The sequence below is a fragment of the Solea solea genome, chromosome 1 (assembly GCF_958295425.1).
Source record: "Solea solea chromosome 1, fSolSol10.1, whole genome shotgun sequence".
NCBI lineage: Eukaryota > Metazoa > Chordata > Actinopteri > Pleuronectiformes > Soleidae > Solea > Solea solea.
In genome coordinates this window covers 19,140,118-19,405,788 of record NC_081134.1, presented here as the reverse complement: position 1 = coordinate 19,405,788, position 265,671 = coordinate 19,140,118, and the positions used below count along the sequence as shown (strand labels likewise).

Genomic DNA, 265,671 nt, shown 5'->3' with positions numbered 1-265,671 from the left:
AGAGTGGAAATCCACAGGGACTGTTACCATTAGCTCTCCTTCAGGAAAAACAACCTCACAACAACCGCTATCATCATTCCAATCTGACAATTGATGGGGAATTTAAAGATTAATAACCATCTTTGTCTTTAAACGCTGTTTTTTAAAAAAAAACGATAGTCTGTCTTTAAAAACAACTCAGCTTCCCTCTTCCACCATCACAGTCTCCCTTTGCTTCCTCACCATCTGTGACTCAGTAGTTTGAATTGAAGACAAGGATCGAGTTGGATTGCTGGATCAGAAAGGCCAGATGGGAAGGACAGTGCGAGGAAAGCTCTGGGGGAATATAGATGACTGCTGGGCATTTTCTCCATTGTAAAGATTCTTCAAGTTTTGTTCCCTAAAATTTTGAAGGCAGACTCTTTAACAGATGGACAAGGCTCTGTGAACACAAACTTAATCTGGGAAACGCGCTCATGCTCACAGGTTTGCACAGCTATTCTTCTCAGGACACTGCACTGATCCCCAACCTTAACCATAACCAGTTACATGTCTGGCGAGTTTCCACTGGCTTGGATTGAATTTGTGAAATTTGGAATTTTTGTCTCGTTTTTATGAACAAAAACAGAAGAAAAATCGTCTAGTTTGTGACTTCTGCACAGTTGTCACAATTTTTTTTAAATGAAATCATAATTTTGACTCAGCAACACATAAGACAGGATAAATGCACTTTGTAAGGCCTGAAAATGTGACCTATGAACACACACACACAAACACACACACACCTAGGATGTCGGAGTTGTTTATTATCCCCACTACAATTTACCCAGGGTGCACCTGTGACTCCGCAATTTAAATTTTATCCTCGAGTTTAACCATGTTGCTCAGAAATGAGGCTCTTTTCCTCTTTAGGATTAGGTTTTGGTCTCCAAAGGACCAAAGGACTCCATATTAAGGGCCACTGGTTCTGAGAGTTTATGCCTTGAAACATGAACAAAGACATGGGTGTGTGCTGAATCAAGTTCAGGCTTGTCTGCATTGCTGTTCTCACACCAGCATAAGTGTCACGCCTGCAGTTCTTCTGAGGGCCGAGTTTGATTTTGATAGGAGAGGGAGGAGTGAGAGAGTGCTGGAATGAGACGGGCAGAGCTCGACTGAGGAGGGGAGCTTGGTTTTGGCAAATTAGTCGGGAGGTTTTTTAAATGCTTTTAGGGGGAAACAACAAAACAAAGTCCCTCGACTGTGGAAAAAGAGATTAACTTGTTTATGAGTGTAAATTTGAGCCTTGTGGGGATCCATACAGTCCTGATGGGATTTCAGGTCTCGATGCATAAACTGGTAAACACCCAGTGTTCCCAGTGTTTACTCTACCAAACGGCTTATTCTTTTAATTGTCCCAGGAACAGCACGCCGCATATCGCAATTCCTATAAGGTCTTGTGCACAAGGTTTTTACGAGTTTAGTAGTTGCTCCCCTCGATTGTAAGTCCTCGCGCCTCCAAAAGTTGTGTATTTTCCATTTCTATACGCTCACTTCAGTCTACGATAAAACAACAAAAACAAGCGACTAATTAGTGACCAACTTTGCAAACGCATGAGGGAAAAACAGGGCTAAGAGTCCAAAGTCAAACCAGGAGCTGCAGTGAAGCATCGCCTCGGCACAGTGGTACTCCGGCCTGAATGCCAAAGTCAGCATGCTGCCAATTAACCGCTAATTAGCACATAATGCAAATTACAGCCGAGGTTGATTGATGACTTTGGTCAAAAAAGAGACATAGATTAAGACATAGATTATGGCGCGTTTCCATTATTCAGTTCTAGCACGACTCGACTCATCATAACACGGCTCGTCCAAAGTGCTTTGACGTCATTTTAAACCGGCTACGTCCAGCTCTCACCAGCCACTAAACACAGGAATGTCTGCATCAAGAGTCAACAGACAACGGTGTATTTTTGCGGACAGCAGCCGTGTATGCTCACTGTAACGCTCTTGCCAGTTTAAGAAAATGGTTTGATTCTTGTGTCGGACATCGCGCTCATGACCAGTCAGTGGCCAGTCAGTCTGTTGACGTCACATATTAGTATCGGCTCAGCTCACTTGGAACCTTGTCAGAGCAGGTACCAAAAAAAGCACCAGGTACTAACCCATGTGGCGCTTTTCCACTGTACAGTTTCAGCACGACTCGCTTTGGCACGGCTCGACTCTACTCGGTCCGGTATCGTTTTAAATGACTACCTCCTCAATGTGGGTGGGTTTGCCATAGCACGGCTGCATCAAACTGCCATGGCTTCGTTTTATACGCGACACAAACACACAGACTGCTGACGGGCAAAGCAGTCGTTTTCTGTGTAACTGAATCATTAGAATCAGTCGATTAAAAAGAGTTGTTCACAGAATTGTTCAGTACTTCCTGCATGACCGGAGTGCAGCCTCTGTCTGACACAGTCACTGAACTGAACGGGTTGTGATTCGGCTCACGATCACAGTGCTGTCACTAAATACACCAGACTCCTCTTGTGTATGTTGACATTTTAGACATTTCCTTTGCTAAATGCTGGAGATTAAACACGTTTTCAGGATTTTTAAGTCTTTTTAATTGATCTACAGTTTGGCATTGTTCGCTTTGATTCTTGTGCTGTGATGTCGCACTCATGACTCTTCAGTGACGACGCTCTCTGACCAATCAGTGGAATTTGGGAATTACAGTATAAGTCGATTTTTGAACATTAGGTAGATTTTTGAACTATAAGCAGATTTTGGAACTTTAAGTAGATTTTGGAACATCAAGTAGATTTTGCAACATTAAGTAGATTTTGGATCTATAAGTAGATTTTAGAACATTAACATTTTGGAACTTTAAGAAGCATTTGGAATTATAAGTAGATTTTGGAACATTAAAGAAATTTTGGAACTATGAATACATTTTGGAATATAAGTAGATTCTGGAACTATAAGTAGCTTTTAGAACATTAAGGAGATTTTGGAATTATAAGTAGATTTTAGGACATTAAGGAAAGTTTGGAATATAAGTAGATTTTGAAACTATCAGTAGAAGGATTTAAAAGCAGCATTTTTTTATGTTGTCCTTGGTCTGAAAAAGTTTGAGAAACACTGGTCTAATGGAAAAGTGCCATATGTTCTTGATCATTGTAGTGACAATGGCTGTGCTTGTACCAGCAGAGGGCGCACATTGATTAAAGCTCAAACATAATTGGCAGAAGAAGAAATCAAAATTCCAGGACTCAGTCAGAGGAGACAGGATACTACAGCGTGTGGATCACTACATTCCAAATGCATGCATCAGCAGTGAAACAGAAAAAAACAGAAAAAAAACTTCCTCCATGACAAACTCTCTCCTCTACTTGTGAACCACGTCGCCTGTTGAAAAGCAAACGAGCCACATTTCCACAGATTAGTCAGGGAGATTTCTGTGTATCCCACGGACATCTGTGTCTTCAGAGACTTTCTCTGTCTGCAGCACGACTCATCAACAGGCTGGTAGTCTGACACGTGTGGCTTTCCAGCAACAACCTTGTTTGTTTTATTAGGCTCGCATAAGGTGAAATGTTTAAAATTAAAAACCAAGAGAAACACAGGACATCCTCTCCAGCCATGATGTGATTAAAACCAAATGTATTATCCCTGGACACAAGGACGTAATTTTTTCAAAAGGCCCTTTAGGTCCCCTGCACTTTTTACCATCCAAAAATAATGTTACACTATAGTAAAACGGAGACACGTCAAGCACTAGGACCAAGCGGAAAACGGCCGCTCAAGGTGAAGCCTGGCTGTTTCCGTTAGTTTAGACCCGCCCACAAGCTCCTTGATTGGCTCTGCCGTTTCTTGTGTGATTGGCCATCCCCGCTGTCACTCCATCTTGCTTGCACACTGCCGGGCTGCTAGTGTGCGGTCAGGAGTCCTTGGCTGTTTCTCAATACTCAAGTAAGCAAGTATGTACTTGCTTCCTTGGGAAGTATATACTTGAGAAGTACGTTGGGAGTATATACTCGCCAAGTACGGGAGTACACAAGTATGTGGTTGTTTCTCAATACTCAAGTATGCAAGTATGTATGTATTGTTCTGCTGTTTGAATGGTGGCTGGCGCCAAGTTACCGCCACCTAAGGTGTTGATAAATGAACATATGAAATACTTTTAATAAATGCATATATATATGTTGTTATTATTTTTACATTTTAAATATTTAACTTCATTTATTAATTTATTTCTATTAAAATATACAATACAAATAATACAATGTGGAAAATAGATATATTACAGCATTGTAGAGTAGTATATATATGACTTGTACAAATATATACTACTCTACATATCTAATATTTACATATTATATTTGAATACAGAAACAATTACCGTGCGACGTTAATATAAATCTAACATTCAAAGTTAAAATAAAAAAAAACATTAATAATATACAAACTTTCAAACTGTCAGGTCAAAACGTTTCCATTAAAAACAAAATAACACGTCAACAACAAATCTATGGATCACACCAAGCATCTAATGACGTCTGAGCCAGCGGATCATTTCATCAGGACAGGCCGAGGTAACGCTGCTCTGTGCCGGGCACAGTGAGCGCCGAGCGTCCGCAGAGGCGGAGCTTATCACCTCCGACAAACGTCACTGCCAAACTATAAATACGTCATATCTTCATACACAAACCACAGGTTTGAATTCTAAATGACTCATTTCTCGCCTCAAATGATGTTAAAACTTTGTTCCGGGATAAAGAAAAATATTTATTTCAGATTTATATTTCTATTATCTGCTGCTATGCACCGCCGAAATGTATTCTGGGATACATGGCCATCCCAAGTACGCTTAAGTCACCTCCGATGCATACTTGGTAAAAATGGGCGGAGCGAGAACACTTCCGGGTTTGAGAACCGTCCTCGCAAAATTGGAACAGCGCTTGGACTGAGGCTGATGACGTTTTCACAAGGACGGGAGAACGCAAGTACGCACAAGTATGGATATTGACAAACGGCCCTTGTTAATCTGCTACTGTAAATTGGCCGTTTGTTCTGCCTGGTTCACGTAAGCTAGACGGATTGTAATATCAGAGGTTTCATTTACATTAACGTTTGAATCGGTGTTCATGTGCATATGTGCGTGCCGCGTGCGTGTTTGTTAATTAGGCACAGCCAGGATGTCTAAAAAGTTACTCAAAGAAATGTGTTCCACCCATCCTGCAACACCTTCACTGGCTCCCAACAAAGCAGCATATCCACTTCAAGATCCTCATCATCATTTAAGATTATAATCTTGTTTTATTGAAAGTGCTGATAAATGAAATGTATTATTATTATTATTATTATTATTATTATCATTATTAATAAAGGGAAATATACAATATATACAAATGGAATTTTATACATCCAAGTTTTTTCCTCTATAACCGTATCATCAAAATTGATGATTGTTGCACCCCAAATTGCCCCACTGTTCATGTCATGCAGCAATATATTTTTGTCAGGTGACGGATAGTAGAGATGCAGAAGGAGATACAGGAGGAAACGCTGGAGGAGGGAGAGTAGGAGAGGCAGGAGGAGATGGAGGAGAAGGTTCTATGTAAATGAGGTCTGTTTACCATATATTCCATAAATAAGTGTAACATTTGTGGTAATGAGTTGGAGTGAAGTTGACTAACAAGGTGAAACACAGAATTGGGTTATAATGTTTTGCTACATGCTTTACAACCAGTCAAACCAAAAAAGGGAACATTAAACTTAAAAGTAGCAATAGAAAACTAGAAGAGCTACTAGAAAACACAGTGAATGGAAAGATTAGAGTCAATTTAAAATAATACTTTTGCACAAAAGTCAGAATTGGTGCCAATGTATAGAAAACACTCGGCTGCTATAACATTAATGGGGTATTTTTGTGGACCATAAAACATTTAGTTCATTCAGAATTCATCAGTGTTCTCGTGTCTGTTTGTGTTTTTCACTCTTTACCAACTTTAACTCGCTCTTCAACTTGACTGTTTTGAAACTTTTGTGGGTCAAATTTATCCGGAGCAACTGTGAAACCGTCAACACACACACACACACACACACATCCAAACACTGACAGACACACAAACATGTTTTCCTCAGTCCACTTCCCTCCCATCCCTCCAACATAACTCACTCTGTTCTGAGTTCTCTGCAAACTGGGCCATTTCTGACCACATTGGTGCCCTTGGCCTTGTGTTGTGTTATTGGTTTATTAATAAATGAAATGAATACTTCCAGCAGTGTTTGTCCAAATTCAAAAGGATTAACATTATTTATTATTAAATTAATTAACCGCCCCACAAAAAATACTGTACACAAGGTTGGATTTGGGGCGATAGCGGCTAGGGGAAGGTGGAGGGTTCGACTCCGCTGATAAAAGTTTGTCATAGGAAAATATTTATGATGCCAAATGTATCATAAAATAACAAAAAGCAGACAAAAACAACATATTCTAAGTTGATATGAAGTGGTGGGCCACATGAGATCGTTTGGAGGGCCACATCGAAAAAACCTCTGATCTCTGAAGATTTTTTATTTATAATACAAACCCTGTTACTGATACAGAAAATAACATGGAACTAACAAAGCGTCACTGGGGTTAACAAATGTAATTATTTAACGACACGGCGATGAGAATATAAAAGAACGCAAATTGATATCCAGCCGTAAACTTCGGTCCCTCTCAGACCTCCGTGCGAACCATGTAGTTATCTCCGCTGGTGTGTTTTATTTTGCCATCCATGTGCGCGCGCACCATTATCCCCTCCATCGCTGCGGCAGCTTGCTGAGTGCAAATTGTAATTATCACCTGGTAGGCCCGAAATACTCTGCACAGAACCTGCGGTGTAAAGCACCTGATGCTACAGGCAAGCGAGTGTGAACACATGTCTCGGCTCGCTCACAGGATCACAAATACACCTGTGCTTCACTGTGTGCGTTCCCCGAGTTTGGTCTGGTTGACGTAGACGAGACGCTCTCACCTGTTTCTGTGTCGACGATTGTTGCGTTTGACCGCGTCTTTCAAGACAGTATTATTGTTCGTCTCCTCTCTGTGTTAAGTACAGGCGACTCCTCATGGAATTAGACCTGATATGTGTCTGATGGGGGAGTATTAAATCATGAATGAAGTTGTGTTTAGCTCCGGCTACACACGGGTCATTTCATCATCATTAGCAACACTTACTTTGCAGCGTCTTCAGCACCAAACAGCAGGTGAGACAGGAGTCGGTGGCTGCACGTGTTATCATTACTCGTACTTAAATCCCCACTTACAGACAGCTGAATAGAGGAGATATTTTGGGTGATATTTGGTGACTAGGGGTGGAAATCACAGGGTACGATACATGGTCTACGATACCAATAATATCACGATACAACGATTCTGTGATTATCGATATATCGCGAGACAATAATATAGCAATACGACATGATATCCGGGCCACACGGTGGTGTAGTGGTTAGCACTCTCGCCTTGCAGCGAGAAGATCCGGGTTCGAGACCCGGGTTCGAGCCCCGGTTGGAACAAGGGCCTTTCTGCATGGAGTTTGCATGTTCTCCCCGTGTGTGCGTGGGTTCTCTCCGGGTTCTCCGGCTTCCTCCCACAGTCCAAAAACATGCAATGTGGGGATAGGTAAATTGAACACTCTAAATTGACCATAGGAGTGAGTGTGAATGGTTGTTTGTCTCTATCTGTGTGTGGCCCTGCGATGGACTGGCGAACTGTCCAGGGTGTACCCCGCCTATCGCCCGATGTAGCTGAGATTGGCACAGCACCCCCCGCGACCCTCTGGTGGAGGATAAAGCGGTAGATGATGATGACTGAAGACAGAACGTCGTGAGGAGACATGAAGTACAGCGACGCCTCTGGGACTGTTTACTTTCAAGCGCCTTCATTTGTTAATTAAAATATCGATGTTTGACGTATTTTGCATGAGGAAGGACAACAATATATCACAAAAATCGATATTTTTGTATGCGAGTTTGAGAGAAATGTCACATTTTGCAATTATATTTTATAACATTTTGTGATATTCTTGATATTACTACTTTACTACTATTACGTTTAGTACTTACTTTTATTTTCATTACTGCTTTTAAATGTGTGCATGGATGAATTTATGGGTGAATGTATGCACCTTAAGTGAAAGCTCTGCACAATAAGGAATCAAATCTAACCTAATCTGATTCATTTATTCATAAACCAGTTAAATTTTGCTGTTAAGACATAGTGTCAGTCTTCATTATCACCTCATGGCCACAGCATGTCTGTAATATCAAGAACTTGCCAGATAATTAGGTTCATCCCTCGTCATGACTGCACAACATTTCCTGATAAGAAACACTTAAAAACTTAAACGTAAATAAATTAAATGTGCAAGTTAAATCAGCGGTAATTATTCAAACCAGCGTAAGGCACGAGTTCATTTTGGGAGGAGAGTGGCGGGGTATCCGGTCTAGAAGCCGGGCTCTTTATGAATCTTCCTTCACACAGATGAAGGAAATTACATTATGCATTCAATATTCATACCCTCGCTGTTCACCTTCCACCTTCCTCTCCCTCTCATTGTCTCTTTTATCCCCTCACTCCATCTCCACTGCAGCCCTTCCTAGAGCGGTTGCCCCCAACACGCCATCATGATGAACTGTGAAATCATTGCCGGTCAGGCTTAGGCACAACAGCGGGTGAATACAGATTGAGTCACAAGTGCCGGGGCGGCTCAAGGTCACTGGGGAGGATCATTTCAGGATGTTGTTTTATTGTTGATCCAGTAATGAGAGAAGGGACCGGGATAACAGAGTTGAATGAACGCTCCCCAACCGTCCACTGCTCACAGCTCAATCATTGCTCTGTGACCAGCGCCGCACCTCTGCTACTGTTACCTCAGTCTGTTTAAATATGGCAGATTACGCACAGGCAAAACTTAATTGCTCAAAACTCAACAGAGAACTTTTCCAGTTTCACCCCCCCGTGAATAACGGCGTGTGTTTATCGAATATGTGTTTGTTCACAATCTGGTTCTAACACATGTTGAACTTAGGGCCAGGCCCTGATTGCAAAGGTTAATTAACAGCTAATCAATAGTCGGAAAAAGCCATGCTTTGGGTGATTAGGGTGGATGTTCTCAGTGCTGTGATTGACTCTGGAGGGAAGCCACACAGCTGGGGAAGGAAGGGAAATAAATGAATACAGTGCAGCCCTGTGGATATTTAATAGAAAATGTACTTTGAGGGAGTTATATGGAAGAAATGTACAGGATTAACCCTGAAACACCTAAGCCTCAAAATGCCTTTTAACCATAAAAGGCCCAGAAAATGTCCTGTGACTAAGTGCTCTATTTCCTAAAGGGATAGTTCAGGTATATTTGACGTGTGGTTGTTGACTGTGCTGTGCACACAGATTTTAGCCACTTAATCCAAGGATTACATATTTTAATCTACACCCTATTGAGTCTACAGGCCGTGGTTCTCACACTGTGGTACACGCACCACCAGTTGTACGCGAGCGTCCTCTAGTGGCACTTCAGAAATACTGTTCTACTGTATTGAACCAGGATATGTGATCAGAGTGGAGCTGAGGACTTGCTAAATGTTGAAGATTAAAACACGTTTTCAAGTCTTTTAACCCTTTAACACCTAAGCCTCAAAATGTCTGGACTTGCTTATTTTAACCAAAAAAGGACCAGAAAGTGTCCCGAGAGCATTTGTCCAGAATAACTTTCAATATCTGGCAGTTATTTACAACTGACTGCATTGTAAAAAAGGGTTGAACATCACTGTACATTTACGTACATCACCGTACATTTACATTTAAATTGTAAATGGTGCATTAACACTTTAAAATGACGAAAAACTAAAAGTTGTATTAGTTTTAAACAGTATAAAACATATTTACAATAACATTTGTTTGAGGTTTTTGTCTCAGTGTCCAAAAACGGGCCAAAAAAATGGAAACTATGTACAGACGTTTCTCCAACTTTCTGCTCTCTGGTGACAAAGATGCTGATTCGCTGGCTTCTTGCAACAGTGCGAGTGAAATTACCGTAATAACCACGCGTTGGCTTTGACTTGCAACTTCTCAGCTTTCAGAAACCATCACTTACGGTAATGCAAAAACGTGTCGTCTGCGATATATACACTCGGTGTTAAAGACAAAAAACGATGTACACATTTTTATAAATTGGTTTGTTTTATTCTTCCATGACCTCATTTCCCCCCTCTTACGACTGCACCAGCTGTGCTGCCCCACTAACTCGATGACATTCTGACTCATACAGTTATACATAAGTAATGTATTTATTACTAAGTACTCAGTAGTCATCACTTCTCATGCCTGCTATCATTGCTGGTAAAAAAAAATAAAAAAAAATAATGGAGAGAGAAAATAACAGAACGAGTACAAGTTTCTGGTGAGGTTAGAGATCATGAAGGGGGCGAGCTACACAGAAAAACACAGATCTGTTTCCCTCAAGCACCGTTGCGTTGGTGCATCTGTTGCTATACGTAGCTCACAGCTATAGTCTGTCAACTGGAAGCGTCGAGTGTTTAGGGAGAATCCACACGGACAGCACGAGTGGTGAAATGCACACAAGGCTGTAAATTCCAACAACGCCTTACTGCACGAGTTTAGCATCACTCATCAGGAGGAGGAGGAGGAGGTCAGAGAGGACAGGGTAAACCAAGTTCAAGTTTCAAGCTTTGAGAGTAGTGAGGAGAATATAATGGTTGAATCTGAAGTTTGGTAAGAAAAAAAAATGAAAATGCTGCAGTAAAGGATATTTTGTGGAATCAGCACCCGAGACCAATGGAAGTCTGCAGATAGAGAACACTTTGACCCTCGAATGCCAGAAAGTCACTGGAATCCATAAAATGTCTTGTAACTTCCCATCCTTCTTCACTAAGTGGGTGTGTTTGGTGAGATAGGAGGGCAGTCTTACTGAAAAAACGGAAATGTTCCAGAATCAGAAGTAGACTGATGGATGGGTGACCATTTTGAAGTATTTATGCAACTATTTATGCAACTTTACACACTTTCATTCTCAAAGTCACTAAGACTTCACTTTTTTTATTTCTTTTTTTATTACCTTGTTATGTATTTAATGTCAAGTTTATACATTATGTTTATTTGAAAATACATAGAAAAAGACATACAGACCACCAAATGGTGTAATTGTACTAATGTAAGCGATTGTGTTTATCATCTCTACTGACTATAGGGTTATATTTTTCATAATCGATTAATCTGTCGATTATTTTCTCGAGTATTCGTTTGGTCCAGAAAATGTTGATCAGTGTTTCTCAAATATGGAAAGGATGACGTTCTCAAATGTCTTGTTTTGTCCAAAAACTAAAAATGATTTCTTTTTTATATGGAGCAAAGAAACCAGAAAATATTCACATTTAAGAAGCTAAAAAAAATCAATCCCTTACAAACACTCGACAAACAATAAATCCAATCCAACCAATAAAATTATCAAAATAGTTGACGATTAATTTAGTAAACGGTTAATAGTCGATTAAGCGAGTAATTGTTTCAGCCCTAGAAAAATTACCAAACAAAATCTGCAACATAATACTAATTTCTAAAGATTGATATCAGTCATTAAAAGCCCACATCAGTGAACCTCGAGTCAAAATGTAGAGCAATTAAATACAGTTTTGAAATAATGTCAGTAGCTTTTAAACTGTCCTGCAACTCCAAACAAAAGATCAGAGCCAAACTATTCCACAGTCTGGACCATTAAACAATTATGTTATTCTCGTGCTGTGGAGTCGACGGGGGTTCAGTATGATTGCATAGAGTTTGGTACGTGTAATTGCTGATATTCATCAATAGAAAGACTACTGTCCTCATTTAACTGGCTTCATTCTGTCATTAACATACGACCGGAATAACCCTTAAAAGAAACATAAGCAGAGGGAACTGAAATGTGGCTGTACCTCATTCCAACCATGTGGCTCAAGGAATTACCGAATGACAGGTACACAGCAGTGAGCGAAACAAGCCCTTTAAAATCTTCCCCAAAAGACAAATTATTTGGCCTGAAGCTGTGCGCTTACTGACTTATCGATCTTTCCCAGGCTTCTAGGAAGAAACAAGACGAGGAGGAGGAAGTGTTGGACTCAAGCTGTGCTGCCACAACAGCAGGATGAGCAGCCATGAAAAGAAAGAGAGCGAGACCAAAAGCAAAAAGACAGAGAGAGAGAGACAGGAAACATGAGATGAAGCAAACTTGCACATGAAAGCTGGCCTTCCCTTCACTTCACTTCACTTCTTTCTTGTGTGGTGCTCTAAGGTGAAGTTAAAAATCAGCACGACCATGTACTGCATGAATTTAGGCCGATTTTCAAGCAATTTGGTAATTTCCAGTGTCGGATCCGATGAACGGACGTGTAATGTAGGATCTTGGATTCACTGCAAAACCCCAATGAGAAGCCTTTTTTTTTCGATTTTCCTGCCGAGTCTGACGACATCTAATACGATATGCTCCTGGACTTTGACGAAAACAGAGTGCCGACGTGGCGTAAGAGGAAGAGGAATGCTGCTGCTGCTGCCGTTAGGTGGTGTAGTGACCCCGAAAGACGTTTTTGTTGAGCTTTGGCAACAGTAGCTCTGCCTCTTTGATGTCTCTTCAAGGGACTATTCATCCATACATCCATTTTCTGCTGCTTTATCCTCCACAGGAGGGTCACGGGGGGTGCTGTGCCAATCTCAGCTGACATAGGGCAACACTCAATCTCACTCTCACACCTATGGTCAATTTTACCAACATTACCTAATCCCCAAATTGCATGCTTTTGGACTGTGGGAGGAAGCCGGAGAACCCGGAGAAAACCCACACAAAGGGGGAGAAAATGCAAATTCCATGCAGTCTTGAACCCATGTCTTCTTGCTCTTGCTGCAAAGGCAAGAGTGCTAACCACTAGACCAACCGTGTGGCCTCTTCAAGGAACTACCAAAACAAAAATGTTGGAAATAGCAGAGGCCCTAAACATCCCAGCGAGTTGCCACGCCTTCCCAAAGATCTATGTCGTGAACGATGATTGGTCGGGGGTCAAACTTGACGTGTTGCCAATCCCCCAAACAAGACACGTCAGGAATCCGTGCCACTATGATTGCTAATGGTGACTATCGTGAAAGACAAAAACATTGCATACACTGATCCTGGCATAAGTCTACATTTGTACTACAACATTTCTTAGCTTAGTTTTACGAAATACTTTGACCGAGAAACAACGAGACCAACAACAAGGTGAAATTGAAACTGAAAGTGAATGTTAAAGGAGCATTTTGTTAACACCTGATAGTTGTGGCTAAACCCTCTAGAGCAAAGATGTCAAACTCAAATGAATTGGGGGCCAGTATGGAGAAAAAAAAGTGGAAAAAACATGCGTTTGGTAGCGAGTGAGCAATATGAGCTTAAAAGTTTAACACAACATTCCATCATAATAACCTTTATACGTGATGATATTTCTCAAATTTCACAGTAAAAGTCTTTGTTTTGATATGGAATGATGCATACTTCACGATAAACGATAAGGCAGAGCCATGGCAGCATTTTCTTCGGGTAAAGTGTATTAGAGGTGAATCTGGTGCAGAACTAATGGACTTTTAAAGGACAACAAAGTGTTGTGGATTGAGCCTTCGTAAAACTAACCACCACTGTGTCTGAATTACCAACGTAAGAGCCAAGAGAATTCTTTCACAAACACACAATGGGAAAAACTTGCTCCACAAAAACATCTGACCTTTCCTGAATTTCCACTCAACCAGTAGCATCCACTGGGCTCCAGTCCTGCGGGCACAAGTACTGCAAGGACGACGAGCCGAGAGGCCAGAAGAAACACTCAAGACCTGCTCGAGCCAACAGGCAAGAAACCACCAAAAAAAAAACAAAAAAAGGATCCTCAACTCAAAACAGTGACATTCGGTCAGCTTGCGGATCTGGATCCCAGTAGAGCTGTTTTTGATACGAGTCGGTACTGGCATTTTCAAAGTAAAGCTTCTCACTGAACAAAAAAAACCAACCCTGCAAGAACAGCATGAGTGAACACGTTTCAAGGGCCTTTTGAAAAGTTTTTCAACCTCTAGCTGAATTTTGGAAATTCCTAACAATGATGGGGGGAGGGGGGTTGGTGGGGTGGCTGTCAGGAAAAAAGTATCTTCAAGTGATACAAAAAAACCCTGAAAACTTTTCTCTTGACCTGGTTTTATCGACTTTTTCTTCCCACTCCAGACGTTTGAATAGATTACGCCAAAAACTGATATTGATGAATTCAAAGTAGACACTGATTTGAAGCAGTAGATGGTGTTCATTACATAAATCAGTGTTTCCGTAACTGTGTGCTTGTTACTGTTATGACCAAGCTATTACTTGGTTATTACCGTATAATTTGATGAACTTACCATATTTACCTATTAATAATTGTTACAAAACCTTTCAATGTGTTTTTTTTAATAGTGTTCATGGTGTTTAGGTTTGTTAAAAATAAAATGTCTCTTTTAACCCTTAGTCCTCACGCAGCACAGACCTGTGCCGCAGGTGCACCCTTGGTAAAATTGCCGTGAGAATAATACACAACTCCTTATATGGACATCCTGGGGGTGTGTGTTAATAGGTCACATATTCAGGCTTTGACTAGTAGCAATTATTGTGCAGAAGTCACAAAATAGATTGTTTTTCTTTTCTTTATGTTCATAAAAACGAGCCAAGTGAACTTTGAACTGTGACGTATTTCCAAATTTCACAAATTCAATCTGATTTTAAACATTTTGAGTACTTTTTGCTTAGGTGTGTTTATATAGTTGGTGAATTTTTTTTTTTTTTATCAGATTGCCTAGGTTGTGCTGGAAAAAAAAAAGGATATTATAGCCTCTGCATATACTGTAAGTTTAAACATATAGTAATGGGGGAAAAAAGCAGCCAAAATGCTCAGTGGGTTAAAAGAGTTCTAAGGGTTAAACAAAAGCCTCTGAGAGTTATACGATGGTGGACAGGGACAGGCCGAATAAAAATAAGACATACAAGATAACAAGACATTTTACAATCCCAATGTAAAGTCACCAAGTGAAAAGAAATCAAAGTGCATATCATGCTGTGGAAAAAGTTCTGTGGGAGTTAACTTGATAGTGAAGTAGGGTTTTTGTATGTAGCGGGCACAATGGCGATGATGGGGTGTTAGGCTCCGGCTTCGGCTTCCCCGCCTTTCACTGCGACTTCATCAAAAGAGGCTAAAAGGAAAGTTCACAGCAATGACTGCGTTTGTCCTCGCTGCAGATGCTTGCTCTCATCTCTTCCCCCCTCAGTTAGAGATGGAGCTAAAGCGAAGCCCCGACTGCTGCTCACTTCAGAAAAGTCTGATTTAGATGTCGAGCCAGAGAGGAGACACACGGCGCGGGGATGGGAAACCGCGAAGCCAAAATGGATGAAACTAAGCCAGAGAGGGGGAGGCTAGGATGCCTCGAGAGTTTTTCCCCTCTCCTCTCCAACTGGTGTGAAAAAGATAATGCAAATGAAAAAGTGTCCTGCTGAATGATGATAGAAGCTTAAAAAGTGGTTTGCAGCATATCTGCTCTGCAGTGACGGCGTGGTTTCTGCTCTGCCTGTTAAATTAGGGAGGAGCTCCCATAATCTGGCAATTCAATACCTTAGTGTTTTTATGAGCTTAGAGTTGTCTTTATCCTCTTTCCTTCCAACCCCCCCCCCCCACTGACAGCTCAACGCTCACTCGCTGACAGACGAGTCTGTGTCTCTGTGCTGCCGTGATAGATGTTGGTGCCGTTATTCGAATTTCATTTGACTTCAATTTTCTGCTCTGATCAGTGCGTGGTGTGGAGAGGCCCTGCTGGAACCCAGGGGGTCGGATTATGTGTTATAGTCTGCTGTGAAGAAAGGCCACATCAATAACAATCATATAAGGGTCTGTTACAGAGAATTATGTTTTTCTTTTACCAAGACTGCTTCAATAAAACAGAGACCAAAATAAAACAGAATAAAAGCTCCAGTGTGTAACGCCTGTCCAGGGATAATTCTTTAACCTAAAATCATCTGGCCGCCGCCTCGCTTTACTAGCGTAGCTGTCCAGCTGCTGCCTCCCCCCCTCCGTCAGTCGCATGTCTGTCTCCACAGACACGGAATCAAAACACTGCTACAGCCAGAAACACACAGTTGTGTCGAGCTGTCATCGGCTTAATCAGCATCGTGTGAACTCATCTGACATGACCTTGAATGCGCCATACATTTGTTTTTATTTAAAAGTTACACGTCACAGCTTTAAGGTGCGACATTTCAGGAAAAATTTGCAAGCAGTAGACCGCGATGTAAAACCACAATTCAGTAAAGAAAACCAAAAGTCACCTATTAGAGGATTACTTGAGCACAATTCTCTCCATATCTTAGTGAAAGCAATATTGTTATTACAAGTATCTTTTAAGAATTCTGGAGGTTTATTCTCCACTTTAAACACATAGGTCTTCAAAGCCAAAAAAAAACCCCACAATCTTAAATTAGGCCTGTTAGACATTGAATCAAGATTAATCACATGATTTCCATAGTTAATTCATGGTTTATCGCAATTTCTGTATACGCTCAAGGAATATTTTTCCAGATATTAATACTGAAATATGCACATTTCAGGCAAAAGTGTTCATGATTATTATTATTGCTTCATTTCCCCCCCAAAAAAATTCCAAAAATGACAAATCCTGTTAAAATAATATCAAAAGTATATGCTGAAAGCACATTACATGTTAAAATTCATATATATATTCATATATTATCCCACTGTTATGACCAAGCAATTATGTGGTTATTACTGTAAAAATAACACAATCAAATTATTGCTACTTTACATTAATAGCATTGTAGTATTGTTACTCTAACAAGTCATCAGCTATTATATTCTTTTACCCTAAAAAAGTGTTTTTTAAATAGTGTTCATGGTGTAACTGAGGCTATAGCCGACATGATTATGTAGAGATGAAGCAGAGAGACACATTTATCCTGATATTTTGGTTTATAAATGAAAAGAAAAATCAATGTTTCTTTGAACAAAAGTCTCAAAAGACGAGTTACATGACGGTGCACATACAGCAGGGCTTTTACAAAATACTGTCGATAATGCTCTCCAGAATAACTCCAGAGTAGCCCTGCAGGCTCACAATAATCTCTTGAATAATCTGCATGTTAGATAAAGACAACGTGGTGTCTGTTTGACTTTTATACACTTTTATAGCTTAACCTAACAAAACAGCCGTTTTTACCCTCACTGCTATTGTGTCTGCGGGTTTGTGTTGGTTTTCTTAGAGTAGACAGTTAATTGATTAAAGCAGTGTGACGGGAGGAGTGAGGAATGAGTGATGTGTATGGGTGTGTGTGTGTGTAGATGCTGACAGATTGAGATGTGTGCTGCCTTCACTCAGTGACAGCACTGAGAGAGCGGCTGCACCTGCTTTCACCTCAGGTTTGGCTGCAGCTTTTTTTTCTCCTCCCTCTTAAAGAGAGCGGATGAAGTCAGTTTGAAACAAAGCAGATCGAGGGTGGATCTGGGTTAAGTGCGCGAAATATCCAACTTGAAACTTACTTCACTGGCACTGCACCATTTGAGTTCTTGTGCAACTAACGATCATTTTCATAATAGAATAATCTGTTGTTTATTTTCTCGATTAATCGAGTAATCGTTTGGTCCATAAAGTGTTGAAAAATGTTGATCAGTGTTTGTCAAACCAGGAAATGACGATGTTCTCAAATGTCTTGTTTTTGTCCATAAACCAAGATGATTCAGTTTTACTGAATTCTTAGTGATATGGAGCAAAGATACCAGACAATATTCACATTTAAGAAGCTGAACAATCATAGAAACGGGTTTTAATTCATTTAGAAAACACACAAAAATAGTTCACAATTAATTTAGTAATTGATTAATTGTTACAGCCCTACCTTACTTTTGTCATTCAATTCTTCTTTATTTCAACCTGATTTTAATATTTATTTGTACTGTTTTTTTCTTCATTTTAGGGTCCGACTCAAATCATTTTATTTGCCCTTTAGTGTCATTTAACATAATTCTTCATTTTCTGTTATTTCTATTATTCTAGTTTGTCTCATCTTCCATTGACTTATTTAATTAATACATTTATTCACTTACTTGTTTATTTTAAGTACAGATTTACTACCTACTAACTATTTAGATCAGCCATTAGTATTTTAGTCTCTAGTGTTTTCCCCTTGCGGCTGTTTTGCGTTTCCTCTTTTCCTTTACTCTCTTTCTTCTCCTCGCTACTTCTGCTTTTCCTCATTTCATTCTCTTCCTCTTTTCTTCACTTCTCCATTGCTGTTTTTAACACCAGCCAGTTTTATGTGTTTTTACTTTCTTTATTATTATCATGTGCAGCAGTTGCATTGCCTTGTATGAACAACGCGATAAAGTTTGATTAAATGATCGATTGCAATATCAGTCCACCATAGATGTTCACATAACATCTCAGTATATGCAGGTGAAACATGTTTACCTGCTTGGTCAGGGCATGAAATTCTTTGGCTGAAAAACACGTTTTTTCCACTGAAAGAAATCAAATGACTGAAATATTAAAGTCTGATGTTCGCATTTCATTTATCACTATAATGTGAGATTTTGTACCAATTAACAATCAGAAAAACAGACACCGGGGGAGAAAAACAGAAAGACCGGGCCTTTTTCTAAAATGAAATATCTTCAAAAACTAGAAAATTCCAATAAAGATGCGGCACTTCTCTGCAGCTCAGGTAAATAAAGGCTCCGAGAAACAAATCAAGGGGTTGATACATTTCCCTCTGAATCTGAAGGGCTTCTATTGACCCTTGAAGCTCGTTTTAAATTGAATCCGTGTTTCTGCCGAGAACATGTTGCCTTTCCCCCCCTCAGGTTATATGAAGGATACAGATCAGATCAGATCAGATCACCGGCATTTTTAATTTTGTGAAACTGGAAAGCTCAGCGAGTGCACGGAGTGTTGTACTGATAACTCGAGAGCATGAGAGCGGATCAAAATGTGCTCTCATCTGGGGTTTAAATACTCTACATTACATTATTAAGATTGCAAAAGGATTAATCCAAACATAGAAGAAAGTATTTGATCACATCTGTATCTTCCACTTATATTGACTGACCCTCCACATAATATTCCATGGTAAATAATCTCATATTCTGTGGATAGTACGATTATCTTTATGCTGCATTATAATGTATCTACAAAAGTTAATTAATGTATGTACATATGCCAATATAAACTGTGCTGCGACATAACATTGTGAGATATTATGGGGGAAAAAGAGATAAATAGTTGTGTTTTTCCTCTCTCTTAGAATGAGCGGTCATGACAGCAATCAACATAGATCAATACAACTTATACCAACTATGGTATTCAAGTGTGGCATGTGTAAAAATGAGAATGCAGGTGTCGTCTGTGACATCAGGGGTAAGTAATAATGAAATTATTGATCCATAACCCGAGTATAAAGCTTTGGAAGTCAAAGACAAAGTTGTAGTACAACTAAGCATGCTAAAAAACAAGTGAACAAAGGTCTATGAGAAGAGAGTAAATACACCTTATACTAAGTAGTTGCTAGCTACTGACTATAATACACTCACTCACAACAGCACCATAACAGCTCATAAGCTCATCCCCATCTATTGAACCAATCACACTTACAGCAACACATACACATATAGATTATAATAGATGTTAGTTTTCCGTATCAAGTGCTCTTCTGAGATGCACCGCCGCGAGGTTGCTTCAATAATAAACCTTTTAATTACACTCAATTTTCCTCTCATATCTCAAAATACACAAACTCGACAGTAGCGCTCTTCTGTAACTTTTCGCGGACACGTTGCCATGGACACTGACACAAACACACAGTTACACTGAGAAATACAGAGATAATCATGTGGAGCAGACAGACTTATACGGCACTGCGTGAACTCACTTGGAAATGGCACGAACGTAACAGGCATCACTTCACATTTAAAATTTACAAACTATAGCTAAAGTGCACCTAAAATATCCCTGTTGTGATGCGTGACACGAGTGGATCAGTGTGGATTCTGGGTATTTATCAATAGTCTGAGGAAGAGCCTGATGTGCTTGAAATGTCACAGGCAATAAATAAACCTGTGAGTGGAAGCTCTAAGCTGTGCACATCCTTTCCTTCCCTTTACTGGGATGAAGATGTTTGATTGATCCATGTTTTTTTATTGGATGCACGTGTCTTTGTTCTATTTCTCACTTGATCCTCAAGGTTTCCACGAAAAATGACAGAAAAGGTCGAGTAGGACTGACAGGTAGTCCACATCACTTATGAAATAAATCAATAAAGAAATAAAATTGCAAAATTAACGTAAACAGATGTCATGAGATTATCTATGGGATGCCGTTTCCGGATCAATATCCTCTAATTGATGTCTATTTTTAGCTTGAATAGATGGAGCATTGCTCGGTAACAACAACACTGGAATAAGCAGAAATTGCTTCATTCTATCAAGCGGCAACGGAACACAGGGTAGAAGAATCCGCAGCACCTGCAACTTTATTACACACATCTACAGTGAATAAGGAGACAATGTGAGAAATAATAATAGAAGAGAGGAGAGGTGAATATACCGGCAGCAAATACCACCTGAAATGAGTCCCTCTCACCTCGAGGCTGCTGTGTTAGTTAGATATCAGTTCAAAATGAAATTCTTTTCTCTTTCAGTCTCATTGTCATATTTTTCAGCCAATATATTCTCTCCGGCTCTGTTCTGCCTCTTTGCTCAGACACCCCCATAAACCGCAGTCAGTTATTTCGGAGTAAATTTCCTCAGAGACATGAAAAGAATAGGGGAGGTAAATTGATATTTGCCGAGAATTGGTATTTTCGCATTTGCGGGGGTCGTTGAGAAACAACCGAGTGAGAGAGAGCCACACACGAGCGGATGAGACAAAGGTTGGCTTGAAGAGGGGGGAAAAAAAACGAGGCGAGGCGCCGGGATGCTGCAGGTTAACTAGCTCCCCATCTAAAAAGGCTGCCACTTCTCCTCCTATCAAAGCCCCTCCAATTTCATACAGAGGGAAAATAGCCGTTTCTGTTTTGAGAGCTCCTGCAGCAAAGCAAACCGCGACAGGGTTATTCACCGAGTGCAAAGGGAGGGATGGTGATGGAAAGCGATGAAACAATGACAATGATAAATGAGAAAGATAACCTCAACTCTCCTGCCTCTGCCTGACGTGAAGCTTTAATTTTTAAGTTATTGTCTTCTTCAGATTAGACATTTATTTAAAGATCCCATAGCCCGGAAGTGGCAATTAACTCTGTATTTTTGTGTGTATCTGTGTCATTACCTCGTCTACGAAGCCCTAAAAGTCCATAACAATCAGTTCAGCCACTGCTGAGAGCGCAGGGTTTGATTGTTTTCCTGAGCTCTACGAAGTGGAACGGCACTTCCGTTGACACGTTACGTCACTGGCGAATTTCACCACTCCTCTAAGTAGCCGCGCCTCCTAGTCCGGGCACTAGAGTCCGGGCACATCCGGTGACGTACTTTCAGTCGTAGAAGAAGAACTACTCTACTACTCTTCTTCTTCTTCTATGGTTGAAAGTAGCAATATAAAGCAGGACACAGCACCAAACTTCACCTAAAGGAAGGAGCAGTGCCAACAATACGTATTTAACTGTCTTTGTGTGCTTGTTTTGTTGTTTAGCATTAGTGATAGCCGGCTACAGGCTAAGCTACACGCTACGCTTGTGTTTCATTTGCATGTGTGTTTATCATCTCGGTAACCACAACATTATCCAAGCTACAGGCGTCCTGCAGCAGTATTTCACTTGTCACAGTGTCTTCTGACTCCGGATCAAATGCGTAAGGGATTACAGCATTACTCAATGTTTTGATCATTGCTAGCGGTGCATCTGTTTTTCCAGAGGGGGAGCTGCAGATCTGAGAGCTCACGTGCCACTTACGTCACTTCCAGGTAACTGGCCAATCACAAGACAGTGGGAAAGCTCTCATTGGCTGGCCAATCACAAGACAGTCCGTGTTCTGCGGGTGTGGTTTTGGTCTGAAACAGCACGGCTGACGAGAGCTCGTCAAACGGCTTGTTTGTAGCGACTAGGACGTTTTTGACAATAAAAACGACTTCATGTTTGTAAGTACACCTCCATATCTCACATATAAGTGAGACAGGAGCGTTCAAGTTTCATTATATGTTATTATATTGTTATTTCTGCCATTTTATCGTATGTTCTATTACTTTTGAAAAGGGCTATAAAACCATCGTTGATGACACTTCAGACGAAGTTAGCGAAATTAGATTAGGATGAAGCAAGAGATAAGGTGACTAATTATGTTCTATGTACTCCTCGTATATACACTAGAACAGTATTTCTGATTTAGTACCACCAGAGGAAGCTCATGTACATGTACCACAGTCTGAGAACCCAGACAGTTAGCTTTCATTCTGCCAAAAAAAAACACCTCTCCATGCTGCTGCTATCACTGTTAGCAGTGGTGGCTCCACAAGAAGGCAGAACACACAAATTGGTCACTGTATTCATCCACGACTCAGTGTGAAGGACACAGTATTTTAACACAGGAGTCTGGAGAGTAGGGGGGGGGGGGGGAGAGTATATATATATATATATATATATAAAAATACAGAAAGAGAAGAGTCTCCAGTCTGTCTTCAAAACATTTGGCTCTGGCCTCGGGTAGTGAGGGTGAAGTGTTGTGAGTGAAGGCCAGTGGCAGTGAGGGAAACTACTCCAAATGAACAGTGAAAGCAGACCTGGTGTGTGAAGGTCACTCTCAGTCATACATGAAGTGGTGTGTGTGTGTGTGTGTGTGGACTGCACTGGAGAGGAAATAAAAGCTGATTTTTGTGTGTGTGTGTACGAGACAAATCTCAGGAAGAGAGTAAATTTCACAGAATTGTCAGTGCATGGTGTTTTTTGACTAAACTTAAAATGTGTGTCACCATCGGCAGAGACTTTCAGGCACGGCGTTTTCTTCCAGTGTTCCTCATTACTTTAAAAGAAAATGTAATTGTTTTTGAAGATATTTGTACAAAAAAGCAGCATCTAAGCTTGGAGCACCTCTTGGTTGGCCCTACAAGGAAACCTGCCTTCCACAACTAACAGAAGGTTATCAGGAAGTAACAACATACTGCAAGGAATGCCTTGGTTGAGGATGCCCCATCTTTCATTCTGTGAGGAAATCTTTCACAGGGATCCCACACCTTGGTTGAAATCAAAATTGAGGACTTTCCCGGACTAATTTCCTCAAATTCAAGGACAGAATGTGCTGACACAGCGTAAGATGAGAGGGGCAACTTGTGGCGTCGTAACAAACAAGGGAGACATTTACCTAAATCTCAATTTAACTTGCACAAAATTCAAGCACTTTCAAAGACTAATTTCTATTCACAAACTTTCAATGATTTCAAGAACCCGCATTACTGTCACTGTGGTTTTAGTCAGACTAGGATGTCAATACTGAAGGAAGGAAGTGAGATGCACACATACATGGAAACATGGTCACATTTCAATTAACAGATTTGTTTTTAGTTGGAAAATCAATTGAAGCAAAGTGTTGCTAGAAGCCACAATGGTCTCCACAGTCGTTTACTGGCTCATTCTGCTGAATGAAGGTGCACTAAAGAGAAGCACCAGGCACTTGGACGATACATTTCTGGATTTAATGCTATGTGTCTTAAATTAAACTCCTGTTCTTATTGGTTCTCTTCCTGAGATTTGTTACAGAAGGAAGACATTAAACAGCTGGTATTAAAATGTAGCGCTGAAACAATTAATCGATTACTAAATTAGTCGACAACTGTTTTGATAATTGATAATCGGTTCAAAGTTTTTTTCATGATTAAAACAAGATTTCTGTTTAAGCTTCTTAAATGTGAATATTTCCTTAATTTCTTTGCTCTGTCTAACAAAAAAAATCATTAAAAGTTATTTTTTATGGTTTTCTGATATTTTATGGACCAAACGATTAATCGACAGATTAATCAATTATGAAAATAATCCTTAGTTGCAGCTCTATTAAAATACAACTTGCATTAACATGCATCACATGACTCGACTGAAACTTGACAGTTACATTTAGGGGGCCGCTCTTGGGAGACCAAGTAATGGAGACAGCTTGTGAAACTGTCCCTTATCGCAAAATGAAACCCCCTTCAAGACACTTGTGAATATACTGCTACACAGACTGACCTTATGCAGTACATCACCAATTCTAAAAGTTGTCAAAAATCAAAAGAGCATGAAGATCTGACTGCAGTGAAGTGAAAAGGAAAAAATATATCTGGGTTAAAAATACCAAAACCAGAAACATGAGCAAGAGACCCTGACATCTCCCAACAAGAACGGAGGAACAGTCATCCTGCCCTGAAACACCGTCACCCCCATCCATGTTTATTCGTGAGGAACAGTCTGGTACACTCAGCGAACACTTGGCAGCGTGTGAGAGAGCACTGGGTCCCCATGTTGACACATTTAAAAATATTCATAGCAATTCAAGTTTATTCAGGAGATATGCAGTGTTTGGGGTGTTCCAAAAAAAACAACAAATCTTCTCTTATGAAAATGGCAAAAATAAAAGTGGTACTGCAGGAGTTTTCAGAGATACGTGCCACAAAATACTGGGTAAAGTCTCGAGGCTCTGGAGCAATAGGTCAGTAATATGCATAATGGCCACGAGTTCTCGCCTACAAAGGCTTGGTCTGTCAGACTTCACACCTTTCTCTCGTCCATCTGTGGTCCCAGCGGGGATTTGCAGTCCAGTGAAGGTGGTTGTGAAATTTCAATTGTGTTTATTTTTCAATGTCGTGTGAAATCCGTTTGGATTCAACTTCCATCTTGACATACTGGAACATACAATACACGCTTTGTATGAAGGATAATAAGTTCTAGCAGGGATGCTTATAGTTTATTTTTATTTAGCTTTATTTCTATAGCACCAAATCACAACATGCAGAAGAAGAAAAAACCAACAATTCATTGGCTGCCAGCCAGGACACAAAGAAACACTGATTTTAGTCATTAAACAAAGTCTTCACCTAATAAAATCTGCACCTGATTGGGTCTACAATATTATAGAAATGTTTTCATTGCTTGATTTCACCCCCATTTTCAAACTGCTCACTCCCTCCAAAGTCCACTGAGCAATTTACATCACTGGACACCTGCTGCCTCCACTATTAAATGTAGATGGTATAATTGTGACTTGTGTTTGAGATCCTTTGTTTGGAGTCACATTAGTGACACAAATTCACCAGTGAAGGCAGCAGTAGATCAGCAGATCCTGTGTCCTGGTGAGCTAAGAAACTCCCCCACAAATTTCTCCAAATGTTCAATTTCAAGGCATTATTGCATGTATTTGAAGAAGCCCTTGAATATTTTCCTCTCCTACTGTTTTTGTTAGTTTAAGCACACATGTGCTCTCTGCCTGTAGCTCACATGAAGTGTGTGAACAGAGAAAAACAAGTCCCTCTCCAGCTGGGAGAATCAATTGTTCACCAAAGTCAAAAGGCTTCTTTCGCTTGGCAGTATACTGTAATTTGCTACCAATTGGCCTTAATGCTGCAATGTTAAGCAAAGTTGCAGCATTAAAGTTTCAGCATTTGCCCCCCGATTGTCTTGCCCAGATCTCCTCAAAATCCCTCAGAGCTGGATGTTTAAACTTCTCTCTGTGCACCTCACACACACACACACCAGATTCTGAGTACTCGCATTTCATTGTTTCAATGGGATTTTGGTTGCTTGAGGACATGCAACACGAGTTGAAGGACACACGATCATACGAGGACGTCCTTCCCTGGGCCTGTTATAATGTCCATTTTAAGATGTGAATTCTTGACATAATTTGAACTTACTTGCCATGCCCACTGACGAGTGACAAGTCAGTCAGTTCTACATATTACAATCATCACGATCAGGATGAATTCAGGTTTTGGTGCTTTGGTGAGGGTAGGAGTTAAAGAAGTTTAAATGCATTGCAACGTAAATACTGTAAGAAAACGTCAAAGCATTCAAGCTGTAGCTGACATATTTCAAATAAGTTCACCGAATTGTTCATGTTGCCATTGTATAGATTAATAAGTAGGATGGAAAATGTGAAAAATCATTCTATAGAATAAAAATAGAGAAATAAAATGAATCATTTAAGAGCGTCAAGTCTGTGCAATATTGTGTGGATGCCTTGAAAATGGCAAGTCTCAATTCAGTTCCAACAATGCTTCACTGCTGATGCTGACAAGTGCCACCAAAAGTGGATTATATGTCAAGACCATAGCTCGTTATCCGAGCAAAAACTGCCAATCGTGCTGGCTGGCCGGCCAGTTGAACTACAGGTACGGGTATTTTTTCATCATCTATCTGAAGATCAATATGTGGGGCATTAAGCTCATCAGATCAGCTCAACTGAAAATAGTATAAAATACAATTTAAAGGTCCAAAGACAATCCTGAAAATATATATTTCTCTTGGATGGGTTAGGAGGTTGGATAAGTTGCAGTGCTCCCAGCAAGCAGCAAAGATTTTTATTATGTATCTCAGGAGAACTAAAGGAAGAAGAAAGTCCTGTACAGGAGAAAACAATTGAACAGAAAAAATCCTCCATATTTCTGGGGACTTGCAGAAGTAAACTTGACACTAGATAAGTTCAGTCCGCAGTATATGTGATATGTTCACGTACAGTTGCCTCTATACGTTCAACAATATTAACATTTGAAATCAGGCTTTGTGATGAAAGGGCAATAGCTATGGAGAAAATATACATCAAGGACCCGAATAGTTGAAGGCTCCAACATTTACACAAGTAGGTCACATTTTGCCATTTGTCTGGTCTCTGGTTTTTGTATTGTATTTTTTATGAAAGTAATTTTGCTGTTTAAAGGATCATGAAGACCCAAACTGAACTTCCAACCCAACAATACCACAAGACACCATGCCAAACAAGTTGCAAACTCTAAATGAAATATAAATCTGAACAGCAGATTAAGTATTTCACCCAAATACAGACACAGTGTAGAAAAGCACGTGAAAATCTTGTTGACTTTGGTGATTCAGCCAGTAGACATATGCAGAACATGACAAAAGAACATACACTTCAAAGTTCTGTGGAAAAACAAGGCAATAACCAGGAGCTGAACAGATGGAAAACACAACACAACAATTTTCAACAGGCTATGGCACTGATTCTAAATGCACAAGGAAGGCAGGGAAATTTGAGCTTGGGTGAATTGCATCAGAGGAACAGGAAACAGGACAAAGGCTAGAAGTAAATTCAATCTGCAAAATAAAACCGGAAGTAATGAAAAAGTGTAAAAAAGTGTAATATACCAAACAGATCGACCAAGTCTCCTCAACTCCTCAACAAAAACGGGAATTAAATTACTGCAAAATAAAATCAGTAATAGAAAATTACAAACACGTAATGACGCAACCCAACAATACCAAAAAAACATGACATTTAAACATAAGCTTAATTATGAGCCCAAAACAAATTAAAAGTTGCTGCAAATTATTGTAGTTGGTAATTGGCAGGTGCAGGGAGGTTATTTGATAAACAAACACACAAAGATGATCCAACATGATAGAAAAATATTATTATTTAAAACTCATTTAAAAAATAAGCTCATGAGCAGGTGATGAACAGGCAACGAAAAACAAACAATTATCCACAAATACTAAATGCACAAGGAAAGCAGTGAACATTGAAACAAAGTCAGAGCATAAACAGGAAGTGATACAAAAGCTTGAGCAATGCAAACAAGGCCACAGTAATCACTCATAAAGACAGATCATGATAGGCCCAGGACAAAATGAAGCAGATGCAAAACTGTAACACTGGCTACAACATCCCCAGCTAACAATATGCCAACTAGGCATGTTATAATCACTGGCAGCAGAACGCTGGTGAACCCTCCAAACAACAGCCAAATAACAGCCTCAGGTCCCACATTTAGTAAAGCAATAAAGCACACAGACTTATGCCCTTTTGGACCACAAAGCTAACCATGTGTTAGACTGGGCCAACAACAGACTAAACAAAGTGTGTAACAATGCTAAGTTTGCACCTATGCTAATTATATTTTGTTGCTTAAGCAATACAGTTTGATGTCAGTCTCATTAACATTCAGCCACCTCGCCATAAGCTGCTCAAAACAAACCAGCCAAGCATCATTAACTACATCTCCAGAGCAAACAACACATACAGGGGCAGGAAACAGAACAAAGTTAGGGAGGTTAGAGCTTGAAAAATATAAAGAGGAGGTAATACAGAAATACAACCAAGGAAAAACAAAGCTAACCCAAAGACTTTCACAAAGTCCAACTGAAATGTAAATTCAAATGGGTTACAGGAGCACACCAGCCCAAGAAAGCACTATCAATACAGTAGCTAATAGTATGCTAGCCAATTAGAGCCACCTAGCAGCATGTTGAGCTAGGTATTTTAAAAATCACTAGCAGAATGCTGTTCAAACCTCCAAACAGCGGCTGAATATCAGTCTTAGTAAAACAACAAAGCATTGACTCATAGCAAACACCTGAGACCACAAAGCTAACAATGCGTTAAGCTAGCCTGGGCCAACAGCAGACCAAACAAATAATGTGTAGCCAACTCTGATGCTAAATTAGCATCAAAGCTAACTAGCTTGCTGCTCAAGCAGTGTCACCAAATAATTCAACCCACAGATACCAAGAAAGCACACAACACAATCAACAAACAACAGAATTAGCAAACAGCACATTTGTGCTCCTCAATACACCAAACAAAACAACCAAGCCTTATAAACTCTGTGTCCATAGCAGGAAACATATACCACACACACACATATGTGACAAATATCGCAGGATGACATGTTCTGTAAATACCTGATGTCGGCAGCATCACTAAATCGCCCTCCAGTCCTCAGAGAGTCTGTGAATGTGACTTGCAATGGCAGCCATTTTGTGCCTTCGCTGCTTCAGGCTCCGCCCTTTTATAACTCAGTTCAAAATGGCACAAACATTATCTGGCTAGATAAATATCACAACTCAGGGGGGAAGCCTTTTGGCGGGTTACTCACAATCAGCATTTTTGTTTTAAATTGTTTTACATTATATGCCAGACATTTTTAACACTGGTGAAACAACAATGTCTGAAGTTATCCCAGTTGGATGGTAAACTGGTGGAACTACCACCATAAAGCGCTGTTGCCAGCACATTTGCATTTCAGATGGTTTGTGCTTATATCAGTTTTGTTGGTTTGCAGGTTGTTAAACCTCTGCCCAAAAGTTGTATTTCCAATTTGGTTGTGTGTGTGTGTGTGTGTGTGTGGCTATTTCTCACATAGAGGGCATAGTTGTGAATGGATGACTTACTATTAGGCTAAACTTTTCATACCAAGTACCACCTCAGAAGATATTGAGCTCTCAAAGTAACACAGGAGGTAGATTATTCCCAATAGGATAATTTGCTCTCTTGTCATCCTCACACATACTTCAGACACTGGTATAATGAAATCAGATTAGGGTGGAGTGAGACATATAAGGTGACTCTAATTAATATTATTTAATTTATTGTTTTTTGCTTCATTTTCTACGCACCCATCTACACAGTGCTGTGAAAAAGTATTTGCCCCCTTCCTGATTTCAAATTTTTTTGCATGTCTGTCACACTTAAATGTTTCACATTATCATACAAATTTAAATATTAGACAAAGATAACCCAAGTAAATACAAAATGCATTGTTTAAATGATGGTTTTATTTATTAAGGAGAAAAAAATACTCAGAAAAACAGGGAAAAAAACATTAGACTGAAAAACTGAAAAAAAAAAAATTCAAAAAAACAAACCATAAAATTAATTACTCAGAAAAACCAGAGTTATTTTTTTATTTTATTTTTTTTTTTCAAATGAATGCAATGCACTTCCATACTATCGGTACACAGTGATGGCCATTATTCACACATGGAGAAAACATGGAACAGTGGGGAACCTTCACATGAGTCATGCAAAAATGGCATGCATGGCAGAGTTCCACCAGAGGAACCACAGTTTGAGAACCATGGCATTGGGCAAAATATTCCAGAAAGCCTTGCATGTCCTTGGATGTTTGTATAAAGTCTATCTTTGACAAAGAACTTGACCATATTGATTTCATGAAAAGTTATTGCTTACACCCAGACTGGACAAAATCTATATATTTTTTAATTAAAACGCTGTTTGTGTCTGATCTGTGGACTTTTGCCATTTGCTTGTTTATTCTAGTATTTATTTGGATTGTCAGCCAGTGTGTGTGTGGAAGTGCTTAATTTTTTTGTGTGCACGTGTGTGAGTGAGAGTGTCTGTGTCTGACATGTGTCATGGTGCAAGATGTTTACCCTGCAGACGCAGCTGTATTGGAAAACAATGGCCGATCGATGGGCAGGATGACCCTGGACATGCGCCATCCACGAGAGCAGCAGGCAAGGTTAAAGTGCTCTGGGAAACTGTTACTCATTCTGTGAAACCTCGGACAGTGTCAGGTTTCTGGTGTTTTTGTTTTTCTCAAACGAAACTACTTTATTTATTTCTTTAAAAATCTCTCTCTCAGTACGAAAGCATTTTGCAGGGTGATCCGATATACAATGGCCTGAAGAGTACACTTCTATATGAACTAGAAATGTATTTGATTTATATCTAAATTTATTTTATTATATTCTCAAGATCATGTGTTAAGATTAACTTTCAAGTCTCAGATACAGAATTTGAACATTAAAACTTTGTATCTTGAATGTTTTTTTTGACATGAATTCCTCCTCTTTAATACCACTATTTTCATTATTATTATCACTCTTTATTTCTTATATCAACTATGCCACATCCTGTATGTGTGACGTGGTCTTGCCTCTTGTCTCTTATTAAAATCTTAATATAATTTCATTTTTATCTGCGATCTCTGTTCAGTCTTTGGGTGCTTATTCTACTTCATATTAGATTCCGAACACTATAACATGGCAACACAGAGAAAGTGGTGGAATTAATGCAGATTTTACCCTGGTCTTTAAGTTGAGTGTGCTGGCGCCAGCAGCAGCAGCAGCAGCTCTGTTCATTCAGCCATGTTATCTGGCTATCTGTTGTCACCTGGTTAAACTCCAATCTCTGAGACTGTCTACATTTTTCGGCTGCATACCTGCCGCCAGCTCTTCACTCTTCGATCAATCAGAATTTCAGTATCCAGTAGAGCAGAGCAGTGTGGTCTTTTCTCCTCAGACTAAGGGTTACGCTCTGCAGCTGTGGAAATGAGTTGGAAATAAAATAGTGGGAGGGAATACAGAGCAGAGAGGGGAAGAGCGAGAAATTAGCGAGAGTAAAAAAGAGAGAAGCAGCCTTTTCATTGTAGTATAAAGATGTAAACAAATGTAATTTGCATAATAACACACACCAATTTTCGGCAGTAATGTTTTGTTTCTTTACAGCCAGTGAGCTTTCATTAAAAAATAAAATAAAAATCACAATACTCATCGCTCAATGATCCCAAAACATGCACATAATATATTCTGGTACATTAAGCAGCAGCCATTTCAGCTCATCCCAGTAATCAGAATGTAATCGTTTCAGGAAACCTCTAAGACCTCTAAGTGGCGCTGTAACGCTGCACCAAAAACGGCAGAAACAGAGACGGAATGAACCGAGTCAGAGGGAAGAAATTATCTTAAAGAAAGAAAATAAAAGTTATCATAAAGCAAGCAGTGTTGACCACTTGTTGACGTTGTCACTATATTTAGTGACTCTTTGCGACTTTTTGTGGAAAAACGCGACTAGCGACAAATCTAGCGATTTTACAATTCAGTTTCACTGTAAATGTTATAATTTCACCCCCATGTCTGAATTCACTGAGGACAGGAACATGACCTTGACGAAGCAAGAGAGGTGGGACTATGACATCATTCCCAAAGTAGCGTATTCATCGGGGCAGAGACTCCGAGTTTTCAAAAAATACATGTCTCAAAACACAGTTTCCCTGTGGATGAAACGCCAACCTATGCGGCTTCGCCTACACTCGCTTCCATGTGGACATGTTTCCCTTCAGTGACACAGTCAGCAGGGTGAGGAGGAACTTATTGTAGCCAAAGCAGCGTGACTTTCAACGCCGCAGATATAGTTTCACACCAGAATCCAAAAATAGAAATCAGACAGGGGCAGGCAGGCAGGCAGGTGCAGACATTATTATTTAATAATGAATAGGGTTTCAGTGTTTGGTGACACATTGGCAGGTCTACAAAGACTCTCAACGTATCATCTCAAACTAGACAAACTTACACACACACATACAGAAAAAGTGACCCAAGTGAAAGTGAATAGACCTGGGTGTGGATCAGCTGTGACAAACCACATGCACATATTAATTATCCACCCACCAGCACCAATTACCTTCTTCACCTTCTCAAGCTAGAGCTCATCTACATCTATAAAATATCTTCATCATCCTTTAATTACTGTATACATATATATATATATATATATATATATATATATATATATATATATACATATGAAGAGGTTTTAGAAATAATGTTATCCTTGCATTTATTGTGTCTTTTCACCTTTTTACCATAGTAGTACTGCCGTCCTTTATCTATAGAGCTCCAAATGGTCTGGGCTGAAAGTACTGCTCGTGTTTGCTCAACCCAGTCACTATAAGATCCTATTCGATGTTGCCATGATACATTTCTGCAAACCACAAACACATGTGGGCTCATATTTAAGGCTAAAAGACTAGAGGAAGGTGCAGAAGTCTAGAGTCTTTTCCTTTCAGACAAACACAAAGACAGTTTTTTAAAAATAAAAATAAAAAACCTGACCAAAACAGAATGAAAAAACCCCAGCTCCTACTAAGTCCAATAGTAGCATGACTTAACTTCTGAGGATTTCAGAGACTTTAGCTTCATCAGTGGAAAGACACTTTTATAGCTTGAATCGATGGCTGACATTTCAAAATTAGAGGATTATCTTCAAGAGGCAAGAAAATACTCAATTGTCTACCCTTTAGAGGAGACACTGCCTTTGCTTCACCTTTCCTTGGAAAGTTAGCTTCAAATAAGCCATATTAAATTCACTTTGTTATTATTATGATCAATTATTGATGACAAAACTGAGACCTGCACTGTAACACATTTCCTGTAGAATTTACAGTAAAGAACAGGCAAAAAAGTTGCCAATAAAGTGCTGTAAAAGTGTTGTTAATTACTGTAAACATTAATTACAACATATTACTGGATACGTTTTACAGGTTTTTGCCGTATATAAAACACAACAATGTATTGTTTTATATGATAAACAACCATTTATTGTATTTTAATTTACAATATTATCTTGTATCCCATTCAAATTACATGAGTTACCTGCCAACTATTTTTGCCACTAAATAGCTGTTACTTGTTCATAATTCATTATTTTATTGTAGAATGTTTTTACAGCTAATATAGGTTTGCTTGTCATGTTTTGCAAATTAAGCACTGTCATTTTTTTGTAATTGTAATTATTTTCAGCTATTAACAATAATAATAAAACAAGAGTCAGTGCTGCAACAATACAAAACATTTATTAACACTCAATACCCGATGTGTATATTTTCAAACTCACACAGACATGAACAAACTCACATAAACATACACCAGACTGCACCAAGACTTGCAGCCACACAGTGTAACTTTAAATTAACTACTGTAATTTGCAGCAACAAAGTCAAATGTGTAAAAAATAACCACATCTTGGAACCATTGTTTTTTTGTTTTTTTTATACAAAACAGTGTGCCATTATTGTTTCTTTTGCAAACGGGCTCAAAGCCATTCAAAGTCCATTAACCTTTTTAGAAGTGCAGAGACATGAAGGTTGACATTGCTGTTCCACTTCTCTTGCACCTTCCCACTTCTTGGACTGATCCACTTTGTGGCCTTTGTGCCAGACGTTGGGTTGATCCCCAGGAAGCATCTGAAGTCACAAAATCAGGAAAAAGACACTTAATGAAATACATTGTTTACAAAAGACAAAACCCATAGATCTCCCCTGCGTTCCCCGACCACCGCTTTAGCTTAAGTCATCAAAAGCTGTGCAGGCTAGGCTAGTGACAAGTTTAAGACGAGACCCAGACTCTATCAGCGGTAGTGATTGGGTCTCGTCTTTCACTTGTCACCCAACGGTGCGTAGCATTACAGCCTCTGAACCAGCCCATAGACAACGCAGCGGCTACCGGAAAAAAAAAAATCGAAATAGCAGAACAGATTGACTGCATTTTCGCGGTGACATGACACACAAATATTTAAGACCCATGCCATCTGAATTTAAGACAATTTAATACTTTTTAAGGCCTTATTTTTAGGAAAATTGATTTACGACTTTTTAAGGACCTGCGGCCACCCTGAGTTCATGGACGATTCGTGAACGATAGGAAGTTTCTGACTAACTACCTTCACCAGATAAATGATGATAGTGGTCGATATTACTGTGAAAAAAAATGTTTTGTGCACATAACACACTGCTCCAAAGCCTACTGCACTGAAACATCTGATGTATTCTTGGTCTGAAAGTAGTTACAGAAGTGAACCAGACGAAGCAGTCAGAGAATGGCTCATTCGTGATTCGCAAGTCCTTTTAATGAACTGAACGAGGAGAACTAGTTCGCGACAAAGAATCGTAATAATAATTCCCATAATACTAAATTGTACCACACAAATCTTCATAATACAATCCAGCAGTTACAACACTCTAGTGTATCTTGCTGTTCTGTGGTTTTTGCTGGTTAACATCTTCAAAAAACAGTGCACTTTTGAGTCCCACACCCCGTATATTCCAACTAAGGCGAATAAATGATGCCAAATGCTGTTAGTCACACAAATAAATAAGGAAACATTATTCTTACCAAAATGTTGTTTTTGCAGCTTTCTCTCCTCACCTCACTTCAAGGTTGATTCGATCCTGTCGGCGACACACGTAACTTTCTCACACCGAGTTTAGACAACATACAGTAGCACCTAACTACCTTAGCTAGCGGCATGTTAGCCTAACATTTTTGCCTTCCATTAAACTGCAGAGCCTGGGATTACACTCGTTTGAAAAATATTCTTGAGCTAACTTTATTTTTAGTTGTGCAAACCAGGCTGACACACGATTAAATCATATTTCATGTTATTACTTGAATCACATTTTGAAGAGAAACTAGCAAGGTTGGTTTCCAGCCATGATATGCCAGGTGAAAGGCATAGCCTCAAAAAAGGTTACTAAAGTCATATTGTTAAAAACTAAAATAATTACTGTTTAATTTGGGTAAAATGTAACATAACCATGCATACAATCTTGCCTAGTTTCTCTTTAATAGTTTAGACTAATAACATAATACTTACTCTTTATTGAGTGGATGAATGCTGGGTTCGCTCTCCTCCTCCCGCCATCAAATGCCTATCCTCTTGCAAACTGCCAATATTAGCCTAACAGTGTTTAACTGTAAATGTATCATTTACAGTCAGAACCAAGTGAAAACATAACCATGCTGTAATTTTAAAATGTGTTACAGCTTTAAATTACTGTAATTATTTTTTACCCATAATACATTGCAATTTACAGTTACACCTTGTAAAAGGATAGGACAACAAGCTTCTGTAATTTTTTACTGTAGAAATTACAGAAATTTGTTACAGTGTGCTTACAAGTACATACTGTACATACTATACAAGTAATAATAATTCCTAGAGAATAATCCATAAGGGATGGACAATATAAATGTGTTGATATGAGACTCTAGATAAGTCGTAGCTGTCAGAAGACAGAGCTTAATTGTCATTTTTTTCTTTAAACACAAACAATTTAGCAGAAGAGTTGAGGCACAGGTGTTTTCAGTGATCAGTCACGGGCTTGGACAGTCTGCAGCACATCATCCAAGACCCGGGTCACAGCAGAAACAAAGGGGCTGCAAAGGGATGCTCGGGTTCCCACAGCTGCATGCATCAGGGATTTACGCTGCCCGGGCAGTCGCATCAGTATGCAGCGAGCGCTGTGCTGTAGTGTTTACATGTTTACAAGCAGTTCATAAAGGCAAGCACAAGACAGCAAAATAAAGATGGGGGGGAAAAAAAACAAGATGAAATCAAACGACTAATAAAAACAGGGATTTAGACATTCAGACATGTCACATTTTAGTGTGTCATGCATGTATGGAAAGCGACGAGTCGATGAAGCCAAAGAAGAAGAAGAAGAAAGTAATGCTACAGACAAATTAAAGATGCTGTTGGTGATAACAGAACATGCCAGATTTAACTCATTTAACAGCTTCAGAGTCACCGTGCTGTTGCGGGGAGATTGGGGGTCTGTCTCTTACGCCCCCTACCATCTTTTAGCGGAAAACTAAAGATCAAGACCGAGGCACTGATAGTACTATTGTTAATGTTCATCATGGCTGAGCCGGCGAAAAAGAAGCAGAGAAAACCGGTGTCCGAGGAAGCGTGGAAGAGTATTTCCACGCTTGGTGTTCTTGTTGTTGCACTTGTAAGTATCTTTGGGATAAACTCACTGTTCTCTATGTATTCATGTGTATTTGCACTCCCTCGATGTTGGTGTAAAGGCATTTGCTCGACCATTTTTATGGATGATCTGTTGACGGTTTGTTTTCGGTGGGTGGTTTGGCTGTTCTTCCATCGGCAGGCATGGACCCGGCTCCACGGCTTGTTGTTGTTGTTGTGTGTCAGCAGTGAGGATTCACACTGAAGGCATCCTGTAAACCTAAAGAATAGCCAGCGTCAGCTATCTCAATATATCTTCCTGCAACAGCAAATAAGTCTGAAAACAATGAGAACCTTCCACTTTCACTGTTTTATACAGTCCATCATGTGACCAACATCTGGTCAGAGCAATCCCAATCCAGTACATATTGAATGTTTGACTCAGATTTGAAACAAGGAGTGGATTATGTGGTTTATTCATATTTCAGAACCTTTTCGCTCAACCCATTTTCAGGATTTGATCCAGTCCAGTATCCAAAATCTAATCAGATTACTTGTTTTATAACAATTACTGGTATTAAAACTTTTCACTTTAAACAATTTAATAAAATATCTATACATTTACATATATTATTTTTTTTAAAAAGTGTCACAATTTCATGTTTTTTCCTGGATCTTACAATTCCTCACACCAGCTCTGCTGCTACACTTGCGGATGTTTAACTGATTAAGCGTAACTGTATTTTTTTGGCTGCCACGGGCTCAGTGTTGGCAGCAGCTGGCCAGTCACGCCTCTCCCTATTGAAATCAAATATCTTCAACTTGAGGACCTTGCCTCATCCTCACACATATGCTCAGCCTGCAGATAAAGTAAACATTTCACCTGCGAGATAAAGTGCTTCTCATGTTTTTATTCATCATGTATTGAGGACTTAACTGGTCTGTTGCCCAGATTCAGCTTTTTTTGAGGATTGATTTGAGGGACCAAGCTTCAACCATTTAATACAGCCCTGCTGGCTCCTGACACCAATATCTACAGAATAGTTTGATGCCATGTCAGGTCCTGACCCCACCTACTGGAAGACAGCGGTACACATGCATAATAGTGTGCCTGGGGCTCACTTGTGACCCACATACCCCCCACCAAGTTGAGTTGGCAGTGGGTAATTACAGTATGCTGCTCAGGCGCGTGTCTGCCCACCAGGGGACGGATGTCACTGTGATTGAGATATTATAAATTGCCTCATTTAAAATTCATCCCTGGGTTAAAATACCCAATTTAGGGAGTTTTAATGAAAACCCTCTCAATGAAAAGGGGCGACATGGGACCAGGCAGATGTGCTCATGTGTCTGTGTCTTTACACCAGCGTTGGAGCGCACGGCGTTACTTATTTACATGTTTACAGATGTGCACACAAATGTGAGAGTGTTTATAATCTCGTGTGGCACTTTTAACTGAAATGAGGTTGATAGAGACTATTTGCTGCTTATGAAAGGTTAAGAAAATATCTATCTTTTCTTCATGAAAACACACTGTGGATGCTACACACATGCACCAACTCCTTCAGTTTAGTGGAAGACTTGTGCCGCTAATAGCTGTGAACTAAGTAGCCTGTTAAGTATTGAATTCAGGTGTTTCAATCAGGCTTTAGGCCCCTTATCTGCAGTGAAGGACAATCTTCACACTTCAACATACCAAGACGTGTTGGACAATGCTATGCTTCCAACTTTATGGCAACAGTTTGAGGAGATGACTGTGCCCCAGTGCACAAAGCAAGGACTGTGAAGACATGGTTTGACTTTGAGATTGCTGGGGAAGAACTTGACTGGCCCGCACAGAGCCCTGACCTCCAACCCCACCCAGCACCTTTGAGATGAACTGGAACAGAGATTGTGAGCCAGGCCTTCTCGTCCGACATCAGTACCTGACCTCATAAATGCTCTATGGACACAAATTCACCATAGAAACACTTTGAAATCTTGAGAAAAGTCTTCCAAGAAGTGAGGAAGCTGTTATAGCTATTGTATAGGGGGCCAACTCCATGCATTTGAGTGTTTAACTCAACTGCAGGGTGCATTTTGGAGGTTTTACTGGCAGATATTGAATATACAACACAATACGTATGTTTGTGCAAGTGTACAATCACTTGAAAACAAAAATGGTTTACTTTAGGCAAGGCCATCTTGCAGCACCACGTTTCTACAGCTGCCGAACGGACCATCCCGCCACAGTGTGTACAAACTAGGATGTGAAGGCCTCCATTCTTGCCTGACTCACTTGGGAAAGGGAAGTCGGCTGGTGGAATCCACCATCTTATAAAGAAATGAAAATCATAACTAATCAAACGTATTAAACAGAAATTCAGAAAGTCCTAATGGGGCAGATCATGACAAAAATATGGTGGTAACAGTGGACAGATTTATTAGTGCACTTGAAAATCCTCCAGAATGGGATAAATATGGCGCATTAAGGTCTATTGCACATGAGCAACTCTGCTTCGTGGCACATGCATCTTACGCTTTGTAAAACGTTGGCCATACATATTCCTAAAAGCTATTTTTTATTAACATCCGTCTTCCCTGTTGGGAGCAGGCAACAGAAGGAGAACGCAATTACCCAAATGTATATACTCACGCGGCCTAACAGCAGAGGAATATATTACACAAACACACAGCGGAGAAGGATCACCCCTGTGCTGCGTGTGTGAGCTGCATGCATCATGTTTGCCTCCTGAGATATGTAAGTTTACCATTGTTATTCTGCACTCGCCGTTGTGTTCCCAACATGGTACACCGCTCCCAAGTGTGCAAGCGCAGATCGGCCGGTTGAGTGCCTCTCCAGTGCTCCAGTCATCCGTCTCCAATTGTGACTTTATAATATGACCTCCAAACGACACGCGCGCTGCACATTCCCGCTACTTCTTTGTGGCAATTCCCAAAGAGCACATCAAGCATATTTCACTCAAAGCAATGGACATATTATAATATTAAATAAGCACACCTACACATCCAGTTACAGATGCTATATGAGGATTATTATGACGCTGCTGGAGGACAGGAAGTCAAGGTCACAAGCTGCTCCTGATCTAACGGAGTTTGACTGGGGTTGTACAGCCTTAAAACATATATAATAATTGTAAAAAATAAAGCTGACTACTTCGCGGATTTTGCCTGTTGCGGGTTATTTTTAGAACGTAACCCCCGCGATAGACGAGGGACCACTGTATACGTAAATCACATAGCTATTTCTGTAGAGTACATCACGTCATCATAAATTCGACAAAGAAGAAAACACAGTAAACAAAGAGCAACAATGGAGCACATCTACCATTCCATGTTCTCTTTCTCCTTCTTCTTCTTTTTTGACCTGGCATGTGTCTGTTTGTCACATAGGAGCTGGACCACTGTGCTTTGTAAACAACAGCGTGACTTAGCAAACAGAATTGAACTGCACTGCTTGGTGGAAAGAGGGCGAGATTATGGAAATATCAAATAAAGATTTCCACTCTTGAGGGAGGTGGAAAAATTGACATACAGATAAAAGGTAAATGCAAATAAGTGCAAGGGAAATAGATTCGAAATCACGCCAATGTCCACCCCCGGCTTTTTACTGCACTATAAAAAAAAGGTTTTGAGTGCAACAAGCCAATATTACTACAGTAATAGCCAGAAGCAGCAAGGAAATGCTTTATCTCACACTCCGTTATCTTACTTGGCGCTCGTTATTCATGTCACCAAGTTGCACCTCCTTATTCCTCTGTGGTGGCTCTCAATTTTGCATCGCCCGCTTCTTATCTCAGTGAACTAAACCCCCAATGTTCACTTATCAGGAGTGGGTGGAAACACACATGAATGCACACATTCTTTTTACCAAATTACATTTTAATGAATATCTAGCTGTTGATACAAACTAATGGCCCTTTCCCACCTATGGCCCCAGCTCACCTCGCATTGCATCGGCACGGCACGATTTAGGTTGGTTTTCCATGACAAAATAGTACCTACTCAACGTGGGCGGAGTCAACACTGCACGGCTGCATGAAACTGCCGTGACTTGATTTTACACGCAACACACACACACACAAACGAGTGACTAGTGACTTTTAAAGCAATTGTTTTCAGTGTAACTGAATCATTAGAATCAGTTTCTAAGAAACTGGCTTCTACACTGATACTTATACAAAATTAATACATATATATATATATATATACATAGTTACAAGCTATACAAGTTAATTGTAGAAGAATAAAAAATAAGAGACCGCAGGGTGCAGAGTCCTCAGCTCACACCTCCATTCCCCAGGTGTGTTTGGGAACTACGGTGGCCTGCACATACCAGAAAGGATCTAAACACTTTGACAACTTTCCTCTCTTTTTGTCATTTGTCATTTCGTCCACCTTCATAGGTCTATGCATCACGTTTGGCATTGACCTTTACATATGTATTGCACACCAGGTATGAGGTTCAAACCATCCTTCATGAGAGATCTGATCCCAAACTGACACCTCTAAGTTCGTCTGTTCACACCTGGCATTCAAATGCATCCTGGGGAAATCTGCACTTGAAAGAAAATTATGTGAGGAATAATGTGTTTGGACTGCAGAGTGTGATTTTATTCCCCATCAAATGTCATATTAGATAAAGGGGAAATGTGACATTTCAACATTTCAACTGGTGACTTCCCAACTCCAGCCGCTGGGTGTGCATGCATTGATGAAGTCACCCCGCAGTGTTGCTGCAGTTCAATCATCCTGACAGAAACAAAGACATATAGCGAGGCAGCGTGGTGTGAGCCGCAGATAAAATGCTTTTATTCTCTGTGTGAACACTTGGTGAAAAGCTTTCTATCTAGTTTCCATGTTACATCATGTGAGCAGACAGCATGAAACGCCGAGTGGGGGGGCTCGGGTTCTCCGGGGTGGGAGGGCAAGTTAATGATATTTCTTCACCGGCTTGCTCCATCATGCTCACACACTTACACACCAACGCTCACCTTTCCTATCCTTTTAGCCGCCATGGTTTCTCCCCATGGGGATCTTATTGTCAATTCCTCCCAAGACTCATAATTGCTTTTCTGGCTTCTTCATGTAATGGCCCCATACTGAGTAATCCTGAGCACTGGGCCTGTGCGCTGCCTATGACTAAAGATTACTTTATTGATCCCCCCCCCCCCCCTCCCTCCTCTCACTCTCCCTGTCTCACTTCTCCCCTTCTTTTTTTTCAAGCCCACAAGTAATTTCCTCACTGTTATCCTTTGCTGTTTCCTGCCACTGGGTTCACATGACCCCATGCTGTGCAAAGCAGCTGCCCCTATGGGCAATTATCCCCCTGCCTGGTGGTCGATGCTTCCTTTTTTTTTCTTTCTTCTTGTCTTTCAGAGTTCTGTGAAAATGTTGTGCTGCAGCATTCGAGCACGATCTAGGCATGTCTTGACGACTCACCGCAGGCTGTAAAGATGATATAAAGGTCGAGATAGTTAGATAACACCTTTTTTTCCTTTTTTTTTTAGATACAGAAGGCCATTAAGCACTTAAGGGAGAATAAGAATGAAGACTCTGTAGGAGCCACAGGTGGATCGAGCACTAGATTGCTGCAGAGTTGAGGACCCTCGACTCCGGGGGTTGGTAGCTTTTAGATGAGCTGCCCACTCCTGGCTTCCACACAGAATGTGCTGGACACACAGACAATTTTTTTTTCCATTTCACAGTCAGTTTAGCAGCCCGCTCCTTCAGGAAATTTTCATACACTTGTTCTTTCACACCGCAATCGTCGGGAGGAAATTGAGGCTCGGCTTCTGTGGGAATGATACTCATTTTTCTCTTGTTTATTGTGGAGGGAGACGGAGAGAGGAGTTGTAAAAATGACAACATCATGTTCTTTGAGTGAGCGAGCACGGAGCAGTGTCTGTTTTCTGCTCCGGGGCCGGCAGTAATCCAAGTGATGATTCTTTCATTTTCTATTCTGGTACGCGGCCATAAACAGTACAGTATATTACACGCATTGCTGAACAGGGGGCCACACATGACGCAGGTTATGAATCTGAAAATGCAAAAAAAAAAAAAAGAAAGAAAGAGAAGGATTCTCACAGGGACGATATTGTTCTCAGAGACAGCTCAGTTCTGTCAACGGGGACAGTCAACTATAATAAAAGGGAAATTTATCGAAATGAAAAGGGTTTATGGTGCTGATAAATGCATTTGTACTGTGGACCTTTCATAACTCTGACTTATACAGTTGTATCTCATGAAATAGGAATTGCACCTGTTTGTTTTTTCCTACCCTTTAGGACAATGTATAAAGTAAATATACACCTCGAATAAAAACCCTGTCAACATCATTTAAGGCAGACCTGGGCATTTTACGGCCCGCGGGCCACATACGGCCCTTTAAGCGTCCCTGTCCGGCCCGCGGTATGTCAGTCATAAACACAGATGGAGTATTTATGCTGAGCATGCACTACAACTGTGTTGCTTTTATTTTGAAAAGCCTGACGTATGGACGCACGTATCTGCGTCTGTCTGCACAGCGACAGGTGACGCTACCCAGTTACCCCTGGCCCCCTAAAAATGTCGACTCACGTTAAAAAAAGAAAAGTTAATTCCGAATGGTGCATTTTCAACAAGACATGGACTGCTAAATATGTCTTTACAGGCGTCAAAGGTAATGCCGTGTACACAAGTCGTTTGTGGTACACAAGTCGCCGTGTTTAAGGATTACAATCTGAATCGCTACTACGTGACCAAACACGAAGAGAAATATAAGAACTTATCTGATGACGAGCGCGCAAAGGAGTCGGAGGCAGCCTATATAGAAGACAACGTTAAGAACGAGGTCCGTAGTACTTTTCTTCTACAAGTGTCTCGGTTTAAGTTCAGGAGTTATCATTATCTCCCTCCCTGTTCATTATCTAACCAGCGAAGCACCGTCACTCGTATGTAAACTCGTACGGTGTGATTGCAGCATTAGTGTGTAAGCGTGCATGTGCGCTCTGCGTGTGTGTGTGTGTGTGTATATTCACTGCACTACACCACACCACACCACAGTAGTATAGTATAATAGTATTCATTATATAGTGTAGTCATTTGATATTTTCAATAGAGTTGGTTAGTAATTGTGTTTATTGTGTGTTTGTATGCTGCCCAATTTACACCAAAACAATACAATTTACTGCTTTTTTTTAGATGAAAGTGATACAATTAAATTAAAATGAATTCAAATTTGGCTCGGCCCTCAACGATATTTTTTGTTTCTCATGTGGCCCCTTGTGGAAAATAATTGCCCACCCCTGATTTAAGGGGTATTCTGTGGACTGGATCGTGTGTTGACATTGTTTTCTCTGTAAGATCCAGACTCTAATTGATGGATCCTTTATATTTCTACCAACAGTGAGAGGTTAGATTGCCTCCATACTATTTAGGCCACTAAAAAAAAATCCAGTCTTTTGCATATACGAATATATATGATATTCATATATGAATGTATCCAAGTGAATGGATGGATAGTTGCATTTTTGGCACTTTTCTATCATACAGTTCTTTGTACTGGACTTGATTCTAATCGGTTTTCTTTGCTTTTCCATTAGCGATAGTGCCCTGGTGCTTTTTTTGGTACCTGCTCTTGTGAGGTTCTGAGCAAACTGAGCCGAAACTTAAATGTGTCTGACTGGTCAGAGTGTCGTCACTGGAAGAGTCATGAGCGCGACATCCAACACAAGAATCAAAGAGAACAAGGCCGATCTGTGGATCAGTTAAAAGACTTAAAAATCCTGAAAATGTAATGTAAAATAATCTCCAAGATTTAGCAAAGGATATGTCTAAAATCTCACTATTTAACAGAGGAATCTGGTGTATTTCGCAACAGTACTGCTGAAAGCCGGCGACGTATTTCAGTATGAGACGGAGTCTGTGCTCCTGTCATGCAGGAAGTACTGAACGATTCTGTTCTGTTAACAGATCTTTTTCAATAACTGATTCTACTGATTCAGTCGCACCGAAAACAGCTGCAACTACAACTTTGTGTGCTTGTATCACATCAACAATTCCACAGATAAAGGAACTGCACACTGATGTCTGGGGAGGCGGGGTTGAATAGGCTGGGAGGCCTGGCCAGGTGCTACCAGTTACTCAATCAGCTCAGCCTGAGACCTGCAGGTGAAGAAGCAGAGCACCAGAATACAAGTTACAGGCTCTGGGCCGTAACAGTCCCCAACATATCATAAAACCAGGTTTACATCAACCATGATCTGTGTCAACTAAAGGACACAAACATAGGGAAAGTGTGACAACAAATCAATTTAATTAAAGCCTAATTCAGGCGTATGCAATTGTACAACTACTGCTTTATCAGGGTGGTTAAAAAAAAGAAAGAAGAAAGAAAGAACCCAAAATCAACACCCAAGAGGAGCTGGAGTAAAAAAATTGCAACACTGGAGGCAAAAACAACAGGGAACAAACAGACTGACAACCAGGAGCAGGAAGACTATACACACCACAGGCAAGAGGGTGAAATCTAAGATGCAGACACCAGTGAAACTCCTCAAGAGACGAGGAGGTGAAGAAGCACAGCCACGGGAGGACTTACAAGGAAGAACACTACAAGGTAAGACAGGAAGGTACTTTACACATGCTACACTGGGGAAAAGCAATAAAGTATGACAACACAGTTAATACAAATACAAACATACAAATATATGTACATACAGAAAGCTCCAAAAGTCCAAAAAGTACCTTAAAGGTCCAAAAGATACCTAAATGTTCAAAGTCTCCAAAACACAAAACAAATCGTAACAACAAACTGTTATATTTGTGCCGTTCAACCAGACAGTCCAAAGACACGCAGGGTGAACGAAACCCCTTGATGATACAGCATAATAAATGAACGCACTGAATATTTTATACTCGGTTTAAACTGACGGTGATATGCTGTGTCAAAATGAATTCCCGCCTCTGCGTGCACACATTCATTTGAAGTGCATTTTGATTCCATAAATGATCATTACAAGACGATCTTTGTGGTAGTTAAACACAAGTGGGTACACGTGAGCTTTGGGATAAGCATTCCAGATAAGATAGAATTCTTTAGGTTAATTTGGTTTAGTTAAGTTTAGAAAAGGCCCCACACACCAGAACTGACATTACAGCCTTACTTTAGTTCAGTGGCAGTTGGGGGGGGGGGGCGGGGCTAATTTTAGGCCAAGTTACTGGTTCCATCTTTCAGACAGTCCCTCCAATCATCATGCATCAGCCCAGTGTCGGCGCACGCCCACTGCCCTATTGACTCGCAGAGATGCTGAGCTTCCCTGGTAGTGATTTAGCCCAATTTATCCAATCACGTCTCGACATAAAACTATTCTGTGCTGTCTCAAGAAGAAAATTGCATCAGACGATCTGTGATAAACAGGTGATTTTGAACAAACCACTCGAGTCCTATAGCACACTTTTTTATTTCATGACATTTTAGAGGAAGCCGTTGTAAAGCAATCGCCTGTGCTTCAGTTGAACCTCACAAAGGTAACAGAGCTCTTCAAAGAGGCAACAGACAGCTTTCATAGCAATAGCAGCTCCTGTTTAGTGAGTCATACAGTCCATCTCCGTTGTCCATTTGCAAAGAGAATAACACACTGAAAGTAAGGCTTACAGGGGCCAAGTAAATGGTTTTTCTATCACATTCCCACTGTGCAATCAGTTAAGTGTCATAATGTCTGCATGTTCTGGAATGTTTTCCATCAGTTTGTTGAAAATAATAGTCATACTCCCTCAAAATTCACTGACACTGTGAGGAGAAATTGTATTTCTCAAGAGGATATCATGAGGTCTTGAGACAGTAAGATGAAAAACACAATAATAATGTGTCCGATTAGACCAAACACTGAAGGAAAGTCCAGTTGTGTTATTGAAAGTGTAATATTACAGTTTTCAGTCTCTGATGGGTTCAGTAATGCCTTTAGGTTTACTAAAAGATATCATGAAAGGGAGATAATATTATGTTTTATATTGGTCACATGATGGATCAGGTACAGTGGGCAATATGACCTAACATAATGTAAATCTCGGTCCCTTTTGTAGAAGTGATTGCTACCAAGCAACTACTTCCTATACTGCAATGAAAACTCAAAACATGTAAAAGTCCAAAAGGGAGTCGAACAATAAAGACAATACAGCTTGTGTCAGTATTAGTGGGGGATTTCAGAGAAGGACATTTTCCCTTGGGTCATCTGTCACATGTGAAATGAGCATGTGCTGCGTATTTTTTTGATGATCATTATATCATTCCTGTTCTGAGTGACGTTTTTCTGTCCTTCTACTTCCAGACACTGCTTCTGGAACAGCAGTTGCCAGGGTCTTGCGGGCAAAAACTAGTACAAGAGCATCGTGGCACTCACAGCAGATAAAAGAGTCTGTCATTCTCCCAGCGGTAATGAATAATACATAACCCTCTCATATGCTATGTGCCTCCTTCTTTATGTAGGTACTGTATAGTCAACATGTGGCGGCTGCTCCACGTGTTTCACGTCTGTGGTGGAAAACTTTTTCTCTTCACTTTCTGCTGGAATGTATGGAAAATACTCAAATGTAATATTTTCACAGAAGTATTTTGGTGTTCAGGTATGACCATATTTGGATATAGCCAGTTATATAAGCGTCTTTTGAGACTGTGGAGATCATTTCTGGATTTGGTTCAGTAATCCTGGAATTAAAGACAGATTAATGGATACTTAGGAAATGTTCAATCATAATTTTCGCCCCTTTCATCTCTGTCAGATGCAAATAAGGGATGAGCCAATATGATACTTAATATTGGTCCAATACTGGTCAAAATCACTGGATGAGATATCGGCCAGAATTCTTTTTTAAACCCATTACAAACCAAAAGTCCTACACAACGCATCGAGTCATGTCGTGGTTATTTTTTGCTTGAAATGGCACAAATGTGTTGCTAACAGAGTTAGATCTGAGCTTCATTAGTTTAAAAGGTCTAAAATGACTGTATCTGGCTTATATCGATATCGGTAAATACTCAAGTTTGTGATATAAATGGTCTGTATTTACTGCTTTACACCACAGTTTTATTGGTATCGGTTAGTATCGGTACATATAGGTATCGGACACAAAAAAAGTGGTATCGTGCCATTCCTGGTAAAAAAAATCAGCGCATCAGATATCAAAAAAAGATTCGAAAAATGTGGTTTGTTAGTTCCTTCTTTGTACCAGCAGAACATTTGTTTTACAGTTGGAAAATTATGATCTAAATAGCTAGTGATGGCTCAGAGGTAAATGCATCAACACAAATGTGTGGTAACAGCTTGGTTAGCATACTTTCATACTTATCTATGCTGGTCAACTCTCATGCAGGATTCACATCCATGGACACGTTAACTATCAGAGGTCAGCTGAGCAGAGTCTGTCACAGCTAACTACACAGCACGAGTTGCTAACGGCACTGTCATGGAAAGTTGAACGTTTCTCAACTGCAATGCGAGCAAAGGACTCACAATACAGTGAGTTTCAGAGAGATGGTATAATTTACCACATACTTACTACAACCTTTGACACGGTTGAAACGTGAAACAACTTAAAATTCCCCATTTTGTTTACACAATCACTCACTGCAAACAAACACCAGTTCATCCTTGTTCATGGTATGTTTTTTTTTAAAGCATTTTTTTCCCTGTATGATCACTCTTACATTCAACTGTAAAGACGCCAGTCGTGGGTGGAGGACAGTTAATACAGCCAGGGAGAGTTATTGCAAGACACAGTTGGAGGCTGATTTCCTGGAAGCCGCGTGTCTCACAGCAGACTGCAGCCTGAGTATATATTGAACCAGAGAGTGAATTTTAATGGGGGCTCAGTGAAAGACACTTGTCACTTCTCTGAATATGACAGCTGGCCAGAAAACCAAAGCAGCACATTAAACTAGCCATTACCCTTACTTATCCAGCTCCATCAGTCTTGCTAATAGATCAAAGCGCTAGTGCACGTCTATTCTTTTATGGATTTTACATTTTATGATGCACATGACAATATTGATATTCCTAATATCCTCATCTTTATCCTCCTTTCCTTTCTAATTTTGGAAGCTACATTTCCTGCATTAAATGGACCGTGTATAAAATACATAAAACTGTAGCCATTAGAATTTCCCCAATTCTAAATATAGTGGAAATGGAGAGCATTGGTTGTCAGGAGGTTTTCAAAACGTGGAAACAATGAGCTGCATTTAAACCCAGTGGGAACTGAGTCAAACTGTCCTAGTCCCAGTATGCCCAGCATTACTTCACAGACTTCACAGAATGTCGAGCGCCATTACGTGTCTTTCTATCGTCTAATAACTTCAAAATCTTTCATTCTTTTTCTTCTGTGTACCGGCTTCTTAAATTAGATTCTTAGATTCTTAGGGCTTTGAGAGAGAAGTGATGAGGGACAAGGCAGACAAGGCAACTATAACAGACTGTAAAAACATATGCCATTATGGAGCCTCAGAACCTTTGCGCTTTCTGGCAAAACAGCCCACGTTCACACCAGTTTAAGAGGAACCAAAGTGGTTGTATGTTACTCCACTTCAGGTTCTGAACCAATTTTTTCCCCGTTGCAAAATGAGGTTCCGGAACGAGAAAATGAGCCACATCTACATCCGTCTTCAATTTCCATTCAGCTTTCACGTTATGAAGCTACCTCCACTTTCTCCTCTGGTTGAGACATTTTTGTCAGGGGCCTTTTAGGGCGAGTAATGTTATTCCACGTTTCCATCATGGGACGGTTTGGTTTGGTACAGTGCAGTACGGTTTGGAACAGTCAAGCCCTGGGTCAGGTTTGCGTTTCGACTGAGAACAGTACCTTTACTTAGGTAGGCAGGTGTAAAAGAAACACAGATCGCAAGGGAGTTATGTTTTTCTGTCACCAAATCAGCTGACAGTCCACCTGGACTGTACCATACCATTTTAGTCTGGTAACCCAAGGGAAGGGTGCCAAAAATGTTATGTGTAGGGGCCAGTTATTCCTAATGGAAATGCGGAAAAATGTGTTCTGTAATCGTACCGTTCCACTCAAAACAAGGGAAACAAGGCTTTAGACATTTCCCCCTTAGCCTTTTGTGAGGCATTTCTGAAGTGGCCACTCTGTTGCTACGTCTGTGTGAATATATAAATAATAAAGACTTGCTTTGCAAAGTCTGAATGCAGCCAGTGAACAGATTGACTGTTGCCAATCAAAATACACATTTGTCAAAAATTCAGAAACTTATTCAAACCCATGATTAGTGTTTTGTTTGGTTTAAACCTGACAGGAAACCCACAAGTGGCAAACTGACATGAGTTAAGTTTTATAAAGGCAATTAAGTAAATGATAATAACAAATTTAAATTTGCTCTTGCAAAGCAAAGCAGATGAATGTGCAACTGTGGGGACTTTTATTGATTTGAAATTAAACAAAAAACTGTGGGAAAATAAAAAATGGGTCTGATAATTACCTAAAGCAACTGTGGATATACTTGTGTTGCACTGAACACTCGGGGAGCTGCAATATACTGAGGCCTTGTTTGTAAATTTGATTCATCTTCCTCTTTTCTCATCGGACTTAGATCTGTGGGATTATACATTCCAACTTTTCTCTCCCCATATGGATCCTAGACAGTTTAATCAATATATGTGAGCACAAACACAAGTTTCTCCAAAAGCCAAAGCCAAAAACCACTGGGTATAAGCATCAGTAAACAAACACTGGAGCTGCAATTAATGGGGGGACAGACAGTTTTCTTTTTCTCCTTTCGCACTGATCTGTAGGAGAAAAGTTGGGGATATGATACAGATATAGGTAAAGCTGTAAAAATGAAACCTTATTGACTATGCTTGCAGTATGTTGGCATTATTTATAATCCCAGCTGTGGGTAGACGCATTTTTACTTGTTTCGTCAAACACATTCTTCGGCTAATGACTGTAGAAACGGAACAATTAGCGAGTGCAATCTGACTTTTCTCTTCTTGATTTTGTCAGAGTCAAACCACATTAAAGGGAGTGAAACTGCGTCTCACACTGAGCTCTCACCTTGAAATTAATTGCAGAAAAGAATTTCTGAATGCAAAATCAAAACCAGCCCCAGGAGAATACATTAGAAGTCGTACCTACTGTGACTTTGCTGGCTGGCCTTTTTTAGAATTGGACATAAAAAAGTCACAACACGATGAGTGCGGTTACTGGAGTATTACTCAGGGGTTCTCTTCTACCTTTATCCATCTGTGATGCAACATAAAAGCAGCCTCAATTTAATAGCGATTGGTTTCGGCTGTCGAAATGAAGACGTGCAGTCATCATGCAGGGGGTGAGTATTTTTAAACAGAAAAACAAAGCATTTATCTGGCCTTTTACCTAGTTTTATCATAAGTATCAACACAAGTCATACTTAAATAATGTGTGATACCTGATCTGAGCCCATCAGGACCCATTACTTTGAAACTGTTTCTGATGATGATTCAGTTTTGGTAATGATACATATTTTAGAATCTCATATTGATTGAACTAAATGTGTCTGCAAACACGGGGAAACAACCAGGAACCACGACAACAGTTGCATATAAAGAACAGAATAACACAGCTTACTTTATGAGGACGTTGCTGCATACAGAAGTTGGAAAACAGAGACACCGATTTGAGATTATGCAAGGAGGTCTGTTGGTAATAGGCACATGATACCAAATGTATCATTCATAGGGTAACCTCATTTGTATGTAAGGACATACAAATTAACTCCTGGCAAGGAATATGTGTGAGTGGAATGGAATGTGGGACCGAGCATGCACGTGCAGAATTTTTACTTGTATAAATGGACATTATGGAACCGCAGCCATGTGTACTGAGAAAAAAAAACAAAGCAGAACAAGGAATATATGATCCAGGATTGGAAAATGGAAGAAGACCTAAGCCAGAGGCTTGCCTTCCCAAATGAAATTGCAACAACCAACTTGCGCCCAGACCTGGCTCTCTGGTCCAAATCCTGCTGACGCATCTTCATCGCTGAGCTGCCAGTCCCTTGGGAGGAAGCCATCGATGAAGCATTCGAAAGGAAAAAGCTGCGGTATACCAACCTGGCAGCTGAAGCCGAGGACCGAGGCTGGAATGTAGCTCCACCACAAGGCTACTGAAGGAAGTGGGAATCAGCGGAAATGCCCAACGGAGGACCATCAAGGAACTCGCCAGTGTCGTTAAAGGAAAGAGACAATGTGGGCTGCCAAATGACCGCATGGGGCCTCCAGTGTGACACACACTCAGGTCGGATCGGCGTGCGGTGGGCCAGCCTTGGATGAGGGTGTATTGTGATAAAAGGCCGAAACACCTCGGAAGTGGTATCTAGTAGCTTTGCTGAGGTCGCCACTGGCAGTCCGCTCAGTGGCGAGAGCACTGGGCCAGAGTGTGGTTGACAAGGGTTCGACTCCCTATACCACCTTTTTAATATTTTTTGACCCGGTCTTTTTTGCCCTAACCCTAACCTTAGTAACACCTGTGTGTATTCGAGTTGAAAAATACTGCACCAGTGTAGTAAAAACATACCTTTAGGTCATATTCAGGGGTTGGAAAAACCGACCCATAGTTACGTTTCAGTTGGAGGACTTGTTGGGTCATCACCACCCAACCATGCCAACTGATGTGCTGATACTCCAGGGATTTTAACAACCAGTCCTACTACGGATTCCAATCCAGATCAAATGTTTGTGATACAAGCAGCAGAAATACCTGTGCAGATGGCAGAAAAGTGCAGCATTCAATGTTCAGACATGCAAGATGTGCAGAAACAAATATCTAGTAGAGAGTACAAATGTCTTGAGGAAAGAGTGTTTTTACACTTTTCTCAGTGTTGAGTTTTGTGTCAGAAATTTCAAGGTCACGGTGCGCAGCAGTTCTTTTGCAAGTAGCTCTTTAATGATAACAAGTTGCTCTTTAATAATACACTGTTCCAAGATCTCCTCAGTGGGAGACTTTGCAGAAATCGTCTCTTCTGAAGAGGCCATGTTTCAGAGAGCGCTGTGAAGAAAAAGAAGAAGAGAAGAAAAAAAAACCAATAATAAGTGGAATCTACTTTACGAAAACCCAGTTACACAACTCACAACTGTCCAGTTAAATGCAGCTTAGAAAAGAACAAACTTCCACACTACAATCTTTTTTTAAGGGCTGCTAAGAGCCAGAGGATCTTTAATCACAATACCCAATGAAATCATCTGCTTTGCAGCCACAGCAAGGAAGCCGCATAAATGAGCTCAAACATATACAACCTGTCGTATAAACGTATAACGCCGGTTGACATAGACATATACCAAGCGAAGAGAGGCTACAACCAAAGTAATTGGCCTTAAAACTTCACTAAAACTGAGTCCAAGAGAGCACCACATGAGCAAAAGCGCTCCATTAGCCGTCCACAGATCACCATGAAACTGCATGTGCATGTTAATTATCCATCTGCCACCCACCTGCACCAATTATTTTCTTAAATTTAGAAAACCTCACCCGTGCTGATATCTCACTACACTTCTGCCATTGGGTTCTGTAGGTGCTGATTAATCTTTTTCTCATCAAATATGAATTATCACATGCGCCTGCAACCCACGTGCTTTTAATTAGGAATATTAATTGTAATGACCCCGTTCCACCCAATCCATGGGTCAACCACTATACCCACAGGAATAACTGCAGCCCAGGCATCTCTTCTCTCTGTACTCCCATCACTCAGTCCTCTCTAATTGAAGGGTCAAAGCCCCTTTTTATCATGACCAAGCTCACAGTTGCGACAGGAAATACAGGAAGTAAATGAAATAGATGTATTACACAGAAGAAGAAAAAAGAAGGTTGACTCAGTGAAGATGGGATGATTCTGAAGTGTGGTGGGTGACTTTTAAAGCTTCTTCCGACCCCCCGCAGCTCAGGTGAACCTCGTCCCTGATGACCTCCGGTTTGCTTGGCTGCTCCGTGAAAAAGGGCGGAGAAAAACAACAAGGCAGGGCAGGCCAACCAGAGCAGAGCAAGAGACGGGGTCACCACATCTGTCACAGCAAAGATCTCATACATATGTACGTACACTGAAAAAAACAACTCATAAGATTTACTTAAAAAATATATTGTAAGTATTTGCACGCAAATGATTCAAGTAAAATTTAATGCTGCAATATCAAGTAAAACTAACTTGCCAGTATCAAGTAAATTTTACTCACCATAAAACATAACAGTTGTAAAGATATTAAGTAACATTTACTTAATTACATCCAAGTTTTAAGATATATTTATTTAAACAAATTAAGTAAAGTCTACTTGTTTTTCATAGGCAGGAACATCATTTTCCTCAAAATTCTAAGTAAATTTTATATATCTGTAGTATTTGCTTTTATGAAGTAATTAAGTAGATTTTACTTGGTTCCATTACGTTACATTACTCACTAAAATTAGGTAATCATTGCCAGGTTTTCTTTCTTTCTTTCTTAAATGTAACTAATAATCTATGCATTTAATATATATTTATCACATATCACACAACTAAATTACAATGCAATTAAACCATTTAATTTTCATTTTAAACAGTTCAACAAACAAGAACCATCAAAGTAAATCCACAACTAATGTGGATTGAATTGCCCAATCTTTTATGGGGTAGCCATAAATTTTACATTGGCATGACTGACATAAAAATAACAAACAGATATCCAATGTACACAAAATATTAGGAACACTGTCAATATAATGCTCTATAATGGTAGACCAGCACCATCAACCACAACTTCAGTAATAAACGTCGAATTATCACCTTTCTGCACTTTTAAGAATGCAATTAAAACATTCAAGAAATAACAACAGGTTCAATTAACAATGAACAGCTCAAAGTGTCTAAACATTCTAGATGAGGATAAAATCTTTACTGTAATTAACAGATACCTTATTTGACAAACAAAGTAAAACATATATGACAGGCAACTTCCCACTGGTAAACGAAGATGAACTGGAACTCTAATTTTTGGCATTTCTTCACAAGGGTCCATATGCATGATGCTACGTCCTCAACAAGGGTCCATGCATGATGCCACATTTCTCCTCTAGGATGACAAAGTCATGACATGCATTTAGGAAAGCAACTTCAACTTCAGGGTGTTTACTTTTGGGGACAGTTTAAAGCCATCCAGCTCCAGCAAGAGTTTTTGGAAACTTCAAAAGTGTAGCGCAAAGTGGGAGGGTATGCCAAGTTAAGGGCATAAATCAGTCCCATGAGCAGTGAGCAAGCTTTCGCAGTACTGTTGCACCCTGGCAAAATCTCATGGCCTTCAACAAGGATGGAGACATCGACTGGATCCTCATCAGCACCATGGACGACGAGTATTTTGAGGATGTGGTTACTGACATCACTCCGGCTGTCCTCCTGCATATGATGTACAACAAAAAAGAAGAATGTTATTGAGAAACAAATAATAGACCTGCATGAATCATTCAAAGTGACCTTTGTCTGCTGTCCTCCATTTAATCTAACAGTAAATTAACCCGTGTCATTCAACATTATTATTTAATTATTAAATAATGCTATACCAAGCAGTCTTCAAAAAGTTCCTCTTCCTTCTCACCAAGGTACAGTATAAGGCTGCGGATAATGGTTTCACGCCTCATCTCAATGCTCTGTTTCTGTGAACAGATTAAGAACATGAACATAACAATTATACATACACAATTAACAAAATGTATCTTGTTAAAAATCTTAAAATGGCATCCGCTTCTGCATAGTAAAGCTCTAACAGTCAACTAGTAGTAGTAGAAAAACATGTAGGAAGGACTTGGGTTACTTTACCTAGTTTGACAAGCAGATGTGATGTTTCATAGAGCTTCAACCTATAATGTTTAATGAGCTCTAAACGTTTTGATGACCTACAATTGCATCTTTTGCATGACCATCTCATATCACAAGAGGCCTATGCTTTCTCCCTGATGAATTTCTCCACCTCCCTAGACCTAAACTCTAATTGTCGACAAAGTCCACTGGCAATTTGTGGTATTACAACAATGATCTAAAATATGCAGCCACAATTTTAATATTACGTTACGATGGATGAATAATGGAAAATAACAAAACAATATTACATCATGCATACATTATTTTCTACTTGCCTGAATGATGAGAACAATCTTCGGTTCTGATTTGCTTCCTGTTGATGGATAGAAAAATATTTTAATAAGACTTAATAAGAAATAAACTGTATCACGATCAAATGTAAATGAACATTTTCTTTTGTCCATGCTAAATAAAGCAATTAATACATGACATTTCAACAGATTTATTTGCTAGTAGAACTTGAGCTACATTGAACTACAAAAACATGAATGCTGAGATGCTGTGGGCTTCAGACCGCACAGCCATGCTGTTTGTTAGCCGTGCTAACTAGCTTCTTGTCAAAAAAAGTAAAGAAAGAAAACTGCCAGCGAAGTCAAACATTCATCATTAGGCTATCTGCCCCTCATTCTCAATGCACAACGTTAATTCACTAACATAACGTTACTTCAGTGTCGCCACCAAACGTTTTACAGAAAAAAAACATGTTCTATTACGCTGACGTCAGTTGATTAACGTTATATTGGTGCTTTTTTAATACCATAGCTTTAGTTATTTATTATTTATTTAGTTATTTTAGCCGAAAAAACTGCAGCCTTCCCACTTACAGGCCAGCACGGACCAATGTGGCGTAATGCCAACTTTAAATTAACTTGTGAACAGTAACATATCTTGCGTCAAACTATCAAAATACATGCGACTTATATATATTGTCAAACATTTAACAGAACGGTAATAACTTACCTGCGAAATGACTGTCGTACGTGCTACACCTTGCTCTGTGATCTTGTAACGTCTGGAGCAGCAGAGCCAGTCCTGTTGTACTGTGCGCATGCGTCGTGCATGCGTTTCAAAATGCTACATTTTCAGAGTAAAGTTTATGTAGTATTTCTAGGTTTATGTATTTACAACTATTAAACATTTAAATAGTATGAGAAAACCAAAGTAAAACTTACTCTTCTCCCATAATTCATGTATTACGTTAATAAAATGTTTAATTTTTACTTAAAAAACTCTAGTTTTCACTGAATCTTAAAAATACAAGGTAGAAATTATGACAGTTACTCTAATAGAGTTTACTGCACCAAAAAGTCACTTTTTTCAGTGTATGTAAGTTGTTTTCTTGGTCACTGGAGATGTGGTGCTTCACTGTGTATACTGTATATGCATGTGGACCCAGTCAGCAGGGACAAAGCCTGAATAAAATGAACCATTTTTTTTTGTTCTTCTGTTTCCTGTTGATGTGTCATGTGTGAGAGTAATATCCATTGATACAGCTCTGGAAAAAGACACTACCGACATTTTATTGCAGCCTTTACATACAGTACTGTACCAGTGACTGGCTGCTGATTTCCTACACAAATACACCAGTAAATTCCTGATTGGGTGATCTCCTAAACCAAATGCTACTAAAAGTGTAATAAGCAATTGCCTCAGGACCAACTGGCTGAAACTGCTACCTGAAAAATAATTGGAATCCAAAAACAGCTATTTCAGAACTTTCCTTAGACCATATTTTTTACATTTTTTCTTAAATAATTTTCTGTTTATACACAGCATCTTTTTAAGAAACCTCCCATAATGACTGTTAACGCTGTAGTTTATATGCCAGGCCTGTATGTGGTGCTGTTACGTTGCCACAGAAGATGTGGAGCATGCATGTAAAGCTTGTGTTCTGTGTATAGAGGTGGGGCTATGACATCATCTTCCGCCCCAAACACACCCACATACAGGTCAAAGGAAGGTGATGGAGGTGTCAGTCTGGGCGGAGGCCTGATGTGTGGCTAGTGGGAACACAAAATGTGTGAGTGTTTGTAACGATAGAACCCTAACGATCCGTTCACACCTTGTCTCAGGTGAAGCCAACAACCTGATCGATAGACATTGTTCAACTTAACGACTCTGTAGACTGGTATCAGCCTCAGAGGTTATTAAAGGCCACATAGACCAGAAGCTCCAATTAACGCTGCGTGTGTGTGTGTATCTGCATCATTACCTCGTTTATGAAACCCTAAAGTTTCAGAACAAACAGTTCAGCCACTGCTGAGAAAATAGGGTTTTATTGTTTTCCTGGGCTCAGCAAATCGGAAAGGCACTTCCGTATGTTGACGTTGTCATCAGTATACCTCACCACTCCTCTCACCACCGTAGTGCCTCCTGGTGTGGGCACTAGTCCGGGCACATCCGGTTGCGTACATTCAACCGCAGAAGAAGAAGAAGAACTACTCTCGTTGTAGCTGCTGAGATGCAGAGCATCCACCGTGCCAGAGGGGGAGCTGTGTATCTGAGAGCTGGCCTACCAATTACGTCACTTCCAGGTACCTGGCCAATCACAGGACAGTGGGAAAGCTCTCGTTGGCTGGCCAATCACAACACAGTCCCCGTTCTGAGGGTGTGATTTTGGTCTGAAAAGCGCGGCTGACGAGAGCGTCAGTGAGGAGGTATTTTGATCGGCTCGTTTGCAGCGACTAGGAGGTTTTTAACCATGAAAACAAGTTAATATATGTAAGTAGACCTCCATAACTAACATATATGTGCTATACCAGCATTCAATGTCACCTTTAAATACCTGGTTCTTACTAGTAGTTTGTTAGAACTGAAGAAGCCTTGTGAATGAGCGGTGAAACGTCTTCATCTCAACTCAAGCAAGTCCAGTCGCCCACAGCCCAACTACTTAAGAAGGTTTAAACTATAATTCCTGTAAAATGAATCGTATTCCCCCTCCAACTCGGTCAATTCACACTCTTCACAGGTGCATGGAAAGGCCCTCAAAAGTGCAGTCAAAGAGTAAGTGGAAACAAAAGAAACAGAGGATGATAATGACAAAGAATAAATCAGAGTGGATGCAATAGGCAATAGCCTTTGTACCAGTCGGTGCTCGGGCCCTAATGACAGTGAAGTGGTAAGGCTGTACTTCAGGTAGCTTGTGAGCTGGCACCGTCGTGAAAGGGTTTGACGAGCACCAGTGTGACAAGCAGCAGTGTGATGGGAGACCTTGAAGTCTGTCAAAGGCAGTGAAGTGTGTCAGACACACAGAGGGAGATCAGAGGGTGAAAGAGGCAAAAAATAAGAAGAAAAAAAACGTCTTATCAAAGATCATTTTTTTCTCCACAGCAGCTCTCACAGTTGTCAGACTATCAAAAAGACATTTTGTCCTTTTTATCTCTCTACTTTTCTTTTACTTGCCCCCCCCGAACCTTTTACTGTCTGACTCCTTTTAACGTTGAACTTCTAAGGAAAATCTGTTCAAAAAACACATCATTGCTCTTAAATAAACAAGATGTGCACCTTTAGAAATTGGAGAGAAAAAATCATTTATGGTGATTATTCTAACTCATTTCCATGGGTTTTTGTAATGGTTTACTGTATGGTGTTTTATATTCTCTCTAGTTGGAGGTTTTGGAGGAATTTCAGGAGACAATACACAGGGGTGTCAGCTGGAGTGCCCAATGGAGAGGCGTCCTTAAAATCTACAGCGGAGGGAGTCATTGGGGAAAAGTGGCCAGCTTTTGTGGGCCTGGTTACCATTAAGGGCAATTTATAGTTTAAACATCCACTGAAGTCTGTGATGGTCCACCAAGTGACATGGGAATCAAACCACCTTGGTACAGAGTTTCATCAAACCTTACTGGGTTAATTTATTGTTTAATCATTTGATTCTGAAGATGACAAGTGTCTATAGTTATTATATGGCACTACAGGTAACAATGGCTTTCAAATCTTAAACTCAACTCAACCAGCTCCTCAGAAATGAGGTTCTGGTGACATGTTTTGGTCTCCATGAGGACTACTGGTTCTGAAGGTCAGCGTTTATACCTGAAAAGATCTTAGAAGAGGTAGCAAACACAGGTACACACAGATGCACACTGGCAGTACAAAGAGCCTGTGAATGGTGTCTTCCACACTAACTCAGGAATAACATATCTGACCTTGGAGGAGCTCTCAGATTCTTTCTTGCTTTCAGAAAATCACTAACTGCTTTCCACTGCTGTCTCCTCACTCTCCGAATCACAAAGCACAGCCCTGATTGTGGAATATGCTTTCACACATGGCTGATTTATCCACTCTGAGGCTCTGTCACTTCATAATGTCTCTCTCACTCTCTCACACACACCATTCCGTCTTTGCTCAGTATCTCTTGACTGCCACAAAGAACTAAAGTTGGGTTTAAAAGACAGTTACTTCAGGAATACATCGTCACTCTGAACAGATAACTAGTGGTACAAAAAAGTTTAAAATGTGTTCCAGCATAAGGCATTTTATCAAGTTTTTCCACATGACTGGATAAGGTATTTGGGTCTGAGTGGACGTGAAAGACAGACTGCTCAGCTGTTGACGTTCAAGAGATTCCAAGTGAAGGGTGATGCCAATTTGAAGAGTCGTTAAGATTAAGATAGAAAAAAGCGTGTTGGCCTTTACCCCTTGACTACCAAACTGAGTCCTCCTTCTGGGCAAAGGCTAGATTACATGGGTACATGTCATTTTCATGATGCTGCATATGCATGAGGAAGGGCAGCAGAACTTTGGCTACTCTGCTGATTGCTGGACATGAGTGTCCGTGCTGGACCAGCCGTCCAAACGCCAACTCAGTCCTTGCTGCTGCTAACCTCCAGCTGGAAGCTGCATACTACAGACCATGTGTCTTTCCAGTAGGTCTGTGTGGTAAGTTTTGTTACAAACGATTCCTTTAGCACCGAAAACTTTTGATGAATATATATTCTACTTATTTGGTCAATAGGGAGACAATTTTCTGCAGTTGCAAAAGATTTATTTGATGATATAGGAAAAGGTGTATGTGGCTCTGCGCTTGCTGATGTAAGAATGGGACAGGAAAGAAAAATGACAGCAATGGACAGGAGTGTCCCAACTATTAAAAGCTAATACAGCCCCGTATTGCCTCTTTAATCTTTAATATAGGAACAAGCTGTGGCAGTCTTATTTGTTCAGCAACTGTCCTGTGAAAAATGAAGGGATAATGACCCTTATATGGCTGTTGCTTTGTCCCCAGAACCAAGCCAGGTGTCTGTGACACATTGTTTTTAGCGAAACACAATACACAAGCTCAACGCCAGTGCAGATTTATTGCGGGTATATGTCTGTGGCCTTGAATTACATTTCAGTCTAAACGCACAAACCTAGGATAAATCATTTCTTGGCGAGAGTCGGACCATTTTTCCGAGGGACAGTAGATAAAGGAGTTGCTCATTTGGAGTGAGACACACTCATGAGGCCCAAAGTATTGAAATATATTCACAAATGGGATGCAATATGTTTTCCTTCATACTGTGTCATCACAACAGTGGTCCACTTTGTGCTGCATCTCCTTCTTAACATTGTTTTCAGTAAAGATTTTAAGTTTCCATTTCAGTAGAAGGCAATTTCTTGCCACGGCACAAACTAGGCTACACATCAAATTAGCATAGATTTGAATAAACTCTTCTCATGGATTTATTACAGGCCTGTGGCTTTGGACTGTATTATATATTATAATACACTGCCACATCTGGTGGAACAAGCAGAGACTGGGGGAACCCTTACAGGCACACACACACACACAGGCTGGTGCAATGAAGGATCTCAATAGATTAATGGGCCCTTTTCACAGCAGCCATTTTGACAGGTTACAGTAGGAAAACCACAGGTGTACAGTATGCAAGAAAATTAATGGTGGTTGTGTTCCATTTAGCTCCCTCTGTGTCAGGGTGCATGCTGGTTCACCGTCACGCTGTCCTGATTTACATAAAGTGAACAGAGACATCGTTATGTGATCAGTAATGAGCCTTTCACACGCACCATGTCGCACCAAGATTCCAGAGGTGTTTTTCACCAGGAAAACAATCTAAGCAACTTAAAACACGTGAGGAAGAAGATAAGTTCAAGATGTCCTTTTTAATTATTGCAACTGGTCTGAAATATCTAATTCTTCTATTGATAGGTTAATGTTGTAAATTACCTAAGCTAACTGGGTACTGGTCGTGGCTTTGTGACTCGGAAGTTTAGCTGGGAATAAAACCTGACACCTTATCTGACCTCTCTATTTGCAACAGCAAAATATGGCATATTTCCACCGGCTCTATTCGCCTCGCCTCGGCACGGCACAACACAACACGGCCCAATTAGGTTACTTCTCCACTACAAAAAAAGTACCTACTTAACGTGGGCGGAGTCTTCACTGCACGGCTGAGTGACACTGCGGTGACTTCGTTTAATACGCGACACACACACACACACACACACAAACGAGTGACTAGTGACTTTACACCAGACTCCTGTAGTTGTTGGAGATTAACCCACGTTTTTAGGATTGTTAAGTAGTTTTAACTTATCTAAAATTCGGCACTGATTTCTGTCCATACGTCTCTGGAGTACAGCCTCAGGCTCTACAGACTACAGCTGCAGCGGCCTGTGATGCCGCTCGCGATTGCCGCCGCTGTCCCTAAATACACCACTCCACTTTAACAGACTCCTCTGTTTAATATAGAGATTTCCCTGGTTGTTGTTGGAGATTAACCCACGTTTTTAGGATTGTTAAGTAGTTTTAAGTGATCTACAGTTCGGGGATGTTCGACTTGATTTGTGTGTGGGACGTCTCTTCCTGTGACGGCACTCTGGCCAGTCAGCGGTCGGCAGTCTGGCGCTTTTGGAACCTCGCCTGAGCAGGTAATAAAAATAGTACCTGGTACCAGGTACCATGCTAGTGGAAACGCTACTTAAACCGTGGCGTGGCGAGGCGAGTACAGCCGGTGGAAATGTGCCAATAGAGAGGTCAAGTGGCTAACGGCTGAAAGGTCCATCGGGCAGGGGTGTCAGGGCATTAGCCGGTTCGAGGGTCGCCAGGTCGAGGCTCGGATGACTGTCTTTGGTGACTACTTCTTCTGTTGTCAAAATGTTTCTTCTGCTTTGTTAGTGGGGCTTAATACTCCACCTACTAGTGGGGCGGAAATTCAGTTTGCGCATGTGCTGTCCACGTGCACCTAACTGCACCTAACTGCAAGCACGATAAGTATACCAGGGCCTTAACACTGTTGCCGCTTTTTAAAAAATAGCGGGTTTCATTCTTGTGTTGGACGTGGTGCTCATGACTCCAGTGATGACCAATCAGTAGCCAGCAGTCTGTTGATGTCACATTTTATTTAGCAGGTATCTAAAAAAAGAACCAGGTACCAGGTACGAGTAGAGTCGAGCTGAGTAGTGCTAAAACTGTATAATGGAAAAACATCATATGTAGATACATGGAGGTTGGTGGCAGTTACACGTTTGTGCCTAACTGCATAATGTGTAGCATTACAAATTCTTCCCAGGCTTTGATTAAGACCTTCCATCCCCAACGGTGCACCATCAAAAGCTCAGCAAACATTTGTGTCAGAGCACATTTTACATCTCTACATCCATAAAAATTCCAGAGGGGCACCTCAAAGATTTACTGATCTGTACATCTGAGCTTCCAAATGAGCCATAGCCATTCACACAAGTCTCTTTCCTGGTCCTATACTCCATGTGCAATAGCCTGAAGCAGACTGCAAAGATCAAGTCAGGTCAGCCCTCACTCCTCTGCTTTATTTTTTTTAAATTGTTTTATTATTTCATTATTTTTCAAGACAGCCACTACATGCTTTCTCTCCACTCACTGTCCTCTGGACATGGCGGTGGTGAGTCGGTTTTCTTTGCTCCGCCATTTTTATGCTTGTTCCCTTGTTTCTGACACAGGCGCTCAGTTTAGAGAGCAGAGATTTGCTGTTCACGCTCACTGGTGTCTTCATTCTCTTTTACTATCTACTGGCTATCTAAATCTAGCTCCTCGTGTTCCTTCCTTTTTCCGATGAACCCACCGCTTGTCTCATTTCTCTCCTAAGGTGAGCGTCTCTTCCTTACAGGATGGTTTGATACATATCAGGAATCAGGGAATATGCTTTTCAGCACGGAATGATACGTAGTGATTCAGTTAAATTTGATTTGATGCAATAATACAGTCATTTGTTTAATATCTACTTATAAAGCCACGTCACTGCTTACTTTCAACTAGATATTTCACAAGAGACCTGACCTTTTTTCATTTTAATTTCACAACCACTTAACAGTTAGTGTGTTAGCGTTACATTAGAGGTAAAATAATACATCCATTTTCTCACTTTCTAATTTCTTAAGTACCTGAGAAGTCAGGTAACGTGACAATAACTTACAGATTAAACATTAAGTCGGGCTAAAAAGCTCTCTGCTACAAGATTTTTGTTGCACCCCCTATTCCATAGTTTTTCATTATCTTTCAATTTTCTCTATTACTTCTGTCCCTTGTCTCTTCTCCAGTGAAGTTTTATTAACTGCATCTTGTTCTCTGGAAGGAAGATTGGTATAAAGGAATGTGCTGAGTACGACCTTTACAGAAGCTGACGGCCTATTTTGCAAGACCGAGATATATTTTATCAATATATCGCAGCCGACAAAGAAATCCACATGAGACTTGAGTCTTCTCAAAGCAGACGGTGTGATTTTTATTTTCTTCTTATTGTTTTTTTTGTCCATGTTACATTTCTTTGGACATCTCAGATGTTTGTACCTGCTGTGGCGAAAGAAAGTGGAAGCTGAAAAAAAAATAGGACGATAAAAAAGTGTACTGAGAGAAACACAATAAAAGTTTTGACAGCTTTTTGATTCGGGTCAGGGACTCCCAATTACGGATGATGAATGATGTTTTAGTGAGAGCCAATCAACATGTTTTTCATGCAGGCAATCATATGAGAAATATGATTTTTTTTTCCCCAGCTGACAAATTCCTCATTACACCGAATCTGAAAATATCCTGTCTGTGCATTTAGATCTGAGTTATGTCTCAGGGAAGATGGTAATTTGGACTCGTAATGTCGATAAAGTGCTATAAAGTTTTCAAACTACCTTACCTTACTGAACTGTGAGTCACAGCCACTCTATTTATACAATGTACTTAAAAGGAAGACTGACTCACAGACGAGCATTAAAACACTGTCTCCTGCACGTAATATCATTATTAATACACCACTGTTTTGCATTAGACGAGACAGTAAATGGCTTATTTTGGTAATACCTTTTATTATATAAACAAGACTCACATACATAAGAACCTTTTAAAACTAGGTGAAGCAGAAAAAAATCAAAGTGTTCGGTAATTAGAGCTGGAGCGGAACCAAAGCAAGTACAAAGTGTAACAATAAAGTGAGGCAGCTAAAGTAAGGCTGTGTTAAAGGTCAGGTTCGTGGATGTGCATACAAAATATCCAGCATTCACCTTTAACGTCTGCATCCATGCATTACATCCAAGTAAAAAACCAAATCTATGAAGATAATTAAAATGGAACAGTGGATAGAAGAGAGGTGGACAACCCTTAGTTGGTTAATGATCACCAGTGGATGTCATCAGTTGCCACCTAAATGTCATTAGGTGTTTGATAAGACTGTTGGTGAGGACAGGCCCACTCCTGTCTGATCAAACAGTCAGTGCGTTTACATGCGCGTTAAAAGTCCAATTTTAGACTAGATTCAGTAATATTCAATAAACAAGTACAGGGTGATGGGCCACCCACACGGTTGGTGTAGTGGTTAGCACTCTTGCCTTTGCAGCAAGAAGATTGTTTGTCACAATATGTCGCCCTGAGATGGATTGGCAAACTGTCCAGGGTGTGACACCGCCTATCGCCCTATGTCAACTGCGATTGACACACCACCCCCCGCGACCCTCCTGTGGAGGATAGAGCGGTAGGAAATGGATGGATGGAAATGCAGTTTAGCATCCAATCAGATGTGCAAAGAACAGTGCAGTATGTACAGTTAAAGCAACTATGCAATTATGTGCAGCAGAATAGTTAAGTAGTAAAGATAAGGTGGGAATATACACAGGTAAACAACATACCTTGATAGTTCGATTGCATGTATACGCTTAAACAGGCCGGAGATGGACTTGCACATGCACCAAAACTTCCTCCCAGTTCTTTCACCTACAAGTAAAAGGAGATGACGTTTAAACTGCAGTAAACAACAAACAACACCCATGACATCAGCTAGAGCAAAAGCTGCAGAGAAGACCCACTTTTGGACGGACTAAGAGACGGCCTTCATGCTTGGGCAGCTGAAGGAACTAAAATATTCCATCTCACCGTTGGCTGTTTGTTTGTCTGTAATGGTAAAGGTCAACAGGAAACTGACTCGATAGCACAAGCTTCTAGAGAGATACAGCACCACCTATGGGAGATGGGGTCAGACCTACAGTATATGGTCAATAAAATCGAATTTCTCCTCCCTGACTCTGCAAATTGTGTCCGATGGCCTGAATTAGTCGAGCTACACCTGCAGCTCAGCTAAGCTATGCATGTAAACATAGTGAGCGAGTATCTGTAACATCTCGGGGCCCAGTTGGGGGCCTCTTACCTCTGATCCGTAGCCACTGGCTGCAGCATTCTGCAGTCCTTGATGTTTCTTTAATAGATTCCCAGGTCTTTGAGAAACCTGAGGGTGGATGTTGCAACAAAGCCCCTGCAGCCAACCTAAAACTAGGCAAACTATTGCTCTCCAGTCTGGTTGTTCTGCCTCAGACGTCAGATAGTCTCACTATAAATGCAGCCTTTTCCTTTTTTCCCTGGTTTTCGCAAAGCTGTTGTGAATAATGATGAAATTATGAAACAATATACTGTAGATTTGTGTTTGTTTCTAGCCCAGAATACACTGGCCCACACACCACATAGACTACAGTCACTATTTAAATAAAAGATAACATGACAGTAGTGTAGTAGATACCTCCTGACACAAGTGACATTTGTTTATTGATCAAAGGTCCAGTGTGTAAGAACTTGTGAGAATTAGTGACATCCAATGGTGAGACTGCAAAATGCAATAAATGGAGGACTCCTCTGCTCAATCCTCCCTTTCCAAGAGTGTCAGGGAACTACAGCGGCCCTAGAATGCCAGAAAGGATATAAAAAAAACCTTTTCCCAATTCTCTCTACTGCCCTATTTTCCGTGCTCTTTCACCTCTGTTGACCAATGTTCACGCAGTAATGCTCACGGCTCAAAATGATGAAATCCACATGAGGTGTTTGGTCTCGAGATGGCTGCCTGGATAAAACAAGCGCCAGAACATAGGTACAGCAAATTATACAACCTATTTTTTAAGCAGAATAGGAGTGCTAAATGTTACACACTGGGCCTTAAATGCACTGGTGAGATAATATAATTCTTATTTAGAACACAAGTCCATAAAAATCATTTGTTTTACTCCCAGCTACTAACTTCTCAGCACTGGATATTTCACATATTTTATTTATTTAAAAAAATATATAAAATATTCATCCCTAGATGCTACTGTGAGTGCGAGTATTTGCAGTGTATGCAGCGTGTAGGAGAGTACAAATGAGTGTGGGTGTGTGCGCCTGTGTTTGTGTGTGTACTGACAGGCTTCATTCCGATGTGGTGGAAGGCTCAAGGAGTGACTGGGGTGAGTGTTCGCCTCCACATACTGAGCATGTCCACTTGATAACCAATTATCATGCATTACTGCGAGCTGTCAGCCTCTCCGACCTGCTACTTCTCTCTCACATTTGCTAATACTCTGTGTCTCAACCTCCTCCTCTCTCCCTCTGCAACTCTGCTGCTTTCCACACATCGCTCAGTGATCGGCATAGAGCTGTCATTCTGTCAGCCCTCCGTCAGCCGATCGATCCACTGATCTTTTGCCTGACCAAATGCTTGCACAACAATTCCTCCGTTTTTTTCCCCTGCACTTTCCCTCTCTGCAGTCCCTTCTCATTCTCTGGCTTGTTCTGTAGCTCTAAGTAGATTTGGCAGGGAGGGTAAATAATCCATTCTAAACTTTATTCCACCGTGACAAGAAATATCGCTCTTTTAGTCTGTCGTAAAAAAAAGAAGAAGGGTGGTGGTGGTGTGCCAGTAGTGTTTAGAAAGTGATCTTCTCATGGTTCGGTATTTAGAATGAAAGGCCATTTTGTTTCCACTTGTTATTCGCTCCTCTTTTTTTTTTCTCCCCCCTTTATCTCAGCCATTTCCTGTGGGGAATGGCTTTGCCCAAACCAATCACCGATATGACATCGCGCTGACATTTTGACACAAAAGATAAGTGATAAGGCAGGATGAGCATGTCCTGAAGTAAGAATAATAATAGATACATCTCTCCTAATCAAAAGTAACATTGAAGTCCTGCAGGTACTTCATTTAAGCAGCGTAAAAGTAAAAGAAAGCCGTGAGACTATACTTGCCGTGCTTCCTGCATGCTAATACGCTCACAACGCTGCTCGCCATCTAATTCCAGCACGCCAGCATGCTGACATTTGGTATTTGCAGCTAAACACAGACAAAACACATTTGAGACTGGAGGGCAATTCCATTAGTTTTGCAAATCACTTGTTGTAAATCAAAGCACTGGAAACTGACCCGACTGTGCTTTACCTTTCCTATTTGTCAAGAGCACTTTTGTGTCTTAATTACAATAAAGACACGGCTTTAGTACCTTCCAAAATTCAGTTTAACATTAATCAAGAGGCAGTGGGGTCACCACGCTGCCCGACAAAATCTGCCAGACTTTACTTATCATCACACCCGGGGCTTCATTTTGTACGGCGGGAGAGTCCATGGTCACTGAAGATAAAACGGATGCCACAGTACAATAACTTTGACCTTCTCTGTCTCTGACTCTTGCAAAATTCCCCATTTAGACCTTTAGGACACTTTGTTTCTGTGATGTAAAACAGAAGTGAGTATGTGGTTAGAAGGTCTGATGGTTTCCCAGTGTTTTATATAATATATATACTTGTTTTGTACCTTCAAATAAGAGCGACTATAGAGGCTCAGAGCCTCTTTTTATATTTACTCTGCACCTGGACCCTTGTCCTTGTGTTTTGTGTGTTTGGTAAGTGGGTACGAGGAACACTGTGAAATTTAGTGGCTCAAACTGCCATCACTAGTAATGCTGAAACATGTTAAAACACTCACTCTCCCACAACAATGTCCACACAGCTACATCCAAACCAAAATCCAACCACCCTAACGCAGCAGCGTTACCTTACCTTAGCTCATTAGCGGTAACAGGTACCTCTTCAGGCCTCTCTGCGGTGCAGAACGGCACTTTTACTTTGGAAGCTGGAGCACAAATACATTCCATTTTTGGCTCTGTGGTGAAACATGGATGTGTGACCTGAGTGTAAGCTGCAGCTAATCACAACAATGTTAGCATACTTCATTTCCCAGTTTTCCTCAGCCACTGCCCCTCCTTAAAGGGACAGGCTCAGTCCGTAAAACAGTCCACAAACTCCATCGAGCAGTTCACCGTCTGTGATGATACATGTGATATGATACAACTTGTGATAATTAGGGGCCCGAGCCACGAATGGCAGGGGTCAAAACGGCTCCTGGCATGGATTTGTGCAAGGAACCTATTGTTTATCCTTCATATTATTATTCTATCTATGGCTTTGTGGTCGTTTTTAAGGAGTTTAACGTGCATAAAAACTCTTTAAAGTTGGCTCGGAGGTAAGAACTAGCGAAAATGCGATATTGGCATAGTTCCCGGACCCATGTGTTGCTCAATGCCTCTATGGCAACCGTAACCATGACCTCAACTAAACAGGAAGTCGGCCATTTTGAATTTTGGCAATTTACGTAATTTGGCACCCTACGTAAATTAGCGAGCTCTTCATTCTACTTTTTGTGTCGTTCTTTCTATTACAGTGGTAGCTACCACTAAGCAAAGGAGTGTGAATGGGGTTGTAGTGACTGCTCACACAACTAATCACAAAATTCTAAATGGCCCATGTCTGCCGGGCTCTGCCATAGTCCTTGTTACATTAAAGTCATCATCCACCCATGACCACTCGCACACAAACTCAGAGCGGCCTGTCCAGGGTGTACTCCCTGTGACCCTCATGTGGAGGATAAAGCAGTAGACAATGAATGAGTACACAATTTAGCAGCCCAAGAATGTTCGGTCTACATTATGTCTATAAGGTGTTTTATTTTCTTATCAAAAACAAAGTCTGCCAGTCATTCCCCCGTCTTTAACATTTACAACCTGTCTCCGACTTGCACAGTTTGTTTGTCAGCTGCGCAGGAGCGGTGTTATGTTGGAGCTAAACACACACAGCAGCCACCAGAGAGTACACGGTTAAACTGTAACTGTAACTTGACCATGAGCGGAGCAACAAGGAGGCACAGCAGTATTTTTCTGCAGTGAACTGATTTAACTTTCCGGTTTGTTTACATTGTTATCGCCCCCCCTTGACAGATTTACCTCTGAGTTCAATACCACTGAGTCAAGCATTTGTCAGATTTAGCACTCCACTCCTACAGTTTATAGGTCACAGGGTCTTTTTTCATTTCAGCCACAGGCAGGATTTATCACATTGCCCTTATCGAGACTCAAACAGTCACAGCCGTCATATGGGGATTCAGCAGGATATGTGGACTTTTCTCCGATGTCTGTTTTGACGACGTCTGTATTTTTTTTTTTTTGAACAAGCTGTTTAAGCCTGAAGTTTTCTGGAACATAAAAGCGCAGCAGAAAGAGATTAAAAACCTGCTTTATGTGCCACCTACAATCATTTGCACACTTTTTTTGGTTTACGTGCGTTGAAAGAAGAGAAAGTTAAATGTCAGAGTCTTGAGGTCAGATTGTATCATTTGGTTTTCATATCAGTTTACGTTTCAATTCTCACACATAGGTCCATTGTTGTGAGGCTAAAAGGAGCGATTATATCACAGCAGAAGTTTACACTATAATGGCGTTTTGTCAGAGTGGTTGAAGTGATTCTTTCAGATGATTATTCCCAAATGTCAAGTGTTGCTTCAGACATTGTATTAAATGACCTCGTGAAAGGAGAGGTGAAAATACACCCAAGACGGATTACGTTTGGATTTGTGATCCCATTGGGGAGGCATACAACTATGTCTGCAGGAATAAATAATCACATGTGACTGCTCATCCACCTGGATGTATGCAATTGCTATTTGGAGCTGGAAGAGAGAATATTTGGATTTGAGGAAGTCGGTGTGTCACCATGTGTGACAACCATCGCACAGCCATGCCCTAAAATATTCCTTGCCTTACCATCTACTGTATTTGACTGTAAATGGGAGAATTGTTTTCCTTGAGACCATTAACTACTCAGGAAGACGTTTACCATCGTTCTAAATCAAGTGAGAAGCAGAAGATCAATTTCTCATACACTTACATACAACCTGACTTCTTCTTCTGCCTTTGCTTCACTCTCCAGATCTGGATATTCTGTCCATTTTTCTAAAAAAAAATATACAGTCTATTTTCCAAACCAGTGAGGAGCAGCTAGCAGCCTTTAGCCACTAAACCATGGAGCAGTTCTCTCCCCAGTCGTCACATTATTCAAGTCACCTGTGGAAGGAGCAGAGACCGAAATGAAAAAGCAAGAAAGGTGAGTAATGCAGATTCACCCGTGGCCTCTCTCTGTTTCTTGATCGGCACAAACAATATGATTTTAATCATTAGTGCACGACATTGGCTGAGTCGGAGCCTGGATACAAATGAGCAGCTTGAGTGGAGGCACATTTTTTTATAAAAGCAGAAAGGGAGAAAGAGAGAGAAACACAACACTGTGTATAATAATTGCCAACAGGATGGAGAGAAGGTCCTCAGCTGAAAAGGATCCACTTTTGTCAGCCGATGTGCTGGGACTGTGGGCTACACTTGACTTTGTGGCCTACTTAAACAAACACTACTCTCAGTTTTTAATACCAGGAACATGCCAGTGGCAGTGGCAATGAAATTTTCATGGTATCGTTGTTTTTTTTTTTCATGTACTGTCCTCCACAAAGACTCTCAATGAGAATCACTCATTAACAACCAATTAGCCTTGAAAGAAAGTGACACATTAGGCTACAATATTCTATTCAGTGGAGCGTTTAAATACCCAAGGGATTTGCTGTTCACCGTTTTAATACAATTAATATGGAAGTATACGAATGGAAAAAGCTACTTTAAAACAACCTTCAGTGCTTCACTGTTTGAGATGGTACTATAAAGGTCCAGTGGCATAGCTGATACATGCAATCCAGAACAAACACTATTCCTGGGTTAAACCCGTTGAATCCTAAAAGATGAATTATCTGATGAACCACAATTTTTAAAAGATTTAAAAAAAAAAAACATTTTGTCCATCTCATTTTTCCTCTCAAACCTCAAAAAACGAAGGTAGTTTTTAGAACTGTCCGTTGCTATGACTCAAAATGCAAGAAGATTGATTTAAAATTGGTTTCCAGCTATGTAGAGAAAAGACCTTTAGAAAATACATGTGAGCAATATTATCAATATTTCAGTTCAAGAACTACTCGGCTGTACTCATTTCAACTCTACTCACGTTGGGTCTCAGGCACGTCATCGTTTTCCATTACTTGGTGGAACCTCCTCAATGTGGGTGGTGTCCTCATAGCACGGCTGCACGAAACTGCCGTGACCATCAAAAATGATGGGTTTGATTCTTGTGTCGGACGTCACGCTCATGACTCTTCCAGTAGCGACACTCTCTGACCAATCAGTGGCCGGCAGTCTGTTGACGTCACATTTTAGTATCGGCTTGGAACCTCATCAGAGAAGGTACCAAAAAAAAAGGTACCAAGGTACCAGGTACTAATGGAAACACACAAATCCCATTTGATAACAGTGCCTTTACATTATTTCAGGGATGCATGAAATAATGTAAGTCAGGGTCGTTTGACTCCTAATAATTACGGCAGAAGTTTCTCTCCACCCTGCCCCAAAAGGATGAACTGTCCTCCTCTGTTGTATGGCATTCCCTTCTGCTCAGACTCCTGCTCGAATGACAGGATCACTAACACAAGGGACAGCTACTTCCGCTGGGGAGTATTTTCCCACCAGACGGCTCTCTCTTTCTCCGTCTCAATTTGTCATCCTCTCATTGTCTTATTTTCTTGTTATCCCGTTGCCTCTTAAAAGTCTTCCCCCACAAACTCCTTCTGCCGCTCTCTCCCTCTCTCACTGTGTGGCGGATAAAGAAATAAATATAGCGTAGATTTAGTCTTGTTGAGTGAAGTGTTTCTCTAACCTCTACACTGGCGAATTACCACCTCCAACTGTGTAGTTTTCTAATGAAACACGTCACGTGTCACTGGGGCAAAGTCCAGGTTCTTTATTTTGAATGGGTTGCAGCTCCAGACTCCTTACTATTCGGATACTATGATATTAATGTGCAGCTAAAACTGCTTAAACTGCAGCGCGTGACATTTCTTGTTGTTCACATTATTATTATTATTCTGCCTCTGTTTGGTCTCTGTGAACAGAAATAATATGACATCATGCTGTGTCCTTAATCTGAGAATGGGCTCTGTCTGAGTTACATTATTCCATCGCTCCAATCAGCTGACTGTCATGGGTCCAACACCACCCTGACCACAGCATACCATTTTATCCTGGGACCCTAAGGGAAGGGTGCCAAAAATGGAACGGTTGGAATGGAACAGTTTGGTACTATTATCCAGACTGGATAAGATGACGTTACCTCTTTTTAATATGTTTCCTACATCATCTGCTGTAAAGAGGTATACAATCCTCAGGTACTTGCAAAGTCAACTTGTGTATACGTGCCTTTGGCTGCCATAGCAACAGGATTGGAAGACTTGAAACATCATCAATATCAACTTCAGCTGCAGGAGGAGCAGCAGCAGAGGTTTGCATGTGCTCCAGAGTGACCCTGTGCCGGATGGCTAATGTAATCAGGAATTAAACAGGCCCCGTGGCTACACTTTTACAAACCGTAGCGTCTGTAAGCTCTGACATTATTAATTCTTCAAAAACAAAAGTTACTCTTCGAAATAGTAATAATTCTTCAACCGTGGCCTTTCGGCTGTGGACTTTACATGTTTTCTCAATGTGTGCGTGGGTTAAGTGGATATTCTATGTTTACCCTATTCTATTACCCTATTATTAAATGTTATACAATAGGACGTGTGTGCAAGTGTGTATCTGGTGTTGGGCCTTGCCAGAAACACCAAGTCCACACCTGTAGTGTAAACACATATTCAGGAAATTATTTATTTATGAACATTCAAACGCCTAATCCTAGCACGTAGCTCCTGCGTCATAGAATAGACCGCCTTGCATTGAGGTATACACAAGATAACAATGTAAAGTAACTGTCGCCCCAGCTTATTGTAATGAGTGTTTTAAATAAATCAAATCTAAAACTATCCTAGAATCACTTGAGCCGCTGTTCAGAAATTCATGGTTTCAGTTTCAGATTTCTCAGAGCTAAGGCGGATTTAGGGATTTGGGCGGTGCAGAGTGAAAATAAAAAATCCTGCATTTAATTTTTTGACTCGAAGCTAGAGGCAGGCTGGATTTAGAGCGATGTGAATGTTGTTCACACGGCATATGAAAAAGGCTCAGCGCACTTCCTCGTGCTCCAGTCGAGCCGGCTGAGCATTACGTGTCTGAATGTGGAGGAGCTGGCAGACTTTCAGCTGACTTAATCAAATGTTTAGTCTCCAAATGCAAGCTAAAAAATGATCGTGGGGAATACGACCAGGGTTACGTCCTCAGTCTAGGCAAATTTTATCTAGATTTAACTTATTTCCCATTATTGCTGCTGTAAAATACGTACTTAAAATCTGTGTATAACAGGTCAGTGGTATTTTACAGCGACCACTGACCATGGCTTTTTCTAAAGAAACCAACCAGTTCTCCACAAAGAGTCCACTATGTGTTCCCGCCTCGGCCTGGTTTCAGCAGTGCTATCACTAAATACACCAGACTCCTCTCTTCAGATTTTAGACATTTCCTTGGTGTTTTAGAGATTAGGAGGCCACGTTGGTGGCCGGCAGTCTGATGACGTCACGCATAGTATCGCCTCAATGGAAATGCAAATTACCCCGTACCATGTCAAGACGAGGCGTGCCACACTAGTGGAAATGGGGCTATAGGCAGGAAGAAGGGCAGCAGCAGACAGGGAACACTTGACAAATTAATTGAATGGGAGACGGGAGAAACTATTTTTCAGTGGGCGGCAAATATTCAGTATTTAGGGGCTGTCCAAATTAAACAACATTGCTTGCTTCACCATCTCTGGGTCTCACCTAATCTTCTGTTTGGAGCTGCTGGAGCTAAAAAGCCATTCCAGGGTTTAGTGGTTCCTGCTAACAAACACATCGCCTTCACCATGGCTATGGACGGTCGCTAACTGCTCGGCGAACAACTGTGTACCGGGCTTGATACACATGTCCACCCGTTTCCCGTGTCTTCAGAGGGGCCATTAGTATCCGGGCACTTTAACGTCCTCCAAAGTCTGAACATCCTCTCTGGATCTGGAGCGTTTACTAGCGTTAGTTTAAGGAGTCAAAATCTCTCTTTCTCCCGCAGCACTCCGCAGTGAAAACATTTGTTTGCAAGAATCATTGCATCGGGGCTTAATAGTAAATAGGGAAAATGACTTTACAGATTTCACTCTTGGGGGAGCAATATAAACCTTGCCTGCAGCATGGTAATGGTGTTTGAGACCAACACAAAAATGGAAATGCTGATGCTTTTTTCTTTATTGTCCAACTTGGCCCTGAAGCCTCCCAGAGTCCCTGACCCTTAATGCAGTGATTTAACTGAGCTAAATCAACAGACCGACTGTTATATCTGCTGTGCACTTCAATGAAACTTTGCTTCTGCTTGATTTGCATCAAAAACTCCTTCTCGAAACTGTGTTCCTGATACTGAACACTGTACAGAGACAAAACAACCACAAGAGGCCTTTATTTCTGGGTTTTTTTTTATGTTGATTTCTATGACTAAGAGGAAACTGCTTGTTTCTTGAATCTTGAATAACTACATTTGTTTTGTCTTTGTCCCATTGCTACTGTTACATTTAGGTAAGACACTACATGGTTAAATATATAATATCACACCTTCATCACTCTTTCTGGTACTGGACTGTTGTTTTAGATCCAGGTGGTCAAACAAATCCGGCTCCTCCTCAAAAAATAAAGCAAAGGCAAGAGCTCAACCTCAGCTTGAGTCGTTTTACCCTGTTAGTGACAGACATGTTGTGTAGAGGCAGGCTCCGTGTTCGACAAGGCGCAGCATGCTTTGTTTTTCTCTTTGTCTCTCCGATTTTTCATTTGAAATGTTATTGTGGAACAGCAGCATGTCTACTTAACGTGTTACAGTAAAGTTATTAGTTAAATTATTGTGCTCGTCCAGCTGAAATTGTACTAAATCAGCTTTTGGACCGTCACCTGAAGAAAAGAATTGGGTATTTAAGAGTTCCTGGATGGTGGGAAGACTTGGAATGGTGCTTGACGTGGTAACAACTAGCCACAGGCTCAACCTGGAAACCACCTAAATACTAACAACCTGAAAAGTGGCCTTTTTACCCCCCCCCCAGAGGCAGACACACTTCATTTATTAAATCGATTCCCTATTAGTGCTCCTATAGTGGGACAAGGGCAGTGGAACAACTGAATGGCAAAGTCAAGCTCCGGAAACGGCTCGGCTTAAATGTGATCATGGAAATGTGCTGAGTGAGTGAGTGAGATGTTGACTCACTGCTGTTGCTCCTCGTGACTTGTTTGATTCTCTCGTCAGGATTCCTCTTAATACTGAAAAACAACGTAGAACAAACAAAGTTTCTTCAGATTACGTCACAGATCAGGCAAAACACTAGTTCAGTAAAGTCGAGGTAAAAAGATCTGTTTAGCGTAACACACCTCTCTCATGGCCTCTCGAGGCGTGTGATGCCCGGTGGTACTGCTGGTGTTTCTCACAGCTGGATAAACCAATCCTCACCTTTGGTAGAGACATTAATGGTTTACCAGGACAGTAATTACTCAATGTTTGTGTCAAACGACTCCTCCACTCCCTGCTTCCTTTTCCATGGACCCCAGAGAACTACAATGGCCGTCGTGTCCCTTTGCCAGGCTGATTATTCTACAAAAACAGTAGGCAACTAGATCGCTATTTCAGCATTGGAAGCGACTGCTAAAAAAATGGGAAAACAGTGTAAAAAATAGCCCAAAAAATATTCAGCTATTTCTCTAATGATCTTGACGCCATTACATCCGAAAGAACAAGACTACCAGCATGATTTATTTGACCATTTTTCAATAAATCGAGGCAGGATAATGTCGGGGGAGATACTGTAAGCAGTTCTCCCCCTATGTCTACATTCTGCATACTGTTTAATTTGTAATGTGACCTTGTATGTCGTTAGTCAGAGGTAATAAATGAGTTTGCTTAGCGAGTCTTGGAGTGCAATATGGGGGGTGGGGACAAATTATTTTTGGACTTTTTCCGAGCTGTCACAAAACTGACGAGCTCCATAAATCCTGACTTTCAGACACGTCAGCCACGACGCCACCGAGTGTCAAACGTGGCATCATAATCAACCACCTTATGATAAGAACTGCTCACTGTGCTCGCACAGTCAAGGTCAACCAGCCTCTAACTTTGAATTTAAACGTCCACCTCCCCTCTCTCTCTCTCTCTCTCTCTCTCTCTCTCCCATCCTCTCCAAACATGAATGATTTCTCTGGATGCATTTGTAATAGTGTAATTTGAAAGTAATTTCAAAGCCCTGAAATGTGCGCGCAGTTATTGATGATCACGTCAAACGACCTTCAACTACACGCGCAGACACGTGCACACGTGCCAGTCGATTCCGCCGATTCTGCCTCATTAATTCAAGCGGTCTTGACTTTCTAAACACCATAAATCACTCCAAGACTCGCGGCTCCACCCCTTCTCACCTTTCCCTCTACCTTCCACTTTCTCTCGACTTTATCTTCCCCCAATCTCTCCCTCTGTGCCATCTATTCTCTCTTCAATCACTCACATTCTCTCTTTTCCTCTCGCTTCATTTGGGGCTGTGTTGGGTTGGGTTTGGGGGAAGTTCTTGAAACTTTGCAGTGCGCAGTTTAAATAGTTCTCTGATGAATTGGCTGTCTTCTATCGGCCTGAAGATTAGCCCAAGGGCAAACCTGTGTTTCCTGGGTGCCACGCTGAAGATGAATAACTGTTTATTAACCCAATATGAAGTGACTACCTCATTATGGGATGCAGGTGGCTCAAGCTGGTCAACATAGCCTCCCCCCCTCTCTCTCTCTCGCTCTCTCCTCGCCTTCCTACTCCGCCACTCTGTTCCTCTCACTGCCAGCAGACAAACCAGCAGCCTGATGTAATGTGTCAGGGTGCATTTGGTTATTTTTTGTGCTCCTGACAACCCAGGAAATTGGCTTTTCATCTTACAAAAAAATAAAAAAAATCTACAGCACTCTGTATATTAGGGGGCATTCATCTTATTATGAGGGGCAGAGGGTAATTGGAACTTTATGCATTCGTTTTATGGCCAACGTTTGGCGGCGCAAGATTTACTGAGGCTTTCTTTTTTCTTTTTTGTGTGTGTGCGCGATGTCGTTTTCAGGTGCAGATGTGACACATTCTGTGCCAGGCTTGAGTTGGAAGTGAGAAACAAGTGCTCTAAGAGGAGTCACGGCCTTAAGTGCTGCTCCAAAGTGCATCCCTCTTTCGCTGTTACAAATGCCTTCAAAGGGACTAAGGGGAAATTATAACCGGACAAACAATACGGTTACTAACGCTGAAGTGAGACACTGAAAATGTTTCATTTAAAGAGCCATGCAGTCTTACACTTAACCTTAACACTTAATCCCCCTCCTGGCTATGATAAAAACAAAGCAATAATTATCCAATTTAGTAGTTGGCGACTGTACTTGATTAAGCCAGTATGTGGCACGTCAGAGTCTGAGAGTAGATGACTTGAGCCGAGAGAGAAACATAAATGCATACAAAGAAAAGTGAATCAGACAAACCCGTGTACACTCGTCTGTGCAAAGACAGCATGAATGAGTGAATCTTTAGAATGAAGAGGAGAAATAGGATCAAGCTTGAGGTTTATTATGTATTCTGTTGAATTCATTTTACCTGCAGAAACGTATCTGGCCACTGTGGGGCAGTCGACAGGGTAAAACAGATGACACCTGATAATAAAAAGTCAGGAGTGGCACCCAGTGTGGTTTCCCGCTGCTGTCGTCCATCTGCCTCAAGGTTTGACTTGCTGCACATCCAGAGACTCCTGCATATCTTGGGTTGTAACTTGGGGTTATTTTGAGTTTTGAAATCATTTCAAACCAGTCCAGCCATTCTCCTCTGACCGCTGACATCAACGATGTTTTCACCCAGAGAACTGTTGCTCGACACTTTTCTCTTCTTCTACTTCTGTAGACTCTAAGATAATGGTTGTGGGGGAGAAATATTAAATCATAACACTCAGACCAGCCGGTCACCCCATGCCATGTTCAAATTCCCTTTCTATAATTATGTCTAAATGTGCTGAGATGTTGCCATGTGTTCGGATGATTAGATATTTGCATTAACAAGCAGTTGAACAGGTGTACCTAATAAAGTGGCCGGTGTGTGCACATGTTCTTGACTCCCAATGAATGTTAAATAAAGTTGAATATTGACTTTTTGAACTCTGGATTTGGAGTTTTTGGCTCCACTTAACCTGTAAAGGAAATGTACCACCGTCTTGGCAAGCTACTATTAAATTGTTCTTAAAAGCGGCTGCCACCTGTGGCTCCTAGAGAAACTGTGAGCGGGGTATAAGAGTGAACCAAAAACAGTTAAAAGGTAAAGTAACAGTCATCAACATTAGACTCTGCTGTTTGTGTGTGGTGATTTTCTGTCAATCTGAAATGTGTAAAGTGAGTAAACCGCTGTGGAGGAGCTTGTGATCAAAGTGACACAAGTTCTGTTAAAAATAAAAGTGGGTGTTGAAATGTATCCTCGTGCAGTGGAAATCTCGGCCCGTCTGTAGTGGGATAACACTCCATATACCTGCATATTATGTAAACTACAATGCTGTCTAATTGCTCATGAGGTTTAGCTGTTTGTCTGTTCATAAATGCCACCCTCGTCAAAGACATTCATGATGTAACACAGTGTTATTTGCTTAGAATTGTCATCGTATGTGATTTGCATTTACACACATTTGTGCAGAAATCAACACAGCTAGTTGTACCATGACACTTGACCATGCAGGCTGCTTAAAGGTTTGCAATTAAGTCTCACGTAACTGTAAAAGACGGCAATAAGACTGTAAACATTATTATGCCATGTTTAACTTTATTATTTTGGAAATCAGGTCATTTACTCACTTGGCTTGAAACATTGACAGAATGTTGGACAAGTAAAGCTAAATTGAGTGACAGTTAATATTAAATATAATCACATTATTGGGCCGGTGGCTTGTTTTTCCCTGTGATTTTTGTGATCACAAAAATGCAGTCTGAACTCATGAATACTGCTTTTTATTCAGCATTTTGGCTGAATTTCACCCTCAGTGAAACATCAGGTGCATCAACACCACGTCCCGCCTCCACCTGTTCACATTAGCGATGTGCCATGTTCTCACCAAATCAGTGTGGGTGGATTTTCTCCCATGTAAATACATACATCTGAGTTGTCGACACCCCAAAGGACAACAGATACTGTGGTAGGCAATATATATATATTTAGTATTTCATTGTACACGTTATAACAGTGAGGACTGGAAACTAGTTTTGAAACAATGAAAAGAATGCCGGATAGATAAACCACTTTGTTTTTACTGAAGCAAGCTGAGCACAGGAGAACAGCTGAAAATGACATAGTACAAGGTTTTTTTTTTACCGACTTCCAGGGACAAATTAGTGAATTAAATGTAAAATCATGTCAAGTATCATCCTGCGGAAAAGCTGTGGTAACTGTCAGCCGACACTGGACCCACGTGTAAACAAAAAAAAAAAACCCAAAGAAAGAAAATGAACGGACAAAAAAGTTTCATTGACCTGAGACTAAACCAAACAATTAAAAAACTTTTTTAATTTATAATTCAGTCACTGAGATTTCGTCTAATAGAAGGCTTTTGCAGAGTAATTACGGAAAGTACCGGTGTGCACTGTGTGTGTGTGTGTGTGTGTGATAGTGACTCAAGATAGTTTCACGACACCAAAATCAAAACAAGTATCTGCAGAAAGTGTGACTGGCATTTACATGGAAAAAAGCTACATCACCACATTATCCTGGAGAACGTGTTTGCTGTTCTGTCTTGGTAGAAATACTGAAATATAAAAAGCAATACAGCCTGCGCTGAGAAGTCAAACACAAAAACCAAATGTGCTTCTTGTCTTAACATTAAATTTTCCATATAAGGCATGAATTTGTTTTGTTATAAACATTTTTTTGGTCTTTGCCCTTGGTTATCTAAAAAGCAATGTGCACTTGTCCACACCTGGAGTTAGATGGAGCGTTATTTACAGCGTTTCGTCTGTCGACCTCTCCGTGACCACATCAGAAGTTTTTGTTGTGATTTTCCAGTTTTTTTTTTTGTTTTTTAAAAAAGTCCTCATTTTTAGATATTTTTCCATTCAGATTGCTGCTGCTGCTGTTTACACCTTCTTTCGGTATTGACACACCACCAAGGACAGAACATCACTAACTGGCTTCTCAATCAAAATGTTAAGCATAGACACTTACGAGTTTTTCAAATGCCAGGAAAAAACAAACAAATATAAAATAAAGGCAGGGATCGAAAAGAAATATTCAAAGACAGTAACGGGGGGTTCAGGATTATCAAATTTTAAACTGTTAAGCATAACATAACAACTCATTCAACACATATAATATTTTCCCATTTGCCCGTCCCCAGAGATTGTTCTGTAGCCAAAGAAAATAGGCGTAGAAAAGGGGAAATCCACTCTCCATGAACTTCAAGACCCCTTAGGAGTTCATCTTTACATATGAAAATCAGCTTCATCTTTGCAAGGCAGGGGGTCTTATGTATACTTAATGACATCAGCTCTCTGAGGCTCCATTTCAAAAAAGCTGCAAGTGTAAGTGTGAGAGTCTGTAGCTTCAACCAGTCGTTCAGTTTTCCAAAAGCAGGGCAGTAACGGCAAACTTGAACTCCCAGGCTGGGACAGTGGTACCTCTGCATAAGTGTCTATGTATCTGTCCGTCTCTGATATAATAATCTACTTTCTATCAAAGGGCTCTGGTAGCAATTTGTAATAAAAACGTGGCACCAGAAAACCAGCCAGGATAAACCACAGGAAAATGCCCAGTCAGCCTTGAGAGTTGGATGTTCCTTCACTCCAGAAAATTTGGGTCCAAAAAGACAGAAAGTCAAGTTTGACTCCCTCTGAAGCCACAACTCAATCTTCCATGCGTCGTGTCGCTCCAGATCCCGCCTTGTCTTCTTAGCTGGTTAGCTAGCTGCACAGTTGCGCCAGCTCAGGTTCAGGAGAAGCATTGGGAAGCTTGGAGTTAAAGATCTGCAGAGCCTCCTTGATGCGCACCACCTCTCCCGCTGACAGCTTGAGTCGGTGACGCAACAGACAAGAAAACAGGTCCAGCGGTTGCGGCGCTGGTGGAGAGAGGCGGTTAATCCGGTCTCTCATCTCCAGCAGCATCAGAAATGCTGCGTCCTGCGTCCCCTGCGTGTAGGGATAGTCAAGCTGGAGAATCAGATCCTTGATGCCCTCTGGGTCAAAGTGCATGCTGTATCCAAACACCTTTAGCGTGTTGATCTTCATGTACCCCAGGTTTGACGTCTGGTCATCCAAGTCCATCGGTTCATAGAAGAGAGTCTCATTCGCCGTCGGGTCATCCGTGACGATGCGGCTTCGCAGGTAGATGTGAACCGTTTCAAAGAAGGACTTCCACTTGTTGCCCAGAGACAGTGTCCAGTTGTAACACTGTGCCGTGACAACGGCGTCCAGTCGAGTTCTCTCCCAGTCAGGGAAGTCCGGCTGGTTCACTGGCATGAACCAGCTCTCTGAGTGACTCCCGCCAAAAGGATTCACATAAATCGCAGGCACGGGCTCCAGCGTGGAATTCTTAGTCAAGCATATCTGGAAAGAAATGCCCATCAGCATGTGGATGAGATTGGACTTGTTTTTGTTGCTCTTGAGCGTCAGCAGCATTCTTTTCCTCCAGCCAGGATTGAACCAACTCCCCAGGCGCACGTCATTGCTGATGTAGATGGCATGGACCTCTATTCTGCTGTCCAGTCTCTGAAGCAGGTACTTCGCCTGAGGAGGGACACACAGGTACACATACAACATTAGAACACAGGGTGTCTTGTACTGTACATAGAATATAGTCAAGATAATGAAAGTAGTGGTGGATTCTTCTTAAACTGGTGCAATAGTACTAACTAGGGCAAGGTGAAACCCACAAGATGTATTGCACAGGAATGCAATTGCATAACAATAGATTAGACTGTAGTTATGTTTGTGAATTCCTGTCCGAGTTAAGAGAAGTACTTATGTATCATTTGGTCCACAGAGGTTTGAGCACCAAAGGAATCCTGCATATATCTATATATATATATATATATATCCACACACTGTATATAAATATAAAAGATCAGAACCTCTGCATCAGGCATGTCCAGGTCAAAGTTCAGGTAGTGGTCTAGGGACGCAGCAATGCTCGGGTGGCAGGAGCCAAGATGGAGAAAGTTGCCGTGGTGACAGGCTCCACAGCGTGTGGAGTTGTCGGCGGCGCAGGAGGAGCAGGAGGTGGGTGAGGTGCCCACGACACAGGGAATGGCTCCCTGGCAGGTGGGCTGCTCCGCGGGGCAGCTGCAGCTCTTCACCTCCTCAGAGAAGGAACCCAGTATGCCGTGCTCATTGCAGTATAGCAGAGACTGGGCCTTGCTCAGCCAAAACCCAGCAGACCTGCAGAAGGGAGGGAGAGAGAGAGAGAGTGAGAGCGAAAACACAGAGATTAGACAGCGCTCTAATCCAAACATTACAGGCATCTTATATTTTTATCCAGAAGACACATAAAAACCATCAAATCTGCTTTAATTTCCTCAGGTTTGGACAACAGTTGCTCTGTTTGCAGTTTGCTGTTTACAGATTTAACATTTATTTTACAATTTCTGGTCCAAAATGTATACAATTCTCCTACTTTAACTCTATTAGCTTGGGTTGAAGTTTAGAGCTTTTCATTGGCCTTCCAGCAACATTGCATCTGATCTTACTTGTATTTCATTGTATTTCTTTTTTTACTATGTCTGGTGCTGTAACACAACACATGTTCCTACTTACAAGAAAAGGAAAGGATACTTGGGACAAACTTGCACATCATGAACAGCGTCCCAGAGAATAGTTAGAAATGATTTCGTCAATACCACTCACTCCTAAGTTGCAACTTATTGTGGCCAACATGAGTTGCCCATACTGCAGCGATGATTGACAGCCTCACACAACAGGTCCCGGCGGAACGGCCACTCAGATGCTATGTATCAAATATTTAGTTACATTTGCAATCGACTGTCTGCATTTTTAAGCGCTGGCCGGTTTCCTCAGGAGGCTCCGCAAACACAAGCTGAGGGAATTCTTGGCAGGGTTCTCAGTGAGTATTGACCGTCCACGGCTCTGCCTCCAAGCTGTAATTGGACAGTTGATTGTTTTCCGTTTTGGTGGCAAAAATATATGCGTCCCCTTTTGAAATAACCATGAGCTGGCCTGCACCTCTTCATGAAAACTAATGACTCTGTCTTGCTGTGAGTATTGGCAGCTCTGTGCATCTATCTGCTGGGTGACACTGAAATGTAAGAGACCTCTACAGTACTTTATTTCTTTCTGCATTGTGATTTTTAATGTGGCATGGTAAATCCGTGTTGGCTTAAAGGGCTGATAGGATAGATTTTATTGCCCCTCGTGGGAAATTTGCTATGGACTCGACAGTGTCTGTTGTATAAAAACAGGACACACGGTCAGACACTAAAACAGAACAACAAATAGAAATAAAAAAATGAACAAGCCAACTACACATGCCTTAGTGGTGTTAATGTGTTCAATGAAAAGGGGGACGAAGGAATATTTGAAATGGTTGTGTCTGCTTGGTGGGATTCTCTGTTCTCTGCTTTAGCGGGTCCAAAGCAGGTTTGTACGTGGCTTCCATGGTGGCCCCATGTTACTGGAACCATATGGACCTGCATAATTTAGTACCCAAGTAGCCTGGAAAGGGTACGAAGTGGGCGTGAGTGTAAAGTGTACAAACACGGTTGTAACCACCATGGATAATCCCACTTGGGATCCATATTGTCAGCCCAAATCTAACCCTTATTGCCATGCTGGCTGGGAGGGAAGGAGCTGATATTAAGGGTGAAGGACGTTGGGTCTCAGATGATCTTTGGCACCTATCTGATTACAGTTTGTTGGAAAATGTCCGAAAAATGCTGACTGTCTCCAATAATCTTCATAGGTGGAAAAGTCTGTTGCTTTGGGCCCTTGACTGAACTCTGACCTTTCCTGGGAAGAGGATCTGCACTTTCTGGGTGACCACGAAGGTTCTGAGCCTTCACAGGAATGCGGGCATCCTTACAAGGAGTCCATCTGCACTATGGTCCAATTATGGATGACTACTGGGGAAAGATCTTAAAAAGACTTGGGGTCAAACATCATCTCCTCTTGTTTGTTTGTGTTGAGAATGGGACAAGCTGTGAATCATTTAAAGGCGACATAGACCGGACGCTCCAATTAACGCTGCGTTTGTGTGTGTATCTGCGTCATTACCTCGTTTATGAAACCCTAATGTTTCAGAACAAACAGTTCAGCCACTGCTGAGAAAATAGAGTTTTATTGTTTTCCTGGGCTCTGCGAAGCGGATCGGCACTTCCCTATGCTGATGATGTCATCAGAAAACCTCACCACTCCTCTCACTACCATAGCGCCTCCCGGTGCGGGCACTAGTCCGGGCACACCCGGTTGCGTACATTCAACTGCAAAAGAAAAAGAACTACTCTCGTTGAAGCTGCTGAGATGCAGAGCATCCACCGTGCCAGAGGGGGAGCTGTGTATCTGAGAGCTGGCCTATCTATTACATCACTTCCAGGTACCTCTAGCACTACCAGGCTCGTTTGCAGCGATTAGGAGGTTTTTAACCATGAAAACATGTTAATATATGTAAGTAGACCTCCATAACTAACATATATGTGCGATACAAGCATTCGATGTCACCTTTAAAATAAGGATAAAATAATAAAATAAGGTGTTGATGATTGTGAGCACAGAGAGAATATATATCATTCTGATTGCTCTCTGCCTGCGGCACTGCTTCCAGCAGGGCTAAGAGTTCTGCATGGGTCTGGGTTCCACCTTTCTAATGATAGACCGGTTTGGGAAGAGCCTGTGAAGAACTCCACTGATTGTTAGTGTAATACACCACTATTTGCTCCTCTTTAAGTCCAAGGTGCTGCTTCTATTCTTTCATTTTTTGAATTAAACTGCTTCACTGCATGCATTGCATTTTCATGGGTGGCAACCTAATTCCCAGTCTGCTTCATATCATTTCTAAACAGGATTATTTAGCCCTGGAAATGATTTGACACATTTTCAGAGAAGAGAAGCTGCTTGGTACGACTGCAATAGAGATGAAAATGAAGGAATGCATATATGAATATACACTTATACTACAAATTCAGACTGAAAATTAGCTCTGCTGAGATTCTATCTCCAGGCTACATTCAGGAAGCCTCACACAACATTGGCCAAATGCTCCAACTATTCCTCACCCTCAGGCCTGTGTAAATAGACCAAAATGAACGATGATAAAACAAATGGCTTTGTGCAGACTAAAGTAGGAAGCTTTGTCAGCGGAGCAGCCCCTGATAAGTTGCCGTCGCTGCTGCCGTGCAGGGGGTTAAGCCTCTGAGTGACAGGGGCGAGGCACAGAGAAGAAGAGAGAGCAAAGTGACAAAAAGGTAAGTGAAGCGGAGAAAAGAAGACAGAAAATAAGGCGAGAAGTACAAGAAGGGGGGAGATGGAGTGATGGGAAGAGGAAGCGGACTGCCAGGGAAATGAAAGTCCTTGGTAAACAAGTGCCGAGCTGTCAGTCAAGGGAAGGACTTGATTACAGCGTGCCACGCGAATGCGTCCCTCACCCGGCAACAGCGTCCACATCTGGTAACAAGAGCTTCTCTCTCTTGCCTCTCTGGTCGCCATCCTGTCATCATAACACTGCATCTGTTTTATCACAACCCTTTTCTTTCTTTCCTTCCCCACAGGTGACAATGAAAAGAGAACTGCGAGGTCAGTCTTTAAACTGATGGATATCTGACTCTGGGGGTTTAGTCTAAAGACTGAATAAAATACATAAATCCGACCTTTTACAGAATTTTCCCATTAAGATTTTTAAGGAAACACAGTTCCTCTGTGCTATGGGAAACATACTCCAGTAAGCTGGAGTTAGTGAAAGGACTTTAATAGTTGACTAAGGAGGAGAGAGCATCATCTGCATAAAATTTAACAATAATAATAATAATAATAATAACAACAATAATAATAATAATAAAAAGCTGAAAAATCATTTTTTGCACTTAAAGGAAGCAGCAGAGCATTGAATTAAATAAGAGAATTAACATAAGTGACAAAATATGTTTTTACAAGGCTAAAATCATTTTTCATTTTCAAGTTCATGACCTGCTCTTGCTGTGACAGTGAAAGTGAAAAAGAATGAATGTGAATGTGGTTTGTTGCACACACAGTTTTGCTGTCACTCATTGCAACAAAATACCTAACAGAAATATTTAATCTTAATTAAAAAACTTAATTTATGGAAGTGAGAATTTGCATGATATGTTTGATTTTACTGATCACTGCATGTCTCCATGATGTTATAGGAATTATTTGCAGGTTACCCATCAGACGCCAGTGAAATGAGCCTTGGACAAATATGTGAAAAGCTCCCTTGGCCCATGTTCATGCATTTTTATGACGTTTTTTCAATTTGTTAAATGTGGGTAAGGCTCCGTTTTCTTCATAGCACAAATTCTGAGTATATAAAAAATAACATAAACATATTGAAACTCAGCTGCTTCTCCTTTATGTTGAATACAGCAGAGAGAGAGAGAGAGCGCTGACATTATACCAGTTTTTAAGGTCCGTTCACTGGCTGCCTCTCTACTTTCAGAATTGATTTTAAAATCCTTTTATTGGTTTATAAAGCTCTTAATGGTCCCCGGCTTCTTTCTGCTTTATCAGATTTGCTTATATCCTGTGAATCTTCTGAAAAGCCTGAGGTCATTTGGTTGTGGCCTTTTAATTAAACCTTAAGCCAGAACAACAACTCAACCACAGCCAGGCTTCTTTTTTATTACCTCAGTTCACATCTGTGTAACAGAATCCCTGAAGACCTGAGGGCAGCAGAGAGAGTCAACTCAAAGAAACAAGTTTTCAGTCTGGCTTTTAATTGAATTTTTCTTTTTTATATTGTGTTAATGGAGTTCAAAACATCTATTATTTAGTATTTTATTATTATGTCTGATTTCCCTCTACCAGTTTTGGATGGAGCTGTCGATCCTAAATGACAATATCCACCTTAGTGTATCACTTTCCTCATGTCTCACTGTTGAGGAGCCTGCAGACCCAGTCATAACAAACCGTACGTCTCATTTTGGTTTATTTTCCCTGAGTGAATCCCTGTGGGTTACCTCTCTCGGGGCAGGCTGATGCGAGGTTGCTTGGGACAGCGTTTGCTCAGCGTGAACAGCTTCCTGATGATCTTCTGGGCCTTTCCGACCACCATGGCGGTGGTGGACTCCAGCTGAGCGTAGCGCTTCTGGAGGGACATGTCCGCCGACCACAGCTTGGCCACCGTGGACACGTTCAAGAAGCGGTCCGTGGGCAAGCGCTTCAGGAAGGCCTTGAATTCATCTGCGGAGAAGCAGAGGAAACAAAAAGAGAACACAATTATTGTTGTATGTTTAATTTAAACGTTAACAACGTCCCTCTGAGCATTGCAAACCTGTTCACCGCACGCTTCTCCATCCCCCAGTGGCTTGCGTGGATAATGACTGAGGAGCTGGGGGAGTTTCATGTGTAATTAGAATCCCAAAAAAAGAGCTGTTATGTTCCAATGAATTGCCGGCACAAAGACAACACCTGTGCTTTAATCTGCGCTTACACTTATCACACCGTTTGAGGCTCATTGTGTTCACAGTAGCATCATTTGCAACGTTGTTATTTGGTAACACTTGACATGCGGCGGCAGACGGCGCGGTGTCATGTACACATGTTTGTTTGTAGGTGACAATCTATAATCAGATTACAAATAAAAGCATGCAGTAAAATGCAGACAGCACACACACACACACACATACGCTGTTGGTCCTGCCAGTTTCTGCTATGATGTAATGTTGACTTCCGTTACTGAACAAGCTTTAAGGATTTATGATGTCGTCTGTCAAAATTTTTTGGGGTAAAAACAAGTGTTCAGTAAAGGTGGGAGATATGAGCCTGAAATTAAAGAAAGATATTCCATCACGACATCATAATAACAACATTTATGACGATATTTCACAGAATTTCAAAATAAAAGCGTCTGTGTTGATATGGAACGTAATATGGAAGACAAATAGCTCATTATAACTCAGTATTATGTGTATTATTCCTACTTGTGTGATGTTCCGTTCTATATTCTTCATGTTTTGTTATTGTTAAATATCGATCCTCCTCTTCCGTGCTTGCGTCTTTGTGGTAACATTCGCCCAACATTCATTGGTAGATATACGTTACGTCTCTGTTTGGCTTTTTTTCCATTTGCTTTTCAGACTTTTCTATTAAAAATGAAGTAAGTGGTCTGTCTCGTCTCTGTGTCTCTGATTTTATTAGGCGGCTGCTGCCGTCGTGAGTGAATTTATTCAGATTTTATTTGTGTAACTTTGTGAGAGGAAGTTTACGTCATGTCTGCGTTTACTGTTGATGCATTCAGCTTTGAAACACGATGAACATCACCAGACCATGGCTATAAGGATAATGTAAACATACGATTATTGTTATATATATTTTATTATCAAGGAAAAGACTCCCTGGAATTGAACACAAGAATCATAAGCTACAATTCCTGGAGTCTTGCCTCTCTTTTTCTTGCCTAATGCTATTCAGAATAACATTTTTTACTTTTCCCTGATGGGTGCTTTAGTCGGAACACCTCTTACATTGTTGCACTAAATACACGGACGTCTATCCCCCGTGCGGCAACAGTGAAGAGAGAAATTCAAAGACCGTAATAATTTCACACACACGTGTAAGTGTAGAATCTCCGACACAGGAGCAAATTGCACTGAGAATATTGTTGGCACATTAGACACCGCTTGTGCACTGCGCCGCGTTTGCCAGGAATGTTCGGTGCTAAAGATAATTTTAGTTTTTATTATGAACCAGTGAACAAATATTATACCAGGGCAAAACCCTCCAGGATACTTAAACCTATTATTTCTCTTCCCCTCCAAAGCCGGCTAAGTGAGAGCTTTTAGGAGTGTTGTTCTGCCGGAGAACAATATTCCCATGTGCTGCTGTTGGCAGAGAGACAGCAGGGAAGCCCCGCAGCCAAGCCGACTTGAGCTGAGAGCAACTGACAAGACTCAAGCCTATTACAGTGCTCAGTGATCCCCGATGACACAATGCTCTGTCTCTCTCCATCCTTCTCTCTGTGCACGATCTTTTACTTATGGACGAGCAAGTTGGTGATGTCTCAGCGTCTCTGTTGGGTTGTGTGTGTGTGTGTGTGTGTGTGTGTGTCTCCCTGTGTGTTCCTGTCTGTCAGCTTCAAACTCTCTGTCTCCTCCCACCTCCTTCATCTCTCCTGTAACGTCCCCCGCTCTCCGTGCTGACACGGCGCTGAATTAGGGCGATGTTAAAGTGATAGTTTGGTTCTTTTTTGAAGGTTATGGAGTTGCTGGAAATGTTTGACACCCTCATTTAATATGATGTCTGAAGAGTGTTGAGACAGAAAAACAGGAATCCCGGCTCACCTGAGCCGTGCCTGCGTCCTTTACTGCGGCACACACACACATCCATCTTTGTTTGTCCACCTCATCCCGTATTTATTAATTTTTTCCTCCAGTCATGTTCTCTCAGCAGTCCTCAGTCAACCCTCCCTCTAACTCAGTTCTCACACACTCGTGGCTGTAATCACCAGCACTGCCATCATGCTGGAGAAATTTGTCCCTCTGTTTTTCCTCCCTTTTTATGACATTTATGACCCCATGTTCCGGATTTATGGACAATTTGGCTCGCTCAAAATCACTCCAATAAAGAGGCCAGGGAGGGGTTGTTTCTATGATGGCTGACCGTGCCGGGCCTGAAATCTCCATCTCTGGGGCTGAGTTAGTGATTCATAACGTCATCAAGCGAAGACGGCAGCTCGGCAGTGACTGGCAGCCTGAGTGAGGCCCGTTTTCAACTCCTCACAAGGAAATTGAAAAAGCCAGAGCAAGGATTCAACGAGGCTAAAAAGTCACAGCGTTGTGGGAAATGAAGAATCTATAGTGCTATACTGCTTTTTGGACGTATTACAAGGGGTGTTCGTTAAGTCCGTCAAAGCCTTTGGTCTTTGTTGATCACCTTACTTTGAAAAGAAAGAGCCAGTCATTGGATTCATCACGGCTGTAACTTTATAACGTATTCCCCTCTCCTCATCTTGCTTCATCACGTCTTCCTTATTGTAACCATGGCGACAAAGGTCTCTAAGGTCTCTTTTGGTGCTGAAACAAACTAATTTGTGCCTCTTTGTAAACTCAACACTTAAAAGTCCAGAGAGGAGAATCAGCTAATTAACATCATGGTGGGCAGATCCACTGTTGTCTCATCGGTACGTTTAATTGTGTCATTTTGTGACTTTAGTGTCTGAAATCCTTTTGAACACAAACAAGGCAGCAGTAACACCAGCAGCTCCTGTGTCCTGTCTGCAGGTTGTTTGTTTCATGATTTATTTTAAAGACTTTGATGCAGGGGAAAGTGCCATGAACAAAAAAAGGTCATCATTATGAGACAAAAAAAAAAATCATAATTGTGAGATTAAAAAGACACAATTGTGAGATTAAAAAGTCATAATTCTGAGATTAAAAAGCCACAATTCAGAGATTAAAAAATCACAATTCTGGGATAGAAAAAAAATCATAATCCTGAGATTATAAAATCATAATTGTGAGATTAAAAAAAAAATCATAATTCTGAGGTTAGAAAGTCATAATCCTGAGATGAAAAAAATCATAATTCTGAGATCAAAATCACCAATCACCAATAAATTTTGCTCAATTTCACACACTGTACCTTTAAGAGTGGGAAACGTTGAGTGGCATAAAGTGAATATAAAGTAGTCACTCCTACCACTCTAGGACTCAAACTTCAGTGACCTCTTCCATTCTAAAGTCATTATCTTCAGCGTGCGTAGCAGCTGTTTTTTTGTGTTCCACTTCCACACTGGCTGTGTATAATATCAAATAAATAAATAGAAATCTATCAGACAGATGGGCATAAATCAGTTGTAACCCTTGTACATAGTCACTGTCACAGCATCTCTGTCACAGTTGGAATTAGAATTGATGGGTTTGTAGCTACCTGCCATATGTAGCGGTGAGCGCTGGTGTGTGGAACACCTCATCTTCTCTCTTAAGATGTCTTTTTTTTTTTTCTTCACTTCCCTGTGCAGTGCCCCGGCCTGTCAGTCACATCTAAGTGACGATCCTCTCATTAAATCCCACATGATTTCTCGCAACAACAACTTCAATAATCATCCGTCTCCCTCTGTGCCTTTAGCTCGGTTGCAAACGTGACAGAAAATAAGGCGTTGAGTTGGGAATATCTTCTGGCGAATGCAGCAATCGCTCTTGCTTCTTTTTTTTTTTTTTCATTGTCCATTGATGCGGGCTGGGTGGAAAAGCGAGGGTTGGATAGAGCTGAGCTAAAATCTCCATATACTTCAAAGATGCTCTGACACATTAAAGGCGCCATGCAGCAGGCTTTGCTCACACGATACTGACGCCAGGAGGAGTTTATGTTTGACTCTCACTATCACTCCCCTGTATTAAAACATGTGAGCATGGGCTTTCTTATATTCAAGGAAACTTTGCCTTTACAATCTTTTTCGGTTTACAAAACATCATTTCAAGAAACATCTTCATACCGGAGTAAAATTATTCAAAAGGTTGTAGCACATTAGGCGAGGCCTGCATGTGGCGCTGTAACACTGCCTCAGAAATACACCAAACATGGATAATATGCATGCATGTGTACAAACTCCAGACACAAGAAGAAGACGACATCAGTGACACAGATGGGGACCACGAATACAAGAGCAGGAGGTGGAGCTATGACGTCATCGTTGATGATCATCTTTGAGAGCATTTTATGGCTTCCAAAATGCCGGTTTGGGGGATTCGTCTAAACTCGATCTCAGGCTCTCAGGTCTGTCACTTAAGTGTTTTGATTAATGACAATAAAAACACTTAAATGTCTCAAACATAGTACCTGGTACCAGGTACTATTTTTAGTTTCTTCTCTGGCATGGTTCCAAGTGAGCTAAAGCGATACATCGCCAGACTGCCGGCCACTGATTGGTCAATGGAGTGCCGTCACCGGAAGACACATCCGACACAAGAATCAAGCCGAACAATGCCGAACTCTAGATCAGTTAAAAAGACTTAAAAATCGTAAAAATGTGGGTTAATCTCCAATGATTACCACTGAAATGTCTAAAATCCTAATATTTAACAGAGGAGTCTGGCGTATTTAGTGACAGCACTGAACAAATATTGATTCTAATGATTCAGTTACACTGAAAACAACTGCTTTACAAGTCACTCACTCGTTTGTCGCGTGTAAAACGGAGTCACGGTAGTGATGACTCCGCCCACGTTGAGTAGACTATTTTGTAGTGGAAAACCAACCTAAACCGTGCCGAGGTGCGTCGAGGCGAGGGGGGAGCTGAGACCATAGGGGAAATAGGGGCTTAATTACTACACAATACACAAGATGTGCCAGGGTGCAGGACTTCTTCCTTAAAGGGGACATATTATACCCTATTTCCCCCATTAAAATAGTTCCCTGGTGTCCTAATGAACATGTCAGTGACATGCCTTGGTCAAAATACCATAAGGATGAAGCATCATAGCAGTTCAATAACCCTGCTAAGCCCGCCCCTTTCAGAACGCTCGGTTTTCGTGCATGGTCCCTTTACATGCAAATGAGACACAGGCAAACACACACCCACTTCTTCCAGGGGGTTTCTGATTTGTCCTCTTTACAGCGCTTTACAGCTCTATTCGTCTCCCCCTCCCTCCACTAGTTCACTGACAATATCAACATGGCAGCGTGCGCAGAAAACAGCCAGAGTGCCGTCACAGGAAGAGACGTCCTACATAAGGATCGAGCCGAACAGTGCCGAACTGTTAATCAGTTAAAAACACTTAGGAACAGCACCGCTGATTGCCAGCGGCGCGCGGCGAGCTGCATAAGCTGGCGCTGTATGTTACTGTATCAGACCGGTGACTATGTTCCGGAGACCTCGCCACCGCGGCACCGCTGATCGTCACCGCGGCACCGCTGATCGCCACCGCGGCACCGCTGATCGCCAGCGGCGAGCGGCGAGCTGCCTAAACGCATACAGCGGCCGTTTAGGCGGCTCGCCGTTGGCGATCAGCGGTGCCGCGGTGGCGATCAGCGGTGCCGCGGTGGCGATCAGCGGTGCCGCGGTGGCGAGGTCTCCGGAGCATAGTCACCGGTCTGCACCGGAGCTGGCGATCAGTCGCATACAGCGGCCGTTTAGGCGGCTCGCCGCTCGCCGCTGGCGATCAGCGGTGCCGCGGTGGCGATCAGCGGTGCCGCGGTGGCGAGGTCTCCGGAGCATAGTCACCGGTCTGCACCGGAGCTGGCGATCAGTCGCATACAGCGGCCGTTTAGGCGGCTCGCCGCTGGCGATCAGCGGTGGCGATCAGCTGATTTTCACAGAGAGTGCAGCACCTCTGCACAGAGAGTGCAGCACCGCTGATCGCCAGTGGCGAGCGGCATAAACTGCCGCTCGCCGCTGTATATGTGATTGTATCAGACTGAGTGTGTGCTCCGGTCATGGAGGACGTACTGAACAAATATTTTTAATTAGGACGTGTCAGAATGGTCAGTTATTAGCTCTATGTGACATTTTCTTAACAACGTGTGTGTGTTTGTACGTCGGTGAAATACGTCCCCTGACTAAATACGGCGACCGCTGGCCGCAGTCTAGTGCGAACACACTGAACACACGTTTGCTGACTTTATCCGGCACATTAGCTTCATATATCAAATCCTCTGTGGAAGTTTGTGTAAAACACTGTGCTCCACTGTGCAGCCACGAACAGCACACTTGTCCCTCCGCGTTGACATAATACCGCTCTTCCTCCCTCGCCTGCACTCTCGCAGGGACAAGGTGGAGCTAAGGTGGAGCTCTCGAAGTAAACTTACTGGTGGGGCGGTAACATTTGCGGTGAAATGCGCATTATGACGTCATAAGCGCAGGGAATTCAACATCGAGTGTTTTATCGCCTATACTTACACTAAGGGGAACCACGAAAACATGACGGAGTATTCTTTTTCCACACTTTGGTGACTGGTTGGGCCCCCAGAGTCCCAAATATAAGTATTAAAATGGTTAAAAAGTTGATTTTGCGTAATATGTCCCCTTTAAACATCAGTGGTTTTACAAAAACTCTTTCTGCCAGGATATGAATACTGAAAGACGCTTCCTAAAAGTGTTATCCATCCATGGTGCTCTGCAGCGTCAGTCACCCCGGTGCTCACACAGGACACCGTGTACTAACAGCTCTCATTCAAATTCCTAACCTGAATCTCTAAGCTCCAGCTTTTCAGTGGAATACAAATGGAGAGATGGAGAGAGAGAGAGAGAGAGAGAGTGACAGACCAATTCCCTCCATGTCAGGCATTGCTGCAGGGGGAGGCCATGGCTTTTTCTTTAAGCCGGAGAATTGCAACTTACTTCGACTGAAACCGACAAACAGACAATGTTGCACTGGTGTGGCATCAGCTGTGTGACACCCAGATGTTTCCCCCCCGTGAGTCCTGACACTGTAACACACGCGTATGAATCCATGTAGTGACAGATTTGCACTTAACATCTCAAACACACTCACTGACATTCCATATTTTATATGAAACCACAGCATAAGTGAGAGATTGGCGACATTTCTTTCCGCTAAACCAATATCTGCAAAGGCGTGACATGTCATGGAAGAAATACTATGAGTGGGGGGTCTGCTTATTGGACTCCAGAGGGTGATTGTAATGGGAGAATAAAAATTGCCTTAGTGTTGTACCGTCAGCTGCCACCAAGGATCAATCTTAATTATTGGCACCGCTTTGCCTTTACTTGCAGGGTTTGTGAGAAGCTCGTATCTTCTCTTGTGTTTTGACATACGAGGCTGAGACGCTGAGAAATATGGCTTTCTCCCTTCAGCTTCTCAGAGGAGGTGTAAAAGAGCTCCAGTAATAGACATGATATAGCATTTATTTGTTGACGACTGATGGATTTCGATACACGGCAGTGCAAATGTTACGTGTGTTGTGCAAGTTGCACACGCACCGGGGATTAAAGGAGCAGATGTGCTTTCATTTCACAGAAAGTGAACCCAACAGACACAAACATGGCATCACTTCCTATTCATTCATTTAAATCCAAAGTTATTTATCTATACTTACTTTGTCGGCTACTTTTAGCAAAAAGCACAACAATTTTGACTTGTTTCCAGCAATGTTTTAATCTAAAAAGTCAAACAATGCCACTTAAACATAGAATTGGCACAATTTCTTTGCATTATTATTGCAACAACTGCATATCAACCATTCGGCATAACGTAACTCAAGAACATCTGGAAGAAAACAAAAACTTCTTCACCTCCTCTGTGGTGTGTTTATGACCTACAAACTACATTTAACCCATCACAACACCCACTCTGCATATACAGTATATGCCGGTCTCTATACTGTGGCATCCACAACTGAGAAGCCTGGAAGAATAGAAACGCAGATTTTGAGTGCGATTTAATCTGCGATAAAAGTAAAGCTTCAGTTTTTCTTATTTAATCTGTTATAGATTTCAAACTAGATTACCAGGGACATCAATAAAATATTAACTTCTAATGCAAGGATTTATTACGAATTCCAACAATTTACTGTTTACTGTACGGCCCTTTTGTAGATGAAACTCAACAAGAATCAACAGCCACGACAATTTTGAGGACCATGACTTTTAAAGGCGGCAAACAATCGTGACCCAGATAAAATGAACTAGAAGGTTGAAAAGAATCAGCAAATGTGTTCAAGGTCCACCAAAGAAAGGTCTCGTGACCTACCTGAGGGTCCCGATCCAGTGTTTGGGACTCCCGGATTTACGGGACGCATTGAAGAATGTGGGCAGTGACGGTTACACGGTTCGACGCGGCGCGTTATCTCCTTTCATACATAAACGCGGCATTGATGAGCCTCAGAAATGTCACTACAGTTGAATCAGTGATCAAATATCGCACGTGACGCTCGACAGAAGTGTCTCAGGCGGAGCGGAGTGTACCGACGACAGCCTGCGTGTACAGAGAAAATCAGAGATTTACACTGATGCCAAGGCTTATTTCACAATCTCAACCTCACTATGTAAATCCATCCAGTGCCACTGATGATTACTGTCAGTATCAGTGCATGTGTGAATATGAATGTGTTTATTTGTGTGTGCTGCCTGCATGAGTATCTACATTATAGGGTGCTGGAATAAGCACCGGGGACAAGTGTACATCCTGATTCTGCCTGTTGACTGACAAGAAAAATAATTACAGACTTCTTCTTCTTTCTTTTTTTTAATGCATCTTTTCCTGATTACACAAGATGCACAAGGCTTCTTCCTGTGGGATAGATAGATAGATCGATCTATCCCACAGATCTATCTATCTATCTATCTATCTATCTATCTATCTATCTATCTATCTATCTATCTATCTATCTATCTATCTATCTATCTACCTATTAAAGGTATAATTATTGCTCTCACAGGAAACAGGTAAGACGATATAAAACACCATACATTTAATTACATTTAAATGCGATGTTGGATGTAAAATTAAAGCACTGTCGCTAAAATTGAAAACTAGAGTTTTTAAATTGAATTTAGGCAAGAATCGCGCTATACCGTTTGCCCCAGCTCTTCCACACGTCTTAAAAAAGGCTGCTGTACAGACTGTGGGACACCAGGTCTCTAACTAACTTAAAAAGTGACAATTTTCTCACTCTCTTGTTAAAATCAGATTCACAATTTAATAATCCAGATGGAGCGCACAGTGGCTGTCAGCTATTACCTGATGCACCAGATGGTTCGTTACACGGAGCGATCTGTAGCAGCTTTGGTGGAAACTCTGCGGCTAAAGGCTGATGCTGCTGATACAGAAGCAGCTGATATTCTTGGTGGTTCTTCGCTTTAGTTCGTGGCCTCTTTCACACCAGAATTAGCACGTGTTTCAAAAATAAACTGCAAAACTGACAGGAAAGGCAACTGACTCATTCCCTTTTTTTGCATTTTTGATTTTTCCTCCACAAAGCGACATTTCTCGACAGTGTTGTTGCACACACTTTTCTTGTTGCCGCACTGTGTGATGTTTGACTGGTTGCTTGAAAATGTCTGAGCTCATGCTTCACATATCTGCAGGTGTGCCACGTGTTTTATCTGCTTGTCGAGACATTGGTTGAAATGGAAACACGGCGATGATGAAAACCACTTCCATGATGGCTCATTGTTTTCCAGAAAAAAATGAGTCTTCATCCTTTTGCCATTTAAAACTTTAAGTCGACCCAGTGAGCCTCAGAAATCCTGTAGACCACTCATCTCTATTATTATCGTCTATTTTCTTCAAAATAGGAACAAAATGTACAAATGTCACATCATGTGCTAAAGAGGAAGACATAACGCTAACAAATTAGACTATAGGGTTCTCAGGAAAATGTTTACAGATGTTATAAATCAAGCTAGGCTAATAAAGAAATTGAAAATTCCAGGTAACCTGGAGACTGGAAGACTGTCTCCACTTTCTATTAGAAAACCACTCGGCTTTGGCCTTCCTCACCGTGGCTCTGTATTTTCCTCCAGGTCAAACTCGAACCTCCCCTTGTTGAAACAAACACCTTATGAGGCCAGTGCACCTTTAGCATAGCTGCCAGAAGATGGACTACACCTTGCTGACTCCTGCCGAGAGACGAGTAATGGATAATAGATTCAGGTTAACACCAGAGGGAGGCGGGTGTGTTGGCTGCTTCCACCTGAGGGGGATCACTCTTTTCCAGCACATTTATCTATGGAAGGTGGACAGAAGACACACTGTATGCTCCACTCAACAATGCTCTGTTCCACACTCGGTCGCAGTAAAATATAGTTTTGTGCGAGCGGCTGAAAGCTTCTCGAGGATATTTTAACAGCAGCCATTAAAGAACAGGAGAACATTATGGGTTCACTTCCCCCTGACAAGCACCGTGATTGAGATATTGTGTGAAGACGAGACACTGTGGCGTTTTACTGCCTGCAGATCTGTTAAATGAGACAGTGTTGGAATGAAGGATGTGGGGATTCACTGTCAGGCAGAGTCAGTGTGTGTGCAGGTCTACATGGGTGTTAGAGCTGTAACTAACTATTATTTTGCATGGCAGACTTAATTCACCCGGACACTCCCGCGCACACTCTCTTAGATCTGACAGCCAGAACCTTCTCTCGATCTAAAAACCCGACCGAGCCCCTAAAATGTGGAATGCCTTACACATCCAACTCAGGTTTGCTGTCTCCGTAGACGGTGTTTGAAAAGGCAGTTGAAGACCCACTTGTTTACAACAAGCATTTTGGTTAACCTTCTGTGCCTACATACACTTCCTTTAATCTCCTGTTACTATGTTTTTATTGGACTTACTCTCTAATTTTTATAATCAATTCATCTATTTCTTTTTCAGTCCACAAACATGTAGAAAGATATTGATCGGTGTTTCCTAAACCTCAAAACTATGATGTTCTCAAATGTCCTGTTTTGTCCACAAACCAAAAAATATTCAGTCTTTTACGATTTGGAGCAAAGAAACTAAAGAGAAATAATTACATTCATAATAAGAAAATGTTGTTTGAGTTGTTTAACAAACAGAGAGACAGATTGAGTTTGAGTCATATATCTTTGTGAGGACATTTTTGGGAATGTCTTTTATGGGTACAAGAAGAGCTGAAACAATTACTCGATGAATCGTTTGAAGCTTTTTTCACGATTAAAACAAGATTTCTGATTCGTTCAGCTTCTTAAATGTGAATCTTTTCTTCATTTCTTTGCTCCACAAAGAAGTCATTAAAAGTGAATCATTTTGGTTTGTGGACATAACAAGACATCATCGTTTCCAGGTTTGACAAACACTGATCAACATTTTTATTAAGGTTTTTTCTGACATTTTATGGACCGAACGATTACTCAATTAATTGTCAAAATAAAAAATTGAATTAAAATTATGAAAATAATTGTTAGTTGCAGCTCTAGGTCTTTCTTAAAGTTTCACTTTGTCTCAGTCTAAAGCGACTGCTCCCGTCACATGGAAACTAATGCTTTCATCTTTTTTCTTTCTTCCAAATGATGATAAGTAAAAATGTTGAGAGTTTGTTGAACAGAAACTTACTTCAAAAAAAGTATTTAGCTTCATTACACACAATATACACACATTATACACGACATTATACACAACACACATTATACACAACAAAGTACTCACACTACGGTACATTAAGACCTCAGTGTGTTACAAATCAAATGTCCCTGTGTGGAAAAAAGAAGACGACAGCATGGACAGACATACGTATGACAGTTGAACAGCAAATAAGAGTATCCTCTACATCTGAACTGTTGTGTGATTGGTTCATTTCTCCCTCACTAAAGGCCAACATTCCTTCACCACTGGAAGAAGAGGCAAGAAGAAGAAGCGCAAACTTCTTCTCTAGATAACTTATTTTACATTATCCAAAAAGTTTATGATTTAATTATTGTTCAATGAGGCCCAAAATATCCTGCCTACACCCCCAACATTAATGTTTAAAACCCCTGACAACAGAACCACAAGATGTTACATCCAACCATTTTTTCTTTTGGGCAAAGGAGACAATAACACACTTTATGCAGAGAGTGGAAATGAGCCTGAACAAAAGCTTTTGCTGTTATACTCATTTATAGGATTTATTGCCACTACCCTGACAGTGGGATGCAGGAGACTGTGACAGACCATTCACAGCAGGTTGGAACACTTTCGCCTTCAGTGCTGGCACAACAAAGACTCCATTCCACATCCAGCATTAAAATGTGTTTTTTGGTCGCCTTATGTCCTTCACAGTCAGTTTTTAACGACTTCTGTGTGAGATGGAGCAAAGAAACCAGAAAATATTCACATTTTAGAAGCTAAAAAACCAGAGAGATTGTTTTACTGATAAATCAATGATCAGACTCGTTGATGTCTTGATTAATAATGAAATAATTGCTGCAGCAAGTGCGTGTACATGTCTACAGTAGTATAGTAACTCTATCCTACTGGATATTCTAACGGAAGTGAATGATAAAGGAGATGTGGCTGTTGGATTGACTGTTTGACGACAAATCATTCAAAACCACAGCCCATAATTAGCTTACTTCTCCATCTCTGTGACATGTTGCTAAGTTACCAACACATGCAAAATCTAATCAATATGAAAACCTTTATATGATATAAACAGCTAGTGCCGGAGCTGAGATTTTAAAAATATCATTTAATTACATCTTCCATCCTGAGCTAACCTTCAATTAAAGATAATGGCGTAGTTGCATGCATTGTATATGAGTGAATTCTCTTTTCCCAAAGGAAACTTTGTCTTCATATATTATATTTTTTTTTTAATCTGTGAGCAAGGCAACAGCACACGATAATCTCTGTTTGATTTCATTCGTCTGCATGGCCTACAGCAGCCTCCTCGATATTAATAAAGGATACATGGAGGACACACGCACAGCGGTGGTGAACCATGGTCAACCTCCACTTAACCAGTGTGAGGCGCTCCTCAGCAGATTAAGACCTCACAGATTAACGGGGAAACCGTTGTGGGGTCTGATGGTTTGCACCTAATAAATGATCCCCTGGATATTCCCCAAGGTCTCGGAGAGCAAAAGGAACCCAGATGGGCCCGGGCTGTGTTTGACTGTGGGCAGATGGATTTTAACGAGTCACCCACTCAAGCTGCAAACAATCCCAAGTTATGACATTGCTTTGCTGTTTATGTTCTTACACCTTTGGCATTATCGGCGAGTTTGTTTGTACGCGTGAAGGTGAAAAAGGCCAAACGTGTCAGTAGGGTATTGAGCAGGGAGGGCAGCTCCAATGGAACAATGGAACTTAATATTGTAATTAGGGCTGCAACTAATAATTACTTTCGTAATCAATTTTCCCAATGTCATCGAGTACTTGTTCAGTCTGTAAAATGTCAGAATACGTTGAAAAATCAGTAGACGGCATCATATTGTGCATGTTTCTGGACCAAAGTAAGACGTAGAAAAGCCCTTCGGAACATTTGAAAATGCATTATTTTGGGGAAAATGATCCATTAGGCCTAATGGAATAATTACTGTATATAGTAATTGTATCTGATGAGGAGACTTTTTGTTTTTGCAATTTATGTTTAAAGCTGTAGTGTGTAACTTTTAAAAAGTGTATTGATGTCTGTTACATTCAGACTTCAGACACTTGCTGTTGCACAATTTTATACTGCGGCATCGAGAGGCTCCCACAAACAGTTTCAGATGTGGAGTCTAATGCTAAAAATATTTTACATTATATAATATATAATATTTATATAATAATTATGTAATATTTTATTCTTGTTTGTTTTATTTTATCAAGATCACAATTTCACCTGACCACAAAAGTGCCGTCGTCACAGGTCAAAATATCAACAAAGAAATGAAAAAAATAATCAAAATAGAGAGTAATATTTCTTTATATAGTGACCTTTATGTACCTCAGTAGTATTAAAAACTTAAATAAATACTTTGTAAGTACAAAATGTACATATATGTACTTTATTTTGTTATTTATATAGGTAATTTGACTCCAATACATTTCCCCTAAACTATCCTACAACCAGCATAAAATGAGGAGAAGATTTGGCAAATAATCTGTATTTAAATGGTGCTTTTCTAATCTTAATGATTATGTTCACCCATTCACACACTGCCGGCACAGCTGTCAGGGGCAACGTGGGGTTGAGTGTTTTGCCCAAAGACGAGCCGGGAGTGAAACCCACGACCTTCCAGTTGAAAGACGACTCACTCTACCACTGAGCTGCTGTCGCTCAATTCCTACTCCTCACTTTAATTTTTACGTCTAAAACTTGAGTCTTTTGATACTCAAGTACAGAAACTGTGGTTATATTTTAGGACTTTTACTACCCTTTACTACTAAGTATTTTCTGTTAAGATACTTTTATTCAAGTCTCCCTTATAGGTTTATAGAAGTAATAATACACTAAAGCTATCAATGCAGAAGTGCAGTCCTTCCTCAAACACTGTGGAACCTTGATTAAAACCCGCTCGCTCGCTCCAGAACATATAATCCTGGTGGGAAATTGTTCTTTTTTTGATGAAGTCAGCCCGAAGGCTGCAGGTCTTACAGTCCAAAACGTTAAAGTCATTCATTTGTTCCGTGACATCAAGGGCCTTTCAGCTGTTAGTCATACTGTATGTCTCCCTTTTTCCTTTCTTTCAAATGTATTTCTCGTGTTCTCTGAAAGCACCGCCTTCACCGTCTGTCTGGACTGACTCGGTGAAGAATAAGCTGAAGAACGCCTGAAGACAGCCATTTTGCTCTTTTCAATCCTTGGGAGCATTCACCTCGTGATTCTTACATGCTGTGCTCTTAAATTACTACTGCTTTGAGCACAAGTGGTGGGAGCTCTCGTTCTTGCTAGAACGTCACAGTTATATGCTGCTTCATGTGTGTGTGTTTGTGTGTGTGATTTCTTTTTATTAACCTCTAACCGTGGCATGATAATAAGGCTTTAACAAAAATGTCCACAGGAATCCCCGGCCGAGCCTCGTGCTCAAAGACAATGAAGCAATAAAAGACACAGATGCACACACGTTGCCTCTGTGTGGAGCCTTGTGTGGAGAGCAATAAAAACACAAGCACACACAAAATCCCCCTTTCCTGCTTTCATACATCATCCCCCTCACCCGTGATTCTAACAGGTATGTTGATGGTTCACGTAACCAGATCGCTCCCGTGCCAAGTTTAGCCTCCTTTTTTTTATTGAACAACAACACATCGGTGCTGCCAACCACATCATGTCCTACGGCAAAGCTACATGTGAGCTACACATCTTTGTTCTCGTGCTGCGTCGGACTAGAAGAAGAGTTTAGAGTTGGCCCGCAGAGCACCTCAGAGGCTTGGAGCCGAGCGCAAAGTGAAGGCGGGCAACGGATGGGGATGACTTTGCTTCCTGCAGCGGGTCAGGAGGAGCGTCAGGGTAGAGAAGATTGGCTGAGGACCACAGTGAGAGATGCGGGATGTGGCTCTGGTTAGTTTGAGGCCAAACCTCTATCCTCCAACACTTAACACCTAACCTTTTGCACGCAGCGAGGGAAATAATTAAAAAAAAAAAATCCCAGTGTGGAGCCCATTGTGAATCTATGAATTGCAAATGTGGTTCCAATTACCGCCGACCAATAAGATGTCAGCACCGAGGTGAGTAATGAGGGGTTATAAATAGCCAATGTCATCTGGTGTGCAATCAAAGGTGAACATCACAGTGTAATGACCGAGCTGCTGACTCATGTCAACAGATATAAACTGCTTAATGAATAAGCCGCTTCATTAATGACATGGCAGCCAACGGGCTCATTGAGACACTAACTGTTCAAGCTGTCTTTTCACAACTTTGGCTCATGGTGCATCAGGCAGTGGATGCAAATGTATCGATGAAGGACTTGGATTATGTCCTTAAATCAGATTCTTTGAGACACAACGCATCATTTATGATGAACGTCTTTGACTTAGATTTGGATTTTTTTTTTGTTGTTTTCTGGTTTCTTCTACATTCTTTCAGGGGCAACATTTTTAAAGTCTTTGACTGTCTGATCTTTTATTGCAATAATCATTAATATCAAATCATCTGAAACAGCCATCTCACCAGGTATTACGCTCATGCTATATACGGTATGTATTCTGGTTACTCAATGTCTATAGTGTGTATTCTATTCTTTCTTATCTTAATAGTCCATATTTTTCTATATTGTACATTCATAGATGTTAAAATGCACTTTTATTATTTGTTACGTATACATTGACTTAAAAGTCCCCCATTGTGGGATTAATAAATCTTATTTTATCTTGTGGTAATATTAATCTCAATACATATACTTATACTATATCACATTTATATTTACATTTCAACCAACTATGTTTGTTTATGCAATACTGAAATAACACAAATATAAATATAAATGTTCTCCACACAAACTGAAAACTGAAATATTATTGTCTAATTAATTAATAAACCTCCAGATTAGCACCCGTTTTGAAAATGACAGTTGTTTCAGTGACGACAATAAGTGAGTTAATGAATGCATGTCGTAGCATGGACATATTATTATATTTATTATGCATTATTGCAATTTTCTATTTAGGTAGAGACTTTAAAGAAATCCAGTGGACGTCTGGACGTTCTGGAACAGTAGCTACTTTAGAAAAAAAAAAAGAAAAAATCTTTGCCATTATTGTGCAAAATAAATTCAATCTACTCTAATCAAATAAAGGGGGCAGCACTACAGAGAGGGTGAAGGGCAGAAATGGGAAAGTGATCTGAGCTTCGGGACATAAAATGGTGAAGTGCTCTGGAGAAAGTGCCGCAGTCGTCAACAGCAGTAAAACCAGTCCCTTTTCACAGTTGTGGCAGTAAAGTAAAGATAAAAAAGGAAAAGATCTGGACACCTAAAAAGCCTCAGTTAGAAGACGTTATTTATTTATTTCTTCTTCTTTTTTTTACCACAAAGGCGTTTCCTCAAACTGCTGATACGTTCTCAATGATAATCAACTGTAGGACTCCATGTAAGTAAATATTCAGCATGCCTCAAAGCCATAGACATAGGATTTCTCTATTTATTCACAACATAGAGAACAAGTATGTATTGACGTAGCTTTCTCCGCCATTATCCCGCTGTAAACTCCCTCTTCTTCAGCCAGGTAACTTCCACTCAAGTTTTTCCTCATTCATTTGAGCAGCGCCACCGTGAGGAGACATGACGTAGCAACGCCTGGTGAGTGAAACTGGCAGGGACTGCTTACTTTAGAGCGCTTTAGGACGGACGGAAAATATACGGACAGTATACGGACAGTATATGGCTGATGTGTTTCCATGAGATGGTGCCACTGAGGTAAGTTTTAGTGCCCAAAAATTAATTAAGACAAACACATCCACCTCAGAGACGTGGTTAAAGGCAGCAGAGCAAATTCTCTTTGGGGCCAGAACAAGAGTAAAGCCACACATCACACCTCTCTCGCTGTAAGGTATGGCTAAGCAGTGTGGAGGAGGCCCTGGGGAGCGGAGCTGAAGGGTTATTAAAGGGGATGACGTCACAGAAGGAGGAGGAGGAGGAGGAGGAGGAAGACACGTGTGTGCAAATTGAAATGTTTGTGTCTGTCATTTTTCTGTGGCATTTGTAGAAAGGAGTATTAACAAAAGAGCACCATTAGTTAAAACCCTCCGTTCATTACGGAGAGACACACGCTGAGTCTCCAGCTAACAGAAAACAAATAAGTAAAATATTACATTTTCATTAACGTATTGATTATTTGGCTTTTATCCTCTCAGCCAGGCGCTCTCTCCCTCTCCTCCTCTCTCCATGAACGGGAGCACAACCCATTACCATGAAGACTAAATGATATAATTCCTGGAAAGTGCGCATTATAAATAAATGTGCACGCAATTTTTAAAGAATGAAAATTAAAAATCAATTGCCCAGGTTTTATGTTGTCATGGGACTGGGAAATAGAATTTCTTCTGCTTGCAGTTCCATGTGATCTGTTCACTGATGCAGGAACACGGCGAGCACACATGATGCGTTCATGATTTCTTAATAGCCTGAAAAATTCTGCCTCATGCTTGCTTTCAACGGTCACCTCAAGGTCAAATACTTTATTCTGAAAAACTAAAAAAAAAAAATCAAACCACACACTCAAACCAAAACACTGCTTCAGGTTGACCCTGAAAGCATGTGGACACCTTGAATGAATGAATTTGCTTATACTTAAACGAGGGTTACCTCACTGACTTCTCCTCCTCAGATCGAGCTAAAGCGCTAATACGTGTTATTTTGTACACACTGCAGACCCTGGCCAGAATAAATGACGTCCGTTTGAGTATTCATTTCTTCAATACAAGCTCGTTCCACAGAGGATGAACTTTACAAGGACCCAAGAAGGGGACAGAAAATCTGCTTTTGGCTGTAAGAGCTTGTTAATGAGCACCTCATTAACTGGAAGGAACTGTCTGCACGGTCATAGGCAGCTGTGTGACACACACACACACACATTGACATGACATTCAATGACTGTGTGTGTGTGTTCTATAATTGAGTCTCTGGAGGATCATGATGTCACTGCTCCTTGGTCCAGCCACTCAGGCCAACAACACATCACAGCAAGAGACGAACACACACACACACACACACACACACTGATTCACAGACTCAAAGTGTGTTAAATCTGAGTTTTAATGAGTTTTAACTACAAGCAACTGTCTAAAGATGACTCAGAACAGGGTATGGCTATGACAGATAGTAGATGTGATATTAAAAGCACATACATGCTGTATGAACGAGTGAATGTCAATGTGTGGGAAAAGGTGATTGGCAAAAACTGTAGTTTAAAGCACTTTGAGTGGTCATTAGACGAGAAAACGCTTGATATATACAGACCCTTAACCATCAGGGGGCGACTGCTCGTGGTTGTAAGTACGAAAATAAGCTTTCGTGTCTTTTAGACAGTGCCAATGTCTCCCAGCCGTACATCACAGCATCACAGTCTCACTACCTTCCTTTTCACATTTGCTGCTGTCCTTCTCATAGACATTTGTCTTTCTAACTTAAAAAAAAAAAAGAAAAAATACTATAATTCTTCTTGCTCATAGTCGACATATTAGTTTTACAACACTTGAAATCGTAAAAACTAGGTATTTTTTATCATTTACAACAACATATACATCCGAGCATCCTAAGTACATTAAACACGTGATCATGACATCATCACACTGCTGCAAGTGTCAGAAACATGAGCTCACACGTACACACAACAGCAACAACAGCGACGCATGCTCCTGGTGAGCGGGTTATAGCCTCACATCACCTCCATCTTTCCCGCCTTCGTTACCACTTCACAGAGGTCGTCTCCGTGTCGTCCGAGGAAGTGAGGCGGGCAGAGCGATAAGTGTGTTCATTAAAAGACTCCCCCACGGGGAACCAGACACACTTTGTTCTCCTCCTCCTTACTCCTCTTATCTGTATCTGCAGGGAAACATGGGGCAGTCTTTCCTCAACACTGAAGTTTGGGATCAAGAGTAAGAACCGGAGCAGACGTGAACGGCCATTAGCAGCAAATGTAGACCACACCCTGAAAGCGTCACGTAAATATTACTGAAAGTGTACACCATGTGTTGTCATGGTAACCCCCTCACAGATCAAAGGGAAGGTGAGAGAGGAGTCTGTCTGGGCATACGCCTGCTGTGCAGCTCGTTGAAACTCCAAGCTGTGAAAATAAGTTGTTTTTTAACTATAAATCACTAAACCAGGAAACCAGAACGCAGGTCCTGATGTTTGGTGAGTTTTTTTTATGCAAGGCAAGGACTTCTTTGCGCTCAGAGAGTAACACAAAGAAAACAGAAGGATGAGAAATGTGAAAAGAAGAAAAATACAAGGCTATTAAATAATGACCTCATCTGCTCATCTTCTTGTCTTTCTTGTGTCTTCTTTACCACTTCCTGTCCTCACTTTCTATACTTATATAATAATAATGCCATTCACCTGTCTCCAAAACTTGTTCTCTCCAGTTTCTCATCTCACGTCCTCCCTCCTCGTCTACTTCCTCTTCAATCTTCCTCTCCACCTTGATTTACTTCCCTCGCCTTGTCTTTTTCTCTCCTCTACATGTGTTGAAGGATTAATAGCTAAAAGGTTCTGCCTTGTAGAGCCACAGCGTCACCTCTTCTCACCCAGAGCAACATTCAGAGATAAACTGCTGCCGCCTGCCTTTTTGACAGCTCGGGGGTGTTGCCCTTGGGCTGTTGATAGGCCTGGAAGCCGTTTAAGTACGCGCAAGGAAGGCAAATAGCACACTGAGTGTCACTGATGAGCTTTTGTCTTTTTCGGAACGTCTTCCTGCCCCTGTCCCCTCTCCGTCCGCCTCGGGCGCTTTTGTTTCTGACTAAAACAATCAAACAGCACCTGCCTCTGTCTGTCGACTTGTCACGACGGAGACTCTGTCTTCCTACGTCTTTCTGCATAATTTCTGTCTCCGCTCTCTGGCGCCAGGACCTCCTCCGGAGACATCTGTGCCGGTTTGCTGATGCCAGCGGTCAAGTCTTTTGGGAGATCATGTTTTTTTTTTCAAACACGGCACACAGACGGAGAAAAGTGCCTCAATTATTCTCCCACTCTATGCATTTTGTTGCAACGCTGCAATAAGCGCTAATAAGAAGTGAGAAAGCAGTTGTGACAAGGTGGACTCTGAAGCAGGAGAGTGGATACGAGATGCAGAGAAAGGACATTAAACATTACATAAAACACTAATGGAGGATGATGAATTGAATGGTTCTCCGAGCAATGACAAACAAGTTAAAAGTTTAGCATACCTGCAACCTCTTGGACCATGTAATGTCAGTGCTGTATATATTTATCTCCACATTTGTAGCGCGTGATAACCTCTGACCTCACCCCAAAGAAGCTTTGATTTGTCTGGTACCATGTTTTGTGTCACCTGACACCAGCTCTCAATCACTCTGTGTCGGATTTATCATCTATTTTCCTCGGAATGGAACCATAACTCATGAAATTGACATCATGTTGACACGAAGAAGACTTGAAACTGGTGACTGAGACATTATTTCATCAAGGAAAATGTTTCACGACATTATTAATCACACGAGAAGTAGAAGCTCTTTCTTTAAAAAAAACAAAACAGTGAAGTTGCCCCCTAGTGGCTATTTCAGATTTGGCATCAGGTGGAAACCCAGAAGATTACACAATTATGTTATTATTTTATTTATAAACTGTAAATGGTTTTAGTCAACAATTATGAGGAACTATGCTGTAATAGTATTGTTTTGTCGGTCTTCATTTAGGGATTACAATCAACACAATCTATAAAAATGAGTCTATACATTGGGAAAGAATCATTAAATTAAGGAGACTTCCAAGGAAATTTGGAAGTGTTGGCAGGTAAGGTTTGGATGCATTCTAATTTGAAACAAAACATAGATAGATAGATTTAAAATCTTAAAAAAAATGGAACTGCTCAGATGGAGATAGTTTTATTAAAAGCAGTTTTATCCTTCATTCGTGACACAGTTGGAGTTTTATGTCTCTGAAATAGCACAGCAACAGCAACAACTGTGCCAGGCTGACGTCGTATTGGTAGATAAGGCAAATGTGTATGATCCTTGACGATCTCCATGCTCAGACCCCGTAAAAGCCTTAACTCCCCTGCTAATTCCTACTGTAACACTACAGCGGTGACCAAGCAGCTGCTTTCTGTGTGAAGATTTTCAAAGAGAAACGAGCGAGGTCAAAGCAGGCGAGCCTAAAGATGGAAAGAAGACCAGAAGGAAACAAGCAGCAACCGTCAAAGCTGATTGACTGTGTGCGATCACACTCTGAAAAGACGATCCAATCAAATATCGACATGAGCACATGAACACAAACCCACAGCACCATTCCATTAAAAGAAGTCATGGGGCGTATACAATATGTGCCGCACAAGTTAAACAACAGACCGCGGTCACGTTCTCCTCAAATATCTTTCAACTTTTTTTTATTATTGGAGGCCTAATTAGCTGTGGCAGATAAATTGCAGAGCATCTGGCTTTTAGTCACTTAAAGAGACGGCGAAGCAGATGCACATGTACATGTTTACAAGGCTCCGGTTTAAACGGGAAATTGGGAAATTGGAAGAGGTTCATTCTCGGGGGGGGGGGGGTCGTAGCACTAGGAGAGAAATAAGGGGAATTTCTTTCACTACCAATTAATTTTCTAAATGTATGTTTGTCTTTTGGGCTTAGAATATGGTGATATTAAGACACAGAAAGCACCAGGTTATATATAGTAAAAGATCATGGATTTTACTTTAAACACACATAGTATGTGTGTGTGTGGATGGGCTGCTAAAAGAAAACACAACATCTAGTTCGATGATGTCTGGAAGCAACGTGGGATCATGGGATTTTTTTTTTTGGTTCCCCCATGTAGAGATGGGTCAAGTTAAGTACATCATTATGGATTAAAAATAGTGTCACTAATGTTCCGGTACATGTAAGTACACCAGTTAGTATGTTCTTCAACTGTATCTCTAACTCTATAAATACCCACGGAGAACATCTTGAGCAGGTTATTTTCCAACCAGAAGGTGAGGGGGGTTCAATCCCCGTCTCATTTAATATACATTCATCTACGTGTGTGTATGTGTGTGTGTGTGTGTGTGTGTGTTTCCTGGCAGCTGTGCTGGCAGCAGGTAAAAGGGTGTGAATGACAGCAGACGAGACGCTTAACTGTGAAGAGCTTTAAGTGCTCGTCAAGACTGAGAAAAGAGTTATAAAAACAGATGATTTGTTAACTCTTATGAGGTTTTCCCCTCTTCATAAAAAACACATCCTCTGTAATAATCTGCAACAAATCCCGGTCTGGGCAGGCAGACATCTTGTCTTCTTCCATTACAATTGTACCTCATACACAACGGTAACATAAATCGAGAATGTCGCTTATTTGGCCCGGGAAGATCATGTTGATTGATGGGACTTGGAACGAGTTTAAACCCACTTCCAAGTGGCGTTTTGATCTTATTAGACTCTGGGTTTTAGATGAAGATAAGAAGTATCTATTTAAGCAGCTGTAATTTGTGTTTTTATCACAATGATGCATGAAACGATGGATTTAAAATGCAGGAAGGGTCAGTCGCAGCAACAGCAAGCAGATAATCATCCCAACCGTGCCTGCCGCTCTTTTACTGTTCACTCTAACTTCTCTCACAGTCTTATTTTCAGACGCAGCAGGCAGAAGTTTGCAGGGAAGGGAAACTAACTATCTAACTATCTAACTGACTGACTGTAGACTTCGTGCACAGCCCCAACAGCAGAGCGGACAATTATTTGGACAGAGTGTTAGGACGTGTGTGGTCCTACAGTAAGTCAGGCGGCTCGGCTCTCCGGTCAACTGAAACAACACTGTTTTGAAAAGGAGCCACCCTGGTGTTCACCGAGCAGACCGAGTCAACAATGGACTCTGGGCAGCAAACACGGCCGTAAATCGACAAACACAGTCAGCTAAAACTTTCCCCGCCGCTCCTGTGATAGTGATGTGCATGTATCTGCTCTTACCGCACCCCTCCTCCTCCTCCTCCTCCCCCCTTCTCTCCTAAATATTGATCAGATGTGGTCGATGAAACACATTTTATAGCCGTGAGTTTAAGCTGGGAGAATTGATATAACTCGTGAGTTATGAGGGAATCATTGATTGTGGTGTGGGTTTAGAAGAGAAACAGTAAAAACAGTCAGAAAACAGACAGCAGGGTTATGATCGTTTGCAAGTCCATGCGTCAGACGAGCCAGCGTGTCGATACCATAAACCTCAGGTATATAAACGTTGTCTTGTCTGGAACGCGGAATCATTGCGGAAGCAGCTGAGGTCTGTAATCTCTCAATTGGCCACCAGGGGGCGCCTATTTGAGAGAGAAAAAAAAAACAACTAAAACAAAAAAGGCAAATCCAAGCCACTATTTCTCAATTACTGAATTGATCGTCAACTATTTTGAAAGTCAGTGAATCATTTTCAGGGTTTTCTGATGTTCCAGATTCTTTAATGTGAATATGTTCTGGTTTCTTTGCTCCATGTAACAAAGAAATCCTAAAAAAAATCTATATTTTTCAACATTTTCTGAGACCAAACGATGACTTGATTTATCGAGGAAATAATGGACAGATTAATGGATAGCTGCAGATACAAAAACTCTTTTGTGCACTGGACAATCCAAGGAACATTTTAAACCAAGATGAAATACATGGTGACGTCTCTTTGTCTGCTGTGATTATAATTCGTGGTTAACTGTGTTCGGCGTGCACTTCCACCGTCCTCAGTTTTCACCGCAAAACAGCTCAACATGGATCTGAATGCAGACGATGGTCAATGCATTTTCAAGGATGGCTGCTGATGTACCTGCTGGCAACTAAAACCTGCTCAAACACGACTGGTCAAACTATAAATAGAAGCAATAAAACTCACAAAAGCTGTCCCCACAGGTGACTGACACCTGTGGAGAAAACCTATCTAACCCTCTCAACGCCTGACACACACACAGGGCAGACGTACACAACAGCGTATTATTGAAAAAAAAACAAAAAACTCACATAGTGACTGCAAGTTTGAGCAAAAACAGTGTTCGACAACAAAACCACCCTCTGACACACTGTATGTTCAACAAAAAGGCTTTCAGTCAGTAATGGCTTGGATTCTTTAGTGGACTCTGTTGTGATTTTGCACCTCTGCTAGTATTGGACTCTCCATCTTCCATAACTCAGTTACAGAGTAACACTGTCAAGGTGACCTTCATCAAAAGCTTCATCACATTTATTAGATAAGTGTTCGATAAACTTGGTCTGTGCGAACTTGTCCGACAGTATATTCAAACTGAGGACGCTTACAATGAGCCTCTGTCCTTATTATTATTATTATTATTATTGGTGAAGAAGCTGATAACACGTCACAAACATCTAAACTACTTAGGAGCCAAGTCTCAGATTTGTCAGCTTTCAAAATCTATGGATAATCATGATTTAAAACAGATTTTTTTGCTCTTGAGTAACCTGGAAATGGTGGTTTTAGACTTTAGATAGTGGTTTCGACAGAAACTGCATTACACTGACAGCACATTGAAGAGGGCCTGTGATTTAAATGGTAACATGGGGAATTTGTAATCCCCGTCAATAATCCCATTTTTGAGTCGAGCCGCTACCTTTGCTTGTTTTCTGAAGACAAACACTTACTTAATCACTAAATTAATAAAAACATTAAATAAATCATGCATAATTTGTGTAATTGTCACATAATTTGATGATTTTGATCGTTGGTGCATGATGGGATAGTTTTAACAACACTAAATGAACAACATGAGTATTACCACCCCGCTGAGCCAATATCTACTTATTTTGTCCTGCTATTCCTCTTAAAAACAGATGTTTTCGTTTCTTTAATGTTATAAAAAAGGAACACTGCCTATACATGCCTTTAACATGCTTTTTCAAATGTAAAATGAGGAAAAATAATAATACAAGCAATGCTGTCTTTGCTATCATTTGTGTTTCAATGTCTCGTAATGTCAAATATGTGTATGCGACTCTGCAACAGCAGCTAATGGATTATCCATGAAATCACACAGGGTTTTTCTGTTTGAACGCATTTCTAAATAACGCCACGGCATAAAAGCTTTCACTCCGTTTCTATTTACATTACACTTTTCATTAGAGTCCGCCGGAACGATCGGGGCCAGACGTAATAAAACAATTATGTTTGGGGTTTTTTTTGCTTTAAAGTAGACACGGCGGCACAAACTAAAGCGTCCCAGACAAAAAAAATAGATCTATACTTTGTAAGAAAATAAATAAATATTGACAGAGAGGAATGAGGAGAAAGCAGAGTGGACCGTCTCTGCCAAATACACTCCTGTGGAATAAATGTGACGGTAAAGGAAGCGTTGCCAAGTCTTGATTTGAGCTGATATCCGTCTCTGTGCCTCGTCGTCTTTTACTCTCTTGTCCAGGACATCTACAGCTGCAATGACAGCATGCTTTACGACGACAGTAAAGGTGGGAGCGGACAGCGCTAAGTGGAATCCATGCCAGGACTATTTGTAGGTTGGACCGAAAACAGATCAAACTGATTCCTGAGACTTTTTAATCAACATAATGGAGGAGGAGAGCGGAGATAATTAGAAGACATAGTGCTTGTTTGGAAACTGGAGTACGCGAGGGGGACGATTACAGAAGATAAGGAGTTGTAATGATGTGGTGGGAGAGAGGGAAAAAGATGTAAACACTGGTGATGTAAGGATTCATCCAGGGACAAAGGACAGTGCTAGATTAAGTTAGTTACGGCTTTGCTTATTAGCAAAGAAAGACTGTGAATGACATATAAGGCTGGACAATTCATCACGATCCATCTCTATTTTTGAACATATCAAATTGATCATGCTTGCATTGGTGTCATGTGCTTTTTACACTTCCTTCTGCACATTTCTACACATTGAACTGAACCTTGACTTGTGTTTTTTTGACGCGTTAATTAAATGACTCCGGCAGACATCCCAATTAGATAATGCCACAAATCTTTCAGCCTTAATTACACAGCACTCGAGCACAAGTGTCGCTTTAAGGTCCAGTGTGCCGGAATTAGTGACTATAGTCTAGTATAGATCATAACAAACACGTCTCATTATGCCAGAAAGGAAACAAAAATGGCTGCGCAAGTACATCATTAAGACTTAGTTTATGGCAAAAAAAAACAACAATATTTTTACTGTAAAATGATTCTACACAAAGATACAATGCTTGACACGGCCAGCGGTGATGTGGCGTCCACCTTCGTAGGTTACACTGTGTCCTTCCACAGCGCGTTGTTTACGCATAAACACATAAACGTGATTTGATTTTCACGACGTCCACAAATCATCGTGTTCTCTGCACTGAAAAGAGCCCGCAGTCAAAGTTCACTACAGTTTTGGATGATTTACAACGGCTGGACAGACTTTTGAACATGTATTAAAGAGGAAACTATTAAGCTAATTGACAGGATAAATCCATGTGTGCACGAGTTGGAGGAGTGGAAGCCAAATAACGAGGGGTTGAAGGCTCCGTGTCTCTGGATTAATGCAGAAAAGTGGTCGGTGTTGGAAAACCTTACACGTGTGTACTAGAAAAATGGGAAACAGATATATTCTTATCTACTTCTAGATAAGATCTATTATCTATTTATAGGTCACATATTCAGGCTTTAAAAAAATGATTTTTTTTGTTTCCTAATATGTTTTTTTTTAAATGAGCCAAGTGAACTTTGAAACTTTGATATATTTCACAAATTCAATCCAATTTAAACCAAATTTAGTACTAATTGCTCATACGTGTGTGTTTATATAGTTGGTGAGTAATAAAAAAGGATGTAAGACACATTCTTATCGCCTCTGTAAATACGTTTTCACATACAGTAGTAATGGAAAAAAGCAGATTTGAATACTGACTTTCACATATTAAGTTCATATGTCCAAGCCATCCTTAAAAACGAAGAAGAAGATATGGCTGTTTACCCCAATTATTTTTATCATTATTTAGAGAGAACCTGGTTTCTGGTTTCTGGAATTTGTTGTCTGTCCATCAACGCCACAGACACTGTTGTGTTCGTATCATTATAAAGTCAATGTCAGGTATTTTATGGAGCTTTAAGTTGAATTATACACTCCTTTTTTCAGAGGATTTAAAGATGAGTGATGACCAGAAGAATTGTCTTGTCTTGTTTTTCAATCTATTTGCTTCACAGCCTGTTTTTTTATTATTATTATTATTTCTCTTTTTTTTTGTCTCCGCACACGGATGACAGAAATCCGTTGAGCAAGCTGAGCACATCCAATTATCACAGTGTGACTGGAAGTAGACATAATGGCTCCTCACAATGGTGGAATTGTTTAAATGGATGCCTGGATGTGTTGGGGTCAGGTCACGTTTTTGATATAATGAAAAACAAAACAAAACAAGCGAGTGTTCCGTTGTTCATCTTTTAATGAATAGGACGACAAAAAAGACTGAAGATAGAATAAGACGAGGTTTAACAGCTGCACGGGGATCGATGTGAGTCTCGAAGAGAACAGCGCTGCACGGAGAGAAACTCAAAGTCTGAGACACACTTTTGACAATTAAATATAACAATATTTAACAACAACAGCACAGGACAATTTACTACATGGTATATTGAAGAGTATTAGTGCCACACATAAAAATAAAAAATAAAACAGCATGAATTCTGATATTAAAGTCAAAATTCTGAGTTTTTCTTTAATCTCTTTTAATCTGGACTGCTCTCAGTTACCACACGTGTTGTTAAAGACACTACGTCAAGTGATTTCTAATAAATGACCTTCTGATGTGATCAGACAATGCTTCCCAGTTCATAGATAAACAAATGTCTCCCCTGACCAACGCTAGCAGATGAAAGTGCTTCTTTAAAAAAAAGGGGAAAAAAAAGTCAGCTGCTCCGTCTTCCTCACAGCGGGCAGCTGACACTGCCTCGCAGCCACCCCTCGGAGCAGGGAATTGAATCTCAATTACAGAGCAACTCTGTCTAACGCTTCATATAAGAGTGACCTCATTAGTTACTCACATCCACTGCAGCCTGCACGGAGCCTCAGACCTCACATCCCATGATTCCATCTTGTTTTTATGCAAACAATTCATTATTCAGGTGCAGAGAAACATCAGGTATCAGACCCTGCAGTGGATAATTATCTATGTGGTGTGTACGTTTGTGGGTATTACTATTTTGTGTTTTCAGAACCAGAAGATGTTACAGAGGATCCATTTATTTATGTGAATATTTAGTCCATATAAAACACTTGAATCCTTACCATTACCAACACAGAACATTTTTATTTAGTGTTCTGCTACTGATTTAACATTAGTGACAATGCTTTCATTCTTGTTTAGCATTAAAAAATAAAAACTCTAGACACTGGAGACAAACACTGGAGTGTGTAAATCCAGTGTAAGGACTGGTGAACGACTTGTGACAAGTAGTACAACTGTGTGTATACTTGTGTATACATCTTTGAAAATAGTCACCAACAAATAAACATCTAGTATCTTGTCTATTGAACGTTTCTGAATGATTTCCTTTTTCTCAGAATTCAGACTTTTTCTTTAATTCTGACAGATTTCTGAGTTAATCTCAAAATTCTGACTTTAATCTCAGAATTTTGACTTTTTTCTCAGAATACTGACGTTTTCTTTAATCTCAGAATTCTGACTTTTTCTTTAATTCTGACCTTAATCTCAGAATTCTGACTTAATCTCAGGATTCTGATTTAATCTCAGAATTCCGATTTTTCATTAGTCTCAAAATTCCGATTTTTCATTAATCTCAAAATTCTGATTTTTCATTAATCTCAAAATTCTGACTTTTTAATGTCAGAATTATGACTTTAATCTTAGAATTCTGACTTTTTCTTTAATCTCCAAATGTTTACTTTTTTCCTCAGAATTCTGACTCACTCAGAATTCTGAGTTCATCCTTTTATCTCAGAATTCATAATTTTCCTCTAATCTCTGAATTCTGACTTTTTCTCTAATCTCAGAATTCTGACTTTTTCTCTAATCTCAGAATTCTGACTTTCTGACAAACACTAGGGTCTCGATAGGAAGGGTGAACGTCTTGTGACAAGTGGTACAACTGTATATACTTATTCACCTTTAAAAATAGTCACCAACAAATAAACATCTTGTATCTTTTATATTGAACATTTTTGAGTGATTTCCTGTTTTAGTACAAGTTGCTCGTCTACATCTACATTTATGTTGATATCTGAGACAAAAAAGGTTATTATTATATACACTTACATACACTTTATACACTTACATACACTTATATAAACCTTGTGAAGGTAAGGTAACACCTTAAGGGCTTTCATAAAGCTCTTTAAGGGTGAGTCATTAACAAAGAAATGTGACACTGAACAGAACCAAAGCAGGTGAAAAACGAATATAACGCTCAGCCTCGCAGCGATAAGTGTTTTCCAATTCCACAAAACCAACGGTGTAATGTTCCAACCGCAACATATTCATTCTCCTCCTTTTCTCCCAAACACACACAGAATGATTTAGTGTCTTCCTCGTCCTCCTTCTGTCTCTCTGACAAATTCACACACAAACACAAGCACAATCCCCCCCCCCCGTTATTTTCATATCACTCCCATACATTTATCAGCTAATCCCGGGAAAAAAAAAAAGAGAGTCAGCCCAGAATCTGAGACAATGCCCAGTATCCAAAAACCCCTCTGTGTGCGTGTGTGTGTGTGTGTGTGTGTGTGTGAGTGTGTGAGAGAGAGAGAATGAATTCTAATATACAGAAAAGAGCACTGAAAGTCAAACACAGTTGTCCATGTAGATTACCCTCCTGTTATCTCCCTGTATGGCTCCTGTGTTGTGAGGTGAGAGCATGTTTTTGAACGTGTGAATGCAAAGTGTATGTGTGGACATTAAAATGAGGTAAAACTTTAATAATACACATGGATTAAGGCCTTTTTAAAGGCTGTCCATCTTTGTGTGTGTACTTGTATTTATATCTGTGTGAGGTGAGGACATTTTGTCCGGGCCCCACAACTTTAAAGGTTTGTTTTTTTCCCAGGTTAAGACCTGGTTTTAGAATTAGGGTTAGAACTGGGTTTTGGTAAGATTTCACATTCATAATGTGAAAAACTATGATCTGTAAGTTGTTATATACATGGTAGAGAGATGCTTCAATGTGTAAGTGGTAAATTTAGGCATAATATTTCTGAAATTGCACTTATTTGTCCTCAAGTAATGTCATGTTTTTGTAATAAGATGCTTCATTAAATGTAAAACGAAGGGAAACAAAATGGAGATCTTGTTGTTTATAGGTTATTATGCTATTATTTTTATTGGTCTGGCCCACTGCAGATCAAATTTGCCTTTTATGTGACCTCTGAACTCAAATGAGTTTAGGGTTAAAGGTATTAAGGATAATTTTAGCTCATTAGTCAGTCTCTGAAACGTCAACATTTGTTATGAACAGCAATAATTTAAGAACATTTTTAAATGATTATGATTTACACATTGATATTGATGAAATATTTAGCAAAATTAAATAAAAACAACCCTGTAAAGTAAAGTAAAGTGTTTTGTTCAGATTAGTTTGTGTCAACGCACAGAAATACTATATGGGCCTTCTTAAAGCTGCAGTACGTAACCTGTTCTTTGCTGCTGTTGATTGTTCATTATTCTGCCTCTGTTGGTTCTTTATGGACGGAAATGATGTAACATCGTACACCATGTTCTTTCATCTGAAAATGACTAATCAGACCTGACGAGGGTGCGTTTGTGTGCATTTACCAGGGGAGCAGGGGAGGGCGGGGACAAGAAGCACCTATCCTGCCTGGATTTTGTTTTGAGTGATACTTGATACACACGTGGAAACGAGTATTTTGTGGCTGATTTGACAATTACCTGAAAGTAACAGACGACTGTTGTATCATAAAGGTACCGACGACAGCTTTAATGTCAGAAAACAAAAACACACACATTTGTACATAACGTCCTATGTTTATGTGGAAAACGAGCAGCAACTCAAAAGTGCGATCCAAGCAGACTATCGCACATCCTCGCTGACTGCGCTGTGTTTGTCAATATCACAAGTGATTATCAACACAGTTAGAACAACACTTCATGTGCACACTGCATAAATAGAGTGCTATTGAGAATAAACAGCCCGTCCTGGACTCATCAATCATCACCACCCCACCAGCTACACAGTGTACGTAACCAGCTTATGCAACAGTCTCCCAGCCGAGCTGCCAAAGCCTCATATTATTAACTGTTTCCTCACATGATAAGCGAGCACGTATGAGACATAACAACAATGACAGTCATAACCCCTGTGATTTGGCGACATCACATGCAGTCTGATACCACGAGCTCTGCCATTTTAATAAAGAATTTCATACTGCACACGCACACACGAGTCTGTGAGCAGCCGCTCGCAGGGAAAGGAAATGGAAACTGCGCTGGGAAGTTGGAGGTGTGCAGTGTGCAGCCTGTCGCCCGCAGCTCGTCATCTGAGAGGCTCACTGTGGACCTTAATGACTGCTGTCTCTTCTTGTCGGTGATTTTTTTTTTTGCCTTTTGAAGCTCAGTAAAAATCTCTCTACATTTCCCCACATGATGTCAATGTGATAAAAATCCCATTGCCAGGTAATTAGTACGACTGTGATGTCGTAGCAGTAGGAAATGTTCATTTTTGGATCTGCAATAACTGAGAGTTGCTACGTGGAAACAGAGAAATTACACCATGCATGTTTTTTATGGATCCTCGTAAAGCTTTGTTTTTCAGTGCAGTGCTCATCCCCCTACTCCAAAATAAATCAGTTATTTCATTTTACACGAGAGAATAGTGGAGTTTTTTTTATCCACTGCTGCCTCCATCAGTTCAGTTCATGTGTTATTTTATGACGTTTCCTTTTGTTAGGATTTATAATATTGACACAAACTTACCAAAAAAAAGGAAAGTATTAAACAAAAACACAGATTTTCTCTATGGACTTTGGTTGTTGTTTGTTTCGACAATGAGATAAGATGTTGTAGACTTAAGCAGGCAAAGATTTTATTAGGTGAGCATTTTAAGTGGCTGAAATGTGTTTTTATTGTCTCATTTTAAATGTTTTCTGTGAGTTATTGAAAGAAAGTCATTCTTTCGATGCCCCGTTCAACCACACTTCTGAAGAGACTAAACGACAATCTTTCATTACAGAAGCTTCACTCTCACTGCAGACATGAAGTTCATGTCTGAAACCTAAAACCTCAGACAAAGCCACTGGTAAAACAACACCTCATAAAGGTTCACAAAGGTTCTGTGCAGCCTACCTGACTCCATGAAGTCCTGGTTGAAGCCGTTCCAGGCCTCTTTGCTCTTCTTCAGGTTCCCCTCCATGACCTTGATGTCGGCGAAGGGACAGTTGCACTCTGGGAAGCGTGGCGAGCACCGGCACCAGCAGTCGTTGTTGCGGCAGAGCAGCTCTCCCTCAGAGTTGCAGGCGACGTAGCTGAGTGCTGCCTCCACAAAACGCCCACGTAGGAACTCTGGGAGAACATCCTGCAAACCTGGAAACAACAACAACAACAACAACAGAGTCTTGTTGAAAGGACGTGTCGATGCAGGTGATTTAAAGAATTAGTGGGAATTAGTGACGTCAAGTTGCAGAGTGCAGCTCAGACCAGGAAGCATCTCTCTACCATCTCCTCCTTCTTCTTTGTTGGTTTATGAATCAAGTTCATGTGGGCGGAGCCGTTCTTCTTCATGTGTATAGGAAGTCATGTTTCAGGAAGTCGTAAATCAGAGTCTTAGGCCGTTTCTCAATACTCAAGTAAGCAAGTATGTACTTGCGTACTTGGGAAGTATATACTTGAGAAGTACGCTGGGAGTATATACTTGCCAAGTACGGGAGTACACAAGTACGCTCAAGTATGGATATTGCGAAACGGCCTTAGTCACCAGAGAAGAAAGAGCTGGAAAACGCTAGTTTCCATTTGTTGGCCTGTTTTTCTTTTTATACTGTTCAAATTTCAAATTTAACACATCTGGTGTTCATGTACAACTACAGTGTTTGTTTTTTTTAAAATAAAACTTGTTATTTTTCTTAATTTTAAATTGTTAATACACTATTTAAACATGCAGACAATTGTAAATAACTGTCAGATATTGAAAGTTATTCTGGAAAAAGAAATAAGCAAAAAGTAGTCCAGACGGACATTTTCAGGGTAAGGTATTAAAGGGTTAAGGGCTTATTTTAAGGCTAAGAAAACTATGTGTTACCAGTCTGTTAAAGAACATATATATATGTAAAAAATGTTATTCCCATCATGCTGTAATTTCCTATTTCCTTAAAGGCAACAATCATGTAAACCTGTAATTTAGTGACGTGAGGCGTTCAGGTTACACCAAAGTGACGGCTTTAATTCAAGCTCCAATATACACAACAGGACACGGTAACTGAGATATTCCGTGCATACTATGATTACTGAATCGTGCACGGCTACACTGACACTAATGACACAGGCCAATGGAAATGACTGGTGCGATGGAAACAGCTTATCAGGCCGTTGTGTCTATTGTGCAAACGTCGTCTGAAGAGACCCGTCACATTTCAAACGACTCCCGGTGCCGCGGTCGCTGATTGGCGGTGAGACGTGTTATTACCAGGGAAAATAGCTTTGTTTCCTCCTTGTATCAATTTCAGTGGCAGCTCCTGCCTCAGATATAATGAAGGTGCATTTACAATAAGGTCTGAAGGCTGCTCGCAGGCATGTTTTAGTAGTTTTGGGAGCCATCGGCGGAAAACTGTCAAGTACAGTCTGCAGTCTCCATAAACAACCTGCCGTCCCACATACGGCACGGTGCTTATCATTCCTCCTTGCTTCTGTATCGGAGGAGCTCAAAGTGCCATGAAAGCATTTTTACGACACAGGTTAAGGTCGGCCGAACAAATACGGACAAGTTTTGTCACTTTATTCAGAAATATAATGATCTGCAAACTCAATCTGGGTAAAAACAGCATTCTTCTTTCACTTTTTCTCTTCTCTTTAAATTGCTTTACTTACAGTAGAATTGAGTCTTCATTAATGTTTATTTCTACATTCGTTATATATTAATACCAACTTAAAGATATACTAGGTAATATGGAAGCCCATTTCTTAGCCTTGAAACTATGAGATAAAAATTCATAATTATGAGATAAAAAGTCATAATTAGGAGATAAAAAGTCACAATTATGAGATAAAAAGTGAAAATTAATAATAATTATGACTTTTTAATCTTGTAATTTCGACTTACTTTGTGGATATTTTTATTATCGAGGCTGTTTTACATCTTTTTTTTTCTGGCAGAAATGGACTTCCATAAGATACTGATAAATAGAAACTATTTACTGCATGTTGCACACACACACACACACACACACACACACACACACACACACACACGTGTGCACAGACATGTTGCCCATTGCCTAAAACACATTCCACTGAAGAAACTTATAGTAATAATTATTATAGAGACAGAAAACACAGAATATTGCATTCCCTTCTCCATGTTTCATTTTATTCCCCCCCCCCCCATTCAATTATTTCACAGGAAATGAAGTGAAAATGTATTTTTCCCTGCTTTAATAAATGTAGTGGTGGCTTTTATTCCAAGTACAAAGAAAAGCACAACGGATAAACAATAAAAAACTACTGTATAGTATTAGCATTTGGAACTTCTCCTCTCTCAGGAGAAGACGCCTGCCTCAGACCCACAGCAGCACAATAACTAAAAATAGAGTAATAAAAAGCCAGCTCGTTCCCACCCTGTAATGCGCTACTCCATCATGTATATTATTACCATATTAGCGCAGCAAAATGGATTCATGCATTTTTTCCTCTCCCAGGCATTTTTTTTTTGGGATGTCAGAGTAAGCAGTAAATAATATGTAAATAATTATATTAACGGCGGCTGAATTCCATTTAGCTGGTCTGGGTTCAAGGTCCTGATTTTTGAGCGACTTGGGATCAGAGCAGTTACAGTGCAGGTTAAATCAGGTGCTTTTCAATAATCTCACACACAGCATGAATACGTGGAAAAAGTGAACGTGAGTTGCCCATTTTTACTTGGTGTACTTTAGGGAATTAATGCATCTTTTATATATTTAATAGTATATATAAAGTGTGACGCCTCACGCTTGTTAACCCTTTTCTTAATAAAACAGTGAAAAGTGCCACGTCTCCTTGTCCCTATCTGCTCCTGGGTCCTGAACTGTCGCGTAACGGCACCGTCGGATTTGTTGTGATATGGCTGCCGAATCATCGGTGGTGGATCTATATACATATGTGTGTTATGCTGACGGATGTCTTGAATAAACCTTTTTCACAGCAGATAAACAGCGGTTTTACTCATAACACTAATTCAGGTTTAAGAGGCGGTGTTGTTGTTCGAGTGTAGGCACTCGTAGAAATAGTTTTTTTTTAAATTCAAACATGTTTCCCTGATTTTCTGGACGTGTTCTGCTGTGAAAACAACAAATCTAATGCTGGCCTAAAATTCAGCACACATCTCTGACTAAAAAATGGATTCTTCATATATTACTTTTGGTTTCTTTTTTAATGTGTTCATGTTCAGAGAACGTTCTGCCTCCTTAATGCAGTGTGTCTATTTAATTTAATTTGATGTAGCAAAGGTTTTTCCTCCATGTATTCCATTTGAAATAGCTTAAACAATGTTTACCCATAAATATGAGCATATTTTTGTTTACTTTGAGGTTAAATATTCAATATTTCATTTGGCGTTATTGATCAAAAACTCTGCGATACTGTGAATGAAATAATCTCAGAGGACGAGAATTCTGCGCCTCCTCTGGGCTCTGTTTACACGTCTGGATGAAAAAAGACAAATCAGAGAGAAATTATGCTCCAATTGGCTGTTGTTCTACAACTCTGTCTACAGATCGCCAACTCCAGTGCAGACAATTAAATCGAAAGAGAATTAAGAGGGTTCAGAGGGACATCGGACATTTCTCCCGGCTATCTTTCTCCACGCGCGTATGTTTTGGTTGTGTTTACCCACAATGCCCTGCGGAGGATTGAAATCCTTTGTTGCCCATTGCAAAAGATGGTGATTTTTTTGGGACACAATCACTGATTAGAGTCTAACCAAATGTAAAAACAACCGTTCACTCTCACACCTACAGTCAATTTAGAGTGTCCAATTTACCTAATCCCCCTTTGGACTGTGCAGCTCCATGCAGAAAGGCCTTTGTTCCAACTGGGACTCGAACCCTGGTCTGTTTTTGGCAACATGTTGCCAAAAATTCAGATTGAGCCTCAAGAACGGATGTTGGTAAGAGAGGAACAAACTTACACATAAACCCACGCTGATGAGAGTTTCAGACGTGGAAAGATCGCCATGATTCATCTGAAACGAATGCATTTGAGTGCAGGAGCTCAGGACCACAGGAGAACCATGTGTATTTCTCATGGCATTTTAATGTAAAGTAAAAACATGCCAAACATCCTCTTGGAAAGACAAGCTCACGTTTTCTCCTCACTCATACACAGAAATCAATTTCAGTTTTTTGCTTTCTACCCGTCCAGAGTTGGTTCTCCCCAGTGTCTGCGACCGCACAGCTGACAGAGCATGCAGTTCAATTTAATCAGTAATTACATTCACGACACTATAAAATGTGTTTGTGTACGATATACAATTGAGGACTCAGCCAATTGATTTGAGTGCCAGAAAAGGAAAATGCTCACGCTGCGGTAAACACCGTCCGTCATCGCTGTGTCCTTTAACAGCGGGGGTGACATCACAGATTTAATTTCACCGCTTTCATGTTTTAAATTATATTAAAAAACAAATAAAATAAAAAAACTGAAAAAACTGTGGTATGCTAATGACGGTGCCAAAGTTTTATGGCTACACGGCGTATGAGAGGAAATTATAAGCTGCTGTGCACATTTGAAAATGCATCATCATCTGTTGAAGCAGCAGGCGGCTTTTATAAGACTAGCAGTGCGGTCATGCTGCCCCAGAATCTGTCTGTGGTCTACGTCTCTCTGTCTGACTCTCTAATAAACTTCTAATTTTTTTTTTTGGGGCCTTACAGATCCATTTTGGATCATTTTCAAGGCAACAGAACTGTGCCCTGCGATGAATATGCATGTGGTCGTCTCTTCTTTGTACTTTGAGTCGTGCGTTTCGGTGACAAGTACAAACAATACTCACGCAGACACAGTCATCGCCCCATTTTACTCAAACACTCCTCTGTTTTGTTTCTTCATTCATTCATTCATTCATTCATTCATCCATTCAGTTAGCTCTTTATAGAAGGACTTGTTGTCTTTCAGCTACAGCAGGAGTTGCAAATACTCCCACTGGTACTGGTGCTTTAGAACTGAAGGTTGCTTTGTTTTTGATGTGGTTGACCGTGGTTTTGGCGGCTGTCGATGAGGTGATAAAGGATAAGCAAGGAAGGGGAGCAATAAAATGTGCTGTAGACACAGTGACAAGCTCACAAAATAAAACATCCGCTGCATTCACTCTAAATCATAAAAACAGTGTTTTTATTTTGGCCTCGATCTAAAATATGGAAGCCGTGTGATTAGAATTCGTAAGATTGAGGCTGAATCATTTAAAGGTGCATTAACACGCATTCTTACGATTCACATTAAATCACTGTATTCATGTGAATCACATAAAGGGGGGAAAAACAAAACCACCATTATGGTAATGAACAGGTGGAGTCACACGATCAACAACAGCACGCTCTGATGTGTTAAACGTGTCAAAGTCAGAAGTTAAATTTTGTCGCTGATGTGTGAGCAGAGGTGAAAATCTTGCACATTTATTTTGAGTTGTCGTGGAGGAAAAGGCTCACGGCCTGTTATTGCCTGTTTTACTGTTGAGAAGAGGAGCTGGCTGTCCTGTGTCTCTCTCTCCTGTTGTCTCTCCTTTTCATCTGTCTTCCTCCTTTTGCTCTCTGTCATTTCTGACAGGCTCAGGTCGGGTTTCCATGCTCTCATGGCACTTTTCTATTATACGGTTCGAGCACTACTCAGCTGTACTCGACTCGACACGGTATCGGGCACGTCACTGCACGAAACTGCTGTGACGTCGCTGGGAATGCGACACAAACACACACACACACACACACACACACACTAATGACGGTGAAAGCAGTTGTTTTCAGTGCAACTGAATCATTAGAATCAGTTAATTTCCCCGAATCGTTCAGTAATTCCTGAAACTGAAATACGGCGTTGTTGCAGATTAACTCGTGTTTTGTGATCTACAGTTCGGCATTGATGAGTCGGACGTTGCGCTCATGACTCTTCCAGCGACGACACTCTCTGACCAATCAGTGGCCGACTGTCTGTCAGTATGTCTGTCTGTCGGTATCAAAAAAAGTACCAGGTACTAGTTACCAGCACCAATACAGACTTTTTTTGTTCTCCTTACACTTCCTAGCTTTTCCACACAGCAGCAGCACATTAGTTCTCCCCGGAACACTCGTGGTTATTCATCACGCCGCTCTCATCTGCTGATCCAAATTGAATAAAAGTGCACACCTCAATATGTCATATGTGTCTGGGTTGACTAATAACCTCTATTTGGCATTTCATATCATTTGACGCCACACGAGCCCCAGCGATGCAATTAAGTCGACGTGTGCGCCGCCGAGGTGGGAATGATACAGCGGGCTAATTTTGGTTGAAAGGGGCCGTCAACGTGACTCTCTGTGAAGAGTCAGAGTACACATTAACTCTGCGAGAGAGGGATTAGCTGAAAGGAGCCACATCCTTGAACATCTGAATAGAAGTTAAAATGAAAGTCTTTTCACCAGCCGCGCAATCAAGCAGCACATCGCCGGGTGAACGTTTTCAGTGTCATTCAGCAGCCTTGTTTTTTTGACTTTTACCACCATTAACGTTCAATAAATGTCAGTCACATCCAGGAAACCTGCCTTTAATTATAAACCCACTTTACATATTAGTGGGTAGTGGGTTTGTGTTGTTTTTACAATGATGATGGTAAAATGACGGTAGCCACTTCTTATTATGTAATATATAATTAAACTTAAATTAAAGAGTAGTTTGTGGACTGGAAAAATATATATATATATATATATATATATATATATATAAAAAGGCAAAATACTGTTATTTTTTCAATTATTATATGTATATATTGTATATATGTATATTATAATATGTGTTATATTACACAATAAATTGCGTTTTTTGTCATAATGTCATTTAAGTCAAGTCACTAAACTTGACTTAAAACTGATAATATTCTGTTGCATTTGATAATCGTTGCAGTACAGTACACAGTATTTTCATGGCCCTACCCTCTGGCTGTCATAGTTACATTGCATCGTGTTTCTTTCTTCGAGGTTCGCCACTTTTTCTTTTTTGTTATGGATGGATTTGATGAAATTGCTTTTTGAGTTCATCGAAGAATAATCAATTCGAAGCGCAATAACCCAATAATCTGAGCTGTTTTAAAGCCTCCAGACTCATGCATTTTGGCCAACATCGTGTTGAGGATCCTCTTGGACGATAGCAGCTGTCAATCACACTGTTGTCCACTTACGTGTGCAGTACATTATCCTCTTTATTTGTAAAACTATGTTGAAAGTAGTGATTGAGAACATTAACTCCTCAGGAAAATGTTTACTGATGTTATAAATCAAGTGAGAAGCAGGCTCATTCAAACAGAGTTCTCTCTGCAAACAGTACCAAGAGTCTCCCCCTAATGGCTATTCAATATATTGTCAATTCCTGGTTGGCTTCAGGAGGAACGTGCATAACAAAATACGATGTGTGCAACACTTTTATTCCCAAAGTGCATAATTTCTGGGAAAATGCAGTAATGTACTTACTAATATAATATTACAGCCTCTACTCAAATATTCATTTTAATTATTGAGGTTGTTTTTTAATTTTGAAATAAAGCCAAACGTCTCAGACAAAACACAATGACTTTGCCACGATGCGTCATTTTTTTATTCATAGCCAACGTTTAACTGAATTTTAAGGAACAAATTATCACTTGATTCAATTAATTACATACCGTGTGTGTACAATTCTGAACAGCACTTCCAGCGACAAAAAAGAGATGATCGAGATTATAAATGACTCTTGTTTGTAACGGTGATTAAAAATGTCTTTCTTTATCTTGCCTGCCGTCTGTTCTCCTCTCACTAGGATACATTTCAGGGGGAGAAAGGAGAAAAAAAAAACCTGTGGGTATCTGCTTTTGATGGGGGGGCTTTTAGGGTCATTACCCATAAAGCTTTGCTTCAATTCAGCCACAGACTCATATCACCACAGAAGACGACAAATAGCCGACCCACGGTTTCCTCTATCTCCTGGTCTCCAACAGTGACCAAACTTTCCATTTTGGGCAATTTCAAGCTCCTAAGCTTCCCCCATGATCACCCCCCCTCTGTTATCTGTCTGTGTGTGTGTGTGTGTGTGTGTGTGTGTGTGTGTTCTCAACACTGAGATGTATTGGCTGTAAAAACACTGGTGTGGTATCCTTGAACTCTTAGTCTCTTTGTTTTGCCGCCATTACATTAACTTACATTAAAGCGGCCATAGCATGGTCCTAGCTCACTTATATCTGAGATATGGAGGTGTACCAGCAAACATGAAGTTGTTTTTTTCAAAAACGTCCTAGTCGCTACAAACGAGCCAATGTAAATGTCTCATCACTGATGCTCTCGTCAGCTGTGCTGTTTCAGACCAAAACCACACCCACAGAACACGGACTGTCTTGTGATTGGCCAGTGACCTGGAAGTGACGTCATTGGCACGTCAGATGCACCGCTAGCAATGATCAAAACATTGAGTAGCGCCGTAATCCCTTACACATTTGATCCGGAGTCTGACCCAGAGTCAGAAGACACTGTGACAAGTGAAAGACTGCTGCAGGACGCCTGTAGCTTGGATAACGTTGTGGTTACCGAGATGAGAAACACACATGCAAATGAAACACGAGCGTAGCGTGTAGCTTAGCCTGTAGCCGGCTAATGCTAAAGGACAAAACAAGCACACAAAGACAGTTATATACGTATTGTTGGCACTGCTCCTTCCTTTAGGTGAAGTTTGGTGCTGTGTCCTGCTTTATATTGCTACTTTCAACCATAGAAGAAGAGGAAGAACTACTCTCGTTGTAGCTGCTGAGCATATCGGTTGTACGGAGCTCAGCAGCTACAACGAAAGTAGTTCTTCTTCTTCTACGGTTGAAAGTACGTCACCGGATGTGCCCTGACTCTAGTGCCCGGACTAGGAGGCGCGGCTACTTAGAGGAGTGGTGAAATTCGCCAGTGACGTAACGTGTCAACGGAAGTGCCGTTCCGCTTCGTAGAGCTCAGGAAAACAATCAAACCCTGCGCTCTCAGCAGTGGCTGAACTGATTGTTATGGACTTTTAGGGCTTCATAGGTAATGACGCAGATACAGACAAAAATGCAGAGTTAATTGGCACTTCCGGGCTATGGGATCTTTAAACACATGAAACTGTGTCACAGGTTTTTATGCTTATCTTTACACCTGCATATATTTTTCTTTTTCACTTGTGACATGTGCTTGGCTGAAGCTCTGAGACAACACATAGAGACAAACAGCCACCTATGGTCAATTTAGGGGAGAACATGCAGACTCCATACAGAAGCCCTTGTTCTGACCGGGTCTTCTTGCTGCAAAAACACTTAAAATATTCAAAGTTTCTCTTGGTGCGTCCTTACGTGGGCTAACTGGGCCATTATCCCGATATTTGACCCGAGAGCTGGTGTCAGAGTAAAAGAAACTGAGCAGAGAATAAGAGGCAGGTTTTTACGGGTCGTGAGCTGAGGTTGGGTTTCAGTGGGTGCTCAGCACGTGATAAATCTGTTGCCTTGCAGGAACTCACAATGAACAGTAGCATCTGTACCTGGATGTGTGAGGATCTCTGAGAGGTGTTTCTAGAGTCTCTCAGCAAAAGCCAATATTTCGACTGCCTGCTGCCAGTGGACTTACATTTCTATCACTTGACTATGCTGTGCTGTAGCTTTCCTCATTTATTTAAAAGGCGCATTATCTGAGAAGTTAATCAGGTTAAATCGTGAAGTGACATGATATGTAATCACAGAGTAATGAAAGACGATCAATTCGGGCTCGACTGCAAACAATCGTACAGCCAGTACCTGCTCATGTTTTGACACACGGAGCTGCAATATTACAGAACCTCTATCTGCAGTTTAACAACAGATATAAGTGAAATTTACACACTGTGTATGCTTTGGTCTTTTGTGGGAGCCTCGAGTCTGGGTAGGAGGAGAGAATGTTGTCCAGTGTTTTGAATTTGGATTGCAGTACTTATTTTACTCAGTTTTTTTTAGGATTATTATTATAATTTCTTTGTATTTTTGATCGTTATTTACAATGTTAGTAATCTTTTTGTCTATCTAGCATTGTAAGTCATGGTTGATAATGTGCGTATTTATTTTATTTCATTTTTTTGCATTTTGTCATTTAGTTTATCCTGTCCGGCCACCCAGTGTTTATTAAAATTCAGTGTGTGCCGATTCCAACACCACAAATGCTACTGTACATACGCAGAGACCTGTGTACTCTCTGATTCTTTCCAGCAATAAAGAGTAGCTTCCTCGAGTGTTGTGAGCTGAGACTATGTGTAAGTAAAAAGCAGTCGAAACCAAACCAAGTTTTTTCTCTCGTCACAGTTCTCTCAGTTGTTTTTGCCAGTGCTGCTCATCCTGGTCTCTCCATGTGTTGTCAATGCACTTATACTCAAGTACACCACACACACACACACACACACACACACACACACGCGCGTGCGCACGCTGCACGACTAACAACTGAAGAGGTTTGATTTGGAAGGCAAAAACATTCAATCAAGGTAAAAAAAAATGACCTCACAGCCCCACTTCACAGCACCACTCTGAGTCAAGGCTAAATCCAAGCTGTTTTTGTCAACTATTAATGATGAGAGATGGGGAGAGTCGACACCAAAGCGGCGGCCTTTATTTATAGCCAAGCGACGAGGGGAATACAACGAAAATAAAAAAAAAATAAAATACAACGCAACATCTAACTCTGATCACACTGTCTTGATGAGTAGGTAGAGCGGTTCCTCCTTTTACAGCGGTTTACACGAGCGATTTGGAGGAATGTAGGGATTATCAGAAAAATGTACTCATGCCTATTACTACTAACAAAACAAAAACAAGGAAAACAAGTTGCATGACCTAATTTGTGCTAGTTGGGCTCCCGGGGAAACGAGTTCTGAAGTTCCAGTTAAATGGAAACACATCAAGCTAATTGGTTGGAATTAGAGGGAGAGTTTACCCTTGGACGTTGCTGTGGTTGCACTTTTGCAATTTCCATTTTAAGAAAATCACCATACAGCAAACACATCATACATTACGCCATTAGTTAATACAAGGGAGGGGGATTTAAGCCTGAAGCAGCTGAAGGATCCTCCCTCCCTCCCTCCCTCCTCACAACCCGACGCTGCCTCGCAATCACTGCAGTCGTCCATAAGGAGGAGTTCTCTCCACCACAGGCAGATTATATGCAAATTACTGTAGGGGGAGAATTTCATTTTTTAGCAAAAGACAAATTGACCTCGACTTCTCTACGACTGGACCTCACAAGTGACACAAACAAATGACAGATGAAGGTTTGTTTTACTATCCATGCAATATTTCTTCATGAGTGTTTGGGACAATTTGGAGCTGCGTACAATTATAAATCAGTTTGAAAATGTACAAAAAAATACTTTTGAAGAGGAATGTAGACGAGGGTAAGTGGGAAAATGTTTTGCTCCTGTTTATATGGCATCAAACTGTATTTAAAAAAGGATATTTTGTCTATTATTACATAGCATTGTGTTATATATATGGGTTGATATGGGCTTATTAGTGATGTATTGAGCAGATGAAATATGTAATACTGCATATGTGAGAGAATCTAATCACAGTAATGTGTTGCCTGCATGTTTCTGTGCATTCATTCTGTTTGGATAAAATAAAATCCCCCCATGAAGCTCATTATGTGAATTTCGATCACTTTAACTCCCGGTAATTTATAACTAAGATACATTTTGTGCCATCGGTGCATTCAGCAGAAGCACACAGTCTTATAAAGTAGATCATTTGCTAATAGTTTAATGCACCACTATTTTCGCAGCTTTGTTTTAATGCTCGCGTGTTTTGATATCTCCTTGTGTAAGTCATGGCCTTTAAATATATTCAAACTGTACTTTAGCATGTGGATTTCTGAATGCTGTGCACAACACGCCTGTCATTGGTGAGACTGACACGGCCTATTTCATAGAAAACATGTGCTGTATTTTGATTCACCTCCTATACACTTATAATAGGGATCATTATTATTATCCAGCACGGAGCTGCATTCTGATAACACTGTTCCCTTTTGAAAGGAAAAGGAAATGAAATTTCAGCTGTCGAGTACTCTCTAGTACCTGCTCTGAAGTAATGGAACAAAGTGTGATACCTTACACTTGGGATCAGGCACCGTCTCAAGGACAAACATCTTCTATATGTAGAAAAGTTTGGTGTATTTTTTTATGTAGCTACAGGTCAGTTATCCTGACATGATAGTTCATAAAGTAAAGCACGGGCCGTTATGCTCTGTGGAAACTATAAAAGTACAATAACAGGTAGCCCTGAATTTTTCCGGCTGCGTTCTGATGTCAGCGTTTCCACACCTTGGTTGACATCAAATTTAAGCACTTTCCAAGGACTTTCCAGGAACAATTTACTCAAATTCAAGGACTGAATGTGCTGACACAGCTTACTAAGATGGGAGGGGCAACTTTTAAGAGTGGAGTCGCACGTCAATGGCAGAGAGAGAGACAGTGGACAATGTCCACAACACTGCTAGTACCGTATTTTCCGCACTATAAGGCGCACCTAAAAACCTCAAATTTTCTCAAAAGCCGACAGTGCGCCGTATAATCCGGTGCGCCTTATATATGGACCAATACGGTAAGCAGCCGCTGACTTCACGTTCACCAAGACAGGGAGACAGCGCCGGACGACATACGCCACTATCTGCCAGTGGATCGTAAATGCCTGGGCTGATATATCAGTCTCAACTGTGGTCCGAGCTTTCAGGAAGGCAGGAATTGTCACTGAACTGCTAGACAACAGCAGCGACACTGACTCGATTAGTGACGACGCCGACGAGACGGAGCCGGGCATGTTGGATCCCGTATTCGCCCAACTGTTTAATTCGGACACTGAAGAAGAAGAATTCGAGGGATTCGCGGATGAGGAATAACTTGAGCTTTACATGTTTATTTTGTGTGTTGTGTTGTGTGACATTAACGTTTGAGCAACGTTGAGTTATTTATATATTGTTATTGCTTTGCACTATTTCGAGTGTTACTATATTGTGATAGCACTAACGTTTGATTTACCGTAACAGTATCAGACTGTTTTTTACGTGTTTATTGAATCCAGGAAAAGTTCCCCTCCACTATGTGATATAAATGTTGCACTACATGTTATACCCTGCTGTTGTTAAAAGATAAACGAAATACCACATCACATAAAACAGCTGTTTATTCATGTTGGGAGTAAACGGAGTTGTCAGAACGCTGGTCTGTAATCTATAAATAAAGTTTGACTGACCTATCTGACTGTTTTGTTGACATTCCCTTTAGCGCAGCTCCATCTAATGAATGCATAACGTAACCCCAGCCTCTACTGTAGCGTCTATTCTATGCGCCTTATAATGCAGTGCGCCTTATATATGGACAAAGTTTTAAAATAGGCCATTCATTGAAGGTGCGCCTTATAATCCGGTGCGCCTTATAGTGCGGAAAATACGGTAATTACAACTCGACATTTGTCTATCAAACAACGGTGTCGTAACAAACACGGGAGACTTTTACCTCAACTTAACTTCTTTCTTTCACAACATTCAAGCACTTTCAAAGACCTTGAAGGGCCTTGAAGGGCTTGTGATGTTCCTGAAAGCCTACTTAGATATGAACTAGGATAATCCACCTTCACATTAAGTGCTCACCGACTGACATCCGCGGCTTTACGTCACCTAAATCTCTCATTTTGAAACCTTCAGAGGTTTTATTTTGTTTCACATCGTCGACCTTCTCCTCCATTTCTTGACTAGAGCAAACAAACAACAGAGTAAAGTAATTTCAAACAAAGTATTTTCAAGTGAAGGTTTTTTTCTCTGACATACTGAAGGTTTTCTCCAACCGGTCGGTCCATAGATAACCATTTGAGCTCCGGGCTCCTTGCACACCGAGCGTTCCAGATGTGGTTGGAAAGGTTGCGCTCGGGGTCAGCGTGGCCAGACACGGTCCATCTACAGCCCGGTAAGATAACAGCCTCCCCCGGAGAGTGGGAGCCGGTCAGGCAGAACGGACATATAAACTACTGCAGCGTAAAATAAAGGGTCATCTTGGCCAGTTACTACACACTGGAGGTGAACAGCCTGGCAGCTTTAGTGTGTGTGTGTGTGTGAGTGTGTACCTGTATTTCTTATCTCTTTAGGACCCTTTTTTTTTGGGCATAAACACTGACCTTGTCAGGACCAGGACCCGGTTTTAGTGACGTATAATCTAATTTCTGAGGGACCGGGGCAAATTGTGGTTAGGTTAAGGTTAAGTTTAGGCATAAACTGGTTATGATTAAGGTTAGTTGGTTAGTGCAGTGTCCAAAGAAGAATAGTAGGCTTACCCTTTAGGTGGATCTTGTTTTCTGGGCTGTGCACCAACACAGAGCTGACTGAATCCAACCTGTCATAGTTGCTGCAGCCGAGAGGGCCCGTCCGTGTTTCAGTTACCTGGGAAACAGAGAAAGTACAGACCTTTTCATTACATACAATTATATATCTATACATTAACACACAGAGAGTCTATTAATGCCACATTAGCCGTGAATGACCAACACATGACCTAGACAGAGCGAGAGGAAGACAAGAATGTCAGTCTCTCGCTTGCCTCCCACACTTTCGCCTCCAGCTGCCTTTTGTCTCACGGAGGACAGCGAAGAGCGAGGCGAGGATGTGAGGATGTAAGGAAAGAGAACAGGTGCAGACGAATGTGAAAGGTGATTTCACTCACGGAGAAGAAAAGGATGCCTGTATGTGGCGACGTTTGGAAGTCTGACGCCAACCATGAAAAACAAGGCCAGGAAGAAGAAAAGAGTGCGACGGCAACGCTGAAGAAGAGCATAAGACAAATATTGTTTCCTCTTGTCTCCTGTAACCCTGTAACCCTGTCGAATATTGTGCTGTAGCAAAATGGCTGGAGATGCCCACGGATAAACAACAGTTTATGTGAATTCAACTAAAGACATCTGAATGTCTATTTACCACAATTTCGGTCGTCATTATCCATATTTATATCAAATTATGTATATAAATAAAATAAATAAGGCTGCAAGTTGTGTATTGAACACTAAATCTGCATGTTGTGAAGAGGGCACAGCGCTGTCACCTGCTTTAGAAAAATGTCCATTTAAACAGCCCAGACACCAGGTTCAGACAGGTTTTTCCATACATACATAGTGAGCTCAAGCTTCTAAAACCAAAATATTACTACATTACTCATTTTTTTAGATTTAAAAAGACTACATTGACTAGTCCAGTGCTCCTGAAACTTTTTACACCAAGTTGCACCTGCGAAAATATTAAAGTAACACCATTGTGTTTTCATTTCATTTCATCATGTATTTCTTCAGGTACCACCAGAGGAAGCTCGCGTACCACTGGTGGTACACGTACCACAGTTTGAGAACCATGATCATTTTAGATTTAGAAGGAAAAGCAACAACAAAAGACAGGGAATCATACAACAGCACCGAAACCTGCTAGTAAAACAGCTGCTTATTTACACATCCGGCACTCGCAGAACACCGTGATCTTAATTTGAAGCTTGTTTCTGCCCACCTGCTAAATCCTAGTCCAATATTTACCTCCCTCTTAGCTCTGATTTTGTTCATTACCAGAACCCCGAGGGAAATATCTGGCTCTTTAGCTGCTAAATGCTTCACCAGCTTCACGCTAACTATGTCTTTGTGCTGTAAGGTGCTACATTTAGGAAACAGTGGTGCTTTTCTTTTTTTTTTTTTTAGAGCTGCTTCACTGGAACCGTGAAAGGAAAACATGAGAGATAAAAGAGTCAGGTTGTTGGCTGGATACAGACACTGACATACAGCTGTATATGCACACCAGCCACTTTATTAGGGACACCTGTTGCGACAGCCAATCACATGGCAGCCTTGCCGCTTGTGCCGAAATAAGGTTCACATTTGGCTCGCTGCTCGTGATCGCGGGCTTTCAGCAGTGCTGTCGCTAAATACACCAAACTCCTCTGTTAAATGATGTGACTTTAGACATTTCCTTTGCTAAATGTTGGAGAGTAACCCACATTTTGAGGATTGTTAAGTATTTTTAACTGATCTACAGTTTCTACATTTCGCCTGGTTATGACATCACAAGTCGAGCTAGTGGAAACACGCCATATGTCACTTAAGCCACAAGAATAATGACAATCAGCACATTTTGCAGGGCCATGTTCAGGCACTTTATGTGAATTGAATGTTTCTAATCTTTTGTTCATGAGTGCAATAAACAAAAAAACAACAAAAAAACTGAGCATAAGAATGAGGAAGAGATGTGATTTGAGTGACTTTGACACTGGTCATCATCGCCCTCGTTCCCTCAAAACACCAAAAGCACCAAGAGTGGTTTAAATTTTATCCCATACACGTGCTCAGTTGTAAATAAGTGGCATAAATGGCCTTCACCTTCGCTGTGAACATAAATGAGAATGTAGTTTTTATTGAACGCAATCATTATGTATGGCTTAAAATGTAGAGCAATATCATCCCACACGAACCTCGAATGGAATTAAATGCATTCATTTACTAAAAAGGAGATCCCACACATACCAAAATAGAGACTGCAGTCAGTAATCTCTACAGTAAAAGGTAAATAAAACATTCATTGCAGCACCAGCATGTAACTTGGCTGCTGGCACGGCTGCGATAATGTATGGAATATAATTACAAAACAGTGGAACTTCAGGGCAGAGACTAACGCTGCAAAGACAAAGCACAGAACCGAGACAATAAAAGGGACTAATGACAATAAAAAAGAACTTTAAAGAAAAGTGAAGCGACAACAAATGGTTAATTTCCCGGAATGAGTGTTGAAAATAGGGCAATTAGCCTGTGAAGATAAATGTGGCCTGTGGCAAAGCCATTCTCCAGCTAAATCACTCCATTTGGCAAACGACGGAGTCACTTGTGTGAATTTGCTGTCTTTAAACGCGGCTCGTTGCTCCTCACGTCTGCACACACTCTCTCTCTCTCTCTCTCTCTCTGTCGTGCGCTGAGATTGCATCTATTATCACAAAAGAAGAGGAAGCTTCCTTGAAGGCACCTTGGCAGCTCTCAGACGTTTCCTCAAATATCATCTCGAGTTAAAGATGAGCAAGAGGCGATTGTGTCGTTACTGTTTAAGACGATCTCTGCCTTTTAGTGATGAGTGAAAAAAAAAAAGATAGTTGAAATACAAACTATAGTTGTTCACACCCATGGCAAACACACAACTCCTTATATGGACATGCTGGGGTACAGTATGTGTGTTTATAGGTCACATTTTCAGGCTTTTAAAAACATGTTGAGTCAAAGTTATGATTCATTTCATATCACAATTTTAGTAGTGATATAAAGTAGCAATAATTGTCACAAGAAGTCACAAGATAGAGTGTTTTTTTTTTTTGTTTTTGTGAACTTTGAACTGTGATTGTGTTTCCAAATTTCACAAATTCAATCCCATTTTAAACATTTTGAGTACTTTTTGCCCAGGTGTGTTTATGGAGTTGGTGAAAATTAGATTAGATAAAGAAATAGAGAATATAAGACATTCTATATTGCACATTCTTATAGCCACTGTATATACTGTATGTTTAAACATAGTGATGGATAATCAGGTCGTAACAGTAGCACCTTTAAAATAGAGTTTACAAAGTAATTATGAGACGGTAAATGTCGATAAAGATAATAATGATTATAATAACACTACATAAATAAAGAATGTGGTGCAAAAAAGTGATAACTTTACATTAAACAACAGCAGAAAATGTCTCATAAAAGCAAAAGAAAATGCAACTCAGATCACAAAATCAATCAGGATAAAGATAAAAATAAACTAAAATAAAATAATAAAAACAAACAATATGTAAAATACAAAATTACATAAAAACAAGTGTGTAAAAATCAAGAGTTCTCAAGTTTGTTTGCGTTGAAAAAAGCACATAAACATACAGTAAGTTAAAGGGCAGTTTCACCCACTTTATTCCCACTTGGTCAAATCATAATTATGATGCTGCCGTGTTTGTGTAATTCGACCAAAGTTGACCAGTTTTTCTTTTAATTATTATTGTTTATTTTACTTTTGACAGATTGTTTACTCATCAAACTTGACAGAAACAGTGCAGGGCTTTTATTTTCTTTGAAGGAAGTGACTTTGACATCCTGACATCAACTTTTTCTCAGTTTTATTTATTCTTTTCAAACCCAATTTCCTGTGTTATAGTGGGAATGAGACATTTAGCTCAGATCCACTGTCTGATGATCAAATAACTCACTTATCCCTGGAAATTAGTAAAAAGAAAAAACTGTATATTTGGGGGCTGAAGTGTTAAGTAAAGTTAACTATATGTAATGCAAGTGAAAACAGCTAATTAGAGTTTTTCCCAATTATTTGTATCCTCTTTATCTTGTTGCACTTGCTTTGTCCTTCATTGAGACAAAGACTTTCCTTTCATAATGAAAACAATACTTTAGGAATATGAGGTTGCAGGTTGCATCATGAGGGGAATCTCCAGAGACCTAGACTCCAATAGCCCTAGATTTATTTCACCGCGGTTGTTTAACAGTACTTTGATTAATTAAAAGAATAAAAGAATAAAAAAAGAATAAATAAAGTGGAGTAAAGTGTCACTGTCATCCCCTGCTGATTTCCACTCTTGACAACCGCAGCGCTGACGTACAAAAATACTCTGCCCTCCTCGGTGTCAAACAGAGACACAGTTCCAAACAGCAGATTTTCACAAAGATGTTAGTGAAGGTTTTAATTCCTTTCCCCTCCTCTGTGCTGCTGGAGATAATGTATTTCACTCCCACCGCCGACCCGGTGCCGCAGTGACACAGTGAGCCCAGAGGCGTACATGGACACACAGGGTCAAGCACATCCCCGCTCCGTGTCTCCTTCCTCCTCGGGTGATGACTTGATCTGGCAGGAGACGACACAGCAGGTGGCCTGCGTGGCAGATGCTTCCTCATTTAGCAGGAACAAGCAAACGAGTAAACACCTCCGAGAGAAGAGCTGTGAGAGAGAGTGCGAGTGTCGTCCGTGATGCTTCTCAGCACGACAGCTGTAATCTCATCACCAGACACAGGTGAAGCAGGTGTGCAGGTGTATAGTCAGTGGATATTTGTTTAAAAAACTGGTAATAAAATGTAAAGTTTAATGTACGGAAGAGGATTAGGGCCACAAAGAAAACAAAGAAAGAAAGAAAGAAAGAAAGAAAGAAAGAAAGAACCTGCATGAAAAAGCATGAATTCTTAGAAAAAAGCCTTTTTCTTTAATCTCAGAAGAAATCAAAGAGTTTTTTTTTTTTTTACATGTGACCCTAATACTTTTCCGTACTAATGAGATTAAACAACTGTTGCACAAAAATATAAAAAGAGCTTGCAGGGACACAGGTTTTTAGTGGTTGATGACCTGTTTTGTGTATTTAAAGCGTGTGTAGGGCGACAAAATAATCAACGATTACACACATACTGTACTATACATGCTGTACTGTCTATGTTCAGGAGAGGATTAAAAGCCAACGCTATAAATCCCCACTGGATGTGGCTTAAATCAATATATCAGATTGAAGGAATATTACTAAGACTTATATACCTCGGAGAACTAGGTGCCACTGAAGGAAACAAATGCTCTTCTTAATATATTAAATTTGGCTTCGCTATCTCCAGCCGCGGCTTTATCTCTGGGAGCCGCTTTATCTTTAGCAGGATTTAAAAGAACCCATATATAAAATGATGAAAAGAATGGTTTTCAGCCAGAGGTTGTATTTACTTTTTAGGAACTCCACTTTTGATGTATTAAATATCACAATTATATAAAAAATATATACTGTATGGAAGGAATTTACTGTTAATGCTCAGGACCCTTTTTCCCGTCTCATCTTTTATTAATGGTGAACGCAGATATTAAAGGAAACTATTGTTTGATCTCGATCTTGAGCTTGATTTATTTTACTTCCCCTCGCTTTTACTTTTTCAGGCTGCTAAACAAAAACTAGTCACGACATGATAACATTTATCAACGTCCAAACAGCCCTGTGCCGATATCGGTGAGATACAAACATTTGGTGGAATCTGGAGTTTTTGTGACTGTTTGATCAACGCGAGCCAATGGTGGTGAATTACCATCCATCCAGCCATCTTCTACCGCTTTATCCTCCACATGAGGGTCACACAGGGGGTGCTGTGCCAATCTCATAAGGCGAAAGGCAGGGTTACACCCTGGACGGATTGCCAGTCCATCGCAGGGCCACAAACAGACCAACAACCATTCACTCTCACACTGAAGGTAAATTTAGAGTGTCCTATTTACCTCATCCCCATATTGCATGTTTTTGGACTGTAGGAGGAAGCCGGAGAACCCAGAGAACCCGGAAAAAACCCACACACACAGAAGGGGGGAGAAGATGCAAACTCCATGCAGAAAGGCGTGGTGAATTTCCATAATAATGTGGAAAATAATCGTGAATGTGCATTAATATTGCAAGAGGGTGAAATGGCACGAGGGGTGGAGCCTCTTCCAGTCATTACAGAATCTTAAAAAAAATCTATTTTATTTTTTTTCTATATAGTATGTACAAACGATCTCTGATGCATCTCTGGAAAGTTTTAAAGCTCAAAAAATATATATATTTTTAAATTATATAGCTGTTGGCACTCGGTCGGAACAAGGGCCTTTCTGCATGGAGTTTGCATGTTCTCCCCGTGTGTGTGTGTGGGTTTTCTCCGGGCTCTCCGGCTTCCTCCCACAGTCCAAAGACAATATAGAATATGGTGATTCGGTAAATTGGACACTCTAGATTGACCGTGAGTGTCAGAGTGAACTGTCCAGGGTGTGACCCCCCCTATCGCCCTATGTAAACTGAGATTGGCACAGCACCCCCCGTGTGAAACCTCATGTGGAAGATAAAGATTTGGAAAATGGATAGATGGACATGAAATTGTGAAATTTCCCCTGTGTCTAAGACATAAACAAACCCAATCACACAATCAAGTAAAAATGAGCAGGCTTTAGATGCCGGGTGCAGATGGTTTGTCCGTTGCCGTTTGACAGATTGAACAAAGATCTTGATGCTCGTCCGTTGCTAATTTGCAAAAAAACTAAACCACTCATTGTTTCAGGGCACAGACACAGACTCGTCCTCATTAGACGTACAGTAAGTCACTTCATCTTTATTTCAGCCTTACCAGATGTCGAGGCTGAGATTCACAATTAGCCGCAGTTCGGAAAGAAAGAAAGAAAGACAATTCTCTGTTTGTTATTTTTGCTCGCAGACTAAAGTCGTGTTTTGCTGTGATAAGGCTCGTCAGGAACACAAAGTGCTGCATCTCCTTCAAGTATGAAGAGATTGTTTTCTTCCTCTTCTTCTCCACTTAGACTCACAGCAAAAAAAAAATTCTTGTGGTAAAAGCAATTAGCACCGTGTCAAGGAGGCCGTTCTCCTATGCAACTCATTCACGGAAGAGAAAACACATTCTCGAGCAAACAAGCGCTTCACTGTCTGTTTTTTTTTTTAAAGTGAAGCAATCTCACCTCAGCGTTCAGACCCAGCACTTGGAAAAGCATTTTGGAATTAAACACAAAGCTGTTAGCTCGTTTGAATCCGCTCTGCTATTTAAGATGAAGCACGAACGCACGGTCCACCCACACACCGGCTGTCATCACATGAAAGCCAACATGTGAATAATGTATCGCTCGCTTCTGCTTTGCTTGCAGTCGTAAGAAGAGGAGAGGATAGGATCCATCATTTTTCTAGTCTTTGAGAGGACGCACAACAAAATCATGACACTTACAATTAAGGATGAAAAGAGCGGGCAAAGGTGGGGAATTATTATTGTGAAACTACGAGTCTAGTGTTGTGTGTGAAGGTAAATAAAGCAGAGCGCAGCATGCACGGCATGGAATTGTGTTAAACCTTTTACAGGATCTGGAAACACAGCTTTCATGTGTTGGTTCATAACAAGATTTTACAAAACAGATGGGAATTTACAACATTTTGTTTTTTTTAATCCTTGCTTGACACGACATGAAAGCACATAAATACAGAGAACCCAGACCAGATGGATTAGAGTATTTACGTATTTTCCATTAATTATAAACTGGTTCTCATACTTTTTTCTTGCAGGGCCCCCTCCCCTCGTAAAAAGGTATTTTAAGCCTCAACTAGAGACTGTATGTAAAAACAAAGATACCGTTCAAACTGACTTATTGGAGTCGCCCCCTGGTGGCTGACTGCTATGCCTGTCGTATAAATATTTTCAAACCATTGTGCATTTTTGTACACGGTCTCACTGGGCCCTCCCCGTTATAACGTCACGCCCCAAATTGGGGGTGTAGCCAACTGAGGTGATCCAGTTTATCCTAGTGCATTTTTACAACTAATTCAAGCACGTATTCATTTTGAATCCACGTACATCCCTTCCTGCATCACTTGCTCACTCTAGAAGGGATTCGCCACACATGGAGACAGACCTTTCACACACTCCTGTGGCATACGATGCACTTCATGCGAGAATGTCTCCGTCATGCTCCTGTAGGCTGTGTAAAACAAGCATGTTGCACATACGTACACATACACATACACCACGCTACCACCACAGACTTGAATCAATTCGGTGGGAAACACTGTACACACCATCTCCCGCTGAGACATTTGCTATGCCGCGTTGCCTCTCCGGTCTACGCTGCTTCTAATCCCGCCCGCTCGCTCTCACTCTCTTTCGTCTCTCCTCAGGCTTTTTTGAGCAATGATGCGCCTTGAAAATAATCTTTAAAAAGAAGCGTGTGTTTGCACGCGTTGCAAACAAGTGGAGCGATCTGTCACAGGTGCGGCGCGGAGGAGCGCCGCGGCGTGTGCATATATCCCAGAGGGACAGTTTTAAAGGAGGACAAATGTTTGTGTGTCTAGCTTGATGGCAGCACTGCAAACACAAGTCTACATGTATATAAATAAACAGTGCGTTTGTGCAGCGGCGTATAATGAAACAGACGTTTCGCGAGGCGGGTGGGTGTGTGTGTGTGTGTGTTTGTACACAGTACCTTGATCGCAGAGGTGGCGATCTGGAGGTGGTGCAGACGCCTCAGTGTGCTCTCTCGATCTGTGAAGTAAGAAGCCGCCAGCTGGTGGAGAAGCTCCAGCGACACCACGGAGCTGTTGCTGCTGCCCTCCGACTTCTTACTCAGCTGCTGCTTGTCCAGGAAAATGGTCAAAGATTCCTCTCCTGTGGAATAATAACCAGATAAATAAACAATGAGCAAATATCCCATTTCTATTTTTGAATCATGCTGGAGAAAATGTTGAATCTGCTTGTTTATGCGATCACAGAGGGAAGATGACTGGAGTGACCTCTATTACAGCCGTGCGCAGAGCCAAATCTGCCTCCAGAGAACTGAGTCAGCACTGGCTACTCCCATTATCATATTTTGCTCGACTTGTTTCTGTTTCTTAAAACCAGTCACAAACGTATTGGCTGTCACCGCACGAGACGACACCTCTGCAGAAACAAGAATACAGTTTTCCTTCTGCTGAAAATGCCAAATGACATGGTTATAGTCACAATTTGCCGAGTCACATTGTAAGTGAGGAGAGCACACCGATGTCAGAGGAGCGGTGATGAGAATCTGCCTCTTTTACTTGACATTTCTTTGGCTTTCACCGTCTCGCTGTGGCTTTGTGGTTTGTCCACGGTGCAGAACATAATGTATCATTTTCTTTCATTGCAATTCCGTTCAATTCCTATAAACACTCAGCGAAGTGTGACGCTGTGATTCACAGCATCCTTGCAGCTCACTGAGGCAATGAGACGATTTTGAAATGTACGTCTGATTTCGTTTAAATACATTATTAAAAAAAATCAAATGTAAACAAAATTTCCATAAAAATTACAAGACGTGTCAGTTTAAAAAGGAAATAAAGCTACAGTGTGTAAAATGTATTCACTCTAGTGCTGAAACGATTATTTAGCAATTTCTAAATTAATCTGAATTGAGTGTTTTCTGAAGAATTAAAACCAGTTTCTGTGATTTTTCAGCTTCTTAAAGGATTTTGGTCTGTGGGCAAAACAAGACATTTGAGAACGTCGTCATTTCCAGGTTTGAAAAACACTGATCAACATTTTTGATGACATTTTAGTTGCGTTAGTTGCAGCTTTAATTTACTGCCAACATTTATTAGAATCAGAATCTGAAAAAGCTTTATTGCCAAGTACGATTTTACACATACAAGGAATTTGTTCTGGTGTCGTTATGTTGGACGTTGCAGCTGAATCTCGCTCACCCTGCGGACCTATGTCGCCTTCAGTTTGTCCCTTGTGGGCTACTGTAAAAACAAAATGGCCGCCTCAGAGCTGATATAAAAGGCTCATTCTAGGGTAATGAATTATAATTCATATAATCTGATGTTTGTACACTTAAATAAGGATAATTGTGCTTTGAATTTGGTTTATTGTCACATTAGACACAGCAGATGTGTATACATTTGCTTTACACTATTATGTCATCGTAATTTGTATCAGTTAACTTCAATTTGTCTGCAAATTCCCCAGTTTGGTGTAACCCGGTCCGACTTCCTGGTTCAGGTTTTGTGCAAATAATGTGGCTGAGGGTGGAGTGTGATCAAATACTGCACATCAGGATAAATGGACCAAGGGCTTCATTAGCATCGGGCTGATAAACCCCATCCTTTGCTTGCTTCTTCATCCACCACCGCTTCAGTCAAATCTCTTTTTAGTTGGTCAAGGTCCCTATAACCGGGACGTTAGATCGTCTGAAATCCAAATTTTGACATCACCTCAAACAAGCGGAGCGACAACCCAAGGGTCCAATTACTAAAACTAACATAGTATTAACTGATTCTTCAATTTTTTCTGATAGCTGCATTTTATTTTCAATGTCAAAGTTTTCTTTTAAAGCTGAGCTAATGGATATAAAACGCCAGCCATAGAACAAAACAGAGCTCTGGGAAATGTGCTTTTGCTCAGCCACGTCTGCATCTAATCAGTATGCAGACTGGTTTAACCCATTTACTCGAGGCTGTTAATTACATATAGAGTCTAACTATAAGTCTTCTGATGCATTAATCTCTGCTTTGTTTCCCTGCACTGATACTCCGGTGCATACTGCCCGTGATAAGTGGCACCAGTGCAATGGATCCGGGCAGAAATGAGATTTGTCCTCCGTCAATAGCGTTAAACAGAATGTCCAGTGTCTGACAGCATATATATATATATAACGCTCACGTGATTATCTCGTCAAATTAAAGTCACTTATAGGTGATTAAATCTACTGCCAGTGAACTACTTTTGTTAAAATACATGGTGGAGGGCTCTGTTCTGACAGCTGGGGCGGCCATAACTTCATTTAGTTATAAAGTATTTAAAAGTTTGCCTTTTCAGTTTCCCACTCTATTCTTTGGTCATTATCATTTCCAAACAAGACAAGCTGATGGATACATGTTTCAAGGAATGGATAAATATGAAAAATGATATTTATGTTATGGAGGGGATCACTTTTTCACTCCGTCTTAAGGAAACAGTGTTCATTAAGTTATGGTCTAAGTGGGTTAAATAAGTATGGTCCAGATTTTGTTGAGATGCCAAGCAAATGATGCCTTATCTCCCTGCTATTTTAATTCCCTTTACTTCTTACGTGTTCTATTTACATGTATGTACAGGTATTTTATATGTACGTATATGTGTGTATGTATGTGCATGTATGTATATACATATTTATTATTATTATTATTATTATTATAATTGTTATTAGTAGTAGTAGTATTAGTATTACTATTGTTATTATTATTTTATTTATTTTTTTGGTTGTTTTGTTTTAACCTCCTCTTGCCATACTTGAGATAATATTTTCTGCTCTTATGTGCACTTTGTTTCCTCTCCCAACAGGTGTAAAAAGTTCATAAAATGTTAAAACTGAGGACTGCAAACGCTTGCAGGTGTTTTATACTGTATGGTTTGAAAAGAAATGTCTGTGTATTGCAAATAATGCAGTACAAAAATAAAGATTTTTGTGTTTTTCATTTTAAAATCATATACATTTTAACCGTTTAACACCTTAACCTCAAAATGTCAGATTCTTTTTTTTGCTTATTTTAACCATAAAAGTACCAGAAAAAGTGTTTAGCCCATTTTTCCAGAATAATTTTCAATACCGCAGTTAAAATAGTGTATTAACAATTTGAAATGAAGAAAATGTTGAGTCAAGTCGTTTTTCCAACTTTCACCTCTCTGGTGACAAAGACAAATACGTCGATTCGCAGAGTGACATTACCGTAATAACCACATGTTGGCTTTGACATGCAACTTCTCAGCTTTCAGAAATGGTTGGAATGTTTCCCGATGGCACAAACTGTTGCGTCGTTACGGTAACGCAAGTGTCATCTGCAATATGCTATATTGAATATTCAGTTGTGCAGAAATGGTTGTAAAAAAAAAAGTCACAACTTTGGTATATTATCCTTAAAAGTTGGTACCATATGGGGCTGGGCTTTATGGCCAAAAACATTATCACAAGAGTTGTTCATTTTCAGTCTTAAAAACCTTTATGGCCAGAAAACAGAAACATTAACACCAATGGTATTATGTTTAAAAGTGTTTTTTTGCACAGTGCATACACATTCAATTGATATACTGTATATTGAAGAAAACAATACTGTGAGCTACGTTATTATTGAATCACCACCGCCCAGAATTTAGTGCCATATAAAATGGCTGAGAAACACCGAGCTGGAGTGTTAAGTCAATTACATTTTCCTCTCAAGCCATTCTCGCACATAAGCTGTGGATGACGTCCACACCTAATTCTCCAAGGTTTTTCTTTCACATCAGACAAAAGGCAGCAGGAATAGTCTGGGCGAGACGCCGTTCAAAGCGGCAGGAGAATCTCTGGAGGATCTGAGCGCCTGCGAGCATGCAAGAGGTGGCACGCACTCCCCTCTCCTCTCATGATTAAATGATTGACTGATTTCTGATCGTTTCAGCTTCTTAAATGTGAATATTTTCTTCATTTCTTTGATCAATATAAGAAATAAATCATCAAAACGGAATCATTTAGGTTTGTGGACAAATCAAGACATTTGAGAACATCATCATGTCCAGGTTTGACAAACACAGATCTTTTTATGGATCAAACAATAACTCGATTAATCGAGAAAATAATCGACAGATTAATCGGTTATAAAAATAATCATATACGCCATGCTTTATCATCTCTTTTCCTCTATATAGGAAAATAATCGACAGATTAATCGGTTATAAAAATAATCATATATATGCCATGCTTTATCATCTCTTTTCCTCTAAATGAGAAAATAATTGACAAAATTGTACGACTCAAAGACTGGACTATTAACTATTAACCAGTGGTACTTTCCCTGATATTATCGGTAAATTAAACTATGAAAAAACGACAACAGGAAGTGCCTGCTGGGTATGAAAACTTTTGGCTGGTCAGAGAAAGAGTGGGTGCTTTATCTCCTTTCAAAGTATCCACTAATTAGGATATTGATTTTACGTATATGTGCTGCAGTGTGTGGGCTAAGATCAGTGGTGTATCACTGTCATGACGATGCTTTGAATGTAAGTCTGGATCTCGTTTCATGAGGCGCACGCAATCGATACCACCGGCAATTCTGTTTTCCCGAGTTGTAAGATCGAGAGCTACAAAGGAATCAAAGAGACACGTCTACTTAGAAATGGATCAATTTGTGTTTTCTTCTTGTTTCAAGGCCCTCGCTGCGCCGCACAATGTTCATCAGAGGGCGATATGTGAGCGGAAAAAAAGTACATTGGTTGAATGCAGGAGGTGTAGGACGCGCTTTTGTGTTGCAATCGTCACCTTTCACATTTCCTCATGAGGAGGGGAAAAAAGCACAGCGACAGATCCTGAACACACATTAGAACTCCTCTGAGGCCGGAAAACAAGGAGCTCGGCTATTTCTGGCTCGCCTCGACACTTCCTCGTGTGAGGAATAAAGGTGAGCGTGTCACCCGCACGCCTTCCTTACCTCCCAGGGTAGCAGAGACGAGGAAGTGGGTCCCATACTTCTTGATGAGGTTTTCGTAGATCTGCTGCAGGGTTGGCCGTCGCCCCAGTAACCGCAGGTTGCGCAGGAACTCTGGCGCTAAGGGCAGAGGAGCTTTGAGGAAATCTCTCTTCTCTGTGGCCAGGCTGTTCAACTTCCAGTGGCTGAACTCCCTGAAAAGATGAACACAGTCAAAGGTTCAGTCGTCTTTTTTAGTGGGAAGTGAGTTAAATAATATTCAGACATGCAGTACAGAGAGGAGACGCTGGAAAAAAAAGGTGTGTTAGCGATCCAGCGATTTTAGAAGTAAAAGGTACTGACTGACAAGAATCAACATGGACATGGTTTTTCCAATTCTCCTTCTACCGCCTGCTATTAACAGAACGTTTCGAAGCCTTAGATCTCATTTTGTGTTGTTACAAAATAGAGAAAGAGAAAAATACAACCACTTTTCTCACGTCCAATCCAATTTGGCTCTTCACCAGTATGCGTAAAGACAAAAAAAAGTCTGAATAATAATGATATTGCAAAGTTTGGGACTTTGTGCCGGTGATAGAATCCATATTAATACGTATCATTAGCTCATTAAACCAATCATAGTCATGCCATGCAGGCTAATTATCAGAATTCAGCATTAGATTCAAATCAGGTTAATGGCTTAACGCCGAAATCCCCCGCGGAGAATAATCACCTGACGCCGCAGCACTCGCTTCACATCTGCGCTGCATTTTAATGTCTCGCAGCTGATTGACAGCTCGCTACTTTAAAGTTTCTCTGGGTAAAGTATTGGAGACGACAGACGCCATAATGCCATAAAAAAAGAAAGAAAAAAAAAGAATAAAAAATTTAACAGAGTGAATAATGGATCGGGATTTCGACAGGTGGCTACAAACGAGAATCCAAATGAACGTGGACACGCGAGACTGGGAGAATATCTGCCTTGAAAATGTTTCATTTTCTGCATAGAACGCTTTTACAAAAACGTATGAGATGATAAAAGGCGTCCGACTGACCGAGAAAACAGACACAACAAGTAGAACAGTGACAATTTATGCAAAATAATGCATAAATATTTATATTTTTACGATATGATTTACCACTCCACATTGCATTCATCTTTCCCTCCTCTTATTTATCACATCTCCCGCACTGTTGTCAGTTTTAATGCTTCTGAGTCCAGCACATGCTGTAAACTCCAACAATACATTTTGATTAGTTTATTTATGAACCTGCTGCACCCTCTTGTGCTTTATTTAATTAACAGGTTTTTTTTTTTTCACTCACTCTTATTATCTCACAGGATGTCGTTTGATTATGGGCTTTGTATGCTGGGATGTTTTTTAATGTTTGTGCGTGAGAAGCGACGACACGAATAAAGTTTGATTTAGTGCAAAACAAAATAAATCCACCGTACTGTACGTCGCACCGTAACACCGCAGACGACGGGGGGAAAAATACAGAATATTTTCCAACCTGCTCTTTCCAGTTACAGTACAAGGGGAAACACTGGAGATGGGTGACATTTAAAACACCACATCCCCGCTGCACCCTGTTCTTTAGCTGTCCAGACAAATGTCAGGCGGGAGCAGGGACCTTATTTCAGCTCCAGCGGTCAACACGAGAAAGTGACACGGAGGGGAAGCGTCTGAGGAATATATCCATTTCCGAGTGACTGATAATCTTTTCATCACACCTGTCCTGCACACAGTGGGAAACCCTGAGGTGTGTGTGTGTGTGTGTGTGTGAGGATTATGCAAATACCTGCAGAAAAGTACAGAACCCACCACATCTGCATACATTTGCTACAAAAGAAGAGGGGCTGAGTATTAGCGCATTATTTTCTCGGAACAAAATACCAGCACTGTCACACTGTTTCCCCATGAGTAATCTCGCCCTCTCTCTCTCGCTGTCTCACACACACACACACACACACACACACACACACACACACAGGCAGGACCATGCGCAGAGGGAGCTACACACACTGTATCACTGTTTTTTTGCAGTCAACATTTCATCTTTGCAGACAACATCACGCTGTAATTACACAGTTGGCAGCATCGTGCCGCAATATTAAAATACATACAGTACAACAGGCCCCGTAATACAAAAGGAATATGCACAGGGGTCACTCAGATGGCACCACCGAAAGGCAGCAAAGGGGCCGTAATTAGCTTTTAGTCGTCGCTTCGTCTATTAGTCCTCAACACAGAGGCCTCGCCGATTTGTATCCATTTAGCACAAACCATGACAAAGCTCTTCTTACGGGGGAACGGAGCCTGCAGCATATGGTCAAACAAGTGCGCCATTAGACGCTTCATTCTCCCATAATGTACCAATTAATATCTGCAGCTCGGCCACAGTCACAGTGCAATTCATACAAGATGTCATTAACTCCGGCCACATTGTTCTTCCGCAAAAGTAGGCCAAGCGAGACCGAGACCGAGGCGGCGGCGCGGTGGCGGCGGCGGCAGACCAAGAGAGCAAGCTTTGCTTGGCGACACCTACAGGGTATCTGCTCATCGTTCCTTCATATGCAGCTGTGTTTCAGGGGATTTTGTCAGCCTGGAGGTTAAAGGAACGCGCACTGAACCAAACAGACCCTCATCTCACATCCCGTTTCGTGATGAAATCCATGTTAATAGCCAAAAAGAAAAAAAAAGACAAACCGAAACCTTTTTGTTGTCTTTTGACTTCATGAATCCGTCTGAAATTGACGTTTGATAGAAACTGGTACAGGCATTGAGCCTTTTCAGAGAGGTTTTTGTTGTTGTTGGCGTCAACTGTGCCAAGATTATCATAGAATATAAAGGGATTTTTAAAAAAAAACAACAAAAAAAAACAAAAAACTTGTTGTTCCTGTGGTCTAATCGACTGTACTCGGGGGTCCACTTTCAGCTCAAGGCCTGAGGCAATTGCATACTCGGTTGCAGTATCCCCCCCTCAGTGGGTAAGTGGGTAGCAGGAGTACTACACACACACACACACACACACACACACCAGAGGGGTTTCATAACAAAACAAAAATCACAGTCAACAGATTCTCCAATGTTTTGTGTCAGAGCGGCCGCTTCAACTGCTGCCAGCTGCTTGGTGGACGTCCAGTGGACGTCTCGCTTTGATGCACATCCTCTGCTTCCTCTTCAAATCCCACTGAGAATTTAGCCTCTGTTACTTGTGAACTACAGTTATCGAGGCTGTGGTTTTGTTGTGCGAGCGAGAAGTAGGAGTCCAGTGTTCGGTACGTATAGTTGGACAAACACTGGTCAAAAATACTGGATTTGATATCTTAAAAAGAGACATATCAACACTGTTACTGCTGTGTGCTAAATGCATTAGCACATCTGAGTTCTCAATAGAGCTGCATTATTCTCATAATCGATTAATCTGTCGATTATTTTCTCGATTGGTCCATAAAATGTCAGAACGTGTTGATCAGTTTCTCAAACCTAGAAAGGACGATGTTCTCAAATGTCTTGTTTTGTCCAAAAACTATTGTGTTTTAATGATTTCTTCTTTCTGGAGCAAAGAAAGCAGACATTGTTCCCATTTAAGAAGCTGAAACGATCGGACCGATGAAACCGATGAATCAATTGCTAAAATAATTCACAATTAATTAAGTAATCGATTAATTGTCTCAGCTCTAATTAAAAGGTTTTCAAAACCTGGATATAGTTGTCCTGCTTGCCTGGAGGAGGCCAAACCCAAATGTAATAAGATATTGCAAAGCCACTGGGGGTAAACATTGCTAAATGCAAAAATAATTCCATGTGAATGGAAGTTTGTGGGGAAATGAGGATAATTCTCACTTGATTAACTATGCCACTTAACATTTTCTGAGGGGTTATTTGTCTCAATCACTGGTTTCAGGTCATCTTCAATAGCCCAGTGTAAGATTTGGAAACGATGTTCTTGTTTAGAGGAAGGTCGCAGGTAAGTTTGGTGAATTTTTGGCGGAAAAAACGTCCGTCAAAAACGGGACTTGTGATGGTAATCGGTGACATTACTGACATCACGTCATTTTTTACAAAACTGTACTTACAAGGAGAAACAAAACACCCTGTAGGCTATTTTACCTCCAGTGCTTAAAACACATATTCCAAATCCCCGCAGCAGTCACATGAGAAATACCCCCAAACCCGAGGGTCAATCTCATTTAAAGGCGGCAAACTATAACAATTAGTCTGCGGCTATCACACGCATCAGCAGCCATTAGTCTTAGCTTAGTATTTAGACCGGCGAGTCACAGGTTGGCAGCCAGTAGCTGCACAGCGATTAACTGCGGCTGATTTAGACTGATGTGCTTTTTTTGAGCTGCTCCACAGTGACTGAGCACCGGGAGGCTCAGCTGACGGCGATAGGGCCAAACAAGAAAAGAAGGGAGCAGTGTATCATTTACTTTTCTCATCGCTTCGCTCTCCAAGAGTTAACAGTGAGACTGCCGGCTGACTATTTGGCTAATGATGATGGATGGTGTTAATTAAAAGGTTTTAGCCCGGCGCTGATTGCGCCTGCAGCTCTTGCTCTCGATACTTTTTTTCTTTAATAGTAAAAGAAAGAATTAAAAACAGTCCTCTGCCTATGCAGAGGTTGCTGAACATAGACGTTATTAACTGAATTGACGAGAAACCAACGTGCAGCCTCCTGCAGGAGAGGGATAATCATAAATGCAGAGAGCAAAACACGCACAACAGGAAATAATAATAAAACAGCAAAAGAGAAAGAGATGTGCTAAAAAAAAAACAAGGTATTAGAGTGCAGCAAAATGTATGTTTTTACATCAAACATAAATACAGATATTGAAATAATAATAATAACATCGACAAATAATGACAGACTGAAATCATTTTTATAACATTTGGGTGTGAGAGGCTGTTAGTGATAGATGTGTCTCTCTGAAAGTTGGCACATGCACACACGGGTGCACTTAGTAAGTCACCTGCCAAGTTAAAGTCAAACCGTAGGACCGTGATGTGACGATCATCCCTTGCATTTATAGATTTACTGGTTGAGTTTGCAGTGGTGCTTAGGAGTTCTTTACAGCACATCGAAGAACGTTGAATCCTGAGAACGTCCCCTTTCATACTCGCCGATCGGGAATCGGCTGTGAGCGGTGAAGCACAACCTTCACGGAGAATCTCCAGAGCTACAGTGTGTGTGTGTGTGTGTGTGTGTGTGTGCTGCAGCAGCAGCAGCTGTATATGGGTCACTCCAGGTGAGAGTCTGACTGAGTCGGGTGGAACTGCTCATTATAAAGTTTGGGCTCTGCTCAATTTCAGCAGCACAGACCTCTCATCATGACTCCAAATGTGGAACAAATGGGTTCGTGTTGTACGGCAGAACACAGAGCACGAGTGCAATGTCTTCAGCTCTCTCGCTCACCTTCTGTCTGACTTCTGTGTCTTTAACTTTTATCTCAGTTTAACTTTTTTCTTTGAAACCACACTTACCGTTCTGCCAACATCGAAACAGGTGACATTCACAGTTGATTTCTGTCTATTTTCTCTTCCAAGCATCCATCTATGAATCTATCTGGGGCTCACTTACAGTATGTATGTTGATGGTGGATTATGACGACGTGTTAAAGAACAATAAATCCATCAGCAGCAGCAGCAGCAGCAGCAGAACTGTGCCGTTGTGTACTTCCCGGAGAAAGTGCCACTTTTAGCAGCTTACTGACATTCATCAGTGTTCATAAATAGAATTGTACCCCTCTCGAGCAAGTATTGTTTTTTTTAAGCCAAGGAGCCACAACCAAAGTCCATTTTCTTGTCCTAGGACTCAGGTTCATTAAAATCCCCTCCAGTCCTACGGGAGCCCTCCAGAAATAGACGCTCCTCCCTGCCTGGTGAGTGGAAGCCTGTGCATGATTTTTTAATGATATCCCAGTCGCTCCCACCAGAGTCATTATACACCTCCTGAAAGGAATTAAACTAGAAGCTCAGTGCGAGGGACCTGAAACAGCGATCCTGTTATGATAGGGAGCTGGAGCTCTGACATGAAGGGGGGAAAAGCGAGAGCGAGTATCTTTTTGAGAGAAAAATGAATCACTGCAACAGATTTCTGGCTGATTTTAAGGTGAACACAGAAAAAAAGTTTGTTTGGTAACTTTCACGCGTGCTGCAGTCCGGGCGGGTTTGGCGTTTTTGTTATTATGCGGAGCGGGAAGTCAAACCAATTACAGGTGCGGGGGTGCGTCCTGAATCTGTACGAGACATCACCTGCCTTCTTATGAGGCTGACGTCTCTGTCGGCTCTTCTTAAAAATCTGCCGCGCTCCAGCGGAATCCCGTCGGCTTAAGACACCAAAGTGAGCACGATATGCTACGTCAATGTGACACTGCTGGGGTTTTGACACCATCGCAACAATACGGAGGAGAAAAGTGTAATATATTTTTGCCGGTGTGTGACGCAGCTTAGTTTCCAAAAAACAAGAGGAATATAATGTCATAAAGAATTCACAGGATGAGGAAAAGAAAGTTAACTTTTTATTGCCAGTTTATGCTCAGCTACTCAGTTGCACATTTGCACAGTTATTTGTTTCTGGGTATTTTCCCACATTTAGATTCCATACCAACCCTGTAGTATCTGTACCGCTTATGCTTTGAAGGTCAGCGAGGGAGCTGGAGCTGATCCAACAACTAACATCTGAAACCATTCACTCACATTCACACCTACGGCCAGGTTACAGTCGGCGTTACTACCTACGGACTCTTCTTTCTTCTTCTTCTTCTTTTCCTTCAGGGGTCGCCACAGCGAATCAACCTCCTCCATCTCACCCTGTTCTCTGTATCCCCCTCTCTCACACCAACTAACTTCATGTCCTCTCACTACATCCATAAACCTTCTCTTTGGTCTTCCTCTAGACCTCCTGCCTGGCAGTTCCAACCCCAGCATCCTTCTACCAATATACTCACTATCCCTCCTCTGTACATGACCAAACCATCTCATTCTGGCCTCTCTGACCTTATCTCTAAAACATCTCACATGTGCTGTTCCTCTGATTGACTACATCATCGCTGGTCTCACCACTGTCTTGTATATCTTTCCTTTCATTCTGGCTGATACTCTTTTATCACACATTACCCCTGACACTTTTCTCCACCAATTCCAACCAGCTTGAACACGTTTCTTCACTTCTTTTCCACAATCTCCACTGCTCTGGACTGTTGACCCTAAATACTTAAAATCCTCCACCTTCTTTATCTCCACTCCCTGTAGCCTCATGGTTCCACTTGGGTTCCTCTCATTCACACACATACATTCTGTCTTGCTGCGACTAACCTTCATTCCTCTCCTTTCTAGAGCATATCGCCACCTCTCGAGCTTTTCCTCCACCTGGTCTCTGCTCTCACCACAGATCACAATGTCATCTGCAAAATCTGCATCTAAATCAAACCTGCATCTCTGACTCCAGAAGTTCCCTCATAAGTCATCTTACCTGATAATCAATGTTTATGTATGTTTTTGCACAAGTGTTTTCGTCACTTATTCCAGGAACTTCCACCAACATTAATTATACAGTTCTCTGTAGATGCTGAGGTCATGTAAACTGATACGAAGCATCCAGAAAAAAACGAATACAACCAGATTTATCTCATTATTGTGTGATAAAACCTGCACAGAACGAGGCCTTTCCCTGGCTTCAGATACACAGGCTCCACATGGTGTTGACTCAACAACAGCATCAAGCTAATTTCAGTGAGAGGCCTTTTCCTTCTTCCTTTTGAACTCATTTTTGCAGGGAAAGCTTTAAAAATAAAAACAGCTGCATCGCGTGCTCTGAATTCGCTCGCCAACCCATACCTGCCTTCCTCCGTCCGCATCATGCAGGAGAAATCACACGCCTGAACGCTTCACTTTCCCTGTTAAATTTCTCTTTGCTATTTCGAGAGGTGTGATATAGCGATTGCCGCCACCCATTTTTTACACGTATATACACGTGTGTGTGTGTGTGTGTGTATGACAGCGGGCTGATGTGTCCTATTTTACATCACAATTAGAATAAAAAAAAAAAAAAGTTTATTAATATTTGCATCCACTTCTGAAGTGTCTAAGAGAGAGCGATAAGGTCTCTCCCTTCAGCACGACTTACCCTTTTCTCGCATTAAAAATGGAATTCATTTCAAATGAGACGGTTGTTTCTCGGGCCTGAATAATTGTCCCGAAAGAAACTGGGATTTTTAATAAAATGCATGGCTGTGTGGCGCGGCTGCATTATTCATAACTGCAACTGAGGAGGGAGATTACTTATTGATGTGCATAGGTGTCGTCGTCGTCGTCGTCCCCGATCACACAGTGGAGAAAGTTTCCAAAGTTCTCATGGGTGTTAATGGAGTTCATGTGTGGGTATGCAGGTAGATTCCAGGCACAGACACAGTCACTACTACTATTTGATGAAAAGATTAAAGGAGAAGACACACTCAATTGTGTGTCTTCTGTGCAGCAACAGCATCAACGATCACCTGATTAAATACTCAATGGTATATACAGTATATGACAAGCAGCTTGTCTGCTCTTCATCACTGTCTCGCTTCATTTTTCAAAGTATAACTACTCTCCTAAACTACTTCATTATCTGTGTCCAATTCCATTTATTTTGGCACACTCAAAACGTGTCTATCATAGTCTGTCAAAATATGAAATATCGCGCTGGTGCAAGCTCACACCTGAAGTTCACGACTTCTGGTTCTGGTGGTGTGAAACCTTGCAGATGTGAGGTGGATGTAAAAACCCTTTTGCCTTATTCTGCGGCTAAACTAAGTGGATATTATCTGAATACTGTGTTTGTTTGTTTTGTCTAAAGTGTATGCCAATTGTCTGATAGTGGTACATGTGTGAATGAACAGTAATGTAGTTTGTAATGTAGTACAGTAGATTGTTGGACATTTATTCAGTTTGGACTTTTTATTGATCCGTTGTCTTTGCCGTTTCTGATTTCCTTGTTTCCTTGTTTCCTGTTTTATTTCACACTGCCTCCTAGTCTGTGGAATTGCTAATTTGACTCCCTGTCCTGTCTTCTCTGTTGATCGCCTGCCTCACCTTAATGTGATTCACCTGTGTCCCACTTGTCTCACCTGTGCCTGATCATCCCGGCCTCCCTCGTGTATTTATTCTAACGTCTACGTTGGTTCATTTTCTTTGTTTCAGTTTCCTAATATTCCCGATTTCTGTTCCCAGTGTTGGAGGTGGTTTTCTAGTTTCGAGTTTTCGCTTGTTTTCTATCTGCATTTTGGTCCTGTGACATGCTACAGAAACACTGAAGCACTGGGTTTGCTCTGCACAACTAATCACAGGAAAATTTGATAATGAGCTGGAATTTACGAGGAGCGACCTTTGCCCACAGAGGCTAACGTTTTGATCGCAAAGTTAAGACAGGAAAGATACTTGACTTCAGATACTTGAAGAAGCGTCTACAGAAACCTGTTCCAGTGAGGTGACTGTCCCAACCACTGCTCCACCGTGCAGATGTGACGGTGCTACCCCAGGAGACCGTAGCAAATAATAGAGCACAACATCTGGCTACAACATCTGCAGGACTGCGCTGCATAAACCAAAAGTTCTTAGGCTTCCCAGAGTCCTGTCTGTTACTGAGGTGAACCTCCGCGTATCTCCGTCCCTCTATCATCTCACATCTCCTCTCCAAGAATGGAAAAGGACCTGAATCTTCATTTAGAAAGTTTGTGTCACTTGGATAAATCCAAAGTAAGGATTTGACACAGGCAGCAGTGGATCAACAACTCCCGTGTGCTGTGGTGTAAAAAATGCTCATTTTATCTATGGACTTCGATATGGCGCAGGAGAGCAGGCACCAGAGTTCGACTTCTGCAGAGCTGATTGCAAACATCTGCAGGGAAAAATGGTTCAGTTGTTCGAAAAGTCAGAGATTAGCGAAACCAAATTTACACTCTGTTGCGTGACAAAAATAAAAAGCGACAAACAATTTATGCTTCGATGAAAGGATTCAGTCGTCTCCATAGTAACCGCATGCTGTTCCTCCAGTAGGCTCTTGGATTTACATTGACATTCGGATTGATCGCCGCGATCGATGGCGACAGACGGTGACTGACAAACACAAATGTGCGACAAAATAAAAGTGTCCGTGACAAAATAAAAGTCTACACGTGTGCAATATAAGAGAAAGATGACAAAGTCCAACCACAGAAGCAGGAGACTGTGAAGGTATCGACTTGCTTGTAACTCTCTTGGTCGGATTGTTTTAAAGGTGCAGAAAAAAGCAGTAATAATAATAATGTATTCAGTGACACAATTTTCTCTGTATTCATGTCACTCTTTGGTCCGTCCTCTTTCTGTGTCCCCGTTCTTTGCCAGAGGAGTGAAACTGAAATGAAATGTAAAAAATTATATTCTTCAGCCTGCGGACAGAAGCAAAAACAGTGAGGCGTATATATGTATATATATATATATATATATATACATACATATGTATATATTCCTATTCTTCGAACACGTACAACTTCAGCCAAATGAGATGGTATTGGTATTGTTAGAAACACCACATGTACTTTGACCAGCTCACCAACTCCACTTAGCAAATACACACCTTGGCCTTGGAGATAATAATTCAAATCGACTCTTGCGAAATTAAAAAGAGAGTATCTTCATTTCATCTGAATCACCCTGAAGACTTTTTTCATCCACACATAAAATGAAAAAGGAAGATTTTTTTTTGTGTGTTAAATTCCAGCTGGGATGAAATAATTGAATCAGTACGTGTTTATACTCAGATCCAGTGACACTTATTATCACAGCTGGCGGTCGACTATGCCCCGGTGTGATGTCATTTTTGCGCACCGCGCGCAGACGTGTGCACACATGTAGGAATGAAGACCAATTACAATCTGAGTCTGCTGCTCGGATGTGAGGTGAAGATTGTTTGCCGGCCCTGAGTCACAGAGGACTTGGTAATATGACAGTTATTTGAACCTAATGCTGCGGCGCTGACAAACACACCAGCACTCTTCTAATATAAGGCAAACACTTTTTTTATCACTCCCCGTGTGAACCAGTGCTCAGTGCAATATATTTTAAAGCGAATGTGAGACCAGTAAATCTCTGGTTATACTTTAGTGAAGGAGGAAAACAAAAATCAAGATGGTATATGAATGTGTAATATAAATTAATCAGTGTTTCAAATATACAGAACCCCCAGATACATAACAGAACATTTAGAAGCCGTGATTAAAGCTTGGGTTGGCAACTGTGATACATTCAACAAAACATTGGAAATCTCTGTCTGTACCTGGAACTTCAAATCCCAGGAACTTCTTTCAAAGAATTAAATGCAATCAAAGACAGAGGAGATTAGACACATTAACGACAAGTACGTCCGCTCCATTTCACCAGGCAGTGATAATGTAGAAGATGATACAACATTGTGCCCGTCACGTTGTTGACCACGTCACGTAATTCAAAGGTTCTTAAGGGGGAAGTTTGAAAATGTGGCTTTTTCTGTCACTAATGTTCTGTGTCCATCATGGTACGGTTCGGTTTGATACAGTATGATACGGTTTGGAATGGTAAAGCCCTGGGTCAGGCTTCAGTTCAACTGAGAACAGTACAGTTCACTTGGTAGGCGGGGTGTACGCAGGCTGGTTTCGTTTTCCTTCACCTTGTTAACCAGTTACGGCGTGTATCTTCCGCCCTTCCTCAGAACTGTCACCTGATGTTAGACGGTGACGTGACGTGCCTTATCAGCTGTTGTTTCGGAGGCGTGATCTTCATGTCGGATTTGACGGGTCGACCACGCCTCCTGCTGTCAAGGTCGTTTCCCCCAAGGACGACACTATAGGTGTGTGACAACAAGAGCTGATAAGGCACGCCACGTCACAAAAAACAAACTTAGCTCAACCCTGACTGTACTGTACCATTTTACTCACACAAATTGGAATGGTTTTGGCTGATTTAGTACTATCCCGAATGAAAATGCCAAAGAATACATATCGTTCTGTAACAAACCGAAGCATTCCACTCGGTGGAAACAGCTTTATTGAGCAGGGTAACGCAGCACATGTGACAGGAACGTCCCATGAAATGATGGGTCACGTATTGCAGCAGCTACAGACACTGGGTATTTCATCCCAGAAGACATTATTTGTCGAGTGCTACCAGGACTTGAAGAGCATTCAAACAAATCATCTACAGTACTTAAAACGTAACGCGTGCAGCTCTGCCACGGCAGCCGGTATCTGCCATCAGTAACGTAACGTGACTGATCAAGGCAAGTTCAGGCTGGCCTGGTTTGTTTTAATCATCACGGCTCACGGGCATCTTTGGCATGTGCTGTTTTTGTCGTTTAATTACCGCGTGCGGATTCACGCGTCAGACCGGTGATTCACAACGACCGGGCAGCGGAGTGCACCTGCGAGACGGTGCCTCGGGCTCTCCGTCCTCATAAACATGCTCCCTCGGTAGTGTTTCCGCACAACGACAGATTAATAACGACACACATTTATTATGAGACGGGAAACCTGGCCCGGGATTTTCTCACCAAAGTGACAAGTTGTTTTTCCGTATAAAAGGCCATTTGTTCGAGGCAGTGAAGTCTGTCCTGCTGAAGTGACCTGTGCCTCTGACAGGTTTTTGGTGACAATAAAGAGCAAAAAAAAGTGGATTGGCCACATGACCGGAGTACAAATGTTTCTCTCTGCCACTTTGCCGTTTTTGGGCTGTTTGGGCTGACTTATGTGGTAATTTACCATCTGCACACGTGCCTCTTAGCGATACATGTACATATATCTTTCAAACATTACGATTGTACAGAACTGAGTTTATGTAAGACCTCCCTTTTAAGTTCATCATTTATTTTTCCCTTAAAGGGCTCTTTCATTTTTTAAAACAAAAATCATTATGATGCTGCTGTGTTTGTTTAATTCGACCAAATTTTATTTCTTTAGTTCAGGTCTTTTACTCTTTAACTTACTCAGAAACACAGTTAACAGTAAATAGAGTAGGGCTTTTATTCTTAAAGGAAGTGACTTTGACGTCGACTTTTTGTCCCTTTTATTTATTTTTAACTTCCTCTGTTATTGTGGGAACGAGATGTGTATATTTTAGATCTACTTTAGGTCTCATGATCAAATAACACGTTCATCTCTGCAAATGAATGAAAAAACTGTATATTTTTGAGTAGTACACATACATTCATGTATTATCTTATCTGCATATAAAGTGCAATATAAATAAAGTCTGAGGGATGTCATTCTATTTCATCAAAGGACATAAGCATGTATTTTTTTGCTAAACTTTGTGATTTAATTTAATTGTAGATTTTTAAGAAGTGTTAATTCAATTTCCGGTCGCCTGTGAAATTGGCTTCAAAGATTTTCTCACCAAATGGAAAAAAAGAAGGTAAAGCACATTTGGTGTTCTGCAGGTGGAATTAAAGGACTATAATTTATTGTGATTTGGCAAGCCCTTTTTGTAACGTGTCCGTTGTTGCAGTGATGATGAAAATGTAATTTACTTTGCAGAGCTGCCCTGCCCTGCTGCGCAGCTGCAGCTTTGAAGCTCTGAAACTTTGCCAGTTTCCAGTGTGCTAAACATTAGGCTTCCTGCCAAACACTACAATGTGGTCGTACTAACTGCTTCTTAGCACAACCTGGCCGCCGTCTGCTCTTATCAATATGGTCAATTTGTCTTCTGCTCTCACGCTGTAGGGGAAACAAACAAGCACACACACACACGTATATACTTTACACCCACACACACACACACTGTGCTCTGTTCTCTCACCCTTTCCAGAAACAGCACAGCCCTTCTGTTTCTTTCTTTAACAATTCCATTTTATCTTTGTCTCACCAGGTTTTCCTTTTCCCCTCTTAATTCAATCTCCTCCACCTTTTCTTCCCCTCCTTTCCTTCTCTTTTCCCCTCATTTCCCCGCTCTTTATTTTGCCCTATTAGTGTTTTTTCTTCTTCCTCTTGTTTGTACACACACTCAGCTTTTAGGTGGTGTTTCTGCTAAGTAAGTCGTTTGGCTGCTACCATCGTTTTTGTCCAACGATGGTGGAAGTAAAGTATGAGCTTGAACGAAACAAAAATTACATTACATGAAAGAAAAATGGAGAGGAAACAGAGAAAGAAGACACTGCAGTAGAAAATAGATGGTTCAGAAAATACAAGACATCCATGAAGCGACAGTTCTCTTGGATAAAAACAGATTTTCGGAATCATTTTGGCGACATAAACAGCTGTAACACATGTCACTTCCTCTGCAAAGGTCTTGTGTACCGTGATAGTTTTGCATGACTGTGAGATTCATTGGTGTAGAACCAGAACTGCTTATACTGTACGTGCTGCTTGACAGTTTGGTTCGTTGTGTCCTCACATGTCACCTCAAAGCCACATAACGCCACTATTGTCTTCTTCTCATGAGCATAGAGGGCACGGACGCAGGTCAAGCTCCGCTCACAGCACCCTCTGCTGGACAACTTGTTCATTACATGAAAACAAAATGTCTTGACGCGTTTCTAGGCGGGATATTTTGAACTTGAACGTGTTTTTTTCAATGTTCAGGTTCGGATTGTCACCTCTGACTGAATAAAATGTGTTTTTAATGATGGACCAGGTTAGAGATCCACATTCAATACAATTTGCAACATTAATTCTGAGGAAAATCTCATCCATTAGTGAGACAAACTGCCACTTTATCCTCCACAAGAGGGTCACACGGCTGCTGGTGCCAATCCCAGGTGACTCAAGGCAAAAGGCGGGGAACACCCTGGACACGACACCAGTCCATCACTTGGACACAAGTGTCCAATTCACCTCTGCGTGTTTTTGGACATGTGGATGAAGCAGGAGAAAACTCTCACACACACACATGGGGAGAACAATATCCACAAGATGAGATGAGCAGTGATAGCCAGACCTACTAACATGAGACTGAAGCAGAGGACCACACCCGGTGTCCTGTGTGTCTCACATAGTGGCTGCTGAATGTAAACACAAGCAGAAAAATACTGTTTATGATTTGTTTGCTGTTGACAAAACTTGGAAGAAAACGTAAGACGGAGTGTGAAAACAAATCTTACAGGAATCCTGTCTTGGTATATTTTGCCGTTTGCTGGCTCGTGAGTCGCCGCGCCTCACACACACAGACACAACATGGAGTAAAAAAAAACAAAAAAAACTGTCAACGCGCTTGTGTAACGCTGCTAAAATAACATCAGTTGTCAACATACATAGCAACAGCACTGCGGTCTGTTTGGAGTTCTTACAGAGCTCCATATGACTCCAAAAAAAGAGTGTGAAATGTATAATTGTGCTGACTTAAACACTGTGACGACGTGTTTGTTAAATGCTATGACAGACTCGCTATACTTATAACACGTGCTGGAGAAGTTCTACAATGTGTGAGCGGAGGAAATGTCAGTAAATGTTGCTGAATATAGATGAAAATCAAGTCTGGATGAAGAGAGAACTTCAGCGGTAAATGACGAGTACAGACTCGACATGTGCTCGGGCCTTCACCAGCACACGGAACAGATTCTCGGTCGTTCCTGGAACTCAATCAATCAGCTTCCTGAGAAAAGCTCTCGAAACGCAGGTTCTTGAAGCAGCGATGAGGAGATAATTGTTCAGAGCTCCAGGTGCATTATCAGCACACAAAAGAAGCTGCTGTTGTGGTTGTCTCACATCAGGCAGCCTGTGTGAAAAACACCATTGATACCAGGTGACCACTCAAGATTCAAGATATTTATGTGTCATATGCACAGTACACTAAGCAATGAAATTATTATTTTGCGACCTTCCGCCACTCAAATAGAAAGAAATACACAAACGTAACAAAGTGCGACCTAAAATGAATAATTATGTACATAAGGTTGCTTATTTGTGAAGTACTGTCTCAATGGTAGATATTTTGTGCAAATATTGAAATGTGCAAAAACTCATACTTCTGCAGCGTCTGCCAGACCAACATGGACATGTCTGAAAGTTTAAAGATACACAACCAAAAATGGTACAACATGTTGTCATGTCTCAAATATTTGCTCCTGACATTACAAGAATCATCAAAAATGTTACAAAATGTGATATAAAAACGTGTTTCTAAGGTGTTTTCGTTATTTTCAGATGACACTATGATGAAGTGATTATTACATATGAATGGTAATTCACCGCAATCAAGTTTACTGAGAGTGCTTTGTATCATGATTTGCAAGAAAACCTTATTTTCCTGTCCGTGGGGAAACAATTTAGTACAGCGGCCTGATTTGTTGTTTTTTAGTTTTTACATCATAGTTTTACATTACTCATATATATATCCATTAGTATTATTAGAGCCAAAGTAGCACAATGTTGGATGTACAGCCACTTTATTAGGTACACCTGTTGAACTCACTCAGTGCAAATATCAGTCACATGGCAGCAACTCACTGCATTCATGTTGCCTTTCTTCCACATCAGAATTAGGAAATAAAAGATGATTTAGTAGATGTTGAATGTGCCATTTTAGCTGCTTTCATACAGTCTGCTCTTGTCTAGTCTATTGGGATTTTCATACACAACCATTAAGGGTTTAGCGAGATTATTAGAAAAAAGAGAAAATATCAAGTGAGCAGCAGTTCTTGGGGCCAAAGTGTCCTCGTCGATGTCAGAAGAGAATGAGAACAATAAAGAGGCAACAACTCCTTGATCCTAACATTGAAGAAGACAAGGAAATTTGCATTAATGATATTCACGAGGAATTTTACAGGTCAGTAGAACGTACGAGAGGCCCACGCTCTCTCCTCGACTTTGTTCCTCTGCAGCCAAAGTTGTGTAACGGATCTTTTCAGCAAAGCAACGAGCGCTGGGTAATGGTATTTATTAAAGCCACATCGCATGTCAGTGTTTTTTTGAATATATGAGCTAGAGTCAGCATGGATGTTTCATAAATTACTGATGGATTACAGCTTCACTCCCCGGATTCCAAAAATACTGAATGTCCACCGACGAGAGTTTGAGACGTATAAATCACATAAATGGATCTGGGGAGAAGTCAAATGATCCTTCATTACACCTCACCTCTGACTCTTGGCTTCTGCCCATTTACATATTTTATTAGCTCTCTTTTAAAACCAATGTCACCTGCTTCAGACTACACCTGTACCTCGTCTTTTATGTTTCTATATTTCACATTGAAATCCGAGTTGTAAGACGCCTGCAACTGAAACATTCCCCCAGTTTTTGGATCAATAAAGCGCATCTATCTGTAAAGAGACACATTAGCCTGATTGATGGCCACTGAAGCTGGTGGCTGGGACAGAATCATCACTTCTGCACAGGAGCATTCGCCCCTCATATAATAAATAGCGAGGACATTGGTTTTCAGCAGGGACAGCATGTTTCCTCCTCTGCATCCAAAACAATTTATGGCAACTTTATCCACCGGATAAGCAAGTTGTCCTCGATGTGTTCCCAAAACATCTCTCTTCTTTTCGCAGGATTATTCAGCCTGAGCACCCTCATGTGGCAGCTCCGATAAATTAGAACACGTCTGGAGCGGAGAGCTCCGATGAGTTAAGACATTTGATGCATCCTTTTATTTTAGGAACTGTAGGAAGTGAATCACGGCCCTGAACTCTCAACAACTGGGACCAGCATCTTCATGTTTCAACAGAATAGAAAAAAAAACCCAAACACATAATCTCCTCACACCAAAACCAAACATCTGCTTGTTGTCGTGTCGTATTTACAATCCCATTAAAACAGCAGAAAACCTGAACCAACATCAATCTCAGCAAATCCCAACTCGCATTTAAATCCTGATTCCTTAAACTCATCAGCTCTTGTATTCTGTGTTTGTTGGATAAAGATGGCAGAGAGTGGGAGATGCACTTGTGTACGCAGTGTGTGCACTGTGTGTGTGTGTGTGTGTGTGGGAGGAGGTATCGTAAATAGTTGTCGACTGTTTTATTCAGGAAATATAATCTTTTGATGATGGGGGTAAAAAAAGAGGAGGGGAAATGTTGCCCAGATTTCCATCCTGTCAGTGTTGCATCGAAACATAATCTTCTTTGACAGAAAAGCTCTTTTTGATGTTTTATTGTCTCTGCGCAGCTCCACGTTCTTTTTCTCCCCATCTCTCCATCACACACACTCTCTCTCAGGCTCACACGCACAGCAGGAGGCAGAGAGTGTAAAAGTGCTGTCAGTGCATGTGTGTGCATATACCATGTGCTTGCGTGTGTGTTTGTGTGTGTGTGCTCTGTTTGTTCTCAAAGGGACTCGCTAAAGCACTTTGTGTCTGAAAAGGGAATCTATCGATCACTGAAATGTAGTTTCTACACGCGAGTAGATGCAAGACATTTAAAGCTGCAGCTGGTTTTCATTATTCTGTCTCTGTTTTGGTCTTAATGAACAAAGATTACGCTGCATCCTTCACCTGAAAACAGTTTTATCAGTGATATTCCAACCTGTTTGCAGCCATCCTTGCTTAACCATGTTGCCTCCATCTATCTTGACATAAAACAAATTACTTCTTACTTCTTCAGTGCAAGATTATTGTGGTTAATACTGCAGATTAATATTGAAAAAAGCCAAGTTTCAACGTGAATATTTCAAAATGTTTCAATAGAAACTGGCGTTATATGACCCTGGGTACAATCCACCGTCACTGCCGTGTGTTGCTGCTCGTCAGCCTGTGCTACAGGTTTTCCAGAGCAGCTACTTTGAATATTATCACCTCATTAAAAGACCATTATCATAAGTCATTAGCCTGCTCCCACAACTGTGCCTCACAGGAGGCAGACTGCGCCGACCGGTTCGGCCCGGGAGGAGCCGCTCACTTACATCGTCCTCACTTGAAAAACTAATCTGTGAGGTTCCTCATAAATGCCGAGACCGTGTCAACGCAAAAAAAACAAACAAGCGGCAGGTTAGACATCGTTTTAAAAGAGGAAACTGTTTTAAACCCATCGAGAATGTTGCTACTTCAGTCATTTTTTTTAAACCAAACCTTGTTCTTCACCTGCGTCTTGACCTGGTACATTCAATAATGCAACCATGACGACAAAGATCAAGCACATGATAAAAGCCGACGGAGTCGACCAGGAGCAGAAGGAACACAGGGTCCCACTAATCCACATCCACACTCCCGGTGACAACTGATAGTGGCAATTAAATGGGCTGATACCAGTAAACGCGTCTCCTTCAAGCCTACGAGGGCAAAGCTGTTCATAAAAGATAGATTTTTCAGCGGCGCTTGAAATTCTGTGTGAACTCTGACAGCTTTAAAACACTTGACGCACTTAAACGAAGCCCGTCTGTGTCAATTATTTCATGATTTTTAATGGGTTTAGGTCAAAAGAGCACAATGTTTGTTTGGGTACGTTTGAATTTGCACTGCGTTCGCGAAACCTAAAGCTCCATCTGATGGCAAAGCAGCACACATTAGAGGTTAATGTGAAAGCCTCCTTGCATTAATGTGTGCTTATTCACTTTCCGAGGACAAGGTCCCCCCCGTACATTCACCGGTTACTTTGCAGACACTTTGTTCCAAGTTCCGGGTGTCTGCTGGCTCCTCTTTAAACAGACAACACATCACTCACCATGGCTTTCTCCTTGAGTGCAAGCGATTAATTCCATGCAACCCTGTGTTTGTGGTTCAATTCTGTCATGTATACAAAAGCTGACAAAACCAAACCACTTACTGGGTGATCTTGAGACGTTCCTATTATTATTTAAATTTTAAATGCACAGGTCTTTCAGTCAAAATACCTCATTTCGCAGCATGTACAACTAAAAACATTTATGTATGACCACGTTTTACTATAAAACAGGGGTGTCAAAATCATTTTAGTTCAGTTATAATAGCATAATAACCTATGAACACCAAGCACTCAAAATGTTTGTTTTACATTACGTTAAGTATTTTTTTACAGAACCTAAATTGCCTAAATTATGCCTAATTTACAAAGGCACACAACATTTAGCCCAGGTATCTGGAACTGAAAATGTAATATTCTTATGGAGAAATTTTCACATATTCATCCTTGGGGCCGAGATTGGACCCACTGGTGGGCCGGTTCTGGCCTGCGGGCCATACGTTTGACACCCCTGCTATAAAAGGTTTGGTCTGACCCTCAGCGAAATCTTAGTGTGTTAAGAAAAAGAATCATCGCTGGGTTTGTTTGTGTATAAAGTGAGTTGTTTGCAGTCTGGCAGCCATTATGAATATTTATGTAAACTTTCAGAGGAAACAATCTGCCTTTCTTTCACATTGTTACTTCACTTACATGTATGCATGTCTCTCTCAGCGTCACTGTTTATGCTTTTCTCGGCGCCCCTTCATCTTTCCCCCCTCTGTCTCCAAAGAGGCTGTGCGTTACATGGGGGGGGCGATGTGTCAGGCACATTTGTTTCTCTGGAGCATTTGTTTGTCTGTTGACTTGTGTTGGTCAGTGCACACACGCCACACAGACACACACACAGGCACCACATGGTGTGTCCAACAGACAAGTGTCGCCCCCCCGACTGTTTCCATCACAGAGCCACAGGCGTGTTTCTGTCCCGCTGCTCGGTGCACACTCAGCTCTCTCTTTGTGATGCTGTGGACCACAGAGAAACCGAATGTTACAGTCAAAGGGAGCCTGTCAATATACAGCTCAATAAATTCTGAATAAATATTGCATAGTAGCTTTTAGACAATTGAATATTACCAGTGATACTATAGAGAAGAGGCAGAACAAAGGTCTCTCCTGTGAAGGATGGCAGAATCTGACTTATATCCCATCACAATGGGAAACACTGTATGTTGACATATCTTAGCTTGTAGATTTTTTAGGTCACAGTTGAGGTTTTGCAACATTTTCAACTGATTTCCAACTGACGGATGAACATCAATCACACAAAGATAAAGAAGCCGTGATGCAACAAGCACGCCGCCTCAAATAGACATTGGTAAGAAAGCAAGGCATGATGAGCGAAACTGGGATGTATGTGTAAGCAGGTAATCAAATGCAATCGATGACAAGGAAAAGAGATTCAAGCCTTTGCTTTTTTTTTTGAAGAGGAAATAAAAAGCGGTTTGCCTGATTTGATCTGTGACACTGGGAAGTGCTGCAACTCGGCTGTAAATCCTGCGTCATAATCTCCACATCCATGTGTCCCCTATGACCCCTGTGATGTAAATGTCATCATCCTTCCATGGCTGCTGCTGTGCATGCAAACCTTTACAAGCACTTCCACATTTTGGGGCCCCGTGGAGTGTATTCCCTGACTGGACATGCTCCCTGCAGAGCAACTTTTTACTACCTCAATGGTGGCACACAATTCTTATGGTCTAAAAAAGACAATAACCATGGAAACTTGCTTGAGGTCATGTAAGGAGTTCCATCGGTACCTGCTCAAACAATACAAGGACAAACAAGTGACCTCAAACGCCTAATGAGAAACGGCCCCAACAGGAATGGAACGTGAGATTGAGCACATACTGTATGAGTGTGACAAAAGACTGATGTGGACACTAAATTTATAAAAAAAAATGGAACAGCAGATGCACAAATTACCAAATGCTCTCAGCACCTATATTTGGAGGCATTCTTGATTTCAAGCTTCTGAAATCTTATCCGCATGGAAACAGAGCTTTCCCGATACAATGGTTTTTCTCCTTTTCTTTCTTTAAACATGGCATTGTTTCAAGAAATGGCTTCATACACACCAACACCGCCCAAACGACAGGCTGTAATATATATGCCAGGCCTGTGTGTGGCGCTGTAATTCTGCCATAGATATACAACAACAATGGAGAAGAAGAAGTAGAGCATGTACATAAAGCTCAAAGGCCCTGGTATACTTTCCACGATTTGCGTCATCAACGCACAACAATTTTGGAACCGCGTGCAAAGAGCGTGTTGGGTGCGCGTGGTCAGCGCATGCATAAACTTAGTCTCCGCCCCACCAGTAGGTGGAGTATTAAGCCCTGCTCACTAAGCAGGAAAAACATTTTGACAACAGAACAAGTAGTCGCCAAGGATAATCCCCTGACCCTCGAACTGGCTGACTCCCCTGCAGCTGATGAGCCTCTCAAACCAGACGTGTCCGAGGGAGCTGTAGCATCGCTCTCTTCTTCTGTGGTAGGAATGGGTTTGCTATTCACTGCGTCCAGACTTGTACCGCCACCTGATGGTGAAGTCAGATACTACAGGACCCTGACACGCAAGTACACCAGGGTCCGCGATATGCGACACACAATGCGGGCGGCATGCGTTAAAAAAAAAGCACTTATCATTAGCACTTTATAGTTTGGCTTACTTAAAGCACTTACTTACTTCTAGCGCTTGTTTGTACCCAAATGTTGGAATGCACTTATTGTAAGTCGCTTTGTATAAAAGTGTCTGCTTAAATGCCATGTAAGGTAATGTGTGTGGAAATATACCAGGGCTTTTAGAGGTAGGCCTACGACATCAATGTTTCCGCAAATTTGCGTATTTGATGTTTTCATGATCCACCTCTGGAGCCTGTTTCCCATAAATAGTGTTTTAGGGCTCCCAAAACTCTGGTTCCATGTGGAAAAAGAAGCCGATGAGATACAAAACGTTTGATTCTCCTGAACTCATGCTCGTGTGTAGGGCATGCAACCTTGGTCCAAACCGTGTAAATATACCAATCCCAAAATGTTGGCATCTAAACAACAACGGTAACATTGGCAGTCGACCCTGTTAAGTGTCTCCACTTCATTCTCAAAGAGGAGACGAATACAACAATTATATCGTATACATTACATGATGATCCAGCAAAGCCTTTCATGTGGAATTGACAGTGGGATTCCTCCGCAGGGAGCCACCACAGAGGAGATTGCCAACTACCAGTGAAGTGCAGCCATCACGACCTCAACCATTGATAGTTTCCCAGCGTGTTTAAGGCTGAGGCGGCTGATGTATCTCGCGCAATGAGGAGATTAAAGGATTTAACAGATTAGGGTGAGGCCAAGAAAATGTAGCTAACATGTATTCCTATCTCCATTACCCCCTTATTAAAAGCTAATGACAGCAGCCAATTTTGCTCTTGCTCTGTTGAGAGATAATGCAGAGAGAAGCCTGCTGGCATCCTAAATGATAATCAGATAGCATATTAGCATTTATAAATGTCACATGAGAACAGAGGGGAAAACACAAGATAAGTGCTTTTCGCACTACATTTTTCCTCTGATGCTGGCTAATGATGTTGCGGGGAAAACACAAGGAAAAGCAGATTTCAACCACTTAAGAAAAGGCTCCCCACATAAAAGTGTGTGCCAAGAATATGTTTGCGGCTTTATTTCACCCTGAGACGGCTTTTACAGCTAGGAACAGGAGTTAGTGTCAACTGCTCTCCTCATTGAAGTTCTTCAAGGGAGTTCCAGCTCTTCTGTTTTTGTAAATCATCCATTTTCTACCACTTTATCCTCCACACAAGGGTCGCCGGGGGGAGCTGTGCCAATCTTATCGACATAGGGCGATAGGCGGGGTCACACCCCAGTTTGCCCGTCCATCGCAGGGACACATAGAGAGACAAACAACCATTCACTCTCTCACTCACACCTACGGTCAATTTAAAGTGTCCAATTGACCTAATCTCCATACTGCATGTTTTAGGACTGTGGAAGGAAGCCGGAGAACCCAGAGAAACCCCCACACACACACAAGGGAAGAACATGCAAACTCCATGCAGAAAGGACCAGATCCTGTACCCGGGTATAGTGCTAGCCAAGACTCTGCCGTGTGGCCCTGTCCTGTGCACAACGATATAAAATTGGTGATTCTCTCTCTATGAACTGTGGTGCAGTAACTGAGCAGTATACAAACAGAATTAAAGGCGACATAGACCGGAAGCTCCAATTAACGCTGCGTTTATGTTTGTATCTGCGTCATTACCTCGTTTATGAAACCCTAAAGTTTCAGAACAAACAGTTCAGCCACTGCTGAGAAAATAGTGTTGTATGGTTTTCCTGGGCTCTGCGAAGCGGATCGGCACTTCCCTATGCTGATGATGTCATCAGAAATCCTCACCACTGTAGCGCCTCCTGGTGCGGGCACTAGGCCGGGCACATCCGGTTGTGTACGATCAACCGCAGAAGAAGAAGATCTACTCGTACTTGTAGCTGCTGAGATGCAGAGCATCCATCGTGCCAGAGGGGGAGCTGTGTATCTGAGAGCTGGCCTACCAATTACGTCACTTCCAGGTACCTGGCCAATCACAGGACAGTGGGAAAGCTCTCGTTGGCTGGCCAATCACAACACAGTCCACATTCTGGGGGTGTGGTTTTGGTCTGAAACAGCGCGGCTGACGAGAGCGTCAGTGAGGAGATATTTTGATTGGCTCGTTTGCAGCGACTAGGAGGTTTATAACCATGAAAACAAGTTAATATATGTAAGTAGACCTCCATAACTAACATATATGTGCGATACAAGCATTCAATGTCACCTTTAAGGGAGGAAAGGCTGTCAGCCTAACAGGGAACTGCTTCACTCTTCCGGTCCTTAACTCAAACCATTGGCAAAGAATAACTAAAAAATACAGAAACCCTAATCCAGAGGCCTTTTAAGACACCGAGTTTCCCACTATGGCATTGGTATCGCTGTGTATTTTGTATTCTTGGTTCTGTTTTGTAAAACCAACACAAACAAGTGAAAGAAAATAGAAAAAGAAGAGTTTTAAAGTGTCCTGAGCCCATAACAGAGTTGTTGTTCTCGAGCATTTTGTCTTTGTGGATAAACAGTCGTACTTGGCACAGTCGCCTTGAAGCTCATGCTGTCAGGCCCCCGTCTGCCTTGTTCCACTGCCACTGTCATTGTTTTCACACACACTTGGGGGTGAGTGAGAGTGTGGCAGCGGACTTGAGGAACACATTGTAAGATGCCTTGGCTAAAATGTTGGAGGGGGAGGGGGGTAAAAAAAAATCCCTGAGATTTCAGAAGGCATTTGTGAAGCACACGCAGACGAGAGACAAACAAGAGGCAGCAGTCATTTCTGACATGAGTGAGTCATGGTGCATCACATCAATGTCCTGATTTTTGAAAACCTTCTGGAGAAAAGGACTGAAGTGATCCAGGGGCTAAAAGGGAAAATGGCAGGTTTTTAAAGGTCTAGCTGTAAAACATACCAGAGCACAGCCGGTGTTGACTGCACTGCACATTGCCACAAACACGGTGACGCACACACTCACAGGGAAAACGTGGCTGCCAGCAATTTTAACTTGCTGGGACACAGGACGTCATTGTTTACTGCTGCCTCATCCAGTCAGTGTGTGTCACTAAAATAGGTCCAAAAAAAGGAAGGATTTTAATCACTATAATCACAAAAAAACATGCTCTATCTTAGTGTCAGCAGTGGATAAACAAGTCATGTGTGCCATGATGTCAAATCTGTGGTTTTCTCTATGGACTTTGGTGAAGGAAGTGAGCACGATGCAAGCAAATAATCTCAAATCTGAGCAAACGAGCGAACACTCAGTGGTTTATGCCTCCACTGACCAACATTTTCAATGTCCCAAAAACATGTTTTAGGAGCCCATTGTGACCTTTGGCCAGTTTGAAAGTGCTCCTATGAGTCAGCATGTTCAAAAGAATGGGAGAGACACACACAGTTGGACACATAACGCCTTTGGACATGGACGTTGCTGAATTGGAGGCATTACAAATAAGGTCATCCTCTACGTTTTGGCAAATAAATAAACTGGAAAATAAAATACCAGGAGGAGGAAAAAGGACAGAAGCATATGCCAAAATACTAGAAGCCAGAAAAGGATTTGTGTCTTGGAGGAAGCGTTGCTGCCTTCTCATGGCTCACTCGAAAATGTCCCACAGTTAAAAGCAGACTCATAACAACCTGCCCCACTTACTGAAAAACTTCACCTGCCATTTCACACTTCACTCTCCCTTCAACTGTAAGTGATGCTGTCATTTCCATATGATTTAAGTTGAGGCAGAGGCAGAGTGAGCGAGAGGGGAGATGGCAAAGAGGGAGGAAGGAGGAGGAGGAGGAAGACAGGAAAAAGGTGTCATTCTGAAACCATAAAAAAGAAAAATGACGGCACATGAGAGGACGTGGTCAAAGGAGAGACGTGATTCTTCCGTGAGGAACAGTTAGATTTGTCTTTGATGGAGACACATCTTACCTCCCGCTGTCCAAGTGGACCAGAGGAGCGGCAGAAAAACGAGTGACAGCGATGAAGGAGAGAGACAGAGAAAGGGAGAGAGAGAGAGAGAGAGAGACAGCCTGTATGACTCCCTTTGGGTTCTCTGCACGAATACGTACTGAAAAACAGTCATAGTCGACTTCAATAACAGACACAGATAATTAGACGTTTTCTGATGTTGTGTGTCACATCATTAAAGGTTATGTGAGTCCAGAGAAGACAACCAAGCCCACTGACAACATCCTCATATAAAATGGTGGAATCTGAATGTCTTGACAGGCTTCAAACTTGGCAGGTGACATATTTGGCGGTGTTTGGACCTGCTCAGGTGTGGGATTTGGGTCGGCCTAACATTTGATACACCCTTCACCGCGTGTCTGTTGGTGTTGGCTTCTCCTGCTACAGGCCAACAAAACTGCATCTGGTCCTGAAACCTCGACCCAACAGCCCTGATGCTGCAAAAAGAACATTGTGCTAAATGATGTTTTTGCCTTGATTTATAGCTTTTATAGTCTCGTATCGACACTAGAAAGAACTGGTGGAATTATATCATATCATATTCTTTGTGAAGTTCAACGATAAAAGTCCACAATATTTGCTATTGTAAGTTGTAATTCCTGCTCCCTTAACGAGTTCAAGCCTGTGTTATATTCTCTCCCGCTCCTGCTGAGCTCAGAATTAAGAAAAGTAAAACAAACACCACTAAAAAGGTTGAAGCAAAGGGAAAAAAAACATCAACAAATGAAACATGTCCGTCTTCCATGCTTGTAAGGGAAGTCTAAACATTTTAGCTTTCCGCTGCTCGACACTAAACATTCACCATTTCCTCTGATCCCAATTTAGCTGCTCTTTAAAGAGTCTACCTGAGAGCTACCAAAATCTCTCCACAAGAGCTCATTTCTGATTAATTAGCTCTCCAAATTGAGCAGTAAGAGAAGAAAGGACACAAAAAGCTGTGAGAATTCACGGAAAGTTTTACATTTTCACCTTTTTTTAAGTGAACCGGGTGTCGTTAGCTGAAAGGAGATTGGGCCGTAACACAATTTGGCTCCAAACAATGAGCGAATCATAGCGCGAGAGATGGGAAATTTAATTTCAGCCCAGCAGCAGAGATTTACACAGCGAGCTGTATTTGACAATATACCGTCAAAGTAAAAGCAAAGAGAGAAACAGCTTTTCATTATATGCTCTCCTGCACATGAGTCAGTGCTGCAGTATTGAAAAAAATGGATTCAATATGGTAAAACTCATTTTTGAAGAATCCTTATTTAGCTGCTCAAACTGAGGACCTTTTTTTTTGTTTTTTTGTTGTTTTGGATGGAGTGAATGGGCACGTGACCCAAAAGTGCTCCGCAGCTATTGTAGCTTAGCTACTCAATACTTTGGAGAGAGCTGGTTACTCATGATGTCAATATATTGTTGTCCTGACAACTGAGATTTCATTCTTAATACCGTAGCACTGGATAAACGACGCTCAAATAAACATTTCCCCCGCTGATTCAGCTCATCAGTGCCACTGCTTCATGACTCCTCCCTGTGGCACTTATCCCAGGAATGAGGGAGCACATTCTGACTGGCCAAAGATGATAATAATTAATATAACATTAAGCCAGAAAATGTTGCCGGACCGCAGTGAAAAGGATGTTATCTGATTAGCTAGTCAGATATTATGATGTATGGTTGTCTACTGCACAATCCCCGTATCATGAGAATATGATTATCACGGCCAATAGAGGTTGGTATTGCATTGCATGTCATCTCACATGGTCTCATTGCAGCAACTCCAACGGCTGCACGAGGACAATTTCCTTATCAGGAGAACGCATTCTTTAAAACATGTAGAGCAAGCGAGTCTGCGCCACACGTGGAGCAGAGATTGAACATGCTAAGATAAGTATGTTTGTATAAGTGGGGAATTGCTATGAAATAAAACAAAATTTGATATTTGTCGCCTTGGAAAAAAAGCCTTTTATATGCACTTGGCCTGGCTTTGGAGAGGCTGCCATCTCGCGGCGCTACGAGAGGACAAAAATACTTGTAGCACAACATTTAGATGTCACTACACACTTGTAAGCTTACTCAACTTGCTGATTTCCATTTTCTGAAACGACCAAATAACCAACTTCACGCTAACAGTCCATTTAACTTGGAGTGGTATTAATACTAATTTAGCACCATGTGGGACATTTAACTCAATTTTAAATGTCAAACTAACTATGGCAAAGTCTTTGTTTTCATGTTGGCAAGGAAGTAATTACCTTTATTGTTCACCATGATCTGCCAAGAATTACCAGAACTCAGTGCTCAAATATCTCAAAGCAAAGCGTACACGACGCGCTCTCACCTGTAAATCTTGTATCTGGTCGTAAATCCGTTCTGAAAGCGATCCCTGAAGTCCGTGTACTCCGGACATTTGTGGAAAGGTCCCTTCTCTGACAGCAGCCAATCCAGCTGCCCTTCACTCTGCCTCGTGTTGAAGCCCCACAGTGAGGAGCTGGAGGAAGAGGACGACGAAGAGGACGAGGAGGACGCTAGGGACCCGGCGAGGGCCTTCCCGCCGTGTCCCCCGCCGCCGCCGCCCGCTTGTTCAGCTCGGGCGGGCCACGGCTGCCAGAGCAACACCCAGGGCAACCATAGGAGCATCAAGGACAACGCCGACCACCTAGCAAGGCAGGCGGAGCCATGGGAGCACCTCTCTCTTTTCATTGGCCAAGGAGTTGCCATGGTCCCGGTGGTGATGTGCTAGGGCACCTGGGACCGGCATTTCTTCTGACAGTCACCTCCCACGACCTGAAAAAAACAAAGCACAGAAACATGTGGCTTTAATAACGAGAGAAGAGATGATGCAACTGTCCAGAGTCGTCTGGTTTTAACAAAAGCTTTGGCACATTAGCACTGACACAGATATTACCGTTTTAAGTATGACGTAGAAAACCCAGTCATTCAGCAATTTGATAAGATTAGGGCTAAAATAATCACAAGTTTTCTGATTTTTCAGCTTCTTAATTGGGAATATTTTCTGATTTTCTCCATTCTGACATAGAAATCATTAAGACTGAAACATCTTGGCTCGTGTACATTTTTCCAACATTTTCTGACCTTTTTGTGGACCCAACAAATACCGTCTGTCCATTAATCAATTATGAAAAATAATCATTAGTTGGAGCGCTAGATGGGATACAAGCTTCTTGTCCCCGCCCACCCCTGCACAGCTGGTGAATACACACAAATGCTTCCTGACGGCGTGCAGCAAAACAAACAGTGTCACACTGTTTCTCTTCATGAAGAACAAACAGTTAGAACATCAGCAACAACGTTTTTGTTACTGCAGAAGCCAAACCATTAAAATCGCATGGAAATGGAATGATGTCGACTCGAGGCTTACTTCCTGTTACCAGCAGGTATATATCTATTGTATTTGACTACTCGTAAATGGCTAGTAGTTATAGTAGACGTGACTCTGTCTCTCCACACAATCTATCCTGAAGCTGCTAGATTATAAAACACCAACATCACATTGCCCTGTTGGAGAAATAAGACATAAAGAAAAAAGTAAGCATATATTAATCACAAATTGTAAAAAGGACATTTTTTTATTGGTCCATTCATCAAAAAATCTCATAAAACAAACACTGCTGACCATGAAATGTCTTTGTTTTGTGGCAAAATCATGCAGCTGTCAAACCGGAGGTGATCACAACAAGGCTATATTTAATCCTTAAAAGGTCAACACTGAAACGAGACTGCCAAAAAAAAAAAAAAGGTTTCCGAATGACTCGAAGTCACTCAGAAGAAGCGAGTGAGCGGGAAAAAAAATGTGAAAATGATGCCCGTTTGCTTCGTCTATACGTTTGTGTGAGGACAGCGACGCCGTCACCCTGCCTCCTTACACATCAGCAGCATTAGCGGCGCTCGTCTCACTTCAAACGCGCGCATGCTGTCGTAACACTTCTATTTATAAGGTGATACTGTCACATAAGACTTCATACCGCTTTCAGAAGGGAAAAGGAGAGACTCGCTCCTCATTTCAGTGCTAATGACGAGCAGGGCTGCCGGGTCCAATCTGCGGGGACGAATCAGTGTTTCAAAATGGATATGTAAAGTAGCCGAGAAGGTACTTTAAGTGCGAGGGGAAGCTATGTATTCCCTGTTTATCTTAGACGCAAATTAGAGAATTAATTTCAGGTGGATAGATGCAGGCTCAGACATGAAAAAAACAATATTAAGTGTGCAGCATTTTTAATTTTCACTCACTGCACCAGGAGATTACCGCAGTTTAAAAAGGCAATTAGTAAAGTCATCTGTCAAACGAATGTATTTATGCCCCTAAAAGCAGGAAGAAAGCTTGATGAATGCCACGGTATGCTGCTGCTGCTGCTGCTGCTGCTGCTGCTCTGGCATGCACTCTACAGCCCCAGAGGTAAATATGGTGTGAATTAAAAGTGTGCCACCTTGTAGAAACCTAATTTCTCTTTCTGTTATGTCTTGGGAGGAAAGAAAATAGTATACCGGGGAACGTACACATTTAAAAATATGTTAAGAGAGAACATTACACCATCTGCATTCATATTGGTCCCATATCAGCCTTGTTTTCACAGTTGTTTCATTCAATACTAACAACAGTACATCTGAATCCTCTATCAGGTAAGCCAGCAAGTAGCTAGAGTACAGATTTTATAATGATAGTACATCAGGTTATTAGTCACACTTATACATGTATTACAATTTATAATTGTGACACATAGCCAGAAACATCTGTGAACCCTAAGACATGTTTTATACAGTTTAATAGTTCACTCAGTGTGTTTACGCGCATGTTAAAAGCTACATTTTAGTCGAATAATTCAACAATAATTCAGTTTTCCTAAGGTTAGTCTGACTAAAACCGAGCTAGTCATAATTGGACTAACATATCTGGATAATACGATCGCATAGTCTGATTACTCCTTCATGTATACGCTTGGCGTTCTGCACATGCACCAACATTTCCTCCCTGATCTTTGACCCTGAAGTAGAAGGAGACGATGTATAAGCCGTGCTGCATCCCCATTTGTACAGCAGGTATGAAACATACAGAACCACAACACGTCCATTGTTTGTTTTTCTGTGACGTAAAAAACGCATTAGCTTATGAAGAGATACAGCGCCACCTACAGAGGCGGAGTCAAACGTACTTAAATCAATCAATCAACCAATAAATCGATTTGCTGTATACTCGGACTCGGCAAGTTATGCGATTGCCTGTCTTGGTCGGACTACGGCTAATAGTTTCCTTGCACTTTTGTGAGTGTACCTAGTTTTTTATGTCTCTATTAAAATGATGTTTTCTTAGCCTAACTGCAAATTACCCATGGCTGTGTACGCTGCAACGGCTGCACTTTAATGAGGTGTATCAACGTGTACATGCATTGTCCCTGTCAAATAAACTGATAAATAAACAACGCTGAAATGTTAAGAGACAGTAATAACCGTTCAAAAGAAAAAGACACTTTGAAACATGTACAATTAACAATCCTGCCCTCTAGTTATCATATATCACCATCTACCCTCACATGTTTATTTATATATGCACTGATATAAACACATTCACACATGACATGTTACATACAAGTGATATTGATACACACATACATTCATGTAGTGTTTTTTTTTTAATTCAAATTAATTAATCTCCTGCAGATATAAGGAATCCCCCCCCACACACACACACACAGACAACTACAACCCCCCCGAGACTCCACTACTAATTATAAAATACATAAAACATGCCGCGAATGCCAGGAAAAACTGTGAATTTTTTAGCCCTGACATTTTAAGTCCGCCTTGCATTATTCACACAGCCTTTGCGTGTTTACCCTTCTCCCTCTCCAAAGGTAAAATGGCACGAACATCACAAATCCATACTGGCGCTGAGGTGGGAGAGGACGCGTATGAAGGGGGGATGAGGTTCTCCAGGTGGAATGGGAGAAAATCGACCACGTGTTGTGCTTGAACAACATCTCAGAGACGGCACCGGAGTCAAGAGGGAGCTGGAGCTTTTGTTTATTGGATTTTTTTTTTTTCTTTTCTCCCATCTCCACCATCGCCTTCACATGGGATTCGTGAGTAAGAGGCGAGTTGTTATATCACCGCGTTCACACAAAGAAAGGGGGAAGACAAGAGGGAAATGAGAAGCACCGGGAAAGCTGAGAGAGAGCGATGACGGAGGAAAACAAGAGGAGTAAAAAACAAATGCAGGCAGACTGGAGACAAGAGGGGAAAATGACTCTTTAAACGTAACCACCCTGTGAATGAGTGGTAGAGGTGACCTCTTGGCTTGTCTGATAATTTGTGGTCAAGAACGCAAGGCGGAGAAATTATGTGGGCGAGCAGATGTCCCTTTTTCCTTTTCGTCTCCTTGTCTGGGGGAAAAAAAACAAAAGAAAAACTGTCTGCGCCGGAATTCATCAGCTCGGTATCTGTGCACAGCAATTACCGCATCTCGCGCCAACAAAGGCAGAAGTGACCTCCTGACTTGTCTAATAATTTGTGTTCAGGGACACAAGGCAGAGAATTATGTGGGTAAGCAGGTGCCCCCTTTTTCCGTCTCAGCATCCGGGGAAGAAAAAAAAAAGAAAGAAAAAGAAATGACAACTTTCTTTTTTTTTTTTTTCCTGCACCAGAGAACATAAACCTTCACCAGAAATCATCAGCTCAGTGTCTGTGCACTGTAATTACTGCAGCTGGGAATCCCTCTTAAATCTGACTCACATGCAGTGTTTGTTTCATTTGTGCTCGTAGCTCTCTCTGTGTGTGTGTGTGTGTGTGTGTGTGTGTGTGTGTGTGTGTGACTGCAGCCTCCAGCACCTGGCAGGGCCTTTGGCAAGCACACGAACAGGTGAGGGCAGATCAGCATTAGAGGCCAGCTGTATTCCTCAGCAGCGGGCAGCTCACTACTCAACTCTCAGTGTTTATTGCGAGTCAGCAGTGGCCAGCCAGATGCACACACCTGCTCCTCCCTCCTCGCCTGTGATGCAGGCTCACCACATGCCAACGCTGGGGTGGACTGAGGATGGGTGCTGGCAGAGAGAAGTAAAAAAAAAACAGAAAAGAGAGAGGAGGTGGACGAAAGCTTTGTGAGCCGAGGATTGATGCTAACAGGATGGAACGATAGTCAAAGGGAGACAAACAGGGAGGTTAAGAGGGAGCGACAGAAGGAGAGACAGGTGCAGACAAAACAGAGAGGGAGTGGATGGCAACAGACAGGAGAGAAGCTCAGATCTACATTTAGATGTATCGGGGCTGAGGTGTGAATAGCAAAGGCTGGCTGCAGGGTGCAACATCACATATGGTGAACGCAATCTGAAAGCTTTGGACGCCACGTACGGGTCCGCATGAACTGCTGCGGACACGGGAAGGGAACATTCAGATTGCTGTGTATCGCCCACACCGAGTAACAAACATAGCTGTCAATGGTCCGTATTACTGCGAGCGATTCTGCTGCGCTTCTTAAATCCATTTTTAATTGTGAAAATGCCACTAAGACACTCCACAATAATTAATCAGTTAAATGAAGAGAATAATCAACGTATGACTTATAATCTAATACAACTGTTCTCATAATAAAAAAAATGCTGAAACCAGGAACACGAAGCGTGAATGTGGGGGGGGGGGGTGGGTTAATTGGAAAAAATTATATTGTGAAATAAACTTAACAAGTTTGGCTTCACAAAGAAAAAAAAAAGAATCCACCCATGTCTTCCCACTCACTGAAGAGAAACAGAAAAGCACAAGGACATAAGAATGTCTCTGTACAGACCTCAACAATCTAATTGCATCACATTATTAGTATAGAAACCTCACATGATTAAAAACACAAAAAACATTCATCTTGTGTTGGAGCTAACTTTCATATGTGGCTGTCAATATTTAATGAGGCAGAAAAAAAACCCCACAACAACTCGTAAAACATCCAGAGAGAGAATAAAAGGAATGATTACAGATAATTTAAATGTTCTACAATTAAAAAGTGTGACCAGATTAATCAGAGGAAGGAACAAAAATGGCCACAAGGGTGCATTTAATTAAAAAGGAACATATAAAAAAAGGAGGAACAAATAAATGCTTTTGTTTTATGTTGTATTTGTAAATCAGACTTACAGTGCCTTAAGGCCGAGTTTGGTTGTGAACAAGCAGGAAGTACAATCCCAGCCCTCACCCCCATCCCCACTGCCACAGAAACATGTGTACACACACACACACACAACTGGATTAAGAAGCAGCCGAGCCAGCAATAATATCAGCACACAGCATAATGCCAATAATGTTGGCGGGTACAGTCTGTAAGGCTGTGTTTGGAAACCAGAAGCCCTGCAATTTATATGCTGAGCTGGCTCCCTGTGCAGGTACGTGTGTGTGTGTGTGTGTGTGTGTGTGTGTTGCACATGTTGCATCCATGCATTTATTCTCTGGCCAGACTCCAGCAAAGACAAAACACAAAGCCATATGGTCAATTAAGGCCCATCAATACCTCTGTTAACATCTTTACCAGCTGATAATTAAGAAAACGACGGCCTGTCAGTGGCGTCACGCTCCGCCGCCGGGCGTCACGTTAAATCACCCGCGATAGGAAGTCACAAATGCTAATACTTTCGTGAGGTTTTTAATTTTCGACCCGTTAGCGCGTTCAAATGTATTCCTGTTACAACACTGCATATTCATTTTTAAAAAACAACACCGCAATGTTGTTTTTTTTAATAATCAGTTAACAGTTAAAGGTACAGTAGGCAGGCCTTTTTGACAATAGTAATTAATACAATAGTAAAATTCAGCAGAAAAACAATAGTTTCAAGTATGAAAGCGATGATAACTATGTAATAATTCAGTGTTATTATATTCCCCGAAAAAATAATAGACACACAATTAAGCAAGGCTTGATCAGTGAATGAAATTGTGAATAAACAAATGAAAAATTAAGTATGTTTCCAAACATCGCCATAGACCTCATGACTTCCTGTCCTTCCTGTAGACCCTGCACTTTGTTTGTTTGTGTTTGTTTTCATGGAGTGGAGAATCATTTTTACAAAATGATGTTTTGATGTAGCCAAAAGATACTCATATAAAACACTATTACCATTATTGTCTGGATGTCGTTTCAGTTATTATCAAAGAAAGAAGAGAAGAAAAAAGGGGAGAGGAGCCGTCGGTCACTATCAGAGCCAGAGTCCACCAATGCTAATGAGTTGATTAATCGACTCTTTTTTTTTTTTAATTCAGCCTACTGTAAATCATAAAGTCATCTATGAGAAACATAGAAAAAACAAATGATGTCACTCTGATCCACCACAGGAAGAGGAGTAAGTGTCTGCATACTATACTACTAAAATATTAAAGAATCATTAGTAAAAGTAATGATTCTTTAATCATCACTATACTATAGTGATGATTAACTATACTAATTCATCATTAATCAGAACGTCTCACAGGACCATAAAACACATATGTCACCTTTAAAGGCTCCTCCTCCTCCTCCAAATGAAAAATTACATTACTACTTTGTCCCCTGAATTGACAGTGTTTTTGTTTTTGTGATAATTCCTCTAAAACACGCAAAAATGACAAGAGGCTTTTTGCACTTCCTAAGCGAACGTGCACATCTAATTAAGAAGAAACCAAGAGTGACATAAGATTTTATTATGGAACCTTGTCAACTTTGGCAACAATGCCGTTCCCACATAAAACACATCATAAAGCAGCCACTGTTCACAATCCACATTATCCAAATAGACTGCCGACATCATGGAAATCTATCATTTCCCTCTGTTGGACATATGGCTTTTTACCAACTACCATATTCGAGTGGATCATTAGTGGAATTGTGAATGTGAGGACAACATAAATCATAATCAGTAAACCGAGAAACAGAGATGGAGAATTCCTCTGTAATATGAATGTCTTATGGCGCTTTTTCCACTCTACAGTCATAGCATGGCACGGCACGGCTTGACTCTTCTTGTTTTTTTGTTTTTTTTAGTGATAGTACCTGGTACCTGGTATACTATATAGTATTTTTTTAGTACCTGCTCTGGCAAGGTTCCAAGCGAGCCGAGTCACTGGAAGAGTCATGAGCGCGATGTCCGTCACAAGAATCCATCCAAACAATGCCGAACTGTAGATCAGTTAAAAAGACTTAAAAATCCACTCTCATTGGTGAAACACTGTTGTCAGGTCCTGGAGAAGCGTTTCGATAAATAATAACAATAACAATAACAATAGTAACACAAATTTTGTCTGCTGAGAGCTTAAATATGAAATCATTTACACATTTCTAATTACCTGCTCAGCATTACAGTTTTATTTGATCTTATAAATAGTTCATTATTTATTAGAGAAAATTCTGCTGAATTAAAAAAACAGCAGAACAGGCTGTTGCAAGTAATTTCCTATTTCTTGAAAAAGTAGATTCAGTAGCTACTTATGAGACAAACCCACACTCGGTCTCTCCATCTCTGTCACCCATCCTTCACTCCCTCCTCCTCCTCTCAGCACAGCATTTCCCTCCCTCCCTCATTAGCTCCCGTCCCCTTCTCCTGATAATAACACAAGCTGCTCATTCCTGAGTCAAGCGGCCTCATAAAGTCCCCGTGTGCACACATGCAACATCCCCTTTATTAGTTGCTATGCTAGTTTAATCCTTTCCAAATAGGTCCACACAGAGTCAGGCGGCCACGGCTGATATTCTGCCAGCAACAGCAGAAAGCAAATTCTGGTAATTGAAAGAGCCGTGTGGGGCGAGGAACTCAAATTATACACCAATGCCGCACAGCAATATACAGCCAGCGTGCCTCAGGCTTATATGTTTAGACTATACATCAGATTCATTAAGGCCATCTGTTTTAGAAATCTGCACTGTAATGACACGGCATGGTCACTCGTGAAACTATTGAAGGGGAAATCACAGAGCGAGAGAACAAATACAGCAGGGAGGATGTGAGCAAACAATGATTTAAAATTCTTGGAACACAGTGACGAAATGACGCCTGCATTGATTTATTTTTGGTGTTACAGTGTTCCAATTTTAAATAATAACAAAGGGTCAGCTGACAGAGTGTAGTGTGAGAGTTGTCACTTGTAATCACAGGAGCAATTTCTTTTCATTTATTAGCTTGAGAGAACCTTTGGCATAGCTATTTCTGTGTGTGTGTGTGTGTGTGTGTGTGTTGTGCACTTGTGAAATCCCTAAACAAAAGCGACTGTTTACAGAGAATAATGTAGCAGCAGGCAGATTGACAGTTACCTGGTGCAACACTAGCATTTAAGTTAAGTTATCCTAGGTCAGGCAGCCACAATAACACATTGACACAGATGATATATTGGTACATGTGTTAATAGCACACACAAATCAAAATGTATACACTATGTGATACATGGTCTACAATACCAATAATATCACAATACCAGTAATATCATGATACCAATAATATCACAATACCAATAATATCACCATACCAGTAATATCACCATACCTGTAATATCACAACACCAGTAATATCACAATACCAATATCACAATACCAGTAATATCAAAATACCAATAACATCACAATACCAGTAATATCACAATACCAATAATATCACAATACCAGTAATATCAAAATACCAATAACATCACAATACCAGTCATATCACAATACCAATAACATCACAATACCAGTAATATCACAATACCAATAACATCACAATACCAGTAATATCAAAATACCAATAACATCACAATACCAGTAATATCACAATACCAATAATATCACGATACCAGTAATATCACAATACCAATATCACAATACCAGTAGTATCAAAATACCAATAACATCACAGTACCAGTAATATCACAATACCAATAATATCACAACAAGAGTAATATCACGATACCAATAATATCCCAATACCAATAATATCACAATAAGAGTAATATCATGATACCAGTAATATCCCAATACCACTATCACAATACCAGTAATACCCAAGTTTCCTCTCAATCACTTGAGCAGCTTTATGAGGAAGGACGACGATATATCACCAAACCTGCCCCTAATACATGCATTGCAGGTATATATACAGTAAATATCACTACTTTCATTTTTCCTTTTGCTAGTTTAATTTGGCCAAGCACTTATTATAATGACAGATAGATAAATCAGTGAGGTGTTCACTTTTTCTCAATAAATCTATCCTGTTGACAAGGAAAATTCTTTGTTTGTGTGTCTACATGGTAGTGATGTGCAAAAATAAGCCTGCACAACAACAACATGCACATTTAGCAATACTTTATTAATGTATTCATTTGGACTGACTGCTTTCCAAAGTGCCGATACTGCTGGTTTGAACAGCAGCTGTCAGTGTGCTCTTTGCTCACATCTGAGGTCAAATAAACAAACAAATTATTTCGAATTATTCATTTTGTTTTTTATTGCTAGTGAACTGAAAGACCCACACTTTTCTCACATACACACACAGAAACAAATCATCAAAAACATCGATTATTAATCAATTACTAAATGAATTGCCCACCATTCTGATAATCAAACGGTAATCGGTTTGAGGTTTCAGATTTTCCTGCTTCTTAAATGTGAATATTTTCTGATTGCTTTGCTCCATATAGCAAAGCAATCATTAAAACTGAATCAGGTCGGTTTGTGGACAATACAAGACATTTGAGAAATGTCATAATCACCAGGTTTGAAAAACACTTTTCAACAATATTCAACATTTTAGGACATTTAATGGACCATAAAATAATCCAGATTAATTGAGCCCTAATAGCATAGATGTGTATGAAGCCCTGGAAGTGTGACATAATAGCAGTTAGCCACCAGGGGGCGACTCCACTGGCCTTGTTGCAGGTGGTGTCTGTGAACATCCACTTTCCAAACAGAAGGAGTTCCTTTTTCAACGGAAAAACTATGTTCTCTTTCTTTTTTCATATAACCACTGAAGTTTGAAAACATTTTTGTAGAATTTACAGTCCGTATAAAAAAAAGCCTGTCAGACATTTCTGTTTTTTCACACCTCATTTAAACTCTTTACAGTGCCATATGCAAGCTAACAACGTGTATCCGCTACCTTGAGGTCGGCTGAATACAGTCCCCGAAAATGCCAAGTGCCTGTGCAACTTCAGTCTCACTTACACGGGCTCGGAGAAAGAAAGAAAGAAAGAAAGAAAGAAAGAAAGAAAGAAAGAAAGGAAGAAAGAATATGGCAAAATTCAAATGTCATACATCACGGTCACTAATTGGCGAATAACCCCCGAGCAGAAAAATAATCAATGTTGCGTGCATCCACACAACACACACGCAGCCAGCTCGACAACAATGTTAACAAGCTCTTGGAGGAAGTGTCCACAGCTGAGGAGGAAAGCCTTTACATACACAAACTGTTGGCGGATAATTGAGTGAGCATCGGGCCCCTCGTGGGCTATCATATGCTTACCAGTCTGACCACGTAGGCTAATAGGGCAGCCATGCAATTAGTAATGGTCCAAATGTAGCTGTAATGACTATTCCCACTATTAGACAAACAAAAAGGGCTTTGACCGAAAACACGAACTAGCCACAGTGTCACGGTGAAAACAACTGGACTAACTCTGATTATGGAGTACGGGCTGTTTGTGTTCAGTGCAGCAAAAAGCCTTATTATGAACCATTGCACGTCCATTCATAAGTCTATGGTGGCCTTTCAGTCCATGACTGCGTGAATGTACACACAGAGGAGGAATAGAAATAGAAACTAGCTCAAATTATCCCCGCTGCACTGTGAAATTAGCACGATATTGGAGTCAAAGGGCTAGACTTTCATCCAGAGATGAATTTGCTGATTGATTCTGAGCAATTCTTTGCTTCTGAGATTGCGCCGGCAGTGGATAATGACATATTTCATGTCAGTTTTGAGGCTTTGGATTTGAGTCGGATTGATTTTGGAGGTGCTTCAAATTCCCATTAATGTCGCGATCCCCCCTCGTGTTGTTGTTCTCAGAGGCATCGGTGACGGCGTCACTCTAATAACATTTGGAATGCAGTGCTGACCCCCGCAGCAGCCATTAATCAGCCGTGTGGTCACTTCTCCCGTCCGTCAATACTGCTAAGTTGACAATAGCAACTATTAATGGGCAGAATTAGCTGTGGCCGAGGGCAAAGCACTTTTTAAAAGTAAATCCATGGATGAACAAACAGCAGGTCATTTACTTCCGGATAGAGTCGCTTACAGCCATTAACAAGCAGCCCAAGAGTCGAGCAGATGAAGAGGACGAAGCTGTGAACAGCGGAAAGTGTGCTGAATCTACGGCTACACAATTACTGCTGACGCCGTCTGTAATTTCTTTCACTTTCACACCTTTTATGTTATTTGCTGAAAATGTCTTGATGGCCATGGTGTCTGTGTTTCCTTACAGGTGACTCAGACTTGATGATGGTGGTGTTATTGAGCTTCTTCTCCAGTCGAATCACCTAGAATTTGATCTTGTATGTTTATGTACCATCATTTATTTATTGTACTGTATTGTGTCCATTGTTTTACATGGACAGACAAATGGAACTTTTAGTTTCAGTTGTGTGTTTCCATGTTGTCCGTTATTGTGGTTGCCCCAGTGCTGCCATTTTGTGCCGTGTCTAAGTGGAAGTTTAGTCTTGGCTCTGTCCACATTCGGTCAGAAATTAAAGGGACATTGTCTCCATAAGACCCCTTACTTTGTCTACACAATGCAAGGTCTATTGATTCAACTTAGACATAAAATAGATGTAGAGTCAAAGACAACAACACTGAACTAACAAATGAACCAATCAGTCAATCAGTGATTAGAGAAAGGCAGATACGAGTGGTGCATGAGATGCTAAATAACTGAGCTTTTAGCTGTGCTGTACTGTACAATATGGGATTATACACAGATAAAGTATAGTATTGAGCTTATTTGATACATGCACATACACATGCACATACACATGTACATGCACGTGTACAGTACTGCATAATACACACAAATAAACAAATACATTTGCATACATATAAACCCCAGCTTTTATGGATATTAGAATAATTAGCAGTACTGATTTGACGGGTCATATGGGAGCCAATCATGTTACAGTGAGTCCAGTAATAACGTGTTGGATGTTTCCATGTTGCAAATTGCTATGATCCACATAAACTCTAGCATTGGAATGACATGTGGATTAATTCCCATTCCAGACATGTGCGTGTGTGTCAGTGTCCCAGATTTATTTTAAATTTTGGGACACTGTGACCAGATGCTGGACACATGCACCCGATACTCGAGGTGAATAACAATGGGAAGCTCATTAGCTGTGGGAGCTTTTCAGGGTTCGAGCGCACACGCCTTTTCCCTCACTTAGTTTAGCCTTTAACCGGCTTCTGTTCGAACTATTTCTCTTTTTTGTACTTTTGTCTTAAGTTACTTGTTTAATTCTGTGATTTTTTTTCTTTACATTCTGTTGCTGTCACTCACTTTCCCTTCTGTAACTCTTTTTATTCTGTTTCTCTTCTATTTTAATCAGAGGTGGAAAGTAATGAAGTACATTTACCAGTGTTACTGTAATTGAGTAGGTTTTCCGTGTATTGTGTATAGTGTAACTTTACTTTCACTCTAGTATGTGTTTTTGGTCAGAAACTTTGGCAGTGAATGATGAGGACAGGTGAATGACGAGGACAGGGGAATGAATGATGAGGACAGGTGAATGAATGATGAGGACAGGTGGATGACGAGGACAGTTGAATGAATGATGAGGACAGGTGAATGAATGGTGAGGACAGGTGAATGAATGACGAGGACAGGGTAATGACGAGGACAGTTGAATGAATTATGAGGACAGGTGAATGAATGGTGAGGACAGGTGAATGAATGATGAGGACAGGTGAATGAATGATGAGGGCAGGTGTATGAATGATGAGGACAGGTAAATGATGAGGACAGGTTAATGAATGATAAGGACAGGTAAATTATGAGGACAGGGTCATTCATTACCCTGTCCTCATCATTTACCTGTCCTCATCATTCATTAACCTGGACAGGTAAATGATGAGGACAGGTAAATGAATGATAAGGACAGGTTAATGAATGATAAGGACAGGTAATTGATGAGGACAAGTGAGTTGGCGTTAACTCTGACCCATTTTGACTGATACATTATGTGTTTACATATTTTATTTTATTTAACCTTGTTAAAAAAGTAGTACGAATACATTTTAACTTGAGTACATTTGTAGACCAGTACTTTTACTTATACTTAAGTCAAATTTGATCAAAACAGTATTCATCTGTCTATTTGGTTGCTCTTTCTATTCTACTTTCTAACGCTTCACGGACTGATTTGCATTCCGACCTCTAAAACACTAAATTGTGAAACGTGAACGTGTTTTTAATTCACCGCCGCTCTGAAAGTTCATCTGGACCTCATATTTCCCAGCATGTAATGGAGCCTTTTTTAAGTGATAAGAGGCTTTATGGCGTTTTGGTCACATTTGCGCACACAAGGGCGACGGCGTTCCTTTTAAGGCCATTTCATGTGGTAAGTAATGGCCACTTAGAAGTCATTCATCTTCAGTAAGTGGCGAGCAGGCAGGTTGAGAGCCATGGGCCGTCTCGCAGCCACAGACGCTGGTGAGTTTGTTCTGAAACTGTCATGTTTATGCTCATTCAGCGCTCGCCCGCGCAGCTGCTCAGCCAAAGTTTAATCATACAGAAGTTTCTTTGCTTGACCTATGAAATGACGATCAGTCACAGTGAAGGTTAATAACATATTATGGCCTGATGTGCTGCGTCTTTTCATTCAGTTACATAAGTTGTTGTCCTTTATTCAAAAGAGCAAGTGAAAGCATTATAACTACTGCTCATGTATTTGAATATTTTTATGTATAAGTATATATGTGTATATATATATATATATATATATATATATATATATATATATATATATACATATATGTTGAATTTAATTTCAGTGAAAATAACAACACAGAGTTGTTAAAAGCGAAGAGTTTTTGAGGCCACACACTCATCAAAGCTGCCAAATTCAATTTTTTCTATTGGCAGGAAAACACATTAGCACATAGGATGCAGTAAATAATAATGGCTGAGCCTCTGTAGGACCTTGTAAAGTCCAAAACCATCACAATGGAGCGCCAAAGATATTTGACACTTCTGCACAACAGCAGATCATATATTAGGTCTAAGAAACTGCAGACATTTAACGTACGTGAACAAATAAAAGCAGTGTGGGAAGTCATTTGTATTTTGATATCCACACAACTTGTTGTCTTGGTTTAGTGCAACACAACCCGTTGTAGCACTGAATAAACATGATACTGAAGGGGGGAAAAAAAGCCCAAACTTAACATAAAATCTATCTATTCCTCAATTGTTCAATATAAATGTAAATTGTAGAGACGCGGAACATATATTTGAGAATGGCAAATCCTAACCCTGACAAGACTTTTATTAACATTAGAAAACAATTTTTGAACTAGTTCCTGTAAGAACCCTGAAATGTCATTGGGAAGCTTAAAGCTCTCTGACATTTACAGGGCTTAACAAGCCATTCAACTGCATCTGAATGCAGCAACATTAAAAAAAGGGGGAAAAAAAGATCATTTCTCAGTATGCTGGAGAGTATTTGTGGAGTGTAAGTAAAAAAGGAAACAAGGCAGAAGAAGATGACAACACAGGCATCACAGTCTGCACTGACTCTACCTTGTATACTGCATGAACAAAAACAACTTCATTGAATGCTGTTTATGATTTTCTGAGTGGATTATAGTCTGAATAGGCAAAAAAATTCAATTCCCAAGGCTGACACTGACATCAAACTGCAGTAGAGACCAAATTAACACTGGTGTTATTCCTCAGCAAATATCCTGACCGCTATAAAAGTACCTCGCTAGTTTATGCACCAGCATCTCACCCAGGAGAACCGGCACTGCACCAGCATCACAATACCGGCATTAAAAATAAAACAAAGTTTAAAAGGATTATCAAGCTGTGATGGGAGAAAACAGGCTGACAAGACAAAACCAACAGAAATAGGAGCAGGAGCGGGACTGTGAGACGACACTTTGTTTTCTTTTCAGCAGCCGCACTGTCACAAAAGTAAGACATAAATAAGACTTGAAATTAAAACTTGCCTTGCCTTACAATTATTTAAGTCCAAGTTCAGCTCAGTATTTGTTTGCGTTCGTCGAGCATTATGGAATATTAACAAATAAAATGCAAGGATGAAAACTGAAACTTCGAGTTAAGAATTGTTTCAAACATGTATTACATTTTCAAAATAACAACTGAAGCACTCGGAGAGTGCAGACCTCTGCCAGAGCTGCTCAGTTTCACGAAATGTAAATTCACTCCATCAAATCACCGTCAATATTCAATCAGTTCTTGAATACAGCTCAATATACCCTTTGCATTTTGAGCTACGTCAAACAGATGTGGCCAAAAACAAAGCTTAGCATGTAAAAGCTGGTCATTTTAACTTCCCAAGTCAAATAAAGAGCTGCTAAGATAAGTACTTATGTTACTACTGCCCTCGCAAAGGTTTGGCAACACGGCACACCAATTCACCATCTGGACAAATCTAAAGCTTTGCCCAGTTACAGTCTCTAAGCTATGATTTGAACGTGTAAAAGGCGGCTAATGTGAACAGATGGCTTTTGTACTGACGACCTTTATCCTTCCTTGCCTTTAAGTCATCACATGGGCATAAATCCCTGTTTTTTTTAATCAATATCTCGTAAATCAAAATGACTCTGGGCTCAGACAACGTCCGACAGACTCATGGTAGAACCAGAAACAATCTGCTGTCATCACACTTGTGGAGATGTTTCTTATTTGCCCTTTTCTGGTTCCATATAGCCGTAGTATAGACAAATAGCTGCTCGTTTCATTGCACCCTCACGGGCCAGGAAGCATTTGTCCCACTCCTCCTGCTTCTTGAATCATTAGAAACAACAACGAAAACAACGGGAAAAAAGAAAAGTGTGACGTTGAATCTTGATTCATTCCTTTGTTTGTCCTCTCAAATAACCTCTATATCTGAGAGCTTTTGATAAACAGCGCGGCAGCCGCTGCATAATTCAAGGGGCCCAAAACCTATATCTGCTCTGAACCAAAATGAAAAATGTAATCCCATCCCCTGGGTCCCGCGCAGCCTCATTATTCACTGCTGCCAGTGCCGTGTGGCGACTCCAGCAAAGGTAGGGCTGTGAAATATTGTAGGTCCCAGCACATAGTTTAAGAAAGAACAGTGCAGAGTCCAGTTTGTGTGTGGGCAGCCTGTTCTATTTGTATGGAAGCGTGTGTGGGCCACACACGTCACCAGGGACGAGTGCTGAGCCACCACTCCCACAGGGGACGAGTGTGACAGGGCAGCAGAGTTGCTGACTACGTCTGTACTTGAATGCAAGAATATGACCAGGCTGGCTCAAATGAATGGCTTTAACTGTTACAAATTAGCATTCAATACCCAGCCCTAGTTGCGCTACAGGCATTGTACAGTTCACATGGTCTCAAAATGTCAAGGTGCTCCTGCTCCTCCACAGAGTCCACGTGCACCAATGTCCGTCGACGACCCTTTTTCACCAACAAGACGCTAAGTAAATACAAATAAAGTTGACAAAATCGACTGATACTTTCGTGAGCAAATAAAAACTAGACGAACTAGGGAGAGAGCCAATCAGACTAATCTGTTTATGCGAGGTATGGAGGTGAGGTTGATCTACCCGGATGTCAACGCGGAGGACGATGCGTGAGGAAAGCGGAAGAAATGGCGGCGTTAGGAAAAAAAAGAGAAGAGACGACTGAAGCCACATTTAAAGGGTTCAGTAAACCGCACATACCAACGCTATTTAGTCAGACCCTTTAACACCTGAGCCTCAAACAGTCCATCTGGACTTTTTATGTTTGCTTATTTTAACCATAAAAAGGCCAGAAATTGTCCTGTGAGTTAAGTGCTTTTGGCCATTTTTTCCAGAATGTGGTTATTTACAATTTACTGCATGTTAAAATAGTGTATTAACAATGTAAAATGAAGGAAAATAAGTTTTATTTAAAAAAAACACACACAAACAATTTAGTTGTACATAAACACCAGATTGTGTGTGTTAAATTTGAACCGTATAAAACATTTAAAATAACATTTGTTTAGGTTTTTGTCTGAATGTGCAAAAACAGGCCAAAAAATGGAAACTATGTACAATACTGTACATGCGTTTCCCAACTCTCGTTGACGTGCAACTTCTCAGCTTTCAGAAACCGTTGGAATTGTTCCTAAACCTTTGCGTAGTTACGTTAATGTAAATGTGTCGTCTCATGTGTGATACACTCGGTGTTAAAAGGGTTAAAATGTAGTATCAACTGAAACGAACTGCTGACGCTTCTAATTTTGGATTTTAAATAAAAATACCAATTGACCTGTTGAAGATATTGAGTATATTTGATTTGATTGTTAAGACAAATAAAAATGCTTTATAGAGAACCATTTAAATAATACAAATAAACCCATTCGATTTTAGTCGACTAAATCCACCGTCGTGTCAAAATGACCAACGCTGTGCGTAATTCATAATACATTACGCAACACATGGCCCACAGCGATGCTAATATCATGATAAAGTGATTCTACGATCATGTAATCACACATGATCTCTCCGTGTCCGCTAATATCCCACTGTCAGCTCCTTCCTCTCATCCCATTACCCTAATTTCTGCAGCGAGCACCACCGCGAGGAGTCAAGAAGTGGTGACACTCGTGATTTTTAAACTGATTCAAACTGACAGGTGAAAGCACTGTGTTCGTCTAATTAAAACATCCATACTTGGCGCCATTCGTATTGCTAATCATACCCCATGATTCCGGCTATCTTGTGCTCCGTACCACAGCTGTAATGTATAATTCATACACTGAAAAAGAATAATGTGGAGGAATAGCTCAGAGAGGAGTGTTGTTTTCCCTCCTCATTGAAATCATGCAAACTAAATCTAGTTAGCGACTAACTGGAACATACATTTTGCAGATTAATGAAAAGAGGAATGATTTAAGGGCTATTTGCCGGCCAATATCATCAGCAACAACCTGACTCCATTATCGCAGCGCATTAGCAGCTGATAGCACTTCATTGGAATGTGTTTAAGAAGTCCCTTCATCTGTAACAGATGGACTCGAGTCTCCTGGGTCACAGATTGTCTGCATATACACACGGCGAGTATATCTCCCACTGCATCGCACAAAGATTTAGAGCTATTTCTTAATGATCCCTTCCCATGGGTTTCCTATAGAAAACCGTTTTGTTAGCAGTACCCCGCTCCCCCTAAATAAAGCCTGTGGAGGTCTTGTAATTGCTTCGTCCAGGGCCACAGAGGTAACATTTCATTTTGCTGAGCAGAAAGTGCAGTGGTAGCATCTCGCATCGCAGGAATGGCCCGTAATGCACTCGGTGCTGTGTTTAACCTTCCCTTCCCAAACTACTGCCAACATCACTTTGACCTTCCCCCGCTCTCGTAAAATAATGTAAAATCTAATCACTGTGATTGAAACACTGAAAGACGCCAGTCAAGTGTTTACCCAACCATCACCAACTCTGGTGAAAAATGTGTTAGGTTAACATTAACAGTATCAGAGCTGACAGGCATGTGTCATTCCGTACAGTTATTCCTTTACACCGTCCAGGCTTGATTTGTCACAGTTCATTATCAGCAACTGCAGACAATCACTTGGCTTGACCCGCGTGAACATGGAGGGATATTATTTAAGCTTTCTCCACCTTGACGTGCGTCATCGAAGCAAGCGCGGTTTGATTAACTGCTGGGTCAACAGAGACTCTCTTTTCAGTGAAAAAATAAAGAGTATATCTGCGGCAAACAGCATGATTGGAAACCGCCGCCTTTTGATTGCGTTTGGCAGCCGCAGCACATGTTGGCCCCCTCAGTTTGACGCCTGTTCCGACAAGTTTGTGATAATGAGCAACATCTCCTGAAGATGGTGCAGAAAACAAGCGCGCCGGATTCTTCGCTGACACGTGCTTTCAGTTTGATGTATATTTTTTAATAAAAAAATAACAGATTTTCTTTCCTTATAAATTACACATTATTAGATTATGGGAGTCATTACATGCTTATGACTGAGTTCCGCACTCGTGTCTTTGTTGAGTACAATAAGGACACGTAGCATTGTGTGTCACTCACGATTGTGACGGTGTGACACGGACGTGACAGCAGAGTACTCATCGTGACAAGTGCGGCGCGTCCTCCGAGAGAGTAATGCTACACATGCGATGGCTCATATTGTCTGGTAGACGAGAGCGTAGGCTACACGTGTATCATTACCGCTCATATTGTATTATATAATGGCTCCATGCTTTCTGTGAAAGGCAGATAAATCAGTAGTTTTTTTTCAGTTCAGATAGTATTTTTTAAGACAACTCTTAAAACTGCCGTTGCACAGGATCACAAGAAAAATGGTTGATTGCTGTGATGAGCACAGACAGACGCACTTTTTTCCAACACAACAGATGAACCGAGACTATATCTCCATCAATCTGTCTCTTTTACTGTTAGATCATTTGTGATATCTAGAAACTTCTATGGACTGGTAATCTGTCCAGGGTGTGACCCCGCCTTTCGTTTCGCCCTATGTCTGCTGAGATTGGCACAGCATCCCCCGCGTGACCCTCATGTGGAGGATAAAGCGGTAGAAGATGGATGGATACCGGAAAGCAGAGAAATAGAGCTTTTTGCACTCAGCGCATCACACGTTTGTGATGTCAGCTTCTTAGTACCGTAATTCCTAAACGGTTGAATAACTGCCAGATATCAAAAGTGAAAGTTATCTTTTTTTAGACAATTCTACAGCCATAAAATCAATATAAATCCAGGCAGCCTGATTATCTTGATGGTCATAACAGGGTTAAAGGTTTCTTTGCACATCGTTGCCAGTCCTGGAGTAGCAGTCAGTCCACTGATGGAAGCTCAATGCAAAGTAGTTACAATGGAAGAGGACTCAAAATCTCACATCATTGGACAGAATTAGCAACAGCTGTAAATGAGGCGGAGAGGAGGTTCAGAAGTGACATTCTCTCTCAGTTCACTTAAGTAGAAAAGGTTATTATGGAATAAATGATCATCATTGACACAAAAACCCTGACTACTGTAACTTTAGAGCAAATATGACCCTACCCAACTATAATCAGTGTAATAATGAAATGCTTTTCAAAAAAAAAGAAAGAAAAAGGATATGTCAAGCCAAACAGAAGGATTTCTAATTAACAGCAGTGAGGTTCATTTCTGTATCAGGGGGGTTTTCTTTGAAGCACAGTGAGCTACACAAATTATACATGAAGTTTTTGAAAGGAAATGCCAAAAAAAAAAACTTGGTGTGTGTGCGCGCATGGGTCCAAAGCTGCAGTCAGACCCTGAACTGCCAGGCAAAATTTACTCGTGTGCCATGGTCATAAGCGTTCGGGGCAGGGTTGTAAAAAATAATGTGCAGAAGCAGAACCTAGAACGGCTGGCGGGCTCATGGCAGAGAGCTGTTTTCAGTCCAATTCAATTCCATTCAATTTTATCTATATTGCACCAAAACTTAACCTGCATTACCTCGAGGCGGTTAACAGAGTGAGGTCACGGCCTGGCAGTGCTGCACAGAGAAGGCCAGCGGTTACCACAATGAGCAGGCTCTTGGGGACATGGGAGATGTAAAAAAAAAAAAACATCAACAGAAGTGAACTCAGTGTGGACAGAGTCTGTCTCCAACAACTGATGTCCCTGACCTGACCTGCGACAGTTGAGCACTGTCAGAGCGCTGGAAATGTTCGATGTGCAGTTATTACACAGCTTGGTTGAATCCTCGATCGTGATTGGTCAATTACAGCATTCTGCACTCTGTTATTTCGCCTGCTCTGGTATAACCGTCTGAGTCCAAAAATACACATGGTGATACACAAAAAAAACACATGGTGATTTTTTTTCTTTTAAAACTGTTATTGTATTACAATTGGAGAGAAAAATTGATAAAGTCTTATGGTTGTAAAATGTGACCGGCACCGTGACAGTTTTTGCATCAGGTAGTTCACAACCTTTTGTACAATAATAGCTGTCATACAGTATATGCTGTAATTTATCATCTAGTTTCACCTAGTTTGGAACATAATTTATAAAAGGGACCTCATGTGCTATATTAACCCTCAGAGTATTTAGGCTGTTTTTGTCCATTGCTATGTTAAAACGCATATACAGATAATCTGGAGTGTCTTTTATTCTTTTTTTTCAGCACAACCTGTAGACAATCTGATGAAAACGATAATGTTTTTCCATTTTCACCAATTTTAAATTGAACACACTTGAGCAAAAAGTACTCAAAAATTTTAAAATCGGATTACATTTGTGAAATTTGTCACAGTTCGAAGTTCATTAATTTTTATGAACAAAAATAATGTTAAAAAAACAACTATAAACTAAACTCTTTTTTGTGACTTCTTTGACTTTTTTGTTTTTTTTTAAATATGCAATATCAAATACATCATAACTTGTGAATTAAGAAGACGAAAAAAAATGCATTTAGTAAAGCCTGAAGATGTGCCCTATAAACACACACCTACAGGATGTCCATATAAGGGGTTGTGTATTATTCCCGTGGCAATTTACCAAGGGTGCACCTGCGGCTTGGATCTGTGCCATCCCAGTGATGGGATTTCTGGAAACCCGCATATTTCCACCAGACAAGAAAACCGGAATCATGGTTGAAGTTACTCAGAGTTGTAGAGTAGTAGAAGTGTCACAGTCGGTGAGGTCAGTCATATCTTTCAGATGACCGATCATCACCATGTGTCACAAAACTTGACGTGCACGTTGAGATATTTCAACATGCCCGTTTTGCGCTACAGTGCTTGCTGTTGCATCGTGTCCATAGAGTTCACTGTGCGGCCAGACACGGTATCACTGGTGCCCCGTGTGATGCAACTTTGCCTCGACTATGTATGTAATTTGGTCATGTGACATTTCCCTCCACATTAAGACAAGAAAAACAAAAAGAGAGAGGAAAATGACAGGAAACAGGTTTAGCAGAATGAAATACAATCATGTAACCCATATAATGTGCACTGACTGTTCAGGGTGTTAACGTCAGGCTCACTGCACATTATCCCTAACTTTACCGACTAATATTCACTTAATGAGAGTTTGGACCCGCCCACTGGAGCTTAAGACCCACTCTCAACTTCAAGCTGAAGCGGATACATGAAGACGGGGATCCACTAAACCATTATTGCTTAGTAACCAAGCAACCGTGAAACTCTGTCAATCCTTAAAACAAGCGTTGCATGAAATTTGAACCGCATACTCCTCCACGCCAGTGAATGATGAAAAGGGGGATATTACCAAACAACCTTGTCCATGAATATGATTCCTTTCCAATTATTTCACCATCCAAGTGCTTCAGACTGTCATTGCCTCATGTAACTTTTTAATGCGGTGCCACCTGAGGGACACGGCACCTGAGGTGTGCAAGAAGAAGAGGCGACGACAAAGGTGAGACACAATATATTTACATCATGAAAACCACGGGAGAGAAAATAAACTCTTGAACTGTGGCTCATTGTTTGTTTTTCTCTGCAGCTGCTACTTGTATTCATGGATTTTGACGTTTCTTTGCAACAAAATTTGTGTGCAGAGTGCTCTCTCTCATCTTCGGAGACCCTCGCTGTAAGATATAGATGGAGCATGGTGGGAGGGCGGGTGGGGGCGACAGCGAGGTGAAGACAACCGGTGGATAGACACACATCTGCTGTTGCAGCGTCAGAAAAAAAATCCACTCCACTACACTCAAAAGCCGGGACTCTGATGGCTCGCCTCTGATGTCGGTGATTGTGTGTGAGTGTGCACGTAATTGTTGCCGCCGGTCCTTTTAGCTTTCCTCCAACACTTCTCAAACAATCAGTTTAATGGAGCATTACTCCTCTATCTGGGTGTGCACAGTCAATACATTGACAACCGACAGACAGAAAATGTCAGTACAGCCACGCGCTCTGCACAAAGTGCACTCCGATTTAGCAAAATCCACTGTTGGACGAGGTCTCCACGGCAAGTTATTTATGTGACCCTATGACACGTGTGAGTAAATACTGGACGCAGACTGGACACAGTTGCTGTTAGGAAAAAAATCCATCGATCCAATTTCTGTCCTCCACACAAGGGTTGCAGGGGATGCTGTGCCAATCTCAGCTGACATGGTCAATTTAGAGCGTCCTATTTACCTAATTTTGCATGTTTGTGGACTGTGGAGACTGTGGGGAACCAGAGAACCGGGAGAAAACCCACACACACACACACAGACACTCAAACCCGGGTCTTCTTGCTACAAAGACAAGAGTGCCAACCACTATACCAACTGTGGCTAGGAAACATACAGTCTAAATAAGACTCCAATAATCAGATATCCAACAATATTTTAGGATACGGTGTGCCTTCTCCTGTGTGTAAACCGACTAACCTTAAATCTGGCCATGAGGGGAAAATGTTGAATGTTGAAGTGCACGACCACGTGCAGTTCTTTTGCTGAAGGCCTCGCCAAGTCTGAAGGTTTGGTATCGAACGGAATCTGAATCTATATCACTTAAAATACACATTATACAGTAACAATAAAAGTCTCTAACCTACAAAGTATCTTTGTTTTATTTTTTAATTGTTGTTTAAGGGATGGGAATCGGGTATCAGTCCGATATTTGGTCAAAATCACTGGACAGGTAAAGATGTAGAATCCGATACAAACCTACATATCGCATGCTTCATTCATGTCATTCAGTCACGTTTGGGCTGTTCATTTCTTCTTTTTAGAAGAACAATATTTGTCACACAGTTGGAGAATTATATCTTTGAAATGACTTGGCACAAATGTGTTGTTCACAGCCTCATAGGCTCATAAATGGTCTAAAAATCCCTAAACACAACTATTAAATAGTGGTTTGTTTGTTTGTTTTTTTAGCTTCTTAAATGTGAGTATTTCTTATCATCCTTTTCTGGATCAATGCAATGAAGAAAAATAATCATCAGATTCTTCTAATAATGAAATAAAGCACTGTGTTTCGTGTTCACATGCTGCATCTGTATAAGCACTGAAGCGCCGGAACGTGACTGGATTCAAGGTTCAGCTTCACGGCGTGACGACGTCTCAGTAAAAGACAGCTGGGCTCAGGGTCTACACTTAGCACTTCAGAGGCATGTTGTCACACTGACATTTCCACATTTGGCACCACCTCCGACGGCACCTATAACATTCACTCACTGGCCACCTGTGCTTTTGCCAGCAATTCATCCAGTAAATCCTGACTCTATCAATTCTGCGCCTCTTTTCTTTTTTTATTAAAGCTAAAAAGTAGCAACACTATGACACAATCCTGCCAAAATAATAAATAAAACAAGTTATTTCCCAAACCTATATGGAGGAGCAAAGAAATCGCAGAAGAATCACAGGATTTGTTTACATAAATATAGAGTAACTGGAGGTTACACGCAGAAATGCACACTAAAGGAGTTTAAAAGAGCAAAGACACCATAAACAGAAATCCCCACATCTGCAATAACGCATAGGAATCTTATGAGGCAGGTCATGGAGGATGTAAACTGACGTAACAAAGAGAACACTTTACGCAGAGACGGTTTCAGGCTGAGATGAATTAGCCCGAAGCGAGATGAGACATTGTCAACAACAAATGTACACGTTTCCGACTCCGTAGATATGAAGCCTCGCAGCGCAGTATTCATGTCACGCCTCAGCAGCACCACAAGCACAGTTTGGAGTAAGTATACGCCTCTTATTCACCTCTCGATCTCAATGCTAATGTTACAAAGAGAGACTGAGGGCGAGGAGGGGAATTCAGATTTCTTTAATCTTGCTCAAATTCCCGCTCTTATTTTGACATGCACTTTAGAAACTGTCACGCAAGTAAGCTCTCCTTTGTCTGTTCAGCTTGGATGCCTCGTCTGTTCTCCCTTGCCGTACGTGTCTGAAGTGCAGGTTCAAATGAGGGTGGGATTGTGTGTGCGAGTGAGTGTGTATACAAGCCTTCAGGTAACAATGATCATCCATTCAGCCCGGCTGCCTCTGCAGATGACGATGACGCGTCTGCAGTGTGTTCAATGTTTGTTTCTTTGCACATCTGTCCTTCGTTTCCTCTCTAACTCTAAAACGGGGGCAACACCTGAATTTCTTGCCCTCAAAATAGTCACAGAATTGAAATGTTCAGAACACATCAGGAGCCACACGAGGGGGCTTGTTCTTTTCACATGTCGGTTTCATTTCTGCTTTGTTGGACAACATCGCAACAACAAATCAAACCTTTGTGTGTGTGTTCAAACACACTCACACACAGAGAGAAATTGTGCTCGTGATTGTTCCAAACTCACCTCAGGACATTCTTTATCTTGTAAGACCATCCTGTGATAAGCGTGATTTCAATCAGACCTACAGTGTGTGTGAGCTCACCCTGTGTTTTACGTGTAGGTGCAGGTTATCTGCAGTTTTTGTAGCCCTTCATGAACCACGGGACAGTTTCTGTACCCTGCCGATGGCTGTAAATATCAATAGACTGTTGTGGCTGTGATTGAATCTGGACTGTAAATGTCTCTGAAATGCTAGAGCCAAATTATCATCTCTTTGTTGGATTTGCCATTACAAGCGTGCGCCTCCCTGTGCTCCCTCTTAGGCCTTTGTGCTCTTTCCCAACGAACATTCCAATATCCATTCAACGTCTCTGTGCGTCTTCATGCAAAAAGGTGATGAATGGATGGATGGTTGGTTTACTGCAGTATGTTTGGAAGATTTCTATCAGTTGGTCAGTAGCAGGACTGCAGCATCTGTTTATCGTTACACGGAGCAAAGAGACTAGAAAATATTCCCATTGAAGAAGCTGAAAAATGAGAGAAAGCTTGTTTTAATTATTTAAATAAAAACCTCAAAATGAAAATTTGCTAACTGATAGATAGATAGATAGATAGATAGATAGATAGATAGATAGATAGATAGCCATATTTTTTTCCTTAAACTAAACATCTTTTCAGAGCAGAAGGAACATTAATGGTCAAACAGAGTTTGCAGCACACACATTAATGCCACGAGACTCTTCATTATGTGTTCACCTCCATAATGAAGCCCATTTGTAAAGCACATTACTTACACATCAGTGCTCCGCTGCTGATTATAGTCCTGCCAGGACAAATGTGAAAAGTGTGACACGGAAATGATGAAATTTCATTAATGGTCCACATTAGTTGCAAAGTGCTCTAATTTATAATTTAGTCTATTTATACCTCCAGAGGAAGGTGGCAAAGTTTCTGCTGTTAGTGGGAAGAATATCGACTTTTCATATCGGAGGTAACTTTAAACCTGTGTCTCTGAGCGTGATGGATTTACAGCTTAAAGTATGTCTTCCAGGCAAGCTAAGGGTTCATTATCATAAATAAATAAATTGTTACAACAGTGTTTCCTATAAATCATGTGTGCTGTTGCATTTTACTGTAGATAGAAATAGTTCTGAGGAAGTATTGCATGCGTATGTTTGGCCCTAATTTGTCATCTAAAATATATATTTAGTTTTTGAGCTCATTGATGGTTGTTTTCACGTGTGTAATATCAATTAGACTTTATGCAGCAGCAATCGCAGTGATCACACATACAGTATGTGCAAGCAGAATTAGAATGTAAAGCATTACTGATTCTGTACTAGTGTGTACATTTTCCCACAAGGTATTAGAATTCACTGGCAGCAACATTACTCTAATGATACACTCATGTGCCGAGTGCAGTCTTGCCATTAATTACCTAGTCTGTGGAAATGTACCATAGTTTCTTTTTCCCGTGTGGACATTGATTGATTGTAATGGTGCAATTTGGTATCTGAGCTGGGTTCAGACTGCAGGAGTTTGAGGGCATGAATTTACCGTCTAAAATCGGAGGAGCGATCTGATGTTAAATCTGATGGCCGGTACCAATGTTCAAACCCAGATTAACTGGTAGTGTTAGTATGGGGGGGGGGTTACAATCCCATGGTTTAATAGTAGAACTGTGTGCAGGGCTTGTTCATAACTTGGATACAAAAGGACCCAGTGTTTCACATGCAGGGATCCATGGCCTAAAAAACACCATGTAACACCACAAACCAATCATCACTGCAAGCTAAGCCATTCATCCATCCATTTTCTACCGCTTTGTCCTCCAATTTAGAATGTCCAATTGACCTAATCCCCATATTGCATGTTTTTGGACTGTGAGAGGAATCCGGAGAAAACCCATGCACCTAGCCTGTACCATTTTTCAACAGTCAAGACGAGTTCTGGTGGATCCTACTGACTGCCTACAATTTAGACATTTTAATCTATGATCTTTGCACTTAATGGAGACAGAGGATGGGATTATCCCGGCCTACACCCTAATCATGTTCAAAAAATCTCCACAAACACACTGTGTCGGGGTAACAGAGCAACTCACTAACCAGACACGGTGTGATTTTATAAATCCACTAATTTATTCATCTTTCTGCTCTGGGTGAATACACATAACAGTCTGCCATTTCATTTCAAGGACGGTGTCGAACCGTAAAAATCTCAAAAATTAATTCTGATGAACTTCATGCATTGTTAATTTGGAATAAGATCAGAGAGGGGGTTGAGAAGTAATCAGTCAGGAATAGTTAAATGATCCACTAACCCCCAAACGCATCACCGACATCTTCACCAGCTCCCAAATGACCCACATCAGACTTTCATAGACTCCTTATTAGACGAGTTCAAGCTGCTAAAAATAGTCTCGGACTCATCCGGGTTTTCATCCACCTTCAGTTAGAAACACTGAGGGAGTTACTAATATAGTAATCCTACACGCTCGCCTGTCTCTTTAGCTTAAGTAGTATATGTACCAGGCTTACGGGGTCCCACAGCTATTTTTCTTTTCGATCAATAACACATGTATTGGCTTTTCTACTGTGGTAGCACTTTGCGGATCAATATAGCAATAGTTGTGCATGGTGAATTAATTACTCGCAGAGTGGCGTGCGTGACTCATCTGATTCCTACCGTAAAGACCGGAGCCTGGAAACATTTCCTGAGGGGAGTTGTTTATTTTTGTGGCCTGTAAAAGTGGCTTGATACTGCCTGTGTGTGTGTGTGTGTGTGTGTGTGTGTGTGTGTGTGTGTGGAGGGTGCACACTCTTTACTCAATGCTGTCTAAGTCAGTGCAGCAGATTCTTTTTATTATTATTATTTTTTTTTAAATACCCTTTTCCTATCAGCACATTTTGATGGAAAAAAAAAACGATAGCGTGGCTGCTCATGGGGCCACTTTCCAAAATCGGTAAGAAGCTGTTTTTCTGCATCGCAGACAGGAGGAAGGGAGGAATTGATCACCGCAACTATTCCCAGGCTTCAAATTTAAGCAGCTTTAAAGGGGTGGATGTTTTTTTTGGGGGGGGGGTTTGGTCATAGTTGCTTATTTCCCACTATGCAAACATCGGAAAACCTCTCCCCCAGGCTTTTTTTTTTTCAGCAAACGCTGATGCCGTGAGTGATGTGGTTGTAAAGTGACTGTGTGCACGGGATTTCATTTCCAACCTAATAACACTGGGCTGAGCTGTGCAGAACGGGAGTGGAGATGAGAAAATAGATTGAGCCACAATGAGCTCTGCTCATACAAAATGGATGTGGAGTTGAGGACGAGGGGTCAGTAAGACTGTAATGGGACAAAAAAAAAATACTTACACGTTCCCGTTCAGTTGTGGAGCTGATGAATGGATCTGCTTCACACGTTCAATTTGTCCACCCCCCCCACACACACCTTCATGTGGATGAAATATTGGTGTCAGAACTGCCAATGCCCCATTCCGGTGACGTTAACGAAGCAAAATCATTTATGTTCTTTTCACACGTCGTCTTCCTCGGAGGTTTGTTCACCTGTGCAAGCGCTTACTAAATCTTACTGAACAAATTTGTCGTGTTCTTTTTCTTTATCTTTATCTCCACTTGAAGCAAAAAGGACAGCGAGGGTGAGGAAACAGGGATCTTTAGGCTTTAAGTGGCTCAAAAGTAAACACTGTTGCAAATGACTTTCTGCTCTGCTGTTACATTAACAACGATGTGTTCACTTTCCGGTGCTGAAGAAGACTGCCCTTTTTGCCACAGCCTTTTTATAAAGTATATTAATTAAGTTATTTTTCTGTTTTGTTTTTTTTAATACTACAACCTTACATGTCTATTTCTTAAATAAAATGTGTCATTTACCTCCTTCTTTTGCAATTTCTTTATGCTGTTATACATTTTCATTCACCTTGAATTGCCGTGCTGATGAAATAAGATTAACCTGAGCAGAATGTTGCTGCACTGACCTGGAAACAAAAACACACTCCAGTCATTCACCATGTTTACTGAGTCTGACTAAAATCCTACATATATCTACGAGTCTGACTGAAACCGTACTAAACACCAAACCAGACAATGCGGTTGGGAATTGAGTCACAACCACATGTGTGTTCCACATTTCCAGATCTTGAATGACACACAGAGGAAGACAATGGCAAGAAAACCACTGTAAAATCCAGATCGGTGCATTTCTGGACAGAGAGACAGAATGGCACAAAGATCGATTAACTGAAAAACAACCAATACTAACGAGCTGAAAGGGAGTATATCGCCACCTAGTGCAGCAGAGGCAGGGTTTGTATACTGGGACAGAAGTACAATTTAAGTGTGTAAGCGTGTCTAGAAATGTACTGATTGTCCAAAACAAAGAGTTTCCAAAACGCGGTGTTATTACAGTCTCATGATAAAACTGCAGGAAAACACAAATCACCTATTCTCGAGCCCCCAGGCAATTATTTGCTTTGCCTGCTCCTGTTGCAGTGCACTAATAGCTAATATCACCCTAATCTCTTGAAGTGGAAATTGTTTCTGCCCCTGTGTGGAGTGTGTCACATTTTCCGAGCCGACTCGTGTTGTGCGTGGTGTCGTCGTTACCATGACAGTGCCGGGGATTTGATGCCGGCGTCCTCACAAGGCACCTCTAGAGAAAAACCTTCAGTCTCAGTGAGGCTTGTTTACCTGCTCCACTGAAGTAAAGAATGAAGGAAGTTGTTTCCACTGTTTATCAACCTCACATCAACTGCAGCCCTCAGGAGCACAAACGAATACGAGATGTCTCTCGGGCGTCGCCGGGCACGGAGTCCGGCCCTCGTCGAACTGCGGTGGTAAATAATAACGAGCAGGTGAGTTTTTTTTCTGCGCTGAACCTTGGAGCACATCTGCAACACTCTCATGCCAACTCCTCCAGGCCCTCGGGGCAAAGGAGCAGGGAAGAGGAAATAAAAGAGGACATAGGCTCGGAGGAGAGGTTGGTCGCTTTAAAAATACCTTTCAGATCCAGGTGCTGAAAACCAAAAATGCCTTATGTGATGTTTACACGAAACAGGGGGAAGAAAACAGGCGGACCTGAGAGGAACTTATTATGTAAATGACTTTCAGAGGAACTCTCAGGTGACACCATTGAGTTATTTTGGCCACAGTCACTTCTCTCCGTGTAGGCACAGAGCTGTGAAGCTGCAGGCACAGCGCCCCTGGCAACGCTGCCATGCCAACTCCAATCATGTGTCCTGCATCGCCACAAAACAGCCGATCCCTCCGGGAGGATGCGAGCAACAGCTAACGAGAAACAAACACCCCTGTGTTGTCGATGCTCAATGAGCTGCAGCCTCAGAGTAGGGGGAGGAGGAGGAGGAGGTCAAAGAGAGAGCGACAACGATGAAGGAGATGAAGGCGGCGGGATGAGGAAGGAGAAAACTGCATCGGGGAGTTTAATTTACTGGCTGCCGCCTCGACACAGCAGAAACAGCTGCAGCTACAGTTGTTAGCGGCAATCGCTCTTTGTTTTGGCAAAGACAAAAAGCGTCTGGTGTGCTGTGTGTGAGGGATGACTGACTGTGTGTGTGTGTGTGTGTGTGCTGCACAGTAAACAACTTACTTCTCCACAGGGTCTCGGTAAAACAACAAAACACGAGGTTCAGAAAGCTGCCGACAGACGATTTAATGAAGTAATAAACTTTAAGGCATTCCTATCGTCTGGACCTGCTTTGATCGATCTATGGTCTGTAGGCCTGATTGTTTTTGGGTCAAAAAGTCTAATGCGTACAAATCGGTTTGTGGCAAAGATTAAAGTCGACATCTGTTTTATAAGGGAGGCAACAAGATAACATCTGTTATGATTTTGGTCAACTCTGCCGATGTTATGATGTTAAGAATAATGACCCTCACAGAAGTGATGTCGGAAGTCACTCAAGAGAAATTTCACCTAAATGTTCTTCTCATTGAAAGTAAATTCAAAAATCTCTTCCTACTCAATGAACAAAACCAAAGCTCAATTATTTAACCACTAAAGGTTGATTCAATTTCTTTTACTCATTGTATAAACATAGGATCCAGGTTTAAAAATAGGTGGAGTTCCCCTTTATTTTCTATTGTGTACAATTATTATTACTAATCATTCATTTGTTTGTTACATCTGTGTATTTAAGGACCTTTTCTGGTCCTAATGAGAAGAAACTAGGGCTGGACGATATGGACTAAAAGTAGTATCTCAATATTTTTTCTGTGATGTAATAGGGGTTTCCCCCAAAGCATTATAGCATATTAGATACAATGTTTTTCAGAGGCAAACCCTTTAAAAAAATAAACAAACAGATCGTTATTCAGTGACCCAAATGTCAGAGGTCAGTGAAATAAAAATGGTCCTTGAAAAAAATAAAACAAATCTCTCTCCCCCATGACAATAATATACAGTAATGAATTCAAAAATACAATATTGTTACAATGTTAACAGAAATATAACAACGGAGTTAATAAAACTGAAACAAACGTGATTAATAAAATAAAAATTGTATCTGTAAAGATGAATGCTTAATTGGGTTTGAACAATTTTCTCAATTATTTCACATAGATATTTAACACAGCTTGTTGATATGATAATTAAATAATGTCTTATATTTTATTATCAATATTGACAACTTCGGGCTTCCATATGTCCAAAAGTGACTGACAATATTGGAAAATAAGTCAAAACTCTCGTGCGTGAACTATGAACATGCTAGTTTACGCCTCCTCAGCACGAGCTGAACGATAAATGTAACACACCAAGAGAGGCGGGACTTAAGGCGGAACAGCCAATCATCAGCCGGTCACACTCAACGCTAGTGTCATGTTTGAGGCAATGACAGGAGAGGGAGGGGGAGAGGAGGGGGAGAGGAGGCAGAAACGGAGCGACTGCAGTGAGGCGTTTGTGCAAAACTGAGGACAAACTGCAGAAGAAGTGTGGGTGTTAAAACACCCACATCCCCCACGTGTGCGACGCCCCGGTGTGTGTGTGTGTGTGTGTTTAGGGATGCAGGGAGAGGAGAAATAGGTGCGAACTTGCGGCCCATGTATTGTCATTTCAAAATGAACTATATCGATACAAGCGATATATATTAAAATATCGAGATATCGTCCAGCCCTAGACGAAACCTAAGATGAGACCTGGGAGAGAGACAGACCGCGATGTGGGTGTGATGAATGTGATGAACGGGCAACGACTTGGCCTCCATGACAACATTAACTGCTCGGACTTTGTTGGTCTGTGGACGATAATGTGGACATTGAAGAGTGTCAAAGAAATCCATTAACAGGATGCAGACGAGGTCTTGATTATTTTTGCCTCGACCTCGTTCTCTTTCTCTATAACTATTGATTTCTGTTACGTATAAACGTGAGAGAGCGGCCACCAGGGTGGAGCACTTTACCTGACAAATAAAGAGTGTGCGGCTAACTGAGCATTAATGGCTGCAGTGATTACTGAAGTCTCCTGTAATGAAAGCTGTTACTCTCTGAGCCAGCGATCGCTTTCCCTCCACTGTGACACACAAGGAAGTTCAGGGACGTGGAGTCGCCTCAGTCCCGAGTCTTAAAACACTCCAAAACTTTATAAAAAATAATGAATTACAAGATAATGGAGGGCTGCCGTCTTTGCCGTATCTGTCATTTGACTATTTAACGCTTTCATTCTTCTCTCTCTCGCTCTCTTTCGAATCTATATCCACGGGCATTTATGTAGAATCTTCTTTGAGCTTCACTGGCGTGAGAAACAGCATTATTTTCAGGCTCTTGCTCAGCCTTCCAGCTTCATGTGCTGCCCCTCTTATCGCCATATAGGAAAGAAAACTGTTGGAAAAGCTTTTCGCGGGAAAAACATTTAATATGCCGCCGATACATTCAAATGGACCAAACCTGACAGCAGCTTAAAGCAGTCGGGAATACTCCTTCTCCCCTCACTAATGCATAGATTTACTGTATAAGTGTATTTTATATACACAGTGTGTGTGTGTGTGTTGTATGTTCAAGTGCAGCCTGGAGAGTAAACTTGTGAGGGATTAAATGGTTAAAAAAAGGCCCCAAAGGCACCAACAGTCTCCTCAGTGTATCACTTTATTTTTTTATTTATTTTTTAACATTGATAAGAAGATGAGCTAAAGCCATCAGGAGCAGGAGTGGAAGCTGAGTCAGTGCTTAAACACTCGCTCCGAGGTGTTAAAATCTTTGACGACCGGCTGGCCGAGCAGCCGATAGTCGTCATAAACATTAATATACATACTCGTGTGCGGCACGGTGCTTCAAAACGGAACATTTTCAACTCCTGAAACGATCCGATTTAAGAGTAAAAAAAAAAAAATAGACAATATGAGCGTGTGACTGTCAAAGAAATGTCCTAAAAACTGGCTGCAAATCTGGGCCGCAGGTGTTCGTTCCCCCTCACATGAACCAGGTTCTGGGGGCAAAAACAGTTCAACAGGTGATTTCTCCGGAGACTCACAGCTGCGTCTTCTTCCGGTTTTGATGCCACGTGCAGCAGCAGCAGGTGAAAAACATGCAGCGTTCACAGACGTCAGCAGGCGTTATGTCACGATGATGGCGAGCAAATGAATCGGGATTCAAGTGCACAACAACAAGCGGCTCCCAGGACAAACTATGCAAAATATAACAATTACTAACAATTATCCTCATTCACAATCACCACGAGAATGGAAATTCACTATAATCAACTTTTTAACTTCTGCTGCCAGTACACTTTTACTTAAAACTAATGAAATATTTAACTTTATTTTTATTGCAAATAAAAATAAAGTTTTTCCATAGTTATTTTCAATGTCCTTTCAAAATAAAATGATGATGATAGATGTGGGTAAGGTTTGTGTTAAGTGTGAAAATTAAAGAGACTTTTTGTTGTGTTTAATCTTGTTTAGTCCCATTTGTCATATTCCAAACTCAGACCCTGTATCATTAATCACTTAAAAATAAATAAAAGAGCAGTCCTGAGTGGAAACCTCACATCTATCATATGAAAACATGATTTTTTTTAATATCCCAAGATATTTAAGCTTCGATTTTCATCTGTAATGCATTTTAATTAAGTCTACTGAGGAAACTGCTAAATCAATATTCCAACAGCGATGTTGGGGCATCGTCTCCGCTCTTGGCACGCGGCAGCGTCCAGCTCCATCATAAACCCGCGTCCGAGCTCTTCACTGACCACGTTTCTCTCTGCTGTGTCCGCACAGACCCGTAGCCACGTTACATTTCCATGCTACTCGAGCTTCTTGGCTAATACGCCAGGAAAATGATGTTGAATATTTTAGGTGGCCCTCAGCGAGGCGGCCGTAATGATCACATTTGGACCGTCGTTTCCAGCGGAATTGGGTATGAGCGGCATAGCCTGGCTCATCAGGGAGTGTATTCAGTGCCGGGCTGCTGACAAAGCCTCCACCAGAAATAGCTCACGACTTGCAATTTCAGGCTGGATGAGAGAGCGGAGATCGCTTTTTAATTAACACTCTCCCCCTGATTTCTGAGAGCCGTATGAGTCTGATGACACAGTTTTATCATATATGAGACGATTGGCCCCGTGTTGGGCGGCACGCGCACGGACGGACGGACACGCAACGCTACCTGGAGTGATTCCTTCACCGTCAGGACTTTTGTGAGACTTTTCAGGTAAAAACCTGAATGTGGTTTTACAGTCTGTGGCAGGAGGTGTTCATTTGTCATGGTGGTAAAAGCTGAAAAATCCCAATAGATTGTTCAGTTTTGTCCCCAGGTCATTCACACTCTTCATGGCTGTAAAGCAAAGGCACAAAAAATATGGAAATCTGGTTGTAAAAGCCTCAGGATTTGCAATTTGACTGACATCGTGTCAGTTTTTGAATCCAGAACTCCACAGAGCAGGCACCTATTGTAATGTGCCATGTTTTATCATCTAAATGGGAACATAAATTACAAGGATGGCATCATGTTCGAGCATTAACTCCTCTCTCTTCTGGTCTTCCTGACGTTTGGGAGCCAAATTAGTATTTAATGTATACATTTAAATGAACTAAAACTTTTAAAATAAAGTGTACATGCTGCACTCTAGAGAAGGACAACAGGGAGAAAAACATGGTGTCAGCTTAAAGGATGAAACATGGAAAAGTGAATGGATGCAGAAACTCAAGAGATCACACTTACGCAAACTTAAAGGACTCCATATTGACACCCATCTACTTCTGTTACTATATACAAGAATTGTGCAACCCCCCCCCATCTTGCTATATATACACTGCTCCACCTGTTTCCTTAACACGCTCACTGTAACAAAAAAAACAAATACACAACAAACTCATTCAGATTAACCCACACAGCCACAAAGAACAAAACAGCAAGGCCATCACACGTGTCGCACGTGCAATATCACACACACACACACACACACACACACACACACACACTCAATCATCATTTCCAACTCCTACCATCATGAAGGAGATTGAAATGCAATAAAAGCAGCAGAAGCCTGATACCTTAAACAAAACAAAACCATATCGCGTGTTTCCACCGGCTCGCCTCAGCACGGCACGGCACAGTTAAGTCGCGTTTCCGCTAGTGCCGTCACAGGAAGTGACGTCTGGCACGAGAATCAGGCAGAACAATGCCGAACTGTGGATCAGTTTGTTAAGACTTAACAACCCTAAATCCAATCCAATCTCCAACAATTACCGGGGAAATGTCTAAAATCTCGATACTTAACAGAGGAGTCATCAGACCAGTTAGCCACCGCTGTAGGCAGTTGTGGCACCAACAATGGACTTGCAGCTGCTTTAGTAGAACAACTAATAGGAGGCGCTCCATCTCTCTGAACTGGTCAAAGTCGCCCATATATATATATATATATATATATATATATATATATATATATATATATATATATATATATATATATATATATATATATATATATATATATATATATATATATATATATATATATATATATATATATGTCATTCACTCCCAAGGTCTGGCAGGAAATTGTCGCCCCGGCTGGATGTCAAGGTGAAATAAACACGAGATAGCCGCTCGGAAAGTGTTTATTCAGGCCGCGGCACGGACTCAGGGCGACGCTCAGAACCGCAGGGTTAATAGGTCCCCAGTTAGTCATCTGTCCTGCACTACAGCAGCAGCTGCCACGTCCTTCCCAGGTGTCCTTCCTGTGTCACACATTAAGTGTCTCACTGGGTTCAGGCGGCGCTATTCTGACACAAAGAAACTCAATTTAAAGAGATTTTGCTTGCTTTAAAGTGTCAATACAGCACATTTCTTTTCTCTGTTATTAATAGGTGGTGTGCAGTTGTTATTGTTATTATTTATATTATGATATATTGTAGTTTAAATTGATTTTGTGTGTCGTCTATTTGTTCTGTTTTATTAGTAATGGTTTTATGGTGAAATTTGTGGACCTAATTTGTCATATTATGAGTAAATTGTCTCATTGTTCTTCATATATACACTTTTATTAGTGTATGTATTGTATTTTTTTAGCCCGTTTTTATTCAATACTTGCTACTGTAACAGTAAAACAAGTAAAATGAATCAACACAGCTGTACTACACTTGCAATATTGCAAATAAGCAGCTTAATTCCATCACGTGTACAGTATTTATAGCCCTTTTCTTCTCTTTTTGGTTTAATGTTGTAGAATCTTTGCCTCAAAGCAAAAAAGGCTGTTTACTGGCACAAATAACAACAAGAAACATGAGGCCGGCTTATCTCGCAGAACGCCAGTTCTTGTGTATTGATCTTTGTGCTATTTTATTACCATGCAGCAACATTAGAGTTCAGTCTTGAGGGACAGAATTCAGAATGCGAGGGAAAGCTGAGATGTTGTAACTGCGTGTGTAACATTAGACATATTGATCATGGAAAGGGTAAAAAAAAAATAAAGGAGGTTTGTAGCTGCTTTGGGTTTATGTGTCATCCCTGGTGTGCTTACTGTGCACTGCAGTGCAGAATGCTAAGTGCCTAAAGACGAGGAAACGGATGGGAACGCTGTAAAAGCGCCAGTGACTCCCTGGTTTTACAGTAACGGCCGCTTCACTTGACTTTGTCGACAAATCCTCAGCGTGACGATTCCAAGTAAAAGTCATTAAACAACAACATTTTTATTTTGATGGAAAGCTCTTCCCGTCGGGCAATTATCCTGACATACACAAACCTATACGTCCTGTAAAATATGTGCAAATGCTGACCGCAGAGCATGGTAACGACCCTCGGGGATAAAAGGATACAATTATAGGTCGATAAATGGTTTCCTATAGAAACATATTATTTATTGTTGCGTGTGGATCCCACTTACAGTATATCATATAACATCGGGATCTATGGAAGAAACCGGGTTTCTCTGTGAATGTGCTGTTCAGTCGTCTCAGTTTTAAACGTCCGAATAGGATTTGACAAAGCAGTGGATTTTTCCGCTTCTTAAATGTTACATTTTGTCTGGTTTCTTTGCTCCGTATCACTAAGAAATCATTAAAACTGAATCATTTTGGTTTGTGGACAAAAACAAGACATTTGAGAACATCGTCATTTCCACATTTGACAAACACTGATCAACATGTTATGGACCAAACATGAGTTGCAGCCCTAGAGAAGTGTCATTTCCTGTTTGCACTTTCATCTACCTTATGATGTACACTTTCAAGAACTCTATGCTGTGTTTACATCCTCCCAGATTTGAGCCTGATTTATTAACATGAAATAAACATTTATTTAACTCAACATAGTGCAATGATGGAGGAGAAAAGACCACCATGTATAAACGGAATTATTTACATTTACATGTGCTTATTTCCTATGTCTATATATTCTATTCATCTATATTGAGATCAAACACGTATACATACAGTATACAGATGTGTTTTCACGTGTTTTAACATGTAAATGTGATAAATCCAATAAGGGCATAATAATTTTTTAGGGCTGTAACTAACGATTATTTTGTTTCCATTCTATTTTCTCGATGAATCGAGTACTGAAAAATGTCTGAATCACCAAAATGATTCAGTTTTAATGATTTCTTTGTGATATGGAGCAAAAGAAACCAGCAAATATTCACATTTAAGAAGCTGAATAATCACAGAAACTGGTTTTAGTTCTTTAAAGAAAAATTTAACCTGAATAATCGATGATCAAAACAGTTGACGATGAATTTAGTACTCGATTAATAATTGATTAATCGAGTAATTGTTCGGTAAAACGTCTTGTAGTGTGCCAAAATGATTTATTTGTGATATGGTGCAAAGAAACCAGAAAATATTCACATTTAAGAAACTGAAAAATCACAGAAACTTGTTTTAATTATTGAAAAAACACTCATCGTCAACTATTTTCTAGTGATCAATTAATAATCGAGTAACCGTTGCAGCCCTAATGTACTGTTTAGAACACATGCTTCAATGATACTTGTATTAAAATGATAATAAAATGAGTAACATGTTGTACGTGGTCGATAATGAGATAACTTGTTGTACAGTAGCAGGGAGGAGGAGCTCCTGCAAAAAAAAAAGAGAAATCACTTAACTTATCACATAAGTGATTTTTCACCTGCTGTGTGACTGAACGCTTATTTAACTTTAATGAAGCCACTAGATCTCCTCTGTGACTCAAATGGCAGTTGAAAGCCTCACCTTCACACAGCGACTATGCCTGCTGGCTTATTTTAAAGAGGGAGGTCTTTTTATTATATATATTGTGTGTGTGTGTGTGTGTGTGTGTGTGTGTGTGCAGCGGTGCCCGATGTGACTCAACAAATTGGATTGTCACCTACGCACACATTTTTCATGCGCTATCTCAGGATTGCGTCATACATTTTCCTGCGCCGGCTCTTGCCAGGAGCCATAAATTAGCAGTAAATATAGCCGGGCCTCTGGCATTGTTTTAACACAAGATAAAATACAACTCCCGGGTTCTGTTTTGGCCTCTGTCGGACCGCTGAATTCTTCTCTCATCTTTGCTTTCAGGCTGCGTACACACACACACACACACACACACAGAATGCAGTGGTATGCAGAATACAAAAAAGATGCTCGAGAGAAGAAGCAGGAGAGTGTGTAGGTGTGGGTGGATTAAAGCAAACAAAAAAACTCTCTCTTTCTTCCCTTATCTTAAATGCGCTTGTGAAAAGGTGCTTTTTATATTCAGCTCTTCTCTTCACGTCTTATCTCCCATACGTTTCATCTCAAAGGCAGATATACACAGATTATTCACACACACACACACACACACACACACACGTGCACACACGCACACAACCTACAAAAGTAATCTCCGAATGTAAACACTGGACATATTCATATCAACAACAACAACAACAGTGTGCCGTTTGAATTGTTTAGAGGATGAGTTGCTCCTTTTACTGGGAAAAGAATTTGTTTAGTCCCAATAAAACAGATATTGATTTATTTTGTTGTCGGCTGTTAACATAAATATGTTGTTTCGCTTGTTACCAAGAAAAAGGATCAAACTCCCAATAAGATGTTCCGTAAACCGATGAAATTAGTGATCATGTAAATGACTTTTGTTTGACTGTTAACTCTCCACTAAAGTGTATTATGGGACATATTATCATACAGCGCAGCTGTCTGAACGCGTGATGATTTTATGGCTTTATGAAACTCACTGTATACGTGAAATCAAAGTAAGATTCAACAATAAAAAAAAAGAGAAAACAGATGACCCCTGGGCCAGAACGGATGCACGGACAGCAATAGAACGTCCTGTTTCTCATCTCGCAGGCCCATCTTTCCCATTTTCACCACATGCTGCACACAGATTACAGTGAAACCGACAGTGAAAATCATCTTTCACTGCCTGCATCTGCCAAATATGTCTCACACATAAATACGTCTAACACTTTTCTGTACCTGTTCCAAAGTAACTCTTACACACAAGACGGCAAGTGTGAGGCACAGTTTCATTCTGAACAGCTCCAGCATTCAGTTGAGTGTGCGGGCTTCATAAAAGTACATGTAATTATAGATTCTTTCAAATTACTATGGAAGACACTGCAGGAGCTCCACAGCAGACACACTTCCTGTGTGACATGGCTCCAGCTCAGATTCTATTTACATGTATTCCTCATTAAATGTGAGAAGAAGGAGTCCTTATACCTTTCACCCTTCGAGGTGACTCATCCAGGATCCATTGTCACAAAATGTAGCCAAAACTAATTCACTGCATATAGTTGATGTCATTTGGTTTCATATCCAACACTGGAACATCTGGAAGTGACCAAATCAAGTCACGCCTTGGTGATTTGGTCACTTCCAGTTGTGTTTTCCTTATTTTCCATCAGTGTGGATTCTCACTTGTTCATTAGGTTGTTCTGTAGCCTGTGGAGCCAACACTTTCTGCATTTGACACAAACCAGGGCCAGAACCACAGAAGCAAAGTGGTTCACAAGTTCATTGTATGACCTTTTCATTTGCCTTCATTGGAAATCGCTGGTGTTTTCCACACACAATGATCACAGGGGAACTGAATGTGGTAAATACTGGAATCTACGGTATGTTTACGCGTGAATATGGACATGTTTTTTATTCCTCTCTTTATCCTCTGTTGTCTGCCATTCAAAGGATTTAAAAAGGAAAAATGGAAAAGACAAGAAATGACAATAAAAAAGGATGAAAGGAGCGAAAGGAGAAGTTTCCTGCAAAGAAAACACAGTGTGGCGCACAGGACAATTACTAATGGCTGCCTGTATTGTACAATCTTGTACAACACACACGGCAGAGATTTCTCTTGGCCGTGATCGACTGATACCCAACAATAAGAAAATCAAACAAACAATGAGCAAAACAATAAGTTCTGCCACGTTTTTCTCTTCACACTCCTCCTCTTTCTCCATCTGTTCATCCTAAGCAGATTCACTGAGCGCTGAGCTCCCGTGGCGACACAACCTCACATAAACCTCGTCCAACATACAAGCCTGACAGCAAGGAAACCATCAGAGTAAATGTCAACGCACATCACCACCAACCGCTCCTTCTTCTTCTTCTTCTTCTTCCCACCCCATGTGATTTATTCATGGGAGCTGATTAGGTTGCAAGGCCAATGTAAGCAGGGTTGCATCATTGTGTGGATAAAATGCTCTTAGTCGGAGCTCCTCGCAAGATTTACAGCTCCTTAATGGGGCAAAATTGGAGGCGCTGCTGTGGTCAGTTTAATTAAAGGGAGCTGAAAGTGCTGAAGAGTCGCTTCCAGGGTGCTGATGTGTACACACGCAGCGAGCACATGGTGTGACTGAGGAATGTGTGTGTTCATGTGTTTGCCATTATTTATTCAAGATGCCTTGCTACTTCTTTTTTTTTTTAACCAAACATTTATCGCACATACTGATTACTAAGGGTGGGAATCGCAGGGTACGTCACGATACTTGGTCCACGATACCAATGATATCACCATATCACGATATCTGTCTAAGTGAAGAAAACACAACTTTGAAAACATGAAATGTTAAAAGTACAGGATTTCTCTATTTATTCACAGTATAGAGAATAAAGTCTATGAATTGAACGTGGATGGAGCATCTCTTAACTTAGCTTTCTCTTACACCATTATATATATATATATATATATATATATATATATATATATATATATGTACATACATATATTATGGTGAATTGGTGTGCATGTGGTGGTCATCAGGACAAAATACAATACGAACATACAAATAAGAGTTTATGTTCAAATTTATTGAATATACCAATTTTCAAACAAACCGCAAATCATTTCATTCTACCAGTATTGGCTCCTAGTTGGTATCCCTCCCTCTCTCTGCACGACCACAAATATCATGGTGCTTTCAAAAACTGGAGTCTAAGAGAGAGAACTCGGAACAACAACACTGAGACCGTGATGACAGCATGAATACTCCCCTGATTGCTCTTGATTGATTTGCTCAAAAATCTCAACCCGATGAATCTCGACGACGCATTATTTGTTTGCTTTTGCTAGATTTCACTATTCATCTACTTTCTTCACACATAAATCACACTTCACTTCACTCTCATGTGTGTATTTTAACTCAGGCATTATGTAATGCCCTGCATATCGACTACACTCGACTGCTGAAACTTTGTGGAGCCGCCCCGCTGTGAACCTTCTGTGAGAAGCAGAGGGCAAAGACACCCCGAGGAGCGGCTCAGCTGCTCACCGCCTCCTATTAAAGACAATGATGCTGGGACAGCGGTGGCACAACGAGTTGAGGCCTGTACCAAGCATATGTGATGGAGAGTTCAATATAATCAACGATACCTCCCATTTTGTTCCATTTCACACTAAGTGACCTTTTTGTTGACCTGTTTAATTACATGTATTAATCATTAATGACAGAGATTAGGATTTACATCTCCTCAAGAACAGTCACACAGAACAACACACTCGTCAGCTGTGACGGTGCACAGAAATAAACGGACACAAATGAGTCGTGTTTGAATGCAGATCGTCCAGCCTTGACGTTATTGTCTCTGAGGAGCTGAGGCAGCAGCTCTGGGATTTGTGACGGCATCACTACATGCTGTGTCAAAGCTCAGCCTACCAACATATAACATGAATCTTATTATTTCATGTTTTCAATGCTCTCAATGTTTTATATATATTTTTTCAATAGTTTAAAGGCAGTACATTACATTTAATTGTTAACTTTGAATTAGTGCTGTCAAACGATTGAAATATTTAATTGCGATGAATCCCATTAATGTCATAATTAACTTGCAGTTAATCGCACATTTTTATCTATTCTAAATGTCCCTTGATTTCTTTTTGTCCCATTATTTTTTCTCATTTTAATGCTCTTATCAACATAGAAAAGTGGATGGGCTTGCTTTATTGAGACAATATCTCTGTCACCCTGCATATTTTGAGTTATTCCTCTTATTGTGAGAGCTGCACAATAATAAGAGAGGCTGTGTATCACCGTGCAGTGCTGTCAATAAAGTGCCGTTCTTCAACACAGACGGAGTCCCGTGGTTTAATGTGTTGTTGCTGTAACGAGCTAATCCGAGCTAAAGGAGCTAGCGGTCTTCGGGGGTCTCCTTACTACAGTACGGGGGTCTGCCAGCTTGGTTGGTAAAACCGCATACATCATTACTTGGATGTGGGCCAGCTTGGAGACGGAGAAGCGCACAGCGCTCGCCATCCACTCAAAACGTAACGCTAGCCTACCACCCTCTGGCCGGCTCGCAAGCGCCCAAACAAGTGTGTGCAGCGTGCCTGTTGTTTTGTTTCCGGTCTAGCTAGATCCGGTGTGGTGTTGTAGTTTTTCTAACGTTCCCAGTTGTTGCAACAGCTTGTGAAACAAACTACCAAGTTTGCTAGGCCAACAAGAACCAAAAAAAATTACGCCGTTAATAACGCGTTTAAGTGACAGCACTACTTTTAATCTTTGAAATGTGCATGTATGCAATCAAAAAGTTATAAAATTTGCCTTTAAATACATATTTTTATTTAAGCTGACAGTATTTACAGAGAACATTTCTGACTTCCATAAATGACGCACACAAGACATCGGATTTGTTTCCTTTTTAAACATTTTTAAAACGCTTAGGAAGTGACTTTTAAGTGCAAGCAGCACGAGGGATAACTTGCTCTGCCGTGTCACACCGATGAGGCCGCTTTCCCTCTGAAATCCTCTCACAACGCCAAGTAAAAGTCATACATTATTACAAAAAAGCCACTGAGAGCCAAGGTGTGATCCAGATGCTGCTTTAACAACTGCCATAGATCCATTGAAGTGACAGCATCAGCATCTTTCCTCCTTATTACAGACTAAGAAAAGCTGAGTGGTACAGCCAAAGGAGGAGGAGACATAATGAGACCATATTACCTGCCGTGTTTGCAGAGTTTTTTTTTTTTTTAATGTGTAGACTATGCATTTACTTGACTCCTAACGCTCGGCTCATACTGGATGTGGAAGTGCTATGAAGTGCCCTGAAGCGCCACCATGTCCAAATCACATGCAACCTGACTCTAAAAGCTTGCATCAATCTTTCCCTGCCTCCATCTGTTTATGCACATCTACTCATCTCTTCCAACTGGGTATTTTACGGCCACACTGAAAAAAACTTGTAATATTACGAGAACGATGTTGTGGCCTGTGACAAGTTGAAGTTGTTTGGTTTTGGAAATACTTCATCTTTTGTCACATCAGCACAGCTTTAGCCTCAGTATCAGCCAGGGCTTTAAAAAAGATTGTATAAGAAACTGAGTCTCTTTTTTTTTTCCGAAATAAAGAATCACACAGATGAGGAAATCCTCCCTTTTGTTGAGGAGAAGGAAATGGCTGGTAGTGGCCAACTGAAAAGGCTGCAGCTGGATAACTCTGCGTGTTACTCGCAGAGGTTTTATAGTTTCCCACGAAACGATTAAGATTAATAATTAAGATTTTGGATTACGGAGGAGTGAGTTTCACGGCATCTCCAACATCATCAGAGAGTCTATGCTTTACGGCAAATTGATTCTTATGATAAACTGAAAGCGTATGACATTTTAAATAATTGTGACATAAACATTAAAATTCCAACTTTATTTTCAAAAGCTTCTTTTTTTTTTCTTCATATGGCCCTAATGCTACACATTCAACAATAAAATGTCTAAAAAGAGAGTCAGACAATAAGCATGAAGCATGAATTATAAATATGGGATTTGAAATAATGAGGAAGTGCAAAAGGTTTGTACAGGAAGTTGTTGTAGCCAAAGCCAGTGGCTCTTATTTTGAAGGCCAGTGTGAAAGAGACACAGGACTCCTTGCATGAATTGTTTTCTGTTCAGCGGCACAGTATAGACACTCCCAAACATTATTATTACCGTAATGTCATGTATAATAACGGTGTGTGTCGCATGGCCTGAATCTGGGGTAAAAATGTATCCGAGTACAAGACGTCGATTACGATATGTGCATGTTGATATCGCGATGACAATAGATCTACGATGTATCGTGCAGCCCTAAGATGAGACTCCAACATATGAATTCTTTATTTTTTAAGTTAAATCCTTACAAATGTTCCACACATCCTTCACCGCTTCTTTTACACAATACCATTTTTTGACACTTCCTCGACTTTTTCAATTTCTTTTGAAAACAACTCTCATTCAGTAGAGTTACAGGCGCAGTCAGCGAGAGGACAGACTGTGCCCGACACACAGTGAGCAGAATACAAGCCTCATACTTATTCCCAGCAGCTGCTGGAAAATACGTGGGGGGAAAATCACCTTTCCTAACCTATAGGAGCAATTTTATCTTGCGGGGTCTCGTCCTCCCATTTTCTTTCATTTGTAAGTCTGATGGGCTCTCCGGCAAAAAAATGCATCCCCACAGTACAGACAAAAACCAGAGAACAACACTTTATATTCCATCTCTTATTTATTAACCTACTCAACCTCAGACTTCCACATCACAATGAGTGACTGTTTATTACTGCCTTTGCAGCGTTCTCTCTCTCCCTCTCTGTTTGTGTCCATCAGAGGCAAATAAGCCAGCTCGTGTGCATTATCCTCCCTTGATAAAAAAAAAAAAGAAAAAAGAGGGAAACCATGAACCCATTAAGTCTTCGGGGCTTATCTATTAGCCGAGAACAATCTCAATGACCTTTCTGTCTTTGCTAATTTCACACAATGGCCTGACCTTTAAGCTGGTCTGTCACAGATATGCGCCTAGTTTAGGATCTTTGCCGTAACAATGGGTCTTTATCCTGACCACAGACGGTAGCAGGGGCTGTAATTATCTTCTCTATTATAACCGAGCCTCTTTATTTGCCTATTTGTGCAGCGTTGGCATTGGAATTGTTCATTTTCCTCATGTTTGGATTCAAAATTAATTGCAATTTGTGAATAATCTGGATTAATCTGTCTCACTGTTAGCCTGGTCAGACTGGAAACTTACAGTTACAAAACTTACAAAACTGTTGAATCTCACAAGATTGTGTCACTTAAATGAATCCAAACGAAGAATTGTAAACACAGAAGTCACTCAAAAGCACACTTTAACTTAGTGATGGATCAACAACTCCAGTGTGTTGTGATGTAAAATCAGTAACTTTGGTGTAGGTGAGTGATGGATTCACAAAAACAAAACAAACTTTAGTTCCCAATCAGAAAATACTGTATTATGGTAATTTTATGATTGTATCAGGTGAGACTTTTGGTAAATGGTTAAAATCCATCGTTTTTAATGATCGTTGACCATCGTTCCCAGTGATGGCGGTACGCCAACAACACACACGGCAAAGTCAGCTGGACGATTTGGTGCAGTCGTCGGAGCATTCGCAAAAACAAGTATGTTTTCCAAAGTTGAAACTACCGAATTAACGTGGAAGCAGAATGTTTCTGTTGCAGTTAGTTTGTGAGATGATCACTGGAGTGACACATTCCAGCTTCACAAATCTGCACTCAATTTTCAAGTATAATAGCGTTTTTGTGTGTGTAGACAAAGGAGCAAAGGGTAATACTCGGGCCTGTCCACTGTGTTCCATGTGTATTACGTTGTGTATTTCTGTGATGTTCTTGCACTTGTGTCTGCCAAATGAAAAACTTCTTATCTTTCAATTTGTGGCATTACAGAGAGTTTGTTCAAGCATGTCTGCATTTGTTTTCTTCACTTTCCCCCCAACAATCTGGTCATTTGATTTCCCTCAGCGGCTTCTTAAAGCTAACAGAATAGAGGCTTAAGGATGAGCATATACTGAGCCTTTTCTCCTCCATGGCTTCATTTAATTGACTAATCTGCTCTGCCCTGCCCATGAGCGCTTTAAGCCAGTTGTCGGCTCAAAGAGGCCCCTCACTTCAGATAAATAGAAGAGAGAGAGCGAGAAAAAGGATCCAAGACTGGAGCTGAATTTCACCCTAAACAGAGAGACTTTTGAATTCTATTAAGATGTGTGAGCAGACAGTTGCCAAAGCCATTTAATCGCACTTCCGTTCTGCTTAATCCTGGTCTGGCAGACGTGTGCCCGTAGGTTAGGCAGGACAAGGGGATGATGAGTAACGGGGGCAGAGAAGAAAAGTGTGAACAAAAAAGAAAAAATGTTAGCTCATGTGACAAAGGGTGAGTCACTTAAGTGTAAAATACTTTTTGTGTCTCTTATGTTAGTCATAAGAGACACCGTAACTCTTAGACTGCTCACATGACCCTCATGTGGAGGATAAAGTGGTAGAAGATGGATGGATGGATACCGGAAAGCAGACAAATAGAGCTTTGAGCCCATACACTTGTCATTACGGTAGCCCTCAGGACTTCCATGTTACAACCGTCCAATCACAGACAAGATTCACCAGCGCGCCACACGTTTCTGACGTCAGCTCCTCAGTACCGTAAAACCTAAACGGTTGAATAACTGCCGGATATTGAAAGTGAAATTTATCTTTGAAAAAAGGGGCAAACTCATTGGACATTTTTTGACAATTGTACAGTCACAAAATCCTGAATATCATGATGGTCATAAGAGGGTTAAAGTGTCTTGCCCAAGGACACATCGGCATGTGGACTAACACAACCTTCCCTAGGACACACTACAACCACACAGATCATATTACTTAAAGATATTTGTCATTTTTGTAATAAGGCTACCATACAGCAAAGTATGCAGGCTGTATAGTTAGGGAGGTGAGATGAATAAAGATCAAATCAAATGTAGCACACAAAACTGTAAGTAAAAATATAAGTGACTGAACATTATCGATCAAAGTCCCTCAACCCCTCGGACTAGATTCTGATTGACTGGCCATGAGTGAAAGTCATCAGTGCGTCATTCTGGTACTATGTTCATTTTTAATCCGGGACATTTTACGATTTTGCTGACAGGAAGCTTAACCCTTGAACCCAGCGATTCATCTTAAAGCCAACCCCTTTGCTCCAGGGCCCTGGGCTGAAGTGTTAATCCCTTTTTGATCTGAACAACATGCTCTTGTCTGGAAGTCTGACATTTTAAACCTGAGACAGGTCGAAGGAAGAAGAGATGCCGATTCAGACAGGAGGAGAGTAGCTCTGCCTGTCGTGTGGTCTTAAGAGATAATATGTCCTCGGGTCCACAGGGAGAGAGCACATACAGTAGATGACTGATAGGACACTCTGTAGTTTTGATGTTAGAGAGAATCCTTATGCTAATGCATCACTGACTCAATGTTGCCCTCTCTTACCTCATTTACCTGGATGGGATTGGATGTAGAGTATGAGAGAAGAGTGGGAAAAGACTTGGGTTTGACAGTGAAGACCAAAGGTTTGACGTTCAATTAAACACCTCTGATCTTTACCCCAACTCTCGTGTCTAATGCGATGCTCTGGACAGTGTTAAGAAGCCTGAGATCATTTATCTTGCAAGTAGAGTTGCGTTAAGTGCCATGAGGAAGGTTCACTGTGATGTCATTTCGGGGCAGATCATTATTAATCTGTCACCTTCTGCGCCTGGTATTTTGTGACATCCATTGCATGTTGAAAAGACGGGGTGCGAGGATTAGTCGACTTTGTTGACAAAAATCTGTGACGAGATGTCTTACGTCACCACACACACAGTGAGTCAACCCGATTTCGACCCATCTTGACTGTGAGTGACAAATGTGGCGACGATCATTTGCACGTGGCGCTTTCTCAACAGCTAACTCTACTGCTAAGCTAACTCCTCAGTCGGCAGATTTGTTTGTCACATCGACATACTTCCTGTTCTGCACCATGGAGGACACTTTTCAGATGTTTCGGTGTTTGTGACCGTCTGCGCGGGAGGACGGGTTTGCTCGCTTATTTTCCTCCACTGTTTTCTTCTGATGAGCGTTGTTGGACGCAGGCCGAGCTTTGCTCACTGCAACCTTCTGCTGCATAACTTGTAGTGATGGGTCAAAATATCAATCTGGTGATACAGTATATCGTCGTCCTTCCTCGTGCAATGCGTTAATCCATAAGACAGGGCAAATATCGATATTTTACATAACAAATTAAGGCGCTCTAAAGTTAACAGTCCAAAATGATCGAGGGAAAACTTGGATGGACGTTACCTGGCCAAAGAAGAGGGAGTTTACAGCGGGATAATGGTGGAGAAAGTTACGTTACACTCTTCACTTTTACGTTTTGTTTTCGTCAGTTAGACAGATATCGTGATATATCGCCACATGATTATCGTGGACCATGTATTGCGTATTGGTTAGGACCCCTGTGACTTCCACCCCCTGATAAATTGGTAGAAGGTAAAAATAAAACGCAGTGTTGACGAGATGTTACCTCCTCCCTCTAACCCGAAGCTGCTGGTGTATCCATGCAGTGTTTGGCAGTAGTCTGGGCACATCTCGCTCAGAATGAAGAGGGGCATGTAATCGGATGAGAATTTCCATACCTGCCTGCCGCCTCAGGTAATCTGAAGTACATCTCACGTCTGGCCCGGCTTTAATTCAAGAGTCTAGAAAACAGATAAGCAAGTGACATAGATGGAGATAACGGTAATCCCAGAGTGGCATTAGGTTTCAGAGGAGTGGCCACTGCAGAGCGACAAAATAATGAAGGGCCGGGGGGGCACAGCCAAGTCAGGAGAGGAGGAGAGAGTGGGAGACGTGGAGGGAAAAGAAGAAGAAGAAGAAGAAGATGAAGATGAAGGGAGATAAGAGGGAAAAAAGGCTGCAAGTGAGAGACACAAAGTGGAGGAAGATGATAGATGAAGACACAGAATGAGAGAAAGGGGAAGAGGAGGAGGAGATGGGGAGGGAGGGCAAGAAGGGTCAAGGAGAGAGAGAGAAGAGAATGGCTAAGTCTGTGCTTACTGGAGGGATGTGTGCAGCATAATATACAGCACCGCCTGGTTAAGAGCGCTCAAAGTGGAGAACTGAAACCTTTTTCCAGGGTTTTAACAAGTGCCATCTGCTGTGATGACTATGATGCTAAAGGATGACACATGTTTGGGGTCTGCAGCATTGATCTAACAGAACGCAGCATTAGATAAAACTATCCAGTATTTTCAATTTTCTATACACAGCTTAACACTCAAACACATCGAAAGAAACAATGGTCACAACGCTCCATTCAACCCCATTAGAGGAGTTGTATGAGAAGAGAATACAACAGCAATTAAAAGCAAAACAACGTGGCCGTGATTGCTTAAAGCACAATCACGGCCGCAAACTGATTTTTCTATTACACTTTAATGCCCCCGCCAAGCATGTGATGATACTAAAACGCATTTAGGCCACAATGCAATTTCACATGAGGTGAAAACATTTTAGTTTCCAATTACAAGACTATTGGAGATAACTGGGATGCTAAAATGAATGCTAATGTGAATCAATGGAAAAATGCGCGACGCAAATTGATTGTATTATAACTCCTCTCTAATGTCTGGCTGCGAGAAAATGACAAATCTCTTCAGAGCAACATCTCAGTGACGTCCCAGAAAAAAAGACCCCGGAAAAGGAAAAAAAAAAAAGAAGCAGTTTGACTAAAGTGTCAAATATTTGAGCTGCTTGAAGCTTCTGACGTGCTCTTGATCTGCCTCAGCGGAAAGTCTCAAATGTGAACACGACACCCGGGCGGAAAGACAAATGGAAATTAAGCTCCGTGTGCGCCGCCGCCGTGCTGTGATTTCGGAACAGTTTTAGTTTGCCAGAATAAGTGAAATAAAAAAAACTTTACAATATCAGTTCAACAGAGCAAAAACAAATTACACTCCCACACAATTAAACTCATAATTCAAACTGTGCTGCCAATTTGTGGTGCACTTAATTCGATTCCTTATATACTTTATGTGTCCTTGTTATTTACTTGGTAAATTAAAATTACTGGTAATAATGTTGTATTGTTACTCGACAAGAAGGAAACCTTGAATCTTGAACTGTGTTTTTTTTGTATTACGTGTCACAAAAATGAAAAATTAGGCGGTCAATAAATATCTCTGGGTTATGAACATGTTTAAGTTTAGGAACAAAAGGGAAGAAAAAAACAGCATTAACACATCGTCGTTTAAAAAATCATCACTGTTAACTATGACTTTACTGGTAATTATGTCAAAATTTGAGAACGCAGCATCGCTGGGAATGTGTGAAATGTACTTTTCATGAGACAGGGTTGCAGAAGAAAACCCACTAAAATGTAATCACACATGTCTGATAATGATTTGGAGCTTCAAGCATAGCACGGCAAGTTACTTTTTAGTTTATCGTCAGTGTTTGTGGGTCACCTGGAGGTAATAATAGAGGAACCGATTGTTTCACCGAAAATAAATCAAGTCCCGACGGATTTCAAACAAACTCATCTTGGAAATCTTGAGACTGAGAAAGATTTGTTGTTTCCACACAAACAAGCTGTCACATCCATACTTCACATCGGGCAGGTGAGACGCAGTCTCTGTTCTCTCTCCTTGTTCCATTGATGAGACACATATCATTTCCTTCTCTGTTGGATCGGAGCTGTAAAGTGGCACCAAAGCCGATCGACCGCCTCCGCCATCCTGTACGACTGCACATAGACACAACACGTGATATTGTGTCTAGGGATGCAACAATTAATTAAATGCTACCTATTTTCTGTGGGGTTTTTTAATAATAAAAAGAAGCAATCTGGCTTTCCAGTCTCTTCAACGTAATTGTATTTTTTTTTTTTTTTTTTTTGCTCCATAAAAGAATAAATCATAATAACTGAATGGTTTTGGTTTGTGGACAAAACATTTAAGAACATTTGAGATCATCATTTTGAGGTTTTGGGAATCACACAATAAGCATTTTTCAAAATTCAATTGACAGATGAATCCATTATGAAAGTGATTGTAGTGTCTGAGTTTACAGACAGTAATATTACTCTCTTAAAGAGGGGCACACCAGAACATGTTTCAGCAGTTGGGGTCCATTCAGAATTTGGGTAGATTCGAACTACTGACCATCTTGCTGTGAGGGAGCAATGCTTGCCACTGCACCACCAGGTTCGGGTTAACAGCTGTATTCCACACAGATACAGTTTGCAATGAATGCATTTATTGTATTATGATTTAGAATGAATAAAAGTGATCATATTTACATTCTATGTTGGAGTCTATTAAGTCTCTCATGTGGAGATAAAGATTTTGGGACCATTTCTTTAACCAAAATATACAGTAACATGATTTTGGTTACTTTTAGAACCATACCTAACTATAAAGAATGTTTTTTTTATAGTCATGATATCAACAAAAACATAACATAAAGTTTTCATATCGCCCTGCCCCAAGTGCGTGGCATGCAGTATGTACACTTAATGTAAAGAGAAAATGAAGGTCCCTCCTCTTCTCTTCACATGTTATGTTCACTGTAGATAAAAAGAAAGTGAGTATTGGATGTTCAGCTGAAGGTGAAACATGCGCCATCGCTACCTTGTCAGCTTAACTCCGAATAAGAGTGTTTATTCCTATTTTCTTTCCTCTCTCCTTTCAAAAAAAAACACCAGAATACTAATCTCATTAGTTTGCATGAGTGTTTGTGAGACAGTGTGCGTGTGTGTGTGTGTATAAATGAGTTTGAAGTTTTTTCTTGTGTGCTTCAGTGTGTGTGTGTGTGTGTGTACACATGCCAAACTCAGCAGGCATTAATACAATATTCAAACGCTCCCACGGTGCCTTCGCATCAGGGAAATATTAAAAGCTCCTCCATAACCACTTCTCCCTGCTTCACCAACTGTTCTGGCTAAATCATCAGACGGGTGCAGAGATTCCCCTCAGACCTGCCACAGGGAGCTCAAACCCTAGCGCGGCGTCGCGCGACTCAACTCTCACTCGGCTTTATATTTAATGCATAGATGCGGCAGCAGGCAGTGATGGACGGGAGGGAAAGTCGGAGCTGACGTCTCGCTGGCAGCATGCAAAGCCGTCAAAACAGACCCGTCTGTGAGGCACATCGCATCAGGAGCGACAGAGTGAGAGGGAGGGAGGGAGGGAGAGAGAGGTGAGAGGCCCGGGGAAGCGTGGTGAGAGGTGTGAAGGTGACTGATAGACGAGGAGACGAGGATAGAGAACCAATCAAGACAAGGAGATTGCGGAGAGTTGCCTTAAAAAGATGGTCAAGGATACGGATGTCGTCGAACTTTTTTTTTCTTTTTTTTTTACCCCCTCTTGAGAGACAGAGGGAAAAGTTGATGAATCACAAAATGGCATCTGACCGGGTAATCAGTATGTGCACATGGTTTCAAGTGACGCCGGAGCCGATCCATGCAGTAATACTGCCTCCAAGCAAGACTTGTTGTTTTCAAACTTTGGTTCTTTTCAGATAAGACCCTACGGAAAATATCTCTGAGTTAAAGTTGGTGCAGGTAAGGTAAGGGCCCTGAAAATCTCCTTTAAAATAACAGAAGCAGTTGGTAAAATGCGGAGTCAACCATTCATTTTTTTACTTTCTTAGGTGTTGCACCAGGAGTTGGAGCCAATCCCAGCTGACACAGGGTTTAGGGTGAAAGGTCGGGTACACTGTGGAGAGGTCAACAGTGGATCAAAGGCCCATCATACAGAGCAACAAACTTTCACACGAACATTAAAAACTATCATCAGTTAGTTTATAGTTTCCAATCTTCATGTAGGAGGGCAACTGGTAAGAGCCGCTTCGCCCATGATGGCATCCACTTTTAATATTATTATTTAATTTGCAATGCAAAACAGGAAGTGGTGTCGTAACAAACAAGGGAGACATTTACCTAAATATCAACTTGCACAAAAAGTAAGCACTTTCAATGACCCATGTCTATTTAACTTTTAAGGACTCCAAGGACTCGGAGGACCCCACCCAAAAAAAAAAAACAGCAATTAACGGTCTTAACTTGCAGATGGGGCCCCACCTGCGGCGAATATCCATATCCAAACAGCAGGCCACTGCGGCTGCTGCCACGAAATGTAAAAAGGCCTCACCTTCTGTGCAGCAGTGTGTTAACAGAGTGTTTAAGATCCTTTACAAGCCGGAGCGCGAAATCGCTATTGTGCTTCATCGATAAGCAATAGCACAGACACGGCGGGAGCAGAAAGTGCTGCAGAGAGCCGCTGCAATTGTCGAACACACGCCGGGGCCCAACGACATCTCTGCATGACACGGATGACACCATATTGTGAATTGTTATGGCGGATATATGAGTCCATATTTCATCACAAGGGTTGCGGAGGGAAGATTTGTATTATGGATGGGAGCAATTCTGGAGGCCCCCATCTCCTTTTACACTTTCAGCGCCGCCGCCGCCGCTGCTGCTTAACTCCATGACAAACAGCACGCGGGGCTCATCATTCATCACTCACTTCTCCCAAAACATCCTGCTGGACCCGAGATTGACCCCGCAGAGATACAGCAGCAGAGCAATATAAAGAGGAGAGTAAAGACCTGACACAGAACACAAACCGGAGAGCGGTGCCCTCATTGTGTGTGTGTGTGTGTGTGTGTGGAAGAGAATGAGTGGGTGTGTTCATTTGTGTCCTCGGCAGCCCATTGTTCAGTCCATTGGTCATATTGCTCACTTAAAAATCACCTCATCAACTTTAATACCTTCTTTGAGTTGATACACCCCGTCACCAAGGTCAAGGAGACACAAACCCATTTTTACTCTTTGGCTTTTGACCCAGTATGAGACGCTGTTTTTATACTTTCTACAGTATTTTATTGTTTTATTGTTTGTTCTTAGGTCTTATGTACAGCACTTTGTTTTCAGCCGTTGTTGCTTTTAAAGTGCTTTACAAATAAAGTTGGATTGGATTAGATGGGAAGAGTAGACTGTAAAAGTCTGGGTTTATTCTTCCTCATGGAAGAACATTATTATATTTTATTTTATGCCATACTGTTGGAGCCTTGGCTTGGCGGTAGGGCTGCAACTGATATATAATTTCAGAATTGATTATTTTTCTCCATTAATCAATTAGTTGTTTGGTCCAAAAAAGTGTTCATCTGTGTTTCCCCGAACCTCAAAACCATGACGTTCTCACATGTCTTGTTTCGTCCACAAGCCATTCCACAATTATTCAATTTTATTGACTCATGGAGTTACATGGAGCAAAGAAACTAGAAAATAGCCACATTTAAGAAGCTGAAAAATACCATCAATCAATCAGAAAAATAGTCGGCAATTACTTTAATAATTAAATAGTAATCAGTCAAATGTTGAAGCCCTACTGGGTGGTATGTTGTTAACAGCTTGATAGTTTAAAATGTAGGGGATCAAAGTCAGTATTGGTAGATACCGAAGGTTTTGATCTCGTTTGGGTATCAGACAACACAAATAAGTATCAAGCCGTCCCTAACAGTCAAGGAGACGCACACTTTCACCACAAAAAAATGCAGGACTCCTGCCTGATTGCACAGGCTTCCCATCTGTGGAAGACCCCCGCACGTACCACGCGCACAGATTTCCAATGAGTTCCGTATGTTGGAGCATTTGATCGATAGGTAATCCCTGATGGTAGTGACCCAAGAAACAGGCCAGCGGACCTCAGCCAGACGCCAGGAGGAAGGTGCGTAATGACAAACATCCATCTTGGAGTGACGGCGGAGGGGCGGGGGCGGGTAGGGAGGGCATATGTGTGGACGGAAAACCCCCACTAGGGTCTATGATGTATTGTGAGGTGTGCATTACATGCTGTCCCTCCAAATTCTTATTACGTCTTCAAACGAGCAGCCCAGCTGTGCCCAGCGTTTTCCCGGCGGTTTACGTCATTTCTCTGCGACTGTCTGCTGAACTACAACTATACTGCTGAAGATGTATTTGGTAACTTGCGGAGACACCCAAAACTAAGTCCCCATGAAATTTGAGCAATCACTGGAGGCCTTTACTGTCATGCGGCTCGGTCTTCTCCTGCATCTACAGTCATATCTCAAAAACTAATGAAAGACAGTTGATGAAATCAGCAGGAAAACACGCAACACATGCAGGACAGCGGCCCCCAAGGACCAGGATTGGGAAACACTGTTCTAGCAGGTTCTAAAATAATGTTCCTTTCACTTTATTTCTATTGTTCTTGTATATTCTTATACGTATATGGAACCACACATGGTACTTTCATTCAAGGAAAAGGGTCTTGTTTTTAAATTTCCAAGTATTTCAATGAGTGCCCTGTAAAGGGTTAAGGCCTTTGCACACCAATGGTAACGTACATAAACCTCAAGAAAGTTCTAATCATTTAGGGTTTAGTTTAGTGTGACATAGGTGAATTGATTATGTGGACGAGAAAAAAGAAAGATATTTCTTGGTTAAATAGCTTAAACCTTCATATTTATTCTTGTGTGAAAGCTGCAGCTGTCCACCTTCTTTTCTTCTTGGGATATTTTCAGTGTCTCATCATCAACATCACACACGATGATTAGTTACACAGTAGATGTGTAACTGTCACAAGTAACACTCAAAATTCAACCATGGTCCCAAAACAGAAAATGCTCAGCTCAGCTCAACTCAGTGAAACTCATGCATTTCTGATGAAAAAGCTCACAGCGACTGAAGATAGGTTTGAAAAAGATTACTGATGTGTGACGAAATCACACTATAAAGACACACCAGACAAGATCCAGTAATACTGTTAAAAAAACTACCTTGTAACAGCGAGTGAACCAGGGTCTTGACAGTGTCCCAGTTGGGTCCCATTCTACCACAGATGGTCTCAGGTCAACATTTGTCTTCCTTTAAGCTCGTTGATGACCTACTGTACCATGCTGCTGTTTATTCTTTCTGTAACAAAGAATAAACTTTAGTCCACTGTGGTTGTTCTAAAGTGCTTTACAAATAAAGATGGATTGGATTGGATTGGATTGAACTGGATTGGAGGAGGTCTGCTGGTATCCACATTTGTACAACTATGGCAAACCACCACTAGAATGGGATGTGAGACAGAATGCACCCTCATTTAGAACAAATGGGACCACGGCTGTGGCCATGCATAAACGGGTAGCGGCACTCTGCAGACACGGAGCGCCCAAGAGTGTGACCCAAGCTTAAATGGATCTATCACTTCTCAATTTCTGAGTTAACTTTCTTTTGGGGGAATGAGTGCAGGCCTGTGGGTGAAAATAAAGTGAAACACTGCATCAGAAATGGATCTGTCAGACTCTCCCCAAGCAAGCGGAGAGAATGTTCGTTGGCAGCTGACAAGCTTTGGACTGTTCCCACTTTCCAATTACATGTACAAAACTCCATTATACACCGAGATCACGAGATGGTCACACTCTGCTTGACTGTACCATGAAACCGGGCGGTAGTAGGGGGAATTTAATCTAAAAGGAACATTTCAATTTTCCCACCATTAGCTTCCAGAGATTTTAATTAAGCGTAAGCCATAAATCTCCATTTCTCCCAATTTCTCCCGCCGTCTTCTTTACTCTCCGTCGGTGCACTACGTACGAAAACGGGGGGCGAGAGGAGAATATGCAAACAAAATCTTTCGCTGCATTAGTTTCATTACACGTAGTAGTGTTAATGTTATGGGTGGTGTGGTTTTCGCTGCAGTAAATATCCTGCACTGTTCCCAGCGGCTCATGCAAAGGCTTCATAGAGAGCATAAATAACTGTGCGTGTCCGGTCATTTATAATCGTATAAATATTTATATACACATGATAGCAGTCTTTTCAGCTAACGCCACTGTACGTCAGGGTGAAAATAATGTGAATACATCGAGCATCTTATAATGATACACAACAACACATTTATCTTTGTCGATGGTACAAAAAGTGCAGGATTTAGAGGAATTTGATTATTGTGTTGCTGTTTTCTGTGGTTTTGGTCATTTGCAGAAACGGTACAATCATTTCTGTGAAGGCGACGCCGCGACGAGTCATGAAATAAAGTCAAGTAAAACCCAAAAAGGGCAGGTAAATGTTAAATAGCACTTGTTCCTCCCGATGCTCATTTCACCTGATCATTTCCTGGATTCCTCCTGTGCTACTCTCTATTGATTCGACAGAAAATCTACATATACTGTATGTATACAAGGTCTCACAACAGCAACTCACAAAAACCTATTATCTTGACTGGAAGTGGTCACAGGCTTTTAGTCTCCACTGAATTACCCCATTACTTCTACGAGTAATGTGGAACTAGTTCAGCGGTTTACAGACAATTTACCACTGTGCAGTCTGAAAATCAACATTGTGCTGCTACAGCCTGGGATTAAAAGGACAATAAACACATGTTTTATCTGTGTTTACCTTATTTCAGCGTTTTCCATCAGCGTTGGCTGTCGGCCAAAGTCAAGGGGATTAAAAAATTTTCTTTGGAACCACATCTATTCACCTTCTCTTGTTTTATTTTATAATATTATGACTATACCCTTTAACAGCGTGAAGGATTTTTAGTCTTTAAATCTTAGGAACGCTGACAACAGTGTCGCACACACAAAAGCCACTCCTGCTTCCCGGTGTCAGAGCCCAACAAATAACCATTTTCAAATCGCTATTGCACAGGAATTACCAAACTCATAAAGGCTGTGTTCAGGACAATGATGGCGTGGTCTTTTTAAATCTATAACACAGATAAAAATGTAGCAACATTTCAGGGCTCAACGAGTCAAGGTGAATCCGCAAAAGTTTCTTTATCCTTTCAGTAATTTTGAAGCCCTGATTTTTCTTTTTCTCGAAATGCCAATGAGTACAGAGCTGAAACAATTACTCAATTACTAATCGATTACTTAATTAGTCGTCAACTAATCGGTTTGAAGCTTTTTTTCATGATTAAAACAAGTTTTCTGATTGTTTCAGCTTCTTAAATGTGAATATTTTCTTCATTCCTTTGCTCCATGTAACAAAGAAATCATTAAAAACTGAATCATTTTGGTCTGTGGACAAAAACAAGACATTCGAGAACGTCATCATTTCCAGGTTTGACACACGTTTTTAACGTTTTCTGACATTTCATGGACCAAACGAACTTTAGTTGCTGTTTAAGTGGAGAACTAAATAGCCTTTACTGTGTGTTGTTTAGCAGCAGCAGCAGCAGTGAAGGACATGAACATTGTAAAGCAGCGACTCACTTTCCAAGTAATATTCCAGTTAAAAACTTTAGAGCCGATGAAATACCCAAATGTCAAAAGTTCATTTTAGTGAGCAAAGTGATGTAGAGTACATAAAGTGTTTTTACGGTCTGGATTTGCAGCATAAATGTGTAAATGTATTTCACATGTTGTCTTGTGTTGACCGTTTACTCAAATGCTTTTTTATTTTTTACAGCCTCGTGCCTCTCAGCACCAAAATCTGGACACCGCCGCATGAATAATTCCTATTCCTCCAATAAACGCACAGTCGAGCGCTGACGTTTTTCCAATTATCTCGCAAGCTGTAATTCTCCTGTGCTGCACTTCGGGCTGGAAGTTATTAAAAAAAAAAAAAAAAGAAACAAGAAAAAAAAAACAACAATTGGCAGAGGGGTTGATTCACAGGCTTTAGTTTCTCATTCGGGTCCGGCAACGTGGCTTTAATGTGATACTGCTCTCAATCTCAAAAGCAAATCAACTCTCTTGTAAAATATCAATACCTCACCCTTTTTTTTTTTCTCCACAAGTTTCATTCTCTTCCTGCAAAACGAAAACCTTTGCACTTCATCTACTCCGTCGCCGTCATCTTCTTTCTGAAGGAGAGGATGGCGTGGCAGAGTGTTCTCCGCGTACTTCGGATGAAACTCTCTCTGCGGTGTAATCATCGCCCACCATCTGAGCCGACCCTTCCCCGTCTCTTTTCCATATCGGTGACCCTTCGCTTTCTCCTCCCTGAGTAATGGGCTCCAGCCTGAGCTCCCTACTAACCTGTGAGGCCTTTTAGTCCTTTTCTACTTCATACCTCCTCCTCCCTCTCTCTCTCTCTCTCTCTCTCTCCACCAGCTGCCAATTAAAAAGGAGCAACGTCCTATAATTGGGAATGAGTAACCCACACTTCAAGCACGCTCACTACACATCAGCGGCCCGTCCATCTCCTCTGATCTCCACTGACATCTGCATGTCCAATAAATCATTTTCTCAGTGAGCGGCGCCTCTTTCGACCAAAGCAATCAAGAAACTCCACTTTATCTGATGTTGATATCAAAGCCGGCTTCACCGATGAACATTAAACCGGTGATTCTGAGATGACCCCGGGATAGACGGGGTCTCCTGGTGGAGCGGGGCCAGATGTGATTTATTGTGAGTGTGCACGTGAAAGAGGGAAGAGCAGCGCAATCACACAGATGAAAAAAGAAAAAGAGATTTCCACGTCCAGGCACATCTGTGGCACTGAGATTACTTGTCATTTTGCAGGTAAGTGTGTGTGTGTGCGAGTGTCCTGGACAGCAGGGTGTCTGAAGATCCAACAGAGGGAGCAGCTGGTCCAGGCACAAACCTCTGCTCCTGTCATGTCCTCAGTCAAGTCAGCGAAAGAGAGAGAGAGAGAGAAGAACCAAGCAGTCTTAAGACGGCCATCATGTTGCTAAAGAGGAAGACGGTGAAGGTCAACTTAACGATTAACCTAAGGTTTTCCAACCACCATAGACATTAGCGGCGTAAAGATATGATTGATACGCTAAGATATCAAATCTTTGAGGACCCTTTTTTGTGTTGTATTTTAAGCCTCCAACCACTAGTTGGCGGCAGGCTTGGGTTTTCTCCGGGTTCTCTGGTTTCCTCCCACAGTCCAAAGACATGCAGATTTGGGGATTAGGCAAATTGGGACACTCCGAATTGACCGTGAGTGTGAGAGTGGAGGGTTGTTTGTCTCTATATCTGTCCCTGTGATGGACTGGCGATCTATCCAGGGTGTACCCCACCATGTCAGCTGAGATTGGCACCAGTGTGTGGGGAGGACAAAGCAGTATCAGATGAGTGAGTGAGTAGCTTAATGATGTTTTTTTTTCCTCACCCAGGGTAACAGTGAAAAAACCTCATCCATTATAAAAACACTCTAAAAGAAAAATACAGTGTGTCCCTCGAAAGGAAACTGAGTAAGTTCCATCAGTGGAGATCGGCTGCATTACTCAACACTTCCTACAACACACTAATCCAACAGGAGATCATGACCTCGCCTTCCATTTACACACTCATGTTGTCCATAGACAACCACACACACTGTGAGTATTTAAGTGCTACACGTGCTCCGAGAATAATGTATTTACACAAAAAGGGGAGAATTTGCAGAATTGAACACGTACTGGAACATGTCGGCTACATCCCCGGCACCACCCAGTGACTACACCTCCTTCCGTGCTTGGATGTGTCTCAGTGAACGACAGCCAATCCCCCTCAGTGCTTTTAATCAAACGGGCCGACTCTCGGAGCCGAGATAATGGATGTGCCGGGATAATATAATCTCAATTATCTCGATAAAGCTTTTAATTGAACCATATGCTAAATGTGATGTATGACTTCATTAAGAGCTGATGTCTTCTCTTATGCGACGCCGTCAGTGACCTTGACGGGTTTGGTGCGTCACTGTCGAGGCAAAGGTCCAATCCTGTTAGAGCTGCTCAGCGGAGTTGGCACGTCGCGGCCGACTGCAGGATCAGCAGAGACGCCGGGGCTGAAAGTGACGCGTCAAAGTTGGAGCGACTTCAAGTGCAAAGACGAAGCTGTAAAACTCAAGCAATGTTGTCATTTCTCAGGGAGATTTTCATGAACAGGTGTTTTCACTTGTTATTGATTCATCATTTTGAATAAAATGACACTCATCTGTTTTTTTTCCCTTCTTTCATCCCAAAAAAACAAGAGGGTTAGGTTATGTAATCACTGCGTCCCTCACTCACATTCACTCACAGTACAGTAAATCATTGTTGAACCAACTGAAGCAACTCCAGATCATGACGCTGCCTACACAGAGTTGAGGGATACTGTAACGTACAGTATGTTTGGTTAATATCCAAAGATTTGGACGTTAACCCTGTGCTGCACTCTTGTGCTGCAGCTGCTCCAGTTCTGAACTCATCACATCTCAAGTATCCGCCTGTGTTTCATCCCCAAACTGCTTTATTAATTTAGAGATATTGATTGAAATCAAAAGCGATCTTACTCCTCTAACCACATAAATATAGCACCCACAGAGAAAGAAGCATCAATTTCATAGTATTCATCCTCCACCTGGAGGGGGGAAAAAAAAAAGAATCCACGTTTTGGTCTTTGGTACTGTCGGATTCATCTAAAGCGTTTTCCCCCAAAAAACTGCACGCACGAGCGAGTTCGAAGGCACGCGCCGGGTTAGTCAGCCAAAACGCCAGGCCAAGGGTGGGTGCTCACAGTTTTGGAAAAGTCTTCTCATGAATTAAATATGCAATCAGGCATGCAAACAAAGCCAAGACGAGTTCCCACATGTTTCCGCTGGAAACCGAGCCAAATAAACCGGAGACAAAATCCCTCTTCAGATGCATTATCAGCATTCTTAGCCACAGTTGGTGCAGAATGATCTTTTCTTTCATTTCACTTTGTTAAGTGTCACAATTATCTCCGACAAGGAAGAAGAGAAGCTGACAAACTTGCAGAACTAATGAATACAAAACCTCAGCTGTGTGTTGTGCCCCCTAAACGCCAATGTATTTTTATGCTTTAGGAACACAGTGATTCAGAGTCATTAAAAAACGGAGGCTTTTAAAGACTATATTTACATTTTTTTTTTTTTACGACTAGATTTGCTGGAACGCGGCGAGGAAAGTGTGCCAAAATAAAAGGCCAATGACAAAAAAAACTCCATCCTGACAAGACATTCAGAGGATAAGTTCATGACACATGGGAAATTAAGTATTTTATTAGACAGCAGATTAACTATATAGTGGTTATTGCAGTGCGGTATCAATAGCTTTTCAAATAAGTGCGGTAAGGAAAGATAAAGAACACTGGACATAAAACTTTATATTGTCTTCTAATTTGAAAGGAAGTACGACAGGAGTTGCAGTCGGCCACCAGGGGGCGACTACGCTAGTTGCAAAAAGAACTCAATTTGAATGGAAGTCTATGGGAAAATTTTCAACAATTTCCTGAGGAGTTAATAGGCTTAATCACTAGTTTCAGGTTTTCTTCAATAGCATGTGACGCCACTTTTGGTAATCATGTTCCCATTTAGAGGGAAAGGAGTACGGACACCAGTGTGATTGACATTGTCCAGTAGGAGCTTGGTTGCAGGAAATCATCTGTGACTCGTGTCAGTCAAAAATCTGTAGATCTGCAGATTTATATTTTTAAACCGTCTATGGGCAACCCTAATAATTAATTATAGGTAGGACAAAGAAGCGATACCACCCAAAACACTGCCATCCTGACTCCAGTGATAGGATTGTCGATACACCGGCACCCGATATTGACATCCTAACTTTAATAAATATGACACAATATTTGACTCCTCTGCATCGACACTCTGTGACGCCTTGTGGTTGTGCTTGTCACAGAAATGAGGGACGTGGACAACAATGTGGACAAACGCTATAAGAAGGAGGCGGCAGTGACTCCTCCAAACCCTGTACTTTTTAATTTTAGGGGCCTTTTGTCACATAATCACGGTGCCATGAGTTAACCTGCAATTTTCACCTCTATTAGCTGTTGCGTGATTAAGCTTCCAGTAAAAAATAAAAACAGTGAGTCACATGCAGTACGTTTGCAAAGTTGAATCCCTGGCCACAGCATCTTACAAGGGCTAAGTGTCCTTGCTCGTCAGACGTCCAATTCTTTGTGGACGTCCTGGCCTCCTTCGTCCACCTGTTGCCTCCCCGTCAGCTACATAAAATCAATGAGAGCAGTCCGAGTGCTGTCACTGCGACTTCTGTTCTAGAGATTCCTCATCACTGCTCCTCAGCTCCTCTCACGTGTATCACGCGCCGTGACCAACTGTGGTGACACGTCTGATGGAGCAGGAAGGCGATTATCACTTCCCCACAGATGTTCCCGGTGAAGAGTGTTGAGCCGATTCAGGCCATCAATAGGTTTTTAATAAGTAAAACTGGCCATCCAACTGTGTTTCGCTGACTCTGAAGCAACCTGCAAGATCTGTTTGGCCATAAAATGGAAAACTCGCAGTATCTTACTGATATAGGAGACAAGGTAAAGCAAACCCTTTCTCCTTCATACACAAGGTGAAACAGCAGGAATATTCTACATATTTCCCCTTCTATGATCCTGTACCAATTTTCCCAGTGACAAAAAAGTACTGTAATTCAAAGATAAATGCTCTCTTATAACATCAGGTGACAAATAAAGCAGTGAAAGTCTTAAAATAGAAGACGCTTTAGATGCACGTGAATGGATTCTCAAAATAAAGTGGTTACACTGAGGCAAATGAAATGTAAAAGGGAGTTAATTTAATAATTGAAACCAAGTTATTTTTTCCCTTTTTTTTTGACTAAAAATGTTTTTGATTAAATCTCTGTCCATGTTTCTCTCTTCAGATCGTGCGATATGAAGTCACTTTCCTCTTAATTCTCTCTGGTTACTGGTTTATTCTTTGATCCCCCTTGTTACACACTGGTCATGCTGGATATGAATTTGGTGATGTGACGTGCACTCATCACGACAAGTAAAATACTAACAATGATAAAAGAAAATCAATTTGTCCACTTTATTGTTCTATAAATGAGTTTTCTGTATGATTTCAACATTTCTATAGTCAAAAAACGCTATTAATATCACCAATATACATGTTAGATTATACATGTACTACACATGCCGACATTCCACAGTCTGTCTAATACATTTAATGAATGTGTGTGACTTTCTGATCGGCCATAAATATGCAGTGAAAATGCAAAGGGTGAGGCAGAACGTACCATGCCGCTCTGATAGGGGGCAGTGCTGAGCTGCTCTTTTTCTATGCAAAGGGGGCGGTTTTTACAACACGGAGATATTCTTGGAGAAGGATTAGGTGCATGGACTTACAATATATATACATTTAAAGGTAAAGTTTTAATTTAAAAAAATCGACTTTGACCTTATATTAATAAATATTCTTTTGTTTTTCTTGCTATCGTATTGTTGAACAGTACGGAATGGATTGAAGCATAATTAAAAGCTTTTAAAACAACTAAATGTTTCAATTATGGTAAAAATTGAAATATAAGCGTCTATTTTAGGTTCATATATTTGTACATCCGACTCCAGAGCAGTCAGTGCCTCCCCCAGTCATGAACCTCACCGCATGTCACTGAATTGGCTGAGTGGAGGTTTCAATTTCCTGAGATATATGTATGGTGCCAGAAAGGCTGCACCAGTTAAAATCACCGTCCAGGTCTGAATAAGACGGCATCTGGGTCCGGATCCAAAGCGCATTAGCGTCTGTGTATGTGTGTGTGTGTGTGTGTGTGTGTGTGTGTGTGTGTGTGCTGGTGGTTACACCGCTTTAAACAGCAAATCAATGGGAGGAGTTTGGATGTCAGAGTCAATGACTCAGGATGATATAGGTCAATACAAAGATCAATGCCGCAACTTATAATCATTGTATTTTTCACTGCTAAATGTCTTTCCTCATCACATGGAGGGGAGGAGGAGGAGGAGGAGGAGGAGGAAGAGAGGAAAGAAGGGAAGGTGAGAGGAAGAGCTTCACGTGCAGTCACCCGGCGCAGTCGTGCCATACGTCTGAATAATTAATATTGCACTGCTCTAGCTGCTGAAAACATTTAGTGTCCTTTAATGTTCCTGCTTTCTGCGCAGGCTGACGAGATTTCAGCTCGCACACAGATTTAAATAAAAATGCAATGCATTTCTATGCAAATGTTCGTCCATTTTCACTTTTCATTCAAAAGGGAAAGAGCAAATGCAAGTCCTTGGGGTGGGGTGGGGGGGATTATTGTGCAAAAAAAAAACCTCCTGCCAACACAACTGAATGCATTTTCTGTTTGGCAGCAGCGACAGTTTATTTGTCAGGGATGATGAGAGTGGCTGCCGGATGGGGGTGAAAAAAAAAAGAGCCACCTGCTCCAGATTTACACAGCAGACACAAAAAAGAAAGTGTAAGGTCACTGTGCGGGTGAGTGTGATTATGACAATGTTGGACGCCCATTCACTTCCATTCATTCCAGTCAGTTTTGAACAGGAGCACCACAGGTGTGAGCAAAAAATGCTGTTAAAGTCTCAGTGCAAAGTTGTAAGACGGAACGCTGGGTTGAAGTTAAGTCAGAGATAGATTTTATGCAGGTTTGAGACACAAATGCAAAATGGAAAAATGGAAAAGTTTGCATTCAATTTAATGTAATATATTCATTTGATGTACGAACAAATCACATTTCTCTCTTCCAGTGTCAATGCCACAGCATTCGAACGCCTATAGGCAAGATAATACAAGCAATATTGAGCTTCTACAACATAGCTCAGGTTTAGAAGTTAAATTACAACAATTTGTCACTGATAATGAGAGAAAGTAAAACTATGACATGGAATATGAACTTTTCTCATGAGCATCCAGCTGTTTAAATCAGTAATAAAGATATATATCCTGATTTATACAACTTTTGAGTAATCGAGTAATTAAAAGAGAAATCCAAAATAACCTCCAACCTCCAAAATAAAAAAAATGTCTTGCTCTGAAAATGAGAAATGTTTTTTCTGAATTTGTACAAAGCTGTAGACATTTGTACAAAAGGCTGCATAGTTAATTTAAAAATGTCCCCTTTTCGCATAATTAAACCGAAAACTCCAGAGATGATTAAGATAAATGAAGTATTCGCCACTTTGTCGTGTTGGAGTTGTTGTTTTTTTGTACTTGACCTTCCTGAAATAAGGGTGTGAAAAACTATTTCTCAAAGCTGACGATCCCTCGAGAAGAAAAACTATTAATCAGACAAGAACTCAGCTGATTTGTCCATGAAAGTATTTGGAATCAGCTTTAAAAAACAACAACAACAACGTTTTAGAGGATTAAATAATAATAAAAGAAAGCTGGGGGGGGGGGGTTTACCATCTGCTGTTTATAACACTACACTCCTCCCACATTCACAGTACATACACTGCCTGTCTCATGCATCTCCTGAGTAGGAGGGAGTTTGCATGGCTTTGAGCCACTACAGTCCACGTTCAGGATTAATGTACAGTGCAGAACATGTGAGAAACAATTCACTCTGCTCACACAGGCTCACTCTCCTAATGCTGCTGTTGGGTGTGTGCGTGCGTGTGTGCATGCGTCCTCTTCTTCTTAGAAGAGATGAGCACTTTCATGTATGGAGATAAGAGGCGAAGCGGCCAAAGAGGAGAGAGAAAGAGAGTTTAACTGCCTTTCATGTCCCTCCCTCCCTCCCTCCCTCCCTCCCTCCCTACATGCCGCCGATTTGCCTTCGACAAGCCACTGAAGCCGGCACAAGCATCTCCAGGGTTTGCCACAAGAGGCATGTCAGCACTGCAGAATGGAGCAGCAGCAGCAGCAGCAGCAGCAGCAGCAGCGATGGTGTCAGTGGTTAGCGCTGTTATTTCATCTTCTTTTCTTCTTTTTCCCTCCCCAGAGGAAGAGCTTCTAATGACTAGCACAAAAATGAAAAAAAAGATAAAGGGGGGAAAAAAGCTCAATCTTGGATAAAAAGCTTAGATGTGTCACAATACTGGCTACGGGCAGCAGAAACTTATAGGTTACTTACTTAGCGCAACTGAAAATAAGGAAAAAGGCTACCTCATTAAAGTCCTTTCCGTGAGTGAGGGCTCGAATTAGTTGGTAATCAGTGGGAAAATAAGTGACAACCACTTGTGATTATGGATTAATGATCAGGCAGGAACACCAACGTTGGCCCATTCTGATGAGGATTCACTGCCTGCCTTTGTTTTTCCCCACATATATGCACCAATAATGATGATAAACAAATGTCAATTTCAAGATCTGGGAAAGATTCTTATAGTAGACTTAGAAACCTGTTCCACTCCATCACTCCTTGAAAATGAGCCAAAGAGCCCAGAATTTAAGTAAATAATGGTAATAATTTAAAAACTACGATGGCCAACTGATGCTTTTTTGGGGGTGGACATAGGCACGGGAATCTTTAGGTGCCTCACGATTCGATTTCAAAACGATTGAATTGATGCATCACTCATCCACTGCTATTTTTTTAACAGTGCATTTGTAATGAGAAACAAGAGTTTAATCCATTTCCATTATTGTTTATCAAACTAAATCAAATTTGTAAACTGGAAAGTTACAGCTTAAAAATTCACATATTTAAGACACAATTTGTGATAATTATGTTTAACAGCTCAGCATCGTTAGCACCCGCGTGGCTGTCATCGGTTGCTCATGTTTGGAGCACATGTGTCAGATGCTGCTGCTAGCTGCTAACATAAAGTACTAATGCTACGGTAGCGGCTAACAGCAAAAGCGCTGACGCTTCAGTGTCCAGCTACAATAAACAACAACAACAACAAAACCTGTCAGAATGCCTTAGCCACATTAGCTGCTAACATAAAGTACTAATGCTACAGTAGCGGCTAACAGCAAAAACGCTGATGCTTCAGTGTCCAGCTACAATAAACAACAACAACAAAACCTGTCAGAATGCCTTAGCCACATTAGCTGCTAACATAAAGTACTAATGCTACAGTAGCGGCTAACAGCAAAAACGCTGACGCTTCAGTGTCCAGCTACAATAAACAACAACAACAAAACCTGTCAGAAAGCCACATGAGCTGCTAACTTCAAAAGAAATTATTTAACATATAAATAATCAGAATTTGGACATGTGTTAATTGATTCAGAATCGCCCACATCTGCATCGCGTAAGAATCAATGTTGTTCCCCCACCCTAGGTGGAAGACTAGCTTTACAATATGGAACGTTTTCCTCACATGTTCTATGTATAATATAATATAACTGTTCTTTGCATATGATATGACATGGATGTAAAGAGGAGTTGCCAGGCCCTACCTTCACATCAAACACTTTGACATTTTTAAAAGTGCATGACTGATTATCACATATGAATAAAGATGAAATAATGTCCACTTTCATTAACTGACGTGATGCATTATAAATGAGTGTCCATTGTGTTTGTGCTGTGTGTGTTGAACCATCTGTGAAAAACTAATGAGCGACTGCCTGACACGGCAGAGGGGAAAACAAATAGCACCGCGCACTCACTCAGCACAGCACGTACGGAGGGATTGATGGCGTGTACTAACAGGTGCTGGCTGTTTGTGCCGTCATAAAATTGTTTACATTAGCTTTAATTGTATGTTTGCACAATTGGAGTTAATGCAGTTTACATGTTTCCATTTTTTTTTTTCTTCTCCCCACATGTTTAAAATTCATATACATATGGTTGTATCTTTGGAAGGAAGGAGAAGAGGAGGCAAAAGTGTATTAAAATCCATAGCTTTGTTCACGTACCTTTTGATTAGGTACTGAATCAAAGAGATGAAATGCGGTGCCATCAACTGGAAATGAGAAAAGTAGCAAATCACGACCGCGTCCCCCGTCAACGACTTGTATAATTCACTCGGTCGTTTTGGAGTCTGGAGAAGAAGAAAAGCAAGACGCTCCGCTCACACATCCACATCGTCTCACTTTACACTCTAAAAATAATTTAGGGCTCCATCTACCATCATTTAATTAGACAGAGAGAGTTGTGCGATAACAATTCTAATCTACTGGTTTCAATCAACCCTTTAAAGTTGCTAATGAAGCAGTTGTATTAACTTAATATGGTTGGAAATTGGGTCAACTAAACGCTGTGTGTCATTTAAATCCGTAACTCTTGATTACATGGTGTGAAAGGTCAAAAGTCAAGTCCACCTCCAGTTCAGGATCTCAAATGTGTGCCTCTTCCGAGGCGGTCTTTTCACATACGAACCACTTTCACAGAAACTGACCTTTGCTTTTCTTAGTAGAGTATCTAACCAATCAGAACCATGCACACATACATTTTAAAACTGCTTTATCCTCCACACGAAGGACGGGGGTCACGGGAGCCAATCCCAGCCGACACGGGGCAAAAAGTGGGGGAACCAGGATGGCCAGGTCCAACATAAGCAACCACTCAGGCCTACAGGCAGTTTAGAGTGTTCAATTAACCACTGTGTGAAAGGAAACCAGAGAACCTGGAGAAAATGCAGAAAGACCCCTGTTCCAACCGGGACCTGAACCCTGTGTCTTTTTTGCTGCAAGGCAACAGAACTAACCACAAAAAAAAATCATTCAAATGCACACTGACCAAACAGGACTTCAAACTGTCTGACAAGCATCCACCCTAAAGGACCAAGACAGCTCCCCTCTCTTCTTCAGTGACCTGGTATTCATTGAGACACCGACTACTCTGGTCCTTATAATTTATTCCCTTCATCACAAGAGAGAGAGTGCATCAATATGAATCTGAATTCCGTGCCGTTTATTCGCCGATCACACATACCAACACATGATGATGCCCCAGTCAATATCCCAGAGTGCTGTGGTCCCACGTCCCGCGCTCTCGCTGATATCTTCACCAAATCATATTACAGCAAAGAGATACAACGGCATTATACCTCCATGAATCAATAATCAATTACTCCGAGACCACAAACGCTTTCACTGTTGCCGTGGCTCGAGAACATTGCTTAATGATTTTTTTTCACCAGCGCGTGCACACGCCGCACATAAAGCATCGCACGTGCCAGTCAATAAAATAGAAATAAATATGAAACATTGTTGCTTGCAGGTGAAAGATCACACCGTGTAGCACCGCGAATCAGCCGGAAAACAAAATCTAATATTATCACCACGATGAAGGATTTACCGCAGGGCGGTTGTACTTGGGTCCATAGATGTAGTTTCGGCTTCATCTATCTAATATTAACCTGGTATCTGAGTGGTTTGCACTACATGAGATAAGTAGGAAGTTGTTGTCAGATTTGTACAAACCTGGACTAGAAATATTGCGAAATTGTGGTGTTCAATCTTCTCCTGTAGGTCTTGGCGGGGACGCAAAGCACTTAAAGCCCAAAAAAGAAGTGAAACGTGTATGTATTATAAACCTACTGTAAAAAACATCCATCGGGACCACAGCTGGATGATAGATGAGTGGTGGAGCCACTTGCAGGTCTCATTAAAAAAGCAGCATTCGTGTGTTTTTGAGTACCTTGGATGCAACCTTTCAGACTCCGGTGTATCTCAATTTAAAAAGGGGACACGGTGCACTTCTGAGAGATGACACTGACAGCAAATCTTAAAAGCCTGCTATTATGTATCAATCTCTGAAAATGCAGCATTTCCAATATCTCCCCGCTCGTCCTTGCAGTTTGAAGGACACAGCTGTGCGTTGTGTGCGAACACATTTACATTTATATATACACACGCATTTAGCTGATGCACTCTTCTGCAGAGTGACTCACGGCGACATCGCCGCTAGATCCGGCGCTCAGATTTTCTTCCCCGATTGCTTATGAAACGGAGCGAGAGGTCAGAGGCAGAGAGAGAGAATCGCGAAGCAAACGCGACCTTGGATGACAACAAAATAAGAGGGAGAAAAGGGAGCTAATAAGAGAAGTCAAATGGATGCTATTTTCTTCTTTACGGGAGGACAATAGGTGAGAAGAGATATTATCTTTGTCCGTGAGTGAATATGGAACTTTTTTTCAACAGTAATCCACCTCACTGTATCTTTTCTGTACCTTTTCTCGTTATTGGGATACATCTTTAAAAGGAGGCACTAAAATAAGATAGTAAAATATACACAGCATTATACTAGAGGGTGCAGAGAAATCTTTACAAGATTGGATATGGAGTTTTGAGCTATTGAATGTGTCTGTCGAGGCTCGTCTATTACAGTTGTGGGAGAGACGATAAACACATAAACCAATTTCCACACAGCAGAGGAATCGCGCACTTTACTTTTGCACGTTCTATATATCGAGAGACAATCGGGGGCATTTGAATGGACTCCACTGGGTCCGCTTAAACAAAATGAGAAGGGGTTTCAAAAATTCTCGACACTCGAGGAACACCGATACGAAAACTGGTGAGTCATTGGTTTGATTCCACCGACTGTTGCTACATCAATATTCTGAACAAAGAAAAGGCAACATAGACCTCAGAATCTGATCATTTATTTAGTCTGTGGCCTCATGCCCTCATTTCACTGCCTTCAATGGGTCTAAACTTGCTTGTACAGGTGCATCCCATACAGAAAGCTCATCATTTCCTTCACATTGAAATGATGGAAACATGATTTCTCTTTACCTTCACCTTTATCCATTCTTTATCATTACTTTCTCATCTGTGGGCAGAAGTTCCACAAAACATCTGGAGGAACTTTTGTGGATATTTATGCCATGTCTCCACTACATGGTCCCAGCTCGCCTCGCCTCGGCACACCACGGCTCGATGTGGTTTAGATTGTGTTTCCATTACAATATAGTACCTCCTCAATGTGGGCGGAGTCGTCACTGAACGGCTGCATGAAACTGTGGTGACTTCATTTACACGCGAATCATTACAATCAGTTAATTAAAAAGATTTGTTGAGTACTTCCTCCATGACCGGAGCACAGACTCCGTCTCACACAGTCACTGGACTGAAATACAGCGGCAGGGCAGGGGTTGTGATGCCCCTCGCCTTTCCTTGGTAATTGTTGGAGATTTTTTAGGATTTTTAAGTATATTTAACTGGTCTACAGTTCGGTATTGTTCGGCTTGATTCTTGTGTCGGACTTCTCTTCCTGTGGCAACACTCTGACCAATCAGTGGCCGGCAGTCTGGCGACATCAAGCATGTATCGGCTCAGCTCGCTTGGAACCTCTCCAGAGCAGGTACTAAAAATAATACCAGGTACCAGGTGCCATGCTAGTGGAGACGCTAAATAACCATACTGTGTCGAGGCGAGGCGTGTCACGCTACTGGAAAAGCACACATCAATTCCCGCCTGAAAACACGTATAATAATCACAACTTGCTTCCATATAAAAAAGGCACAAAGGCCAACTGAACAGCTGGTTAAAAATAAAAAGACAGAATGTCAAATCAAAGCAACAAACAAGAGCAGACCTTTTAATAGAACTATATTCTTCAGTGCAGTAGATTTCCACGGACAGGGCCAAACACAAACAGCCCAGAGTCGTGTGGAAGAAAAACAAGCCGCATTTGTCATTGGTTCCTCCCCCCACCCACCTGAACAGACTCACTAATGGAAACTCCTTCTGCGCTTCATCAATATCAGTCACCACTGACTCAAACGCTCGATACACCTTTTCAATCCAGCTGTGGCGTCGGCACTGACGCGGAGCCCTACCTGCCGCTAAACAACGTGTCATTTACAGACTCTCGTTGTTACCAGGATATCACAACAACGTCCATTAAGCTCGTTCGCCACATTTTATTAAAGCTGCTGTCGGTCAAACGCCTCAGCGACGCGGTGAGTAGCTCTAGCGGCTGTCACCGACCGAGGCTGTGGTCAGATTACGAGGCTGCAGTGACTTACGGTGTATCCAATTTCTTCAGCTGATATCACGCAGATCTCCGTTGACACAGAACTCTGATCCTCAATTCCGCTTTGCAGATGTAGATTTGGGTCACTTTAGTAAGAGGTCCTAGGCTGGATATACATACAGGTCAGTGATAACCAAAGACTGGGTCGGGGACCCACAGTGGGGCCGCAGGAGATTTTTTGTGGTCCCCTAACAATTTTACTGAATTTTCAAAACCTTTTAGTTAAGATTTTATGTGTATATGTTTTGAATAATGTGCATAAAATAAAGTTGTAATTCATTAACCAAACATCTGTTACAGATATGTTAATAATTGATACATTAGTCGATGATTTATATTGTGATTTGGGTCAGGACAGTTCACCATCTTTAAAACGTTTGGGAAACAGTCAGTAAGTTTACATGATGTCAGAATCCAATAACTGCATTAGCGTTGCTGAAACGAGACTTTTAAAACACGTTTGAAAAAGCACTTCCACTGACCCAGTCCACACACAACCGTGTTACATAACCTTCACAGCAAAAAGTCTAGATAATGTGTGCTGGGAGTTGAATCGCTCCGCGTGAGCCACAATTCTCGCTCTTGGGCTTCGACCCTGAAAACACAAAAGACGCCAGGACACAGGACCACCGAGCATAGTGGAGTCGAGTCCCTCCTAATGACTTCCTGTCAGCTGAAGATGCAGAGACAGTCAGTGTTTGCAGAAGTCACCAAGGGTATTCCTAATAAATTATAGAATTTAGCAGAGGCTGTGATCAGAGAGACGCAGCAGTGCTTAAATGTACATTTGGAATCCCTACAAGACAAGTTTCCCCTTAACAACAACTGACCGGACGTCAAATGGACTGGCTTAGGTCCAAGTTGTAAGAGACGCTCTGTGCATACAGGCAATTTGTAGTCTAGCATTCTTCTGTGCACGGACACGGAGGTGACAGAGGGAGGAGAATGCTAACAGCAGTAAGGGACAGGAAGTTAGCCGAAAGACAACATGGCTGACAGCAGCTTTAATACTGTGCTGTTCCTCAGCCTCACCATAATCCTGCTGCTGTGTGTTGACATGACTGCATCACATCACATCTCAAAGCTTTTTTCCCCCCATCCACTGGATTCACGTCTGGTGACTGAGGAGGTCACAGAAGTTCACTGAACTCACTGTCACGTTCATGAAACCAGTTTCAGATGACATTCATAAACCCACACACCCACACACACACACACACAGAGTTACATCACCACTGTCCACTGCAGCCTCAGATTTCTGTTCTTGGCTGATGAGCGGAATCTGAAGTCTGTCCACTTCAGGCTTGAACAGCATTGCTGTTCAGTGTGTAAAGAGCAGTTCTCTGAGCTACTGTAGCTCCTCTGCCAGCTTCAACCAGTCTGACCCTTCATCCGCCGAACGTCTCCATCGGCAGGACTGACAGGCCCATGTCCCTCCACTAAACCCTGACCAGAATCACTTTAAAAATCCCATCAGTCGTCCACAAAGCACTTAGAGGTTTAGCCCTGCAATACATTTCAGACTTGCTCACCGACTACGAACCCGCCAGGCCATCAGGCCATCGAAGCGTCTCCAGAATAAGACCAAAGAGTGGCGAGGAGGCGTTCAGTTATTGTGGCCCTTTACTGCCTGTTGACCTGAGATTCATCACTGCAGTCACCACATGTGAGAGTCCACTAAAAACTTCCACAGTGCCAGACCTTTGCTGAACTATACGCTGTGTGCGAACAATGTTGCCTAATTTGGAGAACTCTGGACTTTTTATGTTGTTTATTTTTGTTGACGGAGAGAGGATAAGTGGATTCTTTCATTTACTGTCATCATTATGCAAAAAGGTAAATGTTTTGTTTTTAATTCCTTGTAAAATCCGTTCAGGTCTCTTCTGCATTTTGCTTTTGCCATTGTCGGTTTCGTATTGGTTTGTTACCCAAGCGATATGAACTCTGGGTAATTTGTCATAAGTCTTTAGCCATTAAAGTGCTCCCGATGGCTGCGAGAGCCGAGTGTGTGTGTGTGTGTGTGTGAAAATCTACAGTTTCAAAAATACTCAGATCATTCTTTTGACAAAGTTCAAATAATAATAACAATAATAATAATAATCCTAATACCTTAAGAGTGATTGTTATTCAAACTTGCTAAAAAAACAATTTCTTCATAGCTAAAACGATGGATTAAGGTCAAACATTAAACGCAATAAAATGCCATAACTCAAAGTGTGTTGTACAATGCATTAAATTACATTATGCGGATACGTATGGAAAGTTTAGCTGTGCTGTGATGATTGTTATGGTTTAATCGCCCAGCTCTGATCCAACAATCAGTTCGACAGCCAAAGTAACCCGAGATCACATTTCCACACTGACATGAATATGAAGTGAAGCTCCTGTGAATCCCTGCACTGCTCTGCTGCCACACGTTTGGCTGACTGGATAATTGCACAGTGAAGAAGCAGGTGTTGCTAATAAAGTGCTCAGTGAATGTATACAACAAGGGAACTGAGCCATCAGGTCCACCCCGCATGTGTACACTATGTATTCAACTGGCACAGTGTGAACGGATGAAATAGGCATGTGTTTCTTTCTCCCACTGTTTGAAGAGTTTATGTTTTCCCTTCTTTCTCCTCCATTATTTGTTTGACAGCAAAGACCTCTTTTCCCACCTCGCAGCTCTCTGTGGCAGCGTCAGTGGGCGTTCAGTGGAAATGTGAGGCAGCAGCGCCTCTTCTTCTCCAAGGATTTCCTCGCAGCCACATGTACACACAGTGCAGTCTCGACAAAAGTAGCTGACAGGTGAATGGTGTGCTTAACATGGTTGCAGAGAATCTGAGAGAGAATGCGTCGTGCGTAAAGAAGGCATTTCAGGGTGAGTGATGGAGCAACAGTATCACACAGGCACATGCATGCAGAGGCAGAGAGGAGGGAGAGAGAGAGAGAGAGAGGAGGGAAGGGGTGAAGGAAGCAAGGGAGGAAAATGTTTACTGGGTGGGAAAGAACAGGAATAAACACACAGGAAAAATATGGAATAGTGGTGTAGTGGACTAAAGAAACAACTGCTAAGTTAAAATATACCACATATGTAAGACTACCTCTCACTCACACACACACACACACACACACACACACATTTCCACAACTTGCTATGACTGCACCACAGCACCTTTACTGGTCTAAAACGTTCAAATCACGCACATATTCATATCAAAAAAGCATCAATCACACACATCGTTCGGAGACTAAAATGTGCGCAGTTGTGCATATAAGTGGGCACAATATTTATTTATTCACCCGCACAAATGTTGACAATATTCCTGTGCGGCCGCGTGAAAAACGAGCCTGACTCATCTTAATTCAAGCCCCACCATCTCCTCCTCACCCCCTTCCTTGCTCCCTTCCTTCCTTCCTTCCTTCCCTCCCCTCCTTTCGTCCTCACCCACTCTGCCCATCCATCATGCGTCACCACTTGGTCTGTGGCACACCGCAACTGGCCATCCCAACCCGCTTCACTGCCGTGTGCGCTGTGCGTAAAAACGCGCCTGGCACGAAAACGCACAGCCCCCCTTTTGTATGTAATTAAAACAGACACACGCACGCGCAAACAACTCACCCAGGGTGTGAACGCACGTCCTCCCCGTGCGTCTCTGGATGCGTGTGTCCCTGTATCCAGTAAAGAGAAAATAGGAGGGAGAGCAAACGAAGTCGAGCACGACAGCCCTTCGCCACCGACTTCCCTCCTTCTTCCTCTCTTTCTCTCTGGCTTCCCTCACTCCTCACCTCTCCCCAGAGGCAGCGGCTGTAATAATCCAGGCATTGTCCGTCTTCTTTTTCAAAACATTTAAAATAGATAAACACAGAGAGAGGGACGGAGGGATGGAAAAGACTCCGGTTTGCGTGACACAAGTTTACAGTTCAGCTGAATTCGAGGTGGTGTCCCGGGTTATCCGCGTTTGGAAACAGACTAAAAGGAACAGTCCACACAATTTAAAGGATTTAAACTCCCCCTTAGGATTGTTTTTGTCTGGTCAAAGCAGGAGCCTGCGGCAAAGTTTGCGTGCAGCTTTTGCGGAGACACGGGAGAAATAATCCCAGGAAATGTCTTCTTCTCTCGGTTCCTTCCCCGGACCGAAAGAAACTCTCTCTCGTGAGAGGGACTGTGGTGCACCTGCCGCCGGAGCGAAGGCGCGCAGGTATCCACAAACTGCGCACCCTCCGCTCTCTGGTGTCTGCGTTTTACTCCGGGTTTTCTGTTTTATTTTTCTGGTAATTACTCCAGGCCGCTGGAGTCTCTGTGCGCCACGGCCGCCACTCACTGTGGCGTTGCTTTTCCAAGTGACTCAAGACAGCGTGTCTGTTCACCGACGCTCTCCTCTCCTGTCTTTCCTCTCTCTCCTCTCCTCTACAGGCTCTCTCCACCCTCCTGTAGGGAAACCACACCTCGCTTGGCAGCGATTGGCTGAAAGCCGCAGAGGAGGAGGAGGAGGGGGGTGAGGGAAGGGAAGGAGGTGAGGAAAGGAGTGCAATGGTGAGCAGCACATGGGGAGAGAAGCGAGGAGAGGAGATGGGAAGAGTGGATTGAAGGGAGATGGATGTTGATGAGAGGGGGAAAGATGGAGAGGAAGAAGGTAAAAGTGGGATACAGGAGGAGGGAGAGGGAAAGAGACTGAGACTGTGATAGGGAGGTGGTGGTGGTGGGGGGGGGGGCGCAGTCCATGCACTGAGCTCTATGTGTTTGAGCCCAAAGGGACACGCTGGCTAATGAAAGTGAAAATGCTTTCCTGCCTTTCTCTCATTCATTCGCAGCACTTTAGCCAAATGTGTCCGCAAATCAGCTTTGACTCGCGGCAAAACTGAATTCATACTGACAGCGTCTCCCATTACCGAGCGGAGAGTCCCATACTTGTGTGTGTCCGTCTTTCTGCCTTCTTCTCCTTGTGAAATCTGGTGTCTGTCAGCCGAGCGGCTTTCTCCAGTCTGTGATGAATAAGTAAGTGTTTGAAGGGAGGCTGGAGAGCGAAGTGCATGCTGAATATACTGCCGAGGGGCGTCGAGAGGGAAATAAGTAACAGCGTGAGCCGCCTCTGTAATGGGAGCAAATGAGGTGGGCCGGATATTGTTGTGGCACAGCCGCACATGGCAGAAGAGAGAGGCCCGACAAAAAAAAAAAAAAGCTTGACAGCTGAAGGGAGAGGCTTTGATTGATGGCAAAGCTCCAGGGAGTGTTTCAATATGAACTTGGTTAACGCGGAAAGCACATGAGGCATTCATCACTCGCTGCCATGCTGGAGTGAGATACTCACCAGAAGCTTGGCAGCGTATTATTTAGGAACCTGCACCCGAGGAACATCTTGATATTCGGTGAGTGTTGTGTGAGAGATGCAGCAGCAAGCGCACCTTCAAATTAAAGCTGCAGCATGTAAGATATAGGAGGGCTTATTGGCCGAAATTCAGTACCTTGAAGGATGTTTGTAAAAGTATGTAATCACTTCAACATACAAGAAAAAGGGAAAAAAAGTTTGGTATATGTAGCCTTTGAATTAGGCTTACACAGGTCGCCATTTTGTGCCGCCATGTTTGAAGTTGCCTGAAAGGACATGCATTTCGCATTATGAAGTGGAAGGATTCATGAACATAAGCCTGGTGCATAAATCACTGAAGAGGAAAGAGGAAACAACAGAGTATGGGAGAGTGGAGAGAGCATTTATATCCTTATCCTTAAATCCTATAACCTGGTTTGCAAAGGCCACCGTAGTTTCCTGTCAGAGTTGGGAAAGGAGGATTCAGCTAAGGTCAGTCATTTGTTTCTGAAAGTGTTCCATCTCTTTTCTACCACTAAATTAGGGCTGTGTATTTATCGAAATTCTCCTAAAACCCTGATATATGTCCCATGAATAAATTAAAAGTGCAACCTTTGTGTACTTACCTGGGTGTATCCTGTCCATGCTCTCGGCATAAGGCGATTGGCGGGGTACACCCTGGACAGATCGCCAGTCCATCCATTGCGGACAAACAACCATTCACTCTCACATTCACGGGTTCCGGAGAACCCGACGAAAACCCACGCACACACGGGGAGAACATGCAAACTCTGTGCAGAGAGACCCTTGTTCCTACTTTGTCTAGAATCCGGTCTTCTTGCTGCAAAGGCGAGAGTGCTAACCACCACACCGTCCTTGTGGCCACTTGTGCAACTGAACTTGCTTCTGAAAGTGCTCCTGATTAGCGTCCTAAATAAATGAAAAGTACAAACAAATGATTTTATTCAGACAGAACGATCGGGCTGGCATAACCTTCGTGTAGCATATAACCGCAGTCTCCACGAAGCGTACAGCACTGAAGCAGAGGTGTTGTTGGCCAGGAGTTAACAAGCAAACCACGAGGGGGAACAAAAATGGCTGAGAAAGTGCTGCCAAAATTCATCGTTACAATACAGAGTGTGACTTCCCTTGTTTTTGTGCAGAGCTTTGACAGGACGACTCCCAAGAGTGTGGGAGACGTATCTGTTGCATTATTTTTTTTCCACACATATGGTGGCCTCACACGTGTGCGGTGAAGGCGTCAACGGAAAATGCTGCTTTACTCTGCCTTATGGATATGTTTCTTCATGTGACTGGAAAAAGGGTGTTTTTGCTGCAATGATTTCAAAACCCAACCAAAAAAATAATGAGACAAATGTAGAACTTTTCAACGATACAACATAGTTATTATTCACAGAGTTGGATTTTCAAAGCAGCAAAAAAATAAAAAAAGATGAATGATGCAGAAGAGAGGGCATGTTCTCTCCATGTGTGCATGGCTACTCTCCGTATTTTCATCCTTCCACAGTCCAAAAACATGCAAAAAATTTTTTACACTCATTGACTGTATATGTTTGCCCGGGATGAACTGTCTAGGGTCTACCCCTCCTTTTGGCTCCTGTTGCCCCACATCCCTCATGTGGAGCATAAAGTAGTACAAAATGGATGGATGGATGTATTGGAGATTGCAATGACACCATGGTTGGAAATCACCAAACAAACCCTGATGACACCAGCTTTAACTTTAGGGCCCGCAGGTTATTTTTCCTCGTAAACATTATTGTGCATTATGATATATATTATTGATCTCTTACTACTGCCAGAGAGAGAGATACACAGAGAGCTGGAGAGAGAGAGATACTGCAGGTTTGCATCTCAAATGGCCGGTCTGCATCACATGACAAACCGCTGAGTGAAGCCCTCCCCCAGCTCCACCCATGGGTGACCTACAAAAGACAAACTCAGAGGAAAAGGGCATCACAACTGGCATCAGACGAGCAGTCCAGACCCGCTTGGCAGATAAATGTATAAATGGATGCAGCATGTAGAGGGGTTGCAGATATCTGTGGGATGCCGGGAAGCGTAAACGGGATCAGATGAGCAGAAAAGGTACTGTGAATTCAAAACTTGCAGCTGTCAAAAATAGCCACGCGGCTCAAAGATTGTGCACGCATTCATGCGAGGCCATTTCTGCAGAAACGTACTACTTTCAGACATACAGTGAACTAAGAAGATTCTCCTCCTGGCTCCCAAGTGTAATCTGTGGTCAATATCTGATGTGAGAGAAACTTCGGAGGATCCGCAGTGAGGGAATGGGTAAGTGTGTTATGCTTCCTCCGCGATGAAGCCAGGTGCTACCCAGATATTCTCCTGCAGTACCCATCAAAATGTCTTTGAACAGAAAACTATCAGTTTCCAAATATTGTCTTTGTTCTTCCTCATACAAAACCTCATCTGTGGCTAGATCTCACTTAGAGAGAATGAGAGAAACCCAAGGAAGCTGTCACCATGATAAAGCTAACACTGATTGGCACAGCTGCTATGCTAATCACTTGGCTGTAAGTGGTCCACTGGTGATCTTAAGGCCCTGGTTTAGTTTTGGAACCGTGCGTAATGAGTGTGTTTGGTGTGTGTGGACACAAACTGTATTGGAGTATTAAACCCTGCTCACCAAGCAGAATAAACATTTCAACAACAGAAGAATTAGTCACCAGTGATAGTCATCTGAGCCTCAAGCTGGCAACCCTCGAACCGGCTGACCCCCCGACTTTCCTGCCCAATGGGCCTTTCAGCTGTTAGCCGCTCGAACCAGACGTGTCTCTTCTTCTTTGGTGGGAATGCGTCCTATTCCCTGCGCCCAGACTTGGACCACCACCCGATGGTGAAGTCAGATACTGCGAGTATACAGGGTCTGCTATATGCAACACGCACTTCGACCTTTAGGTGTTGAAGGCATTGTCTGACATTTGCTGCAGACATAAGAACATGTGCCTGTTGTTGTTGACAACACAACTATGTCTGCTTTTGGGGTGATGACATGTCATGTTCCTGAAGAGGTACAGGAGTAGATTTTAACTAGTGCTGTCAAGCGATTAAAAATTGAGAGATTAATTAATTATGAACTATAATTAATTAATCTAATTAGTCTATTTTTTAATCTCACCTAAAAATTGCTGAGAAAAGCCCTCAGCTTGATGTACTTTCATTTAAATTCATTATTACAGCAGATCAAAAGATATATATATAACAAAAAGTGGCATTATAAAGTAATTTATTGTTTTAAACTTGATGCAGCCATTTAAATTCTGCTGTGTTCTTTTGTCAAACTCCAAATAATTAGAAAATACAAAGAAAAATAAAACATCAGGTCCATATAGACCCTTTCATTGTATACAAACATTCTAAGCCTAGTAGCCTGTCGACTAGTTCCACTTCTACTTGTGCTAACTTGTACCAGTAATACCAAGTACTGGTACTACTAGTTCCAGGCCGAGTGTGTTTTCTGACCCCAAACTGCGCGCGCACATTTCTGTGACGTAGCTCTCGGTCACAGACTTGCTCATACGCGGGGCTCCTCCAGTTTAGTTTGGCGAAGTGCTTTGCTATGGCTCGCTAAATTGCTAACGTCTTCGCTGCTAACATTAGCTGTGGGGTGCTTTGTATTGACGTGGTTGGCTGAACTTGAGCTGCTTCGGTGGTAAGCTAACTCCTTCTTACACAGAAGGCTTATCACTTGACCTTTATTAATGGTGCTGTCGGGGCGTTTTTGAAATCGCATACAGAAACAGTAAAGTTAGAGATTACAAATGAGATAAACGCGATTAAAAAAACATACCGCGCTAAATATGACTATTATTAATTAATAATTCATTAATCGCAATAATTTGACACCCCTAATTTTAACCCCTTGGAACTGAGTTAGGGGCAAAGGTGAGAATCTTAAGAGTGGAAAGTCAGTCATCATCTACCGCTTTATCCTCCACCAGAAGGTCGTGGGGGGTGCTGTGCCAATCTCAGCTACATCGGGCGATAGGCGGGGTACACCCTGGACAGTTTGCCAGTCCATCGCAGGGCCACACACAGATAGAGACAAACAACCATTCACTCTCACACTCAATTTAGAGTGTTCAATTTACCTAATCCCCACATTGCATGTTTTTGGACTGTGGGAGGAAGCCGGAGAACCCGGAGAGAACCCACGCACACACGGGGAGAACATGCAAACTCCATGCAGAAAGGCCCTGGTTCCAACCGGGGCTCGAACCTGGGTCTTCTTGCTGCAAGGCGAGAGTGCTAACCACTAAACCACTGTGTGGCCCGAGAGTGGAAAGTAAAATATTTATATCATTTTTTTGGATTTTATAAGATATTTTGTCGTTGAAATACTGTGACACGATCAAAATACAAAGTTCTGCCGTCAACAGAGCTGACAGGTCTTGCAATCGGTTTTAGCGTCACCGCCCACATGGACCAACTCTCAAACATTTTATTTCCTTAAGTGACTTTACAGCTGAAGGACAAATCTAAAGCTCCAGTACAGAAGGACAGCTCGGAGTAAACGCCGTTTTCAGTGTGAAATATGTTCGACAAAACTAACTATGAAGGATGAGGTTCATTGAGTGAGCATATTAAATGCTTGTTAGGCGATTTGGGTTGTTTAAGGTGTCAGGAGGAAGAGATGGTAGGAGGTATAGAAAAGGAACAGAACATATGGTATCTTGTTCAATCCTCAGGGATGGGATGTAAAACCGCATATCTATATTTTTATGGCCAACACATCTTCACATGAAACGCCGGGCGTGTGTAAAACATGAGACATTTAAATTCAGATTTGACAGTACACATCTAAATTCTTAAGTACACCCCTCACCTCGTTTTTATGGACACGCTGAACCAGGCCCTCATCTCTGCTGTCCGCTGCAGGGGAGGATTTTATTGGCAGCAGAGCTCTACCAGAAGATTCTGGTACAGTGAAAGCCAAGTCCTCCATTTTTATGTGTCCTCATCAGGATGTTTCAGAGTGAGATGAACACTCCTGCTCTTGTCACACCTCCATTCCTCCCCCTTCTGCTTGAAACAAATGGAGGATTAGAGCAAAGACATCTTACACGGAGGAAGACTGTGATGTGAGAGGAGCAAGTGGAAGACGGCGGCTCTCTGAAATCCACGGGATATGTACCTCCTTTGTCTTGGGGCTTACACAGTACAGCACCCACTCAGTACCACGGCTTCATCTACCTTTTCATTATCTGCTCCTTTTCTCGCTGTGGTGTTAAATGCTTGATGCATTAATCACAGTGGAAAGATAATCATGTCTTCTTCCATATGGGGACACATTCTCACGTATGCGTCCCCTTAATGGCTGCTATCGCCTGTGATTCTAAGACTGATGGCCTTCCTGGAAGAGAGTGAATGCCACAAGATGAATACAAATGCAGATCAAAGCGGGGTTATATAAGAGACACTTTTGTTGTGTTAACAGGAGAAGCTGAGAATGACAGGAATCACAAGATGCTTTTCTGTTAGGAAATGGAATCCTGACCTCCTTCATTTTAATACCAGCCTTACGTATCAAAACTGGGAGGTTCATTTAAAGCCGCTGTCAATCAAATATGCCTTAAATAGCTCTTCCTTTATACACCTTTAAGTGCCAGGTTTCCCTCACCTTGAGTGACATCAAATTCAAGGACTTTCTAGGACCAGTTTCCTCAAATTCAAGGGCAGCATGAGATAGGAGTGGGCAACTTGGTCCATGATGGCGTCCACTTTTATTGGTTGGCAGCACGTTCTGCATCTGGACAAGTGATTGTTCTTCAGATCTTGGTCAAAGTGTAATTTTCTTTGGTGAGACAGAGATCTTGGAATTATCCTTTCCCAGGCATCACATCATTTGCTTGTTACTCACTCATTGTTCTGCATGGAAACTCGCGTCAACAGTCGAGAGAGGGAGGGACAGTGGACAGTGTCCACAACACCATTAATAATCTACACACATCAAGCAACGCAGGGAATGAAACAGTAGGTGGTGTCGTAACAAACGAGGGAGACATTTACCTAAATATCAACTTAACTTCTTTCTTCCACAAAATGTGAGCACGTTCTATGACCCCATGTCTATGTAGGGTGATTTTCAAAAACTTTCAGGGGCCTGGAAAAAACCCAAAACATATATGTATATGTATATGTATATATATATATATATATATATATATATATATATATATATATATATATATATATATACTGTACATATAAAAAAATCCAAATTGGACCCATTGGAACCCTGAGAACCCGAGAGATGCTATCGCTGGCGCAGCTTTTTTTTGTACTGAAATTACAGTATTGGATGAATGTAAACAACACATTCAGTTCTTTCCTTTTTTAAAAAAATTACTTGATTCTTACGTGACAGAAGCTGATGGGTTTTGATTACACATGCTATAAAGTCAGTCATTTTGTCTGACCATAATGAACATGACCATGTAATTGGACCATAAAGCCCGGCCCGTTATCCTGCAGTCGGACATAATGACAAATAAGTGAATAAATACAAGGAGTGCATTTTTTGCAGCAATCAGTATTTTCAACACTGATGGAAAACAGGCTGCTTCTGCCAGACTGCTCAGTTTTCTGCCAAGTTCTGACAACAGAGGCAACCATTTCATTTCACTGCATCCACATTGAACCTCTTTCTTGGTTGATTTCTTTTTAATATTATTTATGTTAACTGTATGTTTATTGACTTTGAGACATTTCAGTTTGCTTTTCAATTTTGACTTTTTTGGGTTTCTGTTGGGTTTACTTCCTGTTCTATTTTGTCGCTTCTTCATTGTGTCAGTCTCTACTAGGCCTCCAATACCGATGTCACAAATTTAAGATATCAGTCCGATGTGAGTCATTTTAGACCTTTTAAACTATGACGCTGATATTAACACATTTCAAACCATTCTCCAACTGTGTAACACATTCTTCTCCTGTAGAGAAACAGTCCAGTGTTGCTAATCGTTTACATTTTTACAGTGCATAATGAAGCATGCGATATACAGTATAGGATTTTTGGACTGTATTGTACTTTACCAATACCGATACTATTGAGTATTGTATCGGCTCAATCCTTGTCACTACTGGTGTGTGTGTTAAGAGTGTACCATAGTTTAGTGCAGTGTTTCCCAAACTCACTTTTTAAAGATGGCAAACTACCATGACATTTCCATTGATCCTTTCCAAGACATGTTTTACAAATGCAATGGTTGATGTACGGACCCAAATGCAGCACAGTACAGCTTGTAAAGGTCTTTATTTAAACCACAGTAGAGGTAATGGGAAACTGGATAGAAGACAAGGAATCAGCAGGGATGTGGAAGGCACTCGTCGACAGAGAGGCAGAGATGCACGTAGTTTCTTTGAGGGGGAACAGCAAGTGGGTAGGTGTGGAGAGTTGAACCCAAACAAACGCTCAACAGACGGTCCAGGGAACAGGCAAACAGAAACCAGAGAGGCTGAGGTGAGGTCCAGGATTCAAGGTTCAGGCAGAGGCAAGTAGGTCCAGGACAGGCAGGGTCAGGAATCAACGCTGGAGAGTCCTGCATCAGCGCTAAGAACAATCTGGGAAAGGTGTGAATGAGTGAGGAGCTGGAGTATATAGGGAGGGCTGATTTCAGGATGTTGGCTTGATGAGGAGGTGTGTCTTGGCAGGTAGAGTGGGTGGAGTCAGGTGAGTGAAAAACTTTCTGAATGAACTGTGTGTTATATATATATATATATATATATATAACTTTTTTTCATATTTGTGCATCAAGCGTGCCCGTTTCTGAGTAAAGTTAGTTTAATTGGGGCAGAAAATGGTTCTCTGCCTCATGTTTCAGTTCGCGTTTACTTCATTTGGGAACTCAAAATTGAACAAATGTGTGATATTAAGTGTTAATGTAAGAGTGAGCTGGGTCCCACAGCTCTGGATAAATGGATGGAATTTTCTACCGTCCTACATCTGCGTCCTCATCATAGACGGACACCAAACCCACTGGTGTTTCAGTCCAACTACACACAGAAGTCTTGAGGTATTACAGCCGCACCATTAGACCACTTGGCGACTTACAGTTCACTGCATATTG

At 41.2% G+C, this 265,671-nt stretch overlaps 1 protein-coding gene and 2 long non-coding RNA genes across 3 annotated transcripts; all 3 read right to left on the bottom strand.

Annotated features, from left to right (window-relative positions):
* Positions 1-33,730: 33,730 nt before the first annotated feature.
* LOC131470052 (uncharacterized) lies at positions 33,731-35,566 on the bottom strand. The gene is made up of 3 exons (XR_009241858.1): positions 35,395-35,566; positions 34,914-34,969; positions 33,731-33,985 (listed from the first exon to the last, which is right to left on the bottom strand). It is a non-coding gene; the product is annotated as an uncharacterized LOC131470052 (long non-coding RNA).
* Positions 35,567-54,184: 18,618 nt separating this feature from the next.
* Positions 54,185-55,128, bottom strand: LOC131466668 (uncharacterized). Its single transcript, XR_009241445.1, has 2 exons — positions 55,039-55,128; positions 54,185-54,874 (listed from the first exon to the last, which is right to left on the bottom strand). It is a non-coding gene; the product is annotated as an uncharacterized LOC131466668 (long non-coding RNA).
* A 24,541-nt stretch (positions 55,129-79,669) lies between these two features.
* On the bottom strand, positions 79,670-256,632 carry brinp2 (bone morphogenetic protein/retinoic acid inducible neural-specific 2). Its single transcript, XM_058642262.1, has 9 exons — positions 255,874-256,632; positions 177,914-178,359; positions 149,429-149,619; positions 144,451-144,632; positions 135,765-135,870; positions 121,358-121,594; positions 88,056-88,278; positions 82,986-83,292; positions 79,670-82,641 (listed from the first exon to the last, which is right to left on the bottom strand). Exons 2-9 carry the CDS (start codon positions 178,291-178,293, stop codon positions 81,820-81,822), a joined length of 2,448 nt encoding a protein of 815 aa, XP_058498245.1. The 5' UTR covers positions 178,294-178,359; positions 255,874-256,632; the 3' UTR covers positions 79,670-81,819.
* Between the last annotated feature and the right edge of the window lie 9,039 nt (positions 256,633-265,671).

Excerpts from the sequence above, each read along its gene's own strand:
- brinp2 (XM_058642262.1), bottom strand. The coding sequence starts at position 178,293 with ATGGCAACTCCTTGGCCAATGAAAAGAGAGAGGTGCTCCCATGGCTCC. Across the intron at positions 121,595-135,764 it reads AAACAAGATCCACCTAAAGG|GTTTGCAGGATGTTCTCCCA; the intron begins GTAAGCCTACTA and ends TGTTGTTTCCAG. Across the intron at positions 83,293-88,055 it reads ATCAGCCTGCCCCGAGAGAG|GTCTGCTGGGTTTTGGCTGA; the intron begins GTAACCCACAGG and ends TCCCTTCTGCAG.